General features: G+C 40.4%; 2 protein-coding genes across 4 annotated transcripts; one reads left to right on the top strand and one right to left on the bottom strand.

Annotated features, from left to right (window-relative positions):
• Positions 1-32,717: 32,717 nt before the first annotated feature.
• On the top strand, positions 32,718-55,900 carry HHLA2 (HHLA2 member of B7 family). 3 transcript variants are annotated; one of them, XM_026492846.4, is made up of 10 exons: positions 32,718-32,820; positions 38,761-39,019; positions 43,254-43,340; positions 45,470-45,559; positions 47,035-47,385; positions 48,371-48,634; positions 49,690-50,010; positions 52,673-52,783; positions 54,991-55,050; positions 55,816-55,900. In XM_026492846.4, the coding sequence occupies exons 4-9, from the start codon at positions 45,496-45,498 to the stop codon at positions 55,014-55,016; spliced, it is 1,137 nt and encodes a 378-aa protein (XP_026348631.1). In that variant the 5' UTR covers positions 32,718-32,820; positions 38,761-39,019; positions 43,254-43,340; positions 45,470-45,495; the 3' UTR covers positions 55,017-55,050; positions 55,816-55,900. The 3 variants fall into 3 exon arrangements, with proteins under 3 accessions (XP_026348631.1, XP_057162834.1, XP_057162835.1); XM_057306851.1 differs by lacking the exons at positions 54,991-55,050; positions 55,816-55,900 and having other exon boundaries at positions 52,673-52,860; XM_057306852.1 differs by lacking the exons at positions 43,254-43,340; positions 54,991-55,050; positions 55,816-55,900 and having other exon boundaries at positions 52,673-52,860.
• Positions 51,602-204,142, bottom strand: MYH15 (myosin heavy chain 15). The gene is made up of 41 exons (XM_026492845.4): positions 204,055-204,142; positions 199,369-199,475; positions 194,613-194,756; positions 193,015-193,171; positions 192,341-192,368; positions 190,931-191,024; positions 188,853-188,945; positions 186,397-186,460; positions 186,212-186,307; positions 177,262-177,365; positions 175,827-175,965; positions 167,190-167,308; positions 162,449-162,598; positions 161,670-161,840; positions 154,552-154,728; positions 153,346-153,478; positions 150,216-150,283; positions 149,300-149,387; positions 146,337-146,454; positions 145,293-145,416; positions 143,361-143,497; positions 138,881-139,136; positions 134,417-134,659; positions 133,214-133,390; positions 131,305-131,450; positions 128,034-128,124; positions 125,588-125,977; positions 117,052-117,178; positions 110,321-110,439; positions 107,522-107,718; positions 103,606-103,955; positions 101,230-101,354; positions 97,778-97,893; positions 86,212-86,404; positions 85,797-86,000; positions 81,933-82,058; positions 79,683-79,853; positions 76,757-76,861; positions 60,994-61,089; positions 59,947-60,081; positions 51,602-57,892 (listed from the first exon to the last, which is right to left on the bottom strand). The coding sequence occupies exons 1-41, from the start codon at positions 204,140-204,142 to the stop codon at positions 57,878-57,880; spliced, it is 5,781 nt and encodes a 1,926-aa protein (XP_026348630.3). The 3' UTR covers positions 51,602-57,877.
• Positions 204,143-240,770: the final 36,628 nt, after the last annotated feature.

Here is a 240,770-nt window from a genome sequence, read left to right as displayed (position 1 = left end):
AAAGGAGAAGGAAAAAAGGAATTTCCTGAGGGCATTTAATAGAAATACTTCCTTGGTTCTCGGTTTCTGTCCTAGCCTGGCCTCTCTCCATGAAAACCGAGTAGACCGACAGGAAATGGAACATCATGAAACCATCGTTCTCTGTTGTCTTTTGTAGAGAAGTTAGAGGTCTTTCTTTGTCTTCTCCATCCCTTCTCTACCTTTTTGTTACTAGATTGTTTCAGCAAAAGTAAATTTTTCTCTCTTCCCTTTTATTTGATATTCATCTTAATTAGGATATATCTTGGTTCTGGAACATAGATGTTCTTTTAATCAACAATTCAATTTTGTCTTCATTTCAGGGTAATTTTCTATTTTATCTATGTTTCAAAGCTTAATTTGATAGGTTTTTGGCCTCAAGAGCCAATAACAATTATCCTTATATTGCATCATCTATGTTCCATAGCTCAACTTTATCTAATTGTATTCATCTCTTTTACCATCTAAATTACCAGGATATGTCAAATCTTTGTACTGTACGGTGGTGTGAGATGATAGAGAATACATACGTTGGTCTCTGCATTTGGATTCTGGAACTCTTATAAATTCCTAAGCGATGGGAGCAGTAGGAACATCTTTTGTTCTAATGAGGGACTCTGACTAGGCTCCTGGATGGGGGCTGGTCACCAGAAAGACCAACTCATGGGGCGCCTGGGTGGCACAGCGGTTAAGCGTCTGCCTTCGGCTCAGGGCGTGATCCCAGCGATCTGGGATCGAGCCCCACATCAGGCTCTTCTGCTATGAGCCTGCTTCTTCCTCTCCCACTCCCCCTGCTTGTGTTCCCTCTCTCGCTGGCTGTCTCTATCTCTATCGAATAAATAAATAAAATCTTAAAAAAAAAAAAAAAAAGACCAAGTCATGATTAGAAGCTTGGTATTTTCATTGCCACCACCCCTTCTCTAGAGAAGGAAGAGGGACTGGAATTGGAATTGATCGATCATGCCTATGTGATGAAGCCTCCACAAAATCCCAAAAGTATGGGGTTCAAAGAACTGATACACCCTATGTATCAGAAGGGTGACACACCCCAACTCTCAGGACCCTGCCACACCTTACCCTATGTATCTCCTCATCTGTCTGTTCATCTATATCCTTTAACGTATCCTTTGATAAACTGGTAAACATGTTTCCCTGAGTTCTGTGAGCTGTTCTAGCAAAAATTGAATTCAAGGTGTAGGAAGTCACAGGAACCTCCAATTTATAGGGAGTTTGGACAGAAATTGTGGGGAACCTGGAGACCTACTATCTGTGACTGGTATCTGAAGTGACAGAAGTGGGCGAGGGGGTCAGTCTTATAGAACTGAACTTTTAACCTGGGGGATCTGACTCTGTCTCTAACTCCAAGTAAATAGTGTCAGCATTGACTTAGATTGTAGAACACTCAACCAGCATTGAAGAATTGCTTGGTGTGGGAGGGAAAAACCACACATTTGGTGACTGGAAGTATCTGAAGTGTTCTATGTGAATAATAAAGGAGACACGCAAAACTATAGGGTTTTAAAAAATATATGGTAATTGGCTTTCAGTATCTCTTCTGTACTTAGCTAACTCTATATTGTTATTGGTTTTCTCTAGAAATTTTAATGTGTTTTGTTTCCTTAGTCAAATTTTCATCATATTCTTTCATTTATCTTGTTTTTGTTTGTTTTATCATACACATGTCCTAAGGATTACTTTCTAGAGGGTATGGATCTAATACAAGAAAAGGCTTTGTTTTTTTGAACTATTTTATTCTAGGATGCGTTTTATTTTTACTTTTTAGTCATTTGCATGCTATTGCTACATTCCCCACCCCTTTTTGGACTATATATATATTGTATATTTAGTGTGTCGTTTCTTTATTTTGCTCAGTTAGTGATTAAATAGTCAAATTGCTCTGACATAGTATGTGTGTTATGGGTTGATTTTTTTTTCCCCCCTCTACTGTATCTGTGACCTATGACCACTAACACAACCTCCAATGCCACCATCCTCATTTTCTTAGCCTGAGTTATCGGCCAGAGGTGGACACTGAGCTTTGTACAGTTTCTGATAGATAACTGGGTTGAAGTCTGTTTTGTTTGTTTGTTCATTTTGAGCCTACTGAATATTCTGTCCTAGTATTTATACCAGTTAGTTGGTGTGTGTGTGTGTGTCTGGTTTTCTAAAGGGGAATATGTCAGGAGGCTTTGAATGATTTCTCCCAGTTCAAGGTACAGTTGTGTAAGCTATACTTTCATTGTAGAGTCAACTTTATTGTTTATGTTCCCATTTCTTTCCTACTAACTCCCCCATTAAGCAAAAAAAAAAAAAAAAAAAAAAAAAAAGGAGAGAGAGAGAGAAATGACTCCTTTTCAAATCTGAGTATTATATTGGTTTCCTAGGGCTCCCATAACAAAGTACTACAAACATGATGGCCTAAAACGAGAACTTATTCTTGCAGTTCTGCAGGCTAGAAGAACTGTGAACACACTCCCTTTGAAGGCTCTAAGGGAGAATCTCTCCTTGTTTCCTCCAGCTTCCGGTGACTGCTGGCCTTCCTTGGCTTGTGGGTGCATCACTCCAGTCTATGCCTCCATCTTCACATGGCCACCTTCTTGTGTGTCTCTGTGTCCTCTCCTGTCCCTCATTGGATTTAGGGCACAGCTTCATCTAGTGTTATCTTGTTTTGATCCTTAATTACGTCTACAAAGATCCTATTTCCAAATAAGGTTACATTCTGAGGTTCTAGGTAGACATGAATTTTGGGTGGATACTAGTCAACCAACTACATGTATATTAGGAAAAACTTTACTTTCAAGATTTTGTGAATGCAACCACATGTCTACATGGTCACTGAGGGTTGGCTGTATCCCCTCTACTAAAGACCACAATTCATGTCCTACAGATACCTGATCTCTATAGATTTGGCAAATTGCTCCTTCAGCCCAGGGTAATGAGGATTCCCTTCCCTGTTGCTAACCTTGGAGGTATAGCACCATCCTTGTTAGTTTCCCTTAACCCTGCCAATCACTTTGTAAATAACCACATTAGTAAACTATTCTCAGTTACCTAATATATTGTCACATTTGCTACTCAGTCCCTGCCTGATTCTGCATCCTTACTTTATAACTGATTTTGCAAGGAATATTTCTATTTTCCCATTTAATACCATATTTGTTCCAGGTTTTTCATATATATATACTTTATCATATTTTAAAAAGTCCTTTACTAATGTAATGAGTTTTAAAAATTATTTTATCAATTTCTTCTTGTAGTCAGATGATTGGATTCCCCACTTTTATCCATTTAATATGTTGTCTTAACCTGGGTTCTCTAGGAAACTGAACCTGAAGCAAGGATTAAAATGCTGATGCTTTATTTGGGAGGTACAAACCCAAAGTGGTAAGAGAGAAGGAAAATGGAAGCAAGGCAAGGAAAAATGGGAAACTTTGTGAAGGAATGGCTTACCATGCTGACTTCTGCTTCATGAGGAGCCCAGAGTGGTTCTCTTGGTAGTTGGATTCATTCAGCACCCGAGCCTTTTCTGAGTGGGCTGCATAGGGCACTGTGTCTCCAAGCAGTAGTACATGGGAAGAGTTTATCTGCCCAGATCTACTGGTTCCTATTGGCTGAAGTTCACCCCACAGGAAGTAAACTGTCCTGTATATCCAAGTTTCATCATCTAGACCCTTTGATGGCAGCTCAGGATGCTAGTGTCCAGGCCCTGCGGTATAGTGTTTCATTCAAGCCCAGAAGTATGAGATGTCAGACATCCAGGTATGTGGCTGGCTGGCTCAGTTCTGCAACAGTGACCAAATGGAAGGGACTGGTACTAATTAGGGCAAATGACTAATCAGGTGCTAACAGTGATGCTAAGGTCTGTGAAGCATTTGAGCCCAGGGATTTAGGTCTAGCATATGCTGTAAGTCACATTTATTGATCTTTCTAATATTAAACCTTTGGATTCCTGAAGAAAACCCAACTTGGTCACTGTGGCAGCCATGAAAATGTAGGGCTCAGGATCTCCTGCTATTCAGAGCATGGCTGATTGACAACCCCAACTGCCACCCTCAGAATTAATCACCACCTATCTGTTATGGGCACGTTCACTGTGGCCCAAGATTGAATTCACCCAATGCTCAGTCATTATTTACTTAGCCAGTGACTGAGCATAGTGGTGAAACTAAGGCAGGGCTCATTCCTGAAGGCCATGGGATTCTCTAATGGGTGATGGACTTAAGGACTCACCAGTGGTCTTGCCAAAACTCTCTTAGAACTGCACTGCGTCTGAGGCTCTTTTTACTTCATTTCCCCCTTTCTCCCTCTCCTTTCATATGAATCTGAAAGTGTTCCTACTGACTTCTGCTTCCTCACCTTTATTCTTCTAAAGAATTTCCCTCAATAAATCCCTTGCACGTATTATACCATCCCGATGTCTGCTTCTTGGAGGACAGGATTAGCACAGTCATGGTATATTGTCTGTTTAAACATCATTAGACTTGGCTTACTAACGTTTTGCCTAGATTTTTAGGTCTATTTTCCTGAGTAAAATTGGTTGATTATCTTTTGTCCTTATGCTGTCTTTGCCTGGTTTTAATACGGAAGTGATACTGTCCTAGAAGTTTGGTAGAATTCATCTAGAAAACCATCTGGGCCTGCTGTGTGTGTATGTGGTAGTTTTGTAAAAGAAAGACACCTAGAAAACTTTTCAAATCCATTTGCAGAAAGTTGCTGATATTAGCTTTTCAAATCTCTGCTGTATTTATAGTTATGCCACCTTTTTCATAATACTTTCTCACTGAATTTTGCCAGAAATTTTTATTGATAAATTTTTTACTGTAATCTCTTCTCTTGTATGTTTTCTATTTCATTTATCTCCACTGTTGTTTTCATGCTGTTTTCTTTATTTCTAACTTCTTAGATTTTACACTTCATAAATTTTAACATTTATTCATTATTAATATAAATTTTTATGACTATAAATTTCCCTTAAAGGACTGCTTTTACTGCATTGTACATGTTTGTGTATGCTATATTTTTTCATTTGGTTGTAATTAAAAATTTTTTTGTCTTGGAATAATTTTAGTTATAGAAAACTTGCAAGAATATTAGAAAGTTCCTGACTACTTTCACCTAGTTTTCTGTGTCAACATCTTATGTAACTGTGGTTCATTTATCCAAACTAAGAAATTAACAATGGTAAAGTACTATTAACTAAACTGCAAATTTTATGTGAATGTCATTGGTTTTCTACTAATTTTTGTTTTCTATCCCATTATTCCATTTAACCCAGAAGACAACATTGCATTTAATACTTATATTCCCATTGTCTTTTCTAATCTGTGACAGTTTGTTTTTTCTTGTTTCTTTGTGACCTTGACAGTTTTGAGGTGAAATAGTCAACAAAATATCTGATTATCTTTCAACTTTGCTTTGTCTGTTGTTTCTCTCCTGATTGGACTGGAGTTGTGGCTGTTGTGGCAGAACACTCACAAGTGAAGTTCCTTGTCATCATATCGGGGTACATGATATAATGTAACCATGATCACTTAGTTAAGCTAATGGTTTTCCACTTTAAAGTTACTATTTTCCCCTTTTCATACCCTTTTGTCAGAATTAAGTGACTAAGTCCAGTTCACACTCAAAGGAAGGTAAGGGGGTGGTATGACTATGTATTCTTTGGAATTTTTTGCTAAGGGAAAAACCTATTTAACCATTTATGGATACATGGATTTTAAAAAAATATTTTGGGTTTCAAAATAGAATTACTCTATAATCCAGGAATCGGACTACTGAGTATTTACCCAAAAACTACAAAAACACTTATTCAAAGGGATATATGCCCCCCTATGTTTATCGCAGCATTGTTTACAATAGCCAAACTATGAAAGCAGCCCAAGTGTCCATTGATAGATGAATGGATAAAGAAGATGTGCTATATGTTTACAACAGAATATTATTCAGCCATTAAAAAATGAAATCTTGCCATTTGCAATGACATGGATGGAGGTAGAGAATATAATGTTGAACAAAATAAGTCAGAGAAAGGCAAATACCATAGGCTCTCACTCATGTGGAATTTAAGAAACAAAACAAATGAGCAAAGGGAAAAAAAAAAGGCAAGAAACAAACTCTTAACTACATAGAAAAAAACTGATGGTTACCAGAGGGGAGGTGGGGGAATGGGAAAATAGGGGACAGAGATTAAAGAGTATGCTTATCATGATAAAAAAACAAAATGATAAAAACAATATTTTGGGTTTTAATCCAATATTGTACTTTTTTTTGCTACTTAAAATTTCCAGTTTTGGCCTCTAGGGACTCTTTGAAGTTGATACCTCTGTCCTTTTGATATACTCCCACTTTAGTTTAAAATTAGCACTTTCTTTCCCCTCTCCATCATTCCCTAAATTTGTATTCCCATACCACCCATATTTACCTAGGCTAGAGCAAATATATTTAGGAGAGAAATTCTAGGCTAATTAATAAAAGATATTATTTTATTTCCAATTTTGATATTTATGGGAAAAAATTAGTCTTACATGGATAAAAAGTAGTTACATATTTTTTAAATTGCTTTCAGGGGAAAAATAAAGAACATAAAACTTGTCAAAAGTGTCAGTTAATACACTTATGTTATTATCATCAATCATATTCTGGAGTTAATGGATTACTCCCCTTTTATTGGAAAAAATCAGCTAGCTTAATTTTTTTTTTTTTTTTTTTGGAAATTTTTTGGCAAGTTAGAGTAATTCATTTGGATTATCGAGAGAAAGTTTATGGTATAATGGTCTGAATTTTGATTCCCAAAAGTTGTTAATTGCTGAAAATTAACTGCATCCCACATCCATACTGGCAGTGAGAATGCATTTACTTATGTATTATGATTATGGATTTGATTTCTCATCTCAGCAGATATAAAACTGGATGCCTCCCTGTGCATCTCAAGGCTGATTTGAAAGCTTAAAAGAATTTAAAATTTGGGTTTGAGGAAGATGTGTGTAGTTGGTATATTCTAAATATTTGACTCTGTCATTTGTCCCTGGTATATAACTTCTTTGAAGGCAGAAACTTTTAATACAACACTTAACCTATATACGTAGTGATTTTTTTTTAAAACAAATGAAATTTTGGCAACTTTGTGCTAATATGTGCACACATAAATCCAATTTGTTCCATAACATTTTACCATTTGCCAAAATTAACTGTGGATGTGGTAGTGAGTTATAGCTTATAGATCTTTCAGGTTGTTTTAAAGAAAGATAGAGTTGAGAACACTTACAGAATCCTATTTATTTTCTTCATTTTACTAAATGGAAATGTATGTGTGTGTCTGCATGTGGTATATGTACTTGGAAAACTGTTCCACTCATAGCCAATCTGTATGTTTGTTTGATTCTGCACCCCCTCCCCCCCAGCTATTTGATTTGCAAGTGGTACAGAACAACACCTGGGAGGCTGGTCTTTCCTAATAAGCTGTAATCACTTAGCTAAGCCCCTAGGGACAGCCATTGTGTAAGCTGTCTCTTGAGTAGTCCCAAGTACTGACACAAATTGACAAATAATTAAAAACATATGTAAATGTTCCCACTAAATTTGGACCTATGGTTAATGCTTAATTATGTTATTTAGCGCATGGTGAAACATTTCAGGTGATGATTAAATTTTTGAAAATATCAAGTAATATCAAATATTATTTACCCCAGATATGAAAGAGAAAATGAAAATTCAAGTAAAGGGGGAGTCCCACCGAGTCAACCTGTGCCAAAATTAATAGAATGGAGCTCAATTCTTATTGTTACTTTCAAGACCTCCAATGTTTTGTTTTGTTTTGTTTTGTTTTGTTATCCCTTTGGTATATGGGCATCAGGAGAAGTGTAGCTTTTGATGTTGGTCTCTTCCACAGTTTGACAACTAGGAACTGAGCCAAGAGAACCCATGGTATACATTTGATTGCATAAACTAAGACCAGGCATAAATATCATTACTTCTGTTTTAATCTAAGGGAATGTCCGTGTCCCCCAAAGTAGTTTATTCTTTTTTTTTTTAAAGATTTTATTTATTTATTTGGCAGAGAGGGAGACAGCCAGCGAGAGAGGGAACACAAGCAGGGGGAGTGGGAGAGGAAGAAGCAGGCTCCCAGCAGAGCAGGGAACCTGATGTGGGGCTCGATCCCAGGACCCTGAGATCACACCCTGAGCCGAAGGCAGACGCTTAATGACTGAGCCACCCAGGTGCCCCTAAAGTAGTTTATTCTATATAATAACAAAGAAAATGGATGACACACAGCTGTGTTGGTAGGCATATATCTCTCAGTATGAACAGAAATAGGTGCACTGTAGCAGGGTCAGTCACCTGTTCATTGGCTCCTTTTCTCTTTCTGCCCTTCCCCTACTTTGCATCACAAGGAGCTATGTTTCCATGGCCCCCTTTCCCTCTGGCTTATAGGTTTGGCCAAGAGGAAACACAGGCAGAAGGCTGGAGGGGAATCGTGGGGTAGCCTTCTGTAGGCTACCTGCCCATCTTACTTACTCCCTGAGATGTCCCCTCTGCATCCCTTCAGGGGTTCTAGCACCCCCAGACAGCCCAGACTGTATTACCTTTCATTGTCCCTCCAGCCTTAGGGGGTGGTAACAGCTTCTTGTTACTCCTATTTACTGGATTGTCTTATTCACCCCTGTTGCTTCCCACCTCTCCCATCACCCATGTGGCCAATTATCTGTAATTAATTACTTCTTTATGAAAGACATATGGTTACTGTTTCCTGGCTGGACCTTCCTAGCTATATCAATGTACAGGTGTCAGTTTGAGCAGTAGCCCCAGTTGATGTCCTACACAGATACTATTTGCTGGGGAAATGCACCCAACCCCCAGCTGCTAGGAGTGTTGGCCATTAATGTCTCAGGATGCAGTCTTTTCCAGAGAGTTGCCCTTGCCCAGAGATGCCTGGGGGCAATGTCATCCCACCTGGGATGGCCCATGGCCAACGACTGGCTAATTTGAGATTACAGACCATGGACTCTTTGCCTCAAGGATAAACAAGTCTGTGGTGCCGTTCACGTTCTAGTGCTTCCTGTGCCATTCATCAGGGACCAGACCTGTTAGTCCATCTTCCCTTGGCTTCTTTCCCTTCTTTGTCCTATTCCTTCACTTCCTTCCAGCTTTCTCTCGAAAGCGCACCCTCAGAAAAATCAATTGCATGAGAATCCCCATCTTCGGCTCTGCTTCTAGGGCACCTGACCTAGGAGGTATATTTCAGAGACTAATTTTTCTCCATTTTTTCTATCTTGTGAGGTGGTTAAATGGAAGCTGTGAACAGAGGTTAGATTACAGTTCCTAATAGAGTAGTAATGGTGAGAATGAAAAAAGCAACAGTTGAACATCTCAGAGGATCGGCCATTGTTGGAGAACTCAAAGCTTTAATATACAGAAAAAGAATGCCTTACAAAATTAAGGTTTAGAAAGTTAGGTATTATGGCAAAAAAAGAGGATATTGTGCTTTTGACTGGGTGAGGGTGGAGCACCAAGAGTTTAAGAGTGAAAACACCTGGGTGATTAAAAATGCAAGTCTGATTTAAGACTAGAAATAGAAACAGACAATTATATGAAGGCAATTTTTCTCAGACTTGAATAATACATAACTCTCCTTTGGGGAGATGATTCTCTTGTATCCCTAGTATTAAATGATTTTCAGTACAGAATTGTTTTTTTAAGCCACTGGTGACACCATCCATGTGGTATGTCACTTGGTCTTCAGTTGATAAAAACATGTCTGGCCCTGTCTTTCTTAACATGGGACAATATGGTACAACTTAATGCCAAACAAAGGAACATTGATACTGAAATTGTGTAGCAACTTTTAAAAGTGGTCATCCATGAGACTCAGAATATGGGTCACTTTATCACAAAAATAAAAACAAAGTTCCCCAGTGACTTTAGATCATGAAGAATAATACATCCTTGAACCATCTGAGGGGAGAGTAGAAGAATGAGACCTTGAGAGTGATGCTCTTGGGCTCTGCTTTCAGGGAAAGCTGGGCTACAACAGAGACTGGGGCAGGCAGCAGGACTGCAGCTCAAGGGCAGTCAAACTAGCAATGAAAGAAGAAAAGCTAACACAGTGATGCATTATTGATTAGGTCACCACCTCTCGTGACTGTGTTCCACCCTTTGGGACTTCTTAGGAGCATTAGGAAATGTGTCTCAGAACTGTTTACATTTAACCATTCCCTCCAGTCCCCTCATGGGCATTACCTCCTTCATATTTCTGGATTGTGCATGCATGGGAAGCACAGTGAGAAAATTCCCATGGCTCTCTCACTTCCACTTCAGAACTTTCCAGGCACCGGCAGAGTCTCAGGGCAAGGTGCTTCAGGCTCTATCTGCACTCAACTGGCTGAAGCTTTTGCAGAGCTGGTTGTTGCAGCATGACTGGAGTAAGAGGTTTAGTAAGTGCTCAGCGGGTGTCCATACAGGCTACTAGGTGTAGGGTAAGGGACACACACACTAGTCAAAAGACTTGATTGGGAGTAAGGTCTGGCTCTTTGCCACATAGAAACCAATCTTTGTGACCTTACACAAACCAATCCTAATTAACTCGTGTAAAAATTGAAGCTGAGGGTGTTTGGGAAATGACTCACCATACCTCTTTTCAGGGTTAAAATGACTTCATGAAAGCCCCTTCTTTTTCTCCCCAAGCCCCCACTAAATCTTCCTTAATTTGCAAGGCACAATTCAAATATTATCCTTGTGGGACCATGGATGGCTTTACAGAGGGGGTATCATGTTCTCATCTGAGTGTCTGCTGTTCCTGGCAGAAGTCTAACATGAACTCTATGGGACACAGACAGATTTTGCATTTGTGCCCACAATACTAGCAAGTTGGCAAACTGTTGTACTAACGAGTGCTAAGCACATGCCCGGGGTATGTGTCTGTGAAAATACTTTACATAGAGAAAGAGAGATTAAAGGAGAAAAAAAAGTCAGGGTTGGTGGGGGGGCAGCCATGGAGCCACATTCTATATTCTTGTGAGCACCAACTCTTGTTACCACAAGCAAAGTGAATCATAGCCCCATTCTCTTTAAAAAAAAAAAAAAAAAAAGGAATTTTCTCCACTTCCACATCCTTAGGCTTGCCTTCAGCCATGTTGTGGATTCCTTCCCCTTTTGAATCCAAATTGAGCCTTCTCAGTTTGTAAATAGGAAAGGATTATTGTTGAGAGTGAGAGAGTTTGGCCGGAGAAGGGGAAGAATTTGTCCTGGCCCCAGGTGTGATGGGTCCAGACCTGGAACTCCCAACACTCCTTTCTCCACGTCTCCTGTTAGGAGAAAAGCTGGAAAGACAAGAGAAGGTTAAGGAGAGGATGGTAGAATGTGAAAAATATGTGTACCAGCGAGCACATTTTACTTTCAAGGTGTTGTGAGGATTAAGAGACCATTTGTATCCACTTCTATCCCCAACCTCCATTTTACCGGTGAGGAAACCATTCAGAAAGTGACATAGCATCAAAGTCCTGTAACTAGTAAAGGTTGGAGCTGGAAGTAAAAAACGAGGCCTGACTGCAGAGCCCATGCTCTCGCCTGCCTCCTGCTACAACACCGGCTGGTATCGCAAGCCTCAGGTATCCTCACTGTGAAAGGAGCCTGCCACTCTTAGTTGGGACTTTTTCCCCTCCTCACCTGAATACAAAGGTTGCTGTGCCTGCCAAGAAAGATGCCAGGCTCTGTGCCAAAACTTTTCAGCGCTTCAGAAGGACAAATGCCCTTATTTTCCACATGGGTTGAAAATGGGGCTTTTGTACTCCCATGAAGCCTTCCATCAGAGGCTCTCGCCCTGTGAAATGAAATTCGAGGTGGCTCACCAGTGCGTTCTCTTGCCTGCCTGCTCTTAGAAGAACCTGGAGTTCACAACTGAGCCTTGGGTGTTCCATCAAGTGCTGTGCATGCTGAGTATATTCTGTGGCGCCAGAGGCAAAATTGTGACAATTGGAAAGTTGTCAGATGTGACCGAGAGAATATGGCCTCCTACTACATAGAAGGAGGGTGATAGTCCCTTGGAGCTCAAGCACATGCCCAGGGGAAGTGTCCGTGTGCTTCCCTAGAGCTGTTAACCTCTCCTTCTTCTGGTGGTCCTCCCAGCTGCTTAGTTTTCTCTGCAGAGGCTACCGGTGCCGAGCAAGCACCTTAGCCCTAACCGTTGCTCATCCTCTGTGCGCCTTTGGCAAGTCTGTTCACTTCTGCTACAGTGTCTGTCACGTGAGAGGATGAGCGGGCTAGCACTCCCAGAGGCTTTCTACTTCCAGGACGCTCATCTGCTTGTGTAGGTGAGCTATTAGGTAAGATGGTTTATCTAATGGCAGGAACTTTCTCTTCTGGAGACTCGGGGTCCTTCCTCTGAGATAATAAAGTGCTGCTGGAGACCACAGGGGATATATTTTATATGAGTAATTGAGCCAATCAGGGATTATTAGCCTTACGTACATTTTGTGTTAAATCTATTTTATTAGAATATAATGCAGAATTAAAAGTTTAATTGATATGTGGCCCAGTTTTAAGTAGTACTTACCAATCTAAAGATAGCTAATCTGATCATTTCTGAAAGTTAAAAGCAGACCTATATAAGCTGGGTTTTGTGGGAGAAAAGAGTCTTAATTAATGCATCTCAAAAATCTTTGGTGAGGCACCTGGGTGGCTCAGTCAGTTGAGTGTCTGCCTTCCGCTCGGGTCATGATCCCAGGGTCCTGGGATCGAATCCTATGTCCGGCTCCTTGCTCAGCAGGGGGTCTACTTCTCCTCTCCCTCTGCCTGCTGCTCCCTCCACTTGTGCACGGTCTCTTTCTTTCTCTGTCAAATATGTTAATAAAGACTTTAGACTTTTCCAAAAATCTTTGGAAAGTATGGCAGCTGGCTTTTCTTAATATTTTTAAAGGGCATATAGTAAGCATGAGTAAAATATATGTGGTAGTTTTCTTAAGGTTCCTTGTTTCTTTTTAAATGAGAATGCCATACCTTGCATTTTCGTTCTCTTGATTTTTCAAATATATACTTGTCTTTTAAAACCACCTCCATTCAAAAGCCTGATCTATTTGTGTGGTTTGCATGCGGATGATGTTTATTTGGGTAATCTGAGGTAGTAGAAGAGGAATATTTTTAATCATCTAACCTTTACAATAAGTAACATTTGAAATGTCAGCATTTTATTTCAGGAGCAGGTGAGCTATTGCACTCTAAGGCTTTTATTTATTTATTTACAGCATGTGTCTTTCTGAAAAGGAATTTGAAACAGCTTAGAACAGCTTGTAATAAGGGTAAAATCATAAGAAAAAAATATGAAAGAGGAAACAGTAAATATTCCAACCAGAAGAGTCAACATAGTTACTATGATGGAATATAAGCCTGTGTCTAAGATTCTTGGAAGCAGGAAAAGGCAAAAAACAAATTATATAATGCTTAGTATTTCCCTTTTTTTTTTTTTTTTTTTAAAGGGATCAAGTTCTTCTGGTTCAAAACTCATGTCTCTAATAGAGTACATTATGTAAGGGACACTGGTTTAATCCATTCAGTAAATATGTAAGTGCCTATTATGTAGTCAGATCTGTGTCAGGTGTTGGAGACAAAGCTATGTTGGTATGAATGCTCTTCTCCTGAAGCTCGTTCTGTAAGTGTGATCAATACTAAACCTATGGATATATAACCAATTATACTTTTATATCAATTAATGAAACAGTAGCAATTCCTAAGTTCCTAAGTTTGCTTAAATTCTTCCCTGACTCTGCAGCTGAGACCTGAGATTTGTGCCTGGCGCAGACAATACAGACGGGAGAGGCAGGTGATGACCATATAAGTAAGCTTTACTCGATTAAAGTAAATATGTGGGTCTAAGTAGACAGCCTTTATTTCTTGAGAAATATTGGCCTTTATTTTAAAATCACTGTGCTTGGTAAATTATATACTTTATCTTATCTTTTTCAAATAAAACTTGGCAACCCTTTGTCAGTTTGCAAGAAAAACTTTTTTTTTTTTTTAAATTTTTAACTGGTCCATGAAACCCCAAAAGCTGGAAAACATGGGTCTACATAAGACCCTCAACAAATATGGCTGGAGGGACTTGAAGAGAGTAAAAGTTTAGAGTTGAAGCATAATGTGGTGACAGGATTTCCTCATGGGACTAAAATAGGGTCTGCTAAGCATATATACCATGGCTACCCCAGATAATTACTCAGACCAAATAGTGTACTGGGGCACCTAGCTCATGTGACGAATGGAGATTGAAATCTGGCCCTCACTCCTCTCACCAAATCATGAATCCTGGAATAGGGCAGTGCCTTCCTGGAAGAAGGGGAGGCTTTTTTTTTTTTTTTTTTTTTTTAATAGGAAGACACGGTGGCCGTAATACACATTGCCTTCCAGTGATCTAGCTTGATCCAAAGATAGAATTTCAGCCTGTAGGAGTGGATATATATAGCATGAAGTTAGAATCTGTGACATTCTTTCTGCCAGGTATATTTTTTAACGTGTACAACTGTTCTTCATTACCCTCGAGTAGGGGTCTAAAGTGCTAGCTGCTGCTGATTACAGATGGATCTATAGGTTTTAGAAATTAAGCTGGCAAGAGGAAGTATGAGTAGCAGGGAGGGAAGAAGAAAATATCTTCATGTCTCAGACATGAAGGTAGATACCTTAGTTGTTTTACATGATAGTACAGAAGTTTGCCAACAGAATCCTGCCGTCCTGTCCTTGAGAGGGTGAGGTAGCCTGTGCTCCAAGGAAATTGATTCTTGAGAAAAGTGGTAGCTTTACCTACAATCAGTTTTGAGTTTAGACCTTATTGAAGCACTCTTTTTCTTAAGACCTCATAACAAAGCAGAGATGGGTCTAGTCAAAGGCTTTTCAGAGAGGGTATAGCCAGTTTTTATCAACAGGCCTGAAAAAAAAAAAAAAAGTAACTAAAAGGTCTACTTTGACTAACATGGCCTACTAAATATGCCTTCCAGGATGAATTAGCTGCAAAATGCATCCATGGGTTATAGGGTAAATTGACCTGTTCTATGGAGTGGGTTTTTTTTTTTTGGTGGTTGTTGGGTTTTTTTTGTTTTTGTTGTTTTGTTTTTTTAATAATTGATCAATTATGTTGGAGACTGTGCTGAAAACATTGACTTAGCTAATGTCAGTCTAATTCCTGAAAATGAGCAATTACTAAAATTATTTTTTCCAACATCTTTTTCTTTATATTATACCAACTCATGTTCATTGTAGAAAAATTAGAAAATACAGATTAAAAAATCATGACTTTATCCTTTAAAGAGACAATAGTAACATTCATGATTTCAAATATTTTCTACCCACATATATTTTGTGTGTGTATATTTTTCACTAAGGTGTCAGTTGCGGTGACCCTCAGTCGACCTCAGATCAACTTGTACCCCTCATCCCTCTCTCCAAGTTATGTGTGAAATTTAGTGCACGTCCTAAGATTTCTGGCATTGTTCAGGGACTTTGTCAACCTCGGTTATCATTTCTTCATCTTGTAGATGCTTCCCTATCACTACTTGGCATGCAGCTCTTTTTCCTCATTCTCTCACTCACAAGAACATCACTCACAAGACAGCATATAGTCTTTTGGCCTCTGAACACCTTGTTACTTTGCTTTTTCTCTGTTCCTTAACTCTTTTATTCTTTGTTGTCCTATACCCCAAATGCCTGTTTATTTCTTATTCACAGGGCCTTAGGAAAAGGCCTTGATAAGATGATTGCATGGGGGATATAGGGCCTGGTTGGGAAGGTGGCAAAGTCCCTAAAGGAATTATAGTGGTAGCTAGTAAAATACTTAAAAAAAAAAAAAAATCCTACCATAGACTGTAATTGACTTTTTTTTTTAAATTTTTTTGAAAGATTTTATTTATTTATTTGACAGAGAGAGACAGCCAGCGAGAGAGGGGACACAAGCAGGGGGAGTGGGAGAGGAAGAAGCAGGCTCATAGTGGAGGAGCCTGATGTGGGGCTCAATCCCAGAGCACCGGGATCACGCCCTGAGCTGAAGGCAGACGCCCAACAACCGCGCCACCCAGGCACCCCTGTAATTGACTTTAAAACAAAGAATGGGGTCATGCTGTTTTCACACTGAACAACCCATCTTCCCATACCCCACACTTAACTATATTGTTAAGAATAGATTTCAGCAAATTTTACAATCATCAGATTTTCTTTCCTAGGTCTCTGTTTCCGGTGATTAGATTATCAGTGAGGGTGCTCAAATTCTCTTCTAGGTGGTTTGCAGTCTGAATACTGCAATGCATACTGTGGCAGCATGAGCATACTCAAAGCTCCTACTGTGGGGGGCATAACTGACTGGCAGTGCCAGCTGCTGTGCCTCTGGACATACAGCCTCATTTACACGGATCTCATGCTTCCCAGGGCTGCTCCCAGCCAATCACTGAACACGGTTGGGGGTATTAATGCAGGTCCTTTGCTGTAATATGAGTGACTCCATCAATGGGTGACTTTAGCATAGGAACTCCCTATCACATTGGCTAAAATTTTCTTGGAACCCCATTGTAATCCGAAACATTTCCTACCTAATTTTCCTTCCTTCCCTGGCTCTTTCGGAAATGCCAAACCTTCTTCATTGCCTCAAGGTCCTCCCTGCCTTGTTTAGCCCTCTTCTTTTCCATCCTGGGTATGTCCCCCCAGTAAAACTGCAATAATCCTATCTTGGCGTCTGCTTCTCAGAAGTACCCAAAATATTACATTTAGTAAGTGACCATTAAGAGTCATAAAACCTGTTCATGCAAGATTGGGGAAGTACTACCGTACTTGTCTCATAGGCATTCAAAGTTCCTTGCACGACAAGTTGACTTAGAGGCAGACACTGATGTATTCTACTGCTAAAGACTCTTATAGGTCTAGACTTCTATTGTACTCCTGTTCATGAAAAAGCAGACGTGTTCATAGTTTTCACCAATGAAAACATATTTTGACCATCTCTTATCCTAGTTAGCAGATCCTCCAATGCTGCTGGAGCTAGTTATCATTAAAGTGCTTGCCATTGCTGCCTCTACAGCACAGTCACCACGAGTACACGCCCTGAACAGGGCTCTTCAAATATTAACTAATTACCCCTGGGAAGTAGATAAAATCAGTGCATACCCACATTACATGGTCCATGCTTAAGTATTTTAAAGTAAATTACAGTGTAATGTGAACTTTACCCGTGTCAGGAAATGCACCATATCTAATGACTGCAAAATGGTCAATGGCATGAATATCCCAGTTATTTTAATCAATTCTGCAAGAGTGGGTGTTCTTGGTTCCTAATTTTTAACTGTTAGTTTCTGATTTAGCAAAGCCTTTCTGTGTACTTTGGGCATTGTCCAACTTTTTGTAGAATATTTTTTAGAGGTAGAATTGGGTCAAAAAGCATGCCCAATTTTAAGATTTTTTGTTATTCATTGCTAGAAAGTCACCCAGGAAATCTCTGTTCTAATTTACAGTCCAACCATTACTGTATGAGTGGGCTGGCTTCTTTTTCCTTTATTTTCTGCGTGTGAAGTATGTGCACAGTGTAAATTTTTAATTAGAAAAACCCCAACAATTTAAAAAAACCTTTAAATCCTCCACCCTAGTTATGAAATAGCACTTAAAGCCCTCCTATGTTTGCTGTTTCTCAACAGTCCTTCTCCATGCCTCCCCTCCCACCGGGTGGCAAATACAGAGCTAGTTGTGTGAGCGATTCCAGGACAAGGTAAACTCAATAGTCTCTGGGTCTTAGGCGTCTGTTTCCTGGGAGTTTACAAAAGGAACTTCTGGAGTATTCAGTGGGGGAGGCCATGCATGAGTTCTAGGAAATCAGAGACTTACCACGGTCTATGAATTTGGAAGAATTGTAGTGTAAAACAGGTACTAAACGTGATCAGTGGGAGTGAAGTGAACTGCCCTGGGTTTCTTGCTTCAGAGCTCATCATGGCCTTGTTCCAGTTCTCCGAACTAAATGAGAGCACAAAACTTTGGTGGGGTGAAATAAATGTTCATATCCATTTTAGGCTGTGAGACCTGGAGGAAAGAGCAGGACACGTATTAGCAAATTGTCAAAATCACCACATTCTGATCTGGGCCAGGCTCTCCTCTAGATGTTTTTTGTTGTTTTTGTTTTTGTTTTTTTTAAGACTATACCTAATCAGTGGGAATCATGGTTGTACATCCTACAGTGTGTCTGTCTAGACTCGCTTTGTTCAATCTGGTCTAGTCTCCAGCTTGCACCTCAGGATGGTGGCTCACTGTCCTCCTTGGAATCCCTTCATCCCTCTCCCATTTGGAACTCATATTGCCTGTACCATGTCTTTGTTTTTCTCGGTTTATACTTTTATTTTAGTGGGGCACATTTCCAGCAGCTTCTTGAGAAAGAGGAGGGGTAGTATTTTTTTTTTTCTTTGAAACCGTGGGTGTCTGAAAATGTCATTCTTATGAGGTGAATAAGTATAGGTTACAAGTCATTTTCCTTTAAGTTTCTGGATATTACTCCATTTTCCTCTTGTTTGCAGTGGTCCTGCTGTGAAGTCCGAAGCCATTGTGATTCCTGATCCTTTCTGATCTGCTTTTTTCTTTCTGGAAGTTGGTAAATCTTCTTTTCATTGGTGATCTGAAATTTCAGATGTCTTTGTGTAGCTATTTTCATCTACTTCTATTCAGTAAACTTTTTTTGTTTGTTTTCAGTAATAGCAGTTCCCATCTTATTTTTCTGGGGAATTTTCTTGAACAATTTTGTTTTATGCTCTGTTTCTTCTTTTTTTATCCCCCAGATTTTTTGGGGTTGACATCCCATTTTCTTATCTCCTTTTCTCCTATTTTCTGCCTCTTTGTCTTTTTGCTCCACTTTCTAGGAGACTTCCCCGACTTCATCTTCTAACCTTCTAAATGACTGTACTTGTTACGTTCTCAATTCCATGCTCTTTTCTGTTTTAATTTTTTGTGGCATCCTGCTCTTCTGTCACGGATGCAGCATTTTCTTATTCCTCTGAGGAGGATGATAATTTTATTTGGTCATGTTGATTTCCCTCTCCTCCAGCCCCTGACTTTTTTTTAAAATCTACTCCAAGATGTCCTTTTTTGAAGGAAATTAGTGTTTAAAAAATTTTTTAATTTCTAGCTTTCATGGTAGGAGCTTTCCTCAGATATCTGATAATATCTAAGCATGTGCTTCATATTAAGTATGAAGGATCTAAAAAGCTCTTTAGAAGTTCTGTGAGCTTAGGGGTGCCTGGGTAGCACAGCGGTTAAGCGTCTGCCTTCGGCTCAGGGCGTGATCCCAGCGTTCTGGGATCGAGCCCCACATCAGGCTCTTCCGCTATGAGCCTGCTTCTTCCTCTCCCACTCCCCCTGCTTGTATTCCCTCTCTCGCTGGCTGTCTCTATCTCTGTCGAATAAATAAAATCTTTAAAAAAAAAAAAGTTCTGTGAGCTTAAATTATGGGCCATGCTTATCAACTGAGCTCACTGGAGAGTGATTGAGATTGGCGGTAGTGGAAGATCTTTTATTCAGTGTTAGGCATACTTCTGATCCTTCAATCCTATCTTTTATCCTAGTTCTGAATTGTGCCAGAATCATCAGTCCAGACATCTTGCTTTTAGTTTCTCCAGAGAACAAGCCTCCAGATTTTTCTCAGAGTTGGGAGGGGGAATTGCTCAACAAAATGGAGTAGAGGAGGGAATCTGCAAGGTTTAACTTCTTAAATAGTATAAGTGTGTCTGACTGCATTTTAACAATCTTTGCTGAGAGCTTTCAAGCCCTAGTTTACTCCTTTTCCTCTTCCCTCTATTTAGGCAAGCTGATAAAGCCAAGGCATTCCTTCCTTTGGCACTGGAGGGAAGTTCAAACAATTCTGGGCATGAATTCTTCCGTAGTTCTACCCCCTCACCATGATAACAACCAGAGCTACTTGCTCTCACTCTGAAGACGCTCTAGCCAATTCTAGACCATATTGGATTCTGTCCTGTTCTGCCTGGAAAGTCTCATGATGTAATACAATTTTTTCTACCTCTTAATGTGTGCATGGTGTTATCAGTCTAGATATCCCACCTGTTTGTTGGAAGGGTGTCTTTGTCTGCTTGGGCTGCTATAACAAATTTCCATGGACTGGGTGATCTAAACAAAAAACAGTTGTCATAGTCCTGGAGGCTGGGAAGTCCAAGATAAGGTCCTGGCAGATCCAGTGGCTAGAGAAGGCACTCTTCCTGGTTTGCAGATGGCCATTTTCTTGTCGTATCCTCATATGGTGGGGAGTAGAAAGGGAGAAGTATGTTTTTTCTTTTTATGAAGGCATTAGCTGTCATGAGGGCCCCATTTCCCAATACCATTACATTGGGTAGTAGGGTTTCAGCATATGAAATGGCAGGGGCACAAATATGTAGTCTATGACAGAGAGGGTCCAGACCATCCACATTGCATGGCTATAAGAAATAGCTTTCAGAAGCTTTTCTTTTCTTACTCTTCCTTTCACCACCAGTTCCAAAGACAGTTCCTGTGCTTATTGGGTACTTTGTAGTATAAATTGGTTGGCTTTTACATTTCCCCAGTACTAGCTAGAGATTAATTTTCTTGAATCTACCAAGTCAGTTCGTACTTGCCCATATTTCTCTAGCTTCCAAAATTTTTGTTTTCTCCCCTCTCTTCTTTTTCTGATTTGTATCTTTCTCTTTTTAGGAAAAAACTTTTCTGAATTTTTATTTACTTGAGGTGAGAAACAAAATTAGAAGCATGTGTTGTTATCTTAACCCAAAAGTCCTGGATGGCTCATTTATTCTCACCTTTTCAACAATGGATGTTATCTTTTTATTTATTGCTGAATTCCCTACACGTATTCTGCATTTAGTTCTAATCACTCTGGCAACTCAGATTATCCACATTATTGGATAATTGTTCACTCTTCATATGACTAAGAGTTTACAGTACAGTTTTATGATTTATGGCAGATTCTTAAATTCAGCCATTCAGTCTACCCTAAGTTTGCTTCTTATTTTTAGCAACATTCCATTGTAATGCAGATGGAGGCTTCTACCAATATTCTAGAAACAAGTTGAAATGAAAATGAATTATCCATACCTATCTCTACTGCATTTGTGTGAGGGAAATGGAAAGACAATCAATTCATGGGTGTCTGTTTAAAATAAAAGCCACTTTTCTTCCCTTCTAGGTTATGAAAATTTGATCCATCTTTTGAACAAACTTAGCAATGATTTAAAATTCTTGGTCATACATGCCAAGTTTAAGTTAAGATTTCAAAATGCAGTTGTTAATTTAGAAATAATGATTTCATCCAATAGTAACCCTATTTTTTCAAAGTTGATTTGTAGGTTTCTGAAATTTCTTTTTATTAAAAAAATAACAATTCAAGAGTTATTTTCACAGTAAAAGCGTTTGGGTGAGAATTAGCCCCTTCTTTCCATAAATACCAGAGTCCTTGTCTCTCCTCTTAGAGGCAGGGGCCAGATTAATTACGTATGTCTTAAAAAAATGATCTGTGTGAATACAAACATGGGTACAAGTATGTAAGCTTTTTTATTACTAACAAGAGCATACTATTTCTGCTGTTCAGTGCTTTATTTAACCATATATTTCTGAGAATTATACAATTTCAGCACATTTAGATTTCCCTTATACTTTTTTTTTGTGGAAATAAATACAGAGAAGGGAACAAAATACATATACTTAAATGGATCAACACAACACAAAAGCCATCAGTTAGCCAAGCAATAGAGCATTCCAGACTCTTCACGTCCCCTCCAAATCACCACCATCTCTCTTTCCCTCAAAGGAAATCTCTTCTGAACTTTTGTGATCATCTCTTCCCTACTTTTCTTTAGTCGTACTACTTAAGTGTGCATCCTTAAACCTTAGAGTTTAGTTTTGCCTGTTTAGAATTCTGTGCCTCTGTTTAGAATTTTAGACATTGGAGTTGTGCAGTATCAATTGTTCTGTGTCTGACTTGCCCAGTGCTTTCTATTCATCTCATCTATTTTATATGGGTTTTTTCTTTTTTTTCTCCCAATGTCCTTATTTCTGGCCTTCACTCCACATTTATTTTTTTTTTTTCCCTATACTATCTTGGAACTTACACATTCTTTTGCAGTTCTTTTACTGGTTAACCACAAGATTATGGCATACATTTTTTTGGTTCTTCAAGCCTTATATTAGTTGGTACTTTATTTTCTTCATGGGCAGTGCAAGGACCTTAGATTCCTTTTAGATACTTCGACTCTATTATCCCCCTCTACAGTTTCAAGGCATTGTTATTATGTCCTTTAATTTTGTCTGTATTTTGAACATTATCACCGTCAGCCCACTTACTTAAGTTTACCTCATATTCCCCTTTACATTGCTCATCACTCCTTTCGGAATCTTAGCTTCCACTCGGTATCATTTTCCTTCTGCCTGTGAAACATGCCTTTAGTATTTCTTTCAGTGCAGATCTACTGGTTGCAAATTCTATTTGTGTCTTAAGATTATTTCACTTTATTTTTTATTCTTGAAATATATTTTGGCTAAACTTGTAATTCTGGCTTGGGAGTTATTTTCTTTCAGCACTGTGAAGACTTTAATCCCTTCTGACTTCTGTTAACTCCATTTAAAAGTTAGTTGTCTGCCTAATTGTTATTTTGGAGACAATATGCTTTTGTTGTTGTTGTGTTACTTCTGACTACTTTAAGATTTTCTTTGGTTTTTAACATTTCACCATGAGCTTCATGGTTGATTTCTGTTTAGGGTTTGTTGAGCTTCTTGAATCTGTAAATTAATGGCTTTCAGTTTTGGAAAATTCTCATCCTTTAGGTCTTGAAATAATTCTTTTTACCCATTCTCTTTTTACCTCCAAATTTTCACTTATATTGTGCCTTCTCACTGTATCCTCTGTTTCTTACCTTTCTAATGTTTCCATTCTTTTGTTTCTCTTTACTTCATTCTAGATAGTTCTTTCTGACCAATGAATAATCCAGGCTACTAATTCTTTGACTACCTACACAGCTGTTAAATTGATCTATTAAATTTTTGCTATTTTCATTTGTTATTTCCCTGTTCTTGTCGTTTCTGTGTGGTCCTTTATCATGGTTTTTAGTTTTCTGCCAAAATTCTCTATCTTGTCTCCTTGAACAAAATAAGTATAGTTATTTTAAAGTGTATATCTAAGAACTCCAACATCTGAAGTGCTTGTGAGTTTTATTTTCAGTTATTTCTGTCTGTTTGATTGTTATTTTGTCTCTGAGTGCCTGGTTATTTTTTATTATGTCCCAGACTTTGTATTTGCAACAATGTTACAGAAATAATTTTCAGCTGGGATAATATCTTCTTGCAAAGAGGATTGATTATGTTTTATTCTTTTAGTCATATGGGGTATACTAATACTCTGGGATCACTTTAAGTTCATCCGCACAGCATGTAAAAGAGTACTAATGCTATGCAAGATGTGATGGTAATGCCTCCTTTGAATGGCGCTAAAGTGCCTTCCATTCTAAGTGGGGAGGTACACAATCAGATTTCAATGTGGTGCGCTGGCTATTTAACCCTGTGTACCAGGTAGTATGTTAAGTGTTTTCCAAATATCATTAAGGTCTTACAACAATGCTTCTGAGATGGGTATTACTATTATCCCTACGTTACAGATGTAAAAGTGGTACAGACAAGTTGGGCAATTTGGCCAGTGGTACATGGCTTTAAATGCAAAAGATGGTTTTTGAATCCAAGAGTCTCTGATACTAACGGATGTGGTAGAGTGAGAATATTCTTTAGGGGGCACAACGCAGTTCCCCTTAGCTTAAGCCCTGAATGCTTAATGTCTTAAACCAAAGGATAAATACCATCAATAGGATTATGTAACTTCAGTTTTTTTCCAGGGGCAACTTTTGTGAATGGTCACCAGCCCAACTTAAATTAATTTGTTAAGAAAGAATGATGTCGAGGGTGAATTTAGACTTTAAAAGTACTGTATTATTCTGGGAAACAGTAAGATTTAGAATTACGCGAGGAAGGGCAGTTAGGAGAGGCACTTACAACTTTGTCTAATGATTATAAAGTTTAAAATGCATTATCTATCATTTTAGTAATAGTGTTGGGTGAAGGGAATCACAGTAGGATTAACATATGGGTTAGGAGACTCACCGAGAAAGATCCTAGTTTGTATAAACTCATTGCTGTCATTCAGAATTGGGAGAAAGCCGAATTATGGGTTAAATGTGGGGTCTCTACAGACTTTTTCATGCTGAGAGCAGCAAGTATGGAGAAATGGCGTCTTAGAACTCAGAATTTTTGCTTGATTTGTGTGTGAGATATGTTTATTGTGTTTCTTTTCACAATAACTGCTAGGGCTGCTTCAACATGAATAGTTAGCTCAGTACCCAGAGAGTTTGATTAGCTAAGTTAGGAAGAAAAATGCCATATACTACAGAGGAAATTTACCCTGGAATAAATGTAGATCGTTTAGTCAAATTGCTATATTCTCAGCATGCTAAGGCTTCCCTGGGGAAAAATACCATAGGAGCTTTCTTAGAAACACAAGTAAATAGAACTTATTTTCCAAGGAACCTAAAAAGCATGACCTAGCATGTGATTCAGGACCAGCCAACATGACCTTGGAGGGAAAGATGTCATTTAAAAAGCAATGACCAGAGTAAGGAATGAAACCAATCTTACAGAGGGCTTTTATGAGTCAAACTCCTGGTTGCAAGTGACAGAAACCAGATTCAAATCAACTTAATCACAGCCATCAAGAGGGGAAAGAAAGACAATTTACTGAATTTGGCTGATTTGCATATACTGATTGCATATCATTATAAATTTACACTTGTTGGAGATGGAGAGAGGGTCAAAATGTTTTCAGCAGACCTAAATGCACTTTGGAAGACTCTGAATTCAAAGGGCAAGAAAAGGGGCAACTGGGTAGCATGGTCGGTTGAGCATCTGACTCTTGGTTCGGGCCCAGGTCATGATCTCTGGGCCCTGGGAAATAGCCCCACGTTGGGCTCCATGCCCAGCGTGGAGTCTGATTGGGATTCTCTTTCCCCTTTCCCTCAGCCCCTCCCCTCCCCCACTCTCTCTCAAATCTTAAAAAAAAAAAAGATACAGGGGGGAAAAAAAAGGGGGAATGTATTGTCTCGTGATACCGGGAACAGCAGGAATGGCACTAAATCACACTATACTCGACCCAGAGGCTAAAGAAAGACCCCTCTGCCCTCTCACCAGCCAACCTACCCTTGATCTCTATTCCTCTTTGTGGGCTCTTTAACTACTACTGCATATGCTTTTCCCATGTTAGTGAAAGGAGACACAGGCATCTTTCCCTCTACATTAGTCAGGCCTAGGACAGGTGTTATATTATTTATCTACTGCTGCATAACAAATCATCCCCAAACTCAGCAGTTTAAAATAACAGTCATTTATCATCTCATGGAATTTCTAAGGGTCAGGAATCTGGAAGCTGCTTAGCTGGATGGTTCTGGCTCAGGGTCTCTCATGGAGTTGCAGTTAAGGTATTGGCCAGGGCTGCAGTCATCTAAAGGCACTGGAGAAAAACTGCTTCCAAACCATCAGCATATTAGTAGGTGGAGACTTCATTTGCTTGTCATATGGACCTCTCCACAAGTCTGCTCCCACAGCATGGCGGCTAGCTTCCCCCAGAGTGAGTGATCAGAGCTAGAGAAACCAAGTGGAAGCCACTATATGCCTTTTGTAACCTAATCTCAGAAGTAATGTATCATTTCTGCTTATTCTATTGATTTACATAGGTCAACCCTGGCAGAATATGTGAGAGGATTATACAAGGGTCTGAATACCAGGAGGGCCATCAGAGAGGCTGGCTCCCACAGATGCTGTAATAGATACCACTGTTAGATGGCCGCAGATTCTTCTTGCTATACACACTCTGCGTAATTTCCTTCCCTAGAGTGTGGGCCAGGCCCATGAATATGATTGGGTAATCAAGGCCTTGATTTAGTTGTATTATATAATGAAGGCAAAAGAATTTTGCAGATGCCCTTAAGGTCCCATACCAGTTGATTTTGAGTTAACTATAAGGGAGATGATTCTGGGTGGGTGTGACCCTTTAACAAAGGGTCAGAGACTTGAAATAGTGGAGACCGTCTCCTGCTGGCCTTGAAGAAGCAAGCTGGCATGTTGTGGAGAGGATCTTGTGCCAGGGAATGGAAGGTGGCCTCTAGTTGCCAAAGTCCTCAGTGCTACAGCTGCAAGGAAGCAGATTCTGCCAATGGTTAGTGAGCTTGGAAGAGGACTCCCAGTCTCAGATGAGCTAGCAGCTCTGACTTTCCTTGGTGACAGCCTGATGAAACCCTGACCACAAGGTACATTTCAGCTGTGCTGGACTCCTGACCTACAGAGACTGAGGGAATGTATGCTGTTTTAAGCTGTTACATTTGTGGTAATTTGTTATGCAGCATAGAAAACGAATACAAGTGCCCACCTTTGAAAGGTAAGGGATGTGGAGGTGTTCTCTCTGCCTGTCTCTCTCCATATTGTGAACTGGGAAGAAGATTCTTAAGGCAAGAATGGAGCCATTATGAATTGAGGGGACTGGCAAAGGCTTCTAGACAAACTGAACTTAGCTCTCGGAGTTTATGATAATATTTCAAACATGGAGACCTTCACCATGTCAAGGATGTGAATCATCGAGCAACAGCACTCCCCACTAACAGCTTAGACGTTATTCTCAATGTGGTCTGTGCACAACTTGGAACTTTCTAGAGTGTTTGTTATATTATAAACTCCTGGGCCTCGCTCCAGATGGATTGACTCAATTTCTGTGGGGGTATAGCTTAGGGCTATGTATTATTTTTACTAATCATTTCATAGTTTTTTTATTTTGAAGATTTTGAAAATCAGAAAAAAGTGAAGTACAGCAAGTGCCTTTCACCAAGATTCATCAATTGTTATTTCATCCAATTTTCTTTATTTCTCATATACATATTTATGTATAATTTTGTTGCTGAACCATTTGAAAGTAAGATACAAACATGACATTTTACCCCAAGCACTTTAGTACATATCTCCTACAAATGAAATTATCTCATCTAATCATTTACCCTTATCACATTGAAGCAATGAAACATTGATGTATTATCTAATACAGCCAGTGTTTTCTAATAATTCTCAAAATGCCCTTTAGATGATTACTTCTTAAGTTTTGATCCATAAGCCGGAAGTTTAGGCATCACTGTATTTTGACAAGAATCCAGTGATTCATAGGCACATCAGTGTGAGGAGCCCTGTAGCGATGTTTTGATGGAAGACCTAATCAAGGATCGCATTGCTTTTGGTTACCAATGTTGTCTTTCCTCTCCACCATCTTTAAACTAGAACAGTCCATGTTTTTTCTATCTTTAGTTCTCTTTCTGCTCCCCTCCACCTTTCCCCCTCTCTCCACCTACCTGAAATTTGAAAACTCTTCCATGATTTTGAGACTAGCCACAAAGGAACCATGTAAAGGTTTAATGAGTGTTATAAACAAGATACAGAAAAGGGAGATGGCGAGTGACATCACTAGGATTTGGCTGAGGTTTCAGGAAGGATGTGGTACTTCTGTGGATCTTGAAATCACAGATGCTGGCTGCAAGGAAAATAACTTGTGGGGATGAGCATAGCACATCTGGGAATCTGAGTGAGTTGTTTTCGAGTCACTAGTTCAGGAAACAAAGAACATCAGTTTTAAAAGGTAAGTTGTAGCTTGATGCATAAGCGATCAGAAATTTTAATTTTAGAAAATAATTCCCAGACTCCCAGAAAAGTGTAGGCTACTTAACTGTGAAACTGAAAATTACCTCTGGGTGGTGAGACTAGTGAGTTTTAATTTTTAAGTATATTTCCTACCAGTCTTTATAAAAAGGGATCACTGTAAAAGTTGACTAGCATTAAAAATTTCATACAAGAACTTCCCATAACATTAAATATCAATTCTAGCCTTTAAAGTCACCTCAAATAATGTACATTTACATATCATATTTTATTTCCCATTATTATTTTAATCTTCCCCCTATTATTGGACATTTAAGCTGCTTCTAGTTCTTCACTGTAATAAAAACCTTTGTCCATACATCTATTATATTTCTGGTTATTTTCTTGTAATAGTCCTGACAGGGTTGCTGGGGCAGAACTTAAAATAGACTCTCACTGGGGTGTGTGCCTAGCTCACATCAATTCCCTGAGAGGCTCTGGCTGTGCTATCATTCTCTCTCTCTGTCCCTAAATCATTCTGATCCAGGAAGAGGACCTGGATTCAAGCTGGTCACCTCCCCCTCCCTAAAAAAGGGAAGATTTGGAAACCTGACACAGAGGCAGAAAAGATAGGGTCATCTCAGGCAGGGACCTCATGCAATGACATCAGCCTCCTGCAGCTGGGTTTTGAGCACTCCTATTCTGTCCAGAAGCTGGTTTGTGTGGCCCTTCCTTGAGACATGGGCAGTCTTAGACTTCTTTCCCTGAATCTTTATTTTGTTTGTTATTCTGGGTTCCTACCTATTGCCACTTAAAAAAAAAAAAATGGGGAGGGCAACCCCTAACTGATGTTGGGCTACATGTAATATACAATGATTCCTAGAGAATGGTGGTGTTTGGAATCAGTCATTCAATCTAACTGGATTGAAAGGCAGTGAGACTCCCTTCTGTGTTCTGGGACAGAAATGTAAATGTTCATGCTAAGTGGTAGCCAAGTATCTCATCAACCTCTTACCCTCGGGCAACCGGAGCTCTCCTCAGATGCTCAGGATTTCTGGGTGTCTGGACAGCGGTTTCCAAAACAAAGAGAATGGAGGCTCATGAGGTACCCTGGTGCCACAAATTATGCAGTTAGTCCTGGCTCAAGGTCACAGTCATTAGGTGGAAGTGATAGGACTCAACACCCTCACTCCACAGCCTTTGCTCCCTTGCCAAATGCAGCCAAGTCTCCTTTATATGGAAAGAGACTAATGCCAAATGTCCCCCAACTATAGAGATGCCAGAGTTAGCAAACATAGGACATGCTTATAATAAAAAAGTATTATATTTATCTGAGTTCAAATTTAACTGGACATCCTTATTTTATCTGGCAACTATACATGGCCCAATATCCTATCCCTCTTTTCATTATTACTCTCTCAGGAACAAAAATGAATTTAAATTCAGCACATATATGCCTCAAAGGGTACAGTGTAGAAAACATTTCAGAGGAAATTTCAGAAATTCAGATCTGCTGAAATCATTACTATAGTACTCACCAGGCAGTCTCCACTCAATGAGCTAGCCTAGGCAGCCAGCTTTCATTTCAAGTTTGATGACTTGGTTAGTGCAAACCTTTGTTGAATGCTGTCCTATAGTCGGTGACATTGAATCCCAGCCCCTCTATCATTCTGCAGCTTTTCCTGCTTTCATACTCTCCAAGAACTGGAAGCATTAGTTCGGATATATGTGTATGTCTGGCTCACCTACCTCCCAATCTGTTCTGTTCCTGGGGCTCAGAAGACTTTTCTTTCCCAGGAGAAACAGATTACTGGGCCAGGTTGCAGAATTCTTTAAAAATACACATTGCTCTCTGTTTTCGTAGGCCAGAGGAGACTGCAGAGGAGAGAGATGCAATGAAAATGGGATCCCTAAACTCAGCAGAGTTAGGAGGAGTCACACTGAAAGCAACTGATTGCAGACTCCAAGCGGGTGTGGTCAGAAATCCAAAGGCAGTGCAATATTCAGGACTCAGGAAATAAGCAGAAATCTGTGGCCTAAATTAAACATGGAATTAAATTGATGAGCTAGCATTTTAGTTCTGTTTTTTGTTTGTTGGAGTTTTTTGTGTGTGTTTGTTTTTACTTTTTTGATTTTTTAATTTTATTTTTTATTTAAATTCAATTAGCTAACATATAATACATCGTTAGTTTTTTTTTATTATGTTCAGTTAGCCAGCATATAGTACATCATTAGTTTTTGATGTAGTGTTCAATGATTCATTAGTTGTGTATAACACCCAGTGCTCATCACCACATATGCCGTCCCTAACACCCATCATCCAGTTTTTTGACATAAAGAACAACTTTCATTCTTCAATTTTCATCAATGTTGCAATGGCTAAACCAAGGAACTAGATGAGAATAAGGTATGAATATTCATATATGCCTCTCTCAAGCCCTTGAAAGGATCCTAGGATATGGTGTTACTTTGAATCAACTATTTTGAAGGCATAGGGTATGCAAAATGCTACCATCTGGCTCTCCTACTCTAGCCTTTACAAAAGAGGTCACCGAGCTTGTTAATTTGGGATTCCAAAATTTGCCAAGGATAGACATTCCCTATATACTCAGAGGAAAAAAAAATGTGTTGATTATAGTCCTGCAGAGACCAGTATAAGTAAAGTTAGCTGGCCTACAGATAGAGCCAAGGAAAATAGCATTCACTTCTATTATTTACAACAGAGGGAATTTAATGCAGGCATCCAGGTAATAGAGGAGTTGGGAAATCAAGAAGAAGATACTGAGAAACTCATGGAACAGTAGGAAGTCACTTCTGTGGTGCAAGGAATTGATACTATAGGATCCCAGGGATGAGGTCACCTCATGGAAGCTGGAACCCTGACTGGTCTGCCTGTCAGGACCTTGAGCCATGGAGAAGATGGAGCTCGTACCAGAAAAGCTGATTCTCATTGTAACTTCTGTCCATGCGTTGCCTCCTCACTGGAAGAAATTTACACAGTGATTGAGGCAGGTCTGGATACTGAATGTTGTCCGTGGCAAATCCGAATAGAATTGCAATAAAAGCCCCTAGATTTTGAGAAAGGCTTTGCTTTCTTTAGCCAAGGACATTCCTTTCAGAAGTTGTGTCTACATAGGTCAGATAGCATAGAGTTTATGAAGAAGATACTTGAGTTTTAGAGTCTAGGATCAGGAATATCTACAACAAAGTGTGACTTCCAGTGTTCTATTAGGCAAATAAATTGCATGAGCAGCCTGCTTATATACCATTCAGGACCCATTTGGCAAGCAATGAGAAGGAGGCTGAGCTGAACTGACTCCATCTATGCCTGGTCACGTGATTGGGAGCTCTTCCGTAGCAAAGGCTTTCTGGTGAGCATTCACATGGAACACAAATAAGGTGGCCACAGGAGTCCAGATAGACTCTGTATAGGCTTCAGCACACAGCCTTTCCTTTATCAAAGCAACCAGGCTATGCCACAGCTGAGAGCTCACTTTGTCAGCCTTAGAGATCAGCCCACATCTCTGATGTGACATCACACCTAACAAAGGCAAGTCGGCTCTTTGCTGGATTACAGGTAATTGCTTCTGCTATAGAAGGGATCGTATTTCCCTTCTGCCTGGCTGTGCCTTTGCCAGAACTACCAACTGCAGCCTTACTGAATGCTTCATGCTCAGTCATTATCCTACCCAAATTGGTTCTGAAGGGAGTTCCTTGATCAAAAGCAAAGAAAGCAAGCCGTGGACTAATTCAAATGTAATTCACTTATTTTATATTTTCTATCAATGAAGCTGCAAGCCTTCTCACATGGTGGAATGGTCTCTAAAAATGTAGCCCTGCAATCTTCCAGGGCATCTTCTACCTAATGACATAGCTACTTCAACAGAAGACTGGGTAGGCTCTGAACCAGTGTTCCAAGTAAGGAGCTGTGTCCCCCAATACCTAGAAGATGTGGATCTAGGAACCATGGACTGAGGAGGGACTGAGGTGACTAACAGTTATAACTAAGCTACTCTCAATTTTCTACTCGCTGAGGCTCTTAGTGTCATTCATCCTCCCTTTTAGTATCTGAGGACTGGATGCAACACACAGTGTGTAACCTACAGTACTACACTGTGACAGTACTATAGGCTAGTACTGTATGTTACACATACACTGTATGTTACACACTAAACATCTGTAACATACCGTGGAGTACTTCTGAATTAGAAACTAAGACGGGTCATTTGGGTTCTTCATGCCAGGGGGCAAATGGCAGAAAAGTGGGATACTGTATTAGCTGGAGTGACTGACCATGCCTAGTAAGAATACTATGATTACTGCTGTGCAGTTAGAAGGGATATGCTAAGAACATAATGGATGCCTTTCTTTTATGTTCTCAATGGGAAAGCGTAGTGGGAGACCGTTGGTAAGACCATAGGTAAGACCACTAAGAACTGAAACAGTTCAAGGATCCAGGTTCAGGCTACCCCATCGGGGACATAGCTAAGGGACCAGCAGAAGGTAAGGAGATCACAGAATAGTTAACCAAAAAGGGAAGGCGCAAATACTAGCTCTGGTTTAGGGAGAAGTGGCAGACAGAAAAACTATGGTCTGTTTCCTTGCTTGTTGCATCATGACTTAGAACAAAATGTCTTCTCTCCATATTGTATGTAGAGTATGTTGGTGATGGTAAAATATTCCTTTTGGGCCATAGATTGAAGCAGAATTTGAGGGGGAATAAATATATTCTAAAGTGGAACCACTCAAAGTGGGGCTCTGCAGGCCGGTGCCAGTGCGTGCACTGTTTATTACTGGTTCATGATGCAATAAGTATAGAAATAGAGAGTATTTAAAATTACTCTGTTAGATTGCTATCAAATTTCTATGCCTATTGTATATAATAATAAAAAATCAAGGCTTGCATTTTATGTTTAATTTCATTTATCTAGCAATTCATCTTTATTGCGTTTTCCCAGTGAATTTGTCCATGACAGATTAGAAACAAAAATTTACTGTTCCTTTACTGTAGATGGTTTGAGAAATGCTGATCTTGTTGAGCAGTGCCCTTGTGAAATCTATTATTATTCCTGGATGCAGCAGCTTCTGTAACTTGGACTGCTTCCCACAGCAAAGGAGGTAAGTAAGCTTGCCATTGTCCATAGAGTATTTGGGTGGTGGTAAGTGAAGGCAGCTTTGGCTATATGTGTTGGGCAAAGATTCATGTATAGAAATATACCAACAAGCTGACTGTACAGCTTATGTTCTTTTTTTTTTCTTTTTAAAGATTTTATTTATTTATTTGACAGAGATAGAGACAGCCAGCGAGAGAGGGAACACAAGCAGGGGGAGTGGGAGAGGAAGAAGCAGGCTCATAGCAGAGGAGCCTGATGTGGGGCTCGATCCCATAACGCCGGGATCACGCCCTGAGCCAAAGGCAGACGCTTAACCGCTGTGCCACCCAGGCGCCCCTGTACAGCTTATGTTCTATTGCCTTCTCTCCCTACTGTGGCTGGCTTTCCCAAGAGTAGAAGTATGTAACCAGTGCGTGGCCTCTCCAATTTGGAAAGTAGAACGAGAATCTAGGCAGAAGGAAGTTGATTGGAACTGAATCCCTGTGTAACATAGCCTGAGAGTTCTCTTGGCTTCTTGCTATTGACTTTCCTGGCATTGTCTGCTCTTTTGAAGCTTGGAGGTTGATCCTTCAGTTCTGGAATTCCCCAGTCTCTTTCTAATACACTACCTTCTTGCTTAAGTCCTGAATCTGTTGCTTGTCACTACAGAAGGTCTTGCAGTTTTAAAGGCATTTGATAAATATTGCCAAACTGCTTTCCAGAAAGTTGTATATCAGCATATACCATCGCCAATGATATGTCTCTAAGCAACTTTTCCGGAACTGAATATTAAATGTATATATGCATGTGTGTGCGCACGCGCGCGCGCGCGCGTGTGTGTGTGTGTGTGTGTGTAGATATCTATCTAATCTTTGTCATTCTGCCTAGTTAGAAATGGTACCTTATTTAAAATTTTTTTCATATCTTTGAATATTATTGAAGGTGAATTTGGGGGGATTAAGTATCAGGACACTTTTATATGCAAGTTATAGAAACCAAATTCAAATTAGCTTAGCAAAAAAAAAAAAAAAAGAGGTTTGGTTAGCACACATAAAATGGAACGATACCGGGGTAGTTTATAGAATTGAATTAAGAAGTGTGGGAACCACGGCCACGACGATGTGCTTATTGGCAAGCACTTCTGTCTGCTCAGGTACACCGCCTGCGCCATTATGCTCTCACCCTCAGCCTCTCTCTGCACTCCCCGCCATTGATTGCTTTCTTTCTGTCAAACAGTTCTCTTCACGTGGCAGGAGTTTATCACTGCCATTAGTTTCAAACACAGTCTCCCAGCCTAGAAGCCTTAGTGGAAAAAAGACCTTCTCATTGAATGTTCAGAAGTGCTTTGGCCTTCCTTGGATCACTTGCCCACTCTTTGGATGGGTCGCCATGATTTGCCACACCTAGATTATTAGCCTATCCTTGGTGGGAATGATAGAGTAAGACACTGTTGCCAACATGGATTAGCAGCAATCCCCTTCCCAGAATGAAATGAAATGGGGAAGAAGGGTTCCCTTGAAGGCAAGGTAGCCGGGCAGGCAGAAATGTCTCCTACACATTTAGCAGGAGCTCTTGATTTTGAACAGATTGATTACATGTTGAAATCAATGCTTAAAAAAGACTAAGACAGAATGGTACATACATAGGGTGACCATATAATTCATCATCCAACCTGGGGCACTGTGAAAGAGGCTCCTATTAATAATTAACAGAATGCACAGTTAACCGTATCTGGAGAATTGAGCAAGTGGAAGCAGAGAAGCACTTAGAATGACTACACTAACCTCTTCACTAAACCATACATGGTTTTACAATTGCCATCAACACTTGCTAAGGGAAAACAACTTCTTGAAACTGGGGCCAAAACTCCCCAAAAGGTCAAGATTCAAAAAGACTAAAGGGACCACTGGAAGGGACCATTTGCTCCTTGATAGCTTGTTCTTTGCGGAATAACCTAGAGGTGGCGAATCATTGATGTCTCTTGTAAAGTTTCATAGTAGAGTGGTTAATGGAGGGCCTCAAAGTCATGAACCTGATCTGGTTTAAAGTCCTGACTTTGCCATTCATTGTAATCATGAACAAGTTACTTAGCCTCTATATAAACCTCAGTGTCTTCATCTCTGAAATGGAAATTATAATACCTCACATGATTGTGTTTAGATTTACGATGTATATAATAATACTGTATGCTTAATAGCACTGAGATGTTACCTGCTAATATTACCAAAAGAGTAATAAATGCAGGAGAAAAGAGAAAACTGTATTTTATTTTGTTGTTGTTGTTGTTTAGTAGATAGGACCTCCTAGTAAACTTTGTTCTTATGGGTTCTTTCATCCATCTTTAGATATTTACATCATCTGCTCTTCTGACCTACCAATTCCTTCCACCCAAGATCCCCACAAATATAGACAACTCCCCATTATGTGGCAAGGAAGGAGTAACCAAATGTCCCTGCATATCATTTAAGAATGTCTTTGGGTTTGTCACTTGTTTCACTGGGGCTTTTCAAAAATGATTTCAGGATTGGTAGGGGGAATCTGGTTTACAGGATTTTTAAAGTCAGTACACCATGAGAAGGGGTGGCAGTAGATATGGCCCCAGATACAGCTCAGGAGGTAAAGTTTGTTAGGAATTAAGGTTGCAAGTAGAGGGAACAACAAGGTCAAGGAATTTTATTCAGTGTGTTTGTAGGCATGGGGAAAGAGAGAAGGGGAGCTGGGGGGTGTGTCAGAGTTAAGGTCTAGGGAAAGAGAAGAAGGAACAGAACAGGGACACGAGGAATTACCAGAAGATGGGTTGATGCAGAGGAGAGCAGATGAGAATTCATATTTCTCAAGGAGGGCAGTAGCTGATCTTTGGAGAGAAAGGATGGGAAGCCAAGGCAAGGAGAAGCAATCAACATTCTGTAGTGAATCGTGCTGGGCCTAGATCTCACTTCCTGAACAGAAGAGAGCATGAACAAAGATGCCTCACTTCAAAGAATCCTAACATCTCTGGTTAGTGTCCATCTCTGTGTGTGTGTCTCTCTCTCTCCTCTCTTTCTTTCTCTCCATCCTCCCCTCCCCCTTCCATCTCTCTTTCTTTCTCCCTCCCTGAATGTTCCAGTGTCTTTACTGAACTCAGGAGACCCCTGGGAGAACTTCTAGCTATAGAAACAAGTAGAACTGAGCAGAGGCTGACTTATCAGGTGTGTCTGGGCAGCTTGATCTGTGAGTGGAGCCATGCGCGTGAATGAGTCAAACTCATGTACTCTGCTTTTGAAAGGTCTACAGACCAACTTAAAACTTTTATATTGTCCCTTCTCTAGTCTTAACTTTATAAATTCAACACTAAACTTATGATGTTGAAGTATACGCCATTGCATTATGACTTGTCAAATTCACTCTACCAATATGCAAGTCCTAGTTGTCTATTATGAAGTTGCTTTACTACCCCATAGCCTTATTTTTAAAGGCCCCTTGAAAACAAGTGTGTGTGTGTGTGTGTGTGTGTGTGTGTGTGTGTGTGTGTGTTTATTTATTTATTTTAAAGAAATAAGGACAAACAGAGACCCTGGAGGGTGAAATAGCCACACTCTTTTCTAGTTGTATAAAAAAAACTTCATATTTGCAAGCTACTACTTCAGCTGAGTATCAGTATTTTCCTTTTAATGTTGACACTAAAAAGAAAGGGGACTTTTCAGGTTAATGTGTTCTGCTGTTAGAAACCTCTTCTTACAAAAAGCATAAGGCACATTAAATTTACTACAAAATTCCAATGGCTCATAACTGATGCTTGCTTTAGCTTCAAGATTAAAAGTGGTTTTGCCACCATTAGCAAGCAAATGCATGTCTCCAACTTAACTCTTAAGATATGACAAAGCTTCTGTCAATATTTAATTGTGGTGGGAAGAGAGATTATTTTTTTCATTGATTTATTTATGTAGACAAAAATGGAACCTACTTCCTGTGTCAGGAGCTCTTTACCAGGTAAAAAAAGATATTTTTATTTTGTGTCACCTTGGAATATTTGGAGACCAAGTCACAGCAGTTTAAATGTATTACTTAAATAGCAGAACGTCTAAAGATAGAGGATCCAGAACAGGCTGGACTCAACAGTATCACTACAAACTCCATTTTTTTCTGTCTATCATCTCTATGATCCTTGTTATGTTGACTTTTTAATCCTCACACTTGTTTCTTCACATCTAGAAGGTGGTTCCTGCAGCTACACATCTAGAAGGTGGTTCCTGCAGCTACAGCATGAACTCCATGCTCAGAAAGCAGAGGGAAGGGGTTGCCATGAAGTTCTGCTCTCGTATCTATCCCCCTTATAAGGACACAAAAGTTTTCACAGAAATACTCCCAACAGACCTCTGCTAATGTCTTATTGTCCAACACAGTATCCAAACATTTTTTTCAGTTTGATTTCAATAGTTCATTTTGGAGACAAAGCAGTACAAGAAGCTGGCCACACTTTCCTTTTTCCCTTGGGCTCGGAGTTAGGAGGAAAAGGCAGACATACAGACAGAATTGGGTTTCAACGCTCAAGAGTTGTGCAAACATGGTGAGCAGCTGAACTCTCAGTTTCCAGGATAGTTGGGAAGTTCTGACTGGGTTCCAGCTCTTCACAGTGGTCACCACACTGGCTCCTCCCTCCCCAAATGTGGAGGACTCCCCCTCCCACACTGAGCCGGTGTGGCCATCTCATGTACCCTTTCTGGGCCCTTCCTCTGTTCTGTTGGCTAGCGGTGGTCACGTCTTACACAGGGCCGGGCAGAGGAGTTCTGTTAGTAAAGAAGGGAAATGGTACCAGTGTCTACCATGGTGTGCTTTCACACTTTATCTATTTCACGCTCTTAAGTTTGCTTTTAAATGGTTTCCTGTCACATTTACTTCGTTGATGCTTACAGGCTGGCTCCTTTCATTTCTCTGCTACAATCCCACTGATGGGATCTTTCCAAAAGACAAACCTGACTTCATCATTAGCTTTCTATTTCCTCAGTGTGGCTTACAAGAATGTCATGATCTGGCCTTTGCACACCTTTCCAACATTTTTTCTTCCACACGGCCTGCTTGGTATTTATGTTCTGTCTTGCAGCTGTATCTTTGTTTTATTATCTGCCTAGAAAGTATTTTCCCTCCTCCACTTCCCTGTACTCTTTCCCACAGGCCAGCTCCTCCTTGCCCTTCAAAACTCAATGCTTTGATAAGTTTTTGTTAACACCCTGCCCCTACTAAGCTCAAGAGCTTTCTTCTGTCCTTCCATAGCACCTCGTGGGAGTTCCTATTGCTGCCTGTATCTCTGTATGATTTGTTTATATAATCTATCTATCTTTTTGTACCAGCCTGAGCTTTGTGAGATTAGGGACTGACTTATCCCTGTACAGTTTGTGACCCATAGGAAATGCTCAAATTGTATGTTTCCAATGGTAGAAAAGATGGTTAAGCTTGGTAGATGACAGAGTGGGTACCGTACAAACAATGATCTAATCCTGTTTCCCAGGAGGTTGAGATAAATTTGAGGTATTTCATTTTCTCTTGTTTCTCAGAACTTTAACATTGTCAGATCTATGAATGGATTGTAAGTAGAAGATAGGGCTAAAGCAATGGAGCCTTACAAACAAGGGTTATTTGGCAGAACTGACTCTGAGCTGTAGAGAGAACTCACTGATACAAAGTCAACCTCACAACCGCTATACTTTGTAAGTGACCCACCAAGCTGTATACGCAGACCTAGGCCACAGTCCTCCCTGTCCTGTGCACCAGCTAGTTGAGGTAGCTACAGCTCTAAACTCCAAGCACTGAAAGCCACTAATTCAGGTGTCCAGAGGCACAAGTGCTTGCCAGAATGCAGACCTCCATAAAGTATCACTTAATAAAAGCTCTAAGCAATACACACAGCTAGGAATAAGTCTTGTAAAGGTTGTTTTGCCTTTTTTTTTCTTCTTTACACCCAATCCTTGATTCTGCTATTCCGTTACAGGTCATTCAACCCCAGCACCTTGATACGTAGGTACAAGGAAGAGTTCTTTACTTCTGGAATTGAAAGGATGACACAGGGATCGAGTCAAAATGGTTAATCTCATACTGAGAATGAGGAATACTGAATATATCACTTACCATGCAAATAGATGTATTTAAATATAACAGCTGTGACCACTATCGGATGGGACTCTGAAACCGGCATTGGGCGATAAAGCTAAACTGACCTTAGGAAGGAAGACTCCTTTGACCTCCCCCAGGTACTACTGCTTCTTCTCTGTGTTACAGATACTTGGTCTCACATTGTCTGTGGTGAGAGGTCACCATATCATTTCAGAGCTTTCATTACTTTCCTCAAAATCCTTACATCTGACACAATCAGGCCCAGTCGTTGGTTTAGTTAAAAAAAGTTAGGTGTCTAAATTATATATATATATTTTTTTAAAGATTTTATTTATTCATTCGACAGAGAGAGACAGCTAGTGAGAGAGGGAACACAAGCAGGGGGAGTGGGAGAGGAAGAAGCAGGCTCGCAGCGGAGGAGCCTGACGTGGGGCTCGATCCCAGAACGCTGGGAACACGCCCTGAGCTGAAGGCAGACGCTTAACAACTGCGCCACCCAGGCGCCCCTAAATTATATATTTTGAATGTTTTTTAAAATTAACAAGTGTCCATCTACTACTTTCTAGGTTTTTGGAGTGGAGGGGGTCAAGGCATTGTTCTGAGCATGAAGCACTGTTTGATTTTCTGTATTCTCTTTCTTGCACAAACTTGGTAGCACACCATCCGGGATTTCCAATTTTCATTTCTTGAAAGTGGCCAGAGAACTCTGTACTCAGATTGTTATAAAAGAGTTTGGCTCCTTCTAGATCTTTACAATTTGCTTTCAGTCTTTTACTATTGTCTCCCTGACACCTAATCCAATAGCAGAATTTTCTTCTGTCCTTTTTTGTGACTTGTTTTTATTTAGCCTTTCCAGAGCATTCATCTTATTCAACTTAGTTGTTGGGGAAACACCAGGTTTGTCTTGTTCTCGCATTTAATCAATTAACATTTAAATTATTTAGTGACGCTAACGCACTGAACTGGAGGAGAAGTGTACAGAAACAGCAGACGGGCTTCTCAGCGGCATTTGGCATGCCGTGGCTCTGTCAGTGTTTTATAGAGGGAGAGCTGACTTTTTTTAAGCAGTCCTTGGCCTTACATCTGCACACGTTCAAAACTCACTTCACTTAATGGAGTCTTATTCAGTTGTTTACTACCTTTATATGCTCGACAAAACGCCGGCCGTCTGCCTTATTAACCCTGGCATTTTCTTTTGTCGGTTGTCTTGGCTTTGCAGCATTCTTGCTTAAAAAAACAAAAAAACAAAAAAACAAAAAAATCCACCATTCTGTCCAGCTATATTCTTTCTTGTATACAGCACTATTGAGGAGGATTATATAACCTACCCTTTGGCAGGAAGGAACATTTTGTGATAGGAGTCTAAAGTGGAAAATGGCCCTTGGAGGCATAGTAGTGCCCCTCCTCCTCACATTCTTTGTCTTGGGCTCTGCAAGCTCTGCTTCCAAGGGATCAACCCCACCAGAGATGGGGATTTGTGGAGTGTCTTCAGGAGGAAAGTGTGAAGAAGTGTGGGAACAGGATGAGGCAGAAAAAGGAGCTAAGCAGGGATATGGCTTCAGGTGAAGTCTCAGCTTCATTCCCTGGGCAGGGCTCCGGACCACAAAATGTTTCTTGACTTGAAGCTACCATTGGGACGGGGAGTAGGGAAGGAGTGTAACTCCCAGAATCACAGCTTTCATCACGTAAGGGCATCCTCTGGAAAAGGTGGCAGTAGCTGAGCAATGTGTGCATGAAACCTGAACTAGAAAAAGTGATCACAGGGGATCCTTGCAGGAGATTAATGGTCTGCTAATATACAAAATATCAGATATTAAATGTGTGGCATTTCCAAAATAGCTGCTTTTATTGGACCCAATTTATGAGCCTTCCTAGGTTTTCTTGGCTTTACCTGTTTCCTGGCCCCTCAACTGCTTGGACAGAGAGAACCCCTGCCCCAACACTACTGCCCCATTTCTATCTATTTATTATTTATTTATTATGTTATGCTAGTCACCATACAGTACATCTTTAGTTTTTGATGTAGTGTTCCATGATTCATTGTTTGCATATTTCTAAATGTCAGCAGCTGACTCCACCTTCCCTGGGGAGGCCAACCTCAGCATGTCCACCATTTTACCCACCACAGTGTGAGCTGCAATGACCACAGTCCAGATATGAGTCTCCAGAGGAAACTCACAGAGGCAGTGGTTTCCCCTGCCCTGTATTTCGAGACTCAGGATACCATACCGTGAGGCATGACCTCTGACTTCCTTCGTGACTGTCCTCCGTGGCTGAGGGGCCAGATGCACAAGTAGAAGGAACATGGGAGTTAAAGCCTCATGGGGAAAACCCATAAATGAATTCCTTTCTTTTTCTCTGATGGACTTGTGGTTCTATAGAAGATGCCTGGAGATCTGAGCAAGTGGCTCTGTTTTCTACTCTAAAGCTATGGCCAAGGCAACCAACACCTCATATCTACTTTTCCTTCTTCCTTGTTTCCCCTTTTCCTTCACTCTTACTGCTCTGTAGCTGCACCCCTACACCTCCCCAAAAATACATTAGTGTACCTTAACCCAGTTACAAAGACCAACTCCTCCATCCAGAACAACAGCGAAACAAAAGACCAAACAGAGCCTGAAACAAAGGCAGTACCCCTAGAGATTCAGAGCTTCAACCCAATGTATGAATCCGTAAGTGGCGGACTTCCATTGCAGAACATCAGGGGAGATTTTTTGAGTAAAGAGGGGGTAATCCTAAAATTGTTCTTTTGTTCTTTTTCTCTATCTTAACAAAGTCAATCCTATTAAAATCTAAGTGGAAGCTTAGGAGAAATCCCTACAATGCTACAAAGAGTTTCCTTTTGTTATGACTTTCCCGAACTGGCTCAGAGCCAAGTATGGGAGGCACTGAATTTAAAAACAATGTAGAGGAGAGTGTACACCCTGGAAGCTGCTTTTCCTGAAGGGACTCATAAAGGGAACTGGCGTGATGCAAGTGATATGAAACATTCTTGGTTTTCAAAAATAAATTGACTTGCAATGCAGCTCCGCTCATATTTAGGCCAGCAGTTATGAGGCCAGGTCTAGTCTTAAGTGTTACTGATGGGCAGGCTGGAGAGTCTGGCCCGAACACAAGCTAAGTTTGTCATTATTGTCACAGTTCGTGCTGATGGCTGCCGCCAGTGTGGTCTGTAGCTGTCAAGAGGGGTCCAGGGGTAGTTGTCCTGTTCTTATTTTGTGCTTGTAGGATGGCCTCAATTTTCCCTTCTGTCTGATTAGTCTTAGCATCTGGATTGCTCTTTGCCGTGTTCCATTACAGAGGCTGCCTCTCTGCCTTTCTCCCCCATGTCTGGAATCCAGCCAAAATGTACCAGAACAAGATGCTTCTAACATTTGAACCCTTTTGTAAGGGTGCTGATTGCAACTTGGGTAACTTCAGTTTAATTCAAGGTGGAAGATTTCTGCTCCTTTTGGGGAAGAAAATAAATGTCTAAAAATAAAACTTGGGCATAAAAATAGGGCCAAATACTCATTAACTGCCTCACTTAGCTGAATGCTGAAATTATTTCAACAGAGCTAAATCAAGCATTTGTGTAGAAGAGGTTGAGTATGTTTTTTTATTCATAGTACTTTATCTTAGATGATAAATGGGTTACTGTAATTTGTCATTTTATTCAAAAGACATGAATTAAATAGTTCTCAAGGACCTAATTTTCAGCTCATGCTGACCCTTGAATTGGAGCATTTGTTTTCACAAGTTTTTTTAGAATGTATGTTGTGGCTTTTAGGGAAGAGGCTGGAGGGGCAGGCAGGACCAGGAGCCAGAGTATGCAAGACTTGGTAGGCTAGGGTTAAAAATTTTGGATCTGAGTATGGTGGGAAGCCACTGGAGGGATTTCAGTAGAAGGATGTCATAGATTTACATTTAAAAATATGACCTTGGCTGCTGCATTGATAGTGGACTGTAAGCAGTAACCAGTCAGATATCTATTTTAGATATCCACGTAAGAGATGATAGTGGCTTTGGAAGAGACAGTAATGGTAGAGTTGGTGAGTGCACAAATAATGGAGCTTTATCTAAGCCATTAACAAAAATAACTGCATGTAATTCTGGGTAATTTTGTTGTCTTGTTTGGGATAAGGTGGGGAGAAATGGTAAAGGGAAAGAGGTAAAAGTCAAAGTCTCATGTTGATTCTCTGATGTCTATAAGACATCTAAATGAACAGATCAGATGGACAATTGAATATATGACCTGTACTCAGTAGGTAAGTTTCAGAGTCCTTCACATACAGAATCACATTCAGAGCCATGGAATAGAAGAACTCACCTAGGCAGAGAGTCCAGAGAAAGTATAAGACTTGAGAACTTCCCTTATTTCCACATAAATAGGGCAAGCAGAGGGGGAACAGCATCAAGGAAGAAAAAAACAGGCGAACAAGTTGGGCTGGACACAAGAGAGGCTCTTCCATCAGAGAGGTAAGGGCCAATTATGTTGAATGCTGCTGTGAGACTGAATAAGATGAGCACAAATCATATCTACTGTTTTTGGCAACGTGGAGGTTCTTGGAAACACTGATGGGGCAGTTTATGACCTGTCACACAGACAGAGGCCAGAGTGGATTGAGGAGAAATAGTAAAAGGGAAATGGGGGTGGCTCTTTAGACAATTCTTTTAAGAAGTTAATAGAGCTAAGACATAGGTAGATAGCTAATCAAGAGTCAGAGGAGAATATGGTGGGGCTTTTTCCATGTTTTTAAGCTAGGACTTATAGGGCATTTATATTCAGGGGCTTGATCTAGTGGAGAGAGAGAACCTGATGATAACGTAGAGGAAGGGATATAGTTGCAGGGGCAAATTTCTTGAATGTAAAAAATATGGGAAGCAGGGCAAAAGTGAAGAGTTTGGCTTTCTCTAAGAGGAGAAGGGGAGACAGAGTAGACACAGCTGGTAATGGGTTGTTTGAATTGATGGTGGGGGTGAGGGAGTATCCATAATCGTCATTAATGAAGGCAAAAGCATCAGCTGAAAGAGACATGGGGGAAAGAAACATTGGAAGTTTCAAGAAAAGGTAGCAAATATTGGAGTCATTATGAAGAATGAACAAGTGAACGTATATAGTAAGACAGTGAACATGGAATGCCCCAAATTTATATTAAGCAAGGTGGGTCTGCATTAATTATTGCTGAGAAAGAGAATGCTTAATTTTCTTGTTTGTTTTTTTAAGTAGCCTATAAAGGTAAAAAGTGTTATTACATATTTACATATGTTCATAGCAGAAAATTAGTTTAATGATTACTTGTAATCTTACTATTCAGAAACAATTATTGTGATACATCTTTTCATACATTACACATGCAAATACATCAAAAGGAAAAAATATAAAGGTCTTATTTTCATAACTAATACTATTTTAGAGGTTTGTGCTTTGCCAAACACTTTATCTACTTCTCTGAGCTATTGGAGTGATAACTTTGTCATACTGCAAATGTATTCCTGATTATTTGTATTTTAATATGCTCTTGTTTCTTTTCCAATTTTATGTAGACATATCTATCATAAAAAACATATAGTCCTGTTAAAAAAGGCTCTCTTCCAAGCCTGTACATACAATTATTCTAGTATTTAAAAGGTAAAGACGAAACTACAAATTATTCTATCAGGTTTAATTTTGCTGTGATGAAGGACTCTTATTTTTTAGAATAGTCTTAATTATTCTTAAATCTCCTATCCTACAATAAACTATGACACAACTTTTTGATAGTGTGGATCCCAAATGATTTCTTTAAAATTTTCTTTTAGAGGTTTTTAAAACTAATTATATGCTATTCCTTAAACAAGCTATTTTTTAAAAGAGAGTAAAAGTTATAATCCTATCACCAGAGAAAATCAGTTCTATTTTACTTACTTGGAATTGTATTGTATGTATACAGTTTGCCATCTATATTTTTCTTTTGTGTTTTAGTTTTTGAAATACTCATTGTGAATCATGATTTTAATGACTTATGATTTGTACTATTATATGAGAATGTATTTCCAGATTTTGTTTTTGTGTGTGATTATAAATAACACCATAGTTAACATCATTGATGTTAATATTTAACTGAATTTGTTTTTAGTATATTTACTATAAAAGCAATACATGTCCATTGTAGAAGGCTTTAAAAATACAGAAACTGTTATCCAGAGAACGATTGTTGAACATATACCAAATATTTATTCATTCAACAGCCATTTTTCAATACCTACTATATAGTAGGCACTGCTTTAGATGTGAAATCCACTCTGCAGAGTTAAGGTCCTAGTGTGTATTCAGTGATATGTCATGTCTGTCTCTGATGTGCAGAGATGTATGTGCTTTTAAAAAGGGACTGTGCTACTTATAAGTTACATCGTATTCTGGTTTTTCTCCTATAACATTAAGAACTTCTTTCCATGCCATTGAACCATCTATTACAATACCATCTTTAGTGGCTGCTAAATGATGAATGATTTGTGTGGATGTACTGTAGTTTATTTAACTGATCTCCTAAAGTCAGACACTCTTTTCCAATTCCTGTTTGCATTTGAAATCCATATAACATGCATATTTTGCTTGTCTTTGATAGGATAACTAGTATGACTTCCACAAGACATGAAGGCACAGGCAGTGCTGTCTATCATCCTCATTCTTGTACCATCGCTAAGTGGATTTCACGGTGAGTCACTTTATAATACACCCAGGTGTTGTTTGTATCAGGAACTAGGAACGTGAGCACACAATGCAAGGTGGCGGTTTCCTCTGTAGCCATAGCATGGTGAACTTTTCTAAAAGATCACTTAATGAGAAACAGGAAAACGGACTGGAGGTCCTACATGAAGATTAAAAATGATATTTTCTCCTGTCTACTGTAAGGCTTTTTCTAATCTGTTATCTGCTACTGGATATAAAATCACTAGAAAGGCAAGTTTGATTGACTGTTGATTGATTTTTTTTTTCCCCAAGTGTAAGCTTGGTACTTAACACTCAACAGAAGACATTATCCACTTTGCTCGGTCCTGTGACGAGCATTTTTAATTATCTAAGGGAATATTTGAGGTATTTAGTAGAGCAATTAGGGAGATTGACAAAAACCACTCCTTTCCCCCTCCATCTTTCTGTGTCTTTCTCTCAGCATAATACTGCATCCCTCTAGTTCTTTCTACAGAAATAAACTTAGTCTCTCTGAGGGAGAGAAGTGAGATACAGCAGAGTGGAAAGAGCCCCAGAAGAGAGGGCAGAGGGAAAAGACTGTGATAAGGCCACATGAGCACTCAATTCTCCCATCTTGGGTGGTCTTGGCCAAGGTCCAAAGGAGTTTACTCCTTCATCTGTAAGATAAGATCCTTTCCAGTTCTAATATTCTAAAATCCATTGATAGCGTACATAATATACTTAAAATGTTTTGTGAATTGGTCAAAGAAGCTGGATGTTGCCTTCAAGGATTATGAAATGGCGAAGTATATTTTCTTTGCAAAAACCTTGATTGTGATGAATCCATCTGCTTTTCAAAATTAATTTCTGAAGTTAATAGTAAACTATATAATTATTAACTATACATGTATGTGTATATATGGGTATATCTATCTCAGGATGATAGGACTTCCACATTTATATCCAGAATAATATTCTTTTACTCTATTTCAGTTGACTCGTAGGATATCTGGAGAGATGTCCTAAAGCCAAAATAAATGAGTTACTTCACTTCCCCTTTTGGACTCCTCCTGCTCATGTGTTCCTTTGCTTGAGGCTAATGTCTGCATATTCATAACAGATTCCTGAATCAAACATTGTCTTCTACATACTCCAAATATTTCTTAATGAAACCAAGTTAAATTTGTTCTAATCTTTTAGAGCCTGCTGAGTCTAGTTAGCTGGATAAACTAATTTGTTATTGTTGTAGTATATGTTAAAAGTGAATATGTTCAGGAATAAAAATCAACAGGAGTCTTTTGTCTACATAACATACAATTGCAGAAACTCTACCACAAGCTTCGTGGTTTGTTTCTAGTAACCAGACTAGCAAGGGTTCTTGATGGTGTGGTCTGTTAGTGATCAGGCTGCTGACCCAGGGTAGTTCTTCTAGATGGTCCTAATAGAGCCCTTGGTAAGCACCCATCATTAATTCTCTTCATACCTGCTCTTGATTTTTAGATACATTCCTTTTAGCTTCCCCCAGTCTTGTTACTGAGGAAGAGCAAATAGTCATTGGAAGACTTGGTGAAGATATAATTCTCCCTTGCTCATTTGAAAGTGAGCCTGAAGTTGTAATTCACTGGAAGAATCAAGATAAGTATGCTTACTCATACTACAAGGACAGGGACTATTTGGAAAATCAAGATCACAAATACACAAACAGGACATCCCTCTTCCATAGTGAAATTCACAATGGGAATGCCTCTTTATCTTTAAGAAGATTAAGCCTTCTGGATGAAGGAATTTATGTATGCTATGTGGGAACAACATCTAGAAAAATCATAAATAAAGTGGTGCTAAAGGTGGGAGGTAAGTGTGTAAGGTTTTATAAAACAGCAATGATATCATTCCGTGTTTTTCTGAAATAGCTTTTTCTTAATTGAATATGCTATGGGCTTCCTTCCAAGTCAATACATACAAATCTACCTCACTTTTTTAATGCATGGTATCTCTTAGTATAGACATGCTACACTAATTGTATTATACTAATACATAATACATAATTGATACACCCATTCTTCCACTGGTAGATACTCATGTATTTCCAGTGATTTACACGACAAATGTTGTGATGAGCATTCTTGTATTTAATAGTGGGAAATGATCTGAAAGAAAAGTATCAGAAAATTTTAATACATTACTTTGACCAGCAGCAAAAGAGTATCCATTTTCCCATAAGTCCTATCAGCACTTAATGTTAACAATCTTAATTTCTGCCCATATGATATCTTTAAAAATGTTGAATTATTGGCTTAATTTAAGTTTAATATTAATATTATATGCTTTCTTCCTGTCTGTATTAACGTTATAATTTATTTATTTATGGGAAGGAGGGGCATTTTCTAGTGGGTTCTTCTATCCAGCACTTGTTTCTTTTTCCTCTATCTCATTTAGCTGCTTCAGACCTTGACTCAGAAATCAAAGGATCATATGTAAACAAAGAATCAAAAAGGCTCTGAGTTACTACCTGGAGAGTACAGAGTGCTTCGTGAGCTCTAGTTTATATTGGTTGCTCAGCAAGATCATTAGATTTCTTTCTAGAGCTCTTACTAGAGAATTAACATTGCTAGTTGCTATGCTAAGTATTCATGCATGCTTTTTTTTACTTGTAGATAACCACAGTATGTATCCTAAGTTGCTATAGAGTTTTTGTTTTGTTTTTCCTTTAGTAACTGCCAATTTTTGCTCATAAAGCTTAGCTTTTCATTTCATGGGTATTAATAAATGTTTTGCACAGATGGTTTAAAAAGAAGCTAATGACAGTCCCTCATATGTCCTTCTTTCTCCCTCCTAGTTTTCGTCACACCTGTGATGAAGTATGAAAAGAGGAACATAGACAGCTTCTTGATATGCAGCGTGTTAAGTTATCCTCATCCACTTATCACATGGAAAACGGACAATACATCCATCTCTGAAAGCAATATGGGAGAAATTGAATCTTTGGATCCTTTTTATGTTTACAGTATGATAAATATTACAGGATCAAATTTATCTTATGAATGTGCTATTGAAAACTCCTTACTGAAACAAACATGGACAGGGGGATGGACAATGAAAGGTAGGCTCCCCTGGGCTTTCTGTGTGCACGTGCTCTGTCAGAGGTTGGGAAGAAATGAGGAGTGATTTATAAGGAAAGAATGGAACACTAGATGGAAGGCCTTGATCTTGCTAAGGAGCTTGACCAGGATTCCAGAGGTAGTATGGAGACAAAGAAGGATTTTTGAAGTATCAGAGAGACCTGGACTTGCATTTTAGAGAGGCTTGTTTTGGCATCACTCTCTCGCAGGTGGAGTGTGAAGTGAGTCTAGAGCTTAGGGAGAAGAATTTGTGGTAGTCCACAGAGGTCAGCTACTGAACTGCAGAACAGGAAGGACAAGATGGAGCTAGATCTGGAGGGGCAAGCCGAGAATATCCAGCAGAGCCCCTATTCTCATAGAGCTCAGTCCAGTGGAGGCTTACCTGTACACACTTGGAAATATACTTGTAAAGTGCAGGAAAAGAGACTTTGTGCAAAAAGTGATTAAGAAGCAGTTGAGACCATAAGAGACTACTACAGAGTAGACAGAGTGACAAGGGGAGGGTCCTGGGGAATACCAGCACTCGAGGGGTCAACAGAAGAAGAACATTGATTTCAAAAGCATGATAACTGGTACCAACATTCTTGAGTGCTCACTATCAGGCTGTAGGAGTTAGAAACCAGGAGTGTCACCTCACTGGCTGACGCAGGCTTAGGCCTCCTTGAAGGTCTAAACTTAATCGTGAGAAGTGTTAAAATGGTGGTGGCACAGCTTCTGTCAAGAAACGCATTTCCAAAGGTATTTCTTGAAGCTCTTCTAAGTGTAACTTAGAAAATTCATTTGAAAATTGTATTTTTTTTAAAGATTTTATTTATTTATTTGACAGAGATAGAGACAGCCAGCGAGAGAGGGAACACAAGTAGGGGGCGTGGGAGAGGAAGAAGCAGGCTCATAGCGGAGGAGCCTGATGTGGGGCTCGATCCCAGAACGCCGGGATCACGCCCTGAGCCGAAGGCAGACGCTTAACCGCTGTGCCACCCAGGCGCCCCTGAAAATTGTATTTTTGTTGATGTTTCCTTTTCTATCCTCTTATTAGATGACCTTCATAAAATGCAAAGTGAAAATTTTTCACTCTCATGTGCACTTACAAACAGTATTTTTTTACTGGATCAAGACTTCATAGTCACTTGGTACAACATGGAAAAAGAGACTTCCTCCATCCTGGCTTTCTTTCTGAGCTCCTCACGAAATGCAACTATCTATGAACCCCGAGTCTCATGGAACAAAGAGCAGATAAACCAGAGTGACTTTTCCTTGACTTTGAAGGATCTTAGTCTTTCAGACAGTGGGAAATACTTATGCAATATTTCTTCAAGCAAATATACTTTTCTCACCATCCAAACACTGCGTGTAGTAGGTAAGTTACAAGTAGGGTTGGATAATTGTTTTGGCTATAGCAATAGAGATTGTGAATATCAAACAGGGAAATCAGGTTGGCATTTAAAGAATAATCTTGATTGGTATTCCTGAAGATGTCATCTACCAGGGATACTTTTGGTCAAGATGGTAGTCAATCTCCTTTCAAACACACAAAAGTCCTGGGTTGGAAAAAAACAAAATTCTTCCCATAAGATTTCCTTTTCATGGTTTTAGGGCTTCAGAAATGAAGGGGGAACCCACATGATTTGGTGACTCTGGAGCCTAAGCATTCTCAATTCCTGTTACTGCTGCGCCTAACACATGCTTTAGGGCCCAGGGTCTGGGGAGTTGAGGCTTTGGGCACAGTAAGAAGTTAGTATTGGGGCTCTGGTAGATGCTAAGAAAGCACGGTCTGTGACTTGGTGGAAACAATCACCAAAGGACTTTGGAAGCACTAAGTGTACACCTGATTCAGCTCATTTTTTACCTCAATTGATAGCTAACTGCCAAAACTCTTTAAAATATTTCTAGTCTACTTTCTATAGAGTCATGGCATATGTACGCATGAAGTTGACTTTCTAGGTGGGCTGGTTGATCCCCTTACCTTAAAGCTATCAATTTGATATCATGGGACATAGTGGCAGCTCTCTCTTCTTTATTAAAGATATTTGAGTCAGTGGAAAATATGTTTTAAAAACATTTCTATCATTCTAGTTGTGAAAATTAGGAATAACAGATTTGGAGGTTCAGTGAGTCTATGTAGTGAGATTTGGAAGTAAGAACACAGAGTTGTCTTTAGGTTAAGTGGTCTTCAAATAGAAGCTTCTAGACACTGAGGGATGATATTCCCGCTGTCATTTTGAGAGTGCTGAAAACTGGGGTGCATTTGAAGCTCCTATTTTTCTCCCAAATAAGAATGTTAGTTTTATGTAAAATATAGATAAGCTTACATTCTATTTTTCAAATGTTGCCTCATGTTGGATTCATTTTGGAGTGTAGGAAAAAAAAAAACACAGGAAGATATGGTCTGAAGACCACATATGACCCATCTTTCTAACCAGAGATTTAATTTTAGTTTACACAAAGCAAAGCATCAGGACCATTCCATCTCTGACAAAAGAAGCTTCTCAGAACCTCCCATTCTCAAGGAAACCCTGGCCTGTTGAGACTAGAGGAGGTCTGCCCACACTTCCCCCCCCAGAAAGAGGTGTGTAGCAGGAGCTACCCCACCAGGGCAGAAAAGAGGGCAAGCACTACTAGTATCCTAGATATCACTCTTGCCAAGAAATGTGGTTTTCTATTCTGAATCATGGTTTTCTACTTGTTGTCTTACCCAGGGGATACTGCAGCATTTGAAAAGGAAGCCCAGATTAGGGGGTATGGGGAGTTACGATTCCTAGAGTCTAGATCTACTCAATAAAGGTTGCATGGAATTGAATGGAATTGAATAATTCTTTCTTGCTCAATTTTGCTGCTGAATCACTATGTGATGTTGGGCAAATCTCTTTACAGTGGAGGAAGTGAGGGTGACAAAGTAAGAAAATGTTACATGTTGCAGAATTTTCTTCAGGAGGGAAAGTATGCATATATTTTTTTTTTCTTTTCAAGATTTTATTTATTTGTCAGCACAAGCAGGGGGAGCAGCAGGCACAGGGAGAAGCAGGCTCCCCACGGAGCAGGGAGCCCGATGGATGTAGGACTCAATCCCAGGACCCTGGGACGGTGACCTGAGCTGAAGGCAAAGGCTTAACCGACTGAGCCACCCAGGGGTCCCAGAAAAGTATGCATATGAAACACTTTCAAAAGTCAACATTTCTACTTCATTGTTCACTCTTTATATGGGTACGCAATTTCAGAATGACACAAATATGTGTAGAAATTAATGTTTTAGTGGTTACAGAACATTATTAATAAAGAATATGTTCATAAAAATTGACATCTGTTATATAAAAAAAATAGCTATGAACACTTTTGCACCTCGAATTGGCCTGTGTGCTCTAATGTTTGCTCTTACTCGGTGGCAGGATGTAGATCACAAGATTAGTAGGTTCTGACTTGAGTAACTGAAGGTCTCCAAGTTTCTGCCTTCTGGGGTCCTAGTTCCTTTAATACTAATTACAACAATTGTACTTCCAACAAAGTTGCTGGAAACCCCCTGGCTCTTCCAGTGATTCTGAGGAGCATCAAGCCCTCTATCATCCTGGTGTTTGCCTGTCACCTCTCACTCAAGGTGATGACTTCTCCACTCCGCTGATCACCTCTGCACTTACCCTGTTCCTCTATGCCCCTGTCTTCTCCAAGCCAAGGGTGCATTCCACTCTCCCTTCATCCTCCAAGGATAATGCTGGGCTGAGGTTGGTCTGTAGTCATAATTATTCCTTTGTAACAGTGTGTTAACTCTCTTTACAATATAAAACAATAGACACAGTGCATAATAGACTCCTTGCCTCTCAGGTTTGCGGCCTTTTTCTCCCCCAACACCCACACCCTATCAAGCCACCAATTGGTTAACAGTCCAGCTTATGCAGGTTTCCCACAGTAAGGACATTGAGACTGGGAGGTCTTTATGCTCATAAATGCAGAAATAACTAGTTTTTAAAATTATAAATGTGTTCTTTAGTAATTTTTCTTCCAGCTTATAGACTTTTTGTTTTATTTAGAACAGAGTCAAAGCAGAACCGCCTGGATAATTATTCTGCCTTTGGTGATTTTGGGTTTCCTGGCAATTGGCATATTCTGTATGTTAAAAAGACACAACTGTTCCAGGAGAGGTAGGTATCTCAGGGAGAATATGAGCTCTGTCCCTGGGTGTACAGGTAGAGGTGTATCCAGGATGACCAGCAGCTAATGCTACGTGGCTGTTGGGCATGTAAACAGGTCTAATTTCTGGTCATTTGTAAAACTTATCAGAAATCCTTTAAAATGCTCCCACTCTTCCAGCTAACTATACTTCTAACAAATTTATTCTGAATCAAATGGTCGAAGATGTAACAAGCCATATACAAGCACATGCATTGCAGCACACTGAAAAAATTTAAATCTAGCACTAAAATAATATATAGAATTACCAAAATTATCTTGCATTGAAAAATAGCTGGAAATAAGTAAGCCCAAACTTTAAAAATGGGTGCCTTTGGAAAGAGTTTGTCCCTATGTCTAGACTTGCTTTAGTCCCTGCACTCTGTTCTCTCTTTGAGCTTTGTCTATGGTGCTACTGCTTTCTCTTTTAGGGGCCATTTTATTTTAATCCTTGCTGCATTTTTAAAACACTTTTTCGGCAACAAACTTGTGTTACTTACAGGTAATTTAAACTGATACATTAAGATGCCATGGTCACAGGACTTCTTAGAAGGCTTGGCTTTTATTAACAGAATTAGATCTAGGAAAAACTTAGATCTACTTATTTCTATATTTTAGACCAGGAAACAGGAATCCAAAAAGTTAGGGGTATGAAACAGACTTATGTATACCACTTAACGTGACCCACCTGCTCTCTCTTATTCTATAATCTGAGAAGACTGACTGTCCTGGGAGGTTGAGATAGATCCCATGTCCCTTCCTCTGACTGATAATTGCCTTTTGCCCCTCATGAAGTTAGGGGATTTGGTCATAGAAGACACCTTTATTGCAGGTAAGATATATTAAGTGTGACAGTGAGCAAGAGTTTCCCCAATTTTACTCTGAGATTGTTTATACTAATAGGCAGTCTAGTCTTGCTTATTACTGGTTCCTCCTGTCCCTTAGCTGGCCAGAAGTGGAAAAAGATGGGAAACCACAGGCAAGTCTAGTTTGTCCCCTAAAAGCAACTTCTGACAGGTGTAATAATACTTGTGATTAGACTCAGGTTTAAATTACGGGACAGAGCAGCAGTACATACTGCTCCGGAATGACAGTTTAGTTTCTATATTGGAAGTGTGCAAAAGGCAAGTCCCAACAGAAAATGCCTGGCACACTCAAAACTGTACAAAGGGGAGCACAGAATATCGTTCATTTCCCCAGAGCTGGGAGCAGCTCATTTGCTAGCAAATCTAAACTTGAAGGGACAAAAAGAGGGTGCAGTTCTCAAAACCCAGGAGGAGAGAGTCATGTAAAATCAGATGCCTTGTAGGGAGAGTCACTTTTACTTGAAGGATACAGCCAGACCAAGGAGACCTTACAAGGAAGGAGCTGGAAGAATAGATATGAGATTTTGCCCTTCCCTCTCTGTTCTCCACCCCAGCTGGAAGCCAGAGGGAAGACCCAGCCTGTGGAAGGAATCCATCCAGGTCAGCTTCCCAGGGCAGACCCAGCAGTCTGGGTACTGATTCTAGGAGAAACAGACAGGAGCTATCAGCAAAAACATCAGGGTATTGGCTACTTAAAAAAACAACAACAACAACAACAACAATGTGTTATAGCTCTGTAGTTAGATAGGCTGAAAATGTATTTCAAGCTGTTACACTAAAGGCCCCCAAACATTGTCCACCTCCAGGTCCTTGGTTATAGTTCCATATGACCATGGTATGTGTTTTCTTTTTTAAATTCCCTTTTCTAGAACTGTTCTAAAATGCCATTAGTCTAGGATAAGTATAAATTAGCCTAGATTTTAGCAAGGCACAAAAGGAAGGCCTTCCTTGGAAAACGGCATCATACCCCTTTTTCCTTTGCTATCGATGGGCTTAATCACCACCTCCTTGGCTGTTATTTTCCATTGTTAATGGTTAGTAGGACTCAGGCCAACTACCCCAAAGAGCCAGGAATTCCTGGCTTGGACCGCTTTTATCCCTGTTCTGGTGCACCTGAATCAGCCATAAGAATTTATTGTTATTTGTAGCTGATGAGGTATTTCTACACAGAATGCATTTTTAAGGCTGTTTGTTGGAAGAAAGATATGAAAGGAAAAGTAAGGTGAGTCTTATAATTGTACTGAGGTAGGAATAAAAGAATTTGAGTGTTTGAGAAAAGATTTTTTTCTAAGTTTCTCTTTTTTTCCCTATAGAAAGGTCTTCTGAGGGTCCATACTGAGAGGGCCAACACAGCTAATGCAGAGGAAAGCAAGGTAAAGCCTTTACTTTATCAAACAAATTATAGCATAAGAATGCTACTGTGAAAAAGTAATCGATTCACATATCATCATGCAAGACTTTGATAGAGGGGTAAAAAAGGGCAAGAGAGAGATCACAGGATAACAGACAGGAAAAGAAAACACAATTAGGGCTTTTTCCAATGTCTATAACTAAACAGCTCTACTTAATTTCCTATTGTTACTTGTAGAAAAGATCTCCAGTGGCACTATGCATATGATGGTAAACCAATGTACTTATTCTTCCAATGGAAGCACAGGACCGTATAGAAGTAGAAAGAAATACAAAGTAGTGAAAAGCAGATTACACTTTCTGCCCAGATTCAGATGGTTGGCCTTCCATATTTTCCCAACCACTTCTAGGCTCCTTGGGGACTGATAATTCACTTACGAATTACAGTTTAATTGCAAATTCAGTTGCTTAAAATGGAGTTAAAACTCTTTGCCACACACCTTTTATTAGGAGTTTCATTAGAATATAAGTAAGAACAAAGAGTGGGATAAACTTGTTTTTCTACTGGTTAAAAACTCAGGAACTAATCTAGAAGTGAGATTAAAACTGAGCCTTCATAACTACTTATAACTGTCTCATGGATCTCTAATTACTGATGCAGACAATAGCTCTAAAGCTCCCCACTCCCCAAAACCAAACAAAACACTATCATCATTAAATGCTTAAGATAAAAATGGTTATTCTGACCTGAACTACAGCCATTTAAAATCCATTTTTCTTGGTTCTAGGCTCTTTCAGAACACCCAGCCGGTTCAGGAAATTAAGACAGCTTTGTGTCAACACCTGATGAGCGTCCTTAATATCCAGTGACTTCGCTTCCCCCTTTCCTCACTGCAATTCCTGCTGTGGCTTGTCAGGGCCTAATAATTCTACCTTTGGAAAGACTTGCAACCATTGTTTTTCCCACTATCACATTTACTCATCAAGTCCTAACATGCCTGGATGCCAATTCCAACTTAGAAAAGAACTGTTTCAGTCGGTGACATTCCTGCTACAGTCAGACCAGGAGGCCACACTGAGGTTCCCACCAAGATCATGGAAGAAATGTATCTCTAAGTGCTGATTCAAAATCTGATCAACTAATGATGGGTGAGAGAGCACACAGAAGCAGGAATCACCTTAGTGAAAAGGTGAAAAACCAGGGCAATTGATATGGTAAAGTACTATACTCCAGTTTTATATGAATAGTTAATATCAGTTTAACCAACTAGATTTAATATGGTGAGTCTTAGGGTCTCCAAGATTGCCTAGAGCAAAGGGCCCTATCAAGTCAAGAACTGACATCTCTGGGGGTTGGGTTATACCTTCCAACACCAGGTTTGCATAGCTGAGTGATATTAGCTATGAAGATAAGTTGATTCACTCTTCTGACTCAGTTGTCATATCATTAATCAGCCTTATAATAAATTTAGATTTCCACATAGAGAATGCACAGCCCAGATGACTTGATGATCTCTTCCCTTTATTTTAATCAATTTATAAGAAAGAAAAATTCTGACCAGGATTTTAGTGACTTCGGTTTTGACCTTATAGTTTATAGGAGAAAACCAACCCTGAATTGTGCGTTAATGCTACCTGGTCTGATTTTCTCTAAGTATTTGTTACAATGTTGCGACAGGTATTCATCTTAAATTGTAAAGTATTGGCATCATTATAAAGAAAAACTTCAATTGTGAGGAGAAAACGCTCAGAACGGCTATACTCTTCTTAAAAAATGGAAAGACCAAAGCCAACAAATTGAGGATGGTAGACAAGAATGAGCCTGGGTCCTTCAATGCTTCTGAGCCTCTAGATTAACCTCAGGTCCACCTGTATGAGTCAAGGTTGGGGTCAGAGAGGCAAAGTGCTGAGAATGACAGCAAGGACTTAGTATATGGAATCAACCTTACATAATTCTGGGCACTCGTGAAGACGTCTACGTCAGGCTGCCCCTCTGCATCTGGCGCTGGGTCTGAAGTAGCTGGAAGTCAGCTGTGCCAGCGGTCAGGAAGGAGAGCTGGACATGGAGCGAGGATGAAAAATGAACAGTTGTTCCTTCACTTCTCCCTCTCAAATCTGGTGAAAATTTCTCTTGTGACCAACTCTAATCCAGAACCACAGAGAGAAAGGAAATCCTGCCTAGTGACAGTGGCACAACACAAAGTCAGCATCCCAACTATCACTCAACTGTCTGTGTGAGAGGCTGCTTCAGTGCTGAAAAGCTGCACCAACATGTAGCCTACCTAGGCAGAGACGGGGAGGATTTAATCTACAAATTCTAAGTGCCTGTGACGATATGTACATCACAGTGCTAAGAGGAAAGTTTATCAACTCCTACCATTAGTGGCTAAAAACAGTCAAGCAAAATTCATTAACTTTAGTAATAGCAATTTATCAACATACCCTAGGCCTCGTGGCCCATGTCTTCTATAAATATTACTCATTAAGAGGCAATATGGACAAAAAACCCCAGGTATTCATTTTTTTAACTTCAAAAGTTAAATGATTCTTAATCTTTTATGTAAAATGTTTACTTGTATTTGAGGATCTGAAAAATCCCATTAACCTTGGAAGCAAAGATACTCTATTACATTTTCTAGTCACCTTGTTTAAACTGCTTTCCATACCACATAAATATTTTTTAAATGCTTGTTTCAAAAGCAACAGGTTTTTAAAATGCAGCAAAATTTTAAAAATGCAACATGTTTTTTTAAAAATACTGTTTCAAATGCAACTTAAATGGCTGAAAACTTAATGGTACCATCCTTGTACGTGTCCAGCCCCTGTCCTTGATAAGCAAAGGACTTCTTCTTATTCTTCATGAGCCTGAAAAACAGAATATGAGTGTGCTCCGTGAGATTCATGTGACTTTCATCAGTGCCACACACACCCAGAACCAAGCCCGGTCCTTCCCAGAGTAAGCAGGCCTTAGCCAACTCCTCATTAGCTTCAAAGGGATGCAGGGAATTGAGGCAATTATGTGCATTACAGAAAGCAGACACAGGTAATTCATCTGAAGGACGTGCTTGGGCACTCTCAATTTTCTGCCTGCCTAGCCTTGCCGGTGAAGGCAGCGCCCTCTACAAAAGGCCCCACGAGGGAAAGACTGTGGCTACATCACCAATTGGATCCACAGCCCAGACAGACACCCAATTCTATCAGAAAACCTTTTCACTTAGCTTAGGACAGTTGAGAGATTTTTCAGGCTTTCCTTCTGAGAATGGGAAACAATTAATCATTGCACTGCCAAAGATGGTTTTCCTAGTCCTCTCAGGCCTCTCAGAAGCAATTTCTGCTTCACTCATTTTATTCTTTGTTGGAAATAACTGTGACAAAGTCGAATACATTGCATATGTTTTGCAGTCCTTTTGACCTCCTCCAGCTGAGTGCAAGCATAACACACGTGAGGCATTTCCCTAAACAAAACCATTATATGGAGTTGATGCCTCTAAGACCCCAAATCCAGTGCCATGACCCTTCTCAAATTGAGGGCAGAGTTCAAACCACTTAACTGGACCTCTGCTCATAGGCCTTATCCCTGAGACAATATTCAAGCAACAAAAAGAAATCTCTAGAGTGTGCCAATGACTCATGTTTCTCATATTTAGATCTAAGTATATTCAATATAACCAACTTTTAGATTCTCCTTCAAAAGAGATAATTTTGACCTCCTTTCAGGTAGTGTGTATTATGGACAACCCTATCTACTTATCTTGCAGAGTTGTTAGTAATTCACTTACAATAAGAATTTTTTAAAATGAAATGGTACCTATTTGTGCTAGACACTGTGTTAAGTGCTTTGTAGGCATTCCATAAAGGGCAGCTAATGGAGCATTATCCAATGTCCTTTAATTCATTTCTCCTAAAGCCAGACCTCATTAAAAAACCCTGTTTGTGGGAAATCTCAATATGAAAGCTATGGCTTCCTATTTTGTTTTTATAACCCCCAAATTCATATGTCGAATGGTGTTAGGAGATGGAGCCTTTACGTCATGAGGATGAGGTTCTTGTGAATAGGATTAGTGCCTTCTAAAAAAATCCCCAGAGAGCTGCTTCTTCCTCCCACACCTTTTACTATGTGAGGACACAGTGAGAAAAGTGTTGTCTATGAGGAAGTGGCCCCATCAGGCACTAAATCTGCCAGCCCGTGATCCCAGACTGCCCAGCCTCTAGAACTGAGAAATGTTTGTTGTTTATAAGTCACCCTGTCTCTGGCATTCTGTTATAGCAGCCTGAACAGACACTGACCCTGACAAGCCTACAGTTCAGTGGTCTTTGTCATGCTGCCACTTTGCTAGTAAAGTTAGGGTGGCAACCCCTACTCTGGGATCTGAATAGTAGTGTTGAGAACCACAGATATGGAAATACCCCTTCCCCTTGTTTTAGGACAGAATGAGGGATAAAGCAGAAAGCTAGAGAGGACAGGCACATTTATTCTCCACTGCCTCAACTTTAAACCTCACCACCCCGCTCTCCATACTGATCCAGTATAAAGTCATGTACTTATCAACGTAGAAAGACTTAAACTCATTTTCAAGCAGATCCATGGGTGCTTTTAAAATAATCTTTGCTCTCTGGACTCCCGACTCCTCTACACAAATGAATCTAGGACCTGGAACTGAGAGCCCACAAGTTCACCTGGAATTAAGCATTTGAGAAGTATAAATACAATGTACATCCCACTCAAATGCTTAGCACTGCATATTACCTGCACAAGGAAAATAAAGTAAATATGGGAAGACTTTAGCAGAACGCACTTTTTGTTTTTTCTCTTTAAAGTCTTTTAAAAAATAGCTTCTTGTTCTACTGCTCTGTGTGATGACATGAGTTCTAAACACACACACATCAAGAATTACAACAAAGTTGAATATCTGACATACCTTTTTTCTAAACTCTTTTGCTTTGATCTTGAGCTTATTGACTTGAGCTTCTGCTATCTCTGCCCTTTCCTTAGCTTCATTCAACTCATGTTGCTGCTTCTTATACTTGGAAAGATATTGACTGGCTTGTGCTTCCTATAAAAATAAAAAAAAAAATGAAAAAATATCCCTGTGCCTACATAGTCATTTTTTCTGCTTTGACATGAAAAAGTTGAAAAATGTGTGAAAGGAATCTAAACTTCTGAGTATTGAACAGAATATATTTTGGTATGATATATAAGGATTCAGACTTTCTAACAGGCATGAGATCCATTTTTATAACCATTGTTCTCTGGAAATTTAGAACCTGCTCAGCATGTTCCACTAATTGGATGTGGTATGGCTTTCACAGGCATGTTACATGTAAGAAAAACCACAATTGTTTCATAATCAGTTAAATATCCTAGTTTACCTTTGAGTAGAGGAGGTTTATCTTTAAAAATTATACAGGTCAACAGGCAATTTTCAGACCTACCAGTGTTTTAGCCTGAATCATTGAAATAATTCAAAACCCCTCAAAAGATACGAGGTATAAATCAATATATATGGCACTTATGAATTACAGTCTATGTAGCTATGGCTATTAACCCAGGGTTGGCAAGTACATTTTAAATGATGGTAGTTTGGGCCACAGTTATGTCCAGGCTCATCAGGAAAAAGGACTGTGAGTCACATTTATGCTCACCCAAGATTTTGGGGTGAGGAAGGCCCCAGGGTGACTACGTGATAAAAAATTCACCATCCCTATACAACACCATGTGTTACTGGACTCATTTCTTGCAATGCACATGTTTGAGTAGAACCACAAGGTTGAGGGTAAGAGCTCCGGGTCCCTGGAAGGAAAAGTAATTTTTTGAGCATAAGTGACAATTCTAGTTTGAGAAAAACTAGAGAATGAGCAGACTTTAAGCTGAGCTGGTCCTCTCTAGACAAAGTGCTTACCTATCTCCATTAATCAAAAACAACTACTGGGAAATCCGTGAGACTGCAACAGCCCCAGGAACTTACTGCTGCCTCCATTTGCTGCTTGTAACTTTGTACTTGTAGCTGAAGCTTATCCATCCGAGTCTGCATCCTGCTCAGATTTTTCTTGTCTTCCTCTGCCTGAAATGCATAGGTATGTGATTTGAATGATCCAGCAGTCTACATTGGGAGTTGCCTCATGAGAAAATAAGATTTAGGAAACTTTATTAAACAACATATTTGAGTTGTGATTTGAAAAATGGGTCTAACATTATTTATCCCAAGTTTTGAGAAATTAACACAGCTCTGAGCACTGACAGTCCTTTCTCCTGATCCATCATAGAACTCCACTAGCCTTTGCTGAAATAGAAGTTAAAGCCGCTAGTTTCAATTTGGTCAGCAGCCCTCCCAAACTAACCAAGCTACACCTGCCTGTGGTTTCTCAGTAGGAATGAAGTACCATTGTTACAAAAGCTGCATGTGCAAAACTAGAAACCAATCTTCCCCTCTCACTAATCAAACCAACTCTTCCCTTAAACTTTCTAATTGACTTTTAGTTTTGGAAAATGAAACTATAGAAAAGGTAAGTTTTCTGGAATTCTGGTGTGGGCATCAGCAAAGATAGGAAAATTCTATGAGCTTTGGGGATGTTGGTGTGTACATTCTCATTGCTTCCATTGCAATCCAGGCTTGGGCTAGAGAAAGGAAATCTAAGATAGTGTTTCTCAACTGTGCTCTACAGAGCCTTGAGTATTCTGAGGAAACAGGAGGGGAGAGGCAGGCAGGCAGGCAAGGGACTGCACGTCCTCTACTTTCCTATCCCCTTTTAAGTAGAGTATCTCCATTTTGGAGCTGTTGAGCTTCCCAAAAGTACATCTCAACTGGCTGATGGTTGAGATACTGACTTAACACCTACCCCTGCTGCTCAATTTTCATCTTACCTATTTCATCAAATGTCAACACCTTTGGTGACTTTCACGGTCTTTCCACCTACCTTCCACTGCCTCCCACAAACCTCCTCCACTCCAACTAGGCTCATCTCTTATTACCTCACAGCTCTCCTGCTTATTCCCGCCTCTGTAAGTTCAGTCAGTGTCTACCCTCTCCCCAAAACAGCACAGAGGCAATAGATAGAAACACCCAGTATTTCCATGAAAGAGGCTTATCTTAGTAGCTGCAGTCTAGGGTCAGGCTTCTAATTTAAAACACAAAAAGGGGCAACTGCAATACTCTCCAGAGGCTGGAGAGGCAAATAGGCATCATATTCACACTTGCCCTCTGCCTCACTCTAGGTTTCTGATATCTCTCAGAAAGGAGCTTGTGCATGTTTGGCATCCTAGTTTTGTAGCTGCTGCCCAGGGAATACCCCATGAAGGCATGGCTCTGGTGGCCAGTGAGATTTATGTTCATGGGTCCCATAGGACTGCAACAAACAAACAAAAACTGCTTAACCAACTGCCCCTTCCCCTGCCATGGCACAGTATAGAAGCAGCATACTGAAATGCCATCATTCTGTAAAAGAGACCAATTCATTTATTTTAGTAGCTGTGGCTGAGGAGTTGGCTTCTAATTTAACATACATCAAGGGACTGACTGCAATCTTCCCCAGAGACTGGGAAGCTGGTGGGGGTCAGCTTTCTACTCTCCATCTGTCCTACCCTAGCTTGCTGATGCTGTTGAGAAAGGAGCTTATGCACAGATCTGGTGCCCTGAATTTTGTAACTCTGCCCAGAAGATACAACCCTTGATAGCTTGGCTCTGGTGGCCAGCAGGGTTTGTGTTCACAGAATCAATGGGATGGTAGCAAATAAACAGTTCTTAAACGGCTAGCACCCCAAGGCTCAGCACAAAAATAGACAGAAATGTCCATCTCCCAGTCTTCCCCTAGAAGAGGTATCTTTGCATATTTTAAAAGCTCCTACCTGAGGATCCAGTTTCCAGTCAGCCTGCATCTAGGTACTGAGATCCTCCTATTTGGGATGCTAATATGCTAGGACATCCTCAACTATTGGGAGCCACTAAGAACAAAGAAGACTGCTTGGGCAATCACAAAGATTTTGGAAACAATGAAAAGTTAGAGAAGTATTGAACAATAAAGATAATCTCCTACATTGGCCCACTCAGCTGAGACTGGGAAAGGTATCTGTTTTATGTAATGCATAGAAGTCAGTTCAGAGGGGCGCCTGGGTGGCACGGCGGTTAGGCGTCTGCCTTCGGCTCAGGGCGTGATCCTGGCGTTGTGGGATTGAGCCCCACATCAGGCTCCTCCGCTGTGAGCCTGCTTCTTCCTCTCCCACTCCCCCTGCTTGTGTTCCCTCTCTTGCTAGCTGTCTCTATCTCTGTCGAATAAATAAATAAAATCTTTAAAAAAAAAAAGAAGTCAGTTCAGAGAGGAAAAGAAAATGAAGGAACGGAGGAATATGCTCCAAACAAAAGAGCAAAATAAAATCTCAGAAAAAGAGGTAAGTGGTTTACCTGATAAAGAGTTCAAAATAATGGTCATAAAGGTGCTCACCAAGCTCAGAACAACGCATGAACAAAAGGAAAATTTCAACAACGAGACAGAAAATATAAGAAAGTACCAAACAGAATCACAGTGATGAAGAATACAGTAAGTGGACTGAAAAGTACAATAGGGAGGTTCAACACCAGACTAAGTGAAGCAGAAGAAAGGATCAGTGAACTTGAAGACAGGGCAGTGGAATTCATCTCAGAGCAGTAAAAAGATAAAGAATGAAAAAAGAGTGAAGATAGCTTAAAAGACTTATAGGAGAACATCAAGCAAACTAATATTTACACTACAGGGGTCCCAGAAGGAGAATAAAGAGAGAAAGGGGAATAAAAATTTTGAAAAAAAATAATGGCGGGAAACTTCCCTAACCTGGGGAAAGAAACAGACATCCAGATCCAGGAAGTTCAGAGATTTCCAAATAAAATGAACCCAAAGAGGCCCACACCAAAACATGAAATATTAAATTGTGAAAGACAGGGAGAGAATCTTAAAAGTAGCAAGAGAAAACAACTTGTTACATATAAGGGAAACCCCATAGGACTGTATAAGCAGATTTTTCAGCAAAACCTTTCCAGGCCAGTAGGAAATGGTATAATACATTCGAAGACTGAAGAAAAAGAAAAAAAAAAAAAAAAAAAAAACCTACCAAACAAGAATACTCTACCTGGCAAAGTTGTCCTTCAGAACTGAAAGAGAGATAAACAGTTTTCCAGACAGGCAAAACCTGAAGGCATTCAGTATCATTAGACTGGCCGTACAATAAATGTTAAGGGGACTTCAATAAGCTGAAATGAAAGGGCACTAATAAGTAACAGGAAAATGAACATATAAATCTCACTGGTAAAGACAAAACATATAAATCTCACTGGTAAAGATAAACACATAAAATTCATAATATGCTGTAATGGTGGTGAGTAAATCACTTATATATCTACTATGAAGGCTAAAAGACAAAAGCAGTAAAAATAACTAATTTCAAAATCTGTTAATGAACACACAAGATAAAAATATGTAAATAGTGACATCAAAAAAATAAATAGAATGTGGGCAGGGAGGAGAGTAAAAATTCAGAGTTTTAGAATGCATCCCTACTGAAGCTTAAAATAGACTACTATAAATACAGGTTGTTTTATGTAAGCCTCATGGTAACCACAAAGCAAAAATCTACAATAGATACAGTAGATACAAAAACCTACAGTAGGTACACAAGACAAAGAGAAAGGAATGTAACTATACTACAGAAAATCATCAAATCACAAAGAAAGCCAGAGCAGAAGAAAGGAACACAAGAATTACAAAATAGCCAGAAAACTAACAAACTGGCAATTATGTACATCCCAATCAATAATCACTTGAAATATAAGTGGACCAAATTCTCCAATCAAAAGACAAAGTAGTTGAATGGATAAAAAAACAAGACTCATCTACCTGCTGTCTACAAGAGACTCACTTCAGATCTAAAGACACACACAGACTACAAGTGAAGGAATGCAACAAGATATTCCCTGCAAATGTTAACCAAAATGAAGGTGGGATAGCTACACTTCTATCAGACAAAACAGATGTTAAGACAAAGATCTCAATAAGAGACAAAGGTCATTATATAATGATAAAGGGGTCAAACCAACGGGAGGGTAGATAGCACTGGTAAACATCTATACCGATATAGGAACATCTACATACATAAAGCAAATATTAACAGACCCAAAGGGAGAAATAAACAGCAATTCAAAAATAGTAGGGGACTTTAATACCCAGTTTTCATCAATAGATAGATCATACAGACAGAAAATAACTAAGGAAACATAGTCTTTAAACAAAACATTAGAACAGATGGACTTAACAGACTGTATACATTCTAACCAAAAGCAACAGAATACACATTATTCTCAAGCATGCATATAACATTCCTCAGAATAGATCAGATGTTAGTTCACAAAACAAGTCTTACTAAATTGAAAAGGATTAAATCATATCAAGTATCTTTTCTGACCACAACAGTGTGAAACTGAAATTATAAGAAAAAAAAATACTGGAAAATTCAAATATATGAAGATTAAACAACACCACTAAACAACCAATGGGCCAAAGAAGAAATCAAAAGAGAAATTAAAAATACCAAAAAAAAAAAATACCTTGAGGCTTATATGCAACTAATGAATCACTAAATTCTACCTCTGAAACTAAAACAAAACAAAAAGTTGTTCTTTAAAATACTTTGATGTTATATTGTTCTTCACATGAAAGTTTGTACCTCTATTTTCTTCACTGTGGATTTTACCTCTTATCAAAATAAACTTACTTTTTTTCCATTAAAAAAATACCTTGAGGCAAATGAAAATGGAAATACAACATACCAAAACTTATGCAATACAGCAAAAACAGTTCTAAGAGGGAAGTTCATAGTAATAAATATCCACATTAAGAAATTAAGAATGATCTCAAATAAACAATCTAACTTCATGCCTTAAGGAACTAGAAGAAAAAACAAAGACCTAAGTTACTAGAAGAAAGGAAATAACAAAGATCAGAATGAAAATAAATGAAGTAAAGACTAAAAAGACAATAGAAAAGACCAATGAAACTGAGAGCTGTTTTTTTTTAAAAGATAAACAAAATTGATAAATGTTTAACTAGACTCACCAAGAAAAAAAGAGAGAGGACTCAAATAAATAAAATTAGAAATGAAAAAGGAGACATTACAGCTGATGCCACATAAATACAAAGGATCATAAGAAACTACTATAAATTATAAATATGCCAAAAAATTGGATAACCTAGAAGAAATGAATAAATGAATTCAGTAAAGTTGCTAGATACAAAATTAATATACATAAATCTGTTGCTTTTCTATACACTAATTGTTTTTTAAAGATTTTATTTATTTATTCGACAGAGATAGAGACAGCCAGCGAGAGAGGGAACACAGCAGGGGGAGTGGGAGAGGAAGAAGCAGGCTCATAGCGGAGGAGCCTGACGTGGGGCTCGATCCCATAACGCTGGGATCACGCCCTGAGCCGAAGGCAGACGCTTAACCGCTGTGCCACCCAGGCGCCCCTTTTCTATACACTAATAATGAAGTAGCAGAAAGATAAATTAAGAAAACAATTCTACAGATTCAATGTACTCCTTATCAAAATAACAATAGTATTTTTCACAGATCTAGAACAAATAATACTAAAATTTGTAGAACCACAAAAGACCCCAAATAGCCAAAGCAATCTTGAGAAAGAACAAAACTGGAGCTACAACATTCTCAGATTTCAAGATATACTATAAAGTCATAATAAAACAGTGTGGTATTGGCATAAAAATAGACACATAGATCAATTGAACAGAATAGAGAGCCCCCAAATAAACTTAAACCTGTATAGTCAGTTAATTTATGACAAAGGCTGATAGAATATACAATAAAGAAAGACAGTCTCTTCACTAAGTGGTGCTGGGAAATCTGGACAACTACATGTAAAAGAATGAAACTGGACCACTTTTTTACATCATACACAATAATAAACTCCAAATGTATTAAAGACTTAAATGTGAGACCTGAAACCATAAAACTCCTAGAAGAAAACATAGGCAGTAATCTCTTGGACATCAGCCTTAGCAACATATTTATGGATATGTCTCCTTTTCTTTTAATTAATTAAGTAATTTATTTATTTATTTAATGGGTATGTCTCCTTAGGCAAGGGAAACAAAAGCACAAATAAACTATTGGGATTATAGCAAACTAAAAAGCTTTTGCACAGCAAAGGAAACCATCGACAAAACAAAAAGACCACCTACTGAATGGGAGAATGTATTTGCAAATGTTATATCTGCTAAGGGGTTAATATCCAAAATTTATGAAGAACTTACAGAACTTAATACCAAAACCCCAAATAATCTGATTTTAAAATGGGCAGAGGACCTAACAGACATTTTTCAAGGAAGGCATATAGATTAGATGGCCAACAGACATAAGAAAAGATGCTCAACATCACTAATCACCAGTGGAATGCAAATCAAAACCCCAAGGAGATATCACCTTTCACCTGTCAGAATGGCTAAAATCAAAAACACAAGAAACGTGTTGGCAAGGATGTGGAGAAAAAAGAACCTTTGTGCACTATTGGTGGGAATGTAAATTGGTGTAGCCACTATGGAAAACAGTATGGAGGTTTCTCAAAAAATCAAAAATAGAAATACCATGCAATCCAGTAATTCCACTACTGGGTATTTACCTGAAGAATACAAAACACAATCTGCAAAGATATATGCACCCCTATGTTTATTGCAGCATTATTTACAATAGCCAAGATTTGGAAACAACCTGTGTCCACACACGGATGAATGGAAAAAGAAGATGTGTGTGTGTGTGTGTGTGTGTGTGTGTAACAGAATATTACTCAGCCATAAAAAGGATGCAATCTTACTATTTGCAGCAACATTAATGGACCCAAAGGGTATTATGCTAAGGGAAATAAGCCAGAGAAAGATAAATGCCATATGATTTCACTTACATGTGTAATCTAAAAAGCAAAATGAAGAAACTAACAAAAATAGCAAAACCAGAATCTTAAATACAGAGAACTGGTGGTTGCCAGTGGTGGTGGTGAGAGATGGGCAAAAGAGGTAAGGGGAGTGAAAAGTACAGGCTTCCATTTTTGCAATGAATAAGTCATGGGATGAAAGGCACAGCATAGGGAAAATAGCCAATGGTATTGTATTAGCATTATATGGTGGCAGAGAGTAGCTACACTTGTGGAGAACATAGTGTAACATCTAGAGGTGTCAAATCACTATGTTGTACACATGAAACTAATATAACATTCTATGTCACCTATACTTCAACAACAATAGCAAAATTTCAAATAAACAAAATTGATAGACTTTTAGCTAGACTCACCAAGAAAAAAGAGTGAGGACTCAAATAAAATTAGAAATGAAAGAGAAGTCATTACAAGTGATACCACAGAAATGCAAAGGATCATAAGAAACTATTATAAACAACTATATGCTAAAATTTTGGACAACCTAATAGAAATTGATACATCCTTAGAACATACAACCTTCCAAGACTGAATCATGAAAAAATAGAAAATCTGAACAAATAAAAAACACAAGAAATAACAAGCGTTGGCAAGGATGTGGACGTAAAGGAACCCTCTTGCATTGTGGGTGGGAATGCAAATTGGTGGAGCCATTATGAAAACAGTATGGGGTTTCCTCGAAAAGTTGAAAATAGAAATAGCCTATGATTCAGGAATTGCACTACTGGATATTTACCCAAAATGTACAAAAATACTAATTCAAAGGGATACATGCACCCCTATGTTTGGTGTAGCATTATTTATAATAGCCAAACTATAGAAGCAGCCCACATGAATGGATAAAGAAGATATGGGGTGTGTGTGTGTGCGCGTGTGTGTATTCAGCCATATTATTGGTATATTATTCAGTCATAAAAAAGAATGAAATCTTGCCATTTACAACAACATCGACAGAACTAGAGAGTATAATGCTAAGTGAAATAAGTCAATCAGAGAAAGACCAAAACCATATAATCTTACTCATATGTGGAATTTAAGAAACAAAATAAATGAGTAAAAAAAAAAAAAAAAAAAGGGGAGAGAGACAAACCAAGAAACAGACTTTTAACTATAGAGAACAAACAGATGGTTACCAGAGGGGAGGTGGGTGGAGGGATTGGGGAATTAGGGGATGGGGATTAAAGAGTACACTTATTATGATGAAAAATAAAATAAAATGTTAAAAATAAATAAATAAATAGATAAGCCTCAATACAGGGGGAAAAAAAACTGAACAGACTAATTACTAGTAAGGCAATTGGATTAATAATAAAAACCTTCCCAACAAATAAAAGTCCAGGACCAGATGTTTTCACTGGTAAATTCTTTCAAATGTTTAAAGAAGAATTAATACCAATTCTTCCCAAATTCCTTTCCAAAACTGAAGAACAGGGAACACTTCCAAACACCTTTTACAAGGTCAGCATTACCCTGATATGAAACCATAAGAAAGAAAGAGAGAGGAAAGAAATAAAGAAAACTACAGACCAGTATCCCTGATGAACATAGATACAAAAATCCTCAAGAAAGTATTAGTAAACTGAATTTAACGATACATTAAAAGGATCATATGCCATGATCGAATTTATTTTGGATTTATTTTAGATTTATTCCAAGGGTGCAAAGATGGTTCGACATCTGCAAATCAATGTGATACACTTCATGAACTAAGTGAAGGACAGAAATCATATGATCATCTCAATACATTGCCAAAAAAGCATTTGACAAAATTCAACATCAACTCATGATAAAACCTCTCAACAACGTGGTTATAGAGGGTTTTATCTCAAGATAATAAAGGCTGTATATAAAAAACCCAGGGCTAATATCATTCTCAATGGAGAAAAACTGAGATTTTCCTCAGATCAGAAACAAGACAAAGATGCCTACTCTTACCACTTTTATTCAACATATTGCTGGATGTCCCAGTCAAAGCAATTAGGCAAGAAAAAGACAGAAGGCATTCAAATCAGAAAGGAAGAAGTAAAACTGTCCTGATTTCCAGATAATATAACAGCATATGTAACAAAACAAAACAAAACAAAACAAAAAACCCTATAGACTCCACCAAAAACCATAAGAAATAATAAACAGTCAGTAAAATTGCAGGATATAAAATCAACATACAGAAATCACTTGTGCTTCTGTACACTAGCAGTGAACTATCAGAAAGAGAAATTAAGAAAACAATCCTGGGGCACCTCAGTCAGTTAAGCATCTGACTCTTGATTCCAGCTCAGGTCATGACCTCAGGATCCTGGGATTGAACTCTGAGTCGGGTTCCCCACTCAGCAGGGAGTCTGCTTGTCTCTCTCTTCCTCTGCCCCTAACCCTGCTTGTGCTCTCTTTCTAAAATAAATAAATCTTAAAAGAAAGAAAACAATCTCATTTACAAATGCACCAAAAAGAATAAAATAGGAATAAATTTAACCAAAGGGATGAAAGACTTGTGACCTGAAAACTATAAGATATTGATGAAAGAAATTTAAGATGACACAAATAAAATGGAAAGATATTCCATGCTCATGGACTGGAAGAATTAATATTAAAATGTTCATATTACTCATAGCAATTTACAGTTTCAGTGCAATGCCTATCATAATTTCAATTGCATTTTTCACAGACATAGAACAATTTTAAAATTTGTATGGAACCACAAAAGACCCCAAATAGCCAAAGAAATTGAAAAAGAAGAAAACTCAGTGCATCATGCTTCCTGATTTCAAAATTATAAAGCTGTAGTAATCAAAACAGTATGGTATTGACATAAAAACAGACACATAGATAAATGAAACAAAATAGCCCAGAAATAAACCCACATATATATGATCAATTAATTTATGACAAAGGAGCTAAGAATATACAAGGAGAGTCTCTTTAATAGATGGTGTTGGGAAAATTGGACAGCCACAGTCAAAAGAATGAAACTAGACCACTTTCTTATACCATACACAAAATTAGCTCAAAACGGCTTAAAGACTTAAATGTCGGATGTGAAAGAAACCATGATACTATAAAACTCTTAGAAGAAAACATGGGATAAGCTCCTCAAAATTGGTCTTGGCTATGAAATTTGGATTTGGCAGCAAAAACAAAGGGAACAGAAGCAAAAATAAGTTAAGTGGGACTACAGCAAACTAAAATACTTCCATACAGCAAAGGAATCAGTCAAAAAAATGAAAAGGCTACCCATGGAATAGGAGGAAATATTTTTAAATCCTAAACCTGATAAGGGATTAATATCCAAGATACACAAAGAACGCATACAACTGAATAGCAAAACAGAACAAAACAGAAAACAAAAAATATGATTCGGAAAAAGGGCTGGGGAACAGAAACATGCAAAAATGTTCAACATCATTAACGATCAGAGAAATGCCAATCAAAACAACTATGAGATATCACTTCACACCTATCAGAATAGCTAAAAGAAAAAAGAAAGACAACAAGAAACAAGCATTGGCCAAGATGTAGAGAAAAGGGAACCCTCATGCACTGTTGGTGGGAATGCAAACTGGTGCAGCCACTGTGGAAAACAGTAGGGAGGTTCCTCAAAAAATAATTACCATATGATCCAGTAATTCTACTACTGGGTATTTACCCGAAGAATATGAAAACACTAATTCAAAAAGATATATGCACCACTATGCTTATTGCAGTATTATTTTCTTTTTTTTTTTTTAAAGATTTTATTTATTTATTTGACAGAGATAGAGACAGCCAGCGAGAGAGGGAACACAAGCAGGGGGAGTGGGAGAGGAAGAAGCAGGCTCATAGCAGAGGAGCCTGATGTGGGGCTCGATCCCACAACACCGGGATCACGCCCTGAGCCGAAGGCGGACGCTTAACCGCTGTGCCACCCAGGCGCCCCTGCAGTATTATTTTCAATAGCCAAAATATGGAAGCAACCCAAGTGTCCACCAAAAGATGAATGGATAGGGGCACCTGGGTGGCACAGTCGTTAAGCGTCTGCCTTTGGCTCAGGGTGTGATCCCAGCATTCTGGGATCGAGCCCCACATCAGGCTCCTCCACTAGGAGCCTGCTTCTTCCTCTCCCACTCCCCCTGCTTGTGTTCTCTCTTTCTCTCGCTGGCTGTCTCTGTCAAATAAATAAATAAAATCTTAAAAAAGAAAAAAAAAGATGAATGGATAAAGAAGTGGTATATATACACAGAATATTATTCAGCTATAAAAAAATGAAATCTTGCCATTTGCAACAACATGGATAGGTCTAAAGCGTATAATGCTAGGTAAAATAAGTTGGTCAGAGAGAGACAGATATCCTATGGTTTCACTCATATGTGGAATTTAAGAAACAGAACAAACAAGCAAACAAAAAAAGAGACAAATGAAAAGCAGACTCTTAAATATAGAGAACTAGTAGTTACCAGATGGGAAATGGGTGGGGGGATGGGTAAAATAGATAAAGGGGATTAATAGTACATTTATCTTGGTGAACACTGAGTAATGTATAGAATTGTTGAATCAGTATATTGCATATCTGAAACTAATATAACACTGTACATTAATTATACTGGAAATTTAAAAAAATGAACAGAGGATCTGTATGGACATTTTTTCAAAGAAGATATACATATGGCCAATAGGTGCATGAAAAGGTGCTCAACATCACTCACCATCAGGAAAATGCAAATCAAAATCACAATGAGATATCACCATAAAGACAAGAAATAACAAGTGTTGATGAGAAAAGGGAGCCCTTGTGCATTGCTGTTGGGGATGCAAACTGGTGCAACCACTGTGGAAAACACTATGGAGGTTTCCTCAAAAAATTAAAAATAGAACTACCGTATGATTCAGCAATTCCACTTCTGGTTATTTATCTGAAGGAAACAAAATCACTATCTTAAAAAGATATCTGCATTCCCATGTTCATGACAGCATTATTTACAGTAGGCAAGACATGCAAACAACCTAAGTATCGATCAACAAATGAAGAAAATGGGGTACGTGTATCTGCACATAGAATGGGACATTATTTAGCCATAAAAAAGAAGGAAGTCCTGCCATTTGTAATCCTTAAGGGCATTATACTAAGTGAAATAAGTCAGAGAAAGACAAGTAATATATGATCTTACCTATATGTAAAATCTAAAAAACCAAACTCAGAAACAAAAAAACAGATTGGTAGTGGCCAAAGACAGGGGTAGATGGGGGTGGGGGAATAGGGGTCAAGGTGGTCACGAGGTACGAAATTCCAGTTATAAGATGAGTAAGTCCTGGGAGCGGAATGTTGAGAATGGTGACCACAGTTAACAATACAGTGCTGTATATTTGAAAGTTGCTAAGACAGTAAATCTTAAGAGTTCTCAAGAAATAAAAATTCGTAATTATGTGTGGTGATGGATATTAACTAAACTTGTATTAATCATTTCACGATGAAAACAGACATCAAATTATGTTGTACACCTAATACTAATACAATGTCACGTGTCAATTTTATCTCAATATAAATACATAAAAGTAAAGAAATAAAAGTTCAACTGAGCCATTTCTTTTTTTTTTTTTTTTAAAGATTTTATTTATTTATGTGACAGAGAGACAGCCAGCGAGAGAGGGAACACAAGCAGGGGGAGTGGGAGAGGAAGAAGCAGGCTCCTAGCGGAGGAGCCCGATGTGGGACTCGATCCCGGTACGCCAGGATCACGCCCTGAGCCAAAGGCAGACGCTTTAACGACTGCGCTACCCAGGCGCCCCCCCAACTGAGCCATTTCTATCGCCTAGAATGCTCCCCCACCCCACCTTAAAGTATAGTCTGATAGTATATAATTACTAATTTTAAGCTTACTAGGGCAGAGACCAAGATATAAGGAAATGAGACAACTCTATTTTTTCAATAAAATCTATTCTGTTTTCATCCGCCCATCCCTCTCCCTCCCAGGTATAAGAAATTTGAAGATTCATAGAATTATGTGTTTATAGGAAGTTCTGAAACCAAGAGCAGTTTAATTGCTTCAAACCGATTTACTGAGGCCATTAATTTACTGCGTAGTCCAGGAAGCCATAAAGAAGAAAACTGAAGAAGGCTAGCAGTGGTTGCCGATGTCCATGATGTCCCTCCCACTTGAGAAGACAAAGTCTCTTTTAGGCTTAGGTTCACATCTCAACCCTGGGGTAGCCATGGTTGTGCACAGCTCAGATTTCCCTTCGAGAGAAGAACTTGCCATTCAACTGTGAGGCGGGCCCTTACCTGAAAACCTCCAGCTGCGGCATCTTTGGGAGCTGCTATAGCATTTACACTGAGATCACTGCTCCCCGGCAGCCCCCAGTCAATACCTGGGCCCACCAGTTACTAGGATCTGGCCATTTCTGCCCAACGCGGGGCTCCTTTCCAGGCAATCTTTGTGCGGGAGACTGCTCAGAGGTGCTCTGCAATTTGAAGCTCCTGGCCCGGCCTCCTTCCTTCACTCTTTCCTTTCACGGGTATCAGACTTGCACTGTGGTCTAAAGGCTTTCTCTGCCCGATCCTTCTTGCTCTTGCCTTTGTCTTTCCCAGGTGTGATGTTCAATAAATCTCCTGTACTTCCAGAACTCCATCCTGACATCTGGTTCCCCGAGAAGCTACCTCAAATCACATTTTGTTTCCTTATCTCTAAAAATGAAGATACTATATCTGTAATTAGATTTGTAAGGATTAAATAACATCTATACATAGATCCTTGAATATAGAAAGCAGTTGAAGATAAAATGGAGCAGGTGGATGGGGGGGTGCAGAAAAACTGTCTGTACCTTCTATAACGGTTCTAAGTTCTAGTCCTATGTCCTGTTTTATAATAGCACATTATTCTGGGTACTGGAGAGTGAAAATCGGATGAGCTTCCAAATGCTCAATGGGGACTGGCCATAGAACGATTGTGGTTGGGGTCACACTCGATTCCCTTTCCCATGTAGTAGGCTATTCCCAGAGGATTTTTCTGAGGAATCAAAACTATATTTAGGCCCCTTTCAAAATGACATTTTCAATTGGCTCCAATGATATACTATCATGAAACACCCCGCCTCATAGTCCTGGTGGTTATTTTGATGTTAAAGGAGAGCAGACTGGATTGAGTCATCATCTATCTTGGATATTTCAAAATCAGGTACTGATATCAAGGAATGTGGAGGGCTCTCTAATGTCTCTTTAAAGCTACAGCGCTTAGCTTAATATCTTGCACGACATAGGTGCTCAGTAGGTGTTATCTGATTTAATGGCAGAAAATCATTGTGTAATTGAATAGATACACTCCAAGCACCGTGCAGACACTCGGAAGAAATTATGAACTATACCTCCATACTAGTGCATGAGAGAACAATAAGGCTATTGCTAAGAAGAAACAAAGATAAAACACAATAGAAAAAGAATGCATTCTTTGGGACAATGAAAACCAAGAAAGTATAGCCTTGGTATTTTGTTCTGTAATGAACTTGTCTTCACAAGAAAAAATGTATGAATAATCCACAGGAAAATAAAGAGAAGAAAAACCCAGACATTATTAACAAGCCGCATTTTACTCCCCCAGCATAGGTGGCTTCCTCGCCCCTCTCCGAAAAAGGGTAGAACGCCACATCTTTCATGCTCCCCAGCTGCTTGCTTCCCTAGCGGCACCTACCAGGGGCTCACTCCCGCGTGGTTTCGGGATAACTAAAGAAGCGTCAAACTCGTCTTAGAAAAGAACCACTTATTCGGTAAAGAAGAGCTGCGCACGTAGCTCATTTCATCTTAATTAGCCCAAGATGATGCTTCTGAAGCATCCATCCACACTGTGTGCTTCTCATCCACACTGGCCTTCCTGCTGCAAGGGAGGAAGACTGCGGCATCTCTAACAGCGACTCCGGCCTCAGGGACCAGAATCGGACGGGCGGATCCACAGTTGCTGTGAAAGTGGGTGGTGGCCGCAGTGAATTTGCCTTTGCACTGGCATAAGCCAGGGCCGCAGCAGGAGCGGGCTAGAAAGGGCCCTCCGGTGTCCGTGCTCAACGACCGCAACATGCGGCCCTACTGTGTGCCGGGAAGGCGCGAGCCCCCGCGCGGCCATGACACGGCGCCTCTGCTCTCGTGGCCTCTATCTATGGCCCCCTCCACTTGAGGAAAAGGGAAGACAGGTTAGAAGATGAAAATGAAAGGGAAGGCTTCTCTTGTGGCTTCCGAAACGCCTTAATTCCGGGTGAGAAGCCTGCAGGAGACTTGCGGGAGACCGAGGCTAGGCCCAGGAGCAGCCGCTGCGCGCTCGGGAGGCCGGTCATTAGCAGTTGCCGCCTTACCGCCCCCCGGCACGCGCACCAGAGCTGTCGGGGGGGGGGGGGGCCGGAGGCTTTGTGCCCCCAGAGACTAGGAGCTCCGGTGTCGCCAGGGTCCCGTGTCACCTGCCGGCTGCGGAGCCAGCCCGACTCTGGCAGCCACCTCATTTACACCTCGTTCTCAGCCAGCCTCTCGCAGGAAGGCGTCTTCCCCCAAGTGCGAGCGCGGCAGCCGGCGTGTGCGAGAACGTCAGCGCCCTATAAATAGCTCTGCACTTCGGATCGCGCTTGCGCCGCATTTTGCTTCCTGGAGCTTGGAAAGGGACCCACCCAAACCCCGAAGAGCGCAGCCCCCCCTCCGCCCCGGGATGGTCAGCGGGGGTCTACCGCGGAGAGAGGGCAGAGACGGAGAGAGCGGGAGGCCTGGAAGGCCGTTTCAGGGGTCGCCAGCGCCCCAACAGGCAACAGATTCCCGGAGTACCTGATAGGCCAGCTCTTTGACGCATCGCTCCAGCCTGCGAGCTCCCTTCTGGGCCTCGGCACTGCGACGGACTTCGCCCTCCAGTTCACCTTCCAGTTCGCGAACCTGCAATGAGACCCTGACCTCAGACCACAGGCCGGCAGCCGGCAAGCCAGGGTGACCTCGTATGTGCCGACTGGCACGGCCCTTTGCAATAGAGCGAAGTCATCAAGAAAGACGCAGCCACTCTCCCTGGCCGTGGTTAAACAGGGCAGCCTCTCTGGAACACCGCCTCGCCCACAGCGAGGTGACTGAATTGTGTGGGTTTGTAAAAGGCCTGTTTAAACTCTGAAGGCTGTGAGGGGCTCATCCAGGCAGAAGGGACAAGTTCCTGTTGGATCCCCAAATCACGCACATACACGTGTGTAGGAACATAGGTGGTATACAGGGAATAAGCTAGAGCACACTTGAAGGATGCAGACAGTGTTCTACGTGGTCTTCAGCGGACTCTCTGAAGCCTGACCTTGAGGCCAGGTGGCATATGTGGCACGCACTGCCCGACAGCCCTGGCTTTGTGGGAGAGCTATAGCACAGACCAACAGTCCACCTGCAGCCTGACAGAGTCCGATAAGCAAAGTTAACATTCATTCAACAAATATTTTATGCCTGCCACACACCAGACCCCAAGGCTAGGGATTCGGCAGTGAACAGAACAAACAAAAGTCTGTCCCCTGTATGAGCATACATTTGAATGAGGGGGAACACACAAAGCAAAATATAGAATCTGTTCGATGGTGAGAAGTGATTGGAGAAATAAAACAGAACGGGGGGTAGAGAGTTGAGGGATGAAGGCTGTTGGCTGCTCCTTCTCTTCCCCTAGATGTCCCTGGCTCTCTCCCTGCCGCCTTCTTGACACGAATGCCACCTTCTCAACAGGGCCTTCCTGACTACCCTTTTAAAATTGCAAAGTCTAATGCCCCTAGGCATGAATGCGCCCAGAATGTCTGACCCCATCTCCTACTCCCCGCCTCCCTCCCTCCACTTCAGACACACTGTCCTTGCTCTTCCTCGAGGAGGGCAAGTCAGCAGGTGTGCAAGTGCCTTGTAGATGAGTCCATTAAAATAATCTTCTCACCCTCTATCATAGAGGAACTAATACATAGTTCAATCGGATGAGACATGAGACGATGAGGCCCCCTTTAAGCTGAGGTTTTTCTCTCATTTGTGTATTTTGAAGTTGATTAAGCTCCTCCGGGAAAATCATTTTATTACCTCAAATCCTAGACATCATATAATTTCACCTGTAAATATTTCGTTATGTAATCCTAACAGATAATAGTATTATGATTATGTTTTTAAGAAAATCATAATTCCTTACTATCAGCCGATGTTGGGAGCTCACTGCTACTGAGTTAGCACTGGTTCTAGGCCTTAATGGTGGAGAAAGAGCAATTGGAAACAAAATTAAATCCTGCAATCTTAAATTTGAATTGGAAATACCAGTATCATTCCTGTATTTTTCTATCAGAGAAAAAAGACATACTCTAAGTTCTTTAATTTTATACCTGTATGTTTTTTCTCATACTAAAAATCTTGGTTCTCATACAATAAAGATTAAATATTTATTGGTTAGAGAATTATACTAGTCTTACTGATAGTGGTAATGATAACGGTTATTTGAAACTACAAGTACGGTTTCCTTTATTTGCTGATCTTTTTTCTTTTGTCCTTAGATGTACTCCGTGAGGGATGCACAAAGCACTATGTTTAAAAGTCACTGGGAATAATTCTTCTGTGTGTTTTATGCCCCCCAACTTGATACACAGTCAGCTTCAGTTGTTTCCATTTGTGTTAACATTTTAGGGATTGATTTGTTTTATTCTGCTCTTTGGTTTAAACTTGTTTTTTAATTTTGAAGCATGTAAATGTTTTATACGATTTTGCAATCAAAACAACGGCATGAGGTTCATTCAGAAGGTCTCAGCTTCATCTCCGTGTTCTCCTCCTATGGGTAGCTATTTTTATTAGTTTTTGTCTAATCCTGTCACCCCTTCTTTTTGAAAACACAAGCAAATGTGTATGTGCACCTGTCTTCTAGATTTCCCCTGCTCTTGCACAAAAGCTTGTAGACTCTGTTACCTGTGCCTGTTATCATTGCTGTACTGCTAGATGGGATCTCTAGAACCTACCACGGAGCTCTGCCTCACTCCTTCTTAATCAGCATGAGTGGCTGGAGGTACCGCGGATGTGCACTGGAATTCTCCTGTATGAATACACCATAAATGCGCAAAAGCAATACCGTATTTTTCAGGGGCCCTTCTGAACCATCAAGTCCCAGTCAGGTATTCTTCCTATCCTTCTAGCATTTGTCACCCAACTTGTACATATCCACTGAAATCGATTCAATAGTTTTAAATACCCTATTTTCAAGAGAGACCTTCCTATTTGTTGTTAAACTCCCCAAGGGCAGGTGCTATATCGTTGCTGTCAGTCCTTCCTATATCTTCACTAAGCATTTCTTGATCCTTGATTTAGTTGTTTCCCTGCCACTTTCCCTGACCTGACAGATAAAAAATGGGCCTTCTCTGCAGAGGCAATAGCAAGAACAAAGGCACAGAAGCAAGACTGCGTGGGTGCACCTGGAAATAGCAGGTAACCCTGTCTGTGGGGAGCCCGGAGTCGGTGTGGCTGAACGGGAGAAGATGCATTCTCACCTCGCAGGAAGAGGGAAGGCAGAGTTAATCCAGTCCAAGAAAAGTCTTGGTTGATGGCCCAAGGTCAAGCAAGAATGAATGACCACATTGAGACCTGACACTCTCAGTGATCTAGAAGTACTAAAAGCACAAGTGATGAGAGAGATAGGGAACATTTGGAGCGATATTCCAGGACAATAAGGCCTTGAATTGGGAGTCGTCATGGCCCCATGATGACCCATGCAAACACCTACCCTCGATTCTAGTTTCTGGACTTGCTTTCTATTCCCCATCACGGCCCTCTGTTCAGCTTCATCCAGCCTGTTTTGTAAGTCTTTAATGGTCTGCTCCATGTTCTTTCTCATCCTCTCCAAGTGGGCATTGGTGTCTTGCTCCTTCTTCAGTTCTTCTGATATGTTTGCTGACTAAAACAGGAAGAAAGGAGCTGAGATGAGCTGGCAGCCAACTGACCTTCACATTTCCACCCACGATGTTCAGGTCATGCTCTGACTAGATGTCATGCCTTCCTCTGTGTATTAATCTCCCACCGCTCTGTCCCTCACCCAGGCCACCCTCGAGTTTGTTAACGATATGGCAATCAAGAGGACATCAAGCTACCAGAGAAGCTGGGTGAGGGGGAGCAGAAACAGACCAGAGATGAAGTGCTGCGTGAACACTGCACAACACCTGTATCGAAAGAAAGCTGACCAACTGAAGCAACAGCTTTGAACGGACTAAAACCCAGGACATGTCCTGTAATATCATGCACCAGGACAAGTATGGAAGGGTGCCTACGAAAGTCTTTCACATCTCACTCTGATAATTCTGTGATTCACAACAGCAAACAAGTTTAGGCTCCAGGAATTTGGCAGCTACACGTGCTTTCAGTGCCAATAATCTGGCACAAGGAAGGTTCATTCTTGTTTGTGAAGCCTGCTCTTGGCTTTGGCTATGTGTACAAGGGCTTGATGTCTCGACAAAATTATTAAGAACTGGTTCATGAATCTCTCAGTGCATTTAATGTAAGAACACTGTCCTCCCAGCCAAAGCTTCTCTGTCTATCAGGTTACCAACCATCTGTATAATTTAAGTGTGAGACGTCTGTGCAGATGGTGAGGGCAGAGAATGAATTATGGAGGCAACTCTGGGTTCTGCTATGTGGGGCTGGGACTCAGAGCTGAACTATTAGAGAACCGGAAGGTGGGGGAAGAGGTAGTGAGTTCATTTTTCAACATTGTCAAGAAAGTCTTATAAAGGCACGCTAGAGCAGAGAGTCTTCATAATGTGTGACTGCATACATTTCCCAAGCTGGAGTAGACACTCTTTTTATTCCATTCTCTCTATGTGGATTTTCATAAATGTTAGCGTATTATTTTTCCCCTGGCCATCAAACATTTTCAAGCTTTCGCACACCTCTTTTCCATCACAGAGCAGAAATGTCTGCATTGTTACAAAATGGCTGAGTGATAGGCACGCTTCTCTCTTCTTAGAGAGGGCTGGGTTCTACAGTGACCTGGTGTCCAGGATTTGGTGCAAAGGTTTTGTTTAGCTCCTCAACTGACAAATAACCCAGGCAAATACAGATACAAGCTCTTCCCCTGTTTTGCATTTGAAAATGACTAATATAAAATCTAATTAAATGTCTTGTCTCCGCAGTTCCCATACCCCTTTCTTCAAGAGGACCAGCGGAGTCAGGGCTGCGGCTCAGAGCTGGGCTTTGATGGACCACACAGAGTGTCCTGATGGGGATGGAGTGAGTGGAGGCTGCGGTTAAGTGCGCACTCTGCTCAGCAAGCCTGGGACCTGCAAGGTCCTCCACCTCCCTCCGCTAATTTTTCTGCTGAGTGTTACCTTCTGCTTGCTGTGCCCTTTGAGAGAAGGGCCGCATCTGCCCACAGGGGGTGCCCAGTGGTGGCCCTTCTTCAGTTCCCCCAGAGCTTCAGAAAAGACTGGCTGCCAGTGCTGAGCTTAGCACCATTTAGGAAGAGCACCCCCATCAACAATTTTAAACTTGCAAATAAAGAAGGTACACCAGCCCCGAAACCCTTCTTTACCAACCTGATTGTGCTACTCAAACAATAGTACGGGTTGTAAGAAATAAGTGAAATAAGCTTTCTTTCTAGATCATCATCATCAAACCATTACAGATACGGGGAAAATAGCTCTTTGTAGGAACATACAGGAAGAATTGTTTCTAGACTCTAGATGTATTGATCCACAAGTGGAAAGTGGCCTAACTTAGAAAAAAAAACACCTCTTGCTTTCATAAGGTTTTGCTTATAGCAATTCAACTGCTCCTTTTTATTGTCTGAGTAGGTTGGAAGGGAGGAGCTAGTTGGCCTAATTTTTCAAAATGGGAACAGAGAGGCAGAGGGGTCAGCTAATCTCCTGGCTGTATGGAGAATCAATGGAATTCTTTTTGGCTGCAGAGCTGCCTCTGCCCCTTGGCTACTGCTCTGGTCAACTCTGGAAGACAGGAGTGAGCGAGCAGTCAATGGACCCACCTCGGTGGCCGCCTTCTTGGCCTTCTCTTCTGCATTTTGACACCTTTGCGCTGCCTCTTCGGCTTCTTTCTGCATCCTGGCAACATCGACCTCCAGTTTCTTCTTCCGGCTGAGGAGGCTAGTGTTCTAAAGCAAAGCAGCACGCTCATCAGGCAAGTTGAGGCCCGTGATGCAAAATCAAGCTGGTCGGTTGAGGACACACAAGGGGAATGGGCTGGGCTAGCAGCGAGCTCTGTTCTCGGCAGCCACAGTCAGCAAAGCTGTCCTTCCAACTCCGGGAGGCCACACTAGAAAACTCCCCTTTGCCAACAAAGGCATCTTTGAATGGAAGGTATTTCATCTGTTAGAGGTTCCATATTAAAGAGATAGTTTGTCTGAATAAGAAAGTAGAAATGGATGCAGATAATCTACAAACCCCAAATATGTGTTTGGTTTTCCACTTGTTGAGGAAAATGGTTTTCTGCCTTTGTTCTTTGATGTGGTAGAAGGAAGTGCTCCAGGGCACAGGTCAAGGTCAGCTGCAGACGTCTGGGGAGGGGGGGGGGTAGATAGTTTACCTCCTGCTGCTCCAGGAAAAACAAAAACAAGCCCCCACTTCCTCTTTATCTACCTCCCTTTCTATCTGACTCTGCAGTGAGGAGGCGGGAAGTGTCGCTCCAACGAGCCTCATCCCCCAGCCCTTAGGAACCCTCTACCCTGTGGGAGGGTGTCAGAGGTTCTGTGGCTGGTACTGCCCTAATTCTTTCTTCCCTGGGTTGTGACACTAGAGGCTGAGGCTCCTTTTGCTGCTATTTGGTCCATATTTGAAGCACAGCTTTTCTGAGGGTGTGAAACCTTAGCGCAGAGAATGTAATATAAAAAGCACAGGGTCCTATTATAGATTTCTCTTCATTGTCCTTTCACTTTTCTCTAGCTAGTTCCTCTCTTGGCAGCAGGACCGTACCTTGGAAATAGATACCCTAGCCTCACAGGTTCTGCCCTGCTTCCTCGATGGCGAGAAGCATCTTCAGCAAGGCTACCATGCTCCATCCTCACAGAGAGCTGGGTTCCATGCCCCCCAGCCCGGGATTTTCCCTGGTGGTGATGCTGTTGAGGATGAATGTATTTTACTGGATATTTTCTGGATGCTCACTGCACATAACTCCATAGAAACTTTTTCTTTGTAAAGGAGGGCATGAATATAAATGCCGACTTGCTCATACATGGAATCATTTAAAATCTGCTAGGAAGATATTGGTCAAAACCTTTTCAAGCTGAATGACTCTAATGGGTTCTTTTGGGGAGGAAGGGGGTTAGGAGATATTGTGCAAGGGGGCAATCCAGATTGTCACAGCTCAGGTTTGAAAAAGAACACATGTAATCAGCCAAGGACGAGTTTGGCCTTGTATGTTTATTCTAGGCTCAAGAGGTCTGGGAATGCAGAAGAGACTAAGAAGGTTCCATAAAAGGTTCATTATGTTATCAAAAGATTGACAGCATTCTATTAATTGCAAGGTGCCCCCACATGATTAATGTTGGGGAGAGGTCCTTGTGAGCAATGTAGTATCGCCTAGTTGTGCTGGTCAACGGGACCAGCAGTGTCCCCTGAGAATTCATTTGATTCCTGGGTCCCACTAGAGATTCTGATTCAGTAGGAGACCTGACATTTGCATTTTGGTGTTAGTTTCTGTTGTACACCTAAAGTGTTAGAAACTCTGCCCTAGAGATCACGTTTCCACGGCCTAATTTTCTTTTTTGGTTTTTCAAATTCACCTCCTCCTCCCTGTGTCTGCTTTTTCTCTGGTTGATGTGCTGAGCTCCCTCTAGGCTGGTGGGTTTTCATCATATTGGGACCCACTGGTGCATTATCAGTTATAATATGCATGGCAAATGATTTATTACCAATAGCTATTAAGTACTACAGATAGATGATTACTTTTTAAAAATTCAATATCCTACTTTATACGAATCCTGCTCATTGTATTTAGATAAGCATTCCTGAGAGAGAAAGAAAATGTTGAAGTGAGTTAGCCTGCCAGGAATTATGCATAACACACAGCCTATTTGTTCCATGTCACATGATATCTAAATAGGGTTGTGTCATGCACAATGTTTTGATGGACACAAAAGTCAAACTGTAGGCGCTAACTAATTTCAATGCCTTCCAGCTGGTACATCTCTGGCTGATCCTTCCCTTTTTCCAGTATTTCTAGGTGGGGGCACAACCGGCATTCTGGGAGGGGCAATTCTTTGAGAAGTAGGATTATCCTGCACCTAGCCAAGTATTCGTATCTCTGAACTCGGCCCACGAAATGTCAGTGGCTCTCTCCAGTCACTGTGGCAACCAGAATGATCCCAGACGTTTCTAAATGCCCCAAATATGGCAGTTCTGCCTATAGCTGTTTTAATCCACCCTTCATAGCAATCACCAGAGTCAACTTCCTAAAATGAAAACCTGATCATTTCACTCTGGGCTACTCAAAATTCTTCAGTGGATCCCCGTTAGCTGCAAGTCAGAATTCAAGCTGCATCAGTCTCAGACTCAAGGTTCCTGGGGACCTGGCTCTCCCTGCTCTCAGCATCATTTCTCTGATCTCCCCCACCATGTTCGAGTGAGGGTAACAATTTCCCTCAATAACCCAAATCTCCTCCTCCTTCATGCTTCCGTCGTTGGTTTCACAGCTCCACTTAAGCATATCGCGCCCCTAGCTAGGTCTAGGGCTGTCAGGGAAGGCGTTCTGTAGGGGTGTGCTTGCTCTGACACCACACTCCAGCAGTGTGCTGCAGTTCCTCGCGTGGGTCTCCACCTTTTTCTGGGACAATGGAGACATTCTGCATGTATACCATGTATACCTGTCAGGTTATGGTGAGTGCCCTATAAATGTTGAATGATCCATTTACTATACACATTGGTCCTAGCCACAATGGTTTCTCCTGATCCTATGAGAATGGCAAACGATCTAAGAATTCTTGCTTCATGTCGCTTATATAACCTTCCATGAGATACCAGAGTCCTGAAAGCTCATCAAATCTGTCAGCAGCCACTTAGAATTGTTAGAAATCTCCTGGCTCTGAGGCAGGAACATTTTTTTTAAATCCTGGGATGCTGGGAGAGTGTGTGGCTTGGAGGGAACAGGAGAAGCAGGCAAGTGGCTCTGGTACACTAGGGAATGTTCGTGTCTCTCCAGAATCTTGGCTATCAATGCTCTGAGAGTCCATTCTTTTGGACTTAGTATTATGGGTTATATTGTGTCCCTGCCAAAAGAGATATACTGAAGTCCTAACCCCAGATCTCTGAACGTGACCTTATTTGGAAATAGAGCCTTTACAGAGGGAATCAAGTTAAAAATGAGATCACTAGGAGGTGTCCAAATACAATATGACTGATGTCCTTATAAAAAAGGGAAATTTAGACACAAATACTAACAGAGGAAAGATGGTATTAAGACACAGAGAGAGAATGTCATGAGAAGGCAGAGGATTGAAATGACGCAGCTATAAGTTAACGAGCACCAAAGATTGCCAATAAACCACCAGAAGCTAGAAAAAGGCAAGGAAGGATTGACCTACAAGACTCAGAGGGAGCATGGCCCAGCTGACACCTTAGTTTCACTCATCTAGTCTTCACTACTGTGAAAGAATCGATTCTGCTGTTTTAAGCCATCCAGTTTGTGGCCCTGGGTTGTAACAGCTCTAGGAAACTAATACATCTGGGAATGAATGAAGAGCGTGCCCACTGCTCTGCTGCAAAGACTTCATCTAGCCTCATATGCCATGCCCACGGCATGACGTGGCAACCATGTATGGTCCAAGGGTGAAGAGTAGGTGGAAACCATGGTCTTCACACAGTTGACACAGCTAATCGGAAGAGTTTATGGGCCTCACCTGGGTATGGAAAAGATTGATTCTCTCTGTGGCCTGCAGGAGCTCTTCCTCTGCCAGCCTGCGCCCGCATTCTGTCTGCTTATACAAGGACCTCAGTTCCTCTAGCTCAGACTGGAGAAGAGAGTTGTGCCTCTCAGCCATAGCCACCTGCTCCTTCAGCTCACTGTTCAGGTGTGTGCTGTCATCTAGCTGCACCCGAAGGTCCTGCGAGAGAAAACATGGGCCCGGGGCACAGATCGTCTGAGTTGGGATATGGGACATGCACCTGCATGCATGCTCTGAGCAAAGCTCCACCAATTTAAATGTAAGTACGTTCCTGCTCTCTTGAAGGATTAGATCTGTTGCCCTTACTTTTATTGCTCCACACAATCTGTCTCTTGTTTATTCCCTGCCCGCATATTACAATCTGAAATACCTTGACCTGAGTCTGAAGCTGGCCCAGGGATTTGGTTGCCTCTGACACCTGCCGGTTGGCAGAGCTAAGCTGGAGTTCCATCTCGCTGAGGTCCCCTTCCACATTCTTCTTCAGCCGGGTCACCTCAATTCTGCTTCTAGTTTCAGAATCCAGACTAGACTGCAGGGAGTCAATAGCACATTGCTGGTTCCTCCTAATTTTAGAAAAACATTCAGGGGAAAAAATCATGCACCCAAATTAAGAAAGGTTACCTGCTGTGTACATAATAGTTTAGGAAACAGAAAACAATTAAAATTCAAGAAAAATTCTGGGTAATTAACAAAATAAGTCTAAGGGGTTGTCATTGTGAAAACATGGAGGTTGGGGCACCTGGGTGGCTCAGTCGGTTAGGCGGCCAACTCTTGATTTCAGCTCAAGTCATGATCTCAGGGTTCTGGGATCAAGCCCTGCATCCAGCTCTGCACTCACTGGGGGGAGTCTGCTTGAGATTCTCTCTCTTCCTTTCCCTCTGCCCCTCGCCACACTTGCAAGCTCACTCATGTTCTCTCTCTCTCTCTCTCAAATAAATAAATAAATCTTAAAAAAAAATGGAGGTTGAAGGGTTAGGTTAATGAAGGTTAATGAGCATTATAACAGATTAAGATTCCTAGGACAACTTCCCACAAGAATCAAGGAAAGTACCAGAATCTTTGTGAGGTTCCAGTGGGGTAGCCTTAGCCTTATCTAAGATGCCCTAAAGGACAGCATAGGGCAAACGCCTGGATTTCCTAGAGTGGCTAAGGAAAAAGGAAGGGTGCTCTTCCTGACAGCCATAATATTTAAACTACTTTCAATGATGAAACATGTCTGAACAAGGCCAGAAAGAGCCATCCAGGCCAAAGTCTCAAGGACCAGCAATACTACTCTAATGGCCTGTGGATGCTTAGCTCTTCTATAATAGGATGGTTATCTTTCTCTAGGAGTTGGAGTCCAGTCAAGGGTAGGCTGAGAAAACAAACTGCTGGGTAAGGATTGAGTTGCTTCAATATTCCTTCCTAACAACAAAGCCCTATGCTGAAACTGTGTGTGCAAAGAGACAGAAGTTTAGACAATGGATGTGTGTTCAGGAAAGCAATGAAAAAATCTGAGGAACTCATGACAATCATTTCCCAGGCTTCTTGCATTAGTTTGGGACTATGTGACTGAATCCTGGCCACTGGATTATGTGTAGAAATATTTCCAGGCCTTGCCTATACAACATTTTCACTTGTATGGTCACTCCCCTTTTTCTCATCTATGGCAAATTTGGTGGCCACATATGGAAGTTTTTGGCACCACAAGGAAGGAAGGAACCTAGGTTCTTCTTTTTTTTTTTTTTAAGATTTTATTTGTTTGACAAAGAGAGAGACAGCCAGTGAGAGAGTTACACAAGCAGGAGGAGTGGGAGAGGAAGAAGCAGGCTCCCAGCTGAGCAGGGAGCCCAATGTGGGGCTCAATCCCAGGATCCTGAGATCACTCCCTGAGCTAAGGCAGACGCTTAAAGACTGAGCCACCCAGGCGCTCCAAGTCATAAATGAATGACTTTGAAGAATAGTGGCTCCCTCTCTAGCCTGGCCTACACTGGACATGGACAAAAAACAAAGACGAACTTTGATAGTTTTAAGTCATCAAGATTTGGTGTTTGTGAGCCAGGACAAGTTAACTGCTATAACGAACACATGCCCTGTTAGACTTACCCCATGAAACAGGACTTAGTGCTGGATAGACAAGACAGAGGTGGGAAGAGCCTTCCTATTCTTCATCACAGAGCCCATTATCACAAATAGAAAGAATGTTCTCATCTTGGATCAGAATTAGGTCTGCAATGAAAATGTCACTGAATCTGTGTCCTGAGCTCTGAGGCCAATGGGTAGGAGTGTGGTTAGAGTTTTCAATTAGATGACAGGGGGAGAGGCCACTTGTCATGACTACCTTTCTCCCCATTGCTGGGAGGAAGTCTCACAAGTAGTTATGGAAATGTATGGGAGAATGTAAAGCCCAGAGTTAGCACCTCTCCTCTGCTAACCCCATGTCCCTGCACCCCGCAGGTTGAGGTCAGCCTCTAATGCCTATTCTTATGTCCTGGGCTTCTGTTCAGCTTCCAGATCAGAATCCTACAGGGATGCCAGTACTTAAAGTTAACAGAGACTTTTATGACTGACTATGTACCTCCCCATTCATATCTTGAAGCCCTACCCTGTGATTAAGGTAAAACGAGGCTGTTGGGTGGGGCCTAATTCAATCTGATTTGTGTCCCTATAAAAAGAGAAAATTCTGACACACACAAACACGCCAGGGATGCACACACACAGAAGAAAGACCATGTGAGGACACGACAGGAGGGTGGCCATCTGCAAGCCAAGGAGAGGCCTCAGGGGAAACCAAACTTGCCAATACCTTGATTTTGGACTTGCAGCTTCCAGAACTGTGAGAAAATAAATTTATGCATTTAAGCCACTCAGTCTGCATTTCATTATGGCAGCCCAAGCAGACTTACACAGGGACTCACATTCTCAACAACACTAGAAGCTTTAAGACACTTCTTTGTTTTACACTGAGGAAACTAATTTTTGCCACAGCTGACTCTCCTTATGCAGGAACACTAAAGCATTCCTAGTTTGGTGTCAAAATCCTCTGCACAGAGATCCATTCTACTTAAGCAATGTTTCAAACTGTATTTTTCTACAGTTGTTTATGAATCTTCATGAGAGCCTGCAGACAGTAGAAATTGCTGTGGTTTGAGAGGCTTGGGTAGGTTACAGGCCCAGAGAATGGCCTCTACACGATCAATACATTTCATGTATAGTTATGTTTTAAAATGAAAATTCCTCCAAGTACCTTAAAAAAAAATGAAGCACTCAGGACCAGAACACTATAGTAAGAAGTTCTGCCCCTCACCCCCAGAAATGTGGAAGACAATTTGAAAAGGGAAACCAAGTGTAAACAAACAAACAAAAAACAGGATAAAAACTTAAAACTTAAGGAAAGAAACCATCAATAAAACAAAAAGGCAACCTACTGAATAGGAAAAGATATTTGCAAGCAATATAACCAGTAAGTGATTAAGATCCAAAATATATAAAGAACTCACACAACTCAACACCAAAAATAATAATGACAATAATCTGATTAAAAACGGGCAAAAGACACGAACAGACATGTCTCCAAAGAAGACATACAGATAGCCAACAGACGCAAAAACAGATGCTCAACATCACTCATCGTCAGAGAAATGCAAATTAAAACCACAATGAGATAGTACCTCACCTGTGAGAATGGCTAAACTCAAAAACAGAAATAATAAGTGTTGGTGAGGATGTGGAGAAAAAAGAACCCTCATGCACTGTTGGTGGGAATGCAAATTTGTGCAGTCACTATGAGAAACAGTATAGACATTCTTCAAAAAATAAAAAATAGAATTACCATATGATCCAGTAATTGTACTACTGGATATTTATCCAAAGAAAACAAAAACTCTAATTCAAAAAGATATATGCACCCCTGTGTTTATTGCAGCAGTATTTACAATAGCCATGATATGGAAGCAACCCAAGTGTCCATCGATAGATGAACGGATTAAGAAGATGTGGTACAGACTTCCAGGGGAGATAGTGGAGTAGGAGGACCCTAAGTTAACCTCATCCCATGGATACAACTAGATAACACCACATCAGTGTAAATAAACCAGAAAACAACACACAGACTGGCAGAACTGACTCTCCACAGGTGAAAGTAGAGAAAAGACCACATAGAAGAGAGTAGGAAGGGTGGAGACATGGTTGGGGCCTCAATGGACCCATGGGATTGTTCACAGTAGTGAGGAACATAGAGATGAGGGAATAGACCCTCACACCAAGCACCCCAGGCATGAGGAACCTGCATGGGAAAGACAAATTCCCATAACATTTGGCTTTGAAAACCAGAGGGGCCTGGCTTCATGAGTTCTTACAATTGGGCTTAGTATCTGAAACTTTAAAAATCAGTGGATGGGTTCTGGGAGAGCAATGGAAAACTGAACCCCATCCTTAAAGAGACTGCATGACAAAAAGCCCCTCAAACATAAAGAATAGAAGCAGCAGTTTGAAAAACACCTGGGCATCCAAATCGGCAAGGAAGAAGTCAAACATTCACTATTTGCAGATGATATGATACTCTATGTAGAAAACCCAAAAGACTCCACCAAATATTACTAGAACTAATACATGAATTTAGCAAAGTTGCAGGATATAAAATCAATGTGCGGAAACCTGTTGCATTTCTATATACCGATAATGAAGCAGCAGAAAAGGAAACCAAGGAATCGATCCCATTTGCAATTGCACCCAAAACAATAGGATACCTAGGAATACCTAACTAAAGAGGTAAATACCTAACTAAAGAGGTAAAAGATCTATACTCTGAAAACTATAGAACACTTATGAAAGAAATTGAAGAGGACACAAAAAAATGGAAAAGTATTCCATGCTCATGGATTGGAAGAACAAATATTGTTAAAATATCTATATTACCCAAAGCAATCTACACATTTAATTCAATCCCCATCAAAATACCACCAACATTTTTCACAGAACTAGAACAATCAATCCTAAAATTTGTATGGAACCACAGAAGACCCCGAATAGCCAAAGCAGTTCTGAAAAAGAAAAATAAAATTGGAGGCATCATAGTTCTGGATTTCAAGCTATATCACAAAGCTGTAGTCATCAAGACAGTATGGTACTGGCACAAAAACAGACACAAAGATCAATGAAATAGAATGGAGAAACCAGAAATGGACCCACAACTTTATGGTCGACTACTCTTTGACAAAGGAGGAAAGAATATCCACTGGAAAAAAAGTCTCTTCAATAAATCGTGTTGGGAAAACTGGACAGCAACTTGCAGAAGAATGAAACTGGTCTACTTTCTTCGCCATACACAAAAATAAACTCAAAATGTTTGAAAGACCTAAATGTGAGACAGGAAACCATCAAAACCCTAGAGGAGAACACAGGCAGCAACCTCTTTGACATTGTCCGTAGCAACTTCTTACTAGACACATCACTGGAAGCAAGGGAAACAAAGGAAACATGAACTATTGGGACTTCGTCAAGATAAAACGAGCAAAAGCAACAATCCACAAAAACTAAGAGGCAGCCTACTGAATGGGAGAAGATATTTGCAAATGACATATCTGATAAACGTTGAGTATCTAGGATCTTTCATAAAGAACTTATCAAACTCAACACCCAAAGAACAAATAACCCAGTTAAGAAATGGGCAGAAGACATGAATAGACACTTTTGCAAAGAAGACATCCAGATGGCCAACAGACACATGAAAAGATGCTCAAGGTCACTCATCGTCACGGAAATACAAATCAAACCCACAATGAGATATCACCTCATACCTGTCAGAATGGCTAAAATTAACAACACAAGAAACAACAGGTGTTGGTGAGGATGCAGAGAAAGGGGAACACTCTTGTACTGTTGATGGGAATGCAAAGTGGTGTAGCCACTCTGGAGAACAGTTTGGAGGTTCCTCAAAAAGTTAAAAATAGAGCTATTCTATGATCCAGAAATTGCACTACTAGGTACTTACCCCAAGGATACAAAAATACAGATTCAAAGGGGTACATGCACCCCAATGTTTATAATAACAGCATTATCAACAATAGCCAAACTATGGAGAGAGCTCAAATGTCCATTGACTGAGAATGGATAAAGAAGATGTGGTGTGTATATATATATGCAATGGGATATTACTCAGCCATCAAAAAAATGAAATCTTGCCATTTGCAACAACGTGGATGGAGCTAGAGTGTATTATGCTAAGTGAAATAAGTTAGTCAGAGAAAGATAAATACCATATGATCTCACTCGTATGTGGAATTTAAGAAAGAAAACAGATGAACATATGGGAAGGGGTAAAAAATGAGAGAGGGAAACAACCCATAAAAGACTCTTAACAATAAAGAACAAACTGAGGGTTGATGGAGGGAGGTGGGTGGGGGATGGGCATTTCCATACACTAATAATTAATTAATAGAGTAATTAAGAAAAAAATCCCATTTACACAATTGTACCAAAATAATAAAATACCTAGGAATAAACTTACCCAAGGAGGTGAAAGACCTGTACTCTGAAAACTATTGAAGATGACACAAACAAATGGAAAGATATTCCATGCTCATGGATTGGAAGAACAAATATTGTTAACATGTCCAGACTAGCCAAAGTAATCTATAGATTTAAGGCAATTCCTATCAAAATACTAGCAGCATTTTTCACAGAACTAGAATAATCCTAAAATTTGTATGAAACCACAAAAGGCCCTGAAGAGCCAAAGCAATCCTGAAAAGGAACAAAACTGGACGTATCACAGTCCCAGATATCAAGATAGACTACAAAGCCATAGTAATCAAAACAGTATGGTACTGGCACGAAAACAGACACATCAATCAACAGAACAGAATAGAGAGCCCAGAAATAACCCATGATTATATGGTCAGTTGAACTGTGACAAAGACGGCAAGAACATGCAATGGGAAAAAGACAGTCTCTTCAACCAGTGGTGTTGGGATAACTGGACAGCAATATGCAAAACAATGAAACTGGCCCACTTTTTTATACCATATACAAAAATAAGCTCCGAATGGATTAAAACCCTAAATGTGAGACCTGAAACCATAAAATTTCTAGAAAAGAGCACAGGTAGTAATTTCTCTTAACATTGGCTTTAGCAACATTTTTCTACATTTGTCTTCAGGCAAGGAAAACAAAAGCAAAAATCAACTATTGGGACTACCTGAAAATAAAAGGCTTTTATACAGCAAAGGAAACCATCAACAAAACTAAAAGACCACCTACTGAAGGGACATTTATGAATGACATACCAATAAAGGATTAGTATCCAAAATATTAAAGAATTTACACAACTCAACACCAAAAAACCCCAAATAATACAATTAAATAATGGGCAGAAACCATGAACAGACATTTCTCCAAAGACATCCAGACGGCCAGCAGACACATGAACAGATGCTCAACATCACTCATTGTCAGCGAGACGCAGATCGAAACCACAATGAGATACCACCTCACACCTGTCAGAATGGTTAAAATAAAAAACACAAGAAATGAATGTCGGTGAGAATGTGGAGAAAAAGGAACCCTCGTACACTGTTGGTGGGAATGCAAATTGGTGCAGCCACTGTGGATAATAGTATGGAGGTTCCTCAAAAAATTAAAAATACAATTACCCTATGATCCAGTAATTCCACTACTGGTTATTTACCCAAAGAAAACAAAACCCCTAATTTGAAAAGATATATGCATCCCTGTGTTTACTGAAGCATTATTTACAAGCCAAATTATGGAAGCAGCCCAAGTGCCCATCAATAGATAAATGGATAAAGATATGGTGAGTGAGTGAGTGTGTGTGTGTGTGTGTGTGTGTGTGTGTAATATTACTCAGCCATAATAAAGAATGGACTCTTCTACCAATCTAGAGGGTATAATGGATGGATCTAGATGGTATAATGCTAAGTGAAATCAGTCAGGGAAAGACAAATACCATTTGATTTCACTCATATGTGGAATTTAAGAAACAAAACAAATGAACAAAGAAAAAAAGAGACAAACCAAAAAACAGACTCATAACTATGGAAAACAAACTAAGGGTTACCAGACAGGAGGTGGGTGGGGGGATGGGTGAAACAGGTGAAGGGGATTAAGAGCACACTTATCGTGATGAGCACTGAGTAATGTACAGAATTGTTGAATCATACTGTACACCCAAGACTAAGACAACACTGTATGTTACAGTTTTTAAAACTAAGAATTAAAAAAAAAACCCTCAAAGTTTGAAAAAAACCTTAGAATTAAAAAAAAAACCCTTTAAAACCTTAATGGTTTTAAATGGACAGTCAATTCAATAGGTCAGTTTTTTTCTCTTGCAATATTGTTCATCTATATCAGAGAAATGTAAGATTTTCCTTAGTTCTAATATATAGGATTTAGCTTTAAAATGATTAACAAGGTATTTTCCTAACTAAATACCATGTCTGTGTTTGAGATCCTATTTCTTAAAGACATGCTAAAATATTTTACTTAGAAACGAGAAAAGACTTAAACATATTCTTCTGGCAGAAACTCAGACAGTGAAGTCCAGTTTGATGGTGCTTATAAATTAAAACCGTGCGTGAAGTTTGACACCACTGAGTTCTGAGGCACAGACCAAAGGGAAGGAAAACATGATGGAACATTACCAGATCCCCCAGGGCTATAGGCCAAAGGTGGGCAAACTAGGAGCTATGGGGCAAATCCAGCCATGTCCATTTGATTTCCTGTTGTCTATGGTTGCTTTCAAGCTACAGCTGCAAAGCTGAGACCCTATGGCCTGCAAAGCTGAAAATATTTACTACTGATGATGCTCGGGGGTTGCTAGCCCAGACTATGGCACCTTGGCATATTAAGTTTCTTAAGCTCAAGGAGTTTGAGAAAACAACAAAAGAAGGAAGATCATTCTAAACCCCTCTGCCCTTCTGCCCTGAATGCAGAAGATAAATCTCTCATGTGAAAGATAATCTCCCCCTGTAGAGAAGGAAGGGACTGGTCCTTACCACCAAAGAGGGAATTTAGGACCAAAAAGTCTTTATAAACAAACCTCGCTAATTCTTCAGCATTTACTACCCTAGCCCAAATCCCTGCGCCTTGTCAATTCTTCACAGGTTCATTGTTTCTTTGTCTAAAAGCTATAAAAGCTTTCTGCTCTGGTCTTGTCTCTGGGTCTTCATCCTTTTGTGAAGGCTCCCATGGACATGTAAAAATTCAATAACATGTGTATACTTTTGTCCTGCTACTCTGTTGTAAGTCAGTTTAATTCTTAGGATCCGCCAGAGACCCGAAAAGGGTAAGGAGGATTTTTCTCTCCCCTACACTATCTGATCCTAGACAGAAGATTTGTTCAACCCTTCAGTAGGCGATCAAACCAAAGCAAGCTAATGCATTTTGACAGGGTAAGGAATTTCAGTGCCTCATTCCCAAAAGCTTCCCCAGCCCCTCTCTGGGTGTGTCTAGGGAGAGCTGAATACAGGACAGGTGCACCCTCGCTCGGGGCCAGTGAGAAGACACACGTTTCAACATTTCCCTGAAGATCCTGAGCTGAAGGAGGGATACAGTCAGTGGTCTCTGAAAATTCAAGATGCACCTGACCCACTTGTTTTCAATGCAGTTCTGAGTCTTCCATTAGAACTTGACTTAGGCAACAGCTATGGCCACTAGCTGACCTTCCCGCTAGCTGCCGTCATTCCTCTATCTAGGATGGAGCGGACCAAAGCCAGCCACCCAAACTCCTCCTCTCCTCCCATCGGTGACTGCGTCATCACCTCCCTACCTCCAGCTATGTTCATTAGAACCCTTGTAGAAAAAAAAATCTTTTTTCAAGAAAGCCCTATCAAATCCATAAAAGTTTAGGAAGTCCCGACAAGAATAGCAGGCACAGTGTCTGGCCAACGTGAAGTGCTCAAGTATGTGTTTAACAAGTGAAACAGATGACACATACACCAGCTGCTCATACTTTTCACCACCAACAGGCCTCCAGCTCGCCCAGGATTAGTCCTCACCGAAAGGCAGCGCAAGGCGGCAGCAGACCCGTGGAACGAATCAGGCAGCTCGCAGCGCTCTCGGGGGCCCTGTCCTCCCCTCGGAGTCTCTGCTGCTTCTCAGGTCCCTTCCTGGGTCCTGCCTCACTGGCCTGCTTCCGTTTCTGTGGCCTTTCCCAAGAAGACCTAGAACCTCATCTGGCCTTCAGGCAACCTTCTCCTTGCGTTCTAGAACGTTACCTGGCTTATCCTTGATTGCTCAGAACACTCTGCTTTGCTAGGACTTCCCCCTGCCATTCTGTTCAGTTTCCTGGGGACCCCTTCGTGTCCCAGCCCTGAAGTCCGATGAAAGCAGCGGGTGAAAACCGAGGCATCCCGATACCACCCGCACTTGCACGGAGCCCTTACCCAGAAACGTCAGCGAGGGCATTTGTGATATTTTGTAAGATAGGCTCGTCTCTGCTTTCCGGGCTCTACCTATTACAGTTATTATGAATCATTAACTAAACTCCTGACGAGCTGGCCCCACCCTCCAGCCCGCCCCTTCCTTTTTCAGGCCCTTCAGGGCTCCAGGCTAGCGTTCAGTTCTTTCTTCTTCCAGCCCTGGCTGCTTGGATCTCCGGCTTCCTTCTCGCTAAGATTATTATAATTGGTGAGCGGCTCGAAGACATTCAGATGTACCTGGCGACACGCAGACTCTCTGAGGATTCATTTTTCTCAGCTAGGTTTATTAATAGGTGCAGGCTTGACGTTACCTGAAACGAGTTTTTTTAACTGCACAAAGAAATGTTCGTTTTTGTTCTTCACGGAAGGAAGTAGGGCAAATATCAAGGCCTGATGTTTTACCCTTCATCAAAAAAAATTCTTTTAGACACTGACTCAGAGCCTCTTAAGTCCACCAGAATTCATCCCCACAGTCGAGGGGAAACGTGCCAGTGAGTCCGGGCCAGGGTAACTCAAGCACACAGAGGGCCAAATGTGGCTTGATGGCCTCATTAAAAAAAAATGACCCCCATGGGAGTTTTGTCGGAATTTGGGGTACAGGAAAGAAGCCAGCTCTAGTGAATATATTAACAATTTTTTAAAAATTGTTTAACAAACATGTAGAAAGCAACTTGCCAGTCAAAACTCCGACTCAAATGATTCTCCTTGCTGACATACGGCACAGACTTAATGGAACAGATCAGATAAATAATATAATGATGGCAAATTCCATGTGTTTATAATTGTGCCTTTGATCTATACAGTGTGAAGTGCTTTGCCAACATCAGCTCACTGATCTTCCTCACCACCTTCTGTGACATGTATGGGGCTGCTTTTATCCCCTCACTTCACTGAGCCGCTAAGAAGTAGAATGTCTAAAGTCATCAGCTTGTTATGATGAAGCTAAGAAAAGATCCTGCCACCCGTGAGTCCTGTCTAGTTCAGTTTCCCGACTATTAAGACTCAGCCTCTTCACCAGGGATTCAACAAGCAGCTTAGCTCCTGGCTTCTGCCCCTCTCCCAACAGACGGCTACAGGTACAGGCAGGGGGCATGGGAAAACTTCACTCTGATCTGACCTTAATTTTCATGCACCACATCACGGTTTTGGGTTCGTTTCCTCCACCATTCAGCATTATCAGTCAGCTTCTCGAATGCCCGAGAAAGAGACTGGGCAGTGCCCCCAGTCCTTGTGCGTATAGTTGTGCTTTTGTTGTTGTGTTATCTGGAGTCTCTATGAGAACAGAAGCTGCTCAAGTATGAGAAAATCATAAAAACAGACAGTAATTGCACAGCGGTGTGCCTTTATATTAACAGTGCTGAGCTCGCCGCCGGAAAGACGCTGGCCTGCAGGGAGACTGGCTAAGCTTCTTTGGGTGCGTTCCAACAGAGGCCATAAAGGCGGCCAGATACAGCCTGTTCTGCTCAGTCAAGGATTCTGGAGTATGCAAATGTTGCTCATCAGAATAACCTTAGTTACCTAAAATTTTCTATTTCTTCATTTTTCTCTGAAAGCTTTCTTTCAAGTTCTGCTTTAGCCTCCAAGAGTTCAAGCTGGAAGCGAAGAATCTTGCTTTCATTACGTTCCAGAGCTCCCTGAAATACATAAATTAGAAGTACTAAGTTAAATCTACTTTTTGGACACAAAATTTTATTTCCCCCCAAATGTGTGTCACTATCGTAGCTCTCTCTGCAGTCGCTGGGAGAGCTCTAAGTTCAAACCAGGCCCCTGAAGATTGGAACAGGATGAGAGACAAGTGACTGCTTTTGTTTGTCATGTCACTTACAGCTTTGACATCCCCGGGGCTCTCTGCTGTCGTGCAGGAACTAGAATTCTAAAGCATTTTTTAAAATAGAAAATTTCAATCTTGTCTGTGACTATATTTAAACTTCTTAATTTATTACTCTTGACTTTGCTTAATATAGTTCATCTTCAGGATGAATCAATAAATGGATCAAAGCTAGAACAAGGAAAGTGATAACTCCTACTTGGAATCTTTCATTTAATTCTGGGCATCACAGAGGAATACAGAAAAAGTTGAAAGCATTCAGAGAGCAGGAAACAGGCTAGTATCCAAATATTGTCAAAAGAAGAACAATAAAGGAATTTAGGATGTACTTGACACATAACCCTCGGTGTGAGCCTTCATCACCATAATTATTACTACTACTTCAAATGGATTGCTTTGACAGCTAGGGAAATCTCCTGCCCCTTTGAGTATTTAAATATAGGCAAGGCAATTACTGCCAGGGATGTTATAAAGGTGATTCAAGTTTAAAAGTGTAGCTTTGATTAAATCTTTAAAGCCTATTCCAAAGACACAATTTATACAGAAGTAGAAACAAACGAAATATTTGGACGATACTGAGGAAGATGTTTATAAAGGGCACAAGGTGCGACAACAATCTACTGGTCAGTTAACAACTGGCAGATAGTCCTGAGGGCAGGAGTAATTTTTATAGCCTTTTCTAGGTGTTCTTACCACATACAAACAAAAGTAAAAAGTAAAACCGAGTAGCAATTTCAAGATAAAAATAAGAAAGATGTTAGGAATTTTAATATGTCTTAAGGCCTTGCTGCTGTTCGCTGAACACTACCTTCAATATAAAAGAAAATAAATCAAAAACCAATGCTGGGAGAGCAATTTCCTGCAAGGAAATGGTGCCCTTCCTTCAGGGGGAAACTGTCACCTCTCACCCTCCAGAATCCGCAGAGAAACTGAATCTTTGGAGAGGGTGACCTGGGAAAATTTGAGTTTTGTGGCCTCAAAACTAATGTGATAAAGTTTCTCATAAAGGCTCACCCAGGAAAACAAATAACCCAATTTTGCAAATACATGTCCAAGTTGATGAAGTATTTATGAATGCTGCAAAAGACGAAACTTGAGAAAATGCAAATAGAATATCATGCCATCTAGTGGTGGTAAGTGGTATGAGTGCTGTGGCCTTACTCTGCCTGTGACCTGCTAGTCGATTTCATACACGAAATGCATATGTTATGTGGGACTTAAATTGCCCCCCACCCAATCATATCTCTCACTGGCTCATCACAGTGCTTGAAATTTCTACTTCTTTAGGTTAGGGTGGTGGCTTTAGAAAGTCCCTAGCCAGGATGGCCAGAGAACCAAAGGGAACAAGTAAATGAAACAAAGCTCGCCGACTTTACAAGGACCAGCCTTGTTAGGTGACACTACCAACGGAAAGGGTTCTACATAAAATGTAGAAGACCTCAGGAAAACAATTATGCATAAAAAGGCAAGAGCTGTGTCAAAAGCCATCCACTTGACAACGCTATTCACAGGGCACTATGGACACGTCTCTCGTGTGGCAGGTTTCTTACGGAAGTGTAGTGATAAGATGAGTTTAACAGACGCTGCTTGGCATGGAGCAGTCCCTTGGGGTCTAATTTTCTGTGATCATACCTTCCAAAAGGCTCTGTTTAACATGGACCGTTTTGCCTTTTAAAAATCATTTTCTTGGAGAAGGAAGGGAAGAATGAAGGGGGGTTAAACAGAAGGGGGAATGAACCATGAGAGACTATGGACTGTGGGAAACAAACTGAGGGCTTCAGAGGGGAGGGGGGTGGGGGACTGGGATAGGCTGGTGATGGGTAGTAAGGAGGGCACGTATTGCATGGTGCACTGGGTGTTATACGCAAGTAATGAATCATTGAACTTTACATCAAAAACTAAGGATATACTGTATGGTGACTAACATAATAAAAAATTATAATAAAAAAAAGTAAAAAAAAAAATAATAATAATTTTCTTGGGTTGCCAGGGTGGCTCAGCCGGTTAAGTGTCTGCCTTTAGCTCCCCAGGTCGTGATCTTGGGATCCTGGGATCAAGCCCCACATCAGGCTCCCTGCTCAGTGGGGAGTCTGCTTCTCCAACTCCCCCCTGCTTGTGCTCTCTCTTGCTATCTCTCTTTCTCAAATAAATAAATAAAATCTTTTTAAAAAATCATTTTCTCAGTTGGAGGGTAAGTGGCGGGGGCTGCATTTTAAGTCCTGGGTGCTTAGTCTCAGGGAGGCTCAAGAAGATGAAACTCAGCTGTGAGAAAAGAGGCTTTGCAGGACATGTTAACTGCTTAGTGACCGAGACGGATGACTCCTTTCAGTTCACCCTCTTTGGCAAAAAGTCTTCTCAGGGGCTCTTTCAATCACTAGCACATTCCCAGGGGTGAGGTCGGAGATTGTGCCTGAACTTTTAATCCATAACACTCAAATGGTCCTGTCAAACAATCTGTAAAAAGATGAGCTTTCAGGACAAATGTTTAACAACATCACTTTAAATCTCATTTTTAAAACTCAAGTTTTTTTGGGGGGAAAACTATTTTGAGTGACTCCTTTCTAAAGAGCGGAGGTGGTATAAGGATTTATTCATTTAGCATTCACCAGATATTTGCTGCACCTCTGCTACACACCAGCCAGTGTTCTAGGCCGGGGCTTCTCAGCTGTTGGCATGAATACGGACCACTGAAGGACCGCGTTAAAAATGCAGATTCTGATTCAACAGAGCTGGGGAGAAGGCTGAGGGTCCGCATTTCTCACAAGCTCCAGGACAACGCAACTCCAAGCAGCTGACCCATGGGCCACGTTTTGAATAGTGAGGGTCTAGGCCAGGGGGATAAATTGATCAACAAGATAGACGTGGTTCCTTTTTCTCATCGCACTTGGTAGACTTGTATCCGTGATTGCTTATCCTGCCCTCTGAGCCTCAGTGTCACTTGTGAAATGGGACAACAGTTTGCTAGGGTGATTCCATAAGGTAATGTACATCAAGCCCTGGGCCTAGTCCCTAGCACGGAGTTAACACTTGAAGAAGGGTCATTTTGGTGCTGCTGCTGCTGCTGCTGCTATTTTTACTGGAATGCAGAACCTTCTGCTTTGTCACAATGACAAAAACCTTCTTTGCTCCCTGGACGGAATACCTCTGCTTCTTCCAGTGCCGCCTGGACTTCAGTCTTCTCTTGCTCTATCTGTTTCTTGGCCTTTTCCATTTCACTTAGGTTCCTCTTTCCTTCTCTCACCTGATTTGTCAGATTAGAAATCTCTTCTGGAGAAGGAAGAAAAGCAAAGTTAGTGAAAGGAACCAGTGTCCAACCAATGACATCAGGTACGTCGGACAGTTTCCCAGGGACCACGGTCACACCATCCTTGGAAACTTGATGGCAAGGCCACCAGTGGCACCTATGGGACCCTTGTTTGGATTAGAAAAAGTCACTCTTTCTTCAGCTTATTCTTTTGCCACCCGCCAGAAAGTTGCTTACTACCACTGGAGAGGACGGTGCTTCTCAGGGTACTGAGCACTGAACAACCTGTACAACTTTACATGGCGGGCCTTCTTGTCAGAGCCATGTCAGATTCCACCTGCCTTAAGGCCTTGCTGCTGTTCCCTCAACACTACCTTCAGTATAAAAGAAAATAAATCAAAAACCAATGCTTGAAGAGAAATTTCTTGCAAGGAATCCCTACACCTCCAGGAATCACTACACTTCCAGCAATCCCTACACTTCTGGTGTAAGTGCTTAGCTTTTGACAACCGTGGCTGCCATTCTGTCCACTGCCACTCAACACCAGGATGGGAGCTGAAAGCATAAGCTGATGTGTGAGCCCAGATTGACCAAAGAATCCAAAGGAGGTCAAGAACTTGAGGGTTTGTTGTTAGCTTCTCATGAACACAAGTCTTTGACAAAAAAAGGCATCCAGCAGCGACAAAATCTCCACTGTTAAGTATTGTTACTGTCAGTTCTGCCTCTTCATGAAAGAAGCTTCTAGTAACTAAGAGGTGTGGAGTAGGGCCCAGTAGCTCCAGGAATTACCCACTGTCCAGTTGTGGTAGAAGGAGCTCAAGAGCTTGCCTGCTCCCCTGGTTCCGAGATCCCTGGCTATGATGTGCTGTGACAGAATTTTGAAAATTTCCAACACCAAACCCTTTAGATGACAATTCTTCTGTATTGAACCCTTCTCTTACAAGCCCTCTCCAGAAGAGCAGTTCCCCAAAGAAAACTCAGGGCAGTGGTTCTCCACTCTGACCATACCTCAGAATCACTTAGAGAGCTTTTGAAAAAGACTTCTGCCCAAGCCCCAACCTAGACCAAGTGTGGTTCTCAGACCAGCAGTGCCAGCCTCACCGGCAATTTGTCAGAAATACAAATTCCCAGACCCCGCCCCAGACCCAGCGAATCAGAAACTCTGGGGATGGGGCCCCTGCCAACCGTTTGAACCAGGCCTCAGGTGGTTCGGAAGCAGCTGAAGTTCTCTGACCACTGTTCCAGCACCTCTCACGTGCCCAGTCTCACTGAGCATGGACTATGAAGGCCAAAAGAGAAGCAAGATCCATTTATGCCTCCAATAGTAATGAACTTGCTCCCGAGGCATCTCAGGCTTTTAATGCACATCATTCGTGGTGCTGGTAGAAGGAGGCAGCACCTCAAAACGTAGCAATTCATTACGTTAGCCCAGCAGTTTCATCTCTAGGAATCTACCCCTACTGAAACAGCATCACATGTCCACAAGTATATGTCCAGAACGCATAGTATACGATTATTTATAATTGTGAAAAATGGTATCTAAACTGAATGAGGTCTAGTTAAATATGTGGTGATCATCCTTACTACAAACCACTCTACAACTATCAACAATCACTGGCAAGCCTCCGTGTACAGACGTGCAAAGAGAATCATGAGGCACGTGGGAGGTGGCAGAGCCCGTAGGTAAGTGTGCACAGGCGGGAGTCAGGCGGCCTGGGCTCAGATCTCACGTGGGCTTTTGATCGACTGTAAATTTGGACAAGTTCTTAATCATACACGACTTCACATAATCTGCATTTTTCAGACAAAGAAGCTAACACATAAGACTGTTCTGAAGTTAAATAAGGAATGGTTATGTATACAACAGAGCCTGACACATGGTGTAGGCTACGGAAATATTTGGCAAATTAGAAAATATATTGATAAATGAAAAAATAAAAGGTGTAGAATACTGCATAATTTGGATAATACATGCATGCATATATGCCTGGGAAATCTTGGTAAGGGTATGGATGATAAAGAAATTCTTAATAGTGGCTTTCTTGACAGAGGGAACCTGGGGCTAAGGTAGGAAAATAGTCTTTTATTTTTAGAATTTAATAAAAATAATAACTGTAGTTTAAAAAAAAAGTATTAAAAATGGAAAAGTTAAAATCTGAGTGGGACCTTGACAATGCTGAGGTGTCTGCCCATGGACGACAACCTTGCCCTTGAGGCCAGGGCTCCCCCACACCTCCTTGCTCCTGCTCTGACTCCAAGCCCGGCTCAGAGTACCTTGGAGATTCTTGTTCACCCTCTGGAGGGTCTCCTGGCTCACAGCGCTCTCCTCGTAGGCGAGCCTGAGCTTGAGGAGCTCGGTGCTGAGGGCGCGGGCCTCTTTTTGAGAGGCCTCCAGCATGGCCCGTGACTCCTCCTGCTTCCGCGTCCAGTCGTCCAGGCGCTTGTGCAGGTGCTGCTGCTTCTGGTCCAGCACAGCTGCTGAGGAGCGGGCCTTCCCGAGGTCGGACCGGGTGTCCCCCAGCTCGAGCTGCAGCTGGTGCCTGGCCCTCTCCAGGGAGGCGTTTCTGGCGTTTGCCGCCCCCACGGCTTCGGCGGCCTCCTGCAACCTCATGGCCAGCTTCTTCCTGAGAAGGGGAGACCCCAGCAAATGGCAGGTGCAGCTGCAGCCCTCAGAGAGCTCACCCAGTGTGTCCTGGATGAAAACCAGTGCTTGGGTACAAAGCAGGGAGGCCCCTGAGGCTGGCTGAATGGTACCAAGCCAGAGCAGCTCACGTCTGAAAATGAGCTTTTGTGCCTAGAGAACCCAGCTGTCTGCTGACCACCATCTTCTGGCTCGTGTGTGCGATTTTCCCCTACCCTTTGCCAACCTGGTCTTGGAACTCAGGATCTCTAATCCTGTAAGCATTTGCTGAACCCTAAACCCCCTATCAGCGGCACAGACCTTATCGATGACTTCATTAAGACAGGGGAGAAAGACGAGATCGTACCGAGCACTCCACCCGCAGTCACCAGTCGTTAAAAGTTCCCAGGTACATCTCGTCTTTAAAGATGCCCTTGCTGCACTGTTTCCAAGCACCATTCTTTGGTTCTCTCCCGCTCATTCTCTCTCCCCTTATCATGTGGCCCCTAAACAGCCCAACATTCTGTCTTTTCTCTGAATTTCTTCTGCACCTCAGCGGCTCTTCTCAGATTTATATGCTCAAGTCCATCCCACTGTTATGCTCACTTCACAGGGGCGACTCCAGCCCCCGCTGTTGTCCCTCCAGCCTCCTCTGAGATGGAGTGGTTTATTAGAGTGCTTCCTCCACCGCCCCCACAGCGCAGTGCCCTGAGGCTTTCTAACGGATGAAATGTGTTCTCTTGCTCTCATCTCCCGCAGGGATGCCGGCAGCCCCGTTCTTACTCGGTCATCACACTTCTTAGGTGAAAGGTACTGTGCGTACCAAAGCTCTTTCTGATCTACTCTTATTAAACAGAAAAAGATCCTCAGGAATGAACATGTGCCACACAAGTAGCCCATCAGACCAATGCGGTCATAAAGCCCCCTTTTTGGTGGAATCCTGCAAAAACCAATCTCTGCTCTGTATCCAGGAGGGATCTGCGCTCTAACAACTGCTCCCTGCTCCTTGGCTTTCCAACCGTAGTAACTTCACATCTTTGCTTCATTTTCCTTAAATGTCAAGAGATTTTTTAAAAAGATTTATTTATTTGAGAGAGAGCGAGCATGCATGCAAGTGGGGGGGAAGGGAAGAGGGAAAGGGAGAGAGAGGGAATCTCCCGCAGACTCCCCGCCAAGTACGGAGCCCTGATCCCAAGTCCCTGAGATCATGACCTGAGTCAAAACCAAGAGTCTGATGCTCAACTGACTGAGCCACCCAGGCATCCCAAGAACAGCTGCATAGTGACTATAGTTAACAATCCTGTCTTTGTATTTGAAAGTTGCTGTGAGAGTAGAGCTTTAATGGTTTCACCATAGCGACAACAAATAGAGGATGTGTTAAACTAACGACATTAAAGACTTTGCAATATGCACATATATCAAATCATCACATTGTATAACCTAAACATATTTAATGGTATACAGGAGTTTGTGGCCCAGAGGGATCTAGACTTTGTCCCAGCAAGACAATGTCAATATATATACAAATGTCAATTACATCTCAAAAAAGCTGGAGCAAAAAGGAGATCCTGATGCTTTACTCCACCTAAAACAGGGGTCTTATAAAATAATTACATGTATTTTAACTACTTTAGAAATACTCAGTTGGTACCAGAAAATAGTGATTTTACTTTGGGTGACCAAATGTGCAGAAGGACTAAGGACATGGGGCCATCAGCGCCAAAATCAGCAAGCCCACAACTTCATCGGGCAGAACAGACAGTTGCTCACCCTCATTTCACTGATAATATTGTCTACCTTTCATACCAACTACCATTCGTTCCTCAGTTTGCCAACCATAAGTTCTTATCAGTACTAGAATCTGCAAGATGTGAAAGATTAAGAAACCAAATCCCTATTCTTGGGAATGTGAAATTCAGAAACAGTCAACTGGGTCTCAGGTGAGCTTGATTCAGCTAAACTAACTCATCCTGTGAAGCCAATTAAAAAAAAATAGAATCCTAGTGTTTTGTGTTTTTTGTAGTTCTGCCTCCCTAGAGTGTAATATAGACAACACTTTATTTATTTGATATTCAATTAAGTTTTGGGGCGCCTGGGTGGCTCAGTCAGTTACGCAACCGACTCTTGATTTTGGCTCAGGTCATGACCTCGGGGTCAGGAGATCGAGTCCCACATAGGGCTCTATGCTAGGTGTGGAGCCTGTTTAGGATTCTCTCTCTCCCTCTGTCCACCCTCTCTTACCCCTCCAACTCTCACACACGAGCTCTCTCTCTCTCTCTCAAAAAAACAAAAAACAGTAAGTTTAAAGCAGAAGAGTTATTCAGATATTACCATGTTGTCCATTATATTCTCAGTACAAAAATCTGTGAGCTCAACAAATCCATGTGGTCGTAAACAGTCTATAAACTTTCCCTCTTTTCTACCCCCCCTGTAAACACCGTGACTGGTAGGTACTTTCACCTGCATTCTTCCATCATAGCAGGAAAAAAAAAAAATCTTACTTTAGAAGCAAATGCCCTATTTCCAATGTGAGGAGCCATTTCAGTTCAAAGCCCCATTTTTCTGTGGCGAAGCATTTTTCAAACATCGACCACAGGTATTCTTAGTATCCGTCATCCCAAAGCCCTTTTTAAGTTACTGCAGCTTCAGAGACGGATCACTGGGTACCCCTCCAGGAACAGGACATAGCGACTGTGGAACAAGCGCACAGCCATGTCTCTCAAAGATTTAGGTGAAGAGCTGAAAAACAGTATTTTTGGTTGAAACTAAAGAGAACTGGATTGATCTGCCCTGAAGTTTCGCTAAGCTGCCAAGCCAGGGCCACAATGTTCTGCGTAACCCTTCACTGACTCTAAAGCTGGGCTTGGCTTGACACTTTCTCTCAGATTGACACAGTCCTTTGATCTCTGAACAAAATGCTTCCGTTCTACAGCCTGGGACCAGGTCTTGATTCGTCTAGGCCCCAAGCTCCTGCAGTTCCTGAGAAGGACTTCTAAAGCCTTTATGTAGTGTTGGCTGTAAAACTGACGTCCTAACCTTAGAGGTGGTCTGAGGCGGACTTCTTTTCAAAGAAACTTTTGGCCCTTAAGGCACGACGCCAGATCCTAATATGTTTCCAGCCATCTCTGTCCATCTTCACAGAGCGCCTTGCAGTCTCCAGGTTGTAGACCAGAGACATCCTTGACTTTCACGTGTGGCACGTGCACACACACACGGGAGCGATTATCTTGCTGTTATTACGAAGCACGGGGTTCTCCGGGCGAGCCCATTTCCCAGCCCTAGCTCCAAGTCACGTCTTCTGAGAAGACTTGGCTTGTGCCTGAAAGAGCCTCCTCTCTTTCACCAGGACCTCTGTCTAGTTTTTATTACTCTATTATAATTGTTATGTTTTGGCCCCAGCAGAGCATGTGCTCCTTGCCAGCGGTGGCTGTTTCAGCTTTGGTCTTGGGCTTATTCACGCACTGGTAGCCATTTGTTCAATGTCTACATGAGGCCTTTAAGACACGGCCACTCTCCCCGTCCCCTGCTGGATAACTACCCCTGGGTTCAGGTGTGCCTTGCCCCACTCACTTGGCCTCCTCCAAGTCCTCAGTCCTCTGGGCGATGTCGTCCGCATACTTCACTCTGCACCGCACCATCTCTCTGTTGCCTTTGGAGAGAGCCCGGAGCAGCTCGGCCTGGGCCTCCCGTTCTTCCTCATACTGCTCTTGGAGAAGGTCACGGTCACGCTTGGCTGACTGCAGGGCCTGGGCCAGGGCACTCTGGGACTTCACAGACACAACACGCATTAAAAAAGGGCATCGCTACCGTTAACAACGAAGGGCTTGGAGGTGACATCTTTTATTTTTTTAGATAAGGTTAATAACAACCTGCCACAAATTCAAGCTGAACCTGAACCTAGTAAGATAATACCAGGGAAAGAATTTGGGACGAGAAAGGATGGAGTATCTAATTGCTGCTGTTACGACGGGGAGCAGTGTTCTATTTCAGGAAATGCCTGCCTGACTATGTGGCCTTCAGCAACTGGCAGGTTCTGGAAATAGTGGGGAATGCAAAGGTAGCAAGAACATTCCCTATCATTTAGGCAGGAAGAGTCATAGCTAGCACTAGCCAAGATTGAGATCTTATTTGGACTAAAAAGGATCACTGAGATTTGGTCCAGCTTTTCATTCATTGATGAAAAAACAAAATCTTTTATTTCACATGTAAATCTCTGAACACTATCGCTGATCACTTTAAAACAGCACCATCCAATAGAACTTTCTATAAATGAAAATATTTTAGGGGCACGTGGGTGCCACAGTTGTTTAATTGTCCAACTCTTGGTTTTGGCTCAGGTCATGATCTCAGGGTTGTGAGATGGAGCTCTGCGCCAGGCTCCCTGCTCAACGTGGAGTCTGCTGGAGATTCTCTCTCCCTCTCTCTTTGCCCCTCCTGCTTGTGTTTGCATGCGCGCTCTCTCAAATAAATAAATCCATCTTTATTCAAAGAAGAAAATGTTTTATATATGCACCATCCAATATGGTAACCATAGCCCCATGTACCTATTGGACACTCAATATGTGCTTAGTACACTGTGGGGTCACAAGTGAATTTTAGTTTTAATTTAAATAAATTTAAGTTCACACAGCCCCCTGTGGTGCAGTAGTGGCTACCGTGGCTTTTGGACAGCAGAGCCGAGTTTAGTGAACATTTCTGTCACTTACATGGTGGTCTGGTTAACCTAGAAGCATCATTCCCAAGAGGGAACCCAGTCTAGTGGGAAGAACCCAGTCTAGTGGGGTGTGTGCCGGTCCTCATGGGTCCTTTCTGCAAATTAGGAAAAAGCATCTCCTCGGTCCGTGGATGCAGTTCTGGAAGCACAAGGCCTCGTTAATGGCAGCCTCAGCCAGACAGCCTTGGGCAGCTTTGACAGAACAGCAACAATACACAGTGACCCTGAGAAGGACGCAGGTTTTGAAATCCAATAAAATTGGCTTTAAATTGTGACCCTACCCCTCTTATATCTTCATTGAGCACCTGTTCGAGGCATTAGTGTTTACAGAAGTGAGATGAAGCTAAAGTCTTTGCCCTAAGGAGCCATAAAGGGGTGAGAGGATACATAAAATTAACATATAAACAAATTAAATGTTAATGCTGACAGCAGTAAGGGACTAGAACAGAATGACGACGCCGGATCTTTGGCTCCTTCACATCACTGCGCAAAGGCCTTGAGGAAGGGCCCGAACACCGTGGAAAGAGCGGCCATGAAAGTCCTATGGCAGGAGCAATGGTGACTTGTATAAGAGGCAGAGAGGAGGCCTGGGCAGCTGGAGGGGAGGAAATGAGGGAAGCAGACGTCTGACGTAAGGTCGCAGGAGGAGGCTTGAGCCAAAGCAAAGGGGCCTCTGAGGCCAGCTGGAAGCCACTGGGAAGTCAGCCAGAGAGATCTTCTAAAATCTAAATTAAGTCATCTCACTACAGGCACCGATTCCTTCGCGCTCCACTACTAGCTATATGACCTTGGGCATGTTATTTTTCTTCTCAGAGCCTTGGTTTCTTCATGTAAAAAGATATAATTCTACCTGTTCCCTAGGACTTATGTGAAGATTGAGATAACATGAGAGAAGTATTTAGCAGAAGGTCTGGTGCACAACCATGGTAGTCATTTAAAAACATAGGTATAATATAGAAAATCAGGAGAGTGGAGGGAATGGAATAAAATATTTAAGAACAGAAGTCTATAGTTTCATGACCTGCACCCCAGACTAGATGCCTTTGCAGGGAGATTACCTACAAGTGAGGCGCTGTGGGGTGTCAGTAACAAGGTGCCTCGAAGATGAACTAAGAATTAACTTGACATATCAGAGCTCAAAGGATTTCTCTTTCACCTTAGTCACTCTGCTTCACCTTAAAGGGCCACTTTCACTGGCGTCACCTGCTAGCAACATTATATATCCTCTTGGGAAGAAGTGACCAGTATGTATAGGTTATTGACAACTTAAAAGTGGTCTCGAACTAAGCCAGCCCCATTTATATCATTCTGGTCTCTTATTTAATTCCACTTCTTGGTGCAATTCAGAATCAAAGATCCATAAAGAGCCTCGCTGACTTCCTGTTCACGTCCTAATGCAAACGGAAATACACAGTTTGCCTGCTCTAGCTAAATCTGACAAACCAGACAAGCAATTTGAGTCACTGAGGAAGATCCCTCAGTGATGACGTTGCTTCCTGGCACATACACGGTCCACCATGTTCTTTTTCCCATAACTTCAGGGGCCCTTTCCTCTCTTTTATAGGAGGAGATACTGAGGCTGACCCATCGAGCACTATTTTTTTTCTTTTTTCACACACAGGTGAGCTACTGGCGAGAAACAATAGATGCCTTACTTTGGATCCCTCTTCCACTTGCCCTTTCAGCTCTTCCATCTGCCGAGTGAAGTTGCTCTTTTCCCTGGAAAGCTGGTTTACGAGAGCTTCCTTTTCTTCCAACCTCCTCAGGAACTCTCCTGCAGAGAGATTTCACAAAGTGAGCTAATCACGCCTTCCTCCCCATCCACCGCCTTCTCCCATAACTTGTTCACTTGAAGGACAACCACCATGACTCCTAACACAAATTTTTAATATTTAGCAAGGGTCTGAGAGTCCAGTTATCAGCAAAGCCATGGCAATGATATGTTCCCGGATGCACGAAAGAGCCCTGATAAAGAACTGATTTTTAGCTGTAAGTTTGGGTCAATAACAGGTAGTACGAGCTACCATATGCTGAGTCTCTTCTATGCAGCAGGTGTTACTATCCAGCTTCATTTCCACAACTCCTTAATTATCCACTTTACAGAGGGGGAAACAGGGCAACTAACTTATATCTGATTGAGACACAAACATTTATGGCCAGTAACTGGTGGAAGTAGATTCAAATTAAGTTTTTAAGCCTGAAAACACATTCCTTCTGTGTTATGCTCCCTTGTTTATTTTATGTGGCTCTAACAATTTCTGACTATATAATCTTTCGGTGATTACAACTTCTTTGCCTCATCTGTAAAATGAGGATAACAATAAAAAGTTGTTGGGGTGCCTGGGTGGCTCAATCGGTTAAGCGTCCGACTCTTGGTTTCGGCTCAGGTCATGATCTCAGGATCATGAGATCGAGCCCTGTGTCAGGCTCTGTGTTCATGGCAGAGTCTGCTTTAGATTCTCTCCTCTCTCTCTCTCTCCCTCTGACCCTCACCCCCTGCTTGCACACTGTCTAAAATAAATACATAAAAATCTCTAAAAATTTGTTAATGGAAATTAAATGAATGTGTTTTGTGACTAATGTGTTTTCACCAATGTGAATGTGTTTTGTAGACTAACTGCTAAATAAATATTAAAAATAGTCATAAATAGTGGAGGATAGGACCATGACAGGGAGTAATTTCATTATACAGTAGTCTACCCTCTCTGTCTCTTTTGCTGGTGATAGGACAGCAATGCCTTGGTGATTAGCAATGGTACCAAATCCTGAGCCAATCGTGGGCAGAGGCAGTTGCTTCTATAGGGTAATTAGTGCTACACTAAAAGCCCACAATATTTGTGACCCTATACCTCTTACTATAAGCAAGTTCTAAAACTCTAAGCATTATAAGAAAGCATCTGTTTGGGCTAAAGCGGCAATTCTCAAACTTTTGGTCTCAGAAACACTTTATATGCTTAAAATTTATTGGGGACCCCACAGAAATTTTGTTTACATGGATTTTACATTTAATAGATAACATATTTGAAATTAAAAGAGAAATTTAAAATGTGTATTAATTCATTTTCAAACAATAAAAATCTTAACGATGTGTTAACATGTTGACCTAAACAACAATTTTTTAAGAGGAAAAACTATATTTTCCAAAAGTACAAAACAGTTGGTGAGAAAAATGACATTATTTTACATTTTTATAAATCGCTGGCTTAATAAAAGCTAGATTTTCATATTTGCCTCTGAATGCAATCTATTGTAAAACACTGTTTTTATTGAAGTATGTGAAGAAAATCTAGCCTGTCACAGATACATTGGAAAAGGGAGATGTATTTTCATAGTCTTTTCAGATAATTGTGGCCATTACTTCATACTACACCAAAAGTCAACAAATAGAAATTTCTCAAGGGTTAGCTGCAATATGTTCCTCTGTCACATTAAAATTCATGAGTCTATCTTAAACTCTGAATGGATCTTTCACCCACAAATAACTGTATAACATCATGAAGAGGTGATCTGAAAACTATGTGTTCACTGAATTACCCAGACCTCCCAGAATGTTGACACATTTCATACAATATTTTAAAAACATGTTTGTTAATATCACTACTGATCTCATCAGAAAAGTCTTTAAGAATTGAGAGCATCAGGCTCATGATGGCATATACACATTTTCTAAAATCTGATTTTTGCCTAAAAGCTCCAATTTTATTACTGGCAACAAAGAATGTCAGTTGTTTTCCTTGAAGCAAGAGGCTCACTTTGTTCACTTTTGAGAAAATATTTGCTAAATATCTGAGTCAGTACATAGTTTGTCAATTGTCCTTTTAAGTAAATAGGATGTTCCCTGAAAAAATCTGCTAGCTCAGCTCAGAACTTAATCGTCATTTGTGTGTCTTCATTGGAAAAGTGTCTGTTCATATCTTCTGCCCATTTTTTGATTTGATTAGTTGTTTCTCGTGTACTGAGTTTGAGAAGTTCTTTGTAGATCTTGGATACCAGTCTTTTATCTGTAGTGTCATTTGCAAATACCTTCTCCCATTCCGTGGGCTGCCTCTTAGTATTTTTAACTGTTTCCTTGGCTGTTCAGAAGCTTTTTATCTTGATGAAGTCCCACAAGTTCATTTTTTCTTTTGTTTCCCTTGCCTTTGGAGATGTGTCATGAAAAAAGTTGCTGTATGATGTCAAAGAGTTTGCAGCCTATCTTCTCCTCTAGGATTTTGATGGATTCCTGTCTCATACCGAGGTCGTTCATCCATTTGGAGTTTATCTTTGTGTATGGTGTGAGAGAGTGGTCAAGTTTCATTCTTTTGCATGTAGCTGTCCAATTTTCCCAGCACCGTTTATTGAAGAGACTGTCTTTTTTCCACCGGATGTTTTTTCCTGCTTTGTCAAAGATTAGTTGCTCAAAGAGCCGAGGGCCCATTTCTGGGTTCTCTATTCTGTTCCATTGGTCTACGTGTCTGTTTTTGTGCCAGTACCATGCTGTCTTGGTGATCACAGCTTTGTAGTATAGCTCGAAATCTGGCATTGTGATGCCCCCAGCTTTGTTTTTCCTTTTCAACAATTCCTTGGCGATTCGGGGCCTTCTCTGGTTCCACACAAATTTAAGGGCTGTTTGTTCCAGTTCTTTGAAAAATGTCATTGGTATTTTGATCAGGATGGCATTGAAAGTGTAGATTGCTCTGGGTAGCACAGACATTTTAACTATGTTTATTCTTCCGATCCATGAGCATGGAATATTTCTCCATCTTTTTGTGTCTTCTTCAATGTCTTTCAAGAGTGATTTGTAGTTTCTAGAATATAGATCCTTTACATCTCTGGTTAAGTTAATTCCAAGGTAACGTATGATTTTTGGTGCTATTATAAATGGGATGGATTCCCTAATTTCTCTTTCTTCAGTCTCATTGTTTGTGTATAGAAATGCAACTGATTTCTGAGCATTGATTTTGTATCCCGCCACATTACTGAATTGCTCTATGAGTTCTACTAATTTGGGGATGGAGTCTTTTGGGTTTTCCATATACAGTATCATGTCATCTGCGAAGAGAGACAGTTTGACTTCTTCTTTGCCGATTTGAATACATTTTATCCCTCTTTGTTGTCTGATTGCTGTTGCAAGGACTTCTAGTACTATGTTGAATACTAATGGCGAGAGTGGGCATCCTTGTCGTGTTCCTGATCTTAAGGGAAAGGCTTTCAGCTTTTCCCCATTGAGAATGATATTCACTGTAGGCTTTTCATAGATGGTTTTTATGAAATTGCGGAATGTACCCTCTATCCCCACACTCTGAAGGGTTTTAATCAGGAAAGGATACTGTATTTTGTCAAATGCTTTTTCTGCATCAATTGAGAGGAACATATGGTTGACTCTTTTTTTGTTGATATGATCTATCACACTGATCGATTTGCGAATGTTGAACCATGCTTGCATCCCAGGGATGAATCCCACTTGGTCTTGATGAATAATGCTTTTAATGTACTGTTGGATCTTATTAGCTAGGATCTTGTTGAGAATTTTGGCATCCATATTCATCAGGGATATCGGTCTGTAGTTCTCCTTTTTGATGGGGTCTTTGCCTGGTTTGGGGATCAAGGTAATACTGGCCTCATAGAATGAGTTTGGTAGTTTTCCTTCTGTTTCTATTTTTTGAAACAGCTTCAGGAGAATAGGTATTATTTCTTCTATGAATGTTTGGTAGAATTCCCTGGGGAATCCATGAGGCCCTGGACTCTTGTTTTGGGGGAGGTTTTTGATCACTGCTTCAATCTCTTCCTAATTAATCAGTCTGTTTAAATAATCAATTTCTTCCTGTTTCAGTCTTGGTAGTTTATAGGTTTCCAGGAAGGCATCCATTTCTTCCAGGTTGTTTAATTTATTGGCATAAGTGAAATAGGTGAAGGGGATTAAGAGCACTTACTGTGATGAGCACTGAGAAATGTACGGAATCATTCAATCACTACTCTGTACAACTGAAACTAATATAACACTATGTTAACTACACTGGAATTAAAATTTAAAAACTTCATAAAAATATAGAAGTCCTTTATGCATACTTCTTATTTTGTCAGAGAGAATATTAAAAAGATATATACTTGGGGTCAAGATATAATAAAATTAATTTTCACTGCTTCATTAAGGACATTCTTAACTTTTTTTTTTCGAACTGTGAGTACGTATCAGGAAATATAATGATTAATAGTATAGTGTGGTGCCACTGTCCTGATGCACGATGAGACTCCGGTAGTTTTAATGGTCACTGCTTTTGCAGCGTCAATATAAATGGCAAAAGAACTTTAAAAAGCAATCACTTTAACCTCATAGGCCCCCTGCAAGGATCTTGATGGTCACCGGTGTTCTGTGGACCAAACTGAAAATCTCTGGGTGACAACATCATATTGAAAAGGAGTCTGAAGAAATGTCAATCCACTAGGGGGTTGAGACTGACATATCACGTATCTTACAGAACAAGCGCCCACTTAACATGGCTTAATTGAGCACATTTACCACTGGTTTGCTTTGAAAGCAGAGTGTGATATGTTGACAGGGGACAGCATGAGACTAGTGGTAGTGGCAAAAAAGCAGCAAAAAATTTGGAACATAGACTCAGTGAGGGGAGGGGAGGTTTGGATAGGTATATACTTAAATTTGAATTCACACAAAGCCAAAAGGTGAAAATAAGAATTAAAGGAAGGAAGAAAAGGTCCTCCATCCTGAGCAGAATTATCACCTCACACCCACTTTCACTTCACTCACTTACCCACTAATTTCCTCATCAAAAAAGTGAGTGGAAAATTAATGCCAATAACTAGGGGGAGGTAGGCAGTGCCTATCACAACAATTTGTACAGCACATCATTCAGGACCCGACATATGGGTATTCTCCAGTCTTGTCACTGGACTGTGGAGCCCACAGACTACACCCTAAACGGCAGGGATCCAATTGGGGATTTTGTGACAAGGCCGAGTGTCATACACCGTGCCCCCACTATCAGAGTCCTATTCAGTGTCCCTGCTAGAACCAAAACACGTTCTCCTGGGTTTCTAGGGTTATAGTTAGTTTTGCCAGCCCATTTTAAGTTAGCTTTAATTCTAGAGTTAGCATCTAGAAACAGGTGCCCACTAGCAGAAGGATGCGATACAGTCCAAATGGTCTTTATTCCCTTTTCAAAGTGTGTGCCTGGGCATCAAGAGTATTGTTTATTTTCATTGACCTAGGAATTTGGTCTCTGGAAATACATTCCTAAAAATAATTCTAATTACAGAGAAACATCTAGCCACATGCTGTTCATAGAGAAACAAGTTAAGCTACAAGGGAAGGTTAAGTAAGCCATAGTCCCTCTACTTGAGGGAGAAGCAGCCATTATAAATAACTACATATGCAAGATACAAAAAAAACTTACGACAAATTGAAAAAGAAAAAACCCAAATAAATTGCCACAATGTAAAAGATTGGGAAAAAAACCCCACAAAACACACAAAAAAACTATCATTAGTAGCCGATAGTAGAGAATAAACCGTGAGACATTTTCCTACTTTTTATTTATCAAATGTTTGTGCAGCACCAATAAGTGGCAGGCATTGCTCTAGATGATTGACACACATCACTGAATAAAACAAAGCTTACATTCTTGCAGATGGAGACAGACAAGTAAGCACATTTGTCATGTCAAGTATGTAGTTTGTTTGAAGGTATTAAATACTATAACAAAGAAGCACAGAGAGAAAATGGGTTGAGAACAGTCAAATGTCACCTTCTCACCAAGCCCTATACTGACATCCCCCAGATATCTGCTCGATTAACCCTCATCTTCAAGTCTCTGGATGATTATTAGAGTATTCCAGGCAGAGGAAAAAGCTAGGGCAAGCCCCTAGGATGCGAGTGTGCCTGGTGTGTTAAAACAAAGCAGAATGAGAGACGGGGAAAGTAGTAGAAGAGGTCAGAGAGATAATGAGGGGCCCAATTACACGGCCTTTGTAGGCCATTGTGCAGACTGTGGGTTTTACTAAGTGTAAAACAAAAAGTATGGGTTTATTATTGAAAATTAGAAAAAAATGCCTGTTTCAATGAGGTCGACATTATAAAAATTCATGTCTTACAGGCTGTTTGGACAGCCCCTGCCATCCTTTGATCTTGACAGATGCTTCATCCAACTGCATATTGCTTTTCTCCTTCCTGAAGGAGAGCTGGGCAGAGCCTCCCAAACCAGCACCGAGGCAACCCTCACCAGACAAGAGTGTATCTGTGGACAAGGTTAAATCAGAGGTTGCATTGCTCCCCTAGAATCTTTAAACGCTCACTCCATTTCAGTGCCTGGGTGATCATCTCAGTCATCCCTCCACCAGGCTGCTGGGACTGAAGCTCACTCACACCCAAAGCAGCCCATTTACTTACCATTCTCACTCCGTAGCTTTGTCTTCTGTGCGTTCAGCTCATTTGCCAACTGAGTCACTTCATCTAGTTTTGCATTTGCTTCCTTCAAGCGCTCTTCATACAGACCACAGAGCTTCTCGGAGTTAGCCTATGAGTTGAGAATGAAGGGCTGGATATGGTTCATGGAGGCCATGCTGAATTAGCTGCATAAGAAAGGGGGTGTGGTGCCTGGGACCCCTGGGCTCTCTTCGGCTCTGAAGACCACAGCTAACATTTGGGAAACTGTATCTTTTAATTTCAGCAAACACAGTAAAGTCAAGGTCTGGGCCTTTAAGCGTCCAAGCTTCTTAGGCTATAGGTGTCATGCAGAAAGCCAACTCTCTGGGTATTGTGACACTCTCTAGAATTCTTTGCTCTTCTGAAGAAGGAAACATGCCAAATACTGATGAAGTACATATCACTTCCTGACATTATATTTAACCCTCTTTCTCTCCCACTAGAATAGGTTTCATGAAAGTAGAGATTCTCTTTGATCACAGATAACCCCTTAGTGCCTAGAATAGTGTCAAGCACATATGAGAAGCTCGATAAACAGTTGGGGACATGCAGAGGGGAGGAAAGGAACAGGGGAAGAAGGAAGGAAATCCAAAGGGCTGACCAAGCAGTACAGAAGAAAGTAGATAGATCCGAGCTGCAATGGCTTAATGACGGAAATCTGAACTGCGAAAGCATCTGCATCCTCTGGATCACTAAGGCTGCAGGCTCGAGGCAACCCTGTTGAGTTAATTCTAAACTCCAATTTCTCAGAATGGGTTTTTCGTGCTTGGTGGAAAGGATATGCCATTTGGCCTTTGTACTTCTACCTGATTTAAGTAACCAATCTACCCATCAGATTTCTGCCAGACCCTGGAACTAATGCTAGTGACTTTGAGACTCAAGATTCTTAAACAGGACCAAGAGCTGCCAGACATAAAATGGTTGTATCCCCGTTATCTAGCTGTAGTTTGCATCCTTGTTATTAATATGATCGGAAGTTACATTGGTGGTTCTATAGATCCATAGTTCTATAGATAGCTGTTTGTTTTGCTCTTTGCATGTATTAAATCTCAATCCGTAGAACAGTCCCATGAGATCTTTGTTTCTACAATGAGTGCTACTGAAAAGGAAGAATTAAGACAATAAAGAAGGGATCACACCAATGGCATTCCAAGAAAATGGTGATGCATGTGAAATCGGATAGTAAGCCTAATAGTCTGAATGTTTACCTAATTTGTGGTGATGTAGCAATGGCGAAGGACCAGACATTTAAAAGATGCCAGGTTTAGTCCTCTGAAAAATCCCTGAACCAGCAAAAACCTTGGAGACCTCCAGCTAGAGCCAACTCTATGTTGAAGATTATTCTCTTCAAGCTTACACTAGTGACTATTCTAAACTCCCAACGAAAAACTACCAGATTACATCTTCTTGTATCCCCATGGCAGTGTGCAGTGCTTGACACAAAATAGGTACTTAATAAATGTTTCAGACAATCAAATTATTGCCTGAGTGAGAGATTGGCCAACATGCCCACTAAAGTTTACCTAGAGGTCATATTCTAGCTTTCCTTCTAATCTCCAACCCCTTTTAACTTGGTCAAGATATTATCCACTGATGAGCAAACAAGTGAAGAGCTAAATTGTGTGCATGCTCCTTTGGAGGCTGAAGAGGAAGGTCATGGAGTTCAAGTTCGAAGATGTTCTACAGCACACCCAGGCTTGCTGGTGATTGTGCACCTACAGTTGGCAGAGATTCGATGGCCAGCTTCTCATACAATGTCATCAGCATCACATAGGTTAGAGCCCTGAAGTTAAATGTCAGGCACACTCAAATATCCCTTCTCCACTGGCTACTAGAAAAAAAGCTATTGTAGTGATAAATCTAACGGTCTTTAGATAGTCTGAGATCTCTAACTATATTTCGAACGTTGAATGTTTGCTCTCACTCCTAAAAGGAATTTGACAAAGTTGGCACACTCTTTTTTTTCATCAAAATATCCCTTAAGAGTCCAGATTGACTCTGTTTTATAAATGAGAAAATAGAGTCAGAGAGGCTAAACACCTTGTCCAAATTCACACAGCTGGAGAGTGTTGGAATTGGGATTTGCACTGATAATGGCCTGTGCAGAGGCAAGGAAGAAACAGTAAAATACTAGATTCCTAAGTATCTGCTATATAAAGTAGTAATGACAAAGGGAATGTGACATTGACATCCTAGTTGACTCATACTGTCGAGAATCCTGAGTGCCGGAAGAAACTGGATAAAAATATGATAACTATGTGAACCATCTTTATTTTATGTTGTCTCCGATAATAAATGACCCATTAACTGGGACAGGAAGAACACATCCAGGTGTGAGAAATGGCGCTTCTGTTTATGGCCCTCAATATTCTACGCTTTGCACCTGCTTGCTGAGGGTGAAAGAACACAGAGCTCTATAAGACAACTTAGTCAATGGTGTGTGGAAATGGCAAGCAAAGGAGCCAGAGAATCCCCAGTTTTTAAGAGACTCCTGTGTAGTAAAGCCCAGCTGGGCTGTGTATGTGTGCAGAGTAGGCAGCCACCTGGGCAGACAGAAAACGCACTTGCTCGTAGGCACAGCTTCATATGGTAGGTATTTCGTGGGCAATGTTAACCACTGGCAGAGTGTTTCCAATTTACAATGTATTTTTTATAAGCAGGATCTGCAAAAGACATTGAAATTGTTTATCTAAAGGTAGCCTACACAGGGACATATCATTCAAATGGGTTGTAACATGATGGTACAAATTCAAATTTAAGCATAAAGGATAGACACTACATTTTCATACCAGGAAAGAAGAGGTTAATGGAATAATGTACATTCATCTTAAAGCTGATTCTTAAAATGCTGCCTAAGAATGCTGTCTCCCAGAGATGCAGGAACCAATGGGAATTCAAAATAATCAAGATAATTGTGAGATTGCCCATAACTTCTAAATTTCCCTGGGCTTCTCTGTCAGCATAATATACTTTTTGAAAATGCTTCAGTTCCCACTGTACCAGTGAGTATTGGCATTTCTGGCATTATAATTCAGGAAAAGATGAAATAAACAATTCAAGAGAAATTTCAGCATAACGTATATGCCTATGAGAGTGAACAGAATCAATTTATCTCACCAAGAAATATTTAAGGCAGCAGGAGAATGTGGCCACCCACCAACATAAACAAAATTGGGGGTTGAGGCCCATCCCTACCGTAATTGTATGACCTTGGATAGTCACTGAACGTATGGGCCACAGAATTCCCAAGAGGCATATGTAAAAGTTAATGCTAGTACTTGTGTATACAGGTTATGCATATCACGTAGTGAGTCTGAGTAAAATAAGACCTAGTTTCTGCCTTAGAGATGCTTTCTATTTAAGCAAAGTTAAAAGACTATATAATGCAGTAGTACAAGAGGGATCCCAAAAGTGCTACCGTGATTCTGAAACAGATAAAGTTTTAATATGGAAAGTTGAACTGGAGCATTCCAGGGAGAGGGCTTAGTTTGGAAAAGGCATATTGGTGGAAAAAGGACACTTGGTGGAGGGCAAACCTTCTAGCTTGGCTGAAATAGCAGGTCCATGAAGCAAAGTAATGGAATCTAAAACTGGCAGGGTAGGTTGAGTCGGATCACGGCCATAGGGTACCTTGAAAAGCAGCAGTTTGGAGTTCACTGTTAAGCAGGGACATGATTCTATAAAGCCATGTCCAGAGATATTCTTACAGATACTATATAGGATAGATTTTAAAAAGAAGAAGAAACACTAGAAGCAAAAAGGATAATTTAGGAAACTACGTTACTAGTCCAGTTAAAAGGTAATGAAAGTCCTTCCTGCATGTGGGAATAGAATGGAAAACTGTAAGACAGTGAAGAATTGACCTGCTGTAAGAACTGATTGGAAAGCAAAGAACGAGAGAGGGAACAAATAATTACAGGCTTAGAGCGTGGGTGATGGGAAGAAACGGTGCCAGCAACAGAAATGTCCACAAGAAACACCAGATTCAGAAGAAGGTGATGAATTTGCTTTTAGACACAGTAATTTGAGGAAAGGAGGCATTACTGATCTTTGAAAGAACAACTTAAGAGAATACTTTTAAGAAAAGCAGGGGTAATAAAAGACACTGCAGAGGCTACAGGATTGAGGAGGTAGTGAGGCAGATATATATCCGCTGGTGGGAGCTAGCTTCCTAAGATGGCCTCCCCAATGTCCAACACCCTCTGGTATTCACACCTTTGTAAAGACCCCTAGCCTGTGACTTATAACGGAATCACTCTACTGCACACTAAGTCGGCCTCGCTAGAATTATTGCAGCTTCTTAGTTTCTTGTCGTACTTGCTCTTGCGCCCTAAACTGCCTTGTAAGAAGTCCAAGTCCCCCATGGTTGCCGTGCTGTGAGGAAAACCTTGCTAGCCACATGGCAAGAGAGGTTTCCAACTAGCCCCCAGCCGTTCTAGTTAGCTGTCCCAGCCCAGAAGTCAGACACGAGAATGAATAAACCTTCAGATGACTCCAGTCTCAACTGCCATCTGAGCTAAGCCTGTCAATCCCAGAACCAAGAGAGATGATAATAAATTACTGTTTGAAGCTACAAGGTTTGGGGATGATTTGTTATACAGCAATAGATAAATGGAACAATACTCTTTGGTCAAGGAGACAGACGCAGATATAGATAGACTTTACTTTCCTCCTCCTAGTATCTGAGGAAACGTCTTTCTTATTTTGGTTTGTTTTTGCAGTGGGTGAATAATGGTTATGTGGAAAAATATTTTATTCTTTGGGACAAGAAAGAAAGAAATAGATGAGTATAAGAAAAATATAAGGTGAAAAGAGAAGTTATACTGAATGGTCTTGATCTTATCAGGTAGGTCTTACCATTTATTGAAAAGGATTTAGAAAGTCAGGGTTAGAATCTAAGGGAGGATTTTGTTTAAAATAAAACAGTGAATTAGAAGAATAAAGAACTTCTGAGCAGCAATGAAATTCTAGAGGAAATTGGAAAGTATGAAATTCATATCTAATTAGTATGGATTTATGGTGAACCTATCAACAGTTTTATGACTATGACTTCCTACTAAGATGTGCAGAAACAGAAGAATTCCTGAGGATAAACAAGAGGCACAGTAGATTATAAAGAGTAAGGATTCTAGAGCCTCATTTGGGCTGAGGAAAGCAAATGAAGCCTACTGGGGATGGAGAAAGAATGCTTTCATCGCCGAAAGAAAGACGAGTCCACATAAACGGCAGAACACAGAAGAGACAGAGGAGAGAGGACTTAAATCCTTACTAGATTTACATTCTAAGACAATTAGGGGTGGGTCGCAGGGATAGTGGAGAGAGAGAGAAAGAAAAACAAGGTGGTTGTGTTTCTTTCTACTTAATGAGGTTTTTAAAGGGAATTAATGCTAAATATTTGAGAAGTCACTCAGTCTCTCTGAAGAAATACCACATTTTTCTGGCTATGGCCCATGCAAGTTGAGCTTTATTATTGGTTTGTCTCTTTCCCAGATAACTTTACAAATTCTGCTCACAAGGAGAATGTGACTCTGGCTACAGGCATACCTTGGTGATATTGCATGTTCAGTGCCAGACCATACAATAAAGGTAATATCACAATAAAGTCAGTCAGTGAATTTTTTGGTTTCCCAGCGCTCATAAAAGTTAGGGTTATACTATACTGTAGTCTATTAACTGTGCAATGGCATTGTCTCTAAAAAATGTGTATGCCATAATTTAAAATGCTTTATTGCTAAAAAAAATGCTAACCATCATCTGAGCTTTCAGCGAGTCATAATATTTTTGCTGGTGGAGGACATTGCTCAATGTTGATGGCTGCTGACTGACCAGGGTGGTGGTTGCTGAAGGTTGGGATGGCTGTGAAAATTTCTTAAAGAAAGACAATGAGTTTTGATGCATCAATTGACTCTTCCTTTCATAAATGATTTCTGTGTAGCATGTGATGCTGTTAGGTTGCATTTTACCCACAGCAGAGCTTCCTTCAAAATTGGAGTCAATCCTTTCAAAACCTGCTGCTGCTTTATTAACTAACTTTATGTAATATTCTAAATACATTGTTGCCACTTCAGCAGTCCTCACAGCATCTTCACCAGGAGTAGATTGTGTCTCAAGAAACCACTTACTTTGCTCATCCGTAAGTAACAACTCCTTATCTGTTAGAGTTGTATCATGAGATTTCAGCCATTCAGTCTCATCTTCAGGCTCCACTTCTAATTCTAGTTCTCTTGCTATTTCCACCACATCTTCAGTTACTTCCTCTAGTGGAGTCTTGAACCTCTCAAAGTTATCCAGAAGGATTGGAACCAACTTCTTCAAAACTCATGTTAATGTTGATATTTTCACCTCTTCCTATGAATCATGAATGTTCTTAATCTAGAATGGTGAATACTTTCCCAAAGATTTTCAATTTACTTTGCCCAGATCCATCAGTGATTCTGTTGGATCTGTGGCAGCTATAGACTTAAAAATGTATTTCTTAAATCATGAGATCTGAAAGTCAAAAATGACTCCTTGAACCATGGGCTGTAGAATGGCTGTTGTGTTCGCAGGCATGAAGACAATGTGAATCTTATTGTATATCGTCATTAGAGCTCTTCAGTGACCAGGAGCATTGTCAATGAGTAGTAGTATTTTGAAAGGAATCTTCTTTTCCAAGCAGTAGGTCTCAACTGTGGGCTTCAAATACGTGTTGTCATTCAGGTTTTGTTTTTCCATTTCTATAGTACAGGCAAAGTAGACTTAGCACAATTCTTAAGGGTCCTAGGGTTTTCAGAATGGCAAATGAGCATTAGCTTCAACTTTAGCCCCTAACAATAGAGTTAACCTGTCCTTTGAAACCAGGCATTGCCTTCTTCTCTCTAGCTATGAAAGTTCTAGATGGCATCTTTTTCCAATAGAAGACTGTTTGTCTACATTGAGCTTCTTTGTGTAGTGTAGCCATCTCCATGAATTATCTAAGCTAGATCTTCTGGAAAACTTGCTGCAATTTCTGCATCAGCAACTGTTGCTTCACCTGGCACTTTTATATTATAGAGACAGATCCTTTCCTTAAACTTCATGAACAAACCTCTGCTAGCTTCAAACATGTCCTACAGCTTCCTCACTTCTCTTGGCCTTCACAGAATTGGAGAGTTAGGCCCTTGCTCTGGATTAGGTTTTAGCTTAAGGGAATGCTGTAGCTGTTTTGATTGCCTATCCAGACCACTCAAACTTTCTCCATTATCAGCAATAAGTCTGTTTCACTTGCTTATAATTCATGTGCTCATTGGAGTAGCACTTCTAATTTCCTTCAAGACTTTTTCCTTTGTATTCACAAGTTGGCAAACCATTTGGCACAAGAGGCCTAGCTAGCTTTTAGCCTGTCTTGGCTTCTAACATGCCTTCCTCACTAAGCTTAATCATTTTTAGCTTTTGATTTAAAGTGAGAGATGTACAACTCTTCCTTTCGCTTGAACACTTAGAAGGCATTTTAAGGTTATTAACTGGCCTAATTTCAATATTGTTGTGTCTCAGGGAATAGAGAGGAGAGGGAGAGAGATAGGAGAACGCCCAGTTGGAGGAACAGTCAGAATACACACATTTATTAAGTCTGCCTTCTTATATGGGGCATGGTTCCTGGTGCCCCCAAAGAATTACAACAGTAACATCAAAGATCACTGATCATAGATCACCATAATAAGTATAATCATAATGAAAAAGTTTGAAACTTTGTGAGAATTACCACACTGCGGCACAGAGACATGGAGTGAGAAAATGCTGTTACATAAATGGCACCAATAGATCTGCTCAATTTAGGGCTGCCACAAGCCTTCCATTGTAAAAAACACAATATCTGGGAAGCCCAATAAAGCAAAGCTCAGTAAAAGATTGTATGCCTGTATTCATTCTGCTTAACTTAACATAAGCCTTCTCTCAAACACCAGAAGGTAGGATGGCCATTACCTGTGATCTGATCCTAGTCATTTGACAGAAAGCTTGTACTATATGGATTAATGGGCTCAGCAAAGAAAGAGCATGTGGTGAAACTTCCTTCTAAGTGCTGGCTGGTTAAAGAGATGCCAGAAAAGATGGGGGGGGGAGGTCTCTCCTGTTAGCAAAGCTCTTTGTGTCTACCATTCATGGAGACAAACACTAGAGTGTGTGAGCCACCCCCCAGGAGTGTTCCCAATTCAAAGCCATTCTTCAAGAGAGACACACCACTCACATAACTAGTGGCTTCACTTTCCAGTCTACTTATTCATGTCATCACCAGAAAGACCCACAAGAAACATGGACTGGAACTCCAATAAAACCAGAAGCTGCTGTCAGGCTACATTCAGGTGATAGCCACATGATCTTAACAATGCCCACTGAAATTAAGCCTGATCTAGTCAACCTAAAGAACTGTAGCCTCCATTAGCAAACACCTCAAGTCATCAATCTCTTTTATTTTTATTTTTCTTCCCCTCCCCCACCTACTTTCATGTTCCGAAGTCTGTAAGGTGGACTTAGGAATGTTTACCTTAGCTCTGGTCATCTGCTCAACATTGGTCAGGAGGTCATCCACTTCTAGCTGCAAGTCGCTCTTGTCTTTTTCTAATTTCTGCTTGACCTGTTGTAAATTTTCAAGCCGGCCCTGGAGCTCGGCCAGGCTGTCTGCATGTCTCTTCTTCAAAGTGGCAGAAGTTGCCTCGAAGTGCAGTGTAGCCTCTTCCATGTCTCGGCGAAGCTTCTGGAATTTTGTTTCCTGTTTCTTAGTTATGTCCAGCTGAGCCAAACTGGTGCCTCCTGCTTCCTCCAGCCCCTCCTTCAAGTCTTCCAGTTCTTGGGTGAGGTCAGCTCTCGCCCTCTCCACCTTGGCTCGAGTAGTCCTTTCAACTTCCAGTTCCCTTTTTAAAGCCTGTGTCTCTATCTGCAGCAATAAACAATTTTGACTTTTACAAAGCACTTGTAGCATATTTTATATTGAAGAGCCTCACTGTATTTTTTATACATTTCTCAATGCTAAGAAAAGTCACATAACACCCTTGGTTCCCATTTTATAAAGAAGACAGAATACACAGAAATTAAATTATTTTCCCCAAATCAGTACAAAGACCAGAATTCAAACGTGCAGTTCCTCCAGATCTCCCAGTCCTTGCTGACGAGAAACTTCATTAAATTCTATACATGGAGGGGAAACTACAGTTAAGAGCATTTTCCAAAGCAATAGGAAACATTTTTCATAGAACAAGAAAAAATTTAAAGAGAGTTAATAAAAACTAACATGATGAATTTTATATACAATACCTCACTCCTCTAGAATTAGTTTACCGATCTCAATTATTGGGAACTTGGGCAAATATCTGAAGACTAGAATTAATATCTCCGAGTCCAAGCAACTCACTCTTAAGAAACAGCATCAATGTAATTTTACACACAATTCCAACAAACTTGGTTACTTAGCTTCTTAGTCTGCAGGTGATTTCAAGTACCAGGAAATCCGAAGTAACAAATTAGAATTGGTGGAGGAATGGGGACTGCTATGATGAATAGTAATCTGATACCATTAGAGGAAGAATTGCTGGATAAAGGAAATCAGTGATAAGAACTCCCAGAGCCCAAAACCCTTTTAGTGTAAGGGCAAATAGCTCTACAAATTTTGATAGCATCATTATAGTCCAGGGAAGCCACTGATGTTCATTAACATAGCCTTTAATAATTAGGCATAGGTTAGGATAGGGGTGAAAAAGGATGGAATCTATTTTAGAGTGTGTTTTCCTTTCCTTTAAATGAGAGTACAATGGCTAGAGAATGCTGATTTCTAGATCATGCCAATATGCAGGCTACCAGATCTGTAGATGAGTTATGACAGAAAAGGCGCTAAAAAATTTATTCCACACCCAAGTTACCATGATCCCCTTCCAGTGAGTTATTTTGGGATCCAATAAATTTTTCCCAAACAATACTACCATTAAACCAAATGTTTCTGAAACATTTCCTCAGAAATAATCTTCAGAGCTTTTTTTTTTTTAAATCATCAAGGGAAGAGAGTTTGTCTTTTGGATAAATTGAAACTTCTGAGTCTTCTTATTTTGGATAAAGTCAAGTATCATTTGTAGACAAGCCCGGTGAATATGATAGATAATCGCTTAGAGATTAATATTGTGTTTGAAATCATGACTATAAATCAGTGAGACTGGCTTTTTTATTTGGTTCAAAATGTCTCAGAAAATAATTATCAGAAAGAGGCTCAAAATTATTTTGAGTAATGGCTACATTATTGAGATAAACATTTAGCTCCAAAGGAAATACGTCTATCATACAGATGTATATGCATACAGCATGTGTAAGGAGTTATATATGTGTGTGTGTGAGTGTGTGTCTGTGTGTGTCTGTGTGTATGTATATGTATGTATCCATCCATACTTATATTACTCTATAACATGGTCAAATAGTATAAAACAGCTACACGGTCTAAAACTTATAAATAGTTTTCCATTATTAAATAATGTTTTGAAACTACAAGTAGATACAAAACAAAATTTCAGCACAGAAACAGAATTGCCTTCTAATCACAAAGACTAATCATTATAAAAAATTAAATTGCTAACACTGAATGCTTACCATGGATCAGGCTCTATGCTTACCACTTAAATGTACTGTTGCATTTAATAATATTAGCTCAAAGGTTGTCAGGAAGATTAATAACTGAAAAAATAAATGCCTAGGATTTTAGCACAATGTTTGGTTCACCACAAATATTGAACAAATTCTTGATGTTTTTATTATGGTAAGAAAATCTAAGCTTAAAAAGTAATTTTCCCGAGGGAATGCTACAGTTTACTTTCTTAACCACTGCTCTTTTCTGCTTCTGTCCGTAGTAGGCTAAGGGTATGGATACCCCGGCAAAGCATTTGTTACTGAAGTACCAATTATCATTCAGGAATCTACATATAGCTACACACAGGTATTTGATAAATGATTACCTGAAGCTCTTTAACCATGTTCTGAAGCTGAGCCACCAGGCCTTTCTCCTTCTCCACCTTTAAATTCATCTGATTCATTTCTAGTTCTTTCCTGTTAGGGAAAAATGCATCAAATGGAATTGTTTAGAGTGGTAACATTTGGCTTAAATATTTTTAAAATTATAGCAATGACACATGAACTCATTCTCATTGTAAAAATTCAACTATTATATCTATATCTGAAATCTCCTTGGCTATCACACCCAATCTTTGTTCCTTCCCTAGAGATAAACACCATTATCAATTTGGTGTGAATCCTTCCAGACAGTTTTTCTAAGTATTGACATACGTTTGTGTTTATATATCAGTAGAAATAGTTTCATTTTCTTTACTGTGAAAGGTATAATATGGTATATGTTTGTATTTATAGTTCCATAACTTATTTTTAACCTAATAACACATTGGTGGTTTTTCCATGTTGGCCCACACATAAATTACTTCACTTAAAAATTAACTGTGATACACTATTCCATGATTTAGACATGCTGTAATTTACCATTTTCCTATTAATAAGCCCTTTAGTTTTCCCCAATGTTTTCCTTTTGTAAATAACACTGTTCTCATCCATGCCCCCTTGTGCACACGTGAATGTTTCCTTCGAGTGGATACAGAACAGGGAATCGCTGGGTCAAGTATAAGTTTGTGCTTAAAAATATATAACCCTGCCCTTTGACCTCCAACAGCAGTATGAGATTATTCCTCTACATTTATACTTAATATTAGCATATTTCTCAATTTTTCCTCGTCAGAGAGAAATTAGAATGTCTTTCCTTTTAATGTCCTTGTTTAACAGTGAGGCAACATCTTGTCAACTACGAGGATTCAAAAATGGCCAATAAACCAAATAAACTGCCTGGTGGTACCCTTTAATCATTTGTCTGCCAGGCTGTTCATATAACTATTGAAATATAGAGTTCCTTTCAGTAGTCTTAATTATTTTCTGATTGCTGCTGCAAATATTTCTCCCATCTTATATAACTTGTTCTGATTTTGTGTTGGGTTTTGCCACATAAATGTTTAAATATTTGATATCATTAGATGTATCAAAATATTCTTATTCTGTCTTTGGCCTTTGTCACTTATTCGAGAAAACTTCACCTGCCATCTTACCTAAGACTTATCACCTATATTGTTTTCAACATTGATTTTTGTTTTTATTGTGGTTAAGAACATTTAACATGAGATCTACCCTCTTACCACAATACAGTAATGCGAACTATAGGCACATTGTTGTACAGATTTCTAGAACTCAGTCATCTTGCATAACTGAAACTTTACACCTGCTAAATAACATCCCTATTTTCCACTCCCTCCGGCCCCTAGCCCTCACCATTCTACTCTGTTTCTCCAAGTTTGCCCATTTTAGATGCCTCATATAAATGGAATCATGACGTATTTGTTCTTTTAGGGCTCCCTATTTCACTTAGCCTAGTATCCTCCAGGTTCATCTATGGTGTCACATACGGCAGGGTTTCCATCTTTTTAAAGGCCGAATAATATTCCATTATATGTAGACACCACATTTTCTTTATCCATTTATCCATCCGTGGGCATTTAGGTTGCTTCTATAGGTTAGCTATTGTGAATAATGCTGCATCTTCTAGCAGTTTGATTCTTTAATGTAACTGGATTTTGTGTATGTCAATAGTGAGAGGTAGAAATTTAACTTTCATCTCAGAAAATGAATAGCTAATGATCTCAGCACCATTTATTAACTACTCTATCCAGTCAACACTAATTTGAAATGCCATCTTTATCATGTATTAAGTTTTTATATGTACCCAGGTCCATTCAGAGAAAAAGGGTTTTTTAAAATTATTTTTTTATTATTATGTTCAGTTAGCCAACATATAGAGAAGAAGTTTAATAATTAAAGTTGTACCTTTCTAAAAACATGGATTTCTAAAATGCCAGAGCTCTCTGACTTGTGGCCCACGAGGACATGGGGCATCCTTTGCACTTTGCTGAGCTGAAACATCATCTTAAAATTGAATGCTCAGGGATCTCTATCATGGTTTCAACGTTCCATACATTTATAGGATTACTTCTTTTTTCTTTTTTTTTTTAAGATTGTTTTTTTGTTTTTTAAAGATTTTATTTATTTATTTGACAGAGATAGAGACAGCCAGCTAGAGAGAGAACACAAACAGGGGGAGTGGGAGAGGAAGAAGCAGGCTCATAGTGGAGGAGCCCGACGTGGGGCTCGATCCCATAACGCCGGGATCACGCCCTGAGCTGAAGGCAGACGCTTAACCGCTGTGCCACCCAGGTGGCCCTACTTATTTCTTCTTTTCCAAACACCTAACAAGTTCAGTAACTTCTTCGAATATTAATCAAGCCTGCATATGAGCACGTATTGTGGCAACTCACGCACACGGATAGGAAAACCAGAAGCTCGCAGCTGCTCACTTGACTCTCTTCTCTTCTTCCCTACGGCCCTAGAGATCGATGTGCTCTCAGCTTTACCCGGACCTTACCTCACTCTTGGGCCTCACTGCTTCCCCCTTTTATTTGATCTATTCCCAATAACTTGAAAATCCCTATGAGTTAGAATTAAGTCTAGTCTAAGCAAGAGACAAGATGAGAAAGTTCATTTCACTGAGCAATGAAACTAAACTGAGGGCCCATCTTGCCCAGAGCTCATGTGAGCTGAAAGTTCCACTAATTTTCACTGTTATATTTTGCTTTAAATTTTAAGATTTAATACTTCTATGGTAAATTACTTGATAGAAAATAACAATGAAGTTATATCTGGCAAACTCTTTCTTAAAGTGATCAGAGGCCTGTATTGAACTTCACATTAGGATTTTTAAAATTTTTATTGGTTTTTGTTTTTTTATTTATTTTTTATTTTTTAATTTTTACTTTTTATGCCATTGGTCTCATCATGAGTAAAAGACGTGAAAGAACTGAGCCCTTTTTATTTTTGGACTTGTAGCCTCAAATTTCAATAATTCCCATCTCATATGCCCTATACCTTTCTTTCCCACCTCCTCGTCAGATACCTTCTCATATTCTTCTAGATTATGCATTTACTCCCTTTTTACAACCATATAATAAAGTCCAGCTAACCAAAAAAAAAAAAAAAAAAAATCATTTCCTAGGCTTGTTGTCTTCCCCTTCAGGTCTTAGGACATCTGGCCCTGGAGCCATGAGGATCAATGACATGAGAGAGCTGTTCCTCCCGGTAGAAGGTCTTCCGGAATGTCGCGTCAACGGCAAGGTGGCTTACTTGCTCAGGCTCTCCGCCAGCTGCAGCCGGCCGCTCTCCAGGTGCTCCATACTCACGCGCTGCAGCTTGAAATCGCCCTCCAGGTTGCTCTTTTCCCTCTCACAGGTCATTCTTGCTTTCCTCTCCTGCTCAAGGGCACCGTCAAGCTGACAAAAGGAGGTATTAGTTAGCTGAATAAGCTGGTAAAGTTTACACTTTTCTAGATGTGTTCATGAACACTTACCTTGTGGGAAAAGAAAGAAAAATACAAGCACAGACTATGTAAATGATGTCTGGTGTGTAGATATTTTAAAATAAATACTGCATGCATCGGTAAGACAACAAAAATCTAGAAGTTACAGTGATGAAAGACAACTTTGGAGATTAAGGAATATGAGCTCTATCCTAAGGAAGGAGCCAGTAATAAACAGCCAGGGAGCCCTTATTTGATTGTTGGTCACTGACGGGAAGCCCACTTCTTCACACGGCAGCTCATTTCATGGGTGGATGACTCCATTTACTCAGGAGTGCTTCTTCATAAGAAGCCAAAATATTCTCTGTAAATTCTTCCCATGAGTCTAAGCTCAGCTCCCTGGAGCAACACCAAGCAAATCTGTCTCCACATAATCATCTCTGAATATGAGGCCTCTGTTCTGGGTCTCCCAACTCAGTATCACAGACCCTTTCATACACATCGCACGTGGCATGACTTCCATATCTCCTTCACCCCCTTGGTACCCTCTTCTAGCCCATAACATTATGTCAGATTCTGCTTCCCCACCGGGATGGTCAGAACATTCCAGTTTTGTCTGGATTGGCCCTGTCAACAACATTGAGGCTGGTGTAGCAGGAAGCTAGATAACAGCTACAATATGGCTATTTGTTCACGGATATATTGAAATGTTTGCTTTTCAGCAATAGAAGCTATTTCCTGTAACCAGCAAAATAAATGAAATTCAAACAGGAGGAGGAGGGAGAATTTCTGGAAGGAGTATGTAAAAACCTGAAAGTAGATGAACTCCTGGAGAAAACATGTGAGTGTGTGTGTATGCGTGTGTGTGTGTGTGTGTGTGTGTGTGTGAGAGAGAGAGAGACAGAGAGAGAGAGAGAAGAGGGAGAGGGAGGGAGCACAGTAAATCCTCATATTGAGGCTTTGTGAGACACACAACCAGTGGAAATAGGAAGAGAATTGAGACAACTAACAGGTAATAGAGGAAACTGATAGAAAAGCGTGAGGAAAAAGCAGCAAATAATTCAAATAAAAAAGCCAGACCACCCTTTTTAGCAATTTTATAAAGGCTAAGCTTTTGGAACTAATAAGAGAGTGAATGCTTCGGTTCTGCCAGCTGGAGAGGGGAAGGAAGAATGGTGAAGGTACCATGAAGGGTGGTTTGAAACATCTTTATTTCAGAGGGTGTTTGGAGGCAGAACAGGGACACCATCTTTAAAATCTTACAAGTATTTTCCCAAAGCACAGGTCGAACACAGCTTGTGATTTACATATCTTCCAATTATAAATAAACCTCAGCGCACCACTGGAGACACAACAGGGCCTTTAAACTAATCTTTAAAGGCTAGTGTCAAGTACAGAACCAGCATGTCTGTCAGGCAAAACACCAGGTTCTGCAGGAGCTATGGGGACAAGTCATCACTTACAGGGATAACTCTTTATAATTCCTCTCAACGTTCTTTTCCCACTGCCCAGGGTTGTATGAAGGTTGCATTTAAAAACTGACGGATTACATGCTGGGGCTTCTGTTATCCTGTAGTGGTTTAGGGCACATCAAGAAACAAATAAACCTCTGTTTCTAAATATTAAAGATACAAGCCATGCTACTAAGTTTTCCCCAAACTGTCAAGATAAATTAAGTAAAAAGCAGAGGTTTGCATACATGTAGACGGCTAACTAGCAAGACACAACACTACCCACCTCATCTACTTGCTGTTCCAATTTCAACTTGGCTTTGCTCAGGCTGCTGACTTTCTCTTCCTCTCTGAGCAGGTCGTCCAGTGTCTGCTGGTGGGCCTCCTGCATGACGTTGGCCGCTCTGTTAAGTTTGCTGATATCCTCATTTAGAGACTCCACTTCCTCAGTGAGGTTCTTGACCTGTGGGAAGACGACAGTGACAGTAGCATGAGAGTTTCCACTGAGAGGATGAGCCTAACACTAAGGGCCATCTTGACTCTTTTCTAGAACAGTCTCAAGAGGTAGCCAGTGTCATAAAGAACTAAAGTTAGCTACATTCCCGATATACTTTTAAAAACTCTAAATTCACTTTTTCTTACACACACACACACACACACAGACTTAGGGAATGGGGTATTTTGGCTAAGCAGATATCAGGATAGCTCATTTGATGGCCAGTTTTCAGAGTATCATATTATCATAGAATAAGAACTCCACTAAAGGTAGTTTTCTGAGTACTCGGGGCACGTAGCAATCTTGTTGTGTCTCAAATCCTGAGAGTGGCAATGAAAGAAGAGTTCCAGCTGTTCAAATATGCAAAAATGGAAGCTGGCTCTATCAGGCCCCCATGCTTTGTATGAAAGGGAACCAATGGCACAAGAGTTGCTATTTAATCATCTGCCAAAATTACAGTGTCATTCCAGAGACAGTTGTTTATCAGACACCTCAGCTAGTTTCAATCCGTGCACAGAGGCACAAGTTAAAACCCTCAACTGAAATGAACGGAATGTCAAAATCCTTAACTGGAATTAACATGACATCTTCAAGGTCGAACTTCAAATTAATGACAGAGCTGGGGGTTCAGACGCCTCCCAAATCACCTTTCAGTAAACTTCATCAGTTTAAACTGCTCTCCTTCCAAAAAAGGATACTCAGAGGCCCGATGAAACTGTTCGGCTCTTTCTATTAGATTTCAGGTATAATAAGATTGAAACAAGTGAAGATGTTTCATTTAGAAAATCAAATGGGGCTCTGTAAATTTGAATCGGAAATTTGAATCAGGACAGCACAGTGCTTTGGACCCATTATTTTATGCTGGTTCCTACTCGGACTGCTGTAAAGTTCAGGCCACCTGTTCATTCATTTGAGCCGAGCAAGTCTGGTGCCGGAACCTGATGGGGGGTGGGATCGGGCATCCAGGCCTCCCTAACATTATCAAAAAAGTACCTTGTGCTCTGTAGCACGCTTCTCCTTCTGTGACTTCACCAATATTGTTTCCAGGTCATCGATTTCCTTCTTCAACTCGGAACATTCATCTTCGAGCTTCCGCCCCCTGGCAGTCAGCTCGGAATTTATCTCCTCTTCTTCCTCCACCCGCGCAGACAGCACCTTGACTCTGGCCTCCAGCTGGATCTTGGATTTAATCAGCGACTCGCACTGCTCTTCAACATTTGCCAGGGTCTCTTGCTCCTGCCATGATGAGGAGAAAATTGTTGCCAACAGCTGGAAATAATTTATCAGCTAGGCGAAAATGCTGCTTAACGCATAGCAAAGAGATAATTGCCTGCCCTGTGACCAGCACTTTCACCCTCCTTTCCTCAGCAGGTGAAATAAAATTCCCAGTTCCCTGATCCTATTGTTGAGAAGTGGAGGAGTTGCTTGTGCTTGGAGGTGCTTTTGATCTTTCGGGCCATTCAGTAGATTAGATTACCTCTTCTAAAGCACTTAATAGAATCCTGGTGGCCTAAAGGAGCTAACATGCCTCCAAAAATCAGTGGTGTACTGCTTAACTCACAGCTTCTGGAAGCATCCACATGGGCATAGAGTTTGAGGTTGACACCTGCTCAGAATACACTCTTTTAAGAAAGCAGTGTTCCCTCAGACCCTAGAATATTTATAATATTATTGTAAGTGCCCTAATGCACTTGTTGAAGATATATATATACATATATATATGTATATATATATCTCCATATATATATATTCAATAAGTAGAATTGTATATTTTTTTATTTATAGGCTAAATTTAGAATTCATACATTTTACTTGCAAGTTACTAACTAGATTTCACTATTATTTCCAATGAAAATCTTTTCCTCAATGATTCTGCCAGTGGTAAACTCCACAAGTTATACACCGAATGTAAAATAGTCTTTCTTTTTATTCTCTCAAATGTCCTGCCTCCAAGTCTCATTGATTGACCCATTGTTCCTGTGTTATGGGTCAAGTAAAAAATGAATTGCCTTTTTGCTATAAAACATGTTTTATAACTTTGAACCTCTCTAATTTGTCTGTTAGAGGCTAAAACCCCTTCTTTGTGAGCAAGCCCTTAATTACTGTAGGTTTCATTGCAACATAACTTCACATACATCTCCATCTCCCATCTCTAGACCTCATCATCCATTCTTTGCAATATGCCACTCTGGGCAATTTTTTTTTTTAAGATTTATTTATTTAAGAGAGAGAGAGTGTGCAAGTTAGGGGGAGGGGCAGAGGGAGAGAGAAAGAGAGGAAGAATCTTCAAGCAGACTCCCCACTGAACACGGAGCTGGATGCAGATCTTGATCCTAGGACCCTGAGATCATGACCTGAACGGAAATCAAGAGCTGGCCGCTCAACCAACTGTGCCAGCCAGGTTCCCCCAGCAATTTATTAGCTGTCTATTTGTCTGGCTTAAGTTGTTTGGGAATGCAAATTGGTGCAGCCACTCTGAAAAACAGCATGGAGTTTCCCCAAAGAGTTATAAATAGAAGCACCCTACGATCCAGCAATTGCACTACTAGGTATTTACCCAAAGGATACAAAAATATAGACTCGAAGGAGCACATGCACCCTGATGTTTATAGCAGCAGCAACAATAGCCAAATTATGGAAAGGGACCAAACGTCCGTAGACTGATGAATGGATGAAGAAGATGTGGTACACATATATGTTATATATAATGGAATATTACTCAGCCATCAAAAGGAATCTTGCTATTTGCAATAACGTGCATGGAGCTAGAGAGGATAATGCTAAGTGAAATAAGTCAGAGAAAGACAAATACAATATGATTTCACTCATACGTTAAAGTTAAGAAACAAAACGGTTGAACACAGAGGAAGAAAAAAAGAGAGAGGGGAGCAAGCCATAAGAGACTCTTAAATATGAGAACAAACTGAGGGTTGCTGGAGGAAGGCAGGTGGGGGATGAGCTAGATGGGGGATGGGGATTAAGGAGGGCACTAGTTGTGATGAGCACTGGGTGTTATATGTAAGTGATGAATCACTACATTCTACTCTTGAAACCAATATTACACTGTATCTTAACTATAATTTAAATAAAAATTTGAGGAAAAAAGAGAAGAAAAGGCAGAATTCTAGGCCATTGATTTCTGGCTAACTCTTAAGAATGGCCATCTGCCCAACAAATGGGGCTCAAAAAGGCACAGATGGGGAAGGCATAGAATAGTAAATCTCCAACATCACTGAGGACCAAAAAAAAAGGATAAATTAAAAACAAACAAAAACGTCAAAGCACGATGGGTCCATGCAGATCAGAGAAGCTTTCAACGTTTAGGAAATAATGGGAACATTTGATCTTAGTTCACACCAGGTTGACAAGCAGAATGCTTATTTGCTCTATTCCATTCAGTATATGTACTGGACCTGTCACCATCACTGAATGAAGAAGACAGTCCGATCGACCATCATTGATCCCTTCATTAAACATGACAGCAGGATGTGGGGACCAGCCGAGCAGTGGTGTGGCAGTTAGCAGTAGGAACAGCCCCTCCCGATGGCAGTTAATAATGTCACTCAGAACGGGTTCACTCAGTTCTGCTGGTATTCTGAGTAATTGAATGATTTAAAAAGAATCTTTGCTCCCTTCATCCTTACTGTGTTCACCTGTGTCCCTTAAAAATAAATAAAAATAAAATATGTCATAGCTCCGTCAACTTTTAAAATCTCAGTTGCAAGTTGAACTCATCTCGGTCTTCCTGGGTTTGCCCCCATGGGCTTCCCATGGGTTTCCCATGTTCCCCATGCTGATCCTTTATCGTGTATCCCAGGCTTTTACCCAACACCCCCTGCACGAGTTGGGTCCATTTCTATCTCCCATATTGGCCTAGGTAGCACTGGCCACTCTCTCTGTTTACAGGAAGAATGATGAAAACTGGGAGGCCAGGTCTCATCCAAAGCTGCCTCTCCCCTGAGCCACACAAAACATGATATTATATATGGTGATTTTCACAGTATGAATTTAAAGTAGGTTTGGAGTGGGGCCCAGGAATTTGTATTTCTAAAAAGCATCCCAGGTGAGCCTGAAATACACTGAAATTCTAGAACCAATGTTATGTTAAATATGTATCAGAAATATGGGTTTCGGGGGATGCCTGGGTGGCTCAGTTGGTTAAGCGTCCACCTTGGGCTCATGTCATGATCCCAGGCCCTGGTATGGAACCCCACATTGGGCTCCCAGCTGAGCAGGGAGCCTGCTTCTCTCTCTACCTCTGCTGCCTCTCCTGCTGGTATTCTCTCGCGCTCTCTCTCTGTCAAGTAAATAAATAAAATCTTAAAAAAAAAAAAAAAGAAAGAAAGAAATATGGGTTTGGGTGAAATTCTGCAAAATACGGCCTCTTGGAACACTGATGAATAGCAGAGCCCCCAAATAAAAGAATAACTTGGATCAGTCTAAAATTACTAAGTTTTCTCTGCTTTCTGTAAGTTCAAAAAGCAGTAAAAAAATGTTTTATAATTTTAATATTTTTTATATTTATAATATTATTATATAAATTGTATATAGTTGCATTGGAACACAGTATTTTTTAACTTAGCACTGTGCTAAGTGGGGTGGAGAATATATTAACAGTGGAGAAAATCTCATGCCTGCTTTTGGGATGTTTGGGGATTACAGCAGTCCTGGTGGCTAGAGAGGAGGAATGTGAAAGGGAGTGAGTAACGGCACACCAGTATCAGATTGGAGATGGAGGCTTGGATGCCAAGGCCAAGGGCTGGAGTCTAAAATGCACATATCGCAGGATCTGAAATTTACTCATCAGGGAAGCAACATGATGTTTGTTTAAGACAATGGCTCTCAAACCTAACTGGATATCAGAATCACCCATATAGATTATTTGAACCCACGTAGGGCCTCCTTAATCAAAATATCTGACATGGGGTCTAGGTGTCTTTCTTCTATTTTTTCAATGCTTCACCAGTAAGTTTGAGGCAAAACCAATGCTGAGACCTGCTGTTTTAAGAATTGGACTGATTAGTGAAGTTGATTTAGACTGGGGAAGGGGAAGTAGAGAGAACAAAATCAGGAAAACAGCTAGAAGCATACTGCAATAATCCTGAAGATTTCAGTAAAGCTTTTCTCAGGATCTACTAAATCCTGTCTTTTGATTTGCTAATGGATCACACAAAATTTAAATGAAGACCCAGAGCTTCTTGGCTCCCATGATAGATTGCAGTGCTTTTACATAGTTAAAACCCATCTAAGAGTTTGTCCCCTTTTCAAAGACATCCTGCCAATGAAATCACTTCACTAGGAAACAGGGTGTCTCCTTAACGTGTTTCCATTGTGTTTGGTGAAATGCTATAGTATCTGAAAAGCACACGCCTCATTTTTCTCAGGTGAACACTGCCTGCAAAACAAGGGGCTCTAATTAAAAACTTGATGTGAAGAACAAATGGTGGGGCCACTCACAGCCTGCAGCTGAAGAAGCAGGTCATTCTTTTCCCTGATGAAGGAGAACTGTTCTGCTTTCAATTCTTCCCTCTGAGATTCTGATTTCTCCAAGGCTTTTTGCAGTTGCACACACTCCTCCTTCAGAGCAGCTATCTCCCTTCCCATTGCAGCAGATGGAACAAGAGGCTTGATCTTGAAGAAGAGCCTCATCCAGGGCCAGGTCTTCACAGCCATGAAAACTCTTAGGTTCCACTGGATCAAAAAAAGTGCATCCCTACATCAAGAGAGAATAAAGAAAAACAAGTTAACCCAGACAATAGGAGAGCCATTTTCCCAAGTAAGATCCTTAAGAAACAGGGTGCCTGGGTGGCTCAGGTGGTTAAGTAAAGCCTTCGGCTCAGGTCACGATCCCAGGGTCCCGGGATTGAGCCCCCACATCAGGCTCCCTGTCAGTTGGGAGCCTGCTTCTCCTTCTCCCTCTGCCATTCCCTCTGCTTGTGCTTTCCTGCTCTTATCAAAAAAATATATAAAATCTTAAAAAAAAAAAGATCCTTAAGAAGCATATCTTTTGAGGAGTCATTAAAATTTCGCATTAGTCTTCAAAGCACTTCTACATCTGGGCTCTCACTTGATTCTGGCAAAAGCCCTATGAGGGATTTCTGCGGCTAGTGATATTGTGGGCTAGATGTCCCCCAAATATTCCCACTGCACACATCCTTTCAATGAGAGCTGAGCCTGAAAAGGGTAAGAAGGAAAGAGGGAGCAAAAACCTTAGTGAAAGTCAATGTGTGTATAGCTTCGCCATTTTCATGGAAGGAGAATCCAGTGTTGTTATTGTAGGGATTTATATTTTTATATCCACATGGATAAAGAGACAGGCTGAGACTTTCAAAGAACATCATCCTTAATGAAAAGAACATTTAAAAATTCACCACCAACACAAAGTGATGTCAAAGAGAAGTACATCTAATTTGCTCTGGGCTCAGGGTAAAGAAAAAATTCTACTCTAGGAATTTTTTTTTTTATAATGCACCAGAACCGTTGGAATGTCTGAGGTTTAAATGATACTATCTGATTAGTGCAGATGTATGTAAGAATTTAGCTTCATCATTTTTTACGCTGGTAATAAATACCCTTTGGGCTTTTGGGAAAGGAAAATGCAAATGTGCACTGAAGAAAATACCCTAAAATCAAGCACCAGAGATTCTCTTAAAGTCCCTTTGAAAATGAGCTTACTCTTCAAAAATATAAAACACATATAGGAAAAAAAAAAAATCAACCATCAGTGAGGGTGAGCAACTATAATAAAAAGTTTTATTAACCCCCCAAGAATTGCAAATAATTGAACAATCTGGCGGAGACCATAAAATGATTGCCAAAAATTCTTAAAGGCATAGAGGAAAGACTTGAAAAAACAAGAAAGAAATGAGCCATTATGATAAAAGGGCAGAAAGATTTGAAAGAGGACCAAATAAAATATCTAATACTGGAAGATACATTTAAATCAAACACTCATTTGAAGAATTAAGCAGATGATTAGACATATTGAAAAAAATTGCGAATTTATAATAATAAACCCAAAGCAAGTAGAAGGAAGGAAAGAATAAAGATGAGATCAGAAACTAATAAACTAGGGAAAAAAATGAAAAAAGGTGATGTATTAGTCTAAATAAACATCTGACATAAATGATCAAGAAAAAGAAGAGAAGGCACAAATAAACAATACTAGAAATAAATTCTAAGACTATAATCTAGGATTATGCTTTAGAAATATAATTATAAATATGATAGAGATTAAAAATCATAATCTAGCAAATTGGAAAATTTAAAAGAAATGTATAATTTTTTAAAAGAAACTCATCTAAACTGATTCAAAAAGAAAGGAAAATCTCAATAGGCCTACAACTGTTAAATAACTGGAATTAAAATTGTAAAATCTATCAAAAATCCCCATCACCAGATCTACATGGCTTTACAGGCAAATTTTACCAACGATTCAAGGAACAGATAATCAAAATAAATTGTTTCATGTTTGAAAAGAGGAAACATTCCCCACTTGTTTAATAAGGTTAAGGTCATCTCAATCCAAAGTCAGATAACGTAGTAGGAGGAAAAATTTACCAAACTTATTCATGAACAGTGTTGCAAAAATCCTTATGATAATACTATAACCAAACCCACCAATGTATGAAAAAGATATTTCAAAAACAAAGTGGGTTTAATATTTTTAAAAATCTATTAATATAACTCAATATACTTATAGGTCAATGGGAAAAAACTATGTGACTATTTCAGTAGACGCAGAAAAAGAATTTAACCATTTTCCTGATAGAAGTGCTTAACAACATAGACTAGAATAAATGTCCTCCACACAGTATATCGTACCTACAAAAAGAAAAATCTACAGTCAACATCTTCTTAAGAGGAAAATGCTAGCTTTCCCCAAAGTCAGAAATATGACAAAGTTTGGCAAAAGTTTTTGAAGTCCAAAATACCACAGGTTGGCAACAATATAGAGCAATGGGACTTCCGTACACTTCCGGTGAAGAGTAAATTGGAAAGCACTTTGGCACTATCTCATGAAGATGAAGTGGTGTGTAGGCTAAAATCTACTAATACCCTAGAGAAAAGCTGCTGAAAGTGCGGGCCTCACCAGCTGTTACATTGCCCTCAAGAAACTCCCACACATGTGCAGGGGCAGACATTTACAAAAATGACACTACAGAGCTGTTCCTAATAGCAAAAAATTGTAAATGAGTTAAATTTACTTGAACTAGAAAAGGGATAAATAAATCATGGTATATTTGTACAATGGAATACTATATAAGTTAAAATCCATAATCTAGCACTAGATTTATCAACATTAATAAATTTCAAAAATAGTACTGAATATAAAGGACAAATTTCAGGATAATATATACAGAATATTATTTATGTGAAGACTGAAGACAGGCAAAATCATGTAACCTTTTAAGGACATCTGCATATCTCCATAGGATTCAGATCAAGGCAGAAATATGCAAGGGGCTTCAACTGTATCTGTTATTTTTTTTAATGTTGTGAGCAACTACAGAAAGATATGTTAAAGGTATGAAAACATACCTTTGTATGTTTTGTATATGAAACATGAAGGAAACATGGAATGGTAACACAAATTCAGCATCTGGGGAACTAGGTATAGGATATGGATCAAGGGAGGAATACACAAAGGGCTCCAATTTTGTAAATATTTTTAAATTGTGAGCAATGATAGAGAAAATTTTAGGAACTGCTAAACTTTGATGATAAACTCCATGAGTGTACATTAGAATATTTTCTGTATTTTTTGTGTGTTTGAAATATTTTTATAATTGTTTGAAGCCAGGGCGCCTGGGTGGCTCAGTCAGTTAAGCACCTGCCATTGGCTCAGGTCATGATCCCAGGGTCCTGGTATCAAGTTCTGCATCAGGCTACCTGCTCATCCCCCCGCCCCTGCCCACCCCCCCAGCCTCGTGCACGCGCACTCTAATAAAAATCTTTAAAAATTTTAAAAATTTAAAAAAATTGTTTAAAGCCATCCTATGATTTAGGAGGAATGGATGGTAAAGACCTCATTTTACAGATGAAGGAAGTAAACTACACAAAAATTAAGAGTTTTACCCAAGTTTACATAACTAGTCCTAGAAGCCATGTCTTCTGATCCCCAAAATCCCATAAATTCCCATACCTTACTGAGCATGATATGAGTCACAGAAGATTCTGTAGGAAAGGTCTCTCTACTATCTTTGATATCACCATGCAATGATCTTTTCCTTCTTTGGAAAAATAGAAGGAATTAACAGATTGTCAATTAAACAAGTTATACCAAGATCTGTGGACCTCTCCCCAGAAGCTAAACTACACGAAAAAGTAAATGCAACAACAGCAGAATCTCTTGCTCCTGATCCCTCTGTTTGGAGATTTTGCTAGCTTGCTTTCCATGATTCTCTTAAAGAATAGACAAAACCTACACCTTAGTGTCCAAATGGGGTGGTGATAAATGTCCCTAGGGAACCTGCCTGAAATGAAATCAGAGAGTTACGATTACATATCACCAACAGTCACAGTTTCTGACCCAGGGGAGGTTGTAAAGTGGTCGGAACACCTCCCCACTCTGCAGCAAATTTCCCTAGAGTGGGCTGTGCGATGCATGCAAACCTTTCCAGGTCTGCTTCTGTTATGAATTGTGAGTCACGCTACCCTCAGAGATCCAGACTTCCTTGAGTATAAAGAATCCCTCCAAAGGGAAACAATACAAGATACATATGAATTGTGCCTTTACTTGGTTAGATAAAGCAATAAAAGCCCTTTGTGCTCTGTTTGGTGTTCCAGGATTTAAAAATTTTAAGTGAAGTCCCAGCCTAAGCAGAGGTGGCAGCCCTTTTATGTTGACCTATTTATAAGACAGTGAGATAAGGTCACATTGATTCAGATACACCACTACTCTGGCAGTGGGGGGTGTAGGGTAGGGATATCATACCTTTCTTCCAGAATCCTCTGGAACTTGATTCGCATCAGTTTGCCTCGTACTCTGGCTTGGAACAATGTTAAGACTTTAGATAGTCTCTCATCTCTCATTGCTTCCAGTTGTTCCAGAAAGCCAGCTTTTAAAAACACCTAAAAGAAATAAGTCAGATCTAGTTCCACTCATAATGGGTATTCATTACATGTCTACTGAATGACTGTCTGAACAACTGGTGTATTCATTGATTAGTTGTATTTCTTGTTAAGTTTTACTCAATGTGTAAAATGTACATTCTAGAAAGTTTGCTTTTATAAATCTAAAGTTTGCAAAAATATTTTATTTAATCCTGTGGTGGTTGTGGTTCCTTAAAAACATTGACTATTCTCCTCCTTATCTGTTAATGTATAGGTTGTCGAGGGAAACTGGTTTAAATTTTAAGAGAGACCCAGCCAGGCAGTGCTCGGAAGTGCCAGACAGGGGTCTGCAAACTTTTCTGTAAAAGGCCAGATAGAAAATATTTTTGGGCTTTACAGATCACATAGAATTTTCATAGATCTGTAGAATCTTCTTCATCTCCTCCTCCTCCTCTTCTTCCTCCCCTCTCTCCTCCTCTTCCTTTTCCCCATTCTTAAAAAAAAAAAAAAAAAATTAAAATGTCAAACCATTTTAAATTAATGGGCCATATTAAAAATAGGCCATGGGGGGCGCCTGGGTGGCACAGCGGTTAAGCGTCTGCCTTCGGCTCAGGGCGTGATCCTGGCGTTATGGGATCGAGCCCCACGTCAGGCTCCTCTGCTATGAGCCTGCTTCTTCCTCTCCCACTCCCCCTGCTTGTGTTCCCTCTCTAGCTGGCTGTCTCTCTCTGTCAAATAAATAAATAAAATCTTTAAAAAAAAATAAATAAATAAAAATAAATAAAAATAAAAATAGGCCATGGAAATGGCCCTTAGGCCAAAGGTTGCTGATCTCTGATCTAGAGAAAGTAACTTTGTCTTAGGCATTTAAGAATCCACATAAATACTTTTTCAAGAATTATTAGTAATGGCTGAGATGAGGTGAGTGAGGCGTCAGGCACAAATTTTAAGGAAGCACTCACTTTCAGGGTTGCGACAGGAGGCTCTCTTGCCTCATGCTATAAATTTTGCTGTACAACAAAAATAACTAAGTCCACAGGGAAACAAGGGACCAGTAGTGGAAATCAGCAGAAACAACAAACACCAGAAACAGATTCTCAGATACTCCAAATGTGGGAGTCCAGTAACATTTTACAATCATGTCCTATGGAGTTCCTTTTTCTGTGAGCTTTTCGTCCTAGACTCTCCCATTCTCTTTCTAATGATTTGGTCCTTTTTGGATGTCATTAGGAACAACCTGATGTTGACTATCAAATAAAACCAAATCTATTCATCAGAAGTTTCCCATGATAAGTTGGTCATATCAAAATCATCTAAAATGAAGCAGAATTTAGCAAACCACACTTAAGGAACTTAACTATAGATTAATTTTTGGGATAGCGGGGTTAACCCTAACATTTTTAATTACTCATACAGTCTTCTACAATTAATTCCCTAAAAGAGTACTTGTGGATGAATCCGTTCACACACAGAAAAGCAGTTCATTCCAGTACATTGATTTACCTGTTTCTAGCTCTGATGTCTACGCATTTTCTAGCACACTAAGATTGACTCAATACTTTACATCTTGGCACAAACTTACTTAGATGAATAATTATAAAAATGTAAATGTAGTCAGGACTGAGGTTTAAGAAGCATTGAGTTTTCTCTCAAATAACGTTGAAGTCTCCACTTTCAGCTGAGCTCTATTTGTGTTATTTGTGGTCCCAAGAACTGTAGAATGCCTTACCACTGCACTTTCACGGGTATTTTAAGATACACACTCTTTCCTCCCACTCTTCTCCAAATGCATTCTTCCTAGTTTTCTGGTTACCTTAGTGATTCCAAAGCGGTACTGGATATGGTCTATCTCCAATGAGCCAAGTAATTCCGCAGCTGCTTTTCTGCTGCTTATAAACCTACTCTTTGGAAATGCCCTTGGGTTCAGAATGCAGTACCTAATTTAAAATAGATAAAGAATAAACCCTGGGGGTCAGAGAGGTCCTATGATTCAAATAAAGAACAATTTGAACAAGCGAGGCAAAGGCGGTACAGACGTGTACCTCTCCTATCAATACATCCGATTTTCACAAAACTCTGGCAATAATAATGAGGATACAAGCAATTATCCCTTACTTTGTTTGGCATAATAGTTTGTGCTTTTCATAGTACTTCAGGGACAACATCGTTTGATTCTCTGCTCAATCAGGAAGGGAAGGAGAGATTGGGAGGTAAAGGGAGGGAAAGAGGTGGGCTTAAGTATCTGTATCGTACAGATAAGATAACTGAAAAGCAGAGACATTAAATGTCACTCCCAAGATTTCTTCACCCTGATGCTGAGCTGGCAGAGAACTAGAAATATGCCAATATGCCTCTTAATCCTGAGACAGGTGCTCTTTCTACTCTACCATACTTTGCTCAAATTTGCTTGATGACCTATAATTTATACTTTTGGAATTCAGAAAATAGAAAGCAGAAATGCCTCTCCTGCCTCCTGCCACACACCCTGCTGGCTTCCTTTCTTTCACAGGCTTGCTGGTACAGCGGCAGCCTGCTTGGAAGGCAGCTACGATTAAGTACATACAACATTTCAGAAATTCAATTCAGCCTCCATGTCTTTCTTCTGTATATATATCTTCTGTATGTGGGTCTATTATCCGTTAATAGAGATTTAAGGATATTACAGCTACATGGATGTTGGATTTAAGGGGAAGTAATAATGGAACTCTGTCGTCATATATCTCACCACCACCAAAACACATCGATCTGTAGTCTGGAGGACATCAACCAAACAAACAATGCATGCCTAAACACTCAGAAAGAGAGGACAACAGAACGGGCTGCCTTGGGCTCTTCAGATTCTGGGATGTATTTTTACCTTTGTGTAAAATCAGCATACAGCAGTTGGTTCGGAAAACCTTCACAGCATATCCTAGCTCCTTCTAAAACACCATTACAGCGCAGCTGCTGCAGAAGCAAGTAAGGGTCCAATACACCTGAAGGCAAAGGGTCGCTCTCAGTCTGTGTCCAAAAGAATTATTACCCAAGATCTTGTCCTAATTGCTGCATCTTGGGATTAAAAAAAAGTTTGAATTTGGTGTTCTCTATATAATAGGTAACAGGAGTTCACTCACTCCCAGCCTGATGGCACTCACAGTACCCATCCTATCGTGCAAGAGTCTCCGAATAGGATTTACCTGAAATTCCTTTAACACAGAATGAACCCTTTAATTCATGGTTTGTCAAGTTTTATAAGCAAATACACCTAGAAGATGAAAAACAATACATTTTTGCTAGGATTATAAGTAGCTGGTATTACGTCCTTTCTCTGGCTGAAAACCAGCTAGCGAGGGGCGTAAGAACACAAAAAGGAGCTGCCACCTCCCAGCAGTAAGGGGAAGAGATTACGAGAATGGGAGAATACAAAGGAGATGATAAGCACAGCCACAAAATTTTGTTTACTCTTTTGCCTGATGAAGGACTCAGTCACACCCCAGCCTACATTCTGTCCTTGTTATCTTGAGAGCACCTAGGTTTTGTTCTGTCGCATAAGCATCCTCCTTTCACCTCCTTGTTTATCAGGTGAAGCCCTACTAGAGCTGCTGCTGCAATCTCCGAGACAAGCCTTTGAAAACCTTCCAAGGAGCCAGGGTGTCTGGCTTTCAGCAAATCTTCTGGAAGAAGCCAAGTAGCGTTCCTTCTAACACAAAGGCCCTATGATAGTATTATAAGAAAAATGTAAATGAGATGAATCCCTGCTTATGTCCAGGGTCACAGAAATAAACTCTAGGTCATATACCCATATTCCTGTACTCCAATCCCTTTCATAGACAGAAGCAGATGATCTGTAAGAAGGGGAACAAGTGGAGGTCTATGACCCCAAAAGATCAAGCATGCTCCTTCCCTTTAAGTACATATGAAAAACTGTCTTGATTAGATCATGAAGCTTTTCTTAGGACTTTGTCTTATGACTTAAAAAAAAAAAATCAACTGCTGAAATCAGAGCTGACTCAATGGGAGACAACTCTAATAGGTAACAGAATTGCTCCAAAATAGAGGCAGCTAATTAGATTTCTTGCCAAATGGAAGCAGTGTCCCTAGATGCATTCAGAAACCCAGCTGATAAGAAACAATGAGGCAAAAACATACAGCGTCAATGAACATGAAGTATTTGCGTTGCAAAAGCCCAAACTGCAGCATCATTGTTTAGCATCACACTTTCCCAAAATAGGTCACAGGCTGTCAAGATTGGGGTCCTAATTACAGGAGGTTAATAAAAATGCAAGATACTACAGAACCTCAGAAATTAGAATCAGCAGCATCTGGCTAGCTATATATTTCAAGGGTGATTAGTGCTCCGAAGACATAAGTGCGTATCATCTACACAACTTTGAAGCTGACAGCCTCTGACCAAATTTTATAGAAGCCTGTAATGAGAGAGAGAGAGCACATGAGAGGGGGGAGGGTCAGAGGCTTCCAAAAAGAAGTCTGAGAATCTACAAACCCATGAGGTATGGAAAACAATCCAGGTAGTTAATATCTGTAAAAAATTTGTTTTGGCAATTAAAAACAAAAAATAATTCACTACCGCCCACCTACCACCATCCAATCGCCAAAAAAGTATCCAGTACAATAGCCATGACATGCAAACAACCGAAGTGTTCAGAGACAGAAGAATGAATAAAGATGTATGTGCGCGCACGCGTACACAATGGAATATTATTCAGCCGCAAAAAAGGAGACCGTCCCACCCTATGCAACAACATGGATGGACCTTGAGGTCATTATGCTAAGTGAAACAAGTCAGGCAGAGAAATACATATACTGTATGATCTTGCTTATATGTGGAATCTACAAACAAACAAACTCATAGAAAAAGAGATTCGATTCATGGATTTATGATTCTCAGAAATAGGAGGTGGGGGAGGGAGGGGAAATTGGACCAAGGTAGTTGCAAGGCACAGACTTCCAGTCACAAGATACGTAATTAAGTGCTAGAGATGTAATGTACAACATGATGATTACAGTTAACCCTGCTGTATGGTATACCTGAAAAGTTAAACATCAAGATAATCAAGTTAGGAGGGTCAATCCTAAGAATTCTTATCACAAGGAGAAAAAATTACCTATGTGAGATGATGGATGTTAACTAAACTTGGTAATCATTTCATGGTATATATAAGTGAAATCATTATGCTGTATACCTTAAATTTACACTGTAGTGCTGCATGCCAATTATATCTCAATAGAACTGCCGTGGGGCTGGGGGGAGAAATCTTAAAAAAAAAAAATAAATAAAACTATCCACCACTCAGGAGTACATAACTAAAGAGATGGGTGCTATTAGGGAGAAGGAAGATACTAGTATTGGCAAGGAAGGCTAGAGGGAGTTCTTAAAAATTAGAAATGGATTTAGGAACTGTCTTTATGGTCAATTTAGATAATTCAGACCAAATAATTTCCTTTATGCTGAAACATCTGCCTTAATTCCTCCATTGATTATCTAATCCCTTTTATTATACTTTGCCCTTGTAGACAATGGCATAGAAGCTCATCCGGGTTTTAGTATGAAATTCAAGGAGGAATTTAAACGGTAATATCAAGCATTCTAATGTTACCCAGTTGAGTTGGCTTTGTGAATTCCTTCTGTGTGTCCACATGAATCTCAATTCAAAAGCAATCTTGAGGTTCTGAAGACCTCGCTTTTAAGTTACTTTCATTTTTCTATCTGAAATCTACCCTTATATAAAAGGAACTGGTAAATTTTCTTAAAAAGACATTCAACGTAGCTTGAATCAAATGTATTTCCCAGTGTGGATTACAAAGAAGTCTAGTTCTTACCTGGCATTTTGTTCACATTGGGATTTAGGCATCTCACAAAATGAGGCGCTGTTGATTTCAGCTTAGTCATCAATTTATTTAGGTTTTCCTTAAATAGAGACCATAACAAATACAAAATCACTTTGCAAATCACTAAAACCCCCAATCTACCTCACAGTTGTCTCCAAATCTATCAACTTAATCATAAAGCCAAGACGCATATCAACAATAAATGAATTCAACATTCTTCTCTGCTTACCGAACCACACATTATTTCTTTCCTATGGCGAGTCAATATTTATCTGACAGATGCAGTTCTGTTGTGAATCATATCTACCTGTTTTGAATTCGATAGCAATAATTTATGGCTGGGCAATCAAACGACTTGAACATATAAATTGTTTCTCAAGTTTTCTGTATGGAAAGTTTTTCTAAGGTCAGATTCTCTGGAAGCAGAATCTGAGTTGGGGCTTCTGGTTTGAGGGATTTACTTGAGAAGCAGGATAGGGTAGGGAAGAAAAAAAGCAATGCTATAGATCCAAAGCTGAACGTGATCCCCAGGAGCTCTGAGCACAAATGTACCAATTGCACCACAGTTGGTTCCCATCTTGAGGCAAGAAAGGAGTCAGAGTCTGGAGGGGTGAGTAAGGAGATAGTTTAGTTTCCCATTTGGCCAGTGGCCATTCTGGGACCTGTGAGTTGTTATAAGCCAACATTCTCATCAGCTGGAAGATGGGTGCAGGGCTGATAAGGGGGACCTAGGTGGGGCACCAACAGTGTCCACTAAAACCCATTAGTATCAAGATAAACTTCAACTTTTCCCACTTGGCTAACTTCAGATACTTTTCCCTTATTTAAGATGTGAAATTTCAAATAAGTAATAACATATGCAGATTGTGAGGCAGTTAATATATGAATAGATGCAATTAAAAATTACTTTATGCAGAGATGCAACCATTTGGAATGAAACTCCTCTCCTGCGTTTCTTCTCCCCAAACTGTAGAGCTATAAAAAGAAGAAAAAAGCATTTAAAAAGCTCTTTTTTTGTCACATTACCATACCCTGTTGATGAAAGTATAAATTCGTCAAGTTCTAGAAACAATATGGCAATATCTATGAAAAGCTTTAAAAATATTTTTCTCAACACAAATGTCTATTTCTAGTGCTCTTCCTTAAGGAAATAGTCAGGCAACTGTGCAAAGATAACTTGCTGCAACATTGTTTAGTCACTGCACACAAAAAAACCCAACCAAACAAACAAAAAAACGAAACAAAAAAAACCTAAACAAAAACGAAAGTTATCAAAGCAAATGTCTATCAATAGGAGACTGATGAGTTAAATTATGAAAAAGTATGTATATAATGAAATACTGTGCCCTTTTAAAATGATGAGGAAGATCCTTATAACTGACATGGAAAGATTTTTAGGAGTTATTTTAAGAGAAAAAGTAGGTTATAAAAATCTGTATGTTATGATCCTGAGGGTGTAAACGTGTTTCTGAGTGTAGTTGTATTAGACTACCTACATAAAAAATGTTGGGAGGAGCATACACCCAAGTATTAGCAATTGCTTTCACACTATGTAGAATGATAGCTAACTTTTATGTTTCTCTTTTTATTTTTCCATATTGTCTGTGTTTTGGGCAACACTCATGCATCACTTTTATAATTTGTAAAAAAAAAAAAAAGATATCTATTTCCATTTTCTTGAAGCAAAAGGGTCTATGCTAAGCCGAATTGTTTTACAACCATTTGTGTAGTGCTAACTCAGAAAGACGTACAACAATAACAACTGCAAAATTCCTGGGTAATCTGGAGAAAAAATGGACCAGCTGTCAACGTGCAACACAAAATACACACTGTACCTTAGTAACACCTGTGCTGGGGCATGTGTCCTAACGCTTAATCGCTATTGTCCTCCTGACGTGCCTCAGGCCCTCTAAGTCAATCACTGGACCTCTTAGTGCTAGTTTCTCCACCTATGAAAAGGGAATACTACTACCTTCCATTCTTAATTTTTTTTTTTTTTAATTATAACCCTGGTTTAAAGTACTTGGATCCCCAGAAGAAAACAAGGTTATTATGGGTAATTTAATGTTTGGATGAATGAGAAACGTGGAGGCAAGTATTTTCAGGGGGTGCTTGAAAAATTACCAAAAAAAAAAAAAAGGACATTCTGGACAATTATTATTTTCTATTTCCAAAGGACACAGCAGACACTCTGAAGAGTTCGAAGATGATTTCCTGTCTTCGTCTCTGCCTGAACTGCAGCCTGATCTCTTAGGATCAGAGAATGACCCATCTGGGAGCCGTAAGCTTAGGAGTCACTATCTAACCGACTGCTCAGGGGCGCTTTGGAAGCCATTAGAATCAGGCAAATGCACTGCCTGAAGATGATCAGGGTCCAAATACAATAGCCTTCATTTCTCAACCTCCTCTTGAGGGAGGCCAACAGGATTTCAGGCCCACTCCTGAATTATGTCATCTGTGCTGATGAAGCCAGGAAGTGCCAAATCCTCTCTCCATTTCTTGACCATGTCAATCAGGAACCCCAAATCAGCCTGCCGAGGCCTGGAGTTAACTTAAAGCTGAGTGTGAGATCACAGGACAGTGAGGAGGTTAGGAAATGAGAGTACACACCCCTTTACCTTGCCCCATTGCCACAAGGGTATCTGAACCCAGGCTGGCCAGATTTGCTATTTCCTCATGTTTTCCACTTTTTGAAAGAAAAAGGAAATCCAAATGTATATGTGGAAACTTCTGATTTTTTTAAACCTGTTTGGACCACACAAAACATGTCTGAAGGCCAGGTTCGGTCCCAAGGCTGCCAGTCTGTGACTTTTGTTATGAATCATGGAGAGCTTCCCTCTGTAGCTAGCATTAGTCCGGTGGTGAGGCTGCTGTTAGCCACATGGGCTCAGTATCTTCAAATCCTTTGTATTGTGGTGTAGAAATCTGAATTATGTCCTAAACACATGTAGCCAGCACATCTCTCTGTTTTGTTTATGGAAGACAGTGAGAGTGGTATAGGCACCAAGCCAGGAAGCAGAGTCCTGCTTCCTATCTTGCCTTTGCATTTACTACGGTTAAATTAATTAAACAAGGAGGCCGTTAGAATGATGTGGCTCTAATTCCATAGTGGCCTATACTAGTAAGCCAAAATCTAAGCCTGTAAACATCCCAGGGTTATAAAATCAAAACACTAAGGACAACCAATCACAGTCAAGTAGGCTTTAAACTACAACCAATCAATAACCTCCTCACTTGGCTTCCGCCTTTTCTCTATAAAGAATCTCCCTGAGCTGCTGTCAGTGGAGCAGTCTTAAACACTGAGGGTTTGCCACTGCCCCATTTGAATCCATTTTTGCTCAAATAAATGCTTAAAATTTTTAACATGCTTCAGTTTATCTTTTAACAGTAGATTTGTGAAACTGGGGATGGTCCTTAACTCTTCCGTATTTGCTCCTGTAAGATGAGAAGACATTTCCCTCTATCTGTATCTGAAAGGGTCATGGCAGGGACCAAGATAATACATCTAAAATTGCTTTGTAAATTACAAACTACTAAGTACGATTAGTTCTTTGTTGGTCAATAAATATTTATGGCGTGCCTGCTAAACGGGTATTTGCTACATGCTTGAGGCTACAATTAAACAAATCAGGCATAATCCCTGCCCTCATGCAGCTTATCATAACCCCAAGTTACTAGAACACAAAAGCACTGTGAAGGAGAAATCCAAGATACTTGGGGAATGTGGATTAAAGAGGCTTGTTATTTCCCCAAAATCATTTATCAGAATATGGTTTGCTGCTCCCTCTTTGCAGCGGGGTTGAGTAGAAGCTAAAAGCAGACCAGAGCAGGCTCCTTGAACTACGTCTATCTTCGAGCACCATTTCCCTGAAGAACTGCCAGCCTGAGGACAGAAAGGCTAATAAGAGGGGATGACTCAGACCACAGGGAGCAGACACAGATATCACAGGAAAGAGGCAAGGGTTTTTGTTAAGTGCTGAGGCAGCCATGGGTTCCATTCTGAGGCTAAAAAAATTAGGGAAGACTGTTCAACTCACCACTGTCAGTACCGATGTGATTTTCAAAAAGGTTTGCCAGGAGTCTATTTGACGACTTCTGAAATACAGCCACCACTGTTTCATTAAGAAGGTCTTTGTTCTTTTCAAGCCAGCCACTAATGTTATAAGGCACCTTTAGAAAGGCATGCAGTTCAGGTAACAAAAGAAGAGAATGCATAAATTAACATAGCAAATTGTGCATTACTTAAAAAAAAAATCATAAATTGTACGGGTCCTTTAACTTTAAATTGGTTTGAGGTAACAGTAGTGAATAATACTCCAGGAGTCCATTGTGTCACCCGAAGAGATTCTTCAGACTTTACCATTTTACATTGTGGAAAGGAAGAGAAGGGGAGGGAAGGGCGAGGGATAGCTAGGGAAGGAGAGGGAGGAAGAATTACATGGCATTTCCCGTAGAAACAATTCACATCAGCTCTCCTTCATAGGCGAGAATAGATGAAATAATCCAATTGTCTTGACACACACTGAACATTCAAAAAAATTAGCAATTGTAATGATATTTTACTGTAAATATCATTATAATTAATATTCAAGGATATGAAAGAAGACAATTACAAGCACATCTATATACAGTTGGCAGGTCATTTTTAGGATGAAGTATTATTTTATCCTTTATCAATTCTCTGTTTCATCCAGAATCACTGACAAGAAGCAGAAGAGCAGAAAAAAAGGGGCAACACACACACACCAGTGGGGAAATGAGAAGAGGCACGGAAAGTCATTAGAAACCTTTGTGGGCCATAGTCTGGAGGCCATTACCTCACAGTGACTATTTCTTTATGAGAGAATTAAAAAAAAAAAAAAAAGACTTCAATAAAAAGATCACTTGAAATCACTCATTCACACCATGTAAAGTTAAAAGGAAGGACAAATATGGAAAAACCTATGACTTTGATGATCTCCATGACTTTCTGAAGCTGACTTACTTTGAGCTGGGATGACAGAGTCTATTTTGAGATTTCTAACCTTTGTGCACATGGAATACTATTATAGTATGGGTATTTCATTTCCTAAGTGCTAAAAGGCTATGCCAACTTTTTTTCTGGAACCGAGTTTTTTTTTTTTTTTTTTTTTTGTTCATCTCTTCATTTAAGCTAAACTTTACTTATATATCATCTAGGGACTTTGAATGCATTTGAAACAGAGATAGGAAAATTCAGGGCTGAGGGTCTAGAGGTAACTTACCACTCCTGCATAATGGACAAGCTCAAAGTGAGCTTCATATCTCTTATTACCAGACTTGGGCTTCTGGAAATATGCCGACTTCCCAAAATGGTTGTCAAAAAGTTTGGTCTTGAAAGTTACATCTGTAGCCTGAGGAAACACACATTCCTCTTCGAGGATGGAAAAGATGCCCATTGGCTGTTGGAGATACATATGAACAGCAGATGAAAGAAAACACCAGCACACAGTATTTTCAGTAGTGGGGGTGAGTGTAAACGCTTATTCCAGGAACCTAATCAGTTGACAAGGGGAAAGAATATTCACTACATAGAACCAGTCAATCGTCCATTCAACAAATATTGATTAACTACCTACTAGGTGCGGGGCACCAGTAGGAGCTGGCACTGTCACCATGAGCCGCATGCACAAAGTGCCAGTTCTCAGAGTGATTACATTCTAATGGAGTAGAAAGACAATAGCCAAGTAAGCACAAAATAAATAATTTAGTTTCACATCAGTGTCCTGAAGAAATCATACAAAGTAAAGAAATAGAGAATGACTGGGGGACCAACGGGGAGCTATTTTAGTGGGAGAGTCAAGTAAACCCCTCTGACCTGAACCAGAAGAGCAAATCCTGAGATCTGTATACAAGTACTCTTAGCAGACAAATGATGAGTGCAAAGGCCCTGAGGCAGGAGTACACTTGGCAAGTCTGAGGTCCTGCCAGAGGCAAAAGCAGACAGAGCTCAGGCAGTCAGATGGAGCATGTGGTACGAGATGGATTCGGAGAGGTAAGCAGTATTGGAGCCCAAGGGCTGTCCTGGCCATGCTAAGACATTTGAATTTTAAGTGTAAAGAGAGGTCTTTATAGATTTTAACAGGAAGTGTTAGGATTTGATGCTTGCTTCAAAAGGATCATTTGTTTAGAACAGGGTTGGCAACGTAGAGCCTGTAGGCCAACTCCTGCCTGTGGCCTGTAGAGAGCCAGTGAGCTAATAACTGTTTTTACATTTCTAAAGGGTTGCAAAACAAAACAACAAAAGAATATGTGGTAGAAAACTTGATGACCCCCCATCAGCAAACTTTTTCTTTAAAGGGCATGTAGGAAATAGACTGCGGGCCACAGGGTTCCCATCACAGCTCTGCCATCCACTCAGCCAATTCAGGCCCAAAACAGCAAGTGGTGACATGTAAAAATAAGGAGTGCGACAAGGTTTTATTAAAACTTTATTTACAGAAACAGGCTGCAGGCTAGATTTGGCCCATGGGGCCATAGTTTGCTGACCCCTGGTCTAGATTAGTGATAGTGTTAGAGATGGTCAGAAGTCATCAAAATGTGATATAGCTTAAAAGTAAAGCGGGGTCACAAGCTGCTGGTGGATAGAAAGTGGGGTGTAACAGAAAAAGAAAGACAACCAGATTTCTGGCTTGAGCAAATGGGTAACGGATGCTGCCATTAACCAGTATGAGGTACATATACATAGAGAAAAACAGATTGAGGGGAAGGGCAGAAATCGAGGATTCTCATATTTGCATATCAATTTGTGTATTTGTATATTCATTAATCCACGAATATTTTCGCAGTGCCTTCTATGAATAAATCTCCGTGCCAGACACTTCGGATTGTATATGAGTTGTGGGTCCAGGGCATCTAACCGAGAAGGCAAAACACACATATATGTGTACAAGAAAGTAGACCAAACAAAGGTATAGAGAAAATATCATGAGAATTCTGAGACACCACATGACCCCTTAGCCCAACAGCATAGATTTCATGATCTTCTACCAACACTTGCTCCTAAAAAGCATAGACTCAGGCTTGAGAGGGACAAAAAAGGTCCAGTCTGACCCACCTAAAAGTTCCTTGAATTCTCTTCATAATTTCCTTCTAAAAAGCTGGCTAACTCATGCTTAAATGTTTTCATGGAGTCAGAACACACCAACTCCCAGTCAAGGCCCTGGATGGGTGATATGTTAAAAGAAAATTTGTTTGTAGCTTAGAATTTGTTCTAAATTACTCCACCGGAACCATACAAATGGTTTTAATTCGTCAAAGTAGTGGGTCATCAAATATTTAAAGATCATGATTTTTTAAAGATCTTATTTATCTATTTGAGAGAAAGAGAGAGAGAGAGAGAGAGCATGAGTGGGGGGAGGGACAGAGGAGAAAGAGGAAGAGGCAGACTCCCTGCTGAACAGGGATTCAGGGCTCAATCCCAGAACCCTGGGATCATGACCTGAGCAGAAGCAGACGCTTAACCAACTGAGCCACCCAGGCGCCCCTAAAGATCATATTTTTGATTCACCCGAGTCTACCATTGTAATATATGGACTATAGTTTTCTACCTCTTTTGTATGTTCTCATAGACTTAAAACTCATGCTTTATAGAAAATATAATTAACAACATTTCACTACTAATTCTGGTACTGAAGAGTTCTGGGACATCTTCCTTCCTCCCAAGCATCTGGGTGGGGAATGATGAGTGAATATGTGAAGTGTCCTAAATGAGAACAAAATATTCCAAGTGAAACCAACACCTGTCTTGCTCCTGATGGCACTGATCTCATGGGTTCTTGATGAAGTAAGTGACGTGGAGGAGGAAGAGGAGGGAGAATCTGATAAACTGAATAGTTGATTCACTGGTGTAGGCCTTGGGAGGCACAGATTCCATCTTGCACCACGGATTTTCCTACCATGCGATGGTCAACCCTCGGTGAAAACTGGACTAAATCATTTAAAAATTTAAGCATCTCCTGGGATGGTGTCTGTTAACAACACGGTTGTGGCAATGCCTCACGAAGAGGGACAGACCCCATCTCAGTCACCTTCCATACATGAGGACTGCCATCATGCCAGGAGTCTAAAAAAGCCAACTTCCATTTTGGGACGACTGGAAGCTTTATGTTAAGCAAGTACATGTCACGGTTCGAGTGGAACAACCTGACCACTGAGGAGGGGGAATAACACTGTTCTTTCAGGGTCTTCTCCATTTGTCCATTCCTCAGGAGGTGTAAAGCTTCTAAGAAACATGAGGCCCTCCGGCAAATTAATTTCCAAATAGGTCAGGAAACAAAGTAATTACGTTCCGCCCTGTAGCATCTAATGTCCCCTATGGCACAGCGAATGGTCTGAGCCCATTGCCCTGATTCAGAGCCTTAGGGCTCTAGCCTCTCCTACTTCCAATATTATTGACCTGCCTTCCCTCCTTCTATGTCTGTCTATTTCTTGCTATTTCCATTTCTGTTGTCCTGACTCTGGACCTCCTCACTTCTCACATGGACTGCTCTACAGCTCCCCAACTGCCCTAATGTTAGCCTTTCCTCCTGTTCCAGAACTAGACACGAACCCACAGAACAAACATAAGCAGCTCTGACTGCTCTATTGCCCAGCACGAAGCCCTCCCTGGCTCCCCACTGCCAAAAAGGAAGGTATAAACTACATAGCCTCTCTTGACAATCTGACCCTCCTTTTTTTCTTCCAGCTACTTCTTTCTGTGTATCCCATGTGCTACTAGACTACCTAACGTTTTGGAATGTGGCCTTTGCACTTACTTACCCCTATGCTTTGCTCTTGCTGGTCCTTCCACTGCTCACTATCATCCTCTCTTCACCTGACAAAATCATAATCATGTCTTTTTGACCAGCTGAAATTTGACACCCTTTCCTACTGGGCCTTCCAAGAGTCCCACGGGCAGAGGTGACTCCAGCTCTTCTGAGTTCCGTGGGCCTTTGTGCCTTTCCTGCATTTATACCGAGACATATTTTTACACTGATTAGACTTACAAATCTCCTACTTGACTGCACACTTCCTAAGGGCAACTGCTACTTATAACAACTGCTTAAGTTTTCTACAGCATTTAATTCAGTCTTATAACACAGTAGTGAGGCATTAGCCCTAAAATTAAGGCCCAACATCACATGTGCCTTGACATCTGGGGAAAACTGGGAGGGCCTCGGTGACCTAATCACAAGTTCCCCCTCCCCATTGGGCTCCGTGGTTGAGGTCCCCTTGCCAAACAACCATCCTCATCATGGGACCAGGCCCAGTGCTTCTATCCTTGAGTGATGGGTTTCAGATCCCTAGCAGCCCTCGGAATTATTCAAGCAAGTCAATCACATCCTCCCTTGAGAAACAACAGTCACCTCACCCTATTCTTACTATAAAACCTGGCTCCCATCCCCTCTTATTCACTTTGCTCAGAAGAGCAACGGCCGCGTGGCCCTGCATGGCATCCAGGCTGTGAGTGTATGTGACCAGTAAGCGGTCGTCGACCTCATCTGTCCAGGGTCGGATGTCCTATGTTCAGCCATCCCTATACCCCACGGCAGGAGTCCCTCCCTCACCAACAAGGTAACAAGGAAGTGATCAAAACAAGTAGTTGCTAAACAAATGTACTCTTGCTTAATTAAAAAAAAAAAAAGTAAAAGTTTTGGTGTCAAGAGGACACCTTTCCCAGGATTCCCTACGTTCCTCCACTACAGGACGATGCCTCTGGTTTGCATTTCTCACAGGCCTTAGCGCGGTGGGTTCCAAGCGGATTGACTGTAGGTCCCCAGCAAAGTTCTGTTCCATAATGGATTGACAGGGAAGCACTAAGACACCCAGGGTTGAGCTTTGGGATCTGGGCTGCTTTGCTGTGGGCAGGAGTCAGACTTTTAGAAAGAGTCGTAACCGAAAGCTTGGAGTGACGCGTTTCAAGGAAATACTCATGGGTGTACAAGAGAGAACTCAATATTAATGGGATTCATTCTATAATAAGAAAACCAGACTTAGCATACCCAAAGGATCCCACTTGGGATAGGCAGCAACACCTATTGCCAAGATGCTACCAGGATTTAAGTTATTTTAGAAACAGTATCACTGTAGAGGAACAATAAAAATTTATTCGGGCCAAGTCAGGGAAGGAAGGTAAAAAATGTGACCAAGCTAGGTACTACAGTTTGGAGTTAAAAATGGGTAAGATGATCAGTACTGCAGCTACTTCTCTCCCACAGCTGGTAATGTTCTAAAACCTTATCCAAATCCCTGGAGTATGAGGAACTTTGTGCAAAAGGGCTCAATTATTGGAAAATAGAGGCAGCCTCTCAAGGTGATTGCAATGATAGGGGCAGCAAGGCTTTAAATGTATAATTTTGGATGTATTTGTCTAATACAATACCTATGCAAAACCATAAATATGTAATCATAGGTTAATACTTTAACATGTAAATTATCAATGCTCGAGTTCTAAACAAATGAGACTATTTCAAGTAATAAGTGTGAGCAAATCCTGTAATAGATTTGTTCACTGCATAGAGAGAGAGGAGGTCACTGCATGCTTGACGACCAAATTAACAGTTAAAGGTGGTATTAAAATACATTTTTTTTTAGTTTGACAAACGTTTTTGTAAACATAAAAATTAGAAACTTTTATGTAAGAAAACCCCTCTTCCTTATATACGCACACGGATGCAGGCTATAAGGCATTTTGTACATGTTGATGTATTTCAGTTCTTTTGAATTTGGAAAACTTCTCATGATTCATTCTATTTCAAGGAGTAAGTTTGGCCACTAATATTTACAACAAGTTTTCTTCACGTAGCCTGAACTAGCTTAACAGGTCTTTTCAAAATATAGAATCATGCCAAGAAAAGTTTTAGTATTCCTCATTTGCCTGACCTGAATATCTTTGAAATCATTCACAGGAAGCCAAAGATTTATCTTTTCTTTCTATCATCTGCTCAGGGTTTTTTTTTTTCCCCCCTCATTTTTACCATATCAGGAGAAAATGCGACAGGAAATTACATCCATGGTGCTAGGGTGTTATTTGGAATCACTGAGACTGGCACAATGAGACAATGCGCTTCAGATCAGCTAAAAATCAGTAATGTTCACAGACCTATCTGAGTCTGAATAATGTCCATGTCCCGCCTTCTTGCCCGAAAATGGTATCTCACCATAATCACAGTAAACAGATACTGCAGGCGACAATGGCCAAAAGCTAAATCTGTCCGTCCAGTTCTTTACTTTCATTTCTCTGCTTGAATAATGCCAGCACACATTTACCATTCCATGGTTGGGCTGTTATTATTATTATTTTTAATCGGCTCAGAGGTTGGTTCATTAGCATTATTATTATTTTTTTAATCAGTCTGTCCTCCCTCTATGAAGTTCACTGGCTATAAAATAAACAAAATCAATGAGACCTCCATTCCTGTTAGGAATAATGGCTATTTTCAAGGAAGATGTCATTTCATCGAAAGCCTAATAAATAAAGTTGATGGCACACTGATCAGTGAAACCTGAGGCCTGCAAAGACAGTGAGAGGTCAGGCACCCAGCTCCTTCCTGGCAGGGCTGTGGAGAATCAGGCGCAACCACTTAGCCAAAGAGAGCATTCAGAACAGAGAAAGCACTAGGCGTTGGCGTTCCCAGACCTGGCTCCGGAATTCCCCGCAAGTCACGGTTCTAGCAAGAAACACCACCACGCATGTTCCCACGGACAAAGCCACAGAAAACACTATCCTCAATCCCCCCGGCAAACCCCGTTAATCTTTCCCAGAGCACACGAAAAGATTTCGGAGTACGGGAACATCACCGAATTCAGAAACCATACACTGCAGCTAATTTACTAATAAGCCATGAAGTATTGTCATAAATTACTTAAACTAACTGGTACTTGTCCAATTAAATGAACAAACTACATCCTGCAAGGTAGTGGCCTTGAGGATTTATGACAGTTGTTTGTTTGCATGCTAATGTGCCACATTTCGTTAAGCGGCTCTGGGTCTACTCATTCACCTTATGCTAATCCGCCAGGCCCTACAGTGCTCATATTTTCAGCTCTGTGTTTTTCCAGTCAAGAGCATGACCATTTTTAATCTCGACAAGTTTCCTCGCGCATTGGCAGTGGAGGCCATGCATAAGCAGCAAAGGCACGGGGATAGTGTGCGTGGCAGATGATGGAGTAGGGCAGCCGACGCGAGGGTTTAGCTCGTGGCCACGGGGGCTGCACACAAAGCCCATTAAGAGAGAACGCGCAGAGCTCTCCGGCCCCGTCTCCCATCCCCTGACAGAGCCCGAGTCCTAATAGGGATCGATATGGCCAGCGGGGACGATTGTCCTTAAATGAGAACGAACAGGAGAAACACATGTGTTACCTTCTCAACGAGATCTATGCAGGCTTGTAAATCCAGACCGAAGTCGATGGACACCCAGTCAATGCCTTCTTTCATATATTCCTCTTGCTCCAGAACAAACATGTGCTGATTAAAGAACTGCTGTAATTTTTCATTGGTAAAATTAATGCAAAGTTGCTCGAGGCTGTTATACTTCAAAGACGTGATTTGGTAGGAAGAAAAGATAAAAGTAAAATTGAGCAAATGGTAACTATTTGAGGTGATGGATATGTTAATTAACTTGATTGTGATGATTCCACAATGCAAATATGTGCCAAACCAGCAAGTTGTATGCCTTAAACATACACATTTTTTAATTGTCAAATATATCTCAATAAAAAGGTTAAATAAAATTGAGCTCCACTTGGAAAAATGTAGAGAGAATATCATAACCACAATCACTATGCCAGCAAATAGACCCAATAAGTAAAGAATCCTCAATTAAATTCTTACCTCCTTCAAATATACTTGCAAACTAAAGATTATGACAATAAGATAACACGTAATCATATCGAAATTCAAAATCATAAAAGGTTCTTTTATTTCTATTTACCTTAATTTAAAGTTGGATTAATTTTTAATTTCATTAATAATTATTGTTATTTTTAATATTAATAATAACTCTTTTCCAACCAGAGGGGCCCTTGGGTTTTCACAGAATGAATCTCAGAACACTTTGACTACACTTTCCAACGTACGAGTCACATTTTCTGATCTCCTTGTAAATATGCATTGATTTCATTCTAACCCGATATACTTACATCAAGAATTTCAAAACCAGTGATGTCAAGAATGCCAATGAAGAATTGCCTTGACAGCTTGGCATCCAGCGCCCTGTTGATTCGTGCCACCAGCCACTTAAACATCCTTTCATACACTGACTTGGACAGGGCACCCACCGCACAGGTCACCTGCAAATCACATTGAAAGCACTCCACATCTGCCAGCAGTGTGCACTGTAATCCTGGGCATTTCCTAACAGCAGCCACCTTCTAGTAAACTCGGGATCTATTTATTGACTTTCTGCGGTTCTAGCATGCTGCTGAGATGATACAGGAGAGGAAATTTAATACAATGAGAAGAAAGGGAAAAGGAAGCAAGGAAAGGAGGAAAGGGGGGAGGAGAGGGGAAGAAACCCAGAGGTGAGCCAGCCTGGTGCCACCTTACCAGACAGTCCTGGGAGAGAAATCCTGTTCCTATTATCAAAGGGCCAACTTTCCGGGGATAGAGTGGTAATGCATTCTAAAGCCTTGCTATTCAAAGTGTGGTCCTAAGATCTGCAGCGTCAGCACCACCCAGGAGCACGTTGAAGATGCTGACCCTCAGCATCTCAGCCTCCAATCCCAGACCTATGAATGAATCGGAACCAGTACCCTAATATGATCCCCTGCGGATTTCTGGGCACCATGAAGTTTGCAAAATACTGGTTAGGGATCTGGAGTGCCTAGCCCTTGTCCGCTGCTGCCGTTGCTGCTGCTAAATTATATAACCTTTGGCGAGTGGCCTAGCCTCTCTGGATTGCAGCATCTTCACCTGAATCATGTTCTTGAAGTTTCTTTCTAGGCTCAGCTTCCACATTCTCTACTCTACCAGTTCCCAGGGTTGCTCTCAACTCCCTGTGGGGAAAATGGCAATTTAGTGCATCAATCTGACTCAGATTCTCCTACTGTAAAACTCAGGCTGCATCTCCCATCCCTGGAGGGATGTGGCAAAGGCTCTAACCTGCTGGGGAGAGCTCCAGCCTCTGCACGGGCTAATGCCATCTAAAGGCAGACGTCACTTCCACGATGCAAGGGTGCTGCTATAGTAGCAGGTTTCTGACAGACTCCAAGTACCAGTGGATTTCAGCTGGACATTCTCCAAGCCTGGCAGCAGAATGTGCTCCAGCCACTTAACATTTAAAATAGGCCTACCCCATCCATCCTTCAGCTACCCAGGAGAAAGCACGCAGTGGGGGCCAGTTGGTGTCTGGTGGTGATTTAGGTATGAGTCACCCACTCTCTGATCAGTTATCTTGAGTCATTTCCACAGTAATACACAAGCTGGACGGCGTTACAGTTTTTCATTATGGGCGTCAAGAGCACACCCACACAAATAAAGCACCAGGAATGATTTTTATCCTCTGGAGCCCTGAGGAAATCACTCTCTGTCTACAGCAGTCACTTTGAAACTTTAAAAAGAACAGGACGAACTGGCTTACCCCCTTTTAATTTCCTAAATATTTGGAAGTGAGGGTGGGAGGGAAACTGGTTGGGGTTGAGAGTAGTGAACAAACAGGAAGAAAGCCGGAAGTTGTAGGCAGAGGAAGAAGTAGATGGCATGGCGTCTGCTGACGGAAACCAGTAAACCAACATACGGCTTCCTAATTAATCCTTGTCATCATTTTCTATCCAAGGGAGGAGGACTTAGGCAGCTAGATCTACGCTTCCACTTTTCAGGGACTACATGGTCTCATTCCTTAGCTCTTTTTCAAATAACCTCACAGAGGCCTGGTCATCAGGAAGCAATAGCACACAACAGAACAAACACCACCACCAAGAAGAAATGGAGTCAAACAGCCATATTGTAACCACTTGGACCGTTGCTTCTCTCATCTGTAAACTAACATTAAAATATGCATCTGTCGAGGTTGTAGGGAGAGAGTCAATGAGACAGAGGATGTAAATATATGTAACACAACATTCAGTGCCTGGTACCCATTACATGTTAGTTCCCGCTCTCCCATCCCGCTTCCGCTTCTATTATTTCCCCAACTTCACTCCAATATTTACCAGGCTACCTTGAGCAGTTAATCTTTGTAAGGTTCACCGTCTTTAACCATAAAATGGAAATATAAATAAGATCAAGTTTGTAGGGGCACCTGGGTGGCACAGTCAATTGAGCACCCAACTCTTGATTTTGGCTCAGGTCATGATCTCAAGGTCATGAGATCAAGTCTTGCCAGCCTGCTGGAGACTCTCCCTCTCTTTCTGCCCCTCCCCCTCCACACTCTCTCCAAAAATAATAAATTTTATATGCTTGTTGTCCAATTGAATGAGATATCTATACAAAGCATTTAGCACATGCTCAGTGGTTACTATTACGATATTTTTTATCATTATTAAACTGTTGAAAATTAAAACAACTTATTTCTAACGGGCATAGTTAGAACTCTCGCAGAATCGTAATATACTGGACCTAAAGGACCTTAGTTCTTGATAATGACGTGCAGTGGCTCTCAACTGGGGATGGTCCCCACCCCTGAAGGAGGAGTGCATTGGACAATAGGGAGGGTGTTTCCCAACTGTCATCATGCCTGAGTGCTACTGGCAGCGAGCACCCAGGAGCAAGAATGCAAAACCCCTACCATATGCAGGACACACTCACATCCGAAGGATCGTCCCATTCAGATGCCAGTCACCCCTCCACTGAGACACAGAGGAATTCCACCTCTTCACTGGGTGCTCAGAGAGGTGAAGAGGTTTGACCAAGGTCCCAGAGTTAGTCAGCATTCGAGCTGGAACCGAACCCTGTAAGTGTTAACACTGCAAGAATTTCTGCCATCTTCTGCAATTGTCATCAACGGAGCACATACATCTCTATTCTTAGCAGTGGCAATTGTCTCTATAAAGTCAGTAAAATTCCTAAGAAAAGAAAAGCCTTACAGTGTGCTTTCTTACTCTCTCTCCAGGAGCGGGAGAAAGAGAAAGAGACAGAGAGGATGGAAGATGAGAATTTTTTTTCTTTTAATGTTGGATAATAATACATTAGCTTGCTTCACTGGTTCTATTATAGAAAAGGCTGGTGGTAACTCAGTCCCTGAGAACACAATATTAAAGAGGCGAAGGTTCGGTTTCAGTCCTCCTCTGGGCTCATTAGTTTACACAGAGCAAGTCCTTGTTCTATAATCATAGCGTGTCATGCATGCACGTCGTGGCAAATGTGTTAAGAAGCAGGAAACTGCCAAACACCCCTAACCTCACTACAAGCAATAGCTCAACTACTTGTCCGGCTGATCATGGTTCAAATTCAGCTCAATATTTAGTTTATGTTAATGTCTATGGAGCACCTGCTACTTGCAGGGCAATGTGCTAGGGACCAAGGGCACCGGAATGAACGAATCACAGTCCACGGCCTCAAGGAGGTCCGGTGAGGAGGGAGCAAAAATGGAAACTGATGGGCTCAGTCTAGTATTATGATAGAGGTTGGATTATTGATTGAGAAAGTTAAACTAGGAGATGACTGAAATGTGTTAACTAACATAGTCACACCAGATGCTTTAATAGACCAAAAAGAATTTTGTCATCAGAATAACTGTCTTCTATCACACATTTGTGCATTTGTCTATCGCATTTTCAGATGGAGAACGTATATACAGTAAGATGATCTAAATGTCACCTGCATATTAGCCGTGTGCCCTTTGCAGTGTCACTTATGTTATTATGTCCCCTAACCCTCAGATTCCCCAACTGGGAAGACGTCAGTGTGTCCGCTCTACTTACCTCTGAGTATTGTTGTAAGAACAGAAGGAGACAATGCCTGCGATTGTACCATTCCCTCTTCCAGAAAGACTACATTTCTCAGCCCCCCGTAGCTAGGTCATCTGATAATTTTCACCACTAGAATATTAGTGGAAATGACATCACTTCTCGCCCCAGCAGTTAAGGGGTGCACTTTTTCTACAACGGTCTGTTCGGCACGTGCAGCCACTTTGGAGGCCGCGTGGTTCAGGAGGCGGAAGTGCAGCATGGAAGAAGACTGTCCGATCTGTACTGGGCTTGATGGAAGGAAGGAATGTTTAGGTCACTGTCAGCTGAGATTTCAGCGTGTATGTGTTACTGCAGCATGGCGATCACACACTGACTAATAGGCATTAGAGACGTGAATTATTATTTTGAAATGCACTAGCATACTTAGATGGTCTCATTAGCCGGCAGCCCTGGCAACATTTACTGCATTCTGACAAAGCCTCAGGATCAGCAGGCCTCAGAGCGCTTGTTATTTTATCATTAAAACATTCTCCGGGATGCTGCACAAAGCCTACGTGACCTTCCATCTCTCATTTCTGCTCTCAACACCCCTCCTTCAAATATTAACCTCAGCCTGTATTTTAAAACCCTAACTCAATTACCGTGGCTGTTCCTCTAAAAAGTCAATATTCCAAATAGGTGGGGGATGCCAATTTGCCAGTTTTACCCATGTCAGAGTTCATAGCTTTGAAAGCTTCTTAGCTGGACAACAGAGCTGATGGTCACAAGTAAAGGGCTTGCCTCCACCTACAAAGAGACTTGTTACCTATGGGAAGAGTATCAAACTTTATATTAAGAATCTGGAAAGATGCTTAACACAAGAGCATTTACTGTGGTATGCATCCCAAGTGAAAACACTCATGGGAGCTCTTCCATGCTTTTTTAGAGAAGCTCTTGTTCCAGACATCATCAGAAGCTGAAAAATAACAAGTACAATATGTATACAATTACTATAAGATCAGAGAGTCACAACGTCCTGAAAATATCACCTTACCTGTTCTACATTTTGACTTCTAGTAACATATTCATTACCAACTTTGATTCTAGGATAGATCAAGCCCTTCACCAACTCAGAGGAATTAATGCCCATGAGGAAAGCAGCTTTGTCAGCACCTGGTCAGAAGAAAGGAAGGAAGGCAAGGAGGGAAAGGGGGAGAGAGGAAGAGGGGAGGAGGGAAGGGGGGAGAAGGGAAAGGAAAACACCATTAAAATTCATTCCATTAACACCAAACAGAAAGAAGGGTATGTTTAGGTGGATGCAGCAAAGTAGACTGTAGTTTTGAAATAAAATGTCTGAATCCTAAATGTTTAAAAGACTCTAGTTCTTGGAAATGCAAATCAAACCACAATGAAATGCCACTTCACACCCACTAGACTCGCTATGATCAAAAAGACAGACAATAACAAGTGCTGGTGAAGGTGTGGAGAAACTGAAACCATCACACATGGTTGGCTGGAACGTAGCATGGTAGAGCCACTAAGGAAAAGAGTTTGGCAGCTACTGAAAAGGTAGAGTTACTCTAGGAATCAGAAATTCTACTGCCGGGTATGGACCTAATAGAAGTGAAAGCATATGGTCATACAAAAAAATTACACACAAATATTTCTAGCAACATTATTCATAACAGTCAAAAGTGGAAAACACCCAAACGTCCATCAGCTGATGAATGGATAAACAAAATGCAGTGTATGGATACAACGGAAACTTTTTCGGCCATAAAAAGGGAATGAAGTATTAACGCATGCTACGACAGGGACCAAACTTGAAAACGTTATGCCAAGTGAAAGCAGCCAGAAACAAAAGGCCACACATTGTGTGATTCCAATTATATGAACTGTCCAGAATAGGTAAATCCAAAGAACAGAAAGTAGCCCCTGTGGTTGTTAGAGAGAGAAGGGGATGAGGAGAAACTACCAGTGGGTACAGGATTCTTTTTGTTATTTTTTTCTCAAGTTTTTATTTAAATTCCAGTTATTTACAATACAGCATAATACTGGTTTCAAGTGTATATTGGATTCTTTTTGAAGTAATGGAATGTTCTGGAATTAGGTAGTGGTAAACTCACTGAGCTGTATACTTTGAAATGGCGCATTTTCTGGCATGTGAATTATACCTCATTGTAAAAAGAATCTACTTCTTGGTACTGGCCTCTTCTGAAAAGAAATATTTATCTGGCAGACATGGAAAATCTCATCTTTATTATTTGCCTATTTTTTCCTTCTACATATGTACTTGTAGATTCTTTCAATGAAACAGGGCCTTGGGCTATGTAATTTGGTAATTCAAGACAACCACCAATAATCAACCTAAGCCAGGACACTATCAAAAACCTTTCTTTTCCTGTGAAGTCTCTGTTTGCTCCATAGTGCCCTCTGCTGCCCGACAAGAATACTTACAACCCACAAAAGGGCATTATTCTAAAACAGTGCTTCCATTTTCTAAGGAAAGTGGGGGAAGAATGAGTGTTATCAGAAAGAGTGAATAAGCATGTATCACATCCTGTGCTTTTAAAAATGACAATAATACAAGAGACAGCACAGGCAAAAAGATATAAGCATATTTCCAATTGTAGATTTCTTCAGTTATCAAATAGGAATATTTCACTCCTCTGAAACTTCCAGCACATCCTATATTTTTAGATGAATTCTGATATATGCTAGTATATCTGATGTAGTCACTTTATAAAATAATGTTTTATAAGAGAAGGAAATGCAGTCTTTCCTTACTTCACTAAGAAGTACAAGATTTCCTGAGCAATAACCACAGACAGGGAATAAACTAAAAACAAAAAAACAATTAGAGAGCTAATATGTCCTTTGTATTATCTATACCCATTTCCTTTTGTGGGACTTTGAAATTTTCACAAAGGCTTAAAAGGCTTGAAATGTTTATTTGCTTGTTAGCTAAAATCAATACACATTATACATACATTTCTACAAGCTACACACCTACTCTATGTCAGAGATAATGGCCTAGGTACTCAGTTGCTATGAAACCTTTCAAAATGCAAAGCCTATTTGGGAAAACAAATGGAAAAACCAAAAGTAGAGCACATATGTTCATTCAATGCTGAGATATCCGTGTGAAGAGTGCCATGTTTGGGAGACAAAAAGCATGATTATTCCAAGTGGAGAAGCCAGTGGATCAGAATCATGGCCTTTTTGCACTGGAAGGGACTTTAAAGAGCACATAAGCTAGAATGAAAATATTTAAAAGAAAGAGAACTGTAATATGCCTGATGAATCTGAGTGGAAATGAATACTACCCGACAATGTGAAAAACGAACAATTTCACAGTATCTGTTCGGGGGTGGGGGAGGGAAGACAGGAGTTCACTTTTCTGAGCTTTGGGAGCATTCAGATGGACAATACAGGTAATAATAGTCTCAAACTCATGCCTCCTTTTTCCAGTGTTAAGGACAGTCCTTTAAGTCTATTTTTATCCATGAACAAAGGAAACCCAAATTCTCTGTACAATACCCCACCTTAGGCTGTAACAGAAATAGCATCCAACATTACAGAATTATTTCCCACCCACTCCAGAGACAGTCAAGTAACTACAGAGAAGTAGTACACCTTGCATTTATCCTACAGGTGTATATCATTACACAGTCTCCAGTTTTTTGTTGTGTTTTGTTTTGTTTAGACAGAAAACAATAGTCATCTTGTTCTAAAAAATAAATTCCTTCACCTGTACTGAGTTTCACAACCAGGGTGAAAATAGTTTAAGTCTATGAAGATCCATCTGACATTCAGGAATTATGAACACAGTAAGGTCTGTAAACATATTTTCATCATATGACCTGATGTGTTCTCAAAAGGGACTTTATGAAATGCCCACCATCATGCCTGAGGACCTTGCACATAAACCCATGGGTTTTAATTAGGCTGTCTGATAGTTTAGCCAGAGCAGGTGTCCTCAAACATTGGCATGGATCAGAATGGCCTGGAGAGCTCATAAAGGCGCAAAGGACTCGGCTTGCTGAAGGTGGTTAGGGTCTGGGCCTGTTTTCATCATGTTCCCCAGGTGATTCTGATGTGCATGAAGGTCCGAGAACAGAGTCCATATTATAGTGGTCCTCAAACTAGGCTGCACATTGGAGTGTCCCAGCAAGATGTCGAAACAGACAATGGTGCCTCGACCTATTCAGATTGGTCTGGGTGAGGCCTGAGCTCCAAAAATTTCAAAGCTTCTTGGGTGAATTCAATGTTAAGCAGAGTTTAAGAGCTACTGCCAGCTCTAGTAAATACATTTTTTAAAAGATTTTGTTTGTTTGTTTGTTTGTGAGAAAGAGAGAGAACACACGTGAGCAGGGGGAGGAGAGGAGCAGGAGGGAGACGGAGGGGGAAGGAATCTCAAGGAGACTCTGCACTGAGCATGGAGCCTGACACAGGCTCAATCCCAGGACCCTGAGATCATGACCTGAGCCAAAACCAAGAGTCGGAGGCTTAACTGACTGAGCCACCCAGGCACCCCTAGTAAGTACATTTTGAAGTCAAGAAGACAGAATTAAGTCTGACTTTACCTGAAAACAAGTAAGGGGGTAGAGAAAAACAAAAGGCAATTTCCTCCAACTTTACAATTTCATCCTAGTTCAATCCCATATGTAAACAATCAGATATAAAGAAAGGAACAAAATCCAGTGTTGTCAATCCACAACCTGGCTAATGTGGAAGAGGGGTTAAAAGAATGACATTCAACTGTTAGCCTTTTTTGTAGGGTTATAATATTGTTTCTGAGCTGTTCACATTTCCATAATTTATTGAACAATGTTTCCTGATCACTTGCCCTGCGTAAGGCCTAAGTGCTAGAGGCTGTGGCAAGAGAGATAAACAAGATGAAAAGTTTGACATCAAGGAGTTTATAATCCATGAGACTAAATAAAACAAAAAATAACAAGTCAGTAAAACAACTGCTTATCAGAGACAAAGAGATCAATTATTATGAAAGTTTGAAAGAAGGAGAGATCCCTTCCGCACTGTCTGACCACGGAAGATTTCAAAAAGGAAACAGTATTTGATCTGAGCCTTGAAAGATGAGAAGGGTTTTGATAGGCAAACACAAGAAGAACAAGAATTTCTGAGACCGAACAGCATGACTTACAGGCACTACAGTAGGAGAGAGACGGTTTGGTCAAAGACTGGACCATGAAGTCAGGGAGTGAGCAATAAACTGAGAAAGGCGAGTGATTTCTGGTCACAGAAGACTTCTGATGTAATACTATAAGGTATTCATTGAGTAATGGGGAAACATTAAAGAGACTTTTAGCAAAGAAATGGCATAGAGTCAGGCTTCACAGGGATTAATTTTGTGCACATATGCAAGACAGACCAGAGCAGGAAGGTAGAGAGAAAGTGAACCCATTGCAAGATGCCAACATGCAAGCTGCTGACGGTCTAAACTGGTAATAAGAAACGGGAAAAGACTGAGAAACATGACTGAGAGTAGGATTCTTTTAAGAAATAATTATCTACTACCATGTACCAGGCCCTGTTTTAAAACCTAGAAATGCAGCACTGAACACACCAAATCAAGTCCGTGCTGTTATGGAGCTTATGTCTGATGGGGATTGAGAAGTAGGATGGTCAATTTTTTTAAAAAACTGTATGAACGACACAAAGAAAAAATATTCAGGGTAAGCAGATAGAGAGCGATGGGAAGATGTTGGGAGTGGTTAGGGAAAGCTTTTCTGGTAAGGTAACAAACATTTAAGAGGACACCTTAATAAAGTGAGGAAGTCAGCCATCATGCCTAGGAAAAAAGAGCTGCAGATAGGAAGAGGAGTCAGTGATAAAGTCCTGGAACAGGAGTGCTCACACGCTCTTAGAAGAGCTGAGAGATTAGTGGGGCCGAGAGAAGGGGAAATAGGTGAAGGTTCTGTACCGTATTCTGAGGATAGAGGTCAGTGGGGGGTGGGGGGTGATTCCACACCAAGCAATTCTGTGACACCAGCTGGGTGTCCTACAATTCAACTCAGTTCTACCCACAGAGAGCATCAGATTCCATGGGTTAAGGGTTCAGTTCTACAAGGCTGTGACTCCCCCACTTCAGATGCCAGGTGTAAGTCCAGGTTGTCTCTTGGGCTATCGACTCACAGGCTATAGATTCATGGCTCCAATGACCCCCTGCTTGGGTTCAATTAATATGCTAGGGGTTCACAGAACTCAGAGGAACATTTTACTTACTATATCAACAGTTTATTATTAAAAGATACAACTCAGGAACAAGCAGATGGCATAGAAGGCAGAGGGCAAGGTATAGGAAAAGAGTGCAGAGCTTCCACGCCCTCTCCAAGCACAGTTCCCTCCCCAAATCTTCATGTGTTCACCAACCTGGAAGCTCTCCAAACCTGTCCTCTTGGGGTTTTATGGAGACTTCATTTCAAGGACATGACTGGTTAAATCACTGGCCATTGGTGATAGAAATCGATCTTTAGCCTTCTTCTCTCCCCTGGTGGAGGTGAAAGTTCCATCTGTCTAACCACATGGTTAGTTCCTATGGTGATCAGCCCCCTTCCTTAGGTACAGTCCAAAAGTCACCTCATCAACATAACAAAATCACCTGTATTGCTCTCATCACTTAGAAAATTCCAAGGGTTTTAAGAACTCCGGAACAGAGATCAAATACAATTTCTTTTATTATATATCACAGTATACAGTAGCAGATGGGAATTAGAGAGATTTAGAAGTATCACAGAGGACAAGGAGGCTATGATGAGAACTTGGGGTTTAAGAAGTACCTGGGTGACTCAGTCAGTTGAGCATCCAACTCTTGGTTCCAGCTCAGGTCATGCTCTCAGGGGCCTGGGATTGAGCCCCTCATTGGGCTCTGTGCTCAGGATGGAGTCTGCTTGAGGATTCTTTCTCTCCCTCTTCCTCTGTCCCTCCCAGGGCTTGTATACACACACACACACACACACACACACACACACTCTCTCTCTCTCTCTCTCTCTCTCAAATAAATCTTTAAAAAAAAGGGGGGGGGGGGACTTGTGGTTTAAGTAAGATGGGAGCTATTGATGAGTCTAGAGTGAGGAGAAGACATGAACTGACTTATACCATGAAAGGATCACCACTGGCTGTTCAGTGCGAAACTATCAGTAATGAGACAAGAGTGAAGACAGGGAGACCAATAAAGAAGCTATTGCAATAATCTGGTAAGAAACAATGGTTCAGGTTAGATGGTAACACTGGACTTGGTCATGGTGAGTAAGTATGATGAGTTTTATATATATTTAAAGGTGGACACAGTAAGACAGAGACAAAGGAGTTCAGGAGGATGCTAAGAGTCAGGGCAACTGAGAGAATCCTGTTGACATTTACTAAAAACTGAGAAACGAAGGTTGGTAGTTGGGGCAGAGTGAGATGAAGAGTTCAATTCTATACATGTTAAATTTGAGATGATCACCTGAGCAACGAGCAGAGAAAAGATTCAAGGATGGAGGCCAGCATCCCGACAGCAGTTAGAAGGAGGAAAGATGAGGACGCTCCAGCAAAGACTCTGAGGACGAGCCACTGGGGAGATTGGACGACATTACGCGCATCGCTTTCTTATATGTAATTTATGATAAGTAAGTATGCTCAGCTTTCATAATGAAAACAATTCCTCAAAAACCTGTTTCAAACAGTGGGAAAAGAAAAAAAGACAAAAACCACAAATAAAGTGACATATAAGATGTCACAAAAGCATATATTTTGATAGGTTAATATAGAAGAGGTTTACGTAAGTCACAGGTCCTTCACTGCATTCTCACCCGTGCTCAAGTGTTCTCTTCCCTGAGGGGCTTTTCTGACCACTCTATCTACAAGAACCCCCTAACCCCTATTATTCTTTATTCTTCCGCTCTGCGTTATTTTTTTCATGATGACTTCATGTCTATTTGTCTGTTTATGTATACCATCTATCTCCCACACTGGGCAGTCAAGACAGGGATGAAATCATGTTCACAGATTTATCCCTAGCAGAATAGTGCCTGGGCTGTGCACTGGCCTCAAAGATTATCTGATGAACAACAACAACAACAACAACAAAAAAAAAAAAAAAAAAAAAAAAAAAGGAAAGAAAGAAAGAAAGAAAAGAAAAAAAGAAAACAACCCAATTCAAAAATGAGCAAAGTACTTGATATTGATATTTCTCCAGAGAAGATATATAAACGGCCAATACGGACATGAAAAAATACTCAACATCACTAATCATTAGGAAATGCAAATAAAACTACAACAAGATACTACCTTATACCCATTAGGATGGCTATTATTTAAAAAAAATTTTAATAGGAAATGATAAATGTCGACGAGTATGTGGAGAAATTGAAATCATTATGCATTGCTGGTGGGAATGTGAAACGATGCAGCCACTTTGGAAAACAGTATGGTATGGTTCCTCAAAAAAATTTAACAAAGAATTACCATTTTATCCAGCAAGTCCATCTCTGGGCTTGTATGAAAGAATTGAATGCAGGGACTTGAATAGCTATTCAAACACCAATGATCACAACAGCATTAATCACAGTAGTGAAAGGTAGAAGCAACTCAAGTGTCCATAAATGGATAAATGGATAAACAAATTATGAAATATACACACAATGGAATATTATTCAGCTTTAGAAAGGAATGAAATTCTGACACAAACTATAACATGGATGAATCTTGAAGACATTATGCTAGGGCAATAAGCCAGGTATGGAAAGACAAATACTGTAGGATCCCACTTACCTGAGATACCTAGAGTGGCAAATTCACAGACAGAAAGCAGAATAATGGTTGAGAGGGGTTAAGAAAAGGGGGGTAACAGGGAGTTATTAATAGGTACAGAGTTTCAGTTGGGATGATGAAAAAGTTCTGGAGATGGATACTTGTGATGGTTGCACAACACCGTGAATGTGCTTAATATCTCCGAACTATACACTTAAAAACAGCTAAAATGGTAAACTTGATATTATGTATATTTTACCCCAACTGAAAATATAAAATTTTTAAAAATTATTTGTTGAAAGATTTGAATGAATGGGTTTTCTCCTTTGTGTTTCAGTGGCCAGGAATTTAAATATTAAATGGCATAATTATAATCACTATGCTTCCTGCTTTTCATAACTGTGATTTTCTATTTTAATGTTCATTCTAGACAGATGATTCATTGTAAGATGCCTCAAATCTTTTTGATAAGCAGGCAAGACTATAGATTTTTTCATGTGAATAAAAACAAAGGGAGATGAAGTCATTGTGGTCTCAACCCAATGGAAACTCCACCCTTGGAGTTCTAAAGATCTTTGTCCACACCTCCATTATGTCACTTCATCCATCTTCTGGTAATTTGCTCCCTTCTGTTTTTCTCAGCAGGCTGTGTGCTGACAGCAGGGCTCTCTCCTTGTCAAGCTTATATTACCCACGTTTAGCAAATTTACTGGTGTTGTCAATAATTAAGGAATGCTTCTCATTCCGAGATACAAGAATTATACATCAGAATGGTGGTTAAGAGAATAGATTTTGAAGAACAGTAACCGAGGGAGATTGCTGATCAGTTTCAACATTTTCAAAAACCAAGAGGGGAGGTAACTGCAAGGAAAAGAGAGCAGACCTGGGGTCGGGGAACCGAAGAGAGCATATGCCATGGCCTCAAAGTAATTCTTACTTTCTGTGCCATCTGCCTCCACTTGCTCTTCTCTGGGTTTCTGTTGAAATTTCATGTTTCCAAAGTGCAGGATGGCTCCAATGAGTTTATAAGATCCATGCTTCTCATCAGGAAGAAAGCCCAAGATGTCCATGGCCCGCTGTAAAAAGAGAAACAGATGGCCATGTCTTCATTTGCCTAATGGCTGCAGTAAGCACCTCACCCCCGCTGTGTGTCACACCTCCCCACACTCCACGGGCTGTCAAAGGGAATGAAACAGATCGCCACAGCCCGAGGTGTGACAGCTCTGTTCAAAGCAATGCAAATCGGCCCTGTTGGCACTTGGTCACCCGCAGTCTGCTTATCCCTTTAAAAGGGAATTAGGAAGGCTTGTTTAACTTCCAGTAGTTTTAGAACTTTCCTTGGATGCTCTGCTCCCCTCCTCTCCCTTCCAGCCATTGATCATTAACTGGCTCTATGAGGTAAATTATTTTCCTCCCATCGTTATGGCAGAAAGTAGCACCATATCCGATGGGTTGCTTATTAGGGGCGGTTCCCATATATCCCCCCAACTTTATTCAAAGACTGGCAAAGGGAAGTGGTCCAGAAAAGAAAAAACCACGGCACCCAAGCACCACAACCTAAGAAGCCGCTGCACGTGATAAGATGTGTATTTTCACACACTCGCTTCACATGGTAAGATGTGTCTTCTTACACACTCCCAGAGGATAGAAATCACTACAGTCTTTCTAGTGGTTAATTTAGAATATGTATCAAGAGACTATAAAAAATTCATAATCCTTGCCTAGTAATTTCACTTTGGGGAATCTAGCGTAAGGTGAATCTCATATACAGAAAAAGCATTTACCTACAAAGATATTTACCACAGTAGAAAACAGAACAGAAAATCTTTGAGTCTAACAAGAGGAGAAGGGCTAACTATAGTCACTACACTACAGGACACATGTCTGGTAAAATATTAAGTATTCATTTAAATGTTTATGAAGAGTTTGTAAGAACACTGAAAAGGCTTATATTACAGGATTAATCAAAAAAGCAAACTGTATACTGAATAGTATTTGCAGTGTGATTGTGATCTTTTATTAAAAAAAAAAAAAACACCAAACCAACTATATAGTAGCAACCCCAAATAGAAAGAAAAAAAAAAAAATAAAGACTACAAAGACCTGCTGTACCAAATAAAAACAGTGGCTGCCATTGCGTTGAAATGTCTTCCTATCTTTCCAAACGTTCCAAAGTTACCGTACTCACAATGTGTACTTTTGCAGTAAGTAAGTGAACTTTGGACAGACACAGACTTAGAGGGACTCCTTACACCCTCCACCCCCAAGGGAAGGAGAGTGACTTCTCCAGGACCCTTTAGAAGAAGCATCTGAAAGGCTTTCTTTTCTCATTGTCATTACCAAACTTTGCGCTGATAACTAACGAGCCTTACGTCGGTGGCCAGCAATTCTCCAGCATCATCCCGGCTGTCCACAGCAACTACTCCATGAGAGCAAAACGGAAAGTCAGAGGGATTGCCAGACACCAGGAGCATGTCTGCAGTGGGAAAACCATCCGTTAAACAGTTAAAGAAATCCGCAAGGCTCTAGAAAATAATTGACCGATATTCACAGTTTACTCTTACAGCTGATAGCACACTTGTAAACAAGCCAAAATAAAATCCATATTCTACAGCCAAACCTCTGCAATCAAATTTTGCCCTCTATTAACTTGTCAGTCATGTGTTAATGCCTCCCAAGAGAAGACCAGCCAGACCAAATCCAAACGCAGATTCAATTGCCGCAGCTTGAATTGGTGTGAAAAAAAAAAAAAAAAACAGATTAACGCATGTTGGCAAAACTTTGAAAACAGGAATTTGGCCTAGACACACGGTTGAGGGCTGAGGACAAAAAATGTTTTGTAAAATTATAAGTATAACAGGACGGAGTTTCGAAGGCTAGGAAGCGGGCAGACCCTGGGGTTGAGCCCCCCGGGAGCATTAGCAATGTGATCCGGTCCTATCACATCCTCCCTATTAGGAGGCTGAAGCTGCCTTTCAAGGAATCCATAAATCAGCGTCCGTGTTCAGCGCTGCACCGCTGATGTGTCTAAGGTTCCTGACAGGATTCACTTCGTCAGGAAACATAATGCAGGCGGAAGCTAAGGCGGGCTGTCAGCAGCACATCAGCAATGGACTTGGCCAAATCACATTAACTGCTTAATGCCTCACACTTGCTCCCAGGGAAGTTTCTCTGAGCCGATCTGATTTTTGTATTTATCACTCAGTGAGGTGAAGCTGCTATCCTCAAACCCCAAATCTCAGAAACAAATTGCACTTTGTGAATGTTCATGGGAGCCGTGCTTGGAAACAACCCAAGTGTCCATCAGGAGTTAACAAACTCCTGTATGTCCATACCACACATTATTAGCACACAAAGAAATGAACTATGAACATATGTGACAGCATGGAGGAATCTCAATGATGTGGAGTGAGATGAGCCAGACAAAAAGAGTATATACTGTGTGATTTCAAATTATAAAATTCGAGAAAAGGCAATCTAATCTATGGGGACAAAAAGCATATTAGTGGTTGCCAAAGGACTGGGTGGGGAGGGGAAGACTCAGAGTAGTGAGAAAGGGCAGAGGGGCACTTACAAAAGATCATGAGAAAACTTTTGAACAGATACGTGCATTGTCTTGATGGCGGTGACGGTCTCACGCATATATACACATGTCAGCATTTACATTTATGTCGACAACGCTTCAATGAGGCTATTTTACAAAAGTCAAAAAGAAATTGGGCTAGCCCAAAGGAGATCAAGCTGAAGGCAGCTTGATATATATATATTTATATATTTATATATATATATATAAATATATAAATATAAATATATAAATATATTTATATATATATATAAATATATATATATATTTAATATGTGTATTTAATAGAAATATAATCCTTAAATCCTTACTTGAATGATGGTTCAAATGTCCCTGAAATGTTCATACTTCCCATGAATTTCTTTGTGTTCTTTCTCATGTCTCACTTTTTTTTTTTTTAAAGGTTTTTTATTTATTTATTCGACAGAGATAGAGACAGTCAGAGAGAGAGGGAACACAAGCAGGGAGAGTGGTAGAGGAAGAAGCAGGCTCATAGTGGAAGAGCCTGATGTGGGGCTCGATCCCATAACGCCGGGATCACGCCCTGAGCCGAAGGCAGACGCTTAACTGCTGTGCCACCCAGGCGCCCCTCATGTCTCACTTTCTATCAGGAAAAATTTGTTGAGCTCAAACAATGTGCCAAGCATTAAGTTTTAGAGATACATCAGTGGGGGGGAAATATCCTGCCCCCATGAAGCTTCTATTCTAACAGGGGAGACAGAAATTTTAAAAATAAGTAAAATGTATGAAAATACATGAAATGTATGAGGGTAATAAGTGTCATGGAGAAAAATAGCAGGGAAAGGGGGTAAAATGTATCAGCAACACAGGGATGTCTGGACGGCTCAGTCAGTGAAGTGTGCGGCTCTTGATCGTGGGATTGTGAGTCTGAGACCCACATTGGGTGTCGAGTTTACTTAAAAATAAAATCTTAAAAAACAAAAAAGTGTTGGTGATACAGAGCTACAGTTTTCAATAGAGTGATCTGGGAAGGGCTCCATCAGGTGACATTTCAATAAAGACCTGCAAGAGTTGAGGGGGAAAATAAGTGGGGGAGAATGTTCCAGACAGAGAAGAGCAAATGCAAAGGCCCTGAGGTAGAAGTTTGCCTGGCATTCTGAGTGGTTAAGGATGGGTCAGGAAGGGGCAAATTAAGGAAGTGGGAAGTAGTAGATTATGAGTCAGAGAAGCATCAAGAGGACAGATCATAAATCCTCACAGACCAGGGTGAGGATTTGGGCATTTATGCTCTATGGGAGGTAGGAAGCCATTGAAGGTTTTTGAGCAGAATGACATCACCTGATTTTTTTTTTTTTAATTTACCATGGCTGCTGGATTAAAGACAGAGGGAGCAAGGATGGAAGCAGGAATATCAGGCAGAAGACTGTTAAATAATCCAGGAGAGGGACGCCTGGGTGGCTCAGTCCGTTAAGCATCTGCCTTCAGCTCAGGTCATGATCACAGGCGCCTGGGACTGAGCCCCACATCGGGCTCTCTGCTTAGCACGGAGCCTGCTTCTCCCTCTGCCTGCTGTTCCCCCTACTTGTGTGCTCACTTTTGCATGCTCTCTGTCAAATAAATAAATAAAATCTAAAAAAAAAAAAAAAAAATCCAGGAGAGAGATGATGGTATTTGACCAGGGTAGTAACATCAGGAATGGTAAGGAAGTGCTCAGAGAGTGGATTTTGAAAGTAGATGGAACAGGTGAGAATAAGGTGGGAGAAACAGATGAGGTGAAGGGCAGGTCTTAGGCACATTAAATTTGAGATGCTATAACGAATACATGCTATTAACATGGAAGAATCTCAAAATAATTCTGCTGAGTGAAATAAGACAGACAAGAAAAGAGTTTGTATAATTCCATCTTACAAATTTCTAGAAATTTTGTTCTTTTAAAGTGTTTTATTTTTGTGTAAACTAAAAGGAAATTGACACACTGAAATCGCAAAAGACCTTGGGCATGCACGTTAACCTTGTTAACGGTTCTTCTACATGTCTCTCTTTTCCATAGGAATTTCCCTTAAGCATTTAAAACCCATAGTTTTTACTGTATATACAGCCTAAACCATAGCAATCTATGATTCCGTCATTTTACACTGTGCAAAATCCTCAAAATATAGCGGTACCATAGAAAAAAAAAATTCAGTCACAAGTAAATTCCATTGTAAGTCATTCATATAATTTGGCTCTTCTCCAAACCACGTCAAGATATAAAAGAGCCAGTTAGCTAGGAGTCTGGAGTCCTAGAGAGAATCTGGACTCATGATCGAATTGTGAAAGTCATCAGATGGAAACGATCTTTAAAGCTGTCAGTCTAGATGAAGTCACCACGAGATAGATGCAAGGACTGAGCCCCAGGCACTCTGAAGTTATAGGCCAGATGAAAGAGAGACCCACAGAGAAATACCCAGAGATTCAGGGGAGAAACAAGGAGGGTGGTGTGCTAGAGCCAAGGGGAGAGATTCTCAAGGAGGAGGGAGTAATCGGTGGTGTCAAATACTGTCATGACTTTCAAGGTCAAGAAATGTCTGTATATTCTTCTACAAGACTCATTCATGGCTTTACTGATGACTCTCAAATCTTTATTTTCTGAGCTCCAGTCTTAGCACTCCAACTACCCACTAGACATTTCAGTGCAGATGGCCATAAGGAGCTTAAATCCAACACTACCAAAATTGAATCTATGATATTTTCCGTGTCTGTCCTGAAGCTATGCCTCTTCTGTGGTTCCTTATGCTGGTGAATGTCACCGCCTTACCCTGGCTAGACATGGGGGGGGCCGTGAAACCTTGTCCTTTCACGGCTCAAATACAGACATCATTTCCATGCCTTTTGAATCAAAATACTTACTTAATCTTTTTTCTCTACAATAGGTAGGTATATGCTATGAGGAGGAGGTGAAGATATAAAAATAGCATGGTCCTTTCCCTCAAGGAGGCTACAAGACTCCCACACCTAACCAGTGCAGGAAATGCTGTGTTTTTAGGGTGAGAGGATGTTTCGGTTGGATGTTTCAGTTCATACCAAAACAAACAAAAAAACCACACACGCACAACAACAAAACAAACTACCTTCTAAAATTGTTTTGCCAAGAATTAGCTTTTAGATCACTCTAAATTATAACCATTCATATACCTTTCATTTTATGTCATTTTTGTCATTACATTTCATTGTCATTTTTGATCATTTTCATTCTGGTTATGAGGACCAAAGATGGTTTTTTTTGACATTATTTTCTGTATGTAGGAATATAGGAAAACAGAAACCTAGAAAAACTACTATTTGGCCAGGCCCAAATTAATGATAAACTGAATTTAGAACATGGTCTGTAGTATTTGTTAGACTAGGCCACCTACTTATTCAAACCCATGTTTGTAACTATGATGGGAATTTCTTTCCTCCTTTGCCATAGACACAAAGAGGGTCTTGCTCCCACCCAAGCAGGCCCAACAAACAGACAAACACTATGAGAAACAAACCGGAAAGAGTACCACGTGTCCAAGGTCTACAAGGCCAGGAGAAGGAAGGAGCCAACATTCAGGAGGGGGCCAGGAGTAAGGCCCCACAGTGGGCCCACATGCTACACATGCACTCCTCCCGCCACACCTCCCTGCTTCCAGACACATCATTTCTAGAAGTCATAAAGGACAGCTAATGGGCTTCTCCTTCCTCTCACCAACAAGCAACATGGCTGATGCACTGGCCTACCCATTCACTGCAGCAGCTATAGTCAATGTGAAGTGGTAGCCCTTAGAAACGTTCAGACCACATGCATGAGTGTTTGAGGGACTCTGAAAGGCCTTTAGCTCAAAACATTTTCCCCGCTGGGCCTTATCAGAATTTATTTTCAAGGAGCAATGAATTTTAATTGCACTGAGGCTTGAGGTCACTTCAGAGTGCCATGTAAACAGAGATTCCTTTATTTAATTAATTTCCTTTCTATCAAGAGGAATGGCCCTGAGAAAATGTAAAAAAAAAAAAAAAAAAGGCAAACAAACAGTGAATACATTCTTGTGAGACACTGTGAGGGCCAGGGAGACCGTCTAGGCCAGATAAGGCCCACACGGAAGATAGCTGACCAGGCTGTGGGCATGTGGAGAACCAGGGGAGCTTGTCAGGGGGCTGGGGACAGCATAAAGAGGAGGCCCGAGAGGGTGCTAAAGGTAAAAGTCAACTGCTTCACGACTTCAAAAAGTGCAGGTATCAACCTTCATACGGGTTCTAGATCCCACTCTTCAGTAGGAGATGCAAAGAGCCCTTTAAGAGTGAGTATTTTATCATTCAAAGCTTTGTTTTACATGTCTTCCTGATATTAAATTCTACTTTCTGCCTGGCTAAATGTTCTCCAAGACTCAGCTGAGTTCCCTATGAAAAGGAGCAAAGCTGACATTGGCCAAAAAAACCTCTTAAAATCACAAAGCCCTGTAGTTAGTACCTCTATGCCACATCACCCATCATTACCTGTTTCTCACACTGCCATGTACAGCTGAAGAGGTTGTACACTGCCCAACTCCGCAGAGAATCATTCACATAGTCTACAGTTTGAATAGCATTCTCTAGAGTTGGGCAGGGCACAATCTGCACCACCACACACAAATCTTGTTCCTCCGAACAACCAGTGGGGAGAAAGGGAGTAAAGATAGGAGACCAGTTCAAGAGACACCTAATGGGTCAAGGGAGTACAGTTTAATATGTTCCAGAATAGGAGATCCAGATGCCGACAATTTCTCTCCCCAGAGGCCTTCAGGCTGCTAGTAGACAGGTCAGGTGCACCTCTCAGCAACCATCACTATGCGTTACTGTCCCGTACTAAAGTAAGGACCCAGGGCAGTAGGCAAAATGTCAAAGATTCCAAGAGACAAGGACATGTTTTCTGACGCCTCACCCTAAAGTTCATACACCAGTTGAATAACAAGAATGGGTACAATAAATAGACGGACAAAAAATAGACAAAGAAGAGGAGAAAAATAGGAAGGTATATGCAGGACCGAGCCATCCAGCTGGCATTAAGAACAGGAATTTCAAGGAGCCATATTTGAGGGGACCAAGTAAGTGGGTTTTAGCCATGCCTTGAACAAGGGCCAGCCTAAACTGAAAGGTATAGGGAGGAGGGATGTTCCAGACCACGTAGGGACTAGCTGGGGACTGGCTCTGGGATAACACATCACCCCATTCCTCGGTTCCTTCCATGAGTGGCCGGCCTCTTGACCGACTTTCCATACCCGGTTCTTTTATAGTACTGACAAGCACTTCTGTTTTAGGAAATTTGGACATAATCGTTTCTAAGGTGTGTTCTCTTGTAACAATCTTCAGGACACTCTGAAGCTCTCCTTTGGCAAACATGAATAAAAAGAGTTCAAATTCTAAAATGTCCCAAAGGATGACCAGTGCTGCGGAGAACAAGTGGACTGACAATACCCAAATCGGACCACCAGATGTCAGTCTTCGTACGGTAATCAATCTCGGCAGCCCCCAAAGACCCGCTCAATGACTTCAACGTAAGCCTGCATTTTCCACAGCAGCTCAGAGCCTTCAGGCAGTTCTATTAGTAAACAGAGACGCTCCCCCAAATTTCACAGTCCCTGCTGGTACCCACATTGGACCCTGACTGTCAGGTGACTTGCACACAGAGAAATCTGTGCTAAGAACGTTAGATGTGGCAGGGCTAACCAAAGGAAGATCCAAAAAAAAAAAAAAAAATCTGTTCCAGGTTAGGTAGAGGGGTGGGAAGGAGAACAGCTGCTGTGTTCGTATCACCAATTGCACCTGTGACAAAAATCATTGTCCAGTTTGCAGAGTTTGCCCCATTCGGTGAGGTCACTTTGAAGTAGAAGGCCATGTAGTCAAACCACCACTAAGTGTATAATTCACATACTTCATCTAGCATAAGAGGCTGGGGGAATCGTTCCCCATTAATTTGCTCACCCGGATCTTTGATCTCATCACAAAACCAGTCCTGTGGGAGCATCGTTGTCCTCAGTGGTTTATTTCATACGCAAGACCTTTGCAATCCAATCAGCTTGTCATTCTCCCCTTCCAATGACTTCCCATACTCTGCCTTAGGGTGCAAGGTGCTGCCTGCTATGGCCCTGCCCACCTCCCCCCTACATTACCTTCTTCTCTCCACCAACTGCAATGGCCATTTTGCTATTTCAAGAATAAACCAAATGCCTTCCTGCCTCAGGGCCTTTGCTCTTACTGTTCCCTCTTCCTGGAACTTTTCCTGGAAATCTTGCCTGCTGAATCACTTACTCATTCAGGTGTCTTCAAGAATATTGCCTACTCAGAGAGATCTTGCCCGACCATTCCATCTAAAATATAACCACCTACTACTCTACCAAGCCCAAATTCACTCTGTCTTCTCACCCTACATGTTTTGTAGACCTACCATTCTCTAAAATCATATATGTCTTTGTTTACTTGTTTATTACTTGTCTCCCATACTAGAATGTAAGCTCATGAGGGCAGCGACCTGTTAGTCTTATTTATTTTCCAAACCCCATGCTTAAAAAAGCAGTGCCTGGTGCATACACAGCAGTCCCACAATAAATATTTGTTGAGTGACTACACGAAGTTCATTCTCTTACCCCACAACTTACTTTTTCTTTTTTTTTTTTTTAAGATTTTATTTATTTATTTGACAGAGAGAGAGACAGCCAGAGAGAGAGGGAACACAGTCAGGGGGAGTGGGAGAGGAAGAAGCAGGCTCATAGCGGAGGAGCCTGATGTGGGGCTCGATCCCATAACGCCGGGATCACGCCCTGAGCCGAAGGCAGATGCTTAACCGCTGTGCCACCCAGGCGCCCCCACAACTTACTTTTCTATTCCTCTTCATGGCACTATCTTTATCCTGGTCAAATTATAAAACTTGAGAGTATTTTCGACTCATCGCTCTCCCTCATTCCTACATTCAGCCATGGCTAAGTCCCGTCTATTCTTCTGTGAATCCATCGCTTTTCTCCCATTCCCACAGACACAGCCTGACACAATGCCTTGTCATCCCACACCAGGACTGTAGTGCCTTCCCTCCAGATCTCTACCTTCCATCCATCTTGCCCACCAGCGTACTTGTCGCTGCCCTCAGCAAATCATGACCTCCTATTACCCCACCCCTGTACCCCCCCCAACTCCTTGAGTTCAGAAACCATCAGAATAAAATCTCCACTATTCCTCTATGCAAGTCCTTTCCTCCAGTCAACCTGATCTCTCTGCTCCCTGATCTTGTTCTGCCTTTTCCTGCCACTGTTCCTCCCATAGGAAATACCCTCCACTCATGACTCCAGTTAAATCCCCTTCCTATCCTTCATACCTCAACGCAAAACCTCCCTTCTTTATAAAACTCCCATTGACCACTACAGACCATGGCGGTGACTCCCACTTCTGGCCTCTTGTCTATACCACCCATGGGGTTCTAATCTTCTAATCACTGAAGGCCTTAAATTATCTAATATTTTTACACACATTCTCATACACACACACACACACACACACTCACACTCATTTATACCTTCTGGGCATCCTACCCACTTCAAACACTACCAAATTGGAAAAACATTTACTCTCTAGCAATATAAAATTATAGAACATTGGTTTTATAATTGGCTTAATAATCGTGTACCTTTTAGGATAAATAAACTGAGTTCTTAAAAGACTTATTAAACAATACTTTTCCAGGTCCAAGAATCTGACCTCTGTCTCTTGTTTTAGAATGTCCCTCAGCTGCAGAATAATACACTTACCGTGAAGTTCTTTCTTTCCAGACAGAATTTGATAGAATACGTGGTAGTTCCTCTCTCCAGGCTGCTGGAAAATCACTCGGGATTTTTCAAGCAAATCTGCAGGATGAGGAAAGGATAAAGATTCATACTCAGGTGCTCCTGCAAACTTAGAGGAAAAGTAATCAAAGAGTGCAGTGGCTACTTACAAACGTCGATGTCTGCAGACGACAGCTTGCCTCTGGCACAAAAGTGCATCCTGATGAATTTGCCCTAGGTGGACATAAAACACAGTCTCCTATTGAAACATTCCAAACAGTTGCAATGGCTTTATTATACACATTACTCCCAAAGGGACTAGTTTAAAGTTAAAAGAAAAATGCAACATGGGCCTGAAATGGCACCAGATAACGCTGGGAGGAAGCTAGAATGGTCACCAAGACTAGCAGTGGTCCTGGATTCTAGTGTCAGACCTGCCGGCATCTAGCTGTGTGTTCTTGTGTGTGCTATTGAATCTCTCTGGGCCTCAGTGTTCTTACCTAAAGAATGAGAAAAATAATATCTGTTCAGCATGTTCTTTCATTTATTCAGCAAACATTCATTGAGCACCTACGGCCATCCAGGAAACCTACTAAGCCCTGGACGTATCACATCAGAAAAATAGATGCGGTCCCTACTCTTCTGGATTCTAGGTGTAAGCAGCTAATGCCATGGCATGAACGCAGGAACATTTGATGATTCTTGAATCCTAAAGAAAAGCCAGTTGTGCAGGAGTTGAGCGAGTCTGGAGGAGCAGAAAACAGAGTCTGTGAGGTAGACAGGCACCAGGCACCCTATCACGTAGGCCTTACCATCCACAGGAAGGAGTACGGTTTAATTTTATGTGTGCTCAGAAGACAGTGGGAGATTTTAAGCAAAGGAATGATGTGATTAGATTTATGGGTATTTTTTTTTTAAGATTTTATTTATTTATTTGACAGACAGAGAGAGACAGACAGCGAGAGAGGGAACACAAGCAGGGGGAGTGGGAGAGGAAGAAGCAGGCTCCCAGCGGAGGAGCCTGATGTGGGGCTCCATCCCAGAACGCTGGGAACACGCCCTGAGCCAAAGGCAGACGCTTAACGACTGCGCCACCCAGGCGCCCCTAGATTTATGTTTTTAAACACTACTTTGGCATAAATAATAGATGGGGCTCCCTTTTTTGTCTCATGAAAAGCCATAAGACGGATCTAGCAGGACAAAAAGGCTGCCCAAGGAGACAAAGCCCACGTGAGAAGCCAGGTGCGGTGAAGGAGGCATCAGCGGCAGCCAGAGCCTGCAGGAGGAGGAGGATGGCCAGGCGGAGGACAGGCTAGCGGGGGTCACCCATGCAAGGAAGGAGACAGAGCAGAACTACGGCCGGGCAAGGGAAGAGAGTGGCGACAAATAGGGAGATTGAGCCATTCAGTCAACAAACGTAGGATAATGGGAACCATACACACAGACACCCATGTGTAAGTACACATACACGCACATTTATACACATGCATATACGCACGGTACTAACTGAAATAATTTAACCTGGATTTCTGGATTTTTTTGGACCCCTTTTACTTTCTTTCCCTTCTCCTCCTCCCTTCCATTCATCCATCTTTGCCTACTTTGCTTCTCTACTTTTTTTCTTCTACCTGCCAACTTTCTTCTCATTCTTGTTCTTGTTTTCAATTGCTTTCTTTCCTCCTTATCTTTCTTTCCACCTGCTGTTCTTTCCTTTCTTCCTTTCCTTCTGCTTTTTCCTTTCTTTCATCTTCCTTTTTTTTCCCCTTCCCTCCCTTTCCTTTCCCCCTCTTTTTACAGCTTTCTTTTTTTCATATTTCAGCAGAAAATCCCTTTGCATTCTAACCAATCCCAAAACTAGCAGTTGTTTTACGGACCAATATTACCCCCTGCTATGCAGCCAGACCTCGCAAGCAGATGTAAGAGCAGGCAGGGCAGCGCTAAGGCCCTGGATAGAAACCAGCCGCAGCAGCATGAGGCTGTTATTTAATTGTGCCCAAGGATTCAAACAGGAAGCCTCCTGCAAATTTCCTTGTAAATTATAGCGTGGCTCCCTGCCACATTTTTGTCATAAAATGGGTTTGTGAAACTAAGGTTTGAAATTCGAATTTTTCCTCTATCCTGGGACTGCAAGTTATCAGAAGCTATTTTTAAAAATGTTTTCTCCCAATTAAAAAAAAAAAAATCCCCAGTGGAAAATATGCAGAGGTAGGGGAGCCACAGGCAGGAGCAGAAACAATAATTGTACTAAGTGAATTAGGAAGTGCTTACTAAATTGACTTGTTATAAGGAGTATATGAAATTATGAAGGAAAAAGTACTTTCAACTCTGTAAAATGTAATGCAATATAAAGAATTATTAGAATTTGCTGGGTGAGCTTCCCTACTGGGAGTGGAAAGGAATTTGAAACTTCCTGAAATTGACCAAACAATAGAAGCTTTTCTGCTGTATATTCATATGTAGTTTTAATTTAATAATGAAACTGATCTCTTTCTTTTTTGAGGAATCCAAAAATATTAGACCTTTTTGAAGTTTGAGGAATTTTTTTATACCTGTGGGCTCAGACATGAATTTTACCATTTGCTTCAAAATTAAAGACTCCGATATACTGTTTAATCATGTTACTTACAAAACGAGAGGAGTTGTCATTTCTCAGGGTTTTGGCATTTCCAAATGCTTCCAAGATAGGATGCACTTGCTTGATTTGATCTTCTAAGGTCCCCTGAGATACAGGTAAGAGAAATATAGCAGATAAAGTTTTCAGTAAAATTCTGTAATGTGGTAAGCCCTCCAGACCCACTCTTGCTTTGATAAATAGTAGCCAAAAGCTGTTTCCAAATTTGTTTATACAATGTTACTTTGCAATGAGAGCTCACAAAAATAGATGAATGAGAAGCTATCTTAACATACAATGCCCCTGTGAATATATGTGAGAACTCATTCATTTACAATGACTTTCTTTTGGCTGGAATTAGCCTAAGTGGGGAAAGGAACTAGATAGCTACAATCAATCAATCAATACCATAGCCTATTTCCAGGAAAACTTCCTTCCTTATATTTTCCCCATTGTTAATCTCCCTCTCTTCCCATCTAATTCTTACATCTGGAAATTTTTTCTTAAGATAATACAGCAGACTCTTGACATTATTAAATTATATTTTTCTTTGTTACGATTCCTAAGTAACCTAGTGGTCCATGCCAAGCAGTGAGTCAGTAATGGTATTCATTTTGAATTTGAATCATGTGTTCTCAGCTGGTCATCTCCACAGAGTGAGTCTGAATGAGCACCCAGCACCCCCATTGTAACATGGCTATGTCGTTTTCCACTCAGCATCAAAGATCCATTTCATGGGAAGGATTATGTAGTATATAGTATTCAAGAATTTATAAATTGAGGGGGTCCTGGTGGCTCAGTTGGTTAAGTATCCTACTCTTGATTTCAGCTCAGCTTGTGAGATTAAGCCCCAATTCAAGCTCCGCACTGGGTGTGGAGCCTGCTTAAGATTGTCTCTCTCCCTCTCCTTCTGCCCCCACCTCCCTCACGTGCATGTGCGTGCGCGCATACATACATACATACACACACACACACACACACACACACACACACATGCTCTCAAAAAAAATTATAAATGTACAAATACTCTATCTCTTCTATGTATTATTTCTGCTATCCTTTAAATAAGTAAAAGGGCTATATGAGCAAAGATTTTCATGGAAGTGTCATATATTATGTATTGGGTTATGTATGATCATAAGCCTCAATGCGTAGACCAAACCAACACACACCGAACAACCAAAAATGCACACAAAAATGAAGCAATATCTAGTGAATAATAGAATTCAGTAATACCTGAAGAAATCAATCAAATTCAGGAGTATGGTGGTTGGGAAAGAAATTTTTCATGGTTTGAAAATTGGACCAGTTTGCTATTGTGATATACTTCTTACTTTGCAAAAACAGCAGGAAGCACCCAGGATTGAATTGAAAAAGCAAAATAACAATGCCAGACATAGAAAGATGAGAGGCTCTAACAGCTCAATAACTCATTGATTTTGAGTCCCACTCAGCATCATCTAATTTTATTTTGCATACCAATTCTCATGGTCTAGTTACTCTCAAATTATCATGAAACCCATCAACCTGTTAATGGAGCTAAACAAAGTAAACTAAATTAAAAATCACCAAAGATAAAAGTAATTAAATAGAGAGGGAAGAGGAGTAGAACCTGGAATGTGATTAAAGTGGAGGTTATGCCCATCAGGCATTTGGGATTTGATCCAGGAGTTAGTGGTGAAGGAAGGAGACTTCTACCAGTGCACATCTGTGGGGGTCTGACATCTCACAGTAGCTAAAGGGATTCAGAAATATCAAAAGTGGCCATTCAAGGCACTGATGACTCTAGTCTTTTGGGAAGATGACTTGGATCGTAGGTGTAGTTCTCAGAAGGTCCAATCAACAAAGATCCGGCTAAATAGCCCTTGAAGCAAATCTGAAACAAATTATGTAATTTCATGTTTGGGGGTTATTGGTTTGAAGCACTTGATGACCTCTCAAGAGGCAAAGATGGGAAAAAACTTTTCTATAATTTTCTAATTTTTCTGTGGCTCTTGTCTCCTCTTTTCTCCCCAAAAGTGGTCAAGGCAGAGCCTCCATGATCAGTGGATAGGACCACCTCACCTTTCCTGCCAAGATATATGAACACTTACCGGCTTTTCCCTAGATTCTCCCATGGTTGCTATGGTGGCAAAATACTGGATAATATGTTTGGTGTTCACAGTCTTTCCAGCACCAGATTCTCCTCTGTGATTAGAAATTCAATGATGCGGTTAACTGGTTTGGATTACAAATGCAGTGAAAAGTTAAATCATTTTAACTATATAGGCTAAGACAAGAAGGAAAAGTTTTATGGAAAAATGGAGCTTGAGAGGAAACTCGATTAAAGAGATGTAGATATTTAATCAGTTGGGAGAAGGGGAAGGACTATCTCAGGCTGGAAAAACAGCATGAACAAAAATCAAAACTCAGTACAGAAAGATTAAAGATTTCATAAAAACTGGAAGCCTGTTCTTCATGGTTCTGTTAACAAAAAGCTGAAGAGCTCCTCTATTAGTTAAAGACAGGTCCCCTCATTACCAACTGTTGGAGGGATTTTTCGTGTATTAAGGCTACCACATGGCTAGGTCCAACCCTCTCCCTAAGAAGAAGGCATACCAATCAATCCACCAGGCAGATGGGTTTTAGACTTCCTTTTACCTTTGATAACCAGTTAACTTTGTGATGTGGGACGAACACAGTGGTGCTAGCCTCATCACCCAAAACATCATAGGATCAGGGCCTGCCTTTATCTGCATGAAACTCCAGGAAATAGTCCATCTTCTCTGCAAAGGGCTGAACACTAACTATTCTTCTAGCTCTAAGATTCTGAGACTATTATTCTTCTTGAGATGACAAAAGCCAATGGAGAGCCCAACACATGAGGTGACAGCACCATTGCATAGGAAGACCAAGAACTTTAGCATTTCACTGCCTTTTGAATCTTAGCCTCGACGCCCCCCCCACCCCACCCAGCCACCCTGCTGACAGTTCATCTGGCCAGCCAGTGCTCTTCCCATCAAAATTAGATACAATACAATATGAATGAAGTCTTTTCCTTCCTTTTCTCCTCCAAGTCTCACCATCTCTTAGTTCCTACTACTTAATGTACCTTGGTCTGCCCCAATTTGGCTGCCCAGATGACAGCAGGTTATCTGTTCCATCATACCCATTGAATTTTGTCTCTCTGCCCAATTAGCCAGTCCACAGACCTGTGAAAACTATTATTTCGACAGGGGGTTCTCCATTAAGAAGATCACTAAGATCAGCTTGTGCACTATGAGCTCTAAAAGATCTAAGATGGTGGAGGCAGCCTACCTAGTACCGTATTCGGAGTAATCACTGACTAAAGCGTTATGACAATTGCCTGAGTATCTTATTCGTGCCTAGAATGTATTCTGTATCTAAAGAGCAAACAATTCAAAGATAGTGAATTTATGTTTTATTCCCAGTGAAATGTAGGTGTCTGTTTCCACTGAAACTCTCACTGCTAGCCAGAAAGAAGAGGCAAGTCAAACACTTACGTCAAAAGTACAGACTGATTCTCCCGATCTACAAAAGAAAAGAAAATGTCAGAACATTCTTCTGCCAGAGCTTCTACGTATTGGCAAACGTGTTCAAAATTTCCTTGGTTGCAGTTTGAAGTCAGACACAAGGAAAAGGATTTGCTCTCAGTTGGATAAAGAAATACCATTTAAATAGTACAGAGTAAAAAGAGATTTTTTTTTCCTTTGCCCCTAGGTATGTCAGTCCTAAGAACATATAAACCTCAGGCCCATTTTCTTGCTCCAAATACAAGTGATCACTGACTAATGGTTGACATTTTTGCCATTTGAAGCCTTTTAAGAAGCATGGTGTTACAATAGCTACAGAGAAACTTCTTTGTGCCAGAAACTCTAACAGGCGCTTTATGTAATGAAAGCTGCCATCTACAGGGGGCTTACTCCGAGCCAGCCACAGGGCTGAGCACTTTCAATGCATTATCTCACTTAATTTGACGTGTGAGCTAATCATCTCCAGGACCCTAGGAGCCAGGCTCTATTTGGTCCCCATTTTATTCAAAAGAAATGGAGGCTTCCAGTGATGAGGTAACTGCAAAGGCCACGCTCTGCTCACAATGGCTGCCTGCCTCTCAGTGACATGGAGAAAAAAGTAGATCAGGTATTTTTACCTTTCATTTTGTAGGGCAGCCACTTACTGTGCAGCATATCCTGAAAGGCATTATCGGCCACAGCGAAGATGTGAGGGGGAGCTTCTGATCGCCTCTTCCCTTTGTAGGCAGCCACGACTTCTTTCTGATACACTGGGAGCCACTTGTAAGGGTTTATGCTCACACAGAAGAGACCTGAATATGTCTGAGGAAAAATCAGAGGAGATTTCAGAAAGCAGGTTAGAAATACTTCCAGGGCTGTCAGCTCTCTCGCTGCCAGATAACATTTGCTGAAATATTTACTCATAAAGGAACTCAAAAGAGGAGAGCGTTCGGATTCTTACAGGGAAGGGACTATAACAGGAAGAGACCGAACCAGGTGAGAGCAGCAGCGGGACCTGGGGTTACCTGTCCCCGGGGAGACCCGCTAACTACTAACACATCTGACACACACGCCTTTTGAAGGCAGAGAGGACGCCGACAGCAGGCGGAGCAGCTAGCGGTCATTTGAGGCCAGAAGGTGGCTTGTGTTTCAGCAAGATTAGGAACCTGATTTTTAAGGCACTGAGAGGGAATAGCTCATTTGGGTCACTCAGTCACTATAATGGTTGAATTGTGGTCCCCCAAAAGACACCTTCAGGTCCTAATCCCGGAACCTGTGAATGCAATCTTATCTGGAAAACAGAATCTTTGGAGGTGTAATTAAGTTAAGGATCTCAAGATGATATGTGGGTGGGCCTTAAATCCAGTGGCTGGTGTCTTTATAAGACGCACAGAGAGGAGACGATATGGACACAGAGAAGGAAAGGGATGTGAAGACAGAGGCAGAGATTGGAGTGATACAGCCACAAGGAATGCCAGCAGCCACTAGAAGCTGGAAAGGGTAAGGATTCTCCCCTAGAGACTCCAGAAGGAGTAGGACCCTGCTGATTTGATTTGATTTTGGACTTCTGGCTTCTAGAACTGTGATAGAATAAACTTCTGTTGTTAAGTCAACTGGTTTGTGGTAATTTTGTTACAGCATCCAAGGGAAATTAACATAGTCATGTAAATCAGAGTGCCAAGGAGCAAGTTGGCTACATGTCATGGCTTCTATAGCAATGGAGCCCAAATGCCACCATTTTGGCCCAATCTATTCAGCGCTGCTGCTGTTGAATAGGTTCTGAGTATATCAAAGAATCCAAGAAACCATCGCCAATGTAATGAGGATGAAAACAATCATTCCTTCTTCTGAGCACAAACAGGGTGGCAGGCACTGCTCTATGTGCTTTACATTCTCTGATTTCATCCTCCAAGCTACCTTGGAGAGCCAAGCATTCTCATCTCACTTTACAGATAAGGTGACTTCAGAAGTTAAGAAACTTAACAACTAGTCAGTGACAAAAGTAGCATCTGGACACCGATCTATCAGGACCCAAGCCTCACGCCCTTACTTTAGCTTGACAACCTAGGGAAAGGGCTATGGCTGTTGACAAAATAAAATTGGGGAAATGCTAAGGCAAGGTCCCTTCCCAGTGGGCATTCCTCAAGCGTTATCCCCATGTGAGTCTGCTTAAATTCAAAGTAAGCTCTTATCCAAAAGAGGGCTGAGACATGCCAACATGAGCGCCAGCGTGAGATTTCAGTGGTGAAGCATATATACGTACATAGGTCATCCAGTGGTCATAGCGCCTCCTCAGGGTATGCAGCACAGATGCTTCATTGAGATGAGTCAGCATTGCTAGGTCTTCAATCATTTCAAACTTTGGGGGATTCATTTGCTGGACTTCATCCTCTTTGACACTCAGACTCTGCAGAGAGGAGAAAAATAGAATATATATTTCCCTATTTTACGTTCCTTCATTTTGCCACGCACTGGAAAGAATCTTCAAGGATTCAAGAAAAAGATGCCTCATAAGAGGATGGGGCCAGAAGTTTAACCAAGCCTAATGAAAGAGACAGGTGTTTCTCCTGCCCATGATCACACCTTGCCTGAAGATAGAATATTTTGATTCAAGAAAAACTTTTTAAAATTTCATCCGGCAAGACTCTGGTCCTGTGGCTCCTCACTGACTCTGGTTGCCTCTGGGAGCACACACATCACATTGCACATGACTTGTACCTCTCCTGATGCGTAGAAGGTTTAGAAGAAGGAATTTGGAGTGAAGGATCAAGGAGGCAGATGAATCCTTCCAGGCTTTGTTCAAGACCTATCGCCTTCCTCAATCCTTCCCCAACTCCCTTAGCTCATTTAAAAAAAATTTTTTTGCCACATGAACAACCTGTACTGTCTTGACACAAGCTTTCGTGTAAGTTTCAATAATTAACAATGTCAGACTATTTCTCAGCTTGATTATAAACACCTGAAGGAGTTTTGATGGTGTTTTCTTTTATAGTTACTAAAGCATCTATTATGTGATGGACATGGTAGGTACTCAATAAATATTGATCTCTTGATTAATATGAATGCATTGCTACCAAATAGTTTTTTAGAGTTGTTCTCAAAGTTTCCTCCCTATTAAACAAGCCCTTTTCCTTGTTTAATAAACATTGGTATCAACAGATGGCTCCATTTAATCCCAGCTGGTGATGGCTTCTTCTTCCAAAGCTCTCACATTCTCCATTTTTTTTTTTTTTTTTTTTGAGAGCTAGAGAGGGAGCATGGGTAGAGGGAGAGGGGTTCAGGGCAGAGGGAGACGGAGAATCCTCAGCAGGCTCCACACCTAGTATGGAGCCCATGGCGGGGCTTGATCTCACAATCCTGAGATCATGACCTGAGCTGAAATCAAGAGTCAGACATTTAACCAACTGAACCACCTAGGTGTCCCCACATTCTCCATATTCTTGATCAAATTCCTACCCACAGTCTGCTTTATCACTGCTCCAACAGTAATCACTTTTCTTTTGAGTCCCTTTAATTTCCATAAGTCAAGGACTCCTTTTCTGTAGAATTTAATTAGTTGTCTTGTGTCTTTAAATACCTCCCCTTAGCTCTAATTGTGTTTTTCTCTTCTTTCACTGCCTTCTTTCTTCCATAAGTATTACTCTACACCCACTGGCTTCATTGTCTCTGTTAATGTTACGGAGACTGTTCATGTGGTGATTGAAAGTGTAGTTACTTCTAACATCAGGAGGAGGAACCCTGGAGCTAGGGAGATACAGAGCAGGGCTGGGGGACTAGGGCCATCATTATGGTGAAAGGACAAACAGAACAAAGCAAATTCATTTAGACTCTTCTTTCTACACCATTAACTTAAGGCTTTCATGCTCTTCTTCCTATGATTTCTTTTGAAAATCATGATTATAACCATAATATATTTACAAAGCATCTTAAATCCTGTCGAAAAGACAGCAGTTTGGAACATGTGCTCAGACAAGAAAGCCTCTCATTTGGAGACCTGATAAAATAGGGTTGACTCCATTAAGAAAATGAAAAGATGGGACACCTGGATGACTCGGTCAATTAAGCATCTGCGTTCAGCTCAAGTTATGATCTCAGGGTCCTGGAATTGAGCCCCGCATCAAGCTCCCTGCTCAGGGGGAGTCTGCTTCTTCCTCTCATTCTCTCTCTGCTCCTCCCCCTGGCCCGTGCTTGCTCTCTCATGCTCTCTCTCTCTCTCAAATAAATAAAATCTTAAAAAAAAAAAAGTGAAACAACAACACTGGGGGAAAATCTTTACAAATCATATAACTGACAAGGGACTTGTATCCAGAATACATAAAGAAATTTTAAAATACAACAAAAAAAGCAATAAGGCAATTAAAAAATGGGCAAAGGGTTTGATGAGACTTTTCTCCAAATGTACACAGTTGGTACACAAAGGGTCAATAAGCACATGAAAAGATGCTCAGTATTATTAGGGAAACAGAAATAAATAGAAATAGGGGAATAGAAATAAAAATCACATTAAAATATCACTTCACACCCACTAGAATGGCTATCATCTAAAAGATAATAATACGTGTTGGTGAGGATATAGAGAAATTATAACCCTTACATATTGCTGGCAGGAATATAAAATGATGCAGCCATTTTGGAAGACATTTTTGCAGTTCTTCAAAATGCTAGACATAGAAGTTATCATATGACCCAGCAATTCTACTAGGTATATACCCAAAAGAAGTTGATACGTCCATACAAAAACTTACACATGCATGCTTATGTGAGCATTCTTCCTCAATAGCCAAAACCTGGAAACAACCCAAATGTCTCTCAGCTGGTGAGTGAACAAATGTGGTGTAGCCAATACTATGGAATATTGTTCAGCTGTACAAAGGAATAAAGTACTGATACTTGCTACAACATGAATGAACCCCAGGACATTATACTAAGTGAAAGAAGCCAGACACAAAAGATCCTATGTTGTCTGATCCCATTTATTCAAAATGCCAGACTAGGCAAATCTATAGAGAAATAACATAGATCAGAGGGGAGAGAGGGGAGTGACTGCTAATAGGTACAAGATTTCTTTTTGGGATAATAAAAATATTCTAAAAATTAAATTTCAGGGATAGTTGCATAATTCTTTAAATATACTAAAAACTGTAAAGGAACTTTTAGGCAAAGAGGCTTGCGCGATGGACTGTAGAAAAGACCCACAGCGACCACCTGGCTGAACACGGACCGGTCCATGGGGGGACCCACCTCAAAATATCGAGGCCCTCACTGACCCCGGGGCTACTTACGGCGAAGTACAGTTGCCAAAACGGAGAATTTGTATGCCCCCATACCTCCTCACCTTCCGTCTAAAAACAGCCCCCACCCCTGCCTCTGCAGACAGCTCTCCTCTGTCCTGCCCTCCCCGCCTCCCCCCCCCCCCCCCCCCCCCCCCGCGCCCCGCTCCCTTGCATTATATTCAATAAAATTCTAACTTCTTCGTTCTGCCTCAGGTGAATTCTTGTCACCACCCACACCACCTGCTTCCGCCCAATCGCCGCCCCACATTTGGGGCCCCCACCTGGTCAGACAGACACATTTAAACACCAAAACTATTGAATTGCACACTTTAAAGAGGTGAACTACATGGTATGTAAATTATAGCTCAATAAACAATGACGGAAAAGAAACATTCACATCCGCTTTCTCTCTATTGATAAGAGATTGTCCCGAGGCTAACTTTAGGGCCCATCTGTTTCCTTATTTAGGACATTCTGAATTTTTTCTTGCCTACCTAGGCAAATTCCTGCTGATAAGGCCCAAGTTCTTCTTAATTCCGTCACGTAAAATCTACCTAGTTGGAGATTTTATGTCCAGATATTGTCAAAAAGGCATATTAAGACACCGTAAGTGGTAATTTATAAGTGGCCTCCAGAGCTTTACAACTCAAACAGCAATGCTTTAGATTATAAATTGTCCGAATACCAAGATAAGGGCGTGAAAAAGACAAACCTTCTTGGTACTGATTCTGTTTGCTGTGGAGCCGAGGCGCAACCGGAAGGAGACTGGAGACGTGAATATGGGCAGGGAATCCTCTATAAAATCTACCAGGAACTGTTCATCCGAGTCAGGCCAGAAATAAGGCCCGGCTCAGCACCACGGGGCTGGCAGGCAACCTGAGGTCAGTGATTTAGGGGAGGGTCCTGAGGGTGGATTGCTGCCCTAGATGCCCGGATGACAGGGAGAAGGGGCTGCAAGCCATTCCTGCCTTACTTCACGTGCCCTCCACGACCCCTTACAGACCAGCTTGTGCTCAACACCTGCCCTAAACCTCTTTCCAAGGTCATAAGGGACCTCCTAATTCTGAAATGCTGAGGCTTTCTCCAAGACCTTAATCTCTTTCTCTAACACTTGGCATTACTGACCATCCCCCATCTCTTGGCTTCTCTGGCACTGTGCTAGTCAAATTATCCCTCTCTCTCTTTTTTTTTTTAAGATGTATTTATTTATTTGCAAGAGAGAAAGCATGAGCAGGGGGAGGGGCAGAGAGAGGGAGAGAGAATCGCAAGCAGACTCCGTGCTCAGTGTAGAGCCCGGGGCTCTATCCCACAACTCTGAGATCAGGACCTGAGCCGAAATCAAGAGCTGGATGCTTAACTGACGGGCCACCCAGGGGCCCCAAATTATCCCTCTTTCTTATTCTGAACACAACTTGCTTCAGAGTTCTTTAGGTCACTATTCACCGTAAGCGGCACCTTTAAAAAACAACTAAACTTGAAATGTTGATGAAAGAAGCAAAAACTGTGAGTTCTAGAGTCAATGATCTTTACCACTGACACCTGCGTTGTTCTGATTTACTCAGTGTCATTTAATTTTTGATAGGCAGGGGAGGAGCAAGAAAGATCCATGATGTTTCCGAAAGTCTATCTATCAGTGGCGTTTCTTACCCCCGGTTTTTAATTAAACTATCAGGGAAAGGACATGTTTAATTATTTGATTAAAAAGAGAATGTAGTTATCCCAGAGAGGAAATAAAGATTCGTTTACCTTTCCATCTGTTGTCTTGACAATTAGTTTACCATCATTTCCTCTCCCTTTAACCTCGGCCTCAACATACGCGTGTTTGCCATCACGAATCCAGCATTTCTTCTTCTCTATGGAGCAAAAGAGGATTGTAACCATCGTACTTGTACAAAATATGATTTTGTTGGATGAATATTATTTCCTTTCTGCTAATTCCGCCTGGTGACTTGGAGTCACCAATATAGGAAATTGCAGAGTTAGATAAAATCGCAAAAGCTTATCCCAAAGAAGACACACTGACTCTGTAGGAACGAGAAACACTTGAGCCGGCGGAGGCTGGGAACATCATAGACCGTTTTGCTACAAGAAAAGCCAACACCTTACAAGCCCCTCTTACCACCCCAACACTTACCTCCCACTCACCGTCCCAGGTCCTGGGTGGTTGTCCTGGTGCCTCACCCTCCCCTGCTCCCCTCCAGAATACTTCACCTAGAAAGGTCTGGTTACAACCAAGTGAAAGTTCGGTTAGTGGTCATGCCTGTCTTTCAGGGTTTCTTTAGACCTTAGTTTTAATTTTGGAATAAAAGCCTGCTATGAGAATTACATGGTAGAATTGGAGCGGGGAGGAGAGACGAGAAAGAATATGGGTTATTTTTGCCACACGGCATAACTGCTCCACAGTATTTCCCCCCCACAAATCGTTTTTCTGTTCTCGGCCTCCTCGATTCCACACCCCACCCCTATGCAAAACAGCCCTTCCCTATGTGAGTAGCCAATGAGACGCTACGGGTGAAATAAAATCTTGTCACACCTGACACAGCTTCGCTGGGCCTCACTTAGGTGCCTCTCGGGTTCTCTCCCACCTGAGACAGATAGCCGTGGAAGATGAATAAGAAACCTACTTTTAGGGGCACCTGGGTGGCTCAGTTGATTAAGCCTCAGGCGCTTGATTTCTGCTCAGGTCATGACCTCAGGGTCCTGAGATTGAGCCCCTGTCCGACTCCCAGTGGGTGTGGAGCCTGCTCAAGATTCTCTCTCTCCCTCTACTTCTGCCCCTCCCCGCCCCTTCTCTCTCTCTCTCTCTCTCTCAAGGGAGGGAGGGAGGAAGGAAAGGAGGGAGGAGGGGAGGGAGGAAGGAAAAGAAAAGAAAACCTACTTTTAAGGGAAAGCGAGTCTTACCAGAAGCTCATGGAAATTCCAGGTCACAGCCCATCAAGTAGATATGGGGGAGGTGAGAGGAGAGCACTTGCCTGGAAGAGGGACAGTCTGAACCAACGGCTAGGGACAGATGAACTGGCGAAACGCCTACGCAACAATAGCGGGGGGGGGGGGGGGGGTAATGCCAGCTCCTTCACCACCACCACCACCCAGCACAGGAATCACAGAAGTTAAGAGGCCTCACTGGTGCCGGACAGGCAGCCCCCACTAGACGCTCTCCCCAGAGGTGGGCAATAGGACTTGGGGACAGCGTGCAGTGACGTTGGGCAATGTTTGCCCTTCTTCCACTGAGCTTGGGTCTGCAAAGAATTTTGTGGCACACGACCTTCTTGCTGTCCTAGTCTTTGCTGTGCTCCCTTCCCTGTTCCCCTAATTACAACCAATCCACCGCTCAAACTGCTGGGGAAGAAGATTTTTGTAATTCCTGTCAGATTGATTTTGCTTTTGCTTCTACTTGTCGTTTGCATTTTAAATACTGGTTTTGCACTATATTTATTATTTTGATCTCTTTTTACAAAAACGGATTTCGCTTTGTGTTATGTCTGTGAAAAGAGGCTTGTTTTTGAAAAGTACCTATTTTGCATACATTTTGTGTGTTTAAGGTAAATAAATGCTCTGTATTTTAAATCAAATGTTATCACTTGAAAGAAACATGGATATTAGCTGGCACAGATTTTCACTTTTTTTTTTTTTTAGGAAAAAACCCTGAGAAAAGAGATTAAGAGTGTTGTCTGTAGTCACATAGCTAATTAGTGGCAGTTGTTAGAATAATGACTCTAGAAATTAGATCACCCAGGTCCTAAATCAGTGCTCTTCCATTAGAGCGTGCTTCCTCGCTCTTACATGCTTGGCTTTTTTCCTCCAATTTTTCTCTGAAGGATTATGTTCAGCCCCTGCGTCATGATTAGCGCCTTCTTTCATGGCCCTTGGAAATAGGAGGGGAGAATTTTTGGAAACCCTTACCTATCTGAGGCCCCGTCCCTAACAGGGATGTTTCTGAAGCTCAAGGAAACGAACTCCTCTTTTAATTTTTACATGTTTTGCACTCGTGAATAATTGCAGAGATGGAAATGCAAGCAGCAATGGGTTTGAGACAGGCTACCCGGATTTTAGTCCTGGCTCTGCTAGTGACAAGGTGGAAAGCAAGGGCTTCATCTCTTTGGGCCTTGGTTTTCCCATCTGTAACCTCCGGAGGTTTGCCTGCATGATTTCATATTTTTATTTTTTATTTTATTTTTTAGATTTTATTTATTTATTTGTCAGAGAGAGAGAGCACAAGCAGGGGAGTAGCAGGCAGAGGGAAAAGCAGCCTCCCCCCTGAGCAAGGAGCCGGATGTGGGACTCGATCCCAGGATGCTGGGATCATGACCAGAGCCAAAGCCAGACGTTTAACCGATTGAGCCACCCAGGCGTCCCATGATTTCATATTTTTAGATGATTAAATATCTTTTCTAATATAAAGACAACAATAACCGAAAGGGCAACATATGTGAATTGGAGAAAAAATGAAAACCAAGAGAAATGTATAAAGAAAATTAAAAAAAAAAAATTCACCCATGGGGTACCCAGGCAGCTCAGTCGGAAGAGCATGTATGTGACTCTTGATCTCGGGGTTGTAAATTCAAGCCCCACATTGGGTGTAGAGATTACTAAAAATAAATAAATAAATAAAACTTAAAAAAAACACACACACACACACCCATAATGGAACAACGCAGAGAGAGCTGCTATCTGAAGCATTTCTTTCCATTCTTTTTTCTATACTATTGATCAAGATTGGAGTAATACTGTATTCAGTTTGGTAGTTACTGGAAATAGATTGTTTATGTGTCCTAACATAAAAATCATTTACATTTAGCTTGGGAATGCTGCTTTGTGTTTATCTCTACAAGCGCACTTTCTCCCTGACCCCCAGCAGTTCTAGTTTTCCTTCCCAGGCCACATAGTAATGACCAGTGTGTATTTTTCACATTTGTTGTTGCAGTGGGGCCTCCATGGAGGTAGGTAGGCAGAGCAAGGATCACCATCTGTTTGACAGATGAAGACACCACGGCTCAGGAAAGTGCAGGGATTTGCTCTGATTACACTGCTGGAGATGATCCAGGTCAGGGAATTCGAACCCAAGACTCCTTGACAAATATTCTGCTCACGCTGCTTCCATGTGGCCTGAGTTCAAAAAAGCAAACTCCATCACCCCACCCCAGCCCAGGGGGATGAGAATCTTTTCCTTACTCTGTTATTTTTGCTGCCATTGCATTTCTATGGGGAAAACCATTTGGGAAAAAAAAATTAATTAAAAATTATTGCTATATTTTAAGTAATTATTTACAGTGTTGATCCTACTAAATGCATCATCCAATTACCTCTAATGCTTTGGCCTAATTTTTATTTTCTCGCTGGCAGCACCATGATCTTGTCCTTCATTGTCTGACTACCTGTGATAAGCTTTTGCATGACCACTTCCGACCTCAGGAATAGTTCTGTTATTGTATTTGATTTGACGGATTGTAATTAGCTACTCTAAAATCCAATCATACTAATGAAATCCAATGACTGGAAACTGGGAACGGATCCAGGACTGGACTAGGATAGAAATATAATGTCCTACATAACCGGCTTGACTCGTAATTGGTCATATTAAGGCCTAATGTTGACTAATTCTGAGTACTGGAACAACACTCAGTCAGTATTGATGTTGCGTTGTGGAATAATTTGGGGATTAAGATACGTAGGTAGCTTGATGCTAGATACACTGATTCTGACTTTACACCTCCAAGGAGCTGAAATTCCGATGCCCGTGCAGCCCAGCCACGTAGAGAAGGAGGAGGAAATGTAGCATTTATTTCGAGATTTTAATGTAGAACTCAGCCTTCATCTCGAGGGTAAATCCTCATTAACCTTTGTCCTTCCTGTAACTAGCAGGAGACTATTCATCAGCGGGAGCAAGTCTCCTAATTATCTCTTGTCGAGTGTCGGCTGAGCGACCCCACTGACCTGGAAGACAGCCAGAGGGTGAAGTTCCAACATTGGAAAAATCTGAAGAGGCCCCGGGGGCAAGTTCTATTTCTCCTGCCCTCCCCAAGGCTTTTCCTTTCTTCTTCCTTCCAGTGGACCAACCCCACCTACTGCCAAAGCCCCAGGCCCCTCTCTGTGCTACAGTGTTCACCCACACTCAGCGGCTTCTGAGCAAGGCTTTCTCTGGGCCCACTCCTGGGCGTGTCTGTGCTGTCACCGTGCTCCCTCCAAGAGAAAACAAGCAAGCAGGGCTTGCACCAGGTCTGCCTCCCAGCCATCCTCCTCTTCCTTGCAGACTCATCCCTACCCAGGCCACTTGGCTCCTCAGCTGCTCGGTCTACGGTTCATAGAGGCAAGTGCATCCCAAGCAAGTAAGTTAGGTTCCACGACGGACGACTCTACTCCACCAGTCAAAACTCTCAGCCGCCACCCAGAAGCAGGAAAGCCCAGGGAACCAGCAGCCACCACAAGGCTTACCATCAAAGGGCACGGCCTGGAGTGGAAGCAGCTCAGCCCGGCTTCTTCTGAGGAAGGCTGCAGCCTCTCCAAGCTCTGACAGATCCATCCTTTCTCAAGAATCCACCAAAGCAGGCTTAGGCCTGCGAGGGAGCCGCAAGGATTCACTCTGTAGAAGACAGGTGTAGGAAGGAACCTGTGGGAGTGGGGCACCAGGCACTAATCCAAGACACTATTCACTAGAGACAGACCAAAAAGGGTTAAATCTTCTTTTTAACTACCTCCACCCCTCCTCTCTCTCCCCACGTCTCAAGTGTATGACCAAGTTGGACTCAAGAACACGTTATGGTAGCAGAGCCAACGTATCCACTAGGTACAGAAGACACTAGCATTCATGATGCTTTCAGGGGCCCACAGAAATAGTTTAATAATAATTTTGTTTAAAATCAGAATAAAACATGACTATAATATTAATGATATATAATAATGAATCCATCCTGGATGATACTAATTAGTCTTGATACCAATACAGTTGTAAATTCTGATTTTTAATATTTTTTTGTAAAGGAGGAAGCCCGCAAAGACAGGAGTGCCTAGGACCCCTGAAAGTCATAATGCAACCCTGAACCATAGTCCTGACCTTGGCAGGTGGGAGCATGGGCCAGACTGAGAAACATCCAGTTGTGAACACCAGGAGCCTTGACAGGAGAGGAGGAAGGGCTTGTAGGGGTCTAGGTGCGTCCGGGGAGAGGGAGCGCTGTGGCTGGAGTATGGTGACAAAGGGGGGAAGTCATTCAGACTGATGTTCAGCATGAGAGAGTGTGGGAGTGAAAGTGTGAGTATCCTGCAGAGATGAGTGTCGGGAGTAGATGGGATGTGCAACTCCTGGCCGGGGGACGTCTGGGAAGCAGCAGGAAGCACAGGTCAGAGATGGGAAGCAGGCTGTGTGCTGAAGGCAATGAGCGGGTATGGGCGGAGGAGTTCATCAGCTCAGGCGAGGCCAGCGCGGGTCTTGGAGGGGCTGGTGGCTGGGCAAATCATCAGGTCTAAATTCACGGTGTGTTCACTCTGTACCAAACACTTGACTTATTTTATTTTTGATCTTCACACTTGACATTTGACAACAAGGAGAAGAAATAGAATCTGAGCTCTCATGATCCAAAATAAGAGGTCATTCTCTCTAATTGGACAAAAGAGTCTTAGGCTTTTCACTCTCCACTCAAGGTTGCACGGCAAGTATTATGTGCCCCATTTTACAGATGAAAAGATAAGAAAAGCACTTACCAAGTTTGCTTAGCTCCGGTGCTGCTGTTGAGGACTGATCAGCACCATGGTCTACCCCCCTCCAGAAGAAACTAACCATTTGCCATTTCGCACATGGGTGACAATGAACAAACCCAATAAAGTAATGTATTTCACTGCACTTAATCTACTCTTTTCTTTATGGTGGTTTGGGTGTGGTTTACAGCAAAGACTAGCGGTCCAGGCTAATGAGTCAGTTTTATCTCTGCCAGAAAATAAGCGTGTGACTTGTAAAAAAGCACTTAACTCCCCCTAGGTTCGGTTTCCTCCCCAACACAACACAAGGACTAATCTTAATCTGTGGGGACATTTCCTGAGGTAGAGAGAAGATAAGTATGCAAGGGAAGCAATGACCAAAAGCCCAGAAATGGGACTGAGGGGTGTCACCACTCTACTTATGAGGTTGGTGACGTGTCCCAGGAGAACAAAACAAAACCGACCTTTCTGCGGGTAAGGATTCAGATTTAGGAAATGTAATGATAATAATCAACATTGGAATAGATAGAAGGGAGCAAGATAAAGGAAAGCTTAGAAAGCTAGGCAGAGAAATTTAGCAATACACTGCAGGAAACATCACAGACAGGGCGAGAACGTGAGAGAAGTGGTATTTTAGGAAAATGGCTCTGGCAGCATATGCAGGGTGGGTTGGAACAGGGAGAAGCCGTAGTCAGGGAGACATGTTGCGGGTCTGTACTTGTGAGGAGATTGGATGGAATCCCCCCACCCCCTGCCACTCTGTGTGGCTTCCTGGTGGCTTGCACTCAGTAGAGAGAAGAGCTCAGGAAGCGTATAGCGTATTTTGGATATAGAAGATCTCCATAAACACATGTGTGAGTGTGTGTGAGTGTGTGTGTGTGTGTGTGTGTGTGTGTGTGTACACACACTTCCTGAAAAGATACCTAAGGACCAGGTGTCTATCTGACGTGTGGATACAGGATATGAGTGGGGGAGGAGACACTTACCTTTCACTTCCTTTCTGATCTATTTTAATTTGTGGCATGTGCGTGTGTCTTCATAATAACAGATTTTTTAAAAAAGTAGTTCTTATTATAACATCCAAGGATAAAAAGATTACATCAAGACAGAGCACACAGCTGTGTAAATCTCTTTCCTAGTCTGGACCACTTAGCATGTTTAAAGGTCTACAAGGAACAGAATGTGTCGGAAGCAACACCAGAGAGGACACTTCATGGACCAAGAGTACAGAGGACCTGGCACCGTTTGGAGGCAGGAAAGTGAGCCCCGGAGATCATCCACCCCGAGCAAAGGAAGGATAGAAGCTTCCTTCTCCCTTGGCCTCCTGCATCTGTTAACCTAATGCCCCAGCTGTCCTCTGGGTCCCTTCAGTTTCAAGTTGCACACATGGCTTTAGAACTTTATAGAATAACATACTTATCACAGTGCAGCTATATCAACAACATCTTAAAATAGAAAATGAAAGAGCCCGAACTCCCAAAAGAAGTAAACAAATTAACCTTGCCAGCAAAATAAACAGGTGTATTTTAATCATGATAGAGAAACAGAATTAAAGGTAGCTCTTTCAGAAGGAAAAGTTAATCTACATATGGAGAGGAAATTAAATCTGAGACTGGCCTTTTGGTGCATTTTTGTCAAAAGATGCTGAGACCTATTGTGACTTTTATCTGCTAGCAAATATTTATAGGAAGCAGGAGAGAAAAGAGAACAGGGCTGGGATGCTGGAGAGAAAGGGAGGAGGTCAGGCACAAGGGTTGTCTGCACATCACTGTGAATTCTTCACATTTGGCCTCCCAGAGTTTGGTTTGTCTTTTTGTGCTGGAAAGATTGGGCTCTGGGAGTCACGTACCTATGCTCATAAGTATGATGACCATATTATCTATCACCCAAACCCATATGTATATTTTTTATACCAAGACATAGTAATAATTAGTAATACTAAATTATTAGAAGGTAATAATAAAATATTAATTTTAATAATTATATTTGTGCAACAGATACAATCTAAGACTGCCCCAAGCAAATAGGGACACATGGACACCCCATTTGTAAGAAAACCAAAGACTTAGAATGACATTTATAAATTGGCAATAATGGTATACCTTTTCAATAACTACAAAGTCCTGATTACTTGTATCCATTATTCCCAAAGTTCTCAGAGAATATTACTATCAGAAAGTTGGAACCAGGGGCGCCTGGGTGGCACAGCGGTTAAGCGTCTGCCTTCGGCTCAGGGCGTGATCCCGGCGTTATGGGATCGAGCCCCACATCAGGCTCCTGTGCTAGGAGCCTGCTTCTTCCTCTCCCACTCCCCCTGCTTGTGTTCCCTCTCTCGCTGGCTGTCTCTCTCTCTGTCAAATAAATAAATAAAATCTTTAAAAAAGAAAAGAAAAGAAAGTTGGAACCAGAGAGAGGCCTTAGATACTCGTGTGTGTTGTCATTCAGTTTTCTGTACAGCCAAATAATTCCTCCTTTTCTGTTCTGGTGTTTATTCTTTTGGGATCTGAATGCCATGTAAACCACCATTCTCACATTTGCATTACATGGTACAATTTCCGGAGTTAAATGTATCTCAGTTACCTAGTTAACGAAGAAAAGACAAGGAATGGGAAGGCCTTAAATGGAAGGAAGAGTTGAGACATGAGCTTTTCACCTTGGCCTGGAAAGAATCATGTTGGTCAAAACTTAGCTTCTACGTGTTAGGAAATAAGTTAATGCCTGCCTGCCTGTGAGAAGTGACACCTGCCTGGGTGACCAACTGGTTGGCTGGGGATTGAAGCATTTCCTAGGACATGGGACTTTCAGTGCTCAAACCAGAAGAATCCAGACAAGCTGGGATAGGTTGGCCACCCTACTTTTAAGTCTAGAGCATTTAATTATTTTAAGAATAAAATCTCTTGTTTGGAAATCGGCTATTTTATGCTGGTTGTATTCTCCGCAGTCCTCTCTCTCCCCAGGTATGTTATAGTAGCTGGTTGAAAATGTTTAGTTATTCTCATTCAATATACATTTATTACCCATCTGTCATTGCCCGTGCTAGGCTTGGGGGTACAATGACGGGCAGAATAAACACACTCGTTGCTCTCTTAGAGTAACCGATTGGGACTGGGTCGGGTAGGGGAGGAGGAGGTTTCTTCTATCCTAATTATGGCTACACTTCAATTTGTAGAGAAAAATCTTTGCACGCCAGGGTGGGTGGTGCTAGTCATGCAGCAGAGGTCAGAATGCAGGAGCCCAGGGGGACTGTGGAAGCCAGGAGAAGAAGGGAGCCATGACTCCCAGCTCACCACTCAGCTAAAATCTTGGATGGGTTATGTTATTCTGAACATGAGAGGTCTTTTCCTCACACTGTTCTTCTACAGGCCTCTGCACTCCCTCATCATCCTCTGCTTCGGGGGTTCCCGATGGAAGGGTTACCATCTTGGACCCCTGTTGTCCACCAGTGTAGAACCCTAGGAGTCATCTCCGATTTCTCCTTTTCTCTCGTGCACACATTCAATTGATCACCAAGTTCTATTGATTCTGTAATTATCAAATCGTATCTTCTTTTAGCAGACAGTTTGCAGTGCCTGCTGAGCCCACACTCTTCTCTGAGAAGTGCCTGCCTTCATCCAATTGGCACGAACCACAAGCTGCCATGTCTATAAGGTGACACTGGCGTCCTGTCTCACTGATTAGACCAAGTGTGAGCACCTGATCCAATCAGGGACAATTAGGATATCTTTCCTACCTGGAATACAGATTTGGGACCAAGGTGACACTCTCGGTCTGTGCTTTTTGCTTGAATGGAGTGATGCAAACCTGGGGATTGAGGATGGCACTGTGGTGTGGTCACATGGTGCCGTTATGCATGCTTATCAGCAGAAACATCAATAGAGAGGGAATCACAAGAATGAAGAGAAGCAGCAATAAGGGAACAAGGGAAGAGAGAGTGCTTGCTTGTGTTCCAAATCGCTTTCCGCTTAACAGTACCTCTGGAGACCTAGATTCAATTCCTGCCTTTGGTTTTCATAGGATCTTTCAATAACCCACTAATAAATTCCCATCTCTCCCCTCCCCCAACTTTAAATTATCTTGAATTTCTGTTTCTCCCGTCAAAATATCTTTAAGACATTACATCTGATTCTTTGTCCTAATACGGGTTCTTACTTCCTCTCCTAAGGCGATGTGAATATTGTATATACATGAAAGGCAGCACAGTGCTGTGCATACTAAGACTTCAATACATGTTAACTACTTTTATTACTATTCCACAGCATTTGTGCAGTCTTTAAATGCTGTGCTCAAGATGCAGGAGGGGAGCTTTGCTTCTAAATTGCTTAGCGGATTTGAGATGTGCAAAACCGTGACAGAGGATAGTACGGCAGGGAAGTAAAGAGAACAAATCAAAAAGTGGCAGCTTTGGCTGGGGAGATGGAAGTGAAACAACAGTGTCTATCACTTAGGCAGTACTCTGTCCTGGAAGCTCGCGCTGACCCCAGTCCTCTCCCTGCGGGCCACAGTGAGTCTATTATTGGCAATCTTCTCTCTTTCGATCAGGGCTAGACAATACATTTCTGAGGGGAGGGAACACAGAGCCTCTCCTTTGAAATCCATACCACCTTGGCAATGTAGTGCCTTAAGTGTAACCGCAAACTCAATTAATGCTTATTAATTACATTGTGAAAAGAGTTAAATTATTCTCATGTTAGCAACCCCAACAGTTTCTCATGTTGGTGTCATCATAATTGATTAGATTCACTTGAGTTCTTCATCAAGCGAGGTTATTATGCGTGTTTACTTTTGAAGGCTTCCACTGCTGGGAAACCATAATGCAAGTAATAAGGAGAAATATGAATATGCCTCTAAGTAAACAAACACGAAGGCTCTCCTGACAAAGCCTCTTCCATTATTAAAATTGGAGACGAAGTGCCTGAAAATGAGAATGGATTTATCCAGATGTCAACAGAGGAACTAAGAATTATCAAGCCCTTAAATGATTCCCAACAAGCTGGAACATGTGTCTCAAGGCAGTAAGTGAAATACATTTAGCTACAAGGCCCAGTGAACACCACAAATCTGGGGAAATGCTGCAAGATGCTCTTAATTAGGGGCACTACTGGGTAGACAAATGACGCCGATGTCTCCCTAATATTCATGCTGCTGGGATAGTGTGTTATGTGCCTCAGCTCGGCAAGGGTTACTCAGTAGAAAATTGCTAATTGCTTAGTCTTTATGCATAAATCTACAGCCCCTTAACCAGCTATAGTACTTGCATTTTATTTATTTATATGCGATGTAGCTTTCTATAAAAGCAGGGGCTTTAAGCAGGTTGAGCTCCTTGAAAGAGAAATGTTAAAATGTTTAATCGAATTACAAATCAAGAGTGTCACACAAATTATTGATTATATGAAGCACTCACTTCCAAGGGTGATGATGATCATGACTTCAGGGCAATCCGGCTCACACTCGCGGATTCTGTTCTCCAGCCTCCTGGTCTACCTACAGCCCACTGCCATTTGGCTCTTCTTCCCACCGCTCCACAGAAACTGTTATTTTTAATCATCTCTAATAGACAAACCCTAATGGTACTTTTCAGTCCCTAATGTTAATTCCTGGTTCTGGGATACTCTCCTCTTTTTGTTCTCTTGACCTGTGTTCATCAACTAATCAAAGGCTAATCAACACAGTGGTTATCAGTGATATGTCTCTTCAGCTCCCTCTTCCATGGGTTCTCCTCTCCCAGCTTTTCTTCCATCCTGTCCAGAACTATCTCATCCCACTCCTTCTCTTCTCCCAATCTTGGACCAAAACTCCAGTTCTCTACAGTCGACTATTTGCTGTTCATCCAGAGAAAAAAAAATTCTGATTAAATTCTGTCATGCATTCATTTTCAAGTATGCCCTCCTAATCTCCATGGGTTAAAGGAGCAATAAGACCTGAAGAAGTTTCCGCTCTAGGAAGGGCTGAGCCACCTAAATGTGTGTTAGCTCTTACAGTTCAAAATGAGAAATGCTGGGATAGAGCTATGCACAGGACAGGTCACAGTGGTGTGACCCTCTCATCTCTAATTGTATTTTAAAAATAACAGTTTGTAACTCAAATCCTAAATGTCCCTGAAATGCTATCTGTAGGCTCAGTACCAACACTATCTTATAAGATCAAATAATAGTTACCATTTCCGAGGGCTTATTGTATATCATGAACTGGGTTAATGCTTTACATGTAATAACTCTTTTAACCTCACCACAACTCTGTGAGGGACATATATAATAACCACATTTTATAAAGACATTGAGACTTGGAGATGTAGCTAGTGATATCTCCGGTATGGAATCCTGATACATGAAAGCCATCCTTCATGTTCACATTCAATCATTTGCCAAGTTCTGCTGATTTCTTCTCTAAACATCACTCAGAACTATCCACATCTTTCTATTTCCTTACCAGCACCCTGATCAAGGCCACCGCCATTTCTTTCCTGGCTTATTGCTTTACTCTTTTAATTGGTCTCTTGACTGCAGCCAATCCAGAGTGAGGCTGTGTATACAAGGGCACAATCATATCACTAGTTTATTTACAACCCATGTTTTGGGGCGCCTGGGTGGCTCAGTTGGTTAAGCATCTGCCTTTGGCTCAGTTCATGATCCTGGGGTCCTGGGATTGGTCAGCAGGGAGTCTGCTTCTCCCTTTCCCTCTTCCCGTCCCCCCCCACTTGGGCTCTCTCTCTCAAATAAATAAATAAAATCTTTTAAAAAAATAAAATAAAACCCATGTTTTTACACAAGATAAAGTCCAACACAGTAACAGGGCCTGCAGAGCTATTCACCCTTTGGCCTGCCCTATGTCCCCACCCCATCTCCCTCACTCTCGTCCCAAGGCATGGCCTGGCTAGTGCATTACCAGTAAATGCCAAGAGCACTCCCTATTCTCTGGATGTTCACACATGATGTGACCTCCTCTGCCTGGAACATTCAGCCCTGTCTCCTTCCCTCTGGCTAGTTCCTAATCATCCTTTGGGTCTCCATTAAGCAACATTTTACAGGAAGTTTTCTAGTCTAGGCTGTGTCGCTCTTAGATGCATTCACTTGTATCATGGAACACTTAGGGAATGAACTAACAAACAAATAAAACCCATCAGTCTGAGTTCATGCTTCTAAGCTTGATGCTGTACTGACTCCTGGCTAAGCTCCAGCTTAGAAGGGATCATGTCCTTGGTTAGAAAGTCATCTAACCAAGATGAAACATGTCCTTACACACAACACATCCTTGGTTAAGAAAGCATCATCACCTCGTTCTCTACATTGGATGTGATATAAAAGTACAGTTGACTCTTGAACAACGTGGCTTTGAACTGTGCGAGCCCACTTATACTTGCATTTTTTTTCAATACACAACAGTACTGTAAATGTATTTTTTCTTCCTTACGATTTTCTTAATAACGTTTTCTTTTCTCCAGATTACTTTAGTGTAAGAATACAGTATATAATGCGTACAACATACAAAGTATGTGTTAATTGACTGTTTATGTTACCTGTAAGGCTTCCAGTCAAAGTAAGCTATTAGTAGTTAAGTTTTGGGGGAGTCGCAAGTTATATGTGGATTTTTTTGTTGGGGAGTAGTCGATGCTCCTGACCCCCATGTTGTTCAAATGTTAACTGTATTGGTTAAGAAATTTGAATTGCATTATCCTAAGATTTTTTAATCCTGGAAATTTTAGAACTAAAAGTTCTCTAATATCAGCTATCTCAATGCTCCATAATTTATAGGTGAGCACAAAAAGGACCAGTGAAATAAGTGACTGGCCCAAGTTCACCAGTGGATCCAGGCTGAAAGTACGAACAGTTTTGAGCAGAGTTTAGGAAAAAAATACTCATGATAGATCTAAGAAGAGAAACCAAAGAAAATTGAGATTGGAGTTGTATCTTTGTGCTTCAGGGTTGAAGGCAAAGATACTGTCCCATAAAATACTGATAAACACCATAGGCAGAGAGTAAACATTAGATAAAATTGAACATTGTCATGACCTAGTAAAATATTCCTTAGGATCAGTGACCCCTGATCTGCATGATAGCTTAGCATCTAGTTTAGAATTGCTGATGCTATTATTCAGCACAAATGATGTGCATTAGATATATTTAGTGATTCTGAAAGGTGATGTATAATATAAATCCAAGCTATTATTTGTGTTATTCTCATTGCTTTTGTATTTTTCTGGTTGATATGACCTTACCTGAGGATAATTATGAGTTTTAAGTAAGTACAATTATAATCAACATCTTCACATGATAGATATTCAAAGACATACTTACCTAAAATAAAATTGGAATATTACACATTCTAGTTCAATTAAATTCAACAAATACTTTTGAACACCCAATAAGAGCCAAAAATTGGCAAAATGCTTGAGATACCAGAATAATTAATACATAGCTTCCATTCTCAAGATTTTACTCTAGTAGGAGTCATGGCTCATCAACAAATCATTTCTAGTATGATAAGTGCAGTAATGGAGATACATTCTCCAAGAGACAATAATGAAAATAAAATAAATTGTGGTTAAAATACTTACCTCAGAACGATTCCATTCTATAATGCATTTTTTTTCTTAAACTATTTCATTTCATATAATGGATAACCCCAGAGGGGAAAATATCAGTAAAAATAGCCAATGGGTTTTTTGTAACTGTCATTCAATATATTGGTGGAAAAGGGAGAGAGAAAAACCTACCTTGGAAAGAAAGAGACAAGGGAATGAGTAGCCCAGTGCTGAACAAGACTTTATACACTTTTGTCAAGGTGAACGGGGACAATCTTAGTTAATTTCGCCATTGTTTCTAAATTTGTCTGCTGGTTTTTGAGAAGTTGAACCCACGGATCTGGGTTTGGCACCCAAATTATCTCTGAGGCAGGGGTGTAAGAGGTCAGAAAACTATTCCCTTTCTACAACCAAACTCCACAGACTAATTTAGCTCATTCTCTAAATGCTTGCTGCATAATAGGATTAGACAAGATTAATTAAGAAAAGCAGCGGCACACCCTCTGGCAGCATCAGTTTTGGAGTCTTGGGCTCCAAGTCTTGGGCTTTTTGAAGAATTAAGTTAAGGGTCTCAACATATCCCACAGTGCCAAGAAAACAGTTAATAATAGTTGTCTACTGTTTATTTAGGCCATTCTAAGACTACTAAAAAGAGCACATATTAATGATTTGCTATGTTCTAAGCACTGTTCTAAGCACTGTGCATATATGAATTCATTTAAGCCTTGTAATAACCCTATATCGTAGGACTTTTATTATTCCCATTTTACAAATGAGGAAATAAACAGAACCAGGGATGATAAGCTAGTAATTTTTGGAGACAAGATTTGAGCCTAAAATTTTGGGCTTCAGAACCTCTTCTTGTAACCATTATGATATATGAGTATTAGTTCATAATTTGGATAATGGTGTTTAACATCTTCCCTCAAAAAGTGTAATTAAAAAAAATTTCGTTTCTATACAAGGAACTACATTACTATTTGCTTCTTCCAACAGTCAGGAAATTTTCTTTTGCTGTAGTCTCCAGGTGAAGCAAACAGCTAACCGACTGCTATAAAAGGGAAAACAGCCAGACAATGCCTTTGGCTTTGAATCACTTTTCCAGGACTTGAAAGCTTTTCGCAAAACCTGAAAATGTCTCCCTGGAGCAAGGGACTTTCTGAACTATGTTTAAAATAACTTGGGAAGTGATATAAAAAAGTGGAACTCTTTTGGTTTATAGGAAACAGTTCATGCAATCAGTTCTCGGTACTGATGGGCCAGCTCTGCATAACTCTTCCCCCAAACCAATCAATTCATCATTTCCCACTGGGGAAAAAGGGGAGAGAGTAGAAAGACACCTATACTGAAGCTTATTATAGCAGTGTTGTGGGCAGAAGTGGGCTAGTAATAAACACTGAAGTAAGTACTGCATAATTATAACTAATCAGTTATGCTAAAATGAGCCAATATGGCAGCCTGAGAAGATCCTTGTTGATTCTTACAGGAATGCGATTTAATTAGAATGGGTAAACTGACAGTCAGCAGTAACCTCACAGAATCCCAGGCAATATGAGATGAAGCAAGAGAAATATCACCCTGGCTTGCTTTCAGTTTGTAGGAAATGGACATTAAAGCTGTCCGTTTGGCCTTTGGGAGACTGAAAGCCATTTTTCATGTGTGCTTATGGCTTGAGAAAAAGGGTGTGTTGCTGTGTTTGGACTTTTAAAAAAGAATCCATGTAGATAAAGCAGACAAAACGGTTTAACTTGCATTTCAAGGAGCTCTGAGGATTCAAAATGTCCAAACGCAGAGGAAACTAACCAGATTGGGTTTTCAGAGGGGTCTAATTTGGAATAAATAAGAGACAGCTGTTAAAGGTGATAAACCTGTTTCCATTTTGAATGCTCAGGAGAGAGGCATGTTCCAGTAGATTCTTAGGGCGCATGGTTGAGAGCAAGACTTGTATGGGGGAGCAGGGGCATGTTTTGGCTCTAATAGAAAAAAAATCCCAAGAAAGACCAGGATCAGGGAGTTGCTTATGTAGTATGATTGGCATTTGCTAGTTCTCAAATCTATAAAAGGTAGATAGGCATGGCAGCGATTCAAATTTGACCTATGGCATCATTATTATAATCTCAGGAGTGTGAGGCAGGATTATTTATTCTCTGGGTTGAATAGAGAATGGGATCAAAACAAGGGCCTTAATGTTAAGTAAGTCATGTCTTTAAAAAATAAAGCACAGGAGAGCTAAATTCTGTCAGCAACTTTTATATTCAAATGATCAAATCGTATAGACAATTGCCTGGACAATAAAATTAAAATGACTCTTCCCAACATGGAAACCCCTTTGAAGATTTGTTGTGTATTGATGACCATAAGTTGTTCTACTGGAAGTGTAGTTGACTGAGTACTCTAATATGCAGAACCAAAAGCCAAATCTCAAATCTTTTTTTTTAAATAAAGATTTTATTTATTTATTTGTCAGAGAGAGAGAGAGAGAGAGAGCACGCGCACAAGCAGGGGGAGCAGCAGACAGAGAGAGAAGCTGGCTTTCCATGGAGCAAGGAGCCCAATGCAGGCCTCAATCCCAGGACCCCGGGATCATGACCTGAGCTGAAGGCAGACGCTTAACTGACTGAGCCACCCAAGCGTACCCCAAATCTCAAATCTTACTATAATAATTGCTAAAGACATAATGTTTTGCAGCACTGATTACACCGATGCTACTGAGCCATTTGAGGGCTAGAAAAGTCCCACGATGTTGTTCTGCACCACCATTTACAAGTTATTCTATTCCGTTCTTAGCCTAGATAGAAGGTTCGATATTATGAAAGATGTTACAGTATGTTGGCTTGTGGAGGGAGGGAGAGAGGAGGTTTTCCATATGGGTTCACTGCAGATTTAAAAGAAGGAAAAGACAAAACACCCAAATCCTCTCTTCCAGGCTGCGCGGCTTCTTCCCTTCCCAAGTCCATGTGCAGTTCCAGGATCAGCACATTTGTGAGAGGACTTGATGTGTGGATATAAAGTGATGGTTTCATGTTTGTTAGAAAACAAGATCATAAACTTACGAGAAGAAGAAATAATTATTAAAGAAGTTTGGGGTATTTAAATGGGAATGAATTTATAAAACAGTATCACAGTATATTTAAAAATTATATTCATTTAAAAATAGTTCTAAAGTGGTTTTGCATCTCTATATTTTCTAATCTTATAATACACATGCATTTTTTGGTAATAAAATTATCTTAAAATAAGGTGCTGGTCAGTATTTCTGGGTGTAAATTAGGTCATAATTCAGTGTCTCTCTCTCTCTCTCTCTCTCTATATATATATATAAACACACACACATATATATATACACACATATATAATTAATCTTACATATAAATAAGTCAAACATACTAGACACATTTTTTTTTTTTGGCTTGCCTTTGTCTTCTTGCCACAACCCATATTGGATCCTATATTTTCTTACCTTTCCACTCACATCATCTCTTGCTTTCACTCACCCCACACAAGACCCCGGTTAACAATTTAGAATTCATCCTTTGATATTTTCCTCCATGCACCCATGTAGATATGCAAACATATCACACATTGCTGTTGCTTGTTTCACAAAATGAGATGAGTTATATATAGGTCTCTATCTCTTGCTTTTGTCACTCAATAATATTCATTGAAAACCTGCCAAACCAGCTGCCAGAAACCTAATTTGTCACTTTAATGGCTGTATGATATTCCATGGTATAGATATACCACAATTTATTCAGCAATTCTATCGAAGTTTCTAGTTTTTTTTACCATTTTGAAAAATGTTGTAATCAGCATTGTCATGCATGTGTCATTACTTATAATTTTATTTCTTTGGGAAAGTGTCCCAAGGGTGGGAATGTCAAGTCAGAGAAAATGCATCTGAAACTTTAATAGAGATTGCCAGATAGCTTTCCAAAGAGGCAGTAACACTTAATTACACTAGCCCTGTATGAAAGCATTCTTTTTTGATTACTAACAGTAATTGGCAGTCATTCTTTTTAATTTTTGACCATCTAATAAGCATAAAGTAATATCTCATTTTCACTTTAATTTCATTTCTCTATTACAGAATTTGAGCATCTTTTCAAACGCTTACCAGTCATTTGGATTGATTCTTGACTGAGTTGTTTATTCTGCTTATTTACTTTGCCTATTTTCCTGTAGGGGTATTTGCTTTTCTTTCCAATTTGGAATTGTTCTCTGCACATTTTGTACCTTAATCCTTTGTCATTTGTCTTAATTAATTCGATTTACCGTTCCATCTGTCTCCTGAATTTGTTTATGATAACATTTATTTTATATTTTGATATAGTTAGATGTAACTATCTTTTCTTTTTATAACTAACTTTTTTTTTCGGTCTAGCTGTGGAGGATTACAAATGGTTATATTTAGTCAGTATTTCTTGGCTGTCCTAGTATTAGTTGTCAGGGGAACAACAACAATAACAAAATCGCCCTTTGCCAATAGACGAGTTAGGCACAGAAAACTCTTAGATAACAATGACTTACATAAGATAGAATTTTATTTCTGTCATAGAATCTAGAAGGAGTTAATCCAGGACGTATGTATACCTCGGTCTAAAGGATCAGGTTTCTTCTTTCTTGACTATCTATTTACTGTGCAAGGCTTCCATTCCCCAGGTCAACTCATGATTGAAAATTCTGTTAGAGATCTGGCCATTTTGTCCATTTCCAAGCCAGAAGAAAGAAGGAAAATAGATGGTCCATGCCCTTTAAAGAATTTCCCAGAAATTGTCCACCATTTCCATTTATATCACACCTACAAGAATTTAATAACACCTAGCTGCAAAGGATACTTATATTTTCCAGGCCACTGGCGGAGACTATGAAACAGTCTAAATTCCAGGTGGCTTTGTGCTCAGCTAAAAAAAATCAGGGGTTCCAATACTTTGGAAGATGGGGGAAAGCTTACCACAGAGATCTTCAAAACAATCAGCTGAGATACTTTGAAACTAATGATTTGGGGGGACTATACCTTTTATGAAGACTTCATACTTCTCCAAATAAATAAATGATGAATGAATAAATGAATTAATTAACTTACTTCTCATGTTTCCAAAAAATCATCATTTTCGGGGCGCCTGGGTGGCTCAGTCGGTTGAGTGTCTGCCTTCAGCTTGGGTCATGATCCCGGAGTCCTGCTCAGCAGGGACCCTATTTCTCCCTCTGCCTCTTCCCCCTCTCCTCTGGCTTGTGCTCTCTCTCACTCACTCTTTCTCTCTCTCAAATAAATAAATAAAATCTTAAAAAAAAAAATCATCATTTTCTTCTCTAGCCAGGTGGGCACAGATGTCTTAGCAGACGATGCCTACTTATTTGGAAAATTGCTATCAACTGGAAGTGACCCAGCACCATTGCATAAAGAAGAGACCTTTTTTTCCCTATCCATTGCTCAGGTTCACCAATTGCCCAATGCTGTCATCAATTTTGAAACGTCCTTTGTGAACCTGGTAAAAAGAGCAAAGAAAGAATCCACTGGGGGGAAAAAAAACCCAAAACATGTTTTTCTGCTAGAAGGGTTAATGCTGCTGGGTGTTTTTTAATGAGTGGCTAGATTCAAAGGAGCAACTTCTGTTTAGATGCTGTCATGTCTAGCCTATTTTTAATAAGATTGCACATTGCAAAAAAATGTAATAAATTTTATCTTTAAGATGTAAAGATGGAAGTAGAGCAGATGCCATGGTTTATAATGTGGGTCTGTTATCGGGTTGCCTTTTGACTCTAAGAGATAAATTTCAAAATACATTTCACCAATCCTTGCTGCATATTGGAAATAACGCAGACCTTCTGAGCGAACCAGGTATCTAATTTTGAAATAAAATATTTGTATTATTTTAAAAAAAGGGTCAGGAATTAGAATTAGGGGCACGTGATGGGCACCCACGTGTCTTTTGATTTTATTCTTTGATCATGTCTAATATTAATTTTTTAAAAAAGAAGAAGAGCTGCTGGGCTGTCATTTGCAATTCCGATATCTCTAAAACTTCTGGGTCTGTCACTCAGCAGCATGACATTTCCCCTCATAATGGAAACTGAACGCAAATGCATGAAATGGGCCAATAAAGCTAGACTCTTCAGCAGTCTGATGCTTCGCTAGACAAACTCTCCGTGCAACACTTTATTAATCAATTCATGCCACCAACAAGCATGTTAAAATTACGAATCGCACAAATCGGAGCGACCCGATTTTGCAGCTGTGAGGTGTGTACATCAACGTGGAGCGTCTCTTAGCCCTCTCCATACAGAAGATGGCAGAGTTGACAAGTCTGAAATTTATTTCCCCTGTTCTGTTTCTTTTTCCTATCTCTGTTCTCTCACCTACGAGGTGAAGGCTCTCTGATCTTTTCACTCATTTCCAGGGAGTGCAGCTCATGACCTGTTTGTTGGGCAGCTGGGCACCGGCTCTGTGCCCGTCTTGAGGTGAACGCGGATGAATGCGGCAGGTCCCTGCCCTCCCGGTGCTCACGCTCTCTGAGCACAACTTCTCAGCCCTGTGTTGAAAAGCATTACAAATTACTTGAAACCGAACAATAACAGTTGTAATGCTTATGTTTTCCAGTGATTTTTATTTAAAAAGTATAAATTAGAACGGTTTTTTAAATAGCCAACCATTAACACATATTATTTGCACTCACACGTTTTCCCAGGTGAAAGCATTTGGCTGACACCCAGTCATAAACTGCAGCCCATTTGATCTATGCCACAGCCTAAGCCTTGATTTTATGAGCTTTAGTCATGTAGGGGGCAAAGAAGTGAGGACTGGACTCATCTCAGTCAAAAAGACTTTGAAAATCGATCAAATGCAGGGTGTCAAAATTCATTGACGTGTAGCTGTATCTAATTCATCTTAAAGAGCTCTCAATAATCTTCTCACATTTTAATACTCTTATTTGTAATTGTGGAGTTCAACAAGTATCTTGCCATTGGAGGTTCTTAAAATGTAGTGTCTATTGGGAATGTGCTAGAGGGTTTGTTAAGACACCGATTGCCGTGTGCCACCCCCAGAGTTTCTCGTTTGGTATGTTTGGGATGGGGCCTGAGAATGTGCATTTCTAACAAACTCCCAGTTGACATTGCTGCCGCTGGTCTGGGGATCTCACTTGGAGAGCTAGCGTACTAAACGACAGGAAGCAAGTGGGGAGATTCTAGTAAGCCATCAGGGTCTACTCTACTCTCCTTAGACCTCCCGGCCAGCCCTACAGACCAGCCGCAATTGCCCTTTCTCCGGTGCCTTATACACGGGCACATTCTAGTACTTCTCCATACTCAGGAGAGGCCAAGTTTTCTCCCCAAGGACACCTTGTCCCAGCACAGGTCTACCTGGGAACACGCTTCACCATCTTTCACTGCAAAGGTCTCTCAGCTGTAGAATCTGTATTTTGTGAGAAACTGTATGTTAATTTAGATAGCTTTTAATGTTTTAAAAAAATCATTACCCATCCCACTCCCCAGTAATTCCTGGAATGCATTTCCATAACTCCTATTTTGTGTTGACCATGTCTTGGAACTTCTAAAAATCTATACTCATTAGGCCAATTTGGGGTTTGACAAATATGCCACAATAGCTAAAATGTTATTTTGGCTTTCAGAAGAATAGAGAGGGTAAGTGGTAGGCTCAGGCTGCCTGAGTGTAAATTCCGATTCTGCTCTTATCTAACCAAGTAATACTAAGCACGGTCTTTATTCTCTCTGTGCCTGAACCTTCTCATCCGTATTATGCCTACCTCATAAGGTCTTCATTTTAAATAATATCTATAAAATCATCAGAACCATACCTGGAAAAGAGGTGTTTAATAAATGGCAACAATTATTATCACAATAAGAGAACTGTAATTATATTGGGGACATATATGAATAGAATTTATTCGGTTTCTCACTAATTGAGAATGGCCATATCCTGGCAAGACTAATAGGCAGGCATAAAGCATAATGCATCTCCTCGGATCTTAAACTTCTTGCAATAGTCTTCTTAGTGAAACCGGTTGAGCTCATAGACACACTAGAATCAGAGATAATGGCTGTGTCTTTCTGTGCTTGGTCATGGTCATAGGTTTCAAACAATTTGGTAAGGATTTTTGTCCTTAAAAAGCAATGACCCAATTTAGGAGAATGAACATGTATCTCAATTCAATTCAAAAGCACTGCACTCCTGCAGAGCGTGGTAGGGAGATCTAAGTTCCTACAGGATCCCGCATGGCGGGTACTGTTATCATCTCTTGTTTATAGGCGAGGAATTGAAGCCTGGGAGGAGAAGTGAGAGCACAAGGTCACAGTGCTAATATCCAGCAAAACTAGTGCTCAACATCAGGCAGTCTGACACCAGAGGTCATGCTCTTAACCATTCTGGCTCCTTGCCTCTGGGTTGGTCCCAGAAACAACTACGCTCAGTAAATAATTAGGATTCGTGTAGCTTTGGTGTCAGTGAAAATAGAGAAGGTGACATTACCTACTCTGTCCTGCCGGGTACAAAGAAAAGACCTGGTACAGTGGAAAATTTCAGCACAGGACCCTTGGTGTCTAAGAAAGTGGAAGTGAGAAGTTGTGAGCCATTGAATTGGACACAGAGAACACAGAATAAAATCACATGGAATGTTTAACCATCTGTCTGGATTTTTTACGAGTAGGCTGACTACATTTATAATGTCATATCATGATTACTGAGAAATTACCTCATAGCCTATTTTTATTCTGTCGTATAGTAATTTGTGTGCTGCTGATTAAGACTAGCAAGAATAAAATTCCAGGCTCCTACTGTCGGGCTATTGGGCATTCTGATAGACAAATTACAAACACATGTCGAATGTTCACTTACTGCCCAATCTTTGTGCTAAGCTTTTGGGAAAAATAGAAAAAATATCAGCCATGGTTCCCATCTTAAAAGATCATATGATATTGTTGGTAAGATGAGGTAAACATAATTAAAGTAATCTTATAAAGGAGAAAGGACCAGAATGGAGGACCAGATACGAGAACACCAAACAGGAAGACAATATCACGTTGACAGCATGGGAAGCCTGTGAATAAAGAGGTGGAGACCCACAAGCTGTATTTAGTCATGCTGCCTCCAATAAGACAATAAGAAATCTAGGCTGAGGGCAGATTGAGGAAGGCTTTGGCTACCTAGCTAGATTTTATTCTAGGTTTTTAAAATATTCACTTAGGGGCCAAATACATGTGTAAAACAAACTGCAATATAAGTCTCTCGACCGAAACTTCTGCTTCCACCCAGATTGAGAAACAGGGAGTAGATTTTCCCTCTCACATACAACAACTAAATAAATCCACAGAATACATGATACAGTGGTTTTCTAGTCATCAGTCAATAAACGACAAAGGGCACTGATCTTTTAGCAACTGGAAACAAAGAGGGTGAGCCCCCATGACTTCCCAGGTTACTGCCTAGAGCATTTCCAGGCTAGGGCACAGGTTTTCAGATCATGCACAGCAACATCCTTGAATTTACAAGATGGGAGCTGGGAGTCTGGGGTGTGCCAAGGTGGCTGGAGTTCATGGAGCAGAATATAGCAAAGGAGAGAGCTGCTGAGAGAGGGGGCTCTGGAGATCTACAGGGGATCTCCACAAACCCAGCTGAGCAGTGATCAGTGCATGTGTATGAGGAAAGGACCACTGAAAAGATTAGATAAAAATGTCTCAGAGCTCACCAGAAATAGGTCTTACTTCCCCAAGCCAGAGTAGAAAACTTCATACCTCAGAAATCAGAAAGAGTATTCACAGGAGTTTTACCTCAATGGTGGGGGAAAGTCACTTTACAGCACAGTGCTGGTTCTTCCCAACAAAGCTTAGCAATCTGAATTGAAACAATTTCCAAGTAACTTAATTGCTTCCCAGAACAAAACTCTAAAATATTTATAGGAATACAAATATGTCCAGCACCCAACAAGTTAAAATTCTCAATGTCTGGCATCCAATTAAAAACTATCAGGCATTCAAAACAAAACAAAACAGGAAAATATAGCTTAAAATGAGAAAAATCAATCAAAACTAACCTAGAAATGACATGAATGATAGAATTAGTAGATAAGAACATTAAAACAGGTGGTATAACCGTATTCTATATGTTCGGGAAACCAGAAGACTGAACATGATAGATAGGACATGGGATAGCTGTCCTGGTTCAAGAAATGTTAACCCCAAGATGAGAAAAATCATGTGATTCAATGAAGCACAGTTTGAGAATGATTGCTCTAGGCTATTGGAAGTCATTGAAGATTTTTCGGCAAAATCTGATATGAAAATTGTGGTATTTTAGGAAGATTGAACGGCTAGTGGAATTCAGGATGGAATTGATGGGGACGCCAGGAGTAAAGATTCAGGTGGGAGGCAACCAAAATAATACAACAGAGAAGTGAGAGTTTGGCCTGAAAGAATGGCGGTGGAAATAGAGGTAAAAATTTTTTTTTTCCTTTTTAATTTACATTTGGTTACTAAGAACACCTAGTGTAACTGGCAGGCTCTGTATTCGAAGGGAAGGATTAGTTGGGCTGTCACTTAGGATAACTTTATAAGTCTGCAGGATGTCAGTCAAGCCCATTTCAACAGACTCTTAGAGCTATACTAGGTGTCCAAGAACAATATAAAAAAAGGGGGGCATTGTCTTTGAAATTTCATGAAGACTGGGTCTTCTTTTAGAAACAGAATAATTCATAATAATTGTGGGTGGAAGTACTGTAATGGTGCTTGGCTTTAAGCATAAGCTGATTAATTGATTGTGGTCAAACTTTGTGACAAACCAAGTTATAAAGGAAGACATGTAGATTTAAGGAGAAGAAATTATATGAGAAGATACCACGGAGGGGAATTCCAAGGTGGTGAATCAATGCCTCAGGGCAGCGTTGTCCAACAGAAACAGAATGTAAACCACATGCGTTATTTTAAATTTTCAGTAGTCACTTTAAAAAAGGTAAAGAGAAACAGGTAAAATGAATTTATAAATAAACTGAACTGGTAATGTATCTTATTATCGATAAGATCCAAAATATATCCAAAATATGCAATCAATCTAATAATTATCAATGAGAAATCTTACTTGTTTTAATACTAAAATACGCATATTTAATCTGGCGTGTATTTTATCCTTATACCACACCTGAATTTGGACTAGCTGCATGTCAAGTGCTCAGTAGCCCCGGGGGCCTAGCAGCTATCCTATTTAGCAGTGGAGCCAATGAGCATCAGGCAGCCAGTCTTTCCCGTCTTGATTTTTTTTTCCCACCTCTAATTCTTTCAAGCATGTATCGAGTGCAAGATACGTGCTCTACCCAGGTAGATTTTGGTATCTTAAAGTACCATGCACAATTAGACACACTGAGTAGGAGAATACAAACCCCTAACAAGTAGTTTTGAAGTGGTCTCTAGCTATTGCTTGTAAAAACAAAGGAGGGAATAAAGGAGCAATCCAGGGTCAAGGTACTAGTAAACACGTGTGCAGTGGAAAGAGTGAGAAGATAAGAATATGGGGGGTTTGGTTCTAGTCCCTAATTTTGCGCTCTTGGGATAATTACTAAACCTCTCTGAACATCAAGTTTCTCAGTGTAAAGAAGATGCAAAAAATGCTTGGAAAATGTAAAATATGTAAACACAAAGTAATAATATTAGTAACATATTAATCCCCTCAGTTGTAGGGCATTTTATTTACAAAAGCAGTTAAGTGGGTCTCAGTTGGAAGGAATGTAAGGAAAGCATTCTCTCCATTGTATGGAGATCAGACTGCCCCAGAGAAGGTCCCAACAGCAAGCAGTAGAAAGAAGTTCAGGCGGAAGTGCCAGATTCCAGGCAAGTCTGGCACATAGGGAGGGTTAGGAAAAATAGTATTGGATTTATGTTCAGAGGATCTGTTCTCACATCACTGTTAACTATTTACTAGCTCAGGGACCCTGGGTAGTTTATTGAACCCTTCTGAGCCTTAGATTATCTATAATTAAATTAAAATTAAGTTGAGTGCTATCACGATGCTCACCTGATTGTTTTGATGCCCAAAGAAGAGAATATATGAAAAGATCGGAGGGTGGTTTGTCAAAGGCAAATCCTACACAGGTATTGATTATGACCATCATCCAGGTGAGAAATGAACTTGAACCCTCACAGCACAGGGCAGGGAGTCAGGCCTTAGGAGAGGGTCAGGTTATATTTCTTGAAAACCTGGGGACTACACAAAGCCCCAGTCATGCAGAAATCAGGATTCTGTCCAGAAAACTAGAACACACATGGGGCAGGTCAGGAGTCCGCTTCTTAGGACTTGTGGTTTTAAGGTTGGACTTAGCTAAAAGACAAAAGCCAAACTAATGGAATCTGGACACCTAATCAGAGCTGGATCATCTAGTTCCAGCAGGTGAAACCACGGCCCTGGCTCCGCCTGCAGGGATTTTTAAATGACTCCTGATCAAAGGCAAGACTGACCTTAGATTGTTGTGTGGGGATGAGCCTACAGATGAAGAAAGACCATACTGGACTTGGTGGTAGAGAGCCAAGTGGATCTTTACTATGAACATTTTTTTTTTAACTTACTTTAAAAAGATAGGCTTGTAAATTGGAAGTGCTTTTTTTGCAAGATTCCTGCTCTCTATTCATGGGTCACTATGAGAACATTTCTTGTCGTTAATCCAGAGTTCTGTGAAATATATGGTCCCTCTCCAGCAGCTGCACACATGATCGCACTGCTCGGTAACAGAATACTGATGAGATGACTAGGTTCGTTAAGAAGGCTGAATGATAGTGATCACCAAAGCACACATCAGAAATCTACAATTGCGTATGATGATAAAACACCATGTTGACCATATTAATTAATTTAACTTGCAGATAGAAAATTACACCAGTCTATCTGATAACACATAATCTTCCAATAGGTTCATCCTTAGAGATGCCTGATAAAAACTCTACCAAACTAATGACGTCCAAACTAAATTAAAATCATTTGGTTCTTCCATCAGCTAAAAAAAGGTGGGGTATTCAGTTATTATTAAACTGGAAACTGGTTTAATTTTCCCTTAATTTTTATTAAAAAGTCATGTGGTAAGAAATACTGATTAATTATCCTCTTACAAATCACTCCTAAAATTTATAGATATTGGCACAAGAAATCATTAACTAAGGTGAGAAGAAAATTTTACTATTTTTTAAAAAGATTTTATTTTTTTAAGAGAGGTGGGGAGGGGTAGAGCGAGAAGAAGAGAAAGAATCTTAAGCAGGCTCCACACCCAGCATGGAGCCCAGTGTGGGGCTAGATCTCACAACCCTGGGATCATGACCTGAACTGAAACCAAGAGTCAGGTGCTTAACTGACTGAGCCACTCAGGTGCTCCTTAAAAGATTTTATTTTTAAGTAATCTCTACACTCAACATGAGATTCGAACTCATGAGATCAATAGTCCCCTGCTCCACTGACTGAGCCAGTCATGTCACTATTTTTTTTGGGGGGGGGGGGAATAAGGCAACTTTTGATGATGTGCTCCTGACATTTGAGTCACTTCATCATCCCTGCTTTATCAAAATTTGACATAGTTTGTCTCCTCATAGCATCTAACATCAACTGGGGTCTATTATCTCAAAATAGGTATGGAAGAGCACACAGTATTGATACCGTAAAACAGTATAATTCCAAAGTGTGGTTCCCAGATCTGTACCATTAGCATCACCTGAGACAGAAACTTGGCACGAGTCTTTGGGTCCTAGCAATCTGTGTTTTAATATCTCTCCAGGTGATTTTGATGGACACTCAAAATTGAAAACTACTGTCTAAGGTACTAGCAATGTGAGAACCTAGTAAAAAGATATTAGATTTTTTTGTTTGTTTTTTGTAAATAAGTTGTGTTGAGAAAAATATTAACAGACTTATTAGACAGCCCTATAATTAATAAGACAGGCAAAATGCATCCAAATCCAACATAAGCATCTACTAATCAAAACCCTTCCCCTCCCAATTTAGCATAGTTGGTAAGGATTATTTATATCCATAATTACACTTCCTTTGCTATTTTCATTGCTTCAACAAATAGTACTAAAAGACACATGTGCAAGACAGGAAGAAGGAAGAAAAGGGTGGATGACACCTGTGTCTATCCCCTCGTATAAACAGCTTTTCAAGTACAACACTTTAGCAGATTTCTATGGCTCACCAGCTAGAACTACTGATCAGGACAACCTCCTCCCATCAAGAGATAATTAATGGGAAGGCAAGTATAGAATTTTGTTTTCCCACTCTCTAGAGTTTATTGTTCTTTAAAAAAGAACTCTTATAGAGAAAGAGGTGTTGACATGGGTCAAGGGTCAGCCTATAAGATTATAAATAGGAGATGTCAGTCCAGGCAGTCATAATAAAGTATTTACAAGAATGATCTTTAAGCTGTAGTGATACGAGGACAAGGAAAGTATATCAAGGTAGGACCCCGAGCCTCATGTCCCCGTTTCCAATGTGGGGCCTTCCCCTACACCCAAAGAAGAGACCATATTAGAATGTACACTTGTGGGAGGAGTGACTTTCAACTGCCTGTTGACATTTGGAAGAGCCTGACATTCATGACACCAGGCAGGTTACTGTTTAGAAACATAGACACTACAGGTCTATCCCTCTTTCTCTTGGAAGTGTGCGTCCTTAAGTATATTCTCCTCAGTTACTTCTCCCCTTTGGCAAACACACTGGACAGCCCTTCTCAGAGTGGAGAGAGATTTAATGCTTTCTCTCTGATGACTGAATGGGAAAATTTTAATTGGGATAGGAGGGAGGTTGGCTTGCCAATTTCTGAGATCCAGCTTTTCCATTATTAAACTAAATCTGTATTTTGACTCCTGCTTGGTGTTTTTGTTTGTTTTTAATTAAACATAACCCAGAGAGAAGAAAGGGTGCATGACAACTCCTCCAAGCCTCTAACAAAGACAATACAATTATAAGGAGATCTTTTTTTGCAACCCACAACCTATGAGGAATAATATTTAATAAAATAAAATGAAAATGTTAAAGGGACCAGAAATAATGGTTTCTGGAGGTAGAAAGGAATATGAGCATAATAGGATTCTGTCCAGAAGGAGGAACTGAGTATCATGAAATAAGGGATCCATTATAGGAATAAATGGAACAATTGTGGAAAATGGGGAACCTGTGGGATCAGAGACAAGCTACTAGCTAACCTCCTAAAGCACCGGAGCAAGTTGGGAGCTTGAAAGAGACTATGGGCAGCTGCCAGGGGTAGACTGTGAGGAACAGGCAGTGATGTATAAGGAAAGCTGCTGTCTCCATGTCTGGTGGTGAGCCTGGGATGTGATGGGTCAGTAGGAACCCCAGGTGGGAAGAAGAGCTGAGTGAAGGGAATCTGGAATCACCTCGTTTCTCCGTATCCTCCTTCTTTCACTACACCTAACCAATGAAACCTTCAAAAAGTAATGACAGCTGCCTTGTCTTTCCAAACCTTATGCAGTTTCTCTTTTGACGAACTCCTTTAATCTTAAACCTTAAGAAACGGTTTGGGAAATACAGTTGCAGCCATACTTAACTTCCAAATAAAGACAACAGCAAAACCATGCCTCTACTCTATCCTTGTACAACCCAAACATACTCACTTCTCCCCAGAGGACACATAATTCCACATGTTGCCTCGGTCACGAGTGATGTCCATTCTTCTTTGGGCTAAATCACACTTGCCCTTTGATGTCTCGTAACCTAAATACTAGGCTACAAGGTTAACCACTACTAACACATCTTATGTTAGAAAACAGATGAATAGAAGATGGGACACAAGCAAAGAAAAATAACTGAGATTGAAAAAAAAAGAATACACACATTTATTTCACAGTTGGGATGAAATACTCATAACTACTGCAGTTCCTGTTTTTTGAAACTGGACATGTAGTCATTGCTGGTATTTCTAACTTCCTTCTAACACTAAGCTTTTCATATCCCTTTGCCCTTAGTAAACATGTTAGCTGGTCAGTTTGTTGCTTGCTGAGGTGGCGCAAACTGTCGTTCCTGAGTCATGAGCAGTTATTGTAGTTTTTCATTAATTTTCATCACAGATATAGGAGTACGAAGAGAAACCCCAGAAGTCCTCCTGTGTTCCAGACATTCTTCTCCCTGCCTTCATTGGGAATTCTACAGAATCATCATCTCAGCCAATACAGTTAGCCTCTTCTTTTCCTCTTGGTTCACTGGCATTAGAAGCTCAGAGTGGCCAGGTGCCAGTCTCAACTTCCAGTTTAACAGAACATTTGTTGTATCCCTTGGTGAAAGAATTTTACCCTGGCAACCAGAAACTTAAATCCAACAGAGCCTAGGATTCCAGAGATAGGAAGCTCAAATTTTGCAGGATCAATGGGAATAGAGAAGCCCATCCTACTTATATCCTTTGCAGAGGAAACATTTAATAAAAATTTTAAATTCTCTTGAAATAAAAATAGAACTTCTTAAATCTCATAAAGCACTTCTAAAACAAAACAAAACAAAACAAAACAAAACACCCCAGTTACATCACACCCTTCACGATTGGAAAAGAGATAAAAATGTCCATTCAAAGCAACATTAGAGGTCTTAAATAAATTGACAAAGTACAATAAAATGATAAGGAGAAATGAAAAGTATAAGGATTGGAAAGAAAGAAAACTGTCATTCCCCCCCCCCGACAATTGGAAGTCTATATAAAAATTCAAAAGAGTGAATGAATAATTTGTAAGTAATTTTAGCAAGTTAGCTGGATACAAGGTTAATATATAAAAATCAACTATGTTTTAATATAACAGGAACAAATTAAGGCAGGAAAAACCTTTAAATCTCACAATGTTGAGTAAAAGAAGAAAGATACAAATGGATACATACTGGGTGACTCTTTTTATGTAAGTTTAAAACCAAGTAAAACAACTGTGGTGTTAGCACTACAGTAGTTACCTTTGAGGAGGAGGGAAGGACAGAGATCGAGAAGGGGCATGAGGCAGACTTTCAACTTGGGTAGTCGTTCACTGGTGTTATGTTTTGTGCACTTTCTACTTGTATATATTTTTCAGAATTGAAAATTTTTTAATATAATTAGAAAGTATATATTAATAAAAAGAAAAATGATAGAAGTAATAAACACATCCATGACCTGGGTTCTTTGAAATAGATTAATAAACTTCTGGTTGATCTAAAGCAGAATAAAAAGTAAAAGATTAAATACATAAAACAGGAAAAGATAATTGGGTGATAATTATAGATGCAGAGGAAATCAAAAGCATATCAGAATATTTCTTTGTTCAAACATATGCAAAACAATTGGAGACCTGGAATTAAAATAAATGATATTTTTAACAGAAATAAATTATTAGAATAACTCAGAATAGAAAAACAATTCTGAACAAACCAATTAACATAGAAGAAATTTAGAAGGCCATCATGGCACTAACTCTTTTCTCTCCAAAAAAAAAAAGCACCATGGTTTCTAAGGAACAAAACCCTCCTATTCTGCTTAAATTAATAGAGGAGCATAAGAAAATAAGTAAAATACTCTTACTTTTTAAAAAAGTAATCTCTACACTCAATGTGTGGTTCAAACTCATGACCCTGAGATCAAGAGTCACATCCTCTACTGAGCCAGCCAGGTGCCCCCATATTCTTAATTTTTTTAAAATCTAGAATCATGACACCAAACCCTGACAAAGTTAGCACACACAAGCACACACAAAGTGAAAACCATCTCACTTACGACTGTCATTGCAAAGATTCTAAATAAAATATTACCTAACAGAATCCATTAACCCATTTAAAATTTTCTATGACTAAGTTCTGTTTATTTCAGGAGTTTAAGAATCATCAAATTAAGGAATATATTAATATATTTCATCATATATTGATCCTACTTCTTTTCCAGGGCACATGGTAGGATGTCTCTTCCCTCCCTTCTTGCAGTTCCATGCTATCATGTAATTTACATTCATCAATAAAGTGAGCACCAGAGTAATGTGTGGGGGGGTTAAAAGTCAGTGGCTCCATTTTCCTCTACTATAGAGACTCTAATGCTCCGGATGATGGCTGCTCTGCAAGCCTGGGTCTGGGGGTAAGCGACATGCGGCTCGGCTGATGTGTAGCATCAGCAAGAAATAAATCATGTGATTTTAAGCTACTGAGAATTTGAGGTTATTGATTACTGTGGTATAAACTAGCTCGTACTGATTGATATATATTAATACATAAAAAGAGGGAATAAGTCACATTATCTTTCATAGATGGCAAAAAATATGACAAATTTCATATCCATTTTATTACAATCCACTTCCAGTTTGGATAAATTCTGAATAAAACAGAAATGCCTAACTCACACTTTAAAACATATATGTATCTTAAATCAAAAGTTAGCATCATGCTTAACAGGAATATACTAAAAGCATTTCCATTAAAGCCAGGAATAAACAATGAAGTTCTTTATCACCATATATTTTTTTTTAAATTGACCTGGATAAGAGAAAGAAATATATGATTTAAAACTTGGAAATGAGGATATAAAATTTTTCTTATTTATAGATGATATAAATGGCTTATTATTATTTATAGTAGCTTTTAGGTGATTTTCTTAAGTAAATTCAGTGATGGTTTGGGTACAAAATAAAACCCATGGAGAGGCATATTATGTTTTAAAAAAGATGATTTAACAATGTAAAGAAGTCAATTCTCTTTATTCTATAAATCTAACATTAATCAAATGAAAGTGTCAATCATTTTTTAACTAGATAAAATGATTCTAAAATAATATGGGAAAAATTAATGAACAAGTACATTCAGGAAAATTCTCAAACAAAAAACAAGGAAGGACCAGTTCGATGAAATATTAAAATACTATCAAGATATAATAACACAAATTATGGAAGATAACAAATTTAAAATGAAAAAAATTCTTCATACCAAAAAAATACAGACAGTCCCCAATTTACAGAGGTTCAACTTAACTATTTTTTGACTTTACGAGGGTGCAAGAGAGATACACAATCAGTAAAAATCATTCTTCAGATTTTGAATTTCGATCTTTACCCAGGAGAGTGGCGTGAGGTACGATACTCCCGTGATGCTGGGCGGCAGCAGTGAGCCGCGGCTCCCAGGCAGCCATGGGGTCACGAGGGTAAACTACTGACACACGTACAGCCATTCTGTTTTTCACTTTCAGTATAGTATATAATACATTAAACGAGGTATTCAACACTTCATTATAAAATAGGCTTTGTGTTAGACCATTTGCCTAGCTGTAGGCTAACGTAAGTGTTCTGAGCGTGTTTAAGGTAGGTTCAGCTAGGCTATCAAGTTTGGTAGGTTCGGTGTATTAAATGCATTTTCAACTTAGATATTTTCAGTTTACGATGAATTTATTGGGACATAACCTAAGTCAAAAATCAGTCAAACAGCTGGGAAAGATACTTGCAACTTTTATCACAATTTGGAAATTTTACTTATTAAAGACTACCGGCAATCCAATAGGGAGAAGATGGATAACCGCAGAGAAAAAATGGAAAGGGATTAAACAGTCAACAAAAAAGGAAACAGAAATAAGTACTTTCTGCATGTGTTACAGTCATTAAAGATTTAACACCATAATGAGAACCCTAGAACATTTTCCTAGGCATCAAGTAGTGAGAAAAGGAAGGTACAGAACAGTATTATGAAATGCTTTCATTTCTGTAACCCACCAAAAAAATATACATACGCATATACATGTTTGTATGTATTGCACATCTCTTTAAGGCTACGCAAAGAAACTGTTAACAAGTCAATGATTCTGCAGAAGGGAACTAGATAGCTAAGAGAGGGGTAAAAGAATAATATCACCATGTATTTTTTTTTCAACATTTAATAAAAAAATACTTAAAAAAATTTTTTTTAGTGTACTTTCAGATTTAGAGAATAATTAAGCATATAGAGTTCCATATACTCACCCCACTCCCTGGCAATTGATGCACCAATATGACATATTAACCATGGTGCCTGGATTACATTAAGGTTCACTCTATATATCGCAAGGATTTTGACAAATGAACGCCATGTACCCACCATTACAGTATCATACAAAATAGTTTCACTGCCCTAAAACTGTCCTGTGCTCCACCTGTTTATCCATTCTCCCTGCTATCCATGCTCCCCACTTCCGCTTGGCAACCACTATTTTTACTGTTGTGATAGTTTTTACTTTTCCAGAATGTCATATAATTGGAATCATACGGAGTGTAGACTTTTCAGACTGGCTTTTTTCACTTACGAATATGCATTTAAGTGTCCTCCATGTCTTTTCAGGGCTTGACAGCTCAATTCTTTTTATTGCTGAATATTCCATTGTATGGATGTAACAGTTCATTAAATCACACGTGGTTATGGCTTATCATTCTTTTCAGACATATTTGTATCTACGTCCATGAGCTGTTGTTCTGCAGCTTTCCTTTCTTGTAATGTCTGGTTTTGGTATTACAGTAACGATGGCCTCATAGAATGAGAATTGATTGGTAGAATTCATCAGCAAAACCATCTTGGCCCGATGCTGTGTTTGGAAGGTTAGTAATTATTGATTTAATTTCTTTAATATACTTCTATTCAGATTATCGCTGTCTCCTGGTGTGAATATTAGTAGCTCGTGTCTTTCAAGAAATTGGTCCATTTCATCCGAGTTATCAAATTTGTGGACATAGAGATGCTCATAATATTCCCTTATTATCCTTTTCATATTCATAGGCTCAGTAGTGATGACCACTTTCATCTAGTGGGCCTGTGCCTCAAGGCAATAACCTTTACAAATACTTCTCAAAAATTTTTCTCCCTTAGTTGAGACTTGAGGGTTTGAATGAACTGGAGTTGGGTAGTTTTCTTCCCTCTGAGTCTGTTAAGGTTCCAGAGCTTTTCCTTGTTGGGTAAGCCCTTGTTAGGTTACGGAGAATGCTCCAGGCTAGTTTCAAAAGGATTTCTTTGTCTCCTCCCCAGGCAAACATGAACAGAGTTTTCTCTGATCTTCATTCCAACCTAGTGAGGCTCCCAGAGGTAAAACTCAGGACACTGTGGAAGTGTGGGTGCTCCTGGTGATTAACTCTCAAGCTAGTTCACAGAAGCCTCTAACAATTCATCAAAGTTACCATGTAAGCATTCCTACCGTGCTCATGCTTCAGAGAAGTTGATCTATATTCTCTGTATTCACGTGTCTCTCCAGTTTTTGAGGTAGTGGTTAGTCCTGTGACCTCAATTCTCTGATAAACCTGAATAAAGTAATTTTCAGTTTGTTCAGCTTTTTGTTATTGTGAGGGTGGGAGAAACAATTTCCAAGCACTTTGCTTGTCAGAGTAGAAACTGGAAGTTCATGTATCTTTTCTTAAATTTTGAATTTCATAACCACGTGCTTATATAATCTATTCCTTACCCCCATCCCACTTCCAAGTAGAGAATTCCACTTATAGTTGTTAAAATTAAGGGGATACTATTGCCCACAGAAAGGGACAGATGAAAAAGGGACATAAATATAATTTGGTTAATACTGTGATCATCACTGAATGAGACATTTTACTACTTGGATCAATCCACATCAGCAACTCAAGTCTCTTATTTAGATTAGTAGTTCAAAGATAGCAGCAATTCAAGACATAGCTTCAATTAGTCTAATCTCAAGGGTATTTGCATGAAATACAACTCTGACTAAATGGTTCAGGGTGACCTTGCTTATTTTCTGAAAGTATTTTTACACAGCCAGGCTCAAGCATCTATAACTATGTTCTCTCTCCTCTAAATTCTATACAAATTTCCAATATTCTTATTCCTTGACCTTATAGCTAACGGCTTCAATTTTATTTCCGTAAACACATGCTTAAATCTTTACTTTGGGATATGCGGCTCTAATATTTTTGGACTTTTTAAGGGGCTAATATAAAAATGACGCTTCTAAATAGAAATATTAACATGTAATAGGAAAACTCTAATTTATATTAAGTGGGAAATGAATGAAGCTATTATAAATATGTGGTGGGTTAAGTAGCCAAGTATCTTTTTAAAGCCTGTTTGCTCTTAAAGTGTCCATAAATCTGTCAAAAGAGCTAGGAATATAACAGCATCCAAGTCTTAGACCTACTGTTTTGTTATTAAAATTTGGCAAACTTTTCTCAACTGTACCCTTTCCTCAATCTCTTCCAGGAAATTCAAAAATAATGTACAATTTCCTAATGAATTTTGTAGGTATATTAATCAGTTAGAAAAGCTGACACCCAAAAGAAGGCAGAGTTAAAGTATGAAAAATGTCTCTTTCAAAGAGAAAAATGTTTACTTAACACCGCTTAGAATAGCTATTTCATAGAAAAAATTAGGTAAGAGGGCAACCTAGACTAGCTTTGGTCAATAAGTCACACTAGAATATTTTGAAGATTTATTTAACTCCTAGAACTAAACTTGCCACCCTGTACAACTCTTGAAAATACAGAATCTTTACTGTTAATTTTATTTTCTACAATTGGTCACAGGTTTGATGAGAAATCAGAAACCAAGGATAAAGAAATAGAGGTTTCTACCCTATTTCCCTCCCAAAAGGGAGATAAACACTAAGAAATTATTGAAAGCCATCAGCTTTATTTTGTATTTAAGATTTTATTTAACTTATTTAGAGTGCATGAGTGGGGCGAGGGGCACAGGGAGAGGGAGAGAATCCCAAGCTGACTCCATGCTAAGCGTGGAGGCTCACTCAGGGCTCAGATCTCACAATCCTGAGATCATGACCTGAGCTGAAACCAAGAGTTGATGCTTAACTGACTGAACCACCCAGGCACCCCCTTATTTTGTATTTCTAAGAAAAATAAAAAAATTAATAACAAATCCATAAAATACGCATTATCTTCATTTTACAGATGAAACTTTCTTTAGGTAAAGCTAGAAGTTAAATTTCGATGTAGTTACAAAACTCATGATTTAAAACATGGCTTTAAAATTTTAAAGTAACATTTAGTTACAAACTTTAGAATGTAAATAAACAACAAAATCAAGCAATTTCATTCCTCAAAGGCAACCACTGTTTACCATTTATATTTATGTATTGCATATTTACACACACCTGTATATCTTAGAGATATGCAAGTAAGTGAATCACCGCTTACAGTTTGGTTTCATGCTTTTTCCACATAACACACCGAGGATCTCTTCCCATGTGCCCATAGATTTAAAAATATTTTTTAAAAAGGCTCTGTTATTTTAATGAACGAATTTTACACTGTATACATGGGTTGTTTCCAGTTTTGTGCTACAATAACATGTGGTAATGCACATCCTAAATCTTAGTGCACATCCTTAAGATAAATTCCTAGAAGTGAAACGGCCTATAATCCATGTTTATTTTTTAATCATGTAGTTTGATCAGTATGTTTGAATCACCAGAGTTCTTTTCTGAAGATGTAATAAAAAGTTTAAATCTTTTTGAAACACAAGGGGCCTGGGTTTACTGTTCTTTAAGAATCCTTTCAGCTCTAACATGCTCTGATTAACTGTGGGTTTTATACAAATTAGTGTGTAGTAGTTAATATCAGTCTTTATTTGTGGGTAAATGAAAACCCTGCCTAATTGAACATGAAGAGTGTTGTCTTTTCCTAGGGCTAATCATAAGCCTTTTTATTTGAAGTTTGAGAAAAGCATAAGGCTATTCTAATACATTGTATCTTTTGGCTCTTTGAGATTAGTGAGATGAAATATAATTCTTGGAATAGTGTAGATAATGTAATGGAGAGGGAGAATCATATTCACTACTAAATCCCTGCCAAATGCGCAGCTACTTAGTGGAAAATTAGTTTTTAATAACATAATGAAACTGTAACCCAACCTACTCTATTGACTTTGAAAATGTCACTTGCTTATGCAGCACTGGCTAGAACTTACATAAAAAGCCCTTTGCTATATATCCTAGGATTATCCATCTTTTTTTGAGATACCAAGAGCATATAAACACTAGGTCCTTGGGAAATTAAAATAACTAAAAATGTGCATTTAGTTGGGAGGAAAGTTACTTCTCACATCTAATGATGTTTATGATGGGCTATTTGTAGTTCAATGCTAAGAAAAGCTGGTTTCTGATAATTATGGTACCTCTCATTCATGGTGATAATTAAGTTTTCTGAAGGTATTTTTGAAATGTTTAGATGAATACAAGCATAAACAAAATAAGCCTCAGTCTTTGCATGACAGGAAGAAAGTCAATTAGCTACAAAATGCTTAACAGAGTAAGACTTTAGGATTTCAAAGTGATTTGCAGATTCAAGGAAACCCATGATTTTTTAAAATTTTTGTTTCATCTCAGTGCATGGATTACAGAAGCATACAATTTCATTATCCATATTATAAGATTCATTATCCATATTATAAAAAAATAAGCCATCTACCTTTTAAAGGCATAGGTCATATTTTATTTGCTCATTTTAAAAAAATTATCTTGAGTGTAAACTCAGTGAATGCTGAAAATAAACAATTTGTTGCTTAATCCAAAAGACTTATTTATCATTATGGGTAATATGTGTTTGATATTTACTGGTGATCACTGAGGGAGCCAAGGCAAGTGAGCAGTTCTCAGACTGGGGCTTTTGGAAGGAAAATAAGATCCAAAGGGCCCTGTGGTTGAAAAAATATTCCATATACTTAACATATCTATTATTTTCTTAAACTACAGAAAGCAAATCTCAAATTCTTCCCTTGTGAGAATATGCACACAAAAAAGTACATACTCTATTAACTGTAAAACTATAAATACTATATTTAGTTTTGTCAATGATGTAATAGATGTAATTTTGATTACTCTTCCCAGCATATCATGATATTAGCAAAATGTTCCATTTTCTTCCATTAAATGTTAAAAAAAAAAGTGGCCACCAGAGTAATAATTGATTCAAGCAAGAATTATCAATGAGTGCTGAAACTAGTGGGTGAAAGGTGGAAGAAACAAGGTATTTGCAGCATCTCCCTACAAGTTACTTATTATTTCAAAAAAGAAAAATAGTGTTATAATGAAGATACTACTTGTGTGTATTGTTGTGTGTAAATAGGTAAATATATTATGATGTTGAGAGCCAGGGTATTTCCATATAATTGTTTAGAGCAAAAATTATAACATTGTTTTGGGGTTTAATAATATATATAGATATATGTGTCAGCTATAGCATAAAGAATGGGGAGAACATAAAAGGACCAACACACTTACAGGGTTTCTACATTTTATACTAAGTAGTACAATATTAACTCCAAGTGGACTGTGAAAGTTAAGGGCTTGATTGCCAAGACAGATTAAAAAAAAAGCAAGACCGAACTGTATCTTGTCTACAATCATAGGTTTTATATATAAAGGCACAGGTTAAAAGTAAATGGATAGAAAAATATATAATAGGCCAACAGAAAACATAAAAAGGCTGGAGAAGCTATATTTGTATCAAATAAAATAGACCTCAGACCTCAAGACAAAGTTTATCAGAGATAAAGAGATACATTTCTTAATGATAAGAGGGCCAATTAATCAGTAAGATATAACACCCAAGAGCAGAGCCTTGATTGTTTTTGTAAATAAAGTTTTATTAGAACACAGCAATGCCTATTTATGTATGTGCTGTCTATGGCTGCTTTCTTGCTACTGTTGCAGAACTAAGTAGTTGTAAGAGAGGCACTATGACTCACAAAGCCTGAAATATTTACTCTCTGGCCCTTTACAGAAAATGTTTGCTGACTCCTATAAAGTAATTAAGTCACAAACAGAGCATGTGTTTGGTTCATCAGTAGGTACATCAGAAGCAAGGCCATAAACACAATTCATAACTATTTGAAAAGAGGAAAAGAATCAAATTAAATGTTATATGAGTTTTAGGGAAAATAACTTGATTAGAAGTATCTTAACATATGTGAATGAGCTTCGGGTAGAAGTTGAAAGTCAAACATTCTCATTTGATTAAGAGTCTTAACTCAAGACAGAGTCTCATTATATCCTTAACATAAATAACTAGACTTTATGACAAATAAATACAACTAAAAGGACACTAATCTGACAATTTCCTCCCAAAACACAGCAGTAAGTTTTAATTTGTTTTTGCCCTGACATTAAATAGTTTAGTATAAACTTCAATCAACCCAATTTTAATAGAAGTCCATATCTAGTAAAGCGGCAAATGTAAATGGCAAACGGAACTGTGTTAATGTACACTTGGACAAACTCTTCATAGCAAGATTTTCAGAGAATTTGAACAATTCTAATATAATGATACATTTACTTAGTTCTACTTTCTCCATTAGGAAATGTTCATAGACACATAGAAATCATTTGTAAAACCCTATGATGCTGGCTCAAACTTAAAGTTTTTTAAAAAAGCACACACACACACACACGCACACACACGCACACACACTTTGTTGTTTTAATCTGAGGTACACAGACCTAAAAAGCGAAAAAAAAAAAAAAGAGTACTCAACATACTAAGGTCAAGAAAAATAATGGGGACAATATGAAAGATGCTGTAAGAGACAGACTAGGATACACAGAAAAAATGAAGAGGATGATGATTAGGTATTCACCTTTAAAGCTAAAGCATATTTTTTTTTCTCTTTAGGGAGATCAGGAATGACACATTAAAACTGTTGTATTAAAAAAAAAGGTTGCTAAAAAATACATGGAATCTCTGCCTATATACATCTTCAAGAATAGGCAAATTGAGTGTCTTAAATAAATGCATACCTGCAAAAATGGACAAGATCTGCACTGTCCAGCAGGATGGCAGTTAAAATCTAAATTCTTCAGTTGCGCTAGCCGTATTTTAAGTGCTCAAAAATCACATGTGGCTAAAGCCTATGATACTTGACAGTGTAGAGAACATTTCCAACATTACGAAAAGTTCTATTGGGCAGCAGTGGTCTAGGCTCAGTGTCTTGAAAGTGTCTAAATTGTAAAAGTAGTTTGATTTT

This window comes from Ursus arctos, unplaced genomic scaffold, assembly GCF_023065955.2.
Source record: "Ursus arctos isolate Adak ecotype North America unplaced genomic scaffold, UrsArc2.0 scaffold_4, whole genome shotgun sequence".
In the NCBI taxonomy this organism is placed as follows: domain Eukaryota; kingdom Metazoa; phylum Chordata; class Mammalia; order Carnivora; family Ursidae; genus Ursus; species Ursus arctos.
Note: the sequence above shows the minus strand (reverse complement) of the source record. Positions and strands in the feature narration are given on the sequence as shown.

Coding starts and splice junctions, on each gene's coding strand:
- HHLA2 (XM_057306852.1), top strand. CDS start 45,496: ATGAAGGCACAGGCAGTGCTGTCTATCATCCTCATTCTTGTACCATCG. Junction 45,560..47,034: donor ATCGCTAAGTGGATTTCACG/GTGAGTCACTTT, acceptor CTTGATTTTTAG/ATACATTCCTTTTAGCTTCC. Junction 47,386..48,370: donor AGTGGTGCTAAAGGTGGGAG/GTAAGTGTGTAA, acceptor TCTCCCTCCTAG/TTTTCGTCACACCTGTGATG.
- MYH15 (XM_026492845.4), bottom strand. CDS start 204,142: ATGGATCTGTCAGAGCTTGGAGAGGCTGCAGCCTTCCTCAGAAGAAGC. Junction 188,946..190,930: donor GAGAATCTAGGGAAAAGCCG/GTAAGTGTTCAT, acceptor CCTGTATCTCAG/GGGACCTTAGAAGATCAAAT. Junction 149,388..150,215: donor TGGTTGCATCTCTGCATAAA/GTAATTTTTAAT, acceptor TCTCTATTTAAG/GAAAACCTAAATAAATTGAT.